This window comes from Platalea leucorodia, assembly GCF_965183815.1.
Source record: "Platalea leucorodia genome assembly, chromosome: 2".
In the NCBI taxonomy this organism is placed as follows: Eukaryota; Metazoa; Chordata; class Aves; order Pelecaniformes; family Threskiornithidae; genus Platalea; species Platalea leucorodia.
The window spans coordinates 86,013,857-86,257,724 of record NC_138824.1 but is presented as its reverse complement, the minus strand read 5'-3'; the positions used below and the strand labels follow the sequence as shown (position 1 = coordinate 86,257,724).

Below are 243,868 nucleotides of genomic sequence, written 5' to 3'. Positions count from 1 at the left end.
TAGTTCAGCAAAGAGGAAGACTGGAAGAGGCCAGAAGGTAGGAAAGCCATGGTTGTACCCTGTCAAGATGGTCAACGTTGGCCTAAACTACTGTATCGCTGTCATTGCACTGCCTCCAGAAAGCACTAGCAATGTCATTACTTGTAAGTTTAAACAATTTGAAGCATGTACATTTATTTTTAATCTCCTCTCCCTTTCAGTGGTAAGATATCAAATTTACACCATTACATGGTAGCTCCATTTAACCACATTTCTCATTTAACTCCAGCTCTTGTTCACATCCTCCCCTTTGACATGACCACTGTTAGGATCAGAGGAGGTTCCTAGGCATCAGGGCTGCCTCCGCAAACAGGGGAGGAGGATGCAACTAGACTAGTTTTGTGTGAGTGAGGACTCTGGATTTTCTGGAAGAAGCACAGCATCCTGTTGAAGCATCTTCCCCACCCTCAACCCAAAAGAGCACTGTGTTTTTACTGCAGGAGGAGTTTTGCCAGTCCACCTGAGAGGGCATCTCAGGCTGACCCACGTCCCTCAGGAGGGCATGTGCTTACCCTGGGTGCATCGCTTGGTACCTCAGCAAGGCTGGAGCAGCCTGTCCATGGGCTGCTGACTTCTAATGTCAGACAAATCCCATGGTTCTGCTGAGAGACACCTAGTGCCCTTGGGAGATGGGCCACCTGGGAGACCAACAGACAGATAAATCTTTGCAGTATTAGGAAGGTGGTTTGCTCTTAGGCATTTCAAACTTCATGCTTCCCCCCAAAGGCTTTCATAGATGTCAGGTCCATTATCCCAATGCTTTTCTCTTTACCTGTCTACAATTTCATTTCTTTGGTGTGGCAGAAGAGCTACCATACAGAGACATCTTTTTCACTTCAGGCAGAATCCAAATGTCCCTTGAAAACTCCGCCATTGTACCAAGAAAATGATGCTGCACTGTCGTGTCAGATGCATACCGCTGGGGCTCAGAGCATGGGCTATCTATGTTCACTCCCTTCGAGAGTCACTTATGTCAATCCTCGATCTAGGCAGATGAGACCTAAATAAACTTGCTGAAAAACAAAGTCAGTATCTCTACAGCCTTTCGAGCTGGTTTAAGTAGACTGTGTTTTTTCTGGGCAGGCAAACCCTTGCACTTCCATGAGGAAGTCAATATTTGCATTGTTGCTGGCACAAGAACTCTAAAGTAAAAATTAATAAAAATGAGCTTCTAGTACATTAGTTCTTGGAGAGTGCCTTGGGGATGAGGGATTTGGCTCACCACTATCCCTAGCTTATATGCATGCCCAGTATGCATCCAGCTCATACGAGGGGAAGAGGGGAGGTGACTGAAGCCATGGTGTGCCAGGACTCTGTCCTGGAAAGGAAAACTTGACATATGCAGTCCAGTTCCTGTAACTACCCTAGAAGTTTCTTCCAGGAGTGGAATTTAGAGACTGTGTCTAGTCTGGAGGGAGGTGTCTCTCTCCCTGTTTGATGAGCAGGGCCACCAGTACCTTATACCACTATGGACTGGCTCTGAGCTCAGCCCAACAAATGATCAGTGAGGCTTGTTAGTCATGCACCATTCAGTAACCCACGAAGATTAGCAGGGTGAATAAAACACATCCCATCAATACCTTTGCCACACTCCAGCATGGTTTTATTCAGTCAGAAGTCATTAAGACAAAAAGCCCTCTACAAACTTGGTGGTTTGCCATCCATCATCCATCCTTCAGCACGTGCAATTCATTCCAGCTGCGCTTCAGCCGGTGCGAGGGCTTGGGTGCTCTCCTTTAGTTGCCTCTCCCACTCTCAAGCCTGAGTGCTTGTGGGCAAATTAAATAGGGTCATCAGGTACAGGTACAATCCTTTTAGTCCCAAGGGTAAACCTGAGATTTGCAGACCATGGAGGGACTGAGTCCAGGTAACATGCTGCTGCTGCTAACAATGATGACGTCAATGATGAAATAGCATACAGATTCTAGGAACACGTTTAGTGATGGATTGAGTGTGGACATCAGGCTCTCATTATCTCATAGTGTAACAGTGCTAACAGCAGCTGATTACACTGTAACCTTTACTTTGCTAAGTAACAGTCTATATCTTAGAGACCATTTGCTTGAATATGAATTAGGGAATGGCAGAGGATGGAAGAGCTGAATCCTAACAAGCTTATGTGAAAAGCACCTTGATTTGAGAGACCTCTGCAGTCTGCAGCAAACTCTGTGGAGGATCTTAGCTTTACTTCATCTATATGGCGTCCTAATAGAGGAAAATGTCATTTGTGTTTTCTCCTCTGTGGTCCCAAAGCACTGGTTGTTCCTTACATTTCTGTCCCTATAAAAACAAATCGCAGTTCTAGTTACAAGTAAATGCATTAAGAGACCATTGCAACACAGGGAGCCAGTCTCCATTTCCTTATCATTTCCTTAGACTTGAGGTGTAGTTCCCAGTTATACTGGTTTTGTACTGTGTACCTGTATCACTAGGAGCACAGAAACCACGTCAGGGTGGACTGGGCTATCTGCAGCAGGGGCAGAGCTGGGAGCTGCTGGGCGTATCCAACCACAGGCAGAAGGGCAAGACCCAATTCTCCTGCTGTTAGTGGTCATACAGCCCAAAACTGCAGCTTTTGATACTAGATGTTCCCAAGCAAATAAAGTTTGGGAACCTAGTTCAACCAGCCACAAGTTCTTGGGGAGGCAGGAGGGCTTCATGGGGGTCGGAAATGTTTCTTTTATAGCAAGGGGGCCTCCACACATGCAGAAGTGGCCTGTGAGCAGAGCAGCTTCAGCTAGGGCTATACGTGTCCTCACTGTGCAAAGTCAGCAGTCACCATGGTCTCTGAGCAGCCCTGAGCTGGCTGCAGAGCAAAGGTGCCCCTGGGCAAGGGGCCGCAGGCCCCTCTGTGCCCCAGCTGGCTGCCCAGGGGGGAAAAGCAAGGGCTTGCTGCAGAGCATCTCTGGTGCCAGCGGACCATCACAGGAGCAGACAGACCCCAAGCAGCAGGTGAAAACTGCCCTCCGCTGTGAAGGCCATTAGTACATCTGCTCTGAAATGGGCTCGTTAAAATACACATTCACCTTTGTTATCCTGCAGCTGCATTGCCTGACTCATCCCAATGCAGTTGCTCTGAAATGGGAACCCAAATTAAAAACTTTCCCAGCTTGTTTTTTGTTCACAGGGGAAGCTCATGTCTAACCCACTGCGAGAGCAATGGAAGCCATAACAACACCTGTCTTCATGGGAGGTGGATGAAAAGGAACCTGAAAAAAAGAGAGAGGAAACAAGTGAGGCACAGGCTGATTGAAAGACTGTTATTTCATGTTGCCTTTCACAGTTTGACATAGGATGCTTTCTCGCATCAGTTACTGCTCACATAACCCAGTTGAGGCATGGCACGCCCAACCCAGGTGTGCTAATGGTATTCCCTCCTTTCTTCCTCTTTTTCTGCCAAACCACAGAAAACTGCCATGTAGCCATGGCTTAGCAGACATGGCCTTGCAGCAGGCTTTGGCTGGGATCCCTGCTCTGGCTCCCGATCACACTAAACCTCTTCTCCCCGGTGGCAGACGGAGGCTTGCACTCAGCCAAGGTTTCTTGCCAGCCTCATCCCCAGATGCGGGCCCCTCCTAGGTGGCACACGGATGGACAGGGTGTGCCGAGGGTTTGCAGACTCCTCTGGCGGGCCGGGGGACGCCCTGCCCTGCGCTGATTTCCCGCTCCCCCAGCTCACGGGGGGCAGACAGTGCCTCCTTCACACACAGACAGCGCTTAAAGCCACATGCGTCCCCAGCCTCCGCCTGCCAAAATGGAAACCTCACAGCCTCAGCCCACCTCATCCAAGCCGCTAACTTTCTCCTGTGCTTTTATACACAGACATGATCTCACCATGCATTGCTTTTATCTGCAAGAAAATTTCTCCATTTTAATGTTTTGTTCTTAAAGACTGCTTTCCCGGGCTAAACATCCTTTGCTTTAAATAGATGGGGTGACCCAAATACTATTGTAAATGATTATTCAAGGGTGAAGTACAGACTCTAGTCCAATGATTTTTACAAAACAACTTAAATCGATACAATCTTTCTGACTGGTAGTTTCTAGAAAACCTATAGGCTACATCATCTCTATTACATTCATCGTTTGGCTCACTTTTGCTGTATTTGTTCATGCAGCACATTATCAAGAATCTGAAGTGTTTGCTCTGTTGTCCTCTGGACTGCACTGAATTCTTCTGCTACAAAGTGTAACTTAGAAATCCTCCACTGTGGATTTTTGTAATGAATATTTTACAGTAAGCCACTTGTTACTAATGAGCCTAATTTTACTTGTACAACTCTTTTTATAACCTTTACTCTTAAAAAATAATTGGGAAAATTTACAATGGTAATTGAAGTGTTTATTAACTGATGGCCTACTTGCAAGATTACACTGAACATGGCATTGCAATTCAGGCCATTTTTCAGCTTTGCATAGGACAAAAAGTAACTGCAAGCATGGAAGCCAACATTTTTCACAGCACACCTCTGAAAATTCTTTTTTATTGTAGACTGTCTACTGTAGTAGAGCAATGATTTCAACAGGAAATATACTAAAAACCTGAAATCTAAATCTAATTTAAAGTCTAAATGATGCACTTGATTAAAAATGTATTATCTATTCCCAGCAAATCATATGTCATTGAAACACTAATGTTTCCCTAATTTTAAGCACCATCTAGTGAGTCAAACATTAGATCTGATCTTCCAAATTACAGCTGAGAAAAATAAGATCACGGCTTGACTGCATCCCACCTAGTGCTAGGTCTATTCCTGAGAATCATAAGTTAGCTGTTTAGTCACTGCCTGCTCTCTTGCTAATGGACAGTAAATATTCCTCCAAAGGTGCTGAAGACCCAAGCTGCCGTCTGGAGATGATTTGTCTCTTGACAAAGGAGGGTACTGGCAGAGTAGGCTCCCTAGTTAGACAAAACTAACTGACTAAAAGTGGAGCAGGGAGAAACCTCATTTCGATAATGAGAATCTTTTTTTTGTGACTCCAGAGCAAGGGACTGGAAAGGATTTGGCTTTATTTCAATTATAAGTGAAAGAAAAAAAAAATCTCCAGGCATATAAACAGCTTTATAAGGATCATGATTCTTACTATTTCTGTTAGCTGGCTTGCCATGAAGATGAAGGAGGTCTGAGAGGGAATCGCACAGCAAATCTGCATACAATTAGAGGACCTGCTTATCTGGCACTGGTATTAAATCAGTTCAGTTAAATCAGCACTGGCTCCTGTGGCAACGCACTGTAATCAGCTGGCAACTGACTTGTATAAACTGCAGCCCGTGCACAGAATTCGTTTGGAGGGCAAGTGATGCACAACCAGTTTGGTTAACACGGCCTCACTCTGGGCGCAGGCACGGCCGTTCAGCCTGAGCCTCATTTGGCCTCTCTGAAGTTACAGTGCTTGCGGTCGGTGCTGTGCTGGTACTTTACACATGCCAGCAAAACCGGTGCAAGCCTGGGCAGTCTCTGGCCTGGCCTTGCTGAGGGAGGGGAAAAGGCACGTTGCCTTTGCCTGTGAGTGCATCTCTCGATGGGGGGAGCAAGCCTGTTTTGGCTGCTGCTGGCAATACCCACAGTTGCCCAAGCCACATCTCTGACCCTCTTCTGGTACATCTGGATCCAGGGGAAGTAGGATTTAATTAATTAGGTGTCCTCAGTCCCAGCTTCTATGGCTTTCCATCATGCATGAGGCACTTTACCAGCACTGTGGGGCCCTTGGCCGTGGCTCAATGACAGAAGACCTGTCCAGTTTCTGTGCATCGGGTGAGTGTCGTGTGCCAAGGGTCTCTCCCAGTGGCGGGTCCCCAGCTGCCTGCCCAGCCAGTGGCTGCTGCGCTCTGGGTTGGGGCACTACATCAGCCTGGGAGGCCACACGGTGAGGGAGGCTGAGGACCTGATCCAGGCTGCAGAGACCTCTCTGCTATTGTATTTTTGGGTTTCTTCCCACTCCACTCCGAGCCTCAGTTCCCGGTTGTGTCACCTCCCAGCTCCCAGACTCGAGCAATCACGGCAGCACAGGCGAAGGGCTGATGGAGGACAAGGACTGTTGGTGAAGAGGACGTGGTGCCAGGATTTGCTTATGCCAGAGCTGCTGCAGAAATGCTCCTCAGACTCAATCCTGCGCTGAAGGCACAGCCCCCGTGCTCCCCTGTGCTCACCACTCAGTCTCCTGGGGAAAGCGCGATGGTGCAGCACTGGCTTGCTATTTTGAAACAGTGGAGGTTTATCTGCACCTTGTGTTATTGAAATCTGGTACCTTATGGGGTTAAACTGGGGAAAGCAGTATCTTTGGGAGTGGGAGCATGTAAGGCCTTGTCCCTCATCACCAGCATGCATGACTGCCGAGGGGTAACAGAGGTACCTGGTCTCTGGTTTGTGCAAAACAGGAAAGGCATCAAACCAGAAGCTTGGACTCAATTGCACAGCTTTGCTAACAACAGCTGAAATACTTTAGAGGTGTCCCAACGCGGACATAGGCAAAGCCACTGGGAAAGAGAAACAAGGCATTCCTTTGCTCCTTCATCCCCACTGCCCGTACATGTCATTTTGCTAGCAGGGGGGTAAGATTTTTTAGCAAGATCCTGATTTATGGTCTATAATATCATGATGGAAAGTGGGTTCAAGCAGTAAATCAGTTTTCAGAGCTATACAGCAATGAAGAACTATGTTTTTGCAGTCCTTCCCCACAAACAGAGCAGAGCATGTGTAGATATCAGTCTGCTTAGCAAGACAGCTTAGGGTCACTAGACCAGTCGCACGGCACGCATGATCCACATTAGGATCCAGTCAGCTCACAAACATCCTCGATTACAGGGGTGAGCCAGAATTTCATGACATCACATAAACAAATATAAGCAAATATAGTAAAAAGGCTTTACCTTTGGCTTGAGCAAAAGGTGAAATTTTTCAGTCCTGAGAGATCCTCCTCTCCCCCCAGGTCTGCTGGCTCATGATGCAGCAAAATGGTCTGGCATTTATCAGCCCTGTCAAGGTTTGCAAGTCCTGAGCATTTCTGACCTGGAAAGAAAGGTGTCAGGAGGAGACTCCTGAACACCTCCACCCAGAGTTATGCAGGGGGAAAAAAAAGAAAAATAAAAGCAAGCTTTAAGAGGTCAGAATGTGTAGCCCGCCCAGAGCTACTATTCCTGGTAGAAATTAGATCCTGAAGGGCCCGGGTGAAAATCAGGGATAATCCCCATATACGTGCTTCTAATTGGGACAAACTGAAAGTGAGAAAGCTGAGCGAGTCAGCTCCGGCCCATCCTCAGGGGCTCCGAGTTTGTTCCCAGCTGGTAACCGAGAGCACAATTATGCAAAGCCTCCTCTATAAACAGATTTCAGTTTATTACAGCCGAACTGGAGGAATCTATTTTTGTCACCGCTTTGTGCGAATGTGTTACCCTTGTGATTTCCAGCCAGGTCATTCCAAGTCAGCTGCTTTGGCTGCGGCTGTTGGTGGAAGCTCCTCCGTCTGCCCGGTCCCTGGCCCCTTTGCTCGCCCGCCTTGCGTCGGCTCCCGGGCAGGGGGGACGAGGCGATGCGCCTGCGGCTATTCTGGTAGCTGTGAGTTATGGCGGTGTCATGTGAAGCAAAGAGCCCAGAAATGCATGTCAAATCGAACCAGTGACTAATCATGATATTTTGGTTGTCTTAGTGCCTGCCGGGCAAAGATTTATGGGCTTAGAAAATCTTCACGTAATAGTCCCCGAGCGCTGATTTGATCTTCGGCTGAGGCTTCCTAACAGCGGGTGAAAAGAGGATGAAAAGGGGGCTGCTGTCCCAGGGGTGGTGAGGTCTGAACTTATCTGAGTTTGAAACACAAACAAGAGAGGAGAAAGGCCAGTGCTCCCTTCTCGTCTGTGTCTGCTCAGAGCCATGTGCTGGCAGCCAGGGAGGATCTATTTGATCTGCCTGCGGAGCAAGAAGGGTCGAGGGAGACGGCTGAGCAGACACAAAGTGTCATTTGTTGGGATTGTCATCTAGCTCCCTCATCTGTCACCTGATGGCCAGCCAAGCAAGTGCTCAGCACAACCGTGGACCATTCATCCTTGCAGAAGCGACGGAGGCGAGAAAAGTAAGCATCCTACAGCTGTTACGACATGCAGCTGTTTTTTCTATAAAGGAATGCATTGAATTCACTACATATCTACTAACTGTTCCCCTGTGCCAGGCAAGAGACTGATTTTTTTTCGTTGGGATTTTCTCTAACAGCTGGAGGTCTGGTGGGCATTCAAGCAATGGCTGTTGAGTAGGGCAGCTGTTTCAGTATCTAATTGCATTTTAGCTTTAATAACTGAAGAGGAAAGCGTTGCATTGCCTACCATGAGTTACTTCCTCTCCTACTGCAAAGCGCACTGCAACGCCGTGCTTGCCCAGTACCAGACCCTGAGATCAGAGGGCTTTCTGTGCGATATTTTGCTGAAAGTGAAGGAAAATGAGTTTCCTGCACACAAGTCCTTGTTGGCATGCTCCAGCGACTATTTCCGAGCCATGTTCAAAAGTTATACCCGAGAATCTAAAGCCAGTGTAATTCACCTGCAAGTTGTCTCACCCACCGGTCTCCAGCACGTCCTGGATTTCATTTACACTTCCTTGTTGCCCCTTTCCTTTGAAAGCCTGGAGGATACCTTGGAAGCTGCAAGCTACTTGCAAGTGACTGATGCTATTGGCTTGTGCAATCAGTACTTAGTTAACAATCTTGCCTTAGAAAACTGCTGCTTCTCCGCCAACGTGGCCAGGAAGTTCTACCTGCCCGATGCCTTAGCAGCAACAGAAAAATACATTGTCAATAATCTCTGGAAGCTGCTGGACTTGGATTTGACAGGACTGCTCGAGCTGAACTTCAGGTCTTTGCTAGCAGTGGTTGAATCCCCAGATCTCCCCATGGTGAAAGAAACCCGCCTGCTGAATCTTGTGCTGCTGTGGCTGAAGCAGGATAAATCCAGGCTGGCTCACGCAAGCAGCCTTTTAGAGCACATAAGGTATGGCCTCATCCCGGTGGAAGACCTGAGGAAAACCTACACACAGTTAGAAGTGCCCCTCTCTGCAGGTATTAAGTGCTTGATCATTAAAGCAATAAATTACCATACATCTGTTTTCAAACAGCCTGTCCTTCAGGATAAGTCCACCACGCTGAGGAACCAGAAAACTCAGATCATTCTGCTGGGGGGAGGCACAGCAAGCGAGGGGCTCATCACCGATGTGGTGGCCTTCGACGTTTACAATCACAAATGGCGAGCTCTCACGCAGGTGCGGGACAGGGTGCAGAACCACAGCGTGTGCGTGGTGGGGAACTTCCTCTACGTCTTGGGTGGGGAAATAGAAAGTGGTGCCCCGGGTGACGCTAAAACTGAAAAGATCTTATCGGTTACGAACAAGGTCCACCGTTACGATCCGAGATTTAACACGTGGACCCAAATCACAGGCATGTTAGAAAAGAGATGCCAGTTTTCTTGTTGTGTCCTAGGCAAGGATATCTTTGCCATTGGTGGAAGGGGTGAGGATGGGTCGCTGCATTCATCTGTGGAAGTCTACAACATCAGCAGGGACAGATGGACGAAGGCCAGGGAATTGCCATGCAAGATACATGGCCATGCCAGTGCCATTTGCAAGAACACTATATACATCTCAGGCGGCAAGTACTCGGACCCAGCTGACACAACCAAGGACGTATATTCTCTGAGCTCACTTGAAGGGCAGTGGATGAAACAAGCCCCCATGAGCATTGCTCGGTTTGGGCATCAGATGGCAACAATCAGAGAAGCCATATTCACCTTTTTAGGATTATACGAACCATTCTCTGAAATAGAGAGATACGACCCTGATCAAAACCAATGGACTCGGTTAAGACCATTGACCTATGATCGATTTTGCTATGGCCTGGCAGTGGTAGAGGAAACGGCTCTTCTTATCGGGGGAAAGAAATGGCAAAACTCACGGGAAGTCCCCACGCAAGACGTGGTTGGCTACGACATTGACAACGATGGCTGGGAAGAGATCTGCAAAGCCCCCTTGCCTTGGTGTGGGCTGCAGTGCGCGGTGCTGCAACTCTCTGAACTGGCCGATGAGCAGGACGGCGACAGCCAGCAGAAGAGGCTGCCGAACTACTGAGCTCACGTGCTGCGGAATAACCATCCCAGGAGACGAGCCAGCAGCGGGGTCCTGGAGAAGAAGAAGAAAATTGCAATGGCACTGGACGTGACGGAGTGGAGGTTTTGCTTTGATAAACCAAACGCTTGGCGGAAACAGGCAAGAAAATCTGGCTCCAGCACAGGAAAAGGTGTCGGGATTTATAGAGCTGGAAGCCAATCTCTGCTGTGGAAGGATGTAGCAAGTAGCACGTTTATAGAGGTGATGAGCAAGAATCGTAATCCTTGACTTTTGAAGAATAATACCTAGATAGCAACTAATAGGTGTTGCAAGTCAGATTTTTCAAAGGTTAAAAAATATAATCCATCTTTTCTGTTTTCTTAATCAGAGGTAATTTTCCCAGCTGGTAAGTGCTATTGAATTTTTATGCTATGGCTAAGCAAAATGAAAGTGAGATGTATAAAGACTAGAAAATTGATGCCTACAAGAGCTAATAATAAGTACTGCCAAGGAAAAGGTATTATTTGATATGCTACATACTAGGCAAGAATGTCTTAGCTAACCAGCATGAAATTACTGGACAGAAAGCATGGATTTTTTGATATGTAGACTCAGTTACGGCCATAAGTTAAAACAGTGACTGTTTCATAGAAGCCACTTCTCTCTGAGCAGCCTTTGTTGTAGCAAGCCTTTCAGATGCTTGTTTTGCATTATTTTAAAGATGCACACTACAGGTACAGTACATTTCTTTTGTATCCGAACCTTGTGTTAGTTTAGATGGCCAGAGCTGAATGGGTATACTTATTATTAGCCTCTAAGAAACATGTTACAGGAGTTGCTGTAACTAATGCCTTGATACTTCCCTCGGTAGCATATGCTGCTTTATCGTACCGGGTCAAAATGGTAAAATTGTTCACAACTGTTGAACTAGTACATGAGAGAATCCCGCAGTGAAAAAAGGTTTACTCTCATCAAAGAGTACAATGGGGAGGGAGGTAATTGAAGGTTTTCAGAAGTCTTTATTCAGCGTCTGCCTGCATCCGAAACAGCAATAGCCTTACTTCTTTTTGGCCATGTTGGCAGAGTTCAAAGGCACAGATTATGGGGGTACTTTAAGGCACGTGGATCTGTGAAATGCAGGCAAAATGGTCAGATGCTGCAGAACACTTTGGTATGGAGTAAATTGAATCTTGAGTCACAAATGTTCATTTAAAAGCTAAATTTATTGTACTTCATTTTACAGTGTTCCCTTTCTAGGCTGAGAGTTAATACAATAAAAATATATATAGAAGAACATTTAATAGTCTTAAAAGAAGGCAGCACAATGGATAGGACACATGTTCTTTGTCACTAGACTAGCTTAAAAAACTGTAATGTTTAATTTTCACCTTTAAAGCAATCAAGCTGACTTTACTAATGTAAAGTGCAGGCAGAATAGCTGTTGCATAGCAACAGATCTAAGTCTTCTGAACTGCCTTGGTTTTGACAAGGAATCGACTACACAATGTGCATATACATCCATCAGATATAAAGAGTTCTTTATAGGAATATATTTACTTTTGGTCCAGTAAAACAGTAGCAAGAGAATCTAAATGCTTGGAACAATAGCACAACCCATTTCAAGTCAAGCATTTTTTAAGAGAAATTTACAAAAACCTCACAAATTTAATATACAAGTCAGTACCCATGCAGTAAATAAATGTCCAGTTTATACAAACAATATTCTTCTAATGGTACAAATATTACACTGGATCCAGAATTCTATACAAACGTTAATACATGATTTGTCATCTGTATCGACTTGAATATAGGATTACTGAAAATGGGCTACAGCAAGGCCACTCTTCTGTACAATTGTGCAAAATCTGCAAAACATTTGCAATCCAAATGCAATAAAATAACAAGAAAGAAAGAGAGAAAGAGGGCGAGAAAGAGAAAAAGAAAGAGAGAAAGAGAGAACGGGGAGAAAGAGAGAAAAAGAGAGAGGAATAGAAAGAAAGAAAGAAGGAGAGAGAAAAGAAACCTGTCCATTCTTTCCTTCATCCCTTCATGGATATAACTGCCAGGAAATATCAGAGCTAATAAAGTTTAAAGTACATTCACTGAGCTGTACAGGCAATAGTCTAAAGCTGGTTAAGAGTACAACCCACTGTAAAAAGTATAAAGGAAGCTCTTCCCTTTCCCACGAGCTTTATTAAATCATGTCGTGACTCCTAACTTATGCAGCAAAATACTGAAAAGCAGCAGGAATATTTTGTCATGCTCTGATCACTTTTCAGAAACAGCCCATAAAAAGTAAATATGTGCTTTAAGATTTCCCTCCCACTTTCCGATTCCAGGTATGTGCCTAACTCTAAGGAGCTATTTCTACTCATTCTCACTGGGTTTTCTCCAGCACATCTCAAATCTCATCAAAGTTTGGTTTGTGAGCACAGCAGAACCCAGAGACATCCCTCCCCCTTCAAAAGCAAACCAGAGGCTTTTTTACTCCTCGGTTATTTCTCAGGTTCTGTGCTCAGCTCTGCTCCCATCACACTTTTCCCCTGCATACAATATGGCCAAATTTCACAGCTCAGAAAACACAAAGGAGACTACTTGAAAAATCCTATTCATTCCTTTTCTACGGCGGGGATTTTCAAAGCCTCTCAGATTTGGACCGTTTCATTGGGAACCTTTTCCACTGCTGCTTTTCTGGGCAAGAGAAATGCCACTATCAAGGATGTTCAAAGTCTACATTTTCTCTTTTGCAAAATCTGCACATTATACTGATACCTTCAGTACAAAAGCAGCACAAATACAGTACTGTGACTAATTTTTTAAAAAAATCAACCAAATGTGATTAAGAGACAAATAACACATAATTTGGTCTTAATTAGAACACAAACCAGCATCCCTTTGCACTGATGGTAAACCTTAGCAATAGGCTTTAAAAAAGCACAAGGAAATAAGACCTAAACTTTTGATACTTAAATTCACATTAGTCATTTCCGTCTGCTGATTTTCACCCTTTTGTGTGTTTGACAAAACTGAAACACAACCACTGCATTACACTTTTTCCCTGTTATTTAAGAAAACTCCTAGAGTTTCTCATTAAATATAAAAATTGGTTTTCTTCCACCACCAAAATAGTACCTGCACTCCAAAAATGCAATTCAATACTGGATTCATATAATATAAAATATCATTGTAAAAGTGACCTTCGATAACAAAACCTTTAGCTTGTGGAACTTCCTGCGCGAAGGCCACAGTCTTCCAAAAATGCTTTTAAATACTTCTCTTTAATAGCCAAAGCTCATGTTTGTTATTTCACAGAAGGTAAACACAAGCAGAGCATTGGTAGCATATAAAATATACAAATCCTCATTAAAGACATGGTATCGTTGACCATTGAAGGTTTACTTCACACAGCTGAGTAACATTAAAATATAATTTACTAGAGCTCCAACATATTGATATAAAAACTACTTTATGCACTTAAGTAAAGGGCTGGAGTGTAGTAAATGGACAAAATGAGAGATCCTTTATACATGCGTTTCAATGTAAGAGTGAGTGTGAGCTAAGGAGGCTATAAGTGCATCAACCTCAGACGAGCCATTGACAGAGTCCCTCGGGGTGCTGCTTTGATAGATGTCCATGAAGAGATCAACGTACATTTGTTTCCATTCTTGAAAGTCTCTAGACGTCAAAGCTGGATTATCTAGAACTTTATCTATAATGGCTACTTCTCCTTCCCTGGCCTGTGAGGGAAAAGGAACAAGCAAAGAGTCAATGCAAGTGATGAGTCACTGGCAAAATCAATCACATGGGTCGAAGGAGAGAACAGGGGGAGCAAACTCAAGCCACGAAGCCCCTAAAAGCAGGGGGACTATCATCTGACTGCTATATGACCTCTCATGAACAGGAGCCCTTCCTACAGGGCATCACACATCACCCTGCGGGGCTAGGGCTTCCCTCGCCTTGTCCAGCATCCTCAGAAATAGTCCCGACTCCCCCTCCTCGCCCCTTGTTCAGCTCCAGAAAAAGCAAGCCCGGTACTGTTTACTATTAGCTGCTTGCATTTCTCAAGATGGGTTTCACACGACAAAGTGCCATCTGTTTGCTCTTCTTGATCAGCATGACAAATACTGTGTGGGTGCGTGGGATGCAGACAGATGGCCTCTCACCCGCCAGCAGAGCTAAGCCTTTTTTACCAGGCTTGTCATGGGGACATCTGAGCGCTACATTGCAAAGGCTTGTGCAAGGACCTCCGTGTTAATGATAACTCATCTTCATTACAGATCCAGTGTATGCGATGGGCTGGCTGGCTGCAACCTCCGCCTACCACTGCGGTGGCAAAGAGAAGGCAGAAATGGGTAAAATCTAACATAGCTGCTGGTATCTCCTTACCCATCATCGAGGCAGGGGATGTGGCTGTGTCCTAATCACTGGCCAGTGATTAATTTATCAAGAGATGACAGGCAGCTGGTATGGGTCAGAGTAAGCCTCTGATAAACCCGTGGCCACTCGCGGTTGTTGCAAGGGGTGGAAGCTGTATGCAACAGACTTAAGCCTTGGAAACACAGCTGACATGCAGGCTTCCAGTACTGCTCCTCTACGTAGGAGGTCACCAGCAGCCTCCCCTCTATCGTCCCTGCCAGATGGGTTTCATGCTCCTCATTGCTAACTCACATTTACCATGTCCATACTATGAGTATGTCAAATCTTTCTGGGGAGCATGTTAAAGAGAAATATTAAGCTGTGTCAGCCCATCTTGGTGGGAGAGGATCAGAAGGGTCAGAGCCGTCACCCATAAGCAATAGGTTGAAAGGTATTTTTCATGCTTTGCAAACAGTAGCTAATTATCGCTGTGTGCTAGAATACTCATTTTCAGAAATGGAGGTGCAAGCCGAGAATGACCAGTGGAAATAAAACCATGGGAACTCCTGATTACCATACCTCTGCTTGAACTACCATAACCTGCTTCTCGCATAATGTGGCTGGTACCCACACCTCAGCACTGCCAGCCAGGTAGCTCATACTCGCTGGCAGGAGAATGGGTTTGTGCTGTGTCACAGGAAGGAGAGCGGAGGGGTCTTTCATTAAGGACTTAGATGATGGAACAGAGAGCCTATGGACAACAAGAGCTAGAAGCAATTTGGAGGGCTGTCTCAGGCTGCTAATAATTTGGATAAATTCAAGGAGAGTTCAGAACACCAACTCCAACAGGCCAGTGCAATTGGCTGCATTCAGGAAGGAGAAATCAAAGGCACTGCTAAAAAGCAAGAATAACTGATTAGGTAACAGCTGTAGCCTCTGGTAGACATGACTACGAGTAGTATGGCAGAGGTGGAGCTCTGGGCTATAATGGAGCTAGAAACTCATCATGAGTTACCATGATGCCATTGCAAAACAAACACATGTCACTCTACACTGTTGCTGTAGGCAAAACCAGAATTATCTGTCTTTGGTACTTGCTGCCATTGCGTTTTCCATTATTGATATCATGTACTTTAAGAGTGATTTATACTAATCAAGGTCCAAACAAGAATGGAGACAGGTGTAGAAAATACGGCTCATGGACAGAGAATGAACAAATTGTGTTTGCTTGGTCCAAAAGAAAGAAGTCCCAGAGAAGCATGAAAACGAGCATCTGTCGGGTCAAGGGGATGTGCCGTTTTGGGAATTCCCTGGAGGACAGCAATCCCATTTGTAGGAAGCCATTGGCATAATGTAGCTCAGGTATCAATAAATGCTAACAAGACAGACAATTAAGCATGGCAGCAAGCCATACCGAACCACAGTTTTGGTATGAGTCACCCCGCCATGGTGCAAAAGCACAGACACAGTGTGAACCTCCCGCCACCTCGACCTGTCTGAGAGCACTGTGATTTTGTTTCAGTTTCTCACGCTGCAGAAGTCATGTGGAAAGCCCATGTATCTTGGCTTTTTCTGCCAGCCTCCAGTCCCGTAAAGACTCACATACCCAGATAATACTATAAGTAGTAGTTGTCTTCAATGAGATGATACAGTGCAGAAAGTTAAGCACAAGTAAGATTTTTTCAAGATGGGAGCCCCACAGCATGAAAATAATATTGCTTAAATGCTTCTCTAGGTGATGAAAAACTAAATTAATTAATGTTGATAAAGCCCTCTTTGATGAAAGCTGTTACAAAATCCACTGTAGAATTATCTAGTGACCTAAAATGTGGTAATTTAATATAGTTAACAGCGTCCCTGGGGAAATCCAGCATATTGTTTGCTGAAATCTCTATTAGGACAGAATTGAAACTGCTGTAACAAACAAAGAAGCTGACAGGGAGGCTAAATGAGCTGTGGTACATTTAGAATAACCGCAAAAATCTTCAAATCTATCATTACCACTATCTATTTATTTAATCAGTCCTACTGATTAAATACAATGATCCTATCAGCTTATGCAGAAAGCAAGCACACAGTTTCCTCCCGGACAAGCTCAGCAATCAGAAAATAATCAAGTGTTGTAAAAGGTACTGCTCCCTTCTGAAAGGCCAGCTTTGCTTAACTTGAGACTTCGGCAATTACAGAGTGAATGTGTTTTGGTAAATGAAAATGTTCAGGGACAAAAAAGGGATTAAGGTCTCCTCTGATAATTTGGTGTCAAATTCTGTTAAACTAGCTAGAGGAGGGGCAGCTGACTGAGATTTTATCTGTGCAGAAATAAAAACTGATCCCCTCATTTCGACTGCTCTCCCAAGGCCCATTTTTCTCTGCTTTGCGAACAGCGCTTCCCCACATCTCCCTTGCTTGTTCCGCACGCTAGGTTCAGCCTGGACTCCAGCTGCGCACAATTAATCTCCGAATACAATACAGTCCGATCCAACCCTGGGGCAGGATTTTTCCTCCCTCTTTTATCTCACCTTTAAAGTGCTTTTCAGAATTCGCAGCTGGTGCAGTTTTTCATTGACTACTGGATCGCTACATCTCTTTATAAAAGATTTCTTATACTCCAGCTTAGTGGAAATCCGGTGTTCTCCTAAAGGAGACAGGCTGGCCTGCTCCAAGGCTCTGTACAAATCTTGCAAGGAGTCTGCTGTTTTTTCCTCTGTAGTTTCAACTGTAATGAGAAAAAGGAAAAAAAAAAAGAGGAAAAAATAGAGAAAGGAACAATGTATCATTAACATGATTATACGAAGATCTATCAAAAACTTTCACAAAACGTTTAACAAACTCGACTGTAAGGAGAACATTTCACACCTGCTAAGTTCCAGAAAAAAGTGCTGCAATTGTAACTGCCCCTTCTTGCTAACTATTGCCTTCAGGGGAAAGGGAGAAAAACTTTCAAGAATGTAAAGTCTTGACCCGCAAAGAAAGAAGAAAACAAAGAGAAATAGTGCAAGGTGTAGTAATATTACAGTGACATACTGTCAGAAATCACATCTCTAGTATTGCAGTTAAAGATGCTGGTGACTTCGTTATTACAAGGAAAGGAAGCCCGGGAGACGTCTTGCTGAGGAAGGTGATCAGGGATCGGATCTCGGCCCGAGAGCTCTGATGCAGCATTCAAGATTATGTTTACGATGGTGGCCTTGGAATGACATTTTGTTTTCCTTCCTAGAAAAGTCTGCTTCTTTTTGTCTCTTATTTTTGATACTCAAGAGTATTGTTCAGTAGTTAGTAATACTGTCACTTGTGGTGTTTTTTTACTCTACTATTACCTGAAGGTTCAGCAGCAGACTACGGCCTGGACGTAAGAGCGCGTTCATGACAGCCTACCCAGCAGCGTGGCAAACCAAACAAGAGCTGTTTGCATTATAGGTTTATTTGTTTATTTATTATAGGTTTTAAAATACTTGTTCTAACTAGTACTGGGAGCATTTTAAAGGAAAAAATAAAAAAGAAAGATTTTGCTTCTCTAAAAACAAAATCAAGCAAAGGCTGGGGATGAAATGTTACTCTGATATGAACATTTGAAATGCTTCATTTAGAAAGCATCAAAACATTTCAACTTCTCACACACCGTTTCCCCCAGAAGAAACTCTTTGACGGCTCTGTACAAGCTTGGGAAGTGCCAGGACTGGCTGAGTGCTGACCAGGAGAAGCCAGGGCAGCCCTGGGGGAGCAGCCCGCCGGCGGGGCAGGCAGCTCCGGCCCCGCTGCCCCTCGCACACCGACACACCTGTACACACAGCAGCCGGCCACCGCCTGTGCACAGCCTCCCAGTTGTCTCCAGAGCCCTCGGGACCCTCCCACCCAGTCTTGGCTTTCATAATGGTGTATGTTTTCCTGGCCCAAGGTGCCGTGTCCTCAGGATGCTTTTATGAAAGCTCATGTAGGAAGGCTACAGCTGTTTGGTTTCAAGCATTACTTTTATCCTGTGACTGACCCTGTACCAAGACACAGCCATCTCCACTGGCTCAAAGTTCAGCACACGCTAAAGTACCCGTAAGTAGGGAACCTCAGTCTCCTCGGGTGTTTAGAGGGTTTTTTATCAAGCACCAACAGGGATGACAGCTAGTGTTTAGAAGTGACATTTCCAGCCCACCAGGAGCTACTGGAGGCAACCTCCCATTCAAGCCCATACCATGCAGTATGGCAACTGCTCACCTCAGGCTCAAGCAAGAAGTCCAGAGACCCAAATCTCCACACCCCATCACAAAAAGTGTTTGCATTTGTATAAATCTTTACACAATCAAAGAATTTTGCAGTCAGCAACTAATCTAGCTATATCTCTCATCAGTTTATTCCTTTGCCCTTTTTAGAGGGTAGTTTTTTTTAAAGCACTCTTTTTTTTTAAGAGACATTAAAGTGAAGAATGGTTTGAGGCTTTTTATTGATGGAGGCGTTGTGGGTCTGTATAGAGCTCCCTAAATCCTCCCATCGTGTGCTACCCTGCTTGGAGAGTTAGGTTCATCACCGTAAGGGGAGGCCAGAACTTAAAGAAAAACAGAAATGAGATGCATTTCTCTTTCTTGTCAATTTCTTTCTTATTAAAACATCTAATGTGTTAAAGGGCAAAACTTCCAGTAGCTGAATACTTAAAGATTGGTTAAAATCCCCGCGGTCTTGATTTTTACGCTTTCTTAAAAAGTCCATGCAGCAACGAGATCAGATGTTTGGGATCCCTCGCTCAGTTCATATTGCTGAACACTGAAGTGCACCAATCTGACAGCTGGGGAATGGGAGTGATTTGCTAAAGGGCAAAGGGAAAAAAAAAACCCACCTCAATCTGACAAGGGAGTATTTTATATCTGTTTCTCTCTTTCTCTTATGCCTTTTTATGGAAGGCAAAAAAGCTCTTTCCTCCGGTCTCTTTTCCTCAGCAGCATTACCATGTTGTACCCTCAGGGGATCAGTACAGGAACAGTTTGCTGAAGAAGCAAGGCAGTGCTTTGACTCCATGTCATCTGAATTTACTTTGCTAGGGTGATCTAGAGCCTGGACCAGCAACCGGCCACCATGTTTGGGCTTGCCATTGAAAATCCACGGCTTCCTGAAACACAAAAGGTCCCCACCACGGAGAATGACAACGTTTGGGCTCAACCCCGAGGTTCAGCCTGAATGACAAGTGCCTTTAATGAGACTGGAAGGCAGCATGGCCTGTGTGGGTCCAAAGGCCAGGCTGGGGGGCTTGTGCTGGCCTCCCTCCCCGCACCGCCGGCCTGGCGGTCTGCAGGGCTGGTGCTCCTCAGGGCTCACCTCCTCGGGCGGGCAGCCGCTGCTCAGCACAGGCCCCAGAGGGACTGCGGACAGGGGATTTCTACCCTCGCCCCGAATGGGAACAGCTCTGAGGCTGCATGGGCAGAGGCGCAGGACTACAGGGGCGTGACGCAGGCAGGGTTAGGCAGCAGAGCGCTGGTGGCCGGTCTTTGAAATGCATCAGCACATCACCTCCACCCGGCTGGGGATGCCTCCCCCGGGCTCTGTCACCGCCTCGGTGCTGTAGCTATGAGCGGCGTGTAGAAAAGGGGACGGGATTTGGTATAAAGGAAAGAGGAGGGAAGAAAAAACAGCAGGTCCTTTCCCTTAAATGTCTCACTGCTGCTGAGGCTGGGGGAGCTCAAACAGGGCAAGACGCTGCCTTGTTCCACCCACAGTGGGGGAGAGGGCGGCGGGCGTCATGCTAACACATCCCAAGCCCTTAATATTTTCCAGAGAAACACTGAAGGTGGTGGTACTGCTGCTCCCAATGGCTCTCAGTAGGCGGGAATGAGATTACACACGAATCTCCCCTCCCTCACCCTTCTGCTAAATGCTTTGATTGATTTCCTGTAGGTGTTGGTGAAACCCTTGGCACCATAAAGCATCTGAGGTACTTGATGAGATATACAGCTGAGCTTAAAACATATTTTCTTTTTTTAAATTGGTGGATTTGTATGCAAGTCATGCTATTACAGCAGGGCTGTCTCCTTAAGGAAGAATAAGGCCTCAGGTAATACCTTATTTAAGTAGAAAACGTGGCCCAAAGGGATTTGCAGATGACCCCAGAACAGCAGCCAACACAGCAGGTTGTTTTTCACCCTCACTTGGCTGCTGAGGGGTTGCATCTCCCGGCTGCCCTCTTTCTCTGAATACGCTGGCAGGTAGCTGTTTCCACATCCTGCTAAAAAGAAGGGTCTCTTCTCTGAAGCAATAATTTTGTCCCCTGTCCCACCCAAGCCTGAACAACTGTAACTCTGGAGCAGAAATAAAGCTGTGTAAACTCTGCAGCACACAGGATCTACATTCAGAACCGTATCTTCCAAACACGAGAATACACAGGTACTAAATCTTGTAACGATGAAGCTTCTGCTGTGTCTTCAAGTGAATGCAGAGCCATTTGCATGAAATTCAGGAGATAAAGAATACAGCAGTCTAGTAAATGGCATGTTATTATTTTCCATTAGTCTGATTCCCACAAGGAAGAGTTTCTGAACTGTTTGTACTCTGCCCTCGCTTCTTAAAATGCCATAAATATTTCTATCTAGCTTTACATTTTCTCAGGAGAGGGAGCTGGAGATTGTGGCTGGGTGGGTGAAACTGAGAGGTCAGGAATGGTTTTGGGTTGTTGGCATTCAGGAAAAACTGGTGGGATTTCTTACACTGCGCTGTCATTTGTTGTTGAAAAGAGCGTGCCCTGAGCTCCGTGATGTACTAAGTGTAACCACCTCCTGGCTCCATTGGCCTATTCAACTTTCCATTATTTCCCTCTTATAAACCAAGATCCTAAGAGCAATAAATAAGAACATCAGGCACTTGAGTGAAAAGTGACCAGAGAGAAACAGTTAACATAGGTATTTACAGGGATCAAGAGATGATCGGTCCATGTAAACTGATGATTCAGGACAATGGTACTGAATCAGGGCCATGCAGAAGGTCACCGCTGCAACCCAGCTGGCTAAAACATCGCTCTCTGGACATGGAGAATTTCTAGGCACACACTTCTAATAAATCTGCCGTAAATATACGGAATAACCTCTAGTAACTTTCAGTGGAGGTTCCTGCGCCTCTGTGACTCACTGTCTCTGTAAAAGCTCAAGCCACTGGAAGCTTGCGTGGCTTTCCCCTTTCAGTGAGGTACCAGAGGAACCAGTGGTTGCATCTGGGACTATAAGTGCACATAATTGCCCATGCAAGGGTAGTACAACACGGTTAACCACAGATTCTGTCACCCATTGTGCTGACACCCTTTTCAGGGATTGAAGCTCTCCTTTGAGGCCCCTTTGTGCTTTGTCAGTGCCTCCTAACGCCACCCAGGCTCATCCCGTCGTCTTCAGACTCCTCGGCCTGACTGATGGACACCGCTGCCGCCCTGATGCCGTTCTCTGTTTTTCTGCTATCCTCTTGGCTGTTTGCTACCTTTACAGCTCAGTGACGTGCTTTCCTTCGCCGTGCAACTCCTCTCATGCACGCCCACTCCCCTACTTGCAATTAGCCCTGCATTTGAACAAAATTACCACCCTCTGCAAATCCTGAGAAAGCCGAGCTGCTGCAAAGTCTGTGACAGAGAGCAAACAAGGCAAAAACAGTCAGACTGAAATCCCCTGGCTCCACTGAAATTTAAACTCCCATTTTCATTCCTTTTGGTGAGCTCACTTTCTCTGGCAGAGGAAGCAGCTCAGCTCAGCTTTCTCAGGATCTTAAGGAGGCAATTTTGTTAGAGTACATCACTAATTACATTATTAAACAGCTGCCATATGTTATTTCCTCCCTACAAATCCCCAAGATTTGCTTCCAATTTGAGAGTTACACCCTTCTGCTTCACCTTTCGCACAGGGCAGGCATCTACCTACCTGAAGCCTCCCAGAGACTTTCTGTGAGTGTCAGTAAATACTCCACCAAAAGAGAGAGCATCCTTGGCCTCTGGGAAATGGTCTCAAGCTAGATAAAACAGGCCCTGATGCACAAATCTCCAGATTTTTTTTTTCCTTTGCCTTCTTGACCCTGTTGCATCTATGTTGGGAATAGAGGAGCCTGTCTGCCACAAGCTAACTAGTAAATTATATAATTCCAGGACTGACAAAGCATTTCGTAATCTTCCTATGCCACAGCATGTTGGTTGTGCCGTGTCTAACTAGCAGGTCTACCAAAACCTGCCTGGTCCTGCAATGGTCTCACTGGTAGGCAGTGCAGCAGGCAGGGGCAGGGGACGTAACGTGGCCACAGGGCCCAACAGCCTGGCTGGGCTTGTAAACCCCAGGGAACAGTTAGGAGAAAGACAGAAGGCATCTCCCTATATTTAAGGTGAAAAAGCAGAAGGATGGAAGGAGAGTGGACGTGGGTTTTAGCTGTGTTGGAGGGGAGGAGAGGGAAGAAATCCTCCAAAGAAGTAGTTGTTGGTTTCTCAGTGCAAGGCTTAACTCCATCTTTGCTGCTGTTCAGGTTAATCATTAGAGCCCAAACTGCACAAGAGGGAGACATATCCAAATGCTTATGATGCAAAGAACCAGCAATTACAGTCATTTTTTATGCTATCTGGATGGATGGCAGGCAGACTAGGCTAGGTACTTCCTTTCCCCCCGACTGCAAGCTAAAAGGAACAAAATGGTGAAATCAATGAAATGTTTACCAGGAGATGGTGTCTGCACAGCTGTGTGCTGCCTACGAGGTCGCCCCTTAACAGGTAGGGGGGGAGCCACGGTGACATGGAAAGTCGGGTAGGAAAATGCTACAACTCACATCCCTGATCACTGAGAAGAGGAAGAAGTAACAACAGTGTTTAAGCCTGGCATGGTACAGCAGGCAGGAGGTGCAATAAGATGCAGTTCAGGTCTATGTGGAAGCCAGCTGCTAATCATCTGCTCTGGGTAATATAGAGCAGATTTCTCTCTTAAAGCACAAATAGAAACCTGTGTCATCTCCTATGCCACATTATGGCAAAATCAAGGCCTGACTGCGCATGTGAGTATGCCTGTGCGTGCATATATATATATATATATATGTACGCCTATACGTATACACATGTATATATTACCGCTTTCCACAAGTGAAGAAGAGCTTAAGCAAGCTGAAGAGAAGCTGGGGGCTTCTTGTGCAGTGCCTGGCCTTTGCAACCCTTCTCTCTGTTATTCTTTCCCTTTGCCTGCCCTTTTCTGATTCATGTAATCCTCCATCCTTTCTGGCCCCGTGTACCTGCAAGTGCAGGATTTTTCCCAAAGTCTTGAGTCAAGGAAGGGAGGAGCAGCGTTTAAAAAAAAGCTCTGATACATGTGTTTGGTGAGCATTAGTGGCTGGAGGATCAGAGAACAAGTATTAAATTTGCATTTTATACCATTCTTTCCTCTAAAGAGGAAGTATTTTTGGGTTACCAGGGTATTTGTACACGGTTTCTATTCTCTCCTATTATGTACACCTGCAGGCAAAAAAGATATTCCCTAGAGAGAGCGTTCACCGAAAGCACCAACACAATACGCTGGAGCTTTCCACCTGACGGTACAAGGCTGCCTCTCCTCTCACATGCACGAGCATAAATCAGTTTCTTGAAATAAAGTGAACTGTGCAGGTAAGTGGAAAACTCATCTCCCATAGGACAGATTTCTGAAGGTATTTCAGGCATTTTCCACTACAACTAAGTTCAATCAGAAGCAGTTAGGTACAATAACTGCTTTTAAAAGATCTAACCCTAGCCTTTGTAAGGCCTGAGAGATGCTAAACCTTTGCTGTGGCATCAAAGGTCTAATTCGTTTTGTGAACTATTTATGGCACTAGTGGTTTTCTTTTTGCATCAGTGGATCCCTGTGGATCTCTTTTCCTCTGAGGTCACCTTTCTGGTGATATCTGAATGACAAGCTGGCTACACTTTGTCACGGCCTTGCGAGCCACCGCTGCCCTGCAGACTGCAGTTTGTGAGCTGGCAGGCTGAAGCATGTTCAGCCTCCACAGGACACTTGAGCTGGTCTTACTAGAAGTCTCACGCCACATCAGTCACCTCTCTTCAGCTTTCCACGCAGCTGGAATCGTTTATTAAAACCAGCTGACACTAAGCTCAGTGTTAGAAAAAAATCAATCCTCAAGGTTTCTCCCTGCAGACCTGCATTGCTGTGCTGACAGCAACATTTAGGCATTTTCAGCATTCACTTAGCAATGAAGTACAGGTGCCAGCAAATGGGTTAATATGTTAGTGAGAAGGGAAAACACAGAGAGAGGGAATAATTAGCTCGCTCTGTTCGTGCTGCCTCTTGACAGCTCTTACACACCTCGAACGAGCATCAGGAGAAGCTCCTCGTTTGCTCCCAGCCCTGCTGTTTCATGAGGTTATATTGGTGGGCTGTGATTTCAGAGAGGGCATAAGAACGAAGACGAAATAACTCCAAAGCTTTCCAAAGTAACAGGGAACTCTGATCAGAGAAGAACTTTTTGGCAGCAGTGGTATTTGGACACGGTACTCTACTCATTAAGTTGCCTGTGAAGGCATCAGTTTAACCTTCATCTGCTGAACAGATTTTAGTGACTCTTTGGGAGAATTTTTACACAATGAAATAGGATATCCTGACATTTTTCTGTACCACACATTGATATAAGTACTGTTTAATTTTACCACAAGCTACCAATGTTGAAGTGAAATAAACAGAGAAATTACATTTTGATGGTACGCTTCCCTTCAGTCCTCACAGTTCAGAAACAATGAAAAACTTTGCGTATTTCTGAAGTAAGCCAGGAGCTGAAGCAAACTGGGTAAACTGCTTTACATCGGGGAATGCTGTGACTTTTAAATAGGACGAGGAGGTCCCTATGGATACATCTCGCAGGCAATAGATGGAAGCAATTACTCCTTCAGGAAAATATTTTTTCGCAAACCTAAGCTGTTATAGCACACGAAGCTGTGAAAGGTTAAGTGACAAATGATATGGACCCAGTGAGTTTACTCACCAGTCAGAATCAAGCCACAGTCACGCTTGCACAACAGCAATGCCTGTCAAGGTTTATGGGCTTGATATCTGAAAGCAAGCCTGAACAGAAGGGGTATGTGTTCCTGGTGAGCAACACCCACCGAGAAAACGAACTCCACTTCAGGCTACATCCCAAGTTTGCTTATTTATACGACAATGTTGCGCTGAGAGTGAAATTTTCGAAAGCACTTGCATCACTTAGGAATTGCAATCCTACTTTCAACATGAAAGAAACATGGTAAATTAGCGTGGGCGGGGGGCAGCTTAATTTAATAGCCAGCTCAGTTACCTCTGTAATGCACTGTGGTCTGTTGGGGAAGCATCTCCCGAGGCATTTATGAAAGGGGCTTGAAATACTTCTGAAAACGTTATCCCAGAAGATGTCATATTTATTCAGATATTCAGATTTATTATTGGATTTATAATTGCGCATGTTATGATAGCTGCACTGATTAGATTCCAGACTAATTAATCTGCACCCTGATTTACATGTTATTTAGGCAGGGCACGACACTGCCAAATATTAAGCACCCCCTGTCAGCTGCTGAATGCCCATCACACCACCATGGTCTGTAAGCACCGCACAGAGTTCAAAGTACTTTTGAGAACAAAAGCTATTACCGTGGCAAGAGAAAGGCAATACCATGCGGCTTTTCTAGACATTACTCGTGTTGTCAGATGTCATAATGAACTTGTGAACACATATGCACCTTAACATAAAGCTCGCTCTCAAAACCGGCACGCGAGTCGTCACAGAAGAAAGGTCCGTTCCCCATCCACTGGGCAGAATGTGTTTGCACACAAAAGAAACAAGAGAAAGGAAATGAACATCAGCCCTGACAGACAATGGTTACGCAAAGGCAAAACTGAAAATTTGCTGGCTTATTTCCTTTATTAAGCCCAAGATAACACCTTCGAAAAATCCTGACTTCATGAATAAATCAAATGCCTTCATTAAAGAAACATTTACTGTCATTTTCTATACTTTATTTTAAGGCATACAGAAAAATATTTAACAAATGTGTATGCAATTAAATGCCGGGGACTGCTAATTACAGCCCTTCTGAATGCCTCTGCAAAACAAAGATACTCAATACAATATGTTAGAAAGGGTGGGGAAAAGAAAGAGAGGAAGCTGAAGACGATCTAATTCATATTAGCACAGATATATGTTGGCCTTTGGCTACGAGCAGCAAATAAGCCATCAGCGTAACCCCAAATGGCAGCCAAAGGACATTTTAGAGTCACATCTTTGCTTCTGCTTCTCTAATTCATTTCCAAAACATTTCACCTCTAACTAATTATGGAGTTTAATGACAGAATGTAAAGGACTGGCTGGGGTTGCAAGCCATTCCAACAAGGCTTTAATGACATATCCTTCAGGTTGCACAGTCTTTATGTACTTAGCAGTGATTTATCAGCCCTGGCAGAGGCAAGTACTTCAAAGGCAACCTTATATAAAAAATAAATTCTGCCTTTGCCAAGCGTTGGAAAGAGCACTAAATTAAATTTAAAAATCAATTCCTACAGACAAGAGAGTCATAAAAACTCAGTGGGTTTGTCTATTTGGCCAACAGGCAAAAATTTATGACAGTACAGTTTTGTAATCAATAATAGCAATACAGTGTATGTTTTTGATTGGAAAAAATTAAAGATGCCAAAACAACATTGCTAAATATTTAGGCTGATTTGTGACAGTCCCATTGAGCAGAAACACAAAACATGCATTTTGATGAATTTCCAACTAGTTTATGACATACTATACTTTTTTATTTTTCAAAAAAAGAATATTAAAACTATTATAAGCTTTGTCACCTGCTGTAAGGCAGAATGATGTAATTTTATTCACTGCACATTTCCTGTTTGTGAGGCAAAAAAGCATAATTTACTTCTTTATAAAAGGGAAATATATATATCTATATATATATAATTTTATTGGTATTAACATAATGCAATACCATACATTGAGCAAACAGAAAGAAAACATTTCAAAATACATTTTTTTAAAAGTATCTCCCCATAAGATAGTATGAAATATCAAGTAATTAGCATTAACATTATTACAATACACCCTTAGCCAAATATATTAAGGAAAATCCACATTCTAACCACAGAGATAGAGGCAAACATCAACCCTTAGGGGACCCAGAACATAATGATAAATACAATATCTGAATCTACTTTGAGTGACATCCAGACAAATACTGGCCCCAAAACAGCCCTCTGGAGTCTGGGTATTATACAGAGAATACTTTGTGCCTGCTTGGGCAGGCAGCATCACTCACATGTTTAAGTCCTAGAAGATAAAGAGGAACTGAAGAGTTTATCTGCAGAGTCTAATAAATCTCAGCGTGAGGTATCATCTTCTCCGTCATCATCCAAACGAGTGCCAGTGTACCCTCTGGTAATTCATTACAAATCATTAGATAAATGGAAGTCTCCGAAAGGTCTGTACATACCTCCACTTGACAGAATACACTTAGTTTAGCATGACACAGTAAGGTGACTTCCTTCACTAACGTGAAGCACGCTTAAAAGATACGACTCTGTCTGGTTGGCCTGAACACGTTCACTGGAGTTCAGTACAAGCAACAGGATTTTACAGTTACCATGGCTGAATCCCTCTTTAATTCCTCGAGGTCTGCAGAACAAAACTGAGTGACATCAAAGCCCTTCCCCTGCCAAGACCCTCTTCCCCTTCCGTTCTCCCATGCGGGGGGCAGTATTTTCTGCAAATGTGCTCCGTGTAGACTGGATCTGACCTTGTGCCTAGTCCCATTGTGGAAAGGGTGCATTCTTCAAAAGACTGGCCATGCCCTTTGACACCTTCCTGGAGGCCTCATATCCAGGCATGTGGTTGTCTATGCTTTAACAGGTCTGTTCTCTGTTATAAACATCAAAGTTATTCAAGAAGAACTGACTTTCTGAACGGAGGCCATTAGGTTGCTTGCAAGAGGCTGAAGTTGAGTCTCCGTCGTGTCAATTCTCTAATGATAAGTTTATCAACCTTTGAGTCCAATCGGTTCAGTGCCAAGAGAAGTGGATCCCATTTGACATGGAGAGGTGCTATCAACTCTCGCAGTGTATTAGCCTAATATGATAAAGCAGTGATACAAGATGTTGAAAGAACTGTGATGTGCCATTATTTCCATATCATATTAGTATATTAGAAATACTATCATGCAAACAAGAGCAAATAGCAAATCTGGCATACAGTTGCAGCACTATAGAGCTTTTCTAATCTGCATGCAGCTATGCTCATGAGGACAGAGACGTGGCACTGTTCTGCTCTTACACCTTGCTCCATTAAAATATCCATCCCTGATGCAAAAGAGGTATTTAGGGCAGAAAGTTATATGTTCTCTCTTTGTGGATATGCTTTAAAAAAAAAAAAAAGAAAAAAAAAAAGAAAAGAACAGAACAAAGACCAATTAAAAAAAAACCCACAAATAAAATAAGAGAACAATACACATCCTAACCAACTTGGGTTGATTTCCTCCATGTTGAAGAGACATTAGCTCATTTGGAAGCACTGAAAAAGGGTCACACGAATGAGGAGAAAGGAAGCAAAGAATGTGCCCCAAATCCACCAAACGTGCTACAAACACAGAAAAATATCCCGTGGGCAACTTATGCATGAAATAGAAAAAGAAGTGGCACAACACAATCTGGCTCCTTTTGTTATCCTAGCTGACAATCGAGCATTGTGCAACGTTGGGTGAAGGATAAGATACGGAGCTAGGAAATCATGTGATTTTGAAACCACACTGACATTACATACATCCAAAAGCTAGGGCTTGAGAACTCGAGACTCTTTGTGGACCTGTGTTAGCAAAGAAAAGAGAAAGAGAGAGGTGGAATAAACAGCATACAGCTAAGTTGTTTACTTAGAGTTTCTGCATGGATGTGCAGGCTCTGCACCCAGGGCAGTTTCAAAAGCTCTCAGTACATACCCTATTCTATTGTCTACTACACTTATTTGTATTAAAAAATGAAGCTTTCCATGGATCTTGCAATCCATTGTGGTTTTAGATCCCAGATATGAAAAGCTGGGGAGATGTTTTGTTGTTAAAAGAACCACTTTGGGAAAGAGTTCAACTGTGCAGAATATAAAGATGTACAAATTCAATCCAATTTAACTGGTGAGACTTGTTTATCCCTTGTTAAAGAGAATTTTTTATTTTCAAAAGACGGGATGAAAAAGGAAGGAAAATATCAAGCATTGCCATTTTTACTCTTGAGCATACCACAAAAGATCTGGGAAAGCAGAAAAGAAATGTTGTCTCAGTGACAGAAGGCACAAGGTGGAAAGAATCCCAGATGGAAACATCGGTGCCATTTACTCCACCCACGGCAGCAATTGGAAAATCAGTTTCCAGAGAGGCAGAGGGTGAGCAATGCTACATGGAACTCAAACCGAGTTCAGCCTCTCCTCCACTGCTGAGATTTCCTGCGGACTCTGTGCGTCAACAGGGAGAGGAGGAAGAAGAAGGGAGAGGAAAACAGTTTATATAACTAAAGCCTAAGTATAGCAGTCGAGAGAAATTTTTATATAACTTATTGTTTAAAATAAGGAACATTTGATTCTACAACCAAAATGAAAAAAAAACAAAACCAACCCACAAAACCAAACCCCAAACCCCTGACAAACAAAAGGCCAAACCAGCACATTTCAGGACTCATGGGATTGAGGGAAGGGAGACTTCAGCAGACTGCAAAAGGGAATGTTTTTCACATTTCATCCTGTTTTATACTACAAACAATCACTGTATTTAAAATAAGAGTCTTGGATTTGTTTGGAAAAAAGTACTAAGAGGATACTGCTGCCTCATATGTATGACTTCTGCAGTTTCAAGAGATCCTGTTGTCTCATGGATGGTGCTCATATAACTAAAAATTCAGGAAGTTTGGTTTCAAAGGTCAGGCTTTGGCAAAAGAAACTTCCCTTTTCATGAAACAAGGTGGCTATGAAGCAAAGGAGGGTTATTTAAATTAAGGCAAGGGCGTTACCTTGAGGATGTCTATTCCCCGCTCTTCCATACGCCCTGTTGAGGCTGGCTGGGACACGTCCTCTGTGTCTATGGAAGAACTGTGCTACCTTTGACAGATGGTAGGACGGGACTTTTTTTATGTACCTAAAATCCAGCTAAATTTTGCATTAGAAGATGATTATTTCAGGAAAAAAACTGCTAATAAGACACGCTTTTGAAAAGGCTATTCAGTAATATTGCTAAGGCCGTTACAGGCCTATCATCAAACATTGCTAATTCTTCGCTCTCCCAGTTTGTATTAGTCACAATGTGCGTGAATAGCCTTTCATTAGACCTCTTAAGATAAGTGGTAGCATACACTGTCCTATTTATCTGAAGGTGAATAGAATTAACAGGCACATGGGGGGCACTTTTCTAAATAGATTTTCCCGGGTTTTTTTCTATATCACTGTTACTAATAGTAACTAACTATACAATATTTCCTGTTAGTGTAGATGCACATTAGGATTTTAGAAATTCCGCTTTTTGGTAGTAAAATTATTTTTCCTTATCATTATAAAACCCGTACTTTTTTTTCTGTATCACTAGCATTAGCAAAATGATTTATGTAAAAAATCTCCAGCATATGGTTCCCTTTCTAGATAAGGTTTTTAAAATTTGTTTCAAAGGAGAACAAATACAAATAACAAAGAACAAATAACATGCTTTTGGATGGATACTTATCGACATTACAACTTATGAAACTCATGAGACTTGCAAACATTTTGAAAAATAAACCAACTGCCATTCACATACAAAAATGAATGCGACCCTATGAAAATAATGAAGTGAACTTACTGCATTTTTCAACCAAATTGTGTTCGTATTATGAGAAGAGCTTTATGGCAAATGACTTCCCTAGAGAGGTTACAGAAACAAAACTGCCTGCTATAAATCTCTGCATATTTGTTCAGCTAATGCGGCCATGTAAGATGTGAGGAATCTTTTGTCTGAGCAAACCTGTAGCAGTGGGAGGTACTTTACCCATTGAAAGTTGTGGTGACAGAATGCGTCAGGGCTGGGACCAACCCACCAAGCAAGAGCAAAGGGATGCTCTGCAGGCCTTTCCTGGCATGCCAACATGTCTCAAAACCCCATAAAAATGTAAGCAAAGGAGAGGAGAAAGTTCTCACCTGGGAGAAGTGTTTGAGAGCCACAATTAATAAGGTCTCAAAATGGCTCTCACAAGAAGTCCTGTGTAAGGAAAGGGGCATGGAAAGTGAATCAACTCTTTCTTTTTCTCTTTGAGACCAATTTATAAATAATGAAGGCATACCAGTAGTCACTAACAAGAGGTAATTTAAGTTAGGGTTTTCACTTTAATGTGTTTTTTAATAAAAGGTATAACATTTTACCGCTGCCACTTCAGAGTACACTTTCTTATGAATGTTCACATTATATGTTTTGCCTAAACAGACTACAAGATGCCTGATTACTAAATGGTATGTTTATGGTAAATTTGCTTTTCAGAGAAGGGGTAGGTTGAATAATAGCAAGTTAACAAACTTACTTTTGAAATAACTACTTAAGATTTAGAAAAGAAAATTTCAGACTTCCCATCTATAGTGACAATCAGTAAAACTGTAACCACCTTTCCAATCTCTATCCTTTCCTTCGTTTGTATCCTATTTTGTGTACATATTTCTACATCTGTCTATATATTCATGAGAGATACAGAAGAACTTTGACTAGAAGCTTTTACCTATTATCTCATCCAGTAATGAAGCATGTCTAGTTACATATATTCCCCTAAAGGTAAATACTATGTGTGAGTAATCAGGCTCTGAACAAGAATGAATGCAAACACTGGGAAAAAGAAATCCCTCCCCACGTACCACAAACTGCTGCCTGGCTGCGTCTGTTGTAAGTCCAGTGGCAGATCCATCTCCCTCCTTACTAGGGAAATGGCTCAAGGCTATTTGACACAGAGCCCTTGGGAGGAATGCTGGCAGAACTACAAACTAACTTTCCATTGCTCAATGGTGGGAAGTTTCTACCATCTTCAGGACTGCTCAGGTCTCAGACAGATGCCATGCAGAGATGAAAAGGAGCTGGTATACAGCCTGGCAATGAGAGTGCCTGAGGAAACAGGGTTTCAATGACACATCCAGTGCAGCCCCCTGATACTATACTCCAAAGCAGCATCTCTGCAAGTTATCCTGTAAGAAGCCAGTTAGATGTGGAAGCGGTAGCAGGAGTCACTCAGTACTCCTCTGGAGGCTGAGTAACTGCAGTAAAGGGCACTAAATCAAACAAAGATAATACAAGAATATGCTGTCTACAAATAGCAAGTTCCAGCTTTTCCAACATCACAGTATATGCTTTAGCGTCCCTCATGTCCTCACTGAGCTAAACAAAGGAACACCAAGAGCACAAATGTTATATGAGAAAGCACCACAATGAGGAAGGGGGACAGGGAGGACAAATGGTGGTGCCAGACCACGCATAACCTCCAGTACCTGCTCCTCTACAAGTGCTGCACTTGGCCCCATGAGAACGAGGCACAGGGAAATTACAGGGCTCTGATCGGCAGGCATTTTTCCTCCCACTTACCACAGTATTTTTAAACATGCACATGTATCCCAGCTCTCCCAGTATGCATTTCATATGGTACAGTTATTGCTAAATAACCCTCTATCTACTCAGTGCTAAAGAACTAAATAACTCCCCCCAAAAAAAACAAGTAAGCAAGAACCCCACTAAAGTTACAAAAAAAAGCACCTGGAGAACTGAAAATTCACAGTTAATGTTGTCTTATACACTCCAGCAGCACACCGCTAACATATTTATTAGTACACAGAATCACATTATGCTCTGTGTCATCCTGTCTTAAGCTGTGCGCATGTACGCTGAATCGTATCTAGCTCACCTCATGTGCAGGGAAGACCTATAAGCCCTAGAAACTCATTATGCCTTTTCCCAGGCTCTTGCTTAGCCTTGCAGCTGTGGTGCCTGACACTGCTCTGTCCCTAGGTGCAAATGCATCGCACTGGCAGCGTGTGCTCCAATGACCTTCATTCAAAGCACTCTTACTGCTCCATGAAAGCCACCTCTGATAAAAACAGCCATGGACTTGGAAGCCTGTGGACACAGACTTCTTAAGCATTTCTAACCCTTCTTTCTGCACTACCTTCTACTAACGTAGTACATTACACAGGGATGTCAAGGAAAAAGTTTACATAAAGAAGATGCATTTGCTTTACCAATACTGTTTCTCTAAATGATAAGAAACTTTTTGATAATGCCACTAGAGTTCCTATATTATTTGCTGTTTGTTTATGAAGGTTTTATTAAGTGATGAACTTCCAGCTTGCTTGACAAATAAGGATGATACCACTATCAGTAGCTAAACATCTAATGGAGGAGTGCCACCCACTCATAAGGACCCCATTTTTGGCTCCTCTCTGGTATGTGGATTTTTTTTTAACGTAGAACATTAAATTGTCAAATTACTAATTCTTACTATATTGCTGTATTATATTCTTCTTAATTCTTACTAATCTGCCCATGTTATGTCCCTCTATATTAGATATAGTTCATGGCTATTCTTCTGCTGTACAGGTGTCTCTCTAATAAAACTCTCTCCTTCAGCTCATTACTGAGGTCTTACTGGAGTGACAGTAAGACAGAGCAGTTTGAATTGTGGCTCTGTCAGAAATCCGCAGTTGTTTTTCCAGAGTAGTTTGTTTTGTAACCATTGTAAACTAATACAAAGGGTCGCTCCCAGACAGAGGAAGCCCTCTAATTTGGGACATAAACAGTGAGACACAGTTGAATAACCATGTTCAGAAAAACAAAAAAAGAAGCTGGATGAATTCCTTGTAGTTTTATATACATTCAGACGGTGCAAGATGTAATCAGGACTTTAGCGTCCCACTGGGCAATTTATGAATTCTGAGAATGTTATTCAAATTTCTGCATATTGGCACTCTAATTGCTGCATTACACTGGAACTAAGTTACATATGTCTATGGGACAAGCCTCACCCAGGAGAAGCTGATGTTGCACCCAAAAGACAAGCACATGAGACATACATCTAATGATAAGGTTCCTTTCAATCTATCTAATTCTTAGTACTCTCATAAGTTACAATTAGCCAGGCTATGATTGTAGTGGCATATAAAGCTCAGTTTAATCTACCAAACCTCCTGCATGGTTTATACTGAGAACCGCTTGAAAAGACGTGTCTTTATTTCCTGATCATGAAGCAGGAACTGTAGTTTCAGTTTGTTGCCCCATGAAACAGTTACTATACAGCACAAAAATGGGAGTTGTGTTTCCTGAATAATGCTTTGGACTTCAATCCTGAAAGAAAAAAATGTACTAATTTTTTGCATTTGTATCACCAAATATTTTAATAAGGAATATTTAAGGAGAATTGGTCCTATTATCATAACAGACTATTTTCTATATCACTGCTATCAGCAGCATATTTCTGGGAAATTTTATACATTAACTCACTCAGGGCTTTAAAAGCAAACAAATGTATGGAATTAATTATGACATGTCAAATTTAAATTTACACAAACAAGTTTTTAACTTCAACCCTTAGAAACCACTTTAGATAGATAAAGAACATTTTAGTAGCCTATCATCAAGTAACATAATTGCTCTTTCTGATGGTGCCTTCCATACTGACAACAAAAATACCAATACACTGACAAAATCACTTGCGTGACTAAATAACGCACGGCCAGACTGTCATCTCCCCCACTGCCTGTCTACATCCAAGGGCAGAGAACTGAGATGCTACCCCTGCCACAGCTGCTGACAACTGCGGCAACTTTCCATCCTGGCTGAGGATCTCTTCTCTGAGTGGGTCAATGAAAGAGACAGATCACATAAGCATTAAGTTACTGATGTCAGACCGCGTGGTTAAGGTAAAATGAGCGGACTGAGCAAAAAGCGGCATCTTCCTCTTCATGCCCTGTTCTGCTGAGGCTCTTGAGCAGCTTTTTCTAAAACGTACAACATGAATGGCGTGAAAACCCACCCAGTTAGGGAAAGCTGGGAGAACAGATTATAATATTATTATTATTATCATCATCATCATCATCATCATTATTGCCACCATTATAATTATCATTATTAATTATGCTCATGTTGAGATATTTTAATTGAATTGCGAGCTCACTGGAGAAGCACACACACAGAACATGGACCATGTTATTACTCATCTGGCGAGGCCATTAAGTAAGGTGTTGACAACAAACCCTGGCTGGCTGTGCTACATATAACAAAGGTATCCCCTTCTCTCTCCTCATGTACTAGCACGTTCCCAGGCAAGTCATATCGTTCTGCTCCAACTCTATTTTTGATTTAGTCAGGTCTCTTCCAGGCTCGAGGAAGACCATATTTAGCAGCACAAATGCTATCAGACCTGAAACCCCTCCCTCAGATCATCAAACTGAAATACACTGTACAAAATTAGCATATAAAGAAAGTGTTTTTAGAAACCTTGCTTCAAATTAATTTAGTTTCCGTAAAAATAAGGCAGAAATCTCCTTTCCTGTTTTAAAACAATGATTCAGCTGCTTTCTCAGGTGTCTACACTGTCCTGAAAGCCCATCAGACCAATACAGCCATGAGCTCCTTGTTTTGCTGCAGTGAATTCATTACCTACTTGGGAATATAAAATGAAGAATTAATGATAACATGTTTCACACCTGGTAGATACTGAAAGCATATATTTTCATCATCTGGTGAATTTAACTTTTTTTTTTTTTACGAGAGTAATTATCTCTACATAAAAAGCTTGCACAGAAAGGTTTTATGTAAGGTATTCTTCTGGCAAGCCAAACATGGCTACTTTTTTTGCTTATAATTGCTTGTATATTTTTAACATGCAAGGGCTGTTTTCAGAGGTGCTCCAATTTTTTTGTAAAAAGTGTATCCTAAGCCTACCATGTGCCAAACAATGCCCTCACCAGTGTAATAAGAGAAAATCCCAGTTGCACAGGGACTTCATTAGGCTAAAGGCTCCTCTTACAGGAGTCAAATGCTGAAAATGTCAGAAGTTCCCTAGTGTATTTCAACTTTAAAGATAGCAACAAATAACAAATTTTAAGTTATTTCAAATCCCTGAAGATGCTAGAGTGAATATGATCTCTTTAATTGGATGGTATCTCTTCAAGCCTGCTAAGAAAGTACTTCACACAATTTAGGAGGGGAAAAAAACAGCAAACTAATCAAAGGAGTCTTTTGCATATCACCTTATGTATTCGAGCTCCTGGTTAAATACCCATTCAGAAAACCACATGGAAGCCGTTCATGGAAAGGGATGGTAAAAGGCATTTGTCAGACTGGTCAGGAAGCCCAGACAAAGCTTAAGGATGACATGCTAGGGTTTCACAGCTACATGATGCCCAGCCATGGAGGAGCGTTTAGCCCTGCTGCCCAGCCTTCCTCTGAAATCCAGGCACCCATCAAGGGCCCTCTTGGCGACAGAGGATGTGGTGCGCCCAGTGGTTTTTAAGGGAAGATCCCAATTAAGTTCTTGGTGCACTGGGGTTAACCAGGAAGGAGTTACTCCTGCACTTCCACGAATTCCTACTCTTCCACTAATTCCTTCCACCAGTTCCTCAGGTTTTTATCCTCAGTGACCTTTGTACAAAGGTACAAAGACATCGGTGTGAAAATTGATTGATTCTCGTTAGCCTCCTCCTCCCTAATTTGTCTCCAAGCATCTCCGAAACAAAAAAATGCTTCTGTCACACATGTTCTGTTTGACAAGGTGCAGCTTCCATACTTCCTTACGGTGGTATTGTTTCACAGAAGAAATAATCCTGTGTTGAACAGATTACAGCACCAATACCTGATTTGGACACTGGTTCTCTCCTCCTGCACATCTGACCCCTTCCCAGTGTGGGAGGGCTGCCCTGCTCCTGCCTCAGTGCCCCATCCTGAGGGGCCAAAGGCAATACTCCCAAGCCCAGTGGAGACCCGTTGTCCTCCTGGGGTGATGGAGTAGCGCACAGGGCCCACCAGCATGGCCACACTGGCACCCAGGCACCAATTTCTCTTTTCTTACAGCAGCTCAAGCTCCTCCGCCAGCATGAACCATCAGAGTTGTGTTGGAGACAGGCATTCCTCAAAATCTTTTGAGATGTCAAAAGTGTTCTTCTTTTTCAGGAGAATGAAAATAGGATCTCTGCAGCTTTCAACCGGAAATGAGAGAGCATGACTGTACTTGCTAGCTCTTGCTACCCTATCTGGGGTTTTAGATCACAAACAGGAAAAAATCTCTTTAGTTTCCTCAAAGTTAACCAACCTCTGCCATCCTCAGAGGATGGTCAGCCAAAGGAGGCTTGTCCTGAGGGGTTTCTGCTGTCCAAGTGTCTTCTGTCTGACCAGTTATGTGTATGGTCACTCCTCCTCTGGGCAAGCTCTAGCATGACCCAGAGCTGCTCTGCAGTGGAAATATTTGCAATTTGCTACTCACTCCCACTTCAGTTTGCTTAAGTGCATTTCATCAAAATATCATCACTAAACAAAGAAAATATTAGCATCTCTACAGCCTGGAAAACACTGAATACCGTGCAGCTGAGCTCTGTTCTTATCCCACCATAGCAACCTTCCTCCTCACTGAGCGATTCCTCAGCTGCTCAGTTAGCTATGTCCTCTGCTAATTTCTTTTAGTAACTAAATTGTCTTTTTCAGTTTCCTTCTCCTCTGCAGTCTTGTATGTGAACAAGCATTACACACTCTTTTCATGAATCACCGACATCAAAACTAGACCTTTTTTTTTTTCCTATAAGGCAGAACAGTTCCCATTAGTTCTCTTCTCGGATTGCAAAGCCATGATTGCAGAATATTTGTTAAAAAAAATCAAATCAGCTTCCACAAAAACAGAGAACTTGGGAGGTTTGGCTTCTACTTCTGAATAAATATAGAAAGTGGTGGAGATAAAGCGGAAAAAAATAAAATGACATAGTGTAAATCCCTGAAGTGTCACATACTGAAGGTTGTGTACTGCTCTCGCCTTCTCGCCTCAAAAAGCAGTACTGAGAAAGGTAGAGATATGGGCAGCTAGGATTATTGGTGGCGTGAAAGGCTTTTCCTGCAAGGTGTGACTGCACGGTCTAGGACCGTTCAAGACTTGGTCACCCCTATAAACAAGGTGGATGTAACAGAGGTCTGGATAATTCTGGGCACATATATGCACCACGTAAAGAGATAAAAGGTTGATCATTGCTTTTTCCAGTAACAGGAACATCTGAAAGTTTGGGTGGCAGGTTCAAAACTAACCAAAAGAGATGCTTTTCTCTCCAGCCAGGAGTTAAAATGTGCAGCTCCTTGTTGCCACATGATACAGCTCAAAGTACATCTGAGTTCAAAATCGATAAAACTCTTTTGTGGAAGAATGATTCAAGGGCTACAAGCAAGGTGCCTTTAACTCTTCCCTAGAAATATGTTTTTAGGCACTGTTCAAGGCAAGCTAACTGGTTTAGCTGGAACATGGGGCTCAATGCTCTTCAGTGCAATCACGTGCGCTTGTAGGGTTTTTTTTTTTAATGCAAATAGCTCAGAGTCTGAGATCTGATATAGAACTACAAAAATCAATGTTTTGGACAATTTTTACTAAGCCCACATCTGCTGTGCAGAATGGGAAAGTTAGACTGCAAGCCGAAACAGTAAAAACAACAAGGTTAGTGAGTTTTTAATTTTGCAAGGATTTGTTTTTTTCAGAAGAAACTAAACATCTCTCTTAAAGAAGCTGTGTGTCTGATGGCAATAAGCTCACTAATTTTCCTGTATAACATCAGGGCTTGCTACCAGTACAACCCAGTATTCCAAAGAGTCTTTACAGCATTACACTTGTCACTGATGCTTTCATAATTTGCAGTGACTTGAATTTATGTTCATCTTCCTAAATGTTTTTTATTCCAGAAATAGAGGTGGAGAGGTTCTGGAGAAATTATCCTGGTGCAACAACATGGAATTAGGCTATAAATTTATCTTTGATGTATGTCGTATCTTTCGTAACTAGGGTAAAAGAAGCACAGAAAACAAGATTGCTTCTGGAAAAGAGACCCAAGGAAAATAATTTTGAAATACATGGAGATCATACTACCTTTTATGGTGTCCTTGCTTTTATCTAATATACTAAAGATTTTACTGTGGTCAGAGAGTAACCACAAAGTTCAGTGTATATTAGATGCTACATCTGTTCAACAGCTTTGTGGAAAAATAGGAACTTTCTCAATTTAAGTTTTCTATGAGAAAGTACATGAGAAGGTAGGAACAGGCAAGAATTTATCTGTGCTGGTTACATTATGGTGCAATAGGCACTGTATCAGCATAACTGCTGGTGATGAAAAAAATGTTGGTGACCAAGATGTTTCTGTGAACTATGAAATACAGCAAGCACATGGTCAGCTTAATCTGAAGGTTTTTAAAACAACCCTTTAGCAGGTGTGTGCAGAAACCTTGGGGGGATTTCAGAACTGGAAATCCACAGTTACACGCCTCAGTGCAGACAACAACCTCCCCTGCCCAGCAGGGAACTACTACAACGATTATATTTGCCTTGGAAGGAGGAGACAGACGTTAATGAAATCCAGGAGGAACAGAGATGAAGATCTGGCTATGTACTTCTGGTCATCAATAACAGTGCTAGCTATGGCAACCGCTAAAGATGAGCAACAGCAGACTGAAGAAATGCAAAACATACAAGGACAAAATAAAGAAACTGGCTCATGACTTCATCTTTTACAATATCTACTCCATTTCAGTATGGTACAACCCAGTAAGTCATCTGAAGAAAACGGTTCACGAGAGGCCTCTGCTAATACTTTTAGAAGACATGAACTAAGGGGACACTATGAGAAGGTTTTATTTGTCAAAAATAACTGTCACCTCAGCTAACTATGGACAGAGATATTTATTACAGGATTTCCAACATAATCATGAGGTTATGCCAGATTCTCCTCCTTGGAGGACCACTTGGGCTGAGGAAACATTTCTGTGCACTGGCATGGCCTGCCAGAACGTGGCCCCAGCATAAAACACGTCCATTTGGCTCACCTGCACAGCATGCTAAATTGCATAATTCTGTGAAACAAAGGCAAAGGCAGCATGGGTGCATTTACAGTAGGCTATCCTGTAAGAGAAACGTGTCACTATCTAAACAAAATGCTTTTAAAACAGTTTTTCTAACTGGGGGAAAGATTTATAACACCATCATCCTCAATTGTGGCACAGAGCATTAAGGCTGATGGAATTTTCATTTGAAAAACCAATCACAACTCAGGGAACTTGTTCCATAGCTTATCCTCATCATTACAGATTTATGTCCTATTTCTAGTCTTCTGCCTTTTGCTTCCATCTCAGCCCACTAGATTTTGCCATCTCTTCCCCAGCTACCCTGATGGTTCCTGTTCCCAACAAGAACTACAGATCATGGCCTGTAGAAAGTGTTTCCTTTCTTTTTACACAGGTAAATTAAGCCTCCACCACCTTGGTGGGGTCTGCTTTCCTTTCTTTGTTCATTGGGTTACTCTCAGCAACGTCCTACTCCCCATTATCCCAGGGAGCTTGTGCTCAGAAACACACAGAGTCTTCTGGCAGCCATGGCGGAAGAGCCAAATCTCGGTGGAATATAAAATCTCACCCCTCCACTCCTGTTTTCCTCTGAGTAGGAACCCAAAGACTACAGGTGTCACAGGCCTCCAAGGGACAGTGCTGGCTGCTTGAGGCCATCTGACCATGGCCTCGTCCTCCCATGTTCAAGCTCCCCTAAAGTTCAGGAATAATGAAATCCATCAAGGACCCACGTGCTATTTTCAAAACTGACTGAGGAGCCTAATTTTTATTTCAAGTGACTTTTGTACTCTCGCTATAAATCCCATAATCTTGTTTAGCCACAACATGTACAAGCTTAGGAAATTGGCCTTTTGGGATGGAGGAGAGCAAGAAGAAGGTGGCTGACATTTTTGAGTTTCATTAACTGTAAAAGCCATTTCCAAACTGTGAGTCTCCAAGGCACTAATTTTTCACTTTATGAAAACCATGAAACTTCCTTCTGCCTTCTACCAATAGTTCAAAATTAACTGAACCAAGAATTTCAGCCATCCTTTAAACAAGTATTCCCAGGAAAACTAACACACATCCTTTTTTCCTCTTCTTTTACTATGGAGACATTTTACACATATTTTATAGACTGTGCAAGGTGTTCATAGAATCAAATTTCTCAGCTTCTTAGAGTTTGCACAGATGCAAGGATAGCCTGTTTATGCTATAAGATTCATGATGGCCACTGTAAGGTGGCCATATCTGTAGGAAGAACTTGTGAATTGAACTGCAGAAGGTTAAAATGCAAAGTGAGCAAGAATTTAGAAACTATCAGTTTATTAATGCATAATGCACTGATGTCTAAAGTGCATTTTCTGTTTTTTTATTTTGTTTTTATTCCTCAGTCTCACCATTTCATAAACCATTGTCAAAATTCTGAGATTTAAATTTTCAATGTATTAGTAGAAAAAATTTATATTATGGATAAATTATCCTAGTTCATGAATACATATTCCTAGCCCCTGTAAGAATCACATGAAACTTTTGAGGCTACGTTAGGAAATGTGACAATAAATACCAAGATCATATAGTAACACTGGAGAAAGTAAGCATAGTCCTCAGTGGCAAAAAAATGTAAAAAAAAAATTTAGTCTTGGAGAGCTTTAGTGGGAATGAAAAATTTAAATGGGATTTTTCCCTAGGCTCTTTACACAGCCAGAAATAAATAAATAAAAATACTCTCTTCCATCTTCTCAAAAGACAGAAACCAGCTACTCTAGTTGTCCCTAAAACCATTACATTAAAGTTAAAAATATAAATATACTGTAAAAGTATGTGCATGTACTTAGCTTGATTATAAAAAAAAGAAAACACCTTGAAAATAAAATTTATTTTCTTAATTAAAAGTTGGAAACAAATGGCAAGGTATATTCTAGCAGAGAGGAAAGAAACAGAAGAATTCTCAAAATAATCAGCTTCAAGCTTTTTATAGATTAAGTATGATTTTCATATTGGATTTCAAGTGTTCATATCAGTACAGTAAAAATATCACTTTAATGCCACATGTAGAGGCTATTAAAATACTGTTATGTGAATTCTAAAACAGATTTTGCTATTTTTACTACAGGAAGATACTCTCTAATTCTCTAGGTCTCACATTCACCAGTTCTCAAGTGTTCTATAACGACCGCTTTGCACGTATAGGAAACGCCATAATAGCTGCAAGGAGCCCACTGACACGGGCCTCTGGCATCACCAAGCCCAGCCGGGTGCTGTACCAGCAGCCGTACCAGGAGCCTCCCCCAAGCCATCCCACCTCACTCAAAATCCGAGTTTCATTTAACACGGAACTAAATGCAAAATGATCCCCAGTTAAGTTTTCTTACTTATTAGTCTTGCTGGATAAAGCGATCAGGGTAAACTTCCTCCCAGCTCATACCCTGTCACTAGGCCTTGCAGTGCTGGTGCTTCATCTCTGTCCAACCCTGAATTTACAGCCAGGAGAAATCTCCCAAGTGAGGTTTCCTTAATTTCACCTCCTCCTTGATGCCTGTAAATCTTCACATGATTAAATCAACATTTCAAAAACTGGCTGAAAAGTGGTTTTAAATTGAAGCTTTTTGGCAGCCTCTTTCCTCACTCTCTAATGGTGATAACAACTCAAATGCTTTTAAACAAATCAGTGGTAATATTTTGTATTCCAAAAGGCCAAAGTTCATCCTTCTGGAATCCAGAAGAGAAGAAAGAATTAGCTGCTATTATTTTGTGCCAGCAGTACTCAAAACGTGGAGCCAGAAAGCGACTATCCTACTTAAAATGCAGCCTTTTTCTTCATGTAAATACAATAAGATCCCACAGAGAACTTGTTTCACACTTTGTCCATGAAATCATACTATTTAATAGCACCACACTAGGTACAATGATGTGGGAGTGTTAACTATCATCAACAAGATCCAAAACTCGCAAATTGGGGCCACAAAAGGAGACAAACAACATTTATCTTCTAGCTTTTGAACCACAATTTTTAAAAACAAGCCTAGAAACCTATTTTTTTATTACTAATGAGAACTGAGATCCTTGCAAAATTGCCTGATTACAGGGCTTTTTCTTTTTCTTTTTTTTTTCAAATAAAGTACCGTATGATCACATTTGTTTCATAAGGACTGGCAATGCTTGATATTGAAAAACAACAGAAGAGCTTACAAATAAAACCCACATGGTTAGTATAAACTCTGAGTATTAAGGTTTCTTGAGGGACTGATGAAATCTCAAGTGACAAAAGGATGAGCCTTCAGTTCCTCACCTATCTCCAGGTAACATTTTCCTTGGCTATTTAGATGCAGAATGGATGTGAGACACAGCACAATCTTTTCCTTCTAGAAGTACAGCTCCCAGAAGTGAGCAACCTCTGATATCCGAGGTGTCCTCTGATAGCAAAAGCCAAGCCCAGATGGAGGAGACACCAGAGGCTCACTGTTAACAGGAAAGGCTGCACTATGTGGGGTTCTCCTGAGCCTGCCCTGTGTCTAGAAAGAGACCCAGAGTGCACTGATGACCTGGACGGTGGAAGAGAATAAACCTATTAAAATCCACAAGCATGAAAGTGGAAGGAAACGTCTCCTAGACTGCTGGAGGACAGTCTCAGAAGTTGGAATGATTTGGAAGGATGAAATCCCTTGCCACGTTTCATATAACAATATGGGAGTAGACACAGAGCTTGGCAAACACCAGGTTAGTCTGTAAGGCTTGTTTGGTATTTTTTTTGTCTAGTCAGGCTGTTAGTTTTACAAAATGTCATATCTGTTGGTTGGTTGGTTTTAGCCCAATTAATCAGACATTTTAAATCACCTGAGGTTTTTATTAACATGAGCTACTTAACGTGGATATGTGATAGGCGCAGGAATAATCAGCTCAACTACGATTAGAAAAATAACGATTAAGCAGAAACGCATCTGGGATACTGTACAGCATGAACTGAAATGTGAAGTACAGTATGGTTGCAAAGCACGTACTTATCGCAGTACAGTGCATTAAATGCCCAGGGAGAAGCCATTTTCCTGGTCTCAGCCAGGTGCGCTGCACCCAGCTTGGATGCTGCCATCCCAGAAGAGGTGGGAGGCAGCTGGAAAACCCAGGGAAGCTCAGCAAGAGGGGTCAGAAGCCTAGAAAACACTATCTGAGAGAAAAACTAAATCAACCTTCATTACAACCTTTCAGCTTGAAAAAAGAACTGCTTTAATGGAGTGGTTTCGTTTTCTATGCCATAATGGAAAGGAAATGCTAGGCTTAAATTGCAGAGGGAACGATTCAATATCCATTAAGACAAAAGGAAAAAAAAAAATTCCTTTCCAATACAGCAAAGAGCACTGTCCGGACAGAATGGGGAATGCTCGCCACTGGGGGTGTTTAAGGACAGATTTGGTAGGTATAGTGGCTCCAGATTTAGAGGTCAGAGCTATACTGGATAACCCTTGAATTCACTTCCAGCTCACTGACTCCAAGACATGCGCAGCACACTTACAGCTTCACCAGAGCCCTCGGAGGGGCCAAGATTTTAGCCTACATAGGCTGCCTTCCTGCAGTGGAAAGGTTTAGGAAACAAGTAAGGAGATTAAGATGCCAAAACATAAGCATCTAGTGCCATTTTAGCTGTCAAAGAGTATCCAAGGAAGTTGCACAGGGCTGGCAGGTTGGACACACGACCTACACGAGATCTGTGACCCTCTGGAGCAACGGCTAGTGGCTAAAAGGAAAGGAAAGTCAGCCAAAGGCCAAGCTGGGACGCTAGGAAAATTCACAAAAAATTGCCCTGCAACATTTATTTCATAGGCATCCATGACAACCTTTATCTTAAATCCAAGAACTCTGAGGACTTCTTTTTTAAAAATAGATTAAACCAAACAAAACAGCTTTGTAACAAATTTGTTTTTTCCAGAGCCTCCTGTCCAACAAAAAAAATTCTAGCAGGATGCTGACTGTTCCCACTGGGGGCTTTAATACCTCATCCCGCTTCCCACGATGAACAGTAATTAAACAAGAACACACGTTTACATGGTGACACTACAGAAGTTCAGCATGGTAGTAGTTCAATAAAACTACATCCCTCCCATGTCCTTCCAAGCACTACTGACCCAAGTTCATCCCTGCATATTTTAACAGTTGCCTTGAAAGAACCTGAGAGCCACAGACAGCAGATGGTACCACCTGGAGATGTAATAAATATAATCTGAAAAGATTTTAGTCCTCCTCTATTCTCCCAGTCCTACTGGTACCGTGTCATATTGTTCTGATTTAATTATAATAAATTATAGACAGGTTTGGGTTTTTTTTAGCTTTGAAAAAAAGCTAAAAATTTTAAAATTATACATTTCAAAAGAACATTCTCATGCACACAACAGCTGGTTAACTTTTTTCATTGTAGGTGTCTGTTTCCTTTGCATTTAGAAAATTTCACATTAGGCTAAGTCGCTGCTGCATCTCAAAGAGGAATTATCCCAGTTCTGCAAAAAATCACAGTGAAAAATGGCTCCCTCATTATTGTGCAGTGGTCAAATCTGAGAGTGTCTTTAAAACAGTTTTCAGTGAGTTTCAGTGAGAAGATTTATGTAAATGATTAAAAACAATGTATGTTTTTCATGTTTGAGATCAAAATGAACATGAGTATAAATTTTGGGAGAGGAAAACCCTCTTTTTAATGGGAAACTATCTGTTAATTTAAAAAAAACAGTGTGATTTTCCTTTTTGTACACAAAATAATTTCAAAAAAGCTACATATCCTCATTTAAGAAATGTGACTATATTACGCTTCCCCCCTCATTTGGAATTGAGGCGGTGGAATCTGCAACCACAAAAAAGTTTTTTTTATACTGCTATTGAGACATATCAGGCCAACAACCTGGGAAGCAATCACATATCCTTCAGTATGGTAAACAGAGAGCCCTAGAGGGCTGTCTTCCCTGTATCGCTTGTGAAGTGGTCTGCCATTTATGAGTTGTCTTTTCCCAAGGACAGCATCTCTGCAGCCAGACTCAGACAGGGCAGTGGCAGGGACAGAGTTTGCTTGCAACAAGAAATGGAAAAATTAAAGGCAAACCAGATGATTGGTTAAATAACGCTTATCAAGAGAATTAATGCAGAACATAGGAAAAAACAGAAATAGATTCTCACATCCATAGATTCCTTGCTCCACCACCTAACGCGAAGGTGTCTCTGGTAGCACAGCTCCATTGACAGCCACCAACTTAGTAATACAACTGAGGATACTTTGCAAGGAAAGTAATTTATAAGAATGGCCATGTAAGAAATTCTCTTGTGCATTTCTTTTGCTTGTAAAAAGACCATTTAATCCAGATATTTCAGGCAATAGCAGATGACCTTTGTTGGCAATGACACGCAAAGCTATTAAAACCAAAACAAGAGTAGGTATTCACCTCTCCTTCGCATTTTTAGCAGCATGGGCAATGGAAATCAATTAAAATTTAAAATGTGGCAACAGCATATTTGTGGGTAAAATGTATTCATATGTAAAAAAAACTAACAGGCATAAAATTAAACTACTTTTATTTTTGTTGACAGCCCATATTGCTTTCTGAATTGCTACTCAGTAAATGATTCAATATTTGGCTTTCAAACACTGCAGGCAATTTTTTTCCCTCGAACTGAAATTTAAAATTAGAGGTTTTGTATCCCATCATTTTTATTTAGAATACAAACCCACTTCTATAATGGAGTTTCTTTTGCATATGAGAATTGGAAGAGCTTTATTTTATAAAGTTTAAATTTCGAATTAAAGAACTTGCTCAGAAAGAAAGATACCTACTCCCAGTACTTGTTTATCCAAGTTAGGCTTCCTATCGATATATTTTTTAAATATCATAAATAGTCTAAAACACATTTTTATACACGCAGCTGAACAGACAGACATATATGGCAGCTACAAGATAATTAAGCAGCTCTTATTTGGGATGACAATTTTCTGAAATATGCAGTTGCTTCTGGAAGCTCATAGAAATTCTTATTCAGATAAACATGTATCTTAAAACTTAACAAGGATAAAAAAGTTTAGCCCGATATATAACCTAGATTATCAATGATGCTGTCCCCCCACCCATTCATTTTCAAATATAACAGCTCTCATAGGATCTCACTGGATCTTATGACAAATGAAGCACTAAATTGTTTAGTCCGAAAACAAAAAGAGTATGGGAAGACATGCCATTCCACCAGGCATTTTGTGTGTAAAGCATTTGCTTTGAAAAGCAGACCAGGTGATACGGCAGCCACTGCCTTGTCCTGCTTTTCCATGGTTCCTTCCTTCCTGAAACTGTGAGCCACTGATGAAAATTTCTTTGTAAATATATAAACTATCCATACCAAAGCAGTGCAGGCTAGCCATTTACACTACAAACCAACAGGCTTAAGATCATATTTTTGAACATAACTAGGCGGTATTTTTAGGCAAGCTCATTCTGAGTTAACAGCATCTAGAACCTCGGAGGCAGTGGGAGGGAGGGAGGCCTCCTCCCAGCAGACAAGGCACGTAACACTGGTGGTCCTCAGCCCACAGGAGTGCAAATGCCCAGTCAGGTGCCACAGGAAGGCTCGAATGGGAATTAGAAATGAAAAATCAGATCACGAAAACAAAGCTCAGAAAAAGGAGCCATTTCATTAGTCTCCTTCAGTGTCTGAGCATGCACGGGCTGTGCTGCCCAGAAGGATGTCAAGCAAAAAAACCCTAATCCCGGCAAATGTTCTGGTTTCTACAGAACTGATAGTGGATGTAGTAAGTTGGAATAACATCCTCCTCAGTGTCCCAGAGGGTGCTGCCCTTCGTGCTATTTGCCAGCCTCCTAAGAAATATTTCTAATGTGAAACATTACCTGTCATTTCTCATAGCTCCACTTATTTAAGACACTACCAGGCATGCACACCTTTACTAATCTGAATAATTCCAGAGGGGAAGATACGGTATCTTAATGGTCTCTCCCTTGTCTCTTGGTGCAGATAAAGCTAACTAGGTGGTCAGATGACAGGACACCACTAATGGTATCCTCTCTAAAATGGAAAGAGGCTGTCAGAAAAGCAAACCACCCTATTAATTTCAGACACACATCCCCATCAACTCCAGCGCGCCCAATCCAGGCTTTACACATTATTCATCCCGACTCCCACATTTCACTGTTGCCTAAACCCTGCCAAAGCAAAAAGACACCTATCGAAAAGGCAGAGAAGCAAATCCTAGAAGTGGTACACAGAGTACCACTTCATAATGTAGTGTTTAATTACCAAACGTTGATCTTTCTGAGAGATACCATTTGCACTGCACAGTACAGTCCGCTCATTAAAAACAGGCAAGTGTCCCTGTTCCTGTATTTCAGAATTTGAAATACCTGACCTTATTCAGAATATATTTTTTACTAGTGCAAAGTCCTTCTTGAAGTCCAGTGCTGCCTAAGATGTCTCACGGATATACCTTCTTGGGCACAGTGTGTTCAACTCTACTTGTTGCTAGTCATGGGACTCCTTAAACCCATCTATCCTATTTTGTAAAAGCACTGCCACCTTGAGTTTCATTTTGGTGACTGGTAGGTGGGATGGGAGAAACTGCTCTCCATTTCTCTTATTATTCTCTTGCTGGTTCCTAATTTTTTCACTGGGAAAAAAAGAAAAAAGTCTCAGGCTTGGTACCTCAGCATAAGCAGACATTTGACATCTCTTTCAGTGACTAGCTCTCACTGACATCAAGGGGAGATTTCCTGAAATCCTTTGCAGGGTCTGGACGTCTCCCTGATCTGCAAAATACCAGCACCAGCTCCTGCCCTGGCCTTTGGCAAGTGTCTTCAGTGGTTTAAGGTAAAAAGCCAAGTTTCAAAGACTGGAGCATGAGGCTATTGCATTCCTCTAGGACAGTGCTCACTAGGCTGTGTGGGATGCTGGCAGGTGTTGTAAATCTGAACAAGGGCTTACGATGATGGAGGAAAATGCCAGGGAATAACGGGTGAGTGTGCCCAGGCTTAAGAAATGTTGCAAAATATTTTCAAGGTGACACAAGTCACAGGTGGAAGATTGTTGCATCTCGTAAACACTCCGAGGGTGGGGAAATCAGTGCAGCAAACAAATGGCCCCCACCCTTCAATTGCCCCAAAAGGACAGCCACTGATTTATTGAAATCTATTTAAGACTTTGTTACAGTTGTCCATCCTATATAGAAGATACTCCAAAATTATGATCATGGGGTAGCAACAAAAAAATCCTAAACCACATGTCAGCAGGAATTACAGTACTTAGAGTGCAGGAAAAGGACAGAAAACTTGCAGAAGCAACAGAACAAAGAGGTGAGGAATGATGCAGAAGGAAATGGGGTTGAACAGTGGGAAGACAGCCTAAGTGATTTCTTCCTGCTCCAAATACCTGGAAAGCTCCCTTGCACACCGTTGCAGGTCCGAGGTGTGAGCTCCCTGGAAGGTGTTGCCAATACTGCTCTGGCCAGCCCCGCAGCACGTGGAGCCAGCAACAGAGCTCCTGCCCCAGCACTGTCTGGGCAGGTGACAGCACCGGAGACTCCCACGGACAATACTGCTCTCCAAAGACTTTTTCAGGGAGTATGGAAAAAAGGTGCAGGTTTTTCTGCAGCTAAGTCGGCGGGATCTACAGCCAGTTACACTCTGTAGAGAGTGTATCTGCTTCTCTTAAATGCTGAATCCTTAGTCATTCCTGTTACTTTCTCACAAACCAAAGAAGTCTTTGAAAATGAAGGAACCACCATCAAAAGCACTTTAAAAAAATAAAGCAAAAAATGTAGCAAGCTTTCTTGGGACAAAACCCAGAAATAGTCTCCCAAGAAGATCCTAGAAGTGTTCTTTGGCATGAAGTGGTGAAATCTGTTGAAACACGGAGAGTGCAGACAGCGGTGGGGCTGGAGGGAAAGGGGGTGACAGTGCCATGCTGCACAGCTTTCTCCTTCTATTACCTCTCACTAGCAGAAGACAAACATGAAAAGGCCCAACTTGTCCTTCACAACTGAATCACAGAAACGCAATGCACTGTGCCATAGCCATTGACCTGCTCTCCGTGTGCAGGCAGCCTCTGAACAACACAGCAAGAGGGATATTTGGTGCCACAGGTCTGAACGTTGTCTGCCATTTTCACAGCCTCAGGAGCAAACACACGGACAAACACAAATATCCCACAAGAGAATCCTCTTCAGTTACAAAGCAAGAGACCATTACAGGACGGTGTCAATATGGAACATCTAAATGATTCACACAAAAGTCATTTTAATAGGGAAACAAAACAATCCATTAAAGATTAGCAGTGCAATGTTAATGTGATATAACAAGACAAAAAGAACTGAACACACAACAAAGTTAGATCCTAACAGATAAACACAGGAAAGGACAACCCATATTTTCAGTTTACCATGCTATATCTAGGCATTACAGCAGAGCTGATACACAGAGCTATTTGCAGTGTCAGTAAAATCTTGCAATATCTATTTAAAGCGTAGAGTAGTGATTAACAGAGAGCAGATTCTTAGTTGTTGCAAATCAGTGTAGATTTAGTAGAAAGTCAACAGAACTATGTTAAATTGTAGCAGCTGAGGACAGCATCTGAAAAAAGCATGGAGATTCTAATTTGTGGTGTGGTTATTTGAAAACAATTCTGCAAAAGAAGCTGGAAGAAACAGGACTGCATTTTACTATTTGATTTAAACTCAGGAAGTTTTGAAAGTGGGAATGTAAAAACAAAAAGCTGAGAAAACAAACTTCTGGCGATGACATTTGACTTGTACAGCAACAACTGCAAAGGAGCTGCATTCCTTGTCCCGCACAAAAAGCAATAGGAATGATTAAGCTTTTAAACACATACACGTACACGCAAGAACACATATAATCATCCAAGAGCTCAGAACTACATCAGGATCACAAATGTGTAAGGCAAATAAATACATTTAAAAGGTTCATCTGATACCACGTCAGGGAAGTTCAAGGTGAGGTTAAAACATTCCTAGAAGGGAGAGGATTCCCCTTCTCCAGCCAGTTGCAATGTTTTCCCAGAGCAATGGAGGCGAGTGGGGCAGTGATGTAGCACGCACAAGGGCACCCATCCTGTTAGCGGACTTAGCAGTTATAAGCAAATGTCTTAGCTCAGAAACTGGGATTTTGCACTTAAGAACACCACTTGCATGAAATCCCTCCTGCCTTTTACTGGTAAGGGCACTGGAAAAAGCCAGCATTGCAAACAGAACATCGCAGCCATAGCAACAAGCAATTCAACATTTAAACTCTTCAACAGACTAAACAGTATTTTCTTTCTCGTTTTATAATTTCATGGTCAATAATTCACCATGAGCACTTTACTTGTCTAGCTGGTCATTAATGCCTCAAAACCAATTTCCTCTTAAAGCTTCAACCAAAAAAACCTCCTCACCCAAACTAAAATAAAAGTATGTGTATACAGGGAGACCACTTCAAAAATTAAACTTTTTTCTCCCTTTTTGGAAATTGGTATAGAAAGATAGAGAAGGTCCCAAGTTCTGGTCCATTAAATCAAGCACTAGCCCTTTATTAGTATTGTACGCTATAAAACGTTACAACCTGGAACCCAAAAGCCTTAAAATTGAGATTTAAAACACCTAACAACTTAGGCCCTGCAACAGTATCTCTGAGTAATGACCAAACAGCACAGAACTCCAGTGGGAAGTCTCCCTGACCCTTTTCGTTGACTGTGAGGAATTTTTTTTTAAGTATTTTTTATTGCTATCAGTAAAAACCCATTTGAAAACTGAAATTGAAGGTTAAAAATAGGATAAAACATTCTGCATGGCTGATGAAATTTAGCCCTGTTAATTAGACAGCTTCATTTCACAGTCAGTAAGAGTCTAATATTACCCTAATAAATGTATGGGTTTTTTGGAAAGTGTCATGCATGAATGCAACTGAAATCGTGCCTTTTTTACTTTTAATGGCATCAAATTTAATACCTGCAAAAGAAATCACTGTTTTCTCAAAGGCAAGAATTTGAGATGTTTAGAACCTATTGACTAAAGCATAAGGGCAATAGAAAACTGTTGATCTCTCCCAAGTAGACTAAATAATGTCCACATGAATTTTAATGCTCAACAAAGGTGTTAACCTTAATGAATTAACTTAGGTAGGCAGTTAATTATTCAAAGCTTTCATTACCCCTTCCTATCTCTTTACCATTTTATACTCCTTTACTGCCGTGAAAAAATTGAATTTGAAGGAACCAGATAGCACAGAGCCTTTGAGAGTTTCAGGGGTCATCCTGCCCTCCTTGCCACTACAGGTAACTTAATCACAGCACAACCCCACAATTCATGGATGCAGGCTTTGTTGACTGACCCTACAACTTGGGTGTGAACTCAACTTTGCTAGCAACACATGCTGAGAAGCTCTACAAATGACAGTGAAGGACAGAGCATGAAACAGACACAGAAATGTGTTTACATGTTCAGGAGGAGCAGGGACCTCCTCCAATCCCTGTTTATTTGGATTATTTTTGACAAGTAGCACTAATATCTATGGAGTTAATGTGCCATGTAAGAGACAGTTACTCAGCGTTATAATTTTTTTTAAGCCCCGCTGGTCACATAGTTGTTCTCTATTAATTTTTTTGTTTGTTTGAAATGTTTTTTGAACTTCTCCCTATATAAATCACAAGGTGAGAAATGGGAAAATACACTCTCTTTTTCAACTTCTAACAGCTTCTGGGCTGTCTTGTGACCTGCCCGCCTGCATACTATACAATCACAGCCTGACCCTGCATTCCAGGATTTACTGAGTGTTTTTTACAACCCAGATGGGGCTGGGTGGAAATCTTACTATGTATGTCCTGAGACATACATGTGTCAGTGGGGGAGGACACTGTGCAAGTGGAAGTGTGAAGAAAGCATGGAAGCAAAATCCATTTATAACTACGAATTACTAGTAGGAGGTGATTGGTGACCAGCCTACGGGGAAGTGTCTGGTGATCGTGGGAGGTCATGCAGCACTCTGTCTGATTATTAAGCCTTATACATAAGGCAGATCAAAGAGGTGTGTGACAAGGGGGACCTGGTAAAACATAGGGGATGTTGAAAGACTGTTGGGGTTTTTTGATAGGAAAAAGGAAAAACAACCTCTATGTTACACAAACAGGACTCTTGAAAAGCCACAGAAATATCCCATACTTACTTTTATCTTCCTGGTTTTCTTCTGCTGCTTTGCCTTCCTCTTCCTCCTCCTCCTCCACCTCCTTCTGCTGTGCTTCTTCGTGGTGATCGGCGGCACCAACTGAAAGGCTCTGGCAGCAGTGGTTGAAGCCGCTATCCCGAGGCAGAGTGAAACTTCGGGGCTTTCCCCCATTCCCATTCAGCACTTGCATCCGCTCACCCTCCACGAGGGGGAAGGGGCCGTAGTGGTCTTGCAAGTGGCACTTCTGGGTGGGCAAGGTCGACTGCCGCCGGTGCTCGGGGGAGACCACGGCTGCCTCGGAGAACACAGAGTCCTCCAGTGGCAGCGTCTGCAGGTAGTGGAGTCCTGAGCTCGTCAGCGGCGTCTCTATGAGGTCCTGCCAGGAGCGCCGCTGGCTCGCCGTCTTGCGCACCGGCGAGTCGGTGGCGCTCCCCGCCGCCTCCGGGCGAAACTCCTCGTGTGACGACTGCGACTGGGAGGTCTCCGTGGACGAGAGTCGGCTGTGTTTTGGCTCCACGTAAGGGCTTGTGCAGCTCATCTACAACATCAGCAATGGAGCAATCTTCAGATCAATGTAGACCAAGGCCTACTGCTAGTAATAATCATGTACTTTTCATTGTCACTGATGGCACCCAGTTTAGTAATGAAGGCACAAACTTACCTGATTAACCTGCCCTAATCCTAACTTTAAGGCATGCATACATCTACACATGTCACACCTGTGGGCCAAATACTGATACTTAGTCATAATAAGTATCCTCATTATGTTCCTTAGTCTATAAAATATGCCAACACAATTATTTGCAGAAAACTTTGCAGAAAATGGCATTACAGAAGACATAGAAGAGATGTGCCTTATCCATTAAAAATCTTAAAAATGCCGTCCAAATGCCTGTTGTCATCCTATCTTGCTAAAAATTTCTTTGGCATCATCTCTGCAGTGCTTCAGTGCAGTTCAAAGATCTATGATTTTGGAAGATAAAGTATTGCATTCAAATTAAACATCATGAACACTCTCTTTCCCCAGACTTTCCCAATTTTTCAATCCAAATTTTTGCATTTTAAAAATTATATTCAAGGAAGATACATTAGTTAACATTGTCTGAGTATACGGACATGAAAATTAAAATTCCCAGTGCAGAATAAGTTAGAAGTCCATACTCTGGTTTTATACCAACAGCTTCTTCAAGAAGAAAATAAAAAACAAATCCCCTTTGTTTCTAATTTATAGAGAAACCTCCTTTTTCACAACAACAGAACAACTGGTATCACTGTTTGGGATATAAGAGAGAACATTTTTATGTTGGCATTTCTGTGGAAATTCAAGTGTAACTTGTTACTGTAAAGCTTCACAGCACAACTGTTGTGCCTTAGAGAAGAGTCTGTGTTGTTACTGAAGTAACAACATTTTGTCAGAGAAGATGATAAGGGGGCGGTGAGGGATTGCATGGATGAGTAGGGGTCCATCATGAACGAAGAACAGGAAGAAAGAATTCTGTAACTTAATCCATTTTGTACAGCAATTGGGATTATAAATCCATGTTCTCCACGCACCAGTGGAAATAGCAATGATGGCTGTTGAAGTTAGCAATGCATGTTACTTAACAAATGCCTTAGGTCAAGTAGTGACTCAAAAAATATACGGGAGAGTGCCCTAACGTGCACATGCACATGCTTTTAAGCAGGAGAGTAGGTAAAAGTGACATTTTATGTAGTCATTCCTGTAGACAGTTGCACGTGACTTACCGAAGGAGGCCGTGGGTATGTGTCGTATGGGGGTGGTGGGCTGTCTTGTTTGGGTGTTGATGGAGTGTCGGCTTCCTCCTTATCACTCTCACTCCAGTAATCTACAAGTTACATACAGATCAGATATTAAAAACTACAAACACATTTTGATACTTGGAGACTCACTTTCACAATAGTAACTGGAAACTCCATCCTTAGCATTACTGAGAGTTAAACACCAGTCAATGCTGACTCTGTAAATGTTAGCTGCTGTAATTTGGAATTGCTTTAATCTAAAGAGGGAAAATTCAAAACATTATGGGGTATGCTAAGTCTAATGCACCATTGCAGAGATATTAAACAACAACCTGCAAAAGAGCCACAAATTTAACTCTTGTACACACCTTATAAATACAACAGGTATACAGAATACTCCTAATACAAGTATCAGATTTTCAAATATTTATACAGCCATCAAAATAATTATGATTGGGCATATATTGACTGGAAAATACTGAAAGTATTTTTTGAATAGAAAAGATGAAAAATATAGCTTGCAAAAGTCTTGTTGACTGCAAATAACATTAACAGATGTAATTCACACCAACTGGCAAATCAAACAAGTAGTGGTTATTGCACACATGACTAATCAATGTTATTCCTCTACCCATTTTCTCCGTTGTATACTACCAGTACCCAAGCTTTTCAATTCAATTTCTAATAAGAAACAGCTGCATTTAAATAAGACAGAAAAACTTTATATCATATATCTGTTTGATAAAACAGCTGCTGCCCTGTTATCCATGCAAGAACATAAAGGTGACATGGTAAGGAAAAATATGACAATGATGTTTAAGCACAGAGTTCCAAAAGATGGATGAGAAAATAAAAAGGAGACAGAGCTCGCGGGCTAAATTTAATGGGATATGAGGTTTATTTGGTCAGGAAATCAAGTCTTGGCCAAGCACATTTCATATATTTGTTTGGTAGTTTAGTCAAAGGGGAAAACACATGGAAGAATGTACCACATGGGAATTCATATTTATTCTGTTGCAAATATTTTTGAAGCAGAACAGCATCTAACTAAATGGACACCAGACCTTAATATTCCTTACAAAAGAAAACTACTTAACTGCCGACTCAGCTCAAGATGGATACCTTTAACATTTCTACACATTGTAAGACTTATGCAAACATTTCTGTTGTCAAGATTTCTGTTTCTAATTGTATTACCTTCCAGTATTTGGGTAAGTCATTGTACAACAGGACACTTCAGCTCAGACCATTCACAGACTAATCACAGGCAATTTTCACTTTGCCTAGTAAGCATTCAATGAACTGCATGACTTACTACTTTAATAAATGAGGAGAAAAAGATTGATTGTTGCTGCAAATGTGATCTAAACCAAAAATCCAAGTTGGCGCAACATACAATTTTGGCTTTAATGATTTTTTGTTACCATGATGATTATTGTATTGTATGATTAATGATCTACCGTACCTAATCTTATTCAAGATTTAAAACAAAAACTTACCTTAAAATGACACCATCTTGAAACAGCTGTCTCTAAAATGCTGTATATTTTTAGACCGTAGTAATGGTGGGGGCAGCTTTATTTATCTATTTATTTTTTCCAAGCAGTAACAACTCTGTTTTAACTCTAGGTCTCTTGGTTTGCTTCCTGAAGCTTATAGATGAAGCATTCTCTTCAAATGGTATAATAAATAGCATAAATAAAGTTTTCATGACTATAAAATAAAAAATTCCAAACAATATGATCTCTAGAAATCTTCAAATAATGAATTTTTGATGAATGAAAGACTAAATCAGAGAAAACTCTTTTTTAAGTGACTCCTAGTTTTAAGAAAACTTGTTTCCAGTAGCTCAAAACACCTGAAAATATTGGCATAGAAGCATGCTTGTTCCTATTACAGCAGAGCATAATGGCACGATGTGTGGTGAGAGGCCTGTCAGAATTGTATCACTCAGTGAGATTTCTGCAGACTTGGAGCTTAACTGTTTATTCTGAAAGTAAAATTTAGCAGCCTCAGTACAGGTTCCAATTTTGGCTAAAAATACAAAGACGTTCTTGCTGTCAAATCCACATACAATAAAACATTGTCACGCTTTTGCACACCTTACCTCAGGCAGGAAATTCTCTTGGCAACCTACAGCTTGTCTGGAAAAATTCTGCAGTCACGGGGGTCAATTTCCAGATGAAATGTATGAAAATAGCCTCCCACCAATTTTTAAAAATGTTCTGCTTTTGGCAACTGACTCATTAGAGTCTATCTAAAATGTGTATAATGCTATCGAACAGTTGCCATATTTCTCTCTGCAGATTTTGTCCAATTCAGTGACGGACAAGCTTAATGCATCGGGCATATCTTGAAAGCTTTCTGAATGAGCAGTAGACTGCATATGTTATATATAAACTAACACTGACCTGCCATTTGCTGATTAAATATTTTCTATTTATATAAGCAAGTATTTTTTCCTCTGATTTTATGTGACTGGAAAGTATATAACTTCTCCATCCAAGGAAGTCCCTTGCTATATTGCTAACATTCATTGTATCCAATATGGAAAGTTGATGGTATTTTTATGAAACTCTTCTGTACAGAATGTGACATTTTATTCAGCAGTACACCCACAATTCGGTGATTCGTGCATCTCTGAAGCACTTTAAATATATTTATGCACTTTAGATTCAGAACCATTCAACTCAATTGAAACAGGTTTGACAACTACTGTTGAATTGTTTCAGACGTATTATAAAGCTTTGCTGCAAAGGGCTGAACTGAACAGAAATAAAAGACCTTTTGTAAAATCAAATATGTTGATGACAATTGGTACAGTCACTGAATATAGAAAATTCCAGTTTCACAGTTTTTATAATTGTAAAAATGCTTGAAGTGATAGAGAGGTTTTACTTTGCTAACTTGATGCCTCTGCTAATTAGGGACACTACTGAGCTGTTTAATAGCCCTTGTGCTGGGAGCCACAGATAATCACCAGAGGCATAAAAACACTGTATGGCAGCGAGGCAGGAATGTGATGCTGGTTCCCACACTAAGCGCAACTAAGCAACACAAAGAGGATATAATTTTACCTACCTGTATATGATAAATCAATTTGAGTGAATGGCGTTAGAGTGGTAATAAAGAGCTCTGTCAGTGCCTGGGATATAATTTCCATACTGAGTGGGGGCTCACTGATTATCTTCAATAGAGAGATATTTTAATAACAGGAAACATGAGGCCTGAATGCACATGATCTCATGTCTAGGAGATGGATCATCTGCTATTTTATTACTCAGTGATTGCTTGGTAGCAAAAATATTTCTCCACATCCATCTGGATTTTGAAAGGTGTATCGTGTCTGTAATTGTGCGCTTGGACAGTGTTATCCTAACTGTTCATACACCTTTCCCCTTACTGTCCCACATGTTATTGTAATTCTAGTGCCAACCTGCTGTCGACAAAAGTTTGAATTTGGCTTTGAATGCTAACACAGAGGATTTCCTAGAAGACTTCAAGATTCAGAGTTTGTTCACAGCCTTTTCAAGCAGTGACAGATGGCATGCAGGTCCCTCCAGACTGGTAATTGTAGTGCTGCCTGGGGAGGACAGATTCCCAAACTCATTTTGAAGTCTGGTGAGGCACTGAGAACATGACTGGAGGAACGGTGAACATGGTGCTGCTATCCTGGGCTGTGTGAATGCTGAGGACCTGGTGTTACGAATGACATGATGTGCCAAGGACCATACCAGACTAAAACAGGGTGTGGGCAACACTCCCGGGATAAGCAGCTGCACTTACTGGAAGACATGATTAGAAATGAGGCAACAGCAGGTACAACCTAGTTATGTGCGAGAATGACAGAATGCCCCAAAACCTTCCCACGCACGATGCTACCACTGAATTACGGCAGTATGCTGTAAACCACTGCTCTTCAACCCCAGGCTGATCCCTCCAGGATGCTCTGTGGTGAGGCAATCAGGGTATGAATGAAGGCTGACATAATTTTCCGATGCTGTCTTTTAATCTTGTACTACTACAGAATATCCTGCTCTCTTGATGCTTCTAGCTGGCTGCCAAAGTCACCCTTGCTTCTCACCGGGGAAAGGAGTTTTTTGCACGGTGTCTCCCAAGAAAACGGCACCGCAGCAGCACATTGCAGAGACAGACCATGCACATCTTCCTCCTCATGGTATCAGACCAGAAGGTCAGGGCTAAGGTTGTTGTCACATAGGTTGGTACAGAACCATGACTCTGGGGGCAAGGAGGACACCATGTGCCAAATTTTGAAGCCTAGTGATAGCCTTTTGAACACAACTCTCCCTGAAAAATTGTTAGAAATATAGTCTTTGTAAAGAAAAGACTAGATTAAATACATTGCTGCTGCAGCTCCAAGCTATAAGCTTTTTGGGCCAAAAGACAGAACCTTACTGATGAAGGCTGCAGAGTCACAGAATTAAAAAGTGAGGTTTTGACTCAGTGGGCAGCAGGCAGACAGGCATCTGGATAAGCTCTGGATCATCATGACCACTACAATTTTCTGGTGCCTGCTGCCAGGTACACCTGTAAAAAAGAGCATGGATTCAAAAGCCAGCTGCTTGCCAAAACAGCTAGTTGGATAGGAACGCTTCTGTGGATCCATGTCACTGGCAATTCTAGGAAACAAATTCCCCAACACAATTGAGGGGTCACCCTTTCTTTTTCCTATCTGCAAAGCGGATTTCTACTGCGGAAAACTACAGCAAAGTGACTCATTATTTTATACATGCTGCTTTTTTAAACCCATGAAATATTAGACATTAAAAATAAACAGATGTAAAACGCTGTAAGCCTGCAACTCCAAATGAAATGCCAACAGGGCTTTAGCACACACCTCAATATAGCAAACACAGTAGAAATCACGAAAAATTAAATGGCCTTAAAATTAAAGTCTTTAGGGGAAATCCAACTATGTCAACAGGCTTTAGAAGAATGGTTTTGTTCCTGAGACCAATTTCATGCATTCCTGCCTCCTGTGAATTCAAACACCAAATGCAATGTTTAAAAAATTTTTTTAGTTTGCAGTCTTAAGTTTCTTCCGATAGGGGACACAGACTCCTCGGCACCACATACCGGAGTTTACTCGCAGTACATTTGCTGATTTTAGCTACCATCTGCAGCCTTCTCAGAAATAATCCAGTGTCTGTGTACCAGAATCTGAAGGAGCTAATAAAAACCCCCGAGAGAGAAGAAATTCTCTAAAGCAACAACAGTGATACCCATATGTGAATTGCTTTCAGATGACAAGAATGAGGCCTGATACACAGCAGGGAAAAAAACCAAACAGATGAACTTGTGATAAGAGCTGACAGAAGAAACCAACATAACAACACATTACCTTGCTCCTGTTTGATCCTCTCTCTTTCTGCATAGCCAGCAGCAAGCATGTTAATTCTGTTTAGCCATCTGAAATAATATTAAAAAAAAGCAGTGATACTGATCCAGCCTCTTAATTTTTGGGTGCATTTCTACAAAAAACAAAGTTAGGAGCATCTGAAGGAGATTCAGGACAATGTTATTTTTCATATTAGACAGCTGTTTTCTCTGATACTCTTACTCAGGGAGTCTCCAAAGATCTATGATTTTGCTGTTGAACAAATTGTTTTCACAGCAAAGATTTTATTTCAAATGGAAAACTATGTATGATGTCAAACATCTGTAAAATAAAGGATTTGGAGATAATCGAAGAGCTATTAAGTCTGCTGCTCACAGATATGCCATCACACCAATACTCCTGCTGTTCTGATTTCCTAAGATTAAACACCACTTTTCAGAGATTTAAGCAATATTTTAAGGCCTGAATTGGCAACTTAGCAGAGGAACAGAGCAGAAACCAGCAATAAAAAGAACAGGTTCACTCCCAAACAGACAGTGAGGTTTAATTATGCCATTATGTGCTTTAGAGCCTACCTACAGTGCCAAGTACAAAGAGAAGGAGGCATATCAGAATTCACTTTTGTGTTTGTGTCAGAGAAGCAGGGGCAGAGAAGACAGTTGCCTCAATGCAATTCACATCTAAGGCTTTAACCTCAACTTAGATTTGAAAAAATTCTTCCATAAAGTGCACAAATTAAAAGAAAACCCCAAACTACTGCTATTCTCTTCTAGCAGGGCTGTCATTGCCAAGCATACACTGAACTGCCTGTAGCAGTGCACTGTTTCAACCTGCCCTGTTCCCCCATGGGGCTCTCAGTGTATTCGTTATCAAAATGCTTACACTAAATCAGGTCCTCCATCAATGAGTTTTTAAACCACCATGACAGTCTCCCGTGGTTGCCCATTCCATGGTAAACCTGGAATTACTTGCTCCAGTCGTCCTATAGTCAGGATTTGACAGGCCTGGTTTGCCAGCCTACTGGCTTGCAATTTTACTGCTAGGGTATACAGAAGAACTGAAGTCAGGTTTGCATTTTCTTCAGGAATGTGAAACCCCTGTTTCAGAAAAGTGTGCCTGATGGGTTTCATTTGCATACTGCATGCACAGAAACAGGACGTAGTATTGTCTCAGCCTTTGTAATCACTCCTGCATGCCAGCCTTCACGACATTTCAGTGCAGAGTAAGCAGGCATCAGATCATAAAATAGTTTGTCTCCTCGAAATAAACTCCTGTCACTGTCCTTCCACAAATGGTGACCACATGTATGATCTGTAAATCATGTTAATGGTCCATAAATCATTGTACATTGGAAAGAAAGATAGAGATGTCCTCCTGAAGTGATTACAGAATACTTCGTGTTAGCATACAATCAAAATTTCTGCCAGAAGAATAGGGAAGCTGAAGAAGAGACTTAAAATTTCAGTTATAATTGTTAGGAAGTGCCATATGCTTACAAAAATAACTGGCACATAGGAACAGAAACCCAACAAATCTTGTCTCAGACAATGATTTCACATCTTCACAGCAGAAAGGTGACCCACTACGAAGCTATCTTTTAGGTTCACCTTCCTGATATGTTAAGGCCTTCTTTGGAGAATAAAGCTCAGCTGTCTCGACAGCTCTGCCAGCCCAAATCAGAGGCACTGAGGCAGGAACCTCACCCAAAGCACTCCAGCCCCATGCTGCTGAGGGATCAGCAAAGGCCACAGACTAGTCCATCTCCAAAGGCTAAAGCAGCACAAGAAGACAAGCGCCTGCTCTGCCAAATGGCATGGCAGACAGCGGAGGTGGCCCTTTGCTTGCCTCTCACCTATTTTGGATTTCACGTTGCCCATTCAGCTCATGGCTTACCACCCCCCAGTGCAGCCAGCAGGGAACAGCCATCTACCGAACCCCTTTGGATAGGGCTGCTGACCACAAAGTATTAGATGACACACCTATAAAGGTTATCCTGTTGGAAAAACTTCATTCTGTCCTAAATATGAGACAGCATTTTGTGTTAAGTGTGCATGAGAGTGAGGTAACGAATTAAATTAACAAACACCTAACTGACAGCCAATTGATACTGGTTACAGCTATGGTAGATGATTGTTTCCAGAAAAATGTTATTTCCTGAAAAGCGTAATCTAATAAGAACCCAGGAAATGTATACCAATCTGAGAGAGAGACAGCAGACTGACTTCACATTTAATGATTTTTTGCAGGTCATGATCTGTGTCATGGTTTGGAATGTCACCAGCAATGCCCATGGGCTGAATGAGAAGGTACTGATGCAGTTGTAAACCGTTAACAACCATGGCTTTTGAGCAGTTTGCTAGTTTAGAAACTAAAAGAATGGTATTGACTTCTGCATATTTTCTGATATGTGGCTGCTAGTGCTTCTTCAGATATGGTTAGAATGGGTATGGTTAGAGAATTAATATTATTTTAATAAAGCATGGCTAGAGTTACGGTTCACTGAAGTTAGAATTGTATGAGAAATCCAATGCTTTGGGTTTGTATAACAGGGAAACATAAAGATCTCCCACAGAACAAGAGAGGAGTAAAACATGCCTGCTTTACAATGCACTGGGGACAAAAGTTCCAAGCGTACAGTTATACAAATATTCCTTACTATGAATATTAAAAGATACAAAGCCCTAGGACATGGGAAGATTTAAATCTTTCTTCCCTGCGGTGTGCTGTGTCCTGGTAGCCACTGTAACTTTTAGAGGGCAAGAGGTCAAGAAAATATTCCTTCCTTACTGCACATGCAGCTTTAATTTTCTTGTGAGAATTATAAAATCTATTTTTTAGGTATGACAATAAATACAGTAGCACTGGTAGTTGCAGCAGTCATCTAGGTTTTCTTTTTGTGTTTTTTTTTTTTCCTTTTTGTGTTTTTTTTTTTTTTCCTTTTTAAGAATAGCACATACATTTCTTGTCAGTATTTAATTAGAACAATTTTATGACGCGTAGAACAGGATTAAAAAAACCCAATCTTTCTGTAGACCTGTTACTTCTGTAAAGAAGAATGCACAGTACTAGCACTCTCACAGAACAGTACGAAACATTTTTCTATCTTATCTCACACTCCAGGTAGATGCAATGCTTTTAGTCAAAGCAGGGTGTCAAATTGTCCTTAATCATAAAGCTTGAGGATATAGGACAAACTTGCTATATGGGAATACAGATACCTTACAGTGTCTATAAGTACCCAACTGCAGTTTAACCAGAATGAAGAGGCCTGTAGACGATGTGGGAGTATTTTTAGAAGCACTGAAATCTTCCAGAGACATTCTCATGTGCTAATACTACAAGTTGGCTTGTCATCTTTCCTTTTGATCATAGAGCTACACTAAGGAAGAAAACTCTTATAAATGTCAGTACTCAAAGTCACAAAAAGAGAAAGAGGACAGCTCAGTTACAGCAGGTCAAGGAAGTTCTCAGACAAATATTCCACATAAAGTTACTGAGTGTATTTCCCTGCCCAGAAGATATAATTTTGACAGCCATATATGTCATCACTTAAAAAATGGACAGTTTGGGAAAAAAAGGAAGAATAAGAGTATTGTAAGTATTTAGGATGGCCAACCCTGAAAAGGATGCATTTTCTTCTGAGCTGATGATCAGGATTTTTGAGAAAAGAACGAATAGTAAGTCCATAAAACAGCAGGCACAGTTACCATGGAAAATCAAAATAACGCTACATATAGTGGCATCAAGTAGAAATACACGGACTGCCTTCTGCATCAGAATATTTTCTTGGAATGGGAATAACAATAAATTTCCAAGCAAGATGTTTCTATGACTATACACTTACACTAGCAAAACAGTACTTTGCATCAATAAAGGATATTCTGTCCTTCTCACCCAGACTAAGCATGTTATATGGGTAGAAAGAACACTTTTGCTGGTGCAACCATGCAGATGAAAGGAACTTCAGATGCCACAACAATAAAGTTCAGTGATCATCGTTCTCCAGACTCTTTACCAGCATAATGGTGTGGCACAGTCATAAAAGTAGGAAGAAAATTTGAATAGTGACAGAGTTACTTGAGATTAAAATACCCATTTTATGTGAGTAGATACACACAAACAAAAACTTCATATCCTGCATAGAGTTTTTTTTTTAAAAAACAACTAAATCATTTTATACAAGGGATGGAGGAATTGAACCATTTTGAACTTTCAGTTGGACTATGTATTAGCAGTTTTCTACTTTCACTTCTTCTGCTTCAAGTATAAACAGAATTGAAATGACTGCATGATACTTAATTAAAATGTATGTCAGAAACCTGACAAAAAAAAGAACAGAAATTGATCAAAACAGTCTTAATTTAACTTAATAACTTGATTCTGTGTTTGACTTCAGCTAGGCTACAAAATACTTTTAGACAGGAAGTATTTTATTATCTCTGCATCTGAAAGATTATTTTTCAGTAACCCACTTTTTTTTTTTCCAATATATTGAGTTAATTCAATGTTTGTGAAAGTGAACTACTTTTTCTAATACATTAAACAAAGAGAAAAACCAAAATTATTTGGTGAGACTCTGATGGCAACTCAGGTGTAAGAATTTCAAGTAATTCCATAGAGCTTGATGGAGTTGCTTTAAATTTACATGTGTATAATTCAGATCAGAATTTGGTCAAGCTCATTCTAAATGAATTAATAAGCACTTATTTCAAAATATGATAAAAAAGACTACTTGTGCTGGGAAGTTAAAAATCTTTTAGTTCTTGGGTTTTAGACTGTGCAATATATTTTTAAAGAATTGAGGCATATTTGCTGCTGCTTTTGGATTACTGAACAGTTATATAAATTTTTATCCTTAGAAACAAGGTGCCTTGTCATACTGACTGAGGACCTGCTGACAGAAATGATTTATCTACTTCTGTAGTTCAGAATATGCCGAATAGACCATGCCATTATTCTGTTTGCTGTGCAGCAAGTTGCATTTTGAGTGACTGGCTTGACAGAATTATCAAGGAAAGGCAAGCCTAAAATTTTACAAACAAATAAAAAGGTTTTAAGTTTTCTAACTGAGGAGAGGCTTTTGAAGTGAGTCTTAGTCATGCATGAACTTTTGAAAAAATGTTAACAGACAGCTATTTCTAAATGAAAGCAAGCATAGTATAGTATCGGCATACTTTTCCAGTCAAATATTATCAGTAAAGAACTGGCAGTACTCTGAAGGTGTTCTGCCAGGTAGCTGAATCTAGTACACACAGGAGAGATTAAACCATGATTATAGTACTTACTAACAGCTTTATGGATTGAATTTTATCTCCTTTTTCCTGTTTTAAAAGCAATTTTGCTCAGCGAGGATATCCACAGACATTATCTAAGATAGAACAATTCTCAGGTTGCAAGAATAAATTTTTGTTTGTGTCCTCTGTCATATGATGAAAATGGCATATTATTTTAAACTGAATTAATTTCAGTTTATGTTGTGAAAATAAATGAAATAAACCCACAAATATTTAAATAGACATGAGATTCATGTTTTTAATTTACCATTCAAATTAATTATGAGGAACTGTGTTTATTTTGTGCTGAAGTCTCAATCATATTTCTGAAAAAATTGCACAAGTGGCCTGAAATAGATAAATTAAAACTCAGTATCCAAAGAACTAAGACTTAAGTCCTTGTTCCTTTTGAGTTGCTGAAATTTTCCCCACTAAATTCAATACAACCAAAATTTCACTTCAACATGTAGGTTAAATTCATGGCAGTAGAGAATCTGCAAAATTCGTTCCTTGTAATCTCTACCTCCTTTTTCAAGACTGGCAGAAGAAAAATCAGTGACTGCTTTAAATCCTTCTCCAACTTCTCATTCCCTCCAGGGCCAGAAATAGAAGAATCCCCAAAGCAAGCATCACATGTCTTCAGGAGTATGTTAGGAAGCAGAGTTGGAGATATTGCACCTTTCCAGGTGCCTCACAGACAAAAGCAGAAACCTGGAATTCTGAAATTGTGTTTGGATGTTGTTTCACATACTGTAGTTATCTCTCTCTTTTTAGAAAGAGGGAATCTTGTTTCTAAAAATCTTCAAACTTTTGTTTCAAAAAAAGTAATTTTTGCATAGATTGAATATTTAGCATATGCAGCCACTCAGAAGCAATGCTATTCTGCACTTCTTTTCTCAGCTATTAACCGTAACTTTTTAGATTAACACATAATTTATTATCACTGTGTTATTACTAGCTTCAAGAAGTGTCACATTTAAGGAATGGTTCCTTGAACTTTGCTAGATTTCCTTACCTGTTCATATCATCTAGATGTTCAGCAGCAAAATAAAAACTTTTGATCTTAGGATGGCAGGCTTTGAATGCACTGTAGAGGAAAAACATAATTATAAAAATGTAATGGCACAACTCTATTTTTAAATGTAAGATAGTGCGGTCACCAAGGAATGAGATGAGTTCAGGTTTCCTGAGTTGTTGGATGCTCCCAAACGGTATATAAACATACAACTTTTAGGATTGTGCCAGATTTCACCAAGTAAAGTGCTCTTCAACTACCCCTTTCTAAATAATGCTTGATTCATATGTGCATAAATATTGTTCAACAATCACCTGCAGTGTATATATTTGGATAAAGTTAACCAGTTAAGGATATAATTTTATGTATCAGGTAATTTTGCTGGTATACCTATAGGTGTCAATTTTTTCTGAACTGAAAAATGACTGAACAATTTATTCAAAACAACAGAAAAACTCTCAGTCCTGGTGATTTCTCACATCCCAATGACTTTGACATTACCTTTAGCTCTAACGACTGCGTTTCAGATGGAAAAATGTGATGTTCTGATTGACTTCTGAAAAGCTAGTATAAATCAACACTGTTCTTGAGGTCATTCTAAGCAATGGGCAATTACATCTCATCTTTTCTTTCCACCAAAGTAATCAACATGACTGGGCTGAGAGAATTACTGCATTTCATACATAATATGAAACAAATTGCTAGAAAGAATTTTTTAACTATGTTGGATACAGATTGATGGTGAAGTACCTGAAGATCCAGAAAACGTATCTGAAAGTAATTAATAATTTACAGTACAGAATAACAATTTTTGAGAACAGCCTGAAGGTCTCTCTTAAAATAAGAACAAAAAATGCATAACTGTCCCAAAGAACATAAGGAAATCTGCAAATGTTATACATGAAGAACATCATCATCATTTTTATGAGACACAATGGATTTTATATATATATATGTAAAGATATATATAATATAATAAAATAATTCTCACTCTAATCCATTATGTCTCTGTGTGTACTTATGTGTAAGTATATGAAAACAGGTCTTAAGAAACCAGGGATATGAAACTGATATCTAGGAAAGTTACTGCTAGTGAAGGTAACATAAAATTGAGAAAAAAAGAATTCCTCTAACGCATTAGAGCATGACACAATGTTATGCAAGTGAAAGCAGATGTACAGTGACATCTGCTCAGTTTAGAAAGACATCATCAAGTTACTGAGATCCAAAACTTGACTTAAAATTGTTACAGCATCTGTCGTCTGGATTCTTAGAGTTTTTTTTTCTTTATCTGCCACCCAAGTAAGGAATTTTAATAGCCACGTTTTATGTTCTACTATCCAGTAGATACCAAATCAAGTAAAAAAAAAACAATTTAAGCAGGGTGCAATTCTGAGAAATGAGCTGACTTTATGATGCTGCCCCAACAGAAAAGAAAAAATGAAGCACATCAGCAATGTAGCCTAAGGACACAGGACAATAAGCCCAAGATGATGTATCTTTTTTTTTTAATGCAGTTTTCATTTTCTGCCCTTTGAGACCATCATAAAGAGTAGAGTTCATCCTGAAGAGATATGTAGACCAACTAATACAAGGTCAGTGTCTTCTTTAGAACTGTATGTACTACAAATCATACCATTTTACTTTTGCACTTGCTTTTCTGTACAAATTTCAGTGATTCCTCAGTCTTGATAAAAGAACAGTAAAAACCATTAGAAGGCAAGGCAAAAAGTTTTCAACAATAATGACTAAAAATACCTCTGTGGGAGTATGCACCTGTCACATTGCTACATATGCTTAAATTTGCATCTAAATAAGAATGGACTTGTGCAATGGCACAAATCTGCGCAGCAGTGCACACAGCTAGGTGAGAAGAAAAGTTATTTGAGACCTTTAGGTCATACCTCAAAAATACAGCAAATGACTGTCATTCTCTTTTTTCTCTGCCTCAGGACTGATACACTGTGTCAGCAAACTTTGAGATGATGTTAACTAATTCAGAGTTACATTAAAGATTGATGCCTGGCAATGAACCTGGGGACTTTTTTATTCAGATAGTCTCTTTCTTATGCTTAAAGCTCTTTATTGAGCTTAAAGGTATCACATATACACTTTCCAACCCCCAACAAACAAACACCCACCCCCCACCCCAAAACACAAAGGAAACAAAAGAAAGGAAAACTAGGAAAATAAAGGGACAGAAGCAGCCAAGCAGCCTTCGTGCTCTTAATTCATTTTGCTCTAGTCAAGCACTGTGATTCATGATAAAGGAAAAAAAAAATCTTCTTCAGGAAAGATGGCACACAGAAACCACACTGAATTTGCCTGTTCTGTATGAGCTTATTCTGTGATACAACCAAATGATCATTGTAATGAAGTCCATTATGTCACTGTCTTAAGGGAAAACATTGTCCTTTGTTCCACTTTTTCTATTGTATCATTGCATTATTTTTTAGCATACTTACTACTTCTTGCGGCATTCACTGGCTCTGTCAATTTTAAATTCAGGTAGACTGATGAATCCTTCCGCTTTTTCATCCTGCAAAGATAGTTCTAGGTATTACTGTTGTTAAGGTGTCAGAAAAAAACCCCACCACCTGGAAAACTTAAAAATATTTTCACTTGCTTGCTTCTTACATAAGGAATATTAAGGTATGCTCTACTCTGGCAAACCTCCCACAGAAGTCACTGGGACTTTTGCCAAAGTAGTAAGACAGATCCTTTGGTGTAAAATACAATTTTAAATACCCAGTTTTCTCAAACAATTTCACAGCTGAACCAGCATTTGAAAATATACAAAATGACCAAATGTATTCAGGCAATTAGTTATTGTAATTAGTTAATGTTGGGGGAAGATCGACTAATTAGTAAGGAGAAATGCAGCTTACTGCATTACTGATCTGAAGCTGGGATCAAGGCACAAATGGGATGAGTCTCTGGGAAAACAGGCTTCGTTAACTCTGTTCATGGAACAACTTTCTTTCTGTCTACTCAGGGAAAAGTTTGGGATCACAGTATTTTAAACAGGTTATGTACAAATGCTTGCAGTGATTACAAGAACAAGTCCAAGACGGAGTGCATCCACATGTTGGCAACGATTTTATCTCAGGATAGTTACTAATGAGACTAATAGGGTTTAAAATTAAGGTTTCCTAACTCACTGGCAAGAAGCTTTTTTGCTAAAGCTGATATAAATAAATGTGTACTAATGCAGAACATGTTGCACAATCAAAGCTGTACACAGTTCAGTTGGGCTGCCCCAGTGCTCCTAAGTTCAGCATATATGAGCACTGAAATCAGATCAAAAGCTACAAAGAAGGAGAGACAGGAGAATACAACTGACAAAACAAAAGCATTTTCCTTAATTGCCAGAGGTTTTGGTGATTTCACTAGCACAGATAAACAAGGAACAACAGGCAGCACATCATTAAAGTTTACAGTCCCATGACTAAGCCTGAATGACAGGATTAAATAACTACCTTTTCGCTTTCAAGGCTTTGAGGATAGGTTTATTCTAAACTGGTGAGAGCAGGACACTGGAAAGTGTCTTATTTCTCCTTGTAGAAAAAGGTGAATTTGAAGGACCAAATATCTCCGGACCTTAATGGCAAGGGCTAATAATAATTTCAGTATGATTATTTGGGTGAATAAAGTTATTCACATATGTTTGGACAACACCCTCAGATATATGGTGTGAATTTTGGGGTTGTCCTGTGCAGGGACAGGAGTTGGACTCGATGATCCTTGTGGGTCCCTTCCAATTCAGGACATTCTATGATTCTATGATTCTATGATATAAGCACTCAAAGCATTGGCTTCCCACTAAATCATGACAACAGCACTACATAGGGTATTTGTTGAGACAATGAGCACAGATGCTTACCTCTTCATTGATGTACCAATATAGAGATGTATCCTTCAGGACAAACCAGTATTTTTTCCATTTCTGGGAGAAATAACTCTTGGCATCTTTCTTTTTCCAAAGCCAGCCTTCACAGTCCCCTCGACCAAGATCTTTACAGGAGATCCGTCTTTTGCTTTTACCAGGAATAGGAGCTGAAAATGACACTGAGTTGATGTGAAAGCGTTTGACTTGTCCGCTAAATCAACAAGACAGCTAGCCAGAAAGCACTATATATTTGCTTAAGAAAATTAATTAAAAATTTCAACCTCAATTTGCCATGAAGAAATTATTACAAACATTCTGCTTCGACCACAAAGTCTATGCAAGGCACCGTAAGTTAAAAACCAAAACAAACCAAAACAAACCATGTTCAGCACTTCACAGAGCTCATATTCTATGAATAAGACAAAAAAAAAAGGCAACACAAAGAGAAGACATAAAGAAAAGAACAGCAAGATATTTAAAAATAAGAAAAATGGTTATTTGTCATTTTCAACAAATTAATACTTCACATCAGATGAAAGCACACAGCATATAAATTCATGTACTTTCACACTTGGCTGCCAAGTACAACTACGTAAGTACTTCACGGGCATTCAAACACCTCTCTTTGCAGCTCCTTTGCAACTAAAAGTTCCTAAGGCCTTTGTACTTCTAAATCAAAGGAGGACAATTTACTATGATATAAATTACCTGACAGCTTAGGTAATGAGCAAGGGCTGCAGTAAGGTATTACATGCACACAGCTGGAAAAACCAGCCCTGGCCGCAAAGAGGCTAGAGTCTAAGTATTAAAAAAAAAAGACAACAGCAGATATATGCAGGTAGAGGAACATTAGGAAACTGTGACATGAGTCATGGACTAACACCTTCTCAGCATGATCAACTGAACTAAACATTGGATTGGAGCTAACAAGTTTTAGTTCCTCAGATCCTGCAATACCATAAACATTAACGTTGGCAATTCGCTTCCTACCAACACATGAAAACAAATTTAATTTTTACCTTTGTTCTTCTTTTTACTTTTCTGCTGTAGAGAAGACTGCTGAAATGTCTACAAGAAAATCAAAAAGGAAGAAGTGAAAATACAGTGTTTACATTCATCCACATCCTTATCATAAAACAAGTGTAACGATGCGAACACTGAAGTCATCACCAGGTAACACCAGCCAACAGACTTCTAAGCCTAAGAAAAAAGGTAATTTTAGTTTACCTCTTCATAAGGTTGTAAAGCAAAGGCACACAGTGAAACATCTTAAAATAGACCACAAATTAGTTTGCCAAAAGAACTGAAGTTTCTCTCTAAAATGGTTGCTCTTCTCTCATTCTGTTGATAAGGAAGGAATGTCACCCTTTGGTTAGTATGATAGTGAAGCTATGCAGCCTGTGCATTTCTAATACATCATCTAATTAAGGTCTTCCTGACATAAATATGCAAATATGCAAATTAGCACAGCACCATGATCCCAACTTACATCACATGAAATATTTCGACCTGCATAGGACTAAGAGAGATTATGGCCCAGAAATAATGGAGTGACTGGGCAGAAGTGTGTAAATAACTCCCTCTTAGAAGCTTTGAAAATCTTACCTAATTCAAAGTGGTTGAAAAAACACACACATGCACAAGCCCAAAACTTTAGCACTTCTCAGTTCAGAACCCAGAAAATTTAATTCTGCTGCTCGACTTTTCTGCACTAATATTTTCACAGTGCCAACACAGAAAAGAAAAATGTCCGCTTGGTTTTCTTATAAGTGATTCTGAAAGCAGATGAGAACAATATGAAAAGCCTTCTCTTTAAATGTTTTGTCTGCAAATTGAACCTGCAAACGTGAGCTCCCACCTCTCAATTTCTGAGTCGGGTTTTGGGAAGAAAGGGTAATGAAGGGGTATCAGTTTTTAATAGGAAGACAACATGTAATTTAGATGTCTAGACATTTCTCCATACATTATGTCATATTGCAAAATAGACAGGTTTTTTTAAATTCAGTTATTATTCTAAATTAGCTCATTAAATTAAATTATAATTAAGGACAAAATCTACAACTGATTGAAGTTCCTGGGAACTATTCAACTGACTTCAGTGATTTTAGCTAGCACTTTAGATTATTTTACATAGACTTCAGGCTTCAAGCTGGTTCGTCCTTTGCAAAACCAGCACCAGCTATTTTTTTTTTTTATCCAGAAGATGTATAAGCAGTATGCATTAGTCAGTGCCATTCAGTTTCAAACTCACATGATAAGTAACCCCAAAAAATCCAAGTGAGGATGAAATCTAAAAATGCTTCTTCTGTTGCTTTTTTTGGGAAATCATCGAATGCAATCTGCAGCCTCTTCCCAGTTATTAGATAATGCTTAATGCCATTTTCTCAGTGCTGTTTAGGGCCACACAATGACAAAGGAGGTCATGTCCTTCCTCCTGCTCAGAGCAAGGCTTGCTTTGAAGCCAATGCTGGATCATGTTCTTTGGGGTCATGTCCAGCCTAGATCCAACTATCTCCAAAGAGGGAGATTCTACAACCTCTTTAAGCGACCTGTCCTAATGTTGGCCACTATAATATTTCCCCTTTTACAGCTTAATTCTGTGATGTAGCAAATATGGAAACAATATAAATACTTCTTTTTAATGCCATGAACCCTAAAAATATGAATTCACACCAAAGCCAGAAATCTAGTTGTACTAAAGCAAGTTTGCTGCAAGATACTGTTTAATCACCCGCCCACGAGGCCAGATTTCAACATATGTTCACTGCATTTTGATTCTGATACATCTCGAGCTTTGAGCAACTGCTTTCACATACATCTTGTCCCAGTTTCCAAGAATTCATCTCTCCTACTAATTCTGAGAGCAAGAATGAAGTGAAATAGAAAACAGCATTCTATATTAAAGAAAGTTGTTAGTAACTCGAAACAATAAATAAAATGGAAACAAGACTGCCACTGAAAAGATGAAATAGATTAATAACTTAACCCTAATGGAAATTGTCACTCCTGAAGAAAACTTGAAACTGTTTAATCATATTCTGAATTATATGCTTTCCAGTTGCCCAAAATACAATTAGCAAAACTTTCCATTATCCAAAAGCAAGGTGTCACTTGATGTTTAACATATATCAAAACTCCCTTGAATACCCTGAGCCTCAGTTTTTTGAATGCAATAATTTTCTCCTGTAATATGTGATGTTTGAGCTTGTCGTATCTAATAATATACCTAAACTAAGCCCTCTGATAAATGCATGTCTAAGTAGAATATCAAAGAAACATTTTAGGTATATGTATGTCTACCTTTGCTATCAGCAGCCTCCAAAGCACATGTATTTCAAGAGGAACAAAACATCATTTATTAAAGGGATTTTTGCTATGTTTCTGGTTTTTCTTAACAAAGGTGCTAACCTGCTTCTAGCCCTACCTTTCTGAGGGCTTAGCTGCACATCCCATCAGCCAATGGAGATTTCATTGTTCATGGAAGAGCCATAACCGTCCCTCTCTTCCTGCAACTGTTCATTAGCAAACTTGCTATGTGGGCTATATTTACTTTAACACTCTTCAAAATGATTGACAGAGTTCTGAAAGCTCATCAGAGGACTGCACAGCTGTAAATAGCAATCTGCCCTAGGGTATGCTTTTCCATGCTCTTAGGATTATAGCACAGTAATACAGCTACATAGTAAAAAACTTCGAGGTGGAGGCTCACACTAACAAAAGAGGTCACCAATGACCTATAACTGTACTTGTTCCTTTAGCAAGAAAATAATCACATAGATGGTATAATCAACAATATCTTCATGCACGCAATCACACATCAGCATCTTCGTATGTACAAGACAAAGTTTTCAAGAAATGAGACTATCACGTTTTTCTCTCATCCCCAGAGTTATCCAGGTTTCTGTCTGCTTTCAGGTCTTGGGATAAAATATTCATTCTTGGTTAGTACCATGCCTTCTGTATATTTGCTCAGAAGGGAAGCAAGACGGAAAGTTAGTCATTAACAGTCAGAAGCCTGAAAATGTGAGTATTTATTATGAGCTACTTAGTAGTAATTTGGTAGCTCTCTATTTGGAAAAATGTATTTAAATAAAAGTGTTAAATAATTTAAGTTTCAGTTAATTTATTTGTTTCATGCCAAATAGGAAACTTAATAAACTGATCTTCCAATACCAATATTAAATTGGAGTGAAACTGCTATCAGGAAAGATGAATATTTGATAAAACTCATGGTTTGATGAAAGTTAGAAAATTTCTATTTCAGTTGATACCTCAAATAAAAGTAGAGGACAAGTAGACTGGTTAGTAAAACGATTGATTTGGGAGGACTGGTTATTTTGCCAAACTTCAAGAGTCTGAGGAGGAAGTCTAAAGATTTGGGGTCAAACTATTCCTATATAAGAGCTTCTCTAAGATCTATGTCCAAAAAATGGATATATTCTAATAGTTACATGAACCCCTTCATGGTTACAGACTTTGTAGGCCTACCAAAAAACCATAACTGAAGCTTCTCTGAAGATCTGGATTGGCCATAGCAATTAGTACCAAATTTGACAGCCCCTAAAATCCCCTTTCAAGTGCTTATTTGTTTCTTCACTTTTCTTCAGAGATTTTCCACTCGCTCATTTTTGGAAAGCTAGAAGAGAGAACCAGGTTATGGAAATGATAATCCCCAATTCTTTTACCTGAATTTGAGCTCAGTCTGATTGGGAAGGAATGGCAGGTATCTTTATAGTTTTTTTGAGAGCTCAAGTCAAATCCAATTTTTCTCAAGCTGCAAGTTTAGACACTAAGGAACGATTTGCAGTCAGACAGTTCCCCTCTGTCACTGTAAGATAACTTTCTCTAGTTTCAGCAGAGTAGCTTGTAATATTTCTGATTACTGGAACTTTCTGCTGCAGATGGAAAAGCCAATATCTGGAAGAAAATGAAAGCTGGTGCTGCCAATTATTTGATTGATCTCTTGCACTCAATACTTCGAGAACACTGGCAATGTTCTGTTTTCACAGTTTTGATACATCACATATACGTGTTTCTCTGCATTTGGTGTGTTGAGATCCAAAATTTCGGAGCTAAAAGAAGAGTGAAAAGGGGGAAAAATTCAAAGCTATTTATATTACATTGTCACACTATCCATCACTATTAACAACTCATGCTTAAGTGTACTCCCAACAGAGGATTTTGCCAAAATCTTTTTTGTTTACCATCTTATTTAGTCCCCATTAAGAGCTAATGATAGATAGTATTAATTATTTTCAGAGATATTTGTGAAAAATACCATTTTCAAGGACTATGTTACAAAGGTATGATGAGAGACCTCTGGCAGCTCATAAAGTTTGAAACATCGTGCCAATCAGCAACAGAATTTTATTCATAACAGAAAACTGTTTTGTTTACAGCAGGAGCAGGTATTGACCTGTTGTTATGTTTAGCCCTCAAAATAAGCAAAAAAGATTACTGTTTATTATCAGCTAGGTCTTGAAGCTAGCTGAGTCCACACAGGGCATCCGCAAGGCAGGTTTTGGAACAAAAGATTATTCCAAATCCTACTCTATTCTCTTTTCTTACATTTTGCTGAATAATTGTTCATTTTTTATTTACTTCTGGATTTTGAACTGCTCATATATTCAACATTCTCTGATTTATCTGTGGCTACAACTATCTAGTTGCCCAAAAACAGTACCAAGTGGCACTAAGTTGTGAATAAAGTATTTTTAATATGCTGTGAGAGCTCTAGTTTACACAATCCTTCTAAAAGCGGGGCTTCACTCTGGATAGATAAAATGCAAATACAGTAAATGGGATGGTCTATGTGAGAGAAAAATGTAATACAAAAGCACAGCAGTGAATTTATGAAAGCAAATCCAGAAATACTCCCTAGGCTAAAGTCACAGGCTGATGACAAAACAGTCATCATATGTGAGTAATTCATAAATCCATGGTGAGTTGGAATGAAAAGTGATTTACAAAGGATGCCACAGTTGATTAACTATGCCCTGAAACCTTCAGTCTTCCCTCCCAAAGCAAAATTTATTGATTCAAATCTTGAGCTTCTGGTGCTTTGGTAATAGATACTCCTGCTCTCCCTGCACAGCTCTCTGCTTTTCTTGAGCACACTCTGTAATAAAAATACCATACATGGGTTTAAAAGGACAGCAATCACTAAGGTTCTAGCTAAGGCATTTAATACTAAAACACAGTATGAATATTATATATGAACAGACTTCTAAAAGAGAGCTTTGCTTTCGTAGTAGAAACAAAATAATGTCAACAAGTAAGGCAGAATCGTTATACTAAATATCCTGTGGATATTTCTCTTTTAAATGGCAGGTACCTCAGACAGAAGCATGAATCACAGGTTCTGTCAAATGGGTTGTGAGAAGCACAGACATATTAACAGTCACCAGAAGAACGGATCCCAGAATTCATGGCTTGGTATGTTATCCTGCACACTATATTCCTCCTCCTCCCTTAGTTTTGCTTTTTCAGAAATGTAAAATGGTGTTTCAATACTAAGGCCAAATGAATGTGTATTTGCAAATGTTGGCAAAGCAATAGTTTTCTTGGCAGCAGCCAAAAAGTCCATTTCAGACAAGATTATTTTCTACACTTACCTGACAACCAATGGCCCTGTTCCTATTTCTTCTCTCCCCACAGTAGCTTTATGAAAGGCTTCTAGGAAGTACTAGATCTACTGTACATGGCTATGCCATCTATCATGCACGGTCACAACTCTAACTGGGTTTCTGTATTTTTGGAGCTCTGACCATGAATTTCCAATGTATGCATTTTGTTAGTGACCACTAAAGAAACAGTATGTGTCTTAAGAGGAATAGCCTAAGAGCTTTTTACTGTAAAAAAAGTAATGTTCTCCTTAGTCTACAAAGGCTGATAATATCAAAGATGTCTAATCTTTTCATACAGCTGTTCCTATAGCTGCTTATCCAAGAAGAATATGCTAGCTACGGTCACAACTGTGGTTTTCTGAAATGTGATAGCAAGCCAAGCTTTTCTGTTCAAGGATTCTTATTCAATCTCCTATCCCTAAACTTTTTATTGTAATCTGGGGGGGCTCTGTGGCAAATGTTGTATTAGCTGGATGCAAATTTGCAGTTGCACAAGCTACTGCAAATTGTTTGTGCAAAGTTGTTAGCATAATACATGCAAAACTTAGAAAAATTAAAACATTTTTTAAATCTTCAGGCCATGTTGAGAAAATAATATACAGTGGTCCTGCTTTCCACTACCAGGGAAAGATTTTCCTTCTTAGCCATTAAGCCATAGGACTCTCTAATTGAAATACTTAAGCAGTAAAACTTCTGGACAATATCAAATTCAAATGAGAGTTCTCATATTCCCCCACTGTCTTTTCGACTGACAGAACAAGGACTGCAGCACTGTCATAGCTGCCTGAAGCAAATGAGGACAAAAAGTTAAACTAGACAAGTGCTGTTCATTAGAATAATTTATTCTGAGATCATTCTTCTGCTCTACATCTACTCTGAAACATGTAATTTTGGTACCTCCCACACTGCTTTTATTGACAGTAAGTAATCTAAGAGTGAAAGGGAGGGTTCGAAAACTATATGTATTCTTTAATGGCAAAAGTCCAAGATGCATCAGTTGTTCCATCACTGTGTATGTTTCAACTGCATCCATTTAAGAAGGAAAAAGAAACCTAATTATCACCCATTACAGAATAGTATTTAACCCTTTACTTTAATTTCTACCCCAGAGCCATTCCCAGTTTCATCTCTTACTGAAGAGAATGGACCCGTCAGAGAACCACAAAACGGCTGAGGCTGGAAGGCACCTCTGGAGATTGTCTCATCCAACTCTGCTGCTCAAAGCAGGGTCAACTAGAGCAGGTTGCTCAGGGCCGTGTCCAGATGGATTTTTATTATCTCCAAAGATGGAGACGCCACCAACTGCATTGGCAACCTGCTTCAGTTAATCTTACATCAGGCTCACAGTCTTCCTAGATGGAAAATCATTAGCTTAAAATAAAGGTCCCATGCCCCCTTACAACACCGAGGCACTTGCTTATGATGGAAACAGTACCTACACAGCTCCTTCTGTAGGAGCAGTTAGCAACACTTCTGATTGTGTCCCTTGGCATGATCTCTTTCATATTGCTCAGTCTGACTGTGTGGCAGAGAAAAGTGCAGGGGGTGTAGGTGCTCTGTAACGAATGACAGCAGAACTGAGAAAACAGATTTTTGCTTTAAGGAAGACATACTCTTGCAAGTTATTCTCTGTTAGCACTTGGGCATAATATTCTTTTTCAGTGAAAGAAACAGAAAACTCATTCTGACTTTCAAAAACATTAAGTTTTTGGTGAAAAATCAATAAAACAGAAAACTGTACTTTTCTGGAGTTAAGGAGTTTACAAAGGCATTGGTAAAACAGGAAATTAGTGCACAGTTGTGTGTGAAAGAAGCAGTCTTAGCAAAGGAGATGCACAAGACAAATTACAGCCACCAAAATGCTTTCCTTCCTTATCTCTAGAAGATAAAACACACAAACACAAATTTTCTCCTTTTAAGTAGTACTGTCCATCAGGAGAAAACCTTATCTACTGGTTACATTACTGTTAAGGACATGTCCTTATAATAATTTCCAAGGCTTGGAGATTTCTCAGCATTTGTACCTTTCAGGACTAAAATGACATTTCCAGAACGTAGTGCTTTGTGCCTCTTTATTGTTGCACCATGCTACCAGGAATAGCTTGTAGCAATAGCTGTAGTAATTGTTACACATCAGGGCTGAATTCAGGTAGCTCTTGACTATAGGAAGCAACAGGATCTTCTACAGAGAGGAAGTTTTCATGGGGAAATGAGGTAAAGAGCGTTTGTACCTCAGCCATTATACATTCCGTTAAAATTCATACTAAACACTTCCATTGCACCTATGAATTAAGGTAGAAAAAGAACAGTTCATGCCAGGAGAAAAGACACATTACTTACTGGAATTCAGTAGAATTTCCTCTAAGCGTAAGATGAAACAGCATTTCTCAAAAGGTAGGGAAAGATAACATTAGGTCTTTTTAATTCTGTGCTGGCTATGATGACCTTATGGGTACAAACCAGCTTACAAAATTAGTTTTACACTGCATTCTAAAGTCAGAATTCTGTAGTGTTAGAAATATTATCTACTTGGGTTAATCTGAAAGCAAAGGGATATACTTGAGAAATGGACAAAAAGCAGTTATCTCTATATGAAAAATATGAGGTTTTTTTTTCCTCCATAGCACAGTAGCAGAGATGGATTGGCTGACTCAGAGAGCAGGCACTAAGCAACAAGCACTTCTTTCCAGTAAAATAGAAACACCTAATAAAACAGCTTCTGTTCAGGAGCCGCACTGCTGCAAAGAGCCGTTTTCCTCCCAGGTGCAACCATACAATCTCCCACATTATGTGTCAGCAATAGGCTCGAGGGGCCACTGCCGTGTAAGCGGGGCAGAGACTCCCGCGGAGTCAAACCACTACTTTGAAAAACTCACTTGTTCACAAACAATTGTGCTGCTTGTCAAAGCATTTTGATAAAATGGAACTCTGAAATGGGCATCTGCGCTCCCTTAATTCAAACAACATTTTCACCACTCAGTACAAGCTTTTTACAATGCCAAATTTCATGACGCTTGCCAGCCAGTGTCCTTGGTTCACTGCTTTCATGGTCCTGACACCTCCCTCTTCCTTGTGCAGGAAGGCGTACAGAGAGGAGCCAGTTGAGAAGTCAGGACCTAGATCTAAGGTCTCAGAGATGCGACACCCCCCACCACATTGCAGTGATACCTCATGCTGAGTCTCCTCTGTGCGATGCCTGACATACACTGCTCTGCTACAATATGCTGCGCTTAATCTCTTCTTTATCAAAGGGGAGTAACCGAGGGACTAAATCACTTATTCTACATAAAAAAAAAAATCTCTCAACTGTGCTATTGTGATTGTACCAGCTACAGGTAATGTAGCTTGCTGGTGTACAAACAATATTAATACCTACAAAGGCAAAAGTCCTTTATTGGGTAATAAAAGCAGGATACAACCAGAAATGATTAATTGAAACAGATAACAGAAAAAATACAGAATGGGGACGTGAAAGGAAATTAGGAAGTGTTCTGAGCTGGGAGATTTATTAGTCTATAGATCTACATCTCCTGACAATGTAAAATTACACTTTCAGAGCATTATATCATATGCAGTAAGGAATAAATCTAGACTGGCAGAGCTGGACTAGATGACCTTTACAGTAACTCTCTCATTTTTAAAGAATCCCCCAGCTTCGTCATGGAAAGAAATTATAACAGGCCATTTTTTCCCTCATGGTCAGATGTGAAAGAAGGTAATAGAGAAAGTTTAAAATAAAATTTTTCCACAAAAAACTCCAATTGTGCTTCATGACGGCTCATAAACCAATCTTACATCCTCTCTAGAGCATTTTGTTTTGCTGCAATAGTTAACTCTGGATTCTGATAAAAATGGCAGAGTATATAGAAATAGATGAAAAATCTCCCACATTCAATATCTTCAAATTTCATTTTGGCAACCACTTCTCCAATAAGAGAAAATTCATGGTATTAACTGCTTCTTTCAAAGAGAAGCAATGCAGATGTGAAAATATTCTCTCATCTGTGACAGGAATAATATTTCTCATGAACAATGCAGATATTATTCCACATAATTAAAAGAACTTAGCACTCCCTCCTGAGGAGATGAAATATTACTATTTCACAAAATGTACGCTTAACCTGAATTCAAGAATAAAAGCTGCATATGCACATCCACTCTCTTCAGTCTTGAGTTCAAAGGGCTGAGAGTCTAGAGCTGGCAAAACAAATGTGAGGTTACTGAGGCACCTTCACAAGACGATTTTAGCTAAACAGCAATGAAACAACAGAAACTGTGCCTTAAATCTGAGCAAGTTGCTATCCTCTCAACTGCTGCTGAAATCTCTGTTTTATTGCTCACCTCCAACTTTTTTGCCATGAGGACAGCCAAGCAGTGCAGCAAGTTGGCCGCGAGTCGGTGCAGTCTCCATCTCAGGAGGTTTTCAACACCCGACTGGGCAAAGCCCTGTGAAGCCTTCTCTGACCTCAGAGCTGGCCCTGCTTTGGGCCAAAGACCAGAGTAGAGACCTCCTGAGGTCTCTCCCAGCCTGAATTATCCTATTATTCTATGTACTTTATGCTGGTTTCTGAGGCATTTGGATTTTTTTCTGTAGCAAGTTCATTACGAGTGATGCCTTTCTCCTGCTGGCAGGCTAATTATAATTTTGTTCTCTTTCCTCCCCTCTGTCCAGCACTTTTCTTGCAATTATGACAAATGGCCACCCATTCACCCAGTTTACCACCTTTTATTGGTCCCATCATTAGCAACAGCAATTCATACTGTTCATACTGCTGGCAGGCTAATTATAATTTTGTTCTCTTTCCTCCCCTCTGTCCAACACTTTTCTTGGAATTATGACAAATGGCCACCCATTCACCCAGTTTACCACCTTTTACTGGTCCCATCATTAGCAACAGCAATTCATACCATATCTGAACGTGGAGTTTCATACATATCTGAATAGGATTAAATGAAGGTGATTAACTGCAATAACAGAGGACTAGACCCAGGAGGCCTCTCTATTCCTCTGTGTTGATTGTGCTAGTCTAAAAATAATACAATGCCATCTTCCATTAGCAAGGAATTTATATGTTGTTTCTCTCTTGCCTTTTCTCTCAGAAATGTAGATTAATTTCAGACCAGATTTTTACCAAACCCAGATGGAATATCTAGATTTACCTTTTAGCACACCAACCTTATGGCTATCCCAATCACTTCCAATTGTCACAAGTACCTTACGGAGTAAGGTACTTTGGAGTAAGGTACCTTATGGAGTAAGGCATATTTTGCTTATTGGTTAACTGTTTCACCATTTTGTTTGTTTTATAGGCCACACAGTTCACTTATGGCCTAGATGAAGTTCCTACACTGATTTTAACAACATAACTACTATTTTTATTACTTGTTTTGTGCTTGTTACATTTATAAAGTGCTGCATTCGAAGGAAGGAATACATATAGTATCATTTAGATGGTTTCTTTTTGGAGTGAAGAAGATGGTCAAGGGCTGGAACCACTATTCCAGCTTGAGAACGTGAGAGATGCTGCTCTTCCGTCTGAATCAGACATATAGAGGCCAACTGTATGAGGTTCAACAAGGCTAAGTGCCGGGTCCTGCACTTGGGTCACAACAACCCCATGCAACGCTACGGGCTTGGGGAGGAGTGGCTGGAGAGCTGCCCAGTGGAAAAGGACTGGGGGGTATTAGTCGACAGGCAGCTGAATATGAGCTGTCAGTGTGCCCAGGTGGCTAAGAAGGCTAATAGCATCCTGGCTTGTATCAGAAACAGTGTGGCCAGCAGGACTAGGGAAGTGATCGTCCCCTTGTACTCGGCACTCGTGAGGCCGCACCTCGAGTACTGTGTTCAGTTTGGGGCCCCTCACTACAAGAAGGACATCGAGGTGCTGGAGCGTGTCCAAAGAAGGGCAACGAAGCTGGTGAAGGGTCTAGAGCACAAGTCTTATGAGGGGTGGCTGAGGGAGCTGGGGTTGTTTAGCCCGGAGAAGAGGAGGCTGAGGGGAAACCTTATTGCTCTCTACAACCATTTCTACAAAATTTCTTCACTGAAAGGGTAGTCAGGCACTGGAAAAGACTGCCCAGGGAAGTGGTTGAGTCCCCATCCCTGGAGGTATTTAAAAGACGGGTAGATGTGGTGCTTAGGGCCGTGGTTTAGTGGTGGAGTTGGCAGTGCTAGGTTAACAGCTGGACTTGATCTTAAAGGTCTTTTCCAACCTAAACAATTCTATGATTACATGATTCTACAAAAACACAGAGTCTCCAACTGAAAGAAACCCAACATATGCCAAAGTATAGACATTCAAAGCTGCCTACAGCCAATGGGACGATTGTGGCTGTGGGACATGACGGTGTTTCAGACTCATGAAGGCACTAGATAAGAATTTTCCATTATGTTTCTTCCTCTTACTCATCTTCCTGAATTTTTTAATTGTTGTTCTTTCCAATTGCTCTTGGAGCAAAAGGCCTTCTATACCTGAACTATACTAGAGGAAGCTGACAAGAGAAATGGATATAAGGTAGGTGCTCGTGATGCCTCATAGCAGAATTGGGTATTCTACTCTGCATTGCATTATATGAAACATTTTACCAGCACTTTTGCCTCTGGATAGGCTTTGAGTCTTTTAAAAGAACTCCAAATCAGATTATTCTATAACTTCATGAGCCTATTCAGCTCTGTTTCTACTGCAGAACGGTGAACTCCTTCCATTTCCACACATGTCGACCTAGGTATTGTCACAGTCTTATTTCCTTGTTACATGCTCATTGCTGGGAAAATGAACAAGGAGTTGAAGTTGTAGAACAGGCCAAAGTGCTCTCCTACATCCCCATAAGGCTACAAAAATTAAGGTGAGATATGACCAGTGTAACCTACAGAAGAAAGGGATGTAAATGTCATAAATGCGCCATTCACCTCCAGAGAGAGATATCCCAGTGTTTTGTTTTTACCAGAGCTAAGCTATGCTGGACCTGCATAAACATACAAGTACTTGAGAAGAAACTAGGGCATCACAACAGTTCAGACTATTGCACTTGTTCTACTGAGGTGCCCCGTACTACTGAGGAGTCCAGTCTGACAGAGCTATTTCTGAAAAGGCAATGACAATTTTTCACTTGTGAAATTTCAACAGTATATGTGCTACTTTCAGTTGACGTTTCTGTTTTCCTACCTTTACAGTGGAAGCTAGTGCATGCACAATTATATTTAGACTGTAAAGGGCTAATTTGCAGCAAAGCAGCAGAGAAATGAGCTTTTTAATCCTTTCTTACTGTGGGAACAGATAGACTGAAATTTTTCACAATTATGAAGTATTTCAAAAACTCTTCATCATGTTCATTTAATTTCTGGACAGTTGTTTGAAATCTAGTGCAGTTTCTTAGCTGGAAATATAAAAATGCCAATGCTTTTTAACTTTAACACAAGTATAATTTTTTAAATCAAGTATTTCTTATAAGTACAATTTCAAGAAGGAGTTTAAAATTTCCTTTGCTGATGATTGATGCCTGTAAGCCTGTAATCATTCTGCAAGCTTCAGTATTATTTTAATACAAATATTTAAATGGAGATGAAAGACCATCAAGAAGAAGCAATACTAATTCAAATGTTAACAAAAATTACGGAAATACTTATGGAAAATATTTTTCACTATGCACTTAGGTTAAACTGGACTTTGATATCAACAGCTAGACTTTTATTCTATAGTAATTACAAGTCTAACCATAGACAATTATGAAAACAGGGAGGAGAAAAAGGAAAAAGAAGCTTTGATATTTAAATAGTGCCATAGCTGGACTTCAAACATATTGAAGAAGAAAATGTACCAACTCCATCTGTTGTAATGGTACAATGACATTCTAGATTTCAGACACCTACTTAAAATCTGTGCGATTGATTTTCAAATTTTTCCTCTACAAACTTATTTTTGTTTAATTACAAATATCCATAACAAAAAATCACCAAACAGAAATTCTTTAAATACTGTGATGCTTACAATTATAATAAACTGCTAGTTTTTCTGTGGGTTGGTTTTGTTTTGGTTTTGTTTTGTTTTGTTTTGTAAATAGTTTTCCAGTATATAGTGCTTATTAGAAGCCATTTCTATTCAAATTTTTGCAACAAATTGATGGGTAGTTTGTGCACAAGTTTATTAGGAAACTAATGTGCATATGTTCTGTACTTTCTTAAATGCTAGTTACTGAGTACTATAATTAAAAGGTTTCATAAATACATGCGTATTTGATTCAAGAATTTTCACAAAAAACGTAGGTACTTTATGTTCAAGTACTTTCTCTTTCTCCTTCCTTTCAGCTATTCTGCAGAGAGGAATAGGAGGAGTAACAGAAAATCAACCACTTCAGTAGAGTTAGACTTTAAAGTTTTCAAAATCATGAGCTTTTGATAAATTCTCCTCTGTATTGAGAACACCTAAATACATACATTTTGAATTGAACTTTTAAAAGGCATTTTCTTGTATTTTTCTCTGGAGGGATAGGTGGGAGGCAAGAAATATCTGGAAATATGCATCATTTAAGTAGAAAAGTTATTTTTCTTAAAAGTTACTATCTCCCTTCCAATTTATCTTATCACCTAAAAACTGATTTTTGCAATAGGTCCATAAGCAAATCTTCTTCACTTACAGTATGTTCAACAAGATCACTGTTGCAACCAATTGAACTTTGCATGCCCAGACTGATGCAGACCCTCCAGCTCTGCTGAGCAAACCCACTGAGCTGAACCAGTACCGCAACCTCACGAGGACTGGCAGAGAGAGACAACTGAAATTGTAACCTTGGCCAAATCCCTCATTGTTGTTGCCTCAGCACCCTCACTGGCAGACTAGAAAGGGGAGAGCTTGGCTCTCTGGAGGTGCTCATTGCAGCAAGTACTGAAATTAATTATGTGAGTTAAAAGTCACTGAGCTGCACTCCAACCACATGGATAGTCACACATTGCTAAAGAGGAAAAAAAATAAGTTTGCCAAAGGTGCACCACCTTCATTAAATTTGCAGCAAAAAAACTCCAACTGATGGCTTTTATTTTATTCCTCCCTTATTTAAAGTAAAACTGGAACATTAAAGATATAGTGCAAAATCCCTACGGAACAAATCCTTTGTTTCTTTCTTGCATCCATTCCTGAGCCACTTGTTCCAGATGTATGAACTTTAAATGTTACATCTCACTACTAAACGCACTTTATTTTCAAATACAATTGAAATGACCAAGAAAACCACTGTAATTAATTAAACAATTTTAAATAGGCTGGTTATCAGCAAAGCAAGAAGCTGTTATTTTTTTGTCGCTTTTCCTATGACAAGCAAGTCATTAGGTATTGCTAAATACATATGAACAAGTGAGCATACACTGGAAAAGGCAAAGGGATAGGAGGCAGGAAGGGGGAAGGGACAAGGTCAATAATATAAGTTTACTGGTGCAGGTTTGGAAACAGTTTGTAAGCAAGGTTACTTTTTCTTGTATAACTCCCTACTATATACAATAGGTTGCAACCTTTTCTTCCCATAGCAATGTTGTTTCTAGACTATGAGAAAGTTGCATTGATCCAGATAGAAGGAGATTATTTTCAACCTGATGTGGAACTTCTTTTGACTCATGACAATATCTCCCTCCTAAACAACCACATTATTTTCTTGCAACAAAAACAAAGCACAATGTACCAAGGAAATTCCTATACAGAATAGCATAATGAACTTAAAAAACTATAATAATGTGTCAGAGCTTTCATTTCTTGTGCTCCAAAGGTCCAAGACAATTTTAACTGCACCATTTTATATCTACAGTAATAGACCACATTGAACACCTGCTTGCACACTAGATTAGCAACAGCTCGAACAGTTTGCCTTGGCTTAATAAAAACATCAACACTCTCTGTTGGTATTTCTTTTGCAATACAGCGAAGAAAAATAGAAAGCAAAAACAACAACTTGGCTAAAAATCATTATACACTGGAAACACTTTCTGGAATGGGAAACAAAACAAAGCAAAGTGGTGAAGAGACTTTGTATGTGAGGATTAAAAAAATACCGTAAGTGGATACAAGAGATGATTACTTCACAGGCATAACACAAATTAGTTTTTCTTTTGCTATTATATCAGCTATCAGATCAGTTATGTTCAGTGGACACAAGTAAATGCTGTTCACTTTTCAAGGCCATAACTGAAATGCTCCCTTGACCACACAGTTTTTGATTGCAATGGCAGGTCAATGATATAAACAAAACTGTTTAAACCAGTGATTTTATGCAAATTTTAGTATACTGATGGTCAGGAAAATGCTAGACTGCCACATTCTTGTGATCACTTCAGAATATAACAATTTGAGTCTGCTGGCATTTTTCAAAATAACTTTTAGCAAATAAACAACAACCACACACTTCTGAATTACCATGGTAATTTTTTAACACCATCCACTTTGTTTACAGGACAAAAACATACCATTTCTGTTCTGGTAATTTAATTCATCAGTGTAGTTTTTTGATCAAAAAGGTTTTCTTTTCTATAGAGCCATGTATAACAGCAGCAGAAGCAAGGAGTTGAAGTCAGCATAATTGTAAAAGCTGCTTTTCTGCAGAAAACCTTCACAGTAAAAAGGTAATCAACCTGCGCATGTCAATGGCTGCAAAATTCAAAAGGAAAGAAGCCTGGAATTGTAAGGGGAATTCATCATTAACTAGTGGGATGCATTCTTAGTCCAAAATTATTTAACATTTATATCAATGGACTCAAAAAAGAATGAAAACATCACTGAATCAAAGACCAGTGAATGACACGAGACCTGAATGCTGAGTGAGCAGCATGGTTTCTATTTCAGGGAATTCAGAAAAAAGGGAAAAGAAAATAGAGAAAAAAATAAAGAAATTAAATGTGTGGGATTTTTTGTTATTTCACAGAATATTCATATTAAAAAGATAATTTCAAAACGAGGGTTTTGGTAGTTCCATTCCACAGCAGACCCCGGATTCCTGGAGCTTCAGTACTCCATGTTATGGATTTGGGAATCATGGGGGCGCAATTTGAGGGCCCAGAGCCCTTACTGTCTGGTATTTCATACTTAGGGTTGCTTCAGAGACATAGATTATTCAGCAAGCATACCCAAGAAGTCATACGCTTCAACATGGCCAACCATACACAATGTTATATATTTAAGAACAAAGAATGCAAGATATAAATTATTAGATTGGGAATACCAGTCTTGCAAATCAGTGATTTGGAAAAGTGACATTACAGAAAAAATAAAACCAAACCCAAGTAATAAACATACTCCCTCTCTAAGTTTCTGGTTAAAACGGGTAAACTGTCCTTTAAATATTTAAACAGAGAGGAAATGAACAGGAATAGAAAGGTTATATTACCTTTCTATCCAGCTCCTGGAAATTTATGCCCTGTTCTGGCATACATACTTTAGGAAGGATGCTTAGGATACTTAGGATACGTTAGGATTAAATACAAGGAGTTGAAAGAATTATGAGAATGATGAAAGGATATGAAAACACACTCTCTGAGGACAAACCCATGATGCTCATTCTATTTCTTTTAAGAAAGAGAAGGTTACAAAGTGATTTGATTGTAACCTGTAAATTCCTATATTGGGAGATAAAATTCGGTAAAAGACCTTTAAACCTAGAGGATAAAGGTACATTTATAACTAAGGTTGGACATAGAAGCCAGGTAAACACAGGTTAACAGGTGAAAACTTACAACAAGAGCAAACAGGGTTGGAACTACTTAATAAGCCTGGTGGAGTATTCTCTAGTACTGGGACCTAATACAAACAATTGAGGCACTATATTTACAAGTTCAGCTACAGCCACCTGGTAGGATCTGCACTTCAGGAAAATCCACTGGCTTGTAGTATGCAGCGCAGAGAGTCACAGTATTCTCTCTTCACCTGATATTCTAGAATGATGAAAACATTGACTGCTTTAAAAAAAACAAAACAAAACCAAATAAAAACCCAAACCAAAAACCCCAGTCTCTTTCCCTACTATTAGCACAGTTTTTGGAGTTACCACCATTCCTCTGCACTGAACTCATGCTCATCCAGAGGCTCCCATTTACAGATAATCCAAAGTCTTTCTGAAAACTAGGTAGCTGATGCTTGTAAAAAAATATTTTCTAATAGGACAGCCACTTTTTAGCTATCTTTAAGATGCAATTTGAAATTTGAGCATAAGGTATGTTTTCATTGTCCTATTTGTTACCTATAGTTTAATAAAACTGTACTGCAGTCAGATAAGAGTTCCTTGTGGTTTATCTGTATTCCCCTGTTCTTTATCTGCTCACTGCACTGTTTATTTAAGATTTTAAGAAGAGTTCTGTCCAATTTATTACAGAACCTCTGGCTCTGCTATGTGGCAAAGACATATAGCCCCATCTGCAAACTAGATTAGAGTTGCATAAGCTAGTATGCTTGGATGCCATCACCACAAAAAGGGAGTTGTATTTTGCTGCATGGTGGCAGCCAGGTGGCTTCCAGCGATAGGACCAGCAATAATCAATTGCAGAGGGCTGTAAAGGCTTTGTGAAGGGCTCCTTCCCATTTCCCCAGGAACAAATCAATGGCCCAAGCTTCCTCTTTCTGTTTATTTCATGCATTTTGCTTCAAAGCCAGTTAGCAGATCAATACTGACTTGTATTCTGAAGAACAAATAACCCTTATTTATTTTTATAAATAAATAAGCTCCCATTAAACTTCCAAAAAGATCCTGAAGATTTAATGGCATTATAGAGAGAGCCATCCTTTAATGGTAACGATGCACAAAAAGGATTAGCAGACACTAGTGGAATTTGTGGTGTTAACAGTTCAGGTGTTTTGTGGACAGGTATCCAAAGTACATTAAAGATGCTGGCTGTCAATTCTAAAAGTTTGCTGTTGCTCATTAACTTCCACACCAGAATTTTGAAGAATCTTCTAGTTGCTGTGTATGTCATTTATTTTTGTACAAAATTTGGACACTAGACATAATGGATACTAGAGGAAACCAAGGAAAACCAAAGATGGCACCTTAAAAAAAAAGTTTTTCTTACTGCAGAGTGTCAGGAATTTGACGTATACTACCAAAGAAATGTTATTGAGAGATGAGTAGTCTCTCAATACATGGAAAGTGTTGCAAATTTACCACACTGTTCTTTACAGAATGAAAAGTCCTCCATTACACAAACAACTTTTCTGTTTTGTTCTGTAAATATTTGATTTCAAGGGCTCTTGCACTGATTAGATTCCTTCTAGTGAAGACTGCAGACATTACAAAGAGGACAGTTTGGGGAGACTTGCAATCTCCTTGGCTTCATGTATTAGGGAAACACTTTATGTCAGTCTGCCTTTGCAAATGGAAATCTCCCCACTATCAGATTTCCAACTTACAAAAAGAGCATAAAACTAAAGTTGGAAATAATGTAAGAAAAAAATGTTTATCATCATGCCTACATTATTACAAATGAAAAAGAAAGGGAATAGCAGTTCTTGGATCTGGGGACCTGATTTAATTAAAGTGTACCACAAGCACTTACTTTTAATACTAAACGACATCTCTGAAATTTATCAGACTCACCTATACACTGCAGCACACTAAGGAGTTTTAGAAGCCAGTGGACCAAGCACTCAGATGGTGTAAAAGGATGTGAAGGCTCCATTAGTTTCAATTAATCTACACCAATTATAGTGCGATAATCCCTTGTGATGTTTTACAACAGGAAACCAAGTTACTTGTCTCTTAAAGGTTCAGTGAAGCTCCACCTGCCAGTTTTTCACAGCACACTTCCGGACAAGCCCACGCTGCCATCTCCCTTAGACACTGGCTATCTAAATTACATATTCTTTGTTAGTATATAAAGAGAATTTCAATTATTTCTATTGTTTTGCTGTACAGTTACTGTGTGTGTATATTCCTCTACAATGATATCTTTTACTGAGATCTAAAATGCAAATACTTTTTTGGGTAAACATGATATCACATCTAAAATATGTTGCGATCTGCTAACTCCATTTTCTTGACAAATTTAAAAACTAGCAAGTTACTGCAATTTTCCTTTTACATCCTATTCAGCAGAATCCCTTACTCCACACTTACTTGCGTTATTGAGGGCTATATGTTACAAACAGTTACACGCGTTAGGGCTCCCCTTACCTCAAAGGAAAAACAAACGCCTCCCACAAGTTTTCCTGCCATTATCAGGCCTTTCAAGTACCTGTAGTAAAGGGGTTGTGTGATAAGACTTAGCATATTGCAGTGACATAGTTGCTGAAAAGAAGGTTTCTAGCTAGTCTGGAAACTGCTGCTTCTTCCCTTTCCATCAGTAGCAAGTAAGTCAAGGCAGAGAGACCACACTCCATTTCAAACATGATAACTTCTAGTTAAAGGAGATAAAACACTGGTGTCCATCCCACATGTGTAACTGCAAAAATAAAGAATTCTAAAATATTTCTTTGAGATCTAGTTATTGTCTGAAGAATAGGAATCAGTGCAACAGCAGCAGACCAAAAAAGGATTCAACACCACTATAAAAACAAAGACAGTCTCTCATCACAAACACAGAGCAACAACTTTTGTTAATGTTATTTTTACTCACGTGGTACAAAGCAGTTTCTGGTCCAGGTGTGCCCATGACTTCTTGTCTCAATGAGTCCATTTGTAAACTAGGCAGCAGCGAGTAATGACTTGGACTACTACTCTTGTCTCCCTTCTTTTTGGACTTTTTCCCAGTATCCTTTTTGCTATTCCTTTGAAACATGTAGTCTTCTTGACCTATTTTCTCATTGCTCATATAGCGAAGCAATGAATTTTCTGTTGAAAGAAAAGTAATGCAAAATGTCATTGTGAATTGTTGCATGTATACTAATCCTGCTTCCAAAATATATAATATTTTTGCTAAGATCTTCTGTCAATTTTAACTCTTCAAGACTGTTTCATTAACAAAACCCATTTGCTTCTTTGGTCTGGATATAATAAGAAAGCAATTGTTTGGTAGGGAAAATTCATGACTCTTGCAGTTTTCTGGTATCTTTGACAATAAAAGGAACAGAATATAAAAGAAGTCCCACATCAATAAATTTTGTCTTGGAGTTTTCAAAAATGAGCAATGATATACTTATGATCATATCTGTAATCTTTTTTTTAAACAAGATCCTAACAAATACAAATGACTGTGGTGCCATACATTTAAAAGTAATTTGTTTTGAACATTCATTTGAGATCGTTCACCATATCATCCATACTTTCCCCAAATACTTTTCCAGCATCTACCAGCTTGTAGCTGAGGGACATCCTGAGCCAGAAGCAATGTCTGTAAATTTAGGAAGCCTCCGCAGATTTATCTTTCATGAACTTGTCTGGTCTTTCCTTGTATTAATGTGAACTTTTAGTATCCACAACCTCCTTTGGCAAGAGGTTCCTTAGCTTGAACCCAAACTGCACGAGAAGCCAGCTCTTTTTCATTTTAACCAACACTCAACAGAGACATTTGATGTCTCTCAGGTTTCGTTTCAGAAAAAAACAGTGACAAACCTATTTCCTTACTTCATTCCACAAAAGATTTTATAAACCTTTATGTCCTGCCTAAATTCTCCCAAACTGATGATGGCCAGCCTACTGAATTGACCCTGGTTTGGAAGCCACTCCATACATCCGATCATTTTTGTTGTCTCCTAAACCTTCTTCAATTCTACTGTATTTTTCTTAGGAGCTGAAGAGACCAGAACTGCACGCACACCCAGCATGAGCAAGAACTTACACAGCAGTGTAAGAATACTTTTTAATTTGTCTTGTATTCTTTTCCTAATAATTCCTAAGAGTGTTTCCTTTTTTGATCCCTACTGAACATTTAGTTAATATTTTTATGGAAATGTCTATCATTACTGTAACATCTTGTTCCTGGGTGATAACAGCCATCTCAGAGGTTATAATTTTGTATGTGAAGTTACATATCTGAGCCTCACAAATCAGAATTTTGAATAACTTATCCTCGATGATTTTGAGGTGAATCCCATGCTGCTCTAGAATGTTTTTCATCCAAAAAGAACTCATGAAGACACAGAAATGTGATATACAATTCTCATTTAACCATAACAATATCTATCAGTAATAACCATGTCCTCTAGTATTATAAAATTAGGGCCTGTTTCAAAATGGACTGGATAATACAGCTGAATCAATGAAATGCCAATATAAAGTTAAACCAAACTGCAGAGCTTTGCAGTCATGATTTTCTTTTGCCTGGCTGAGCAACTTCCTCAAGCCTAATAGAGGCTCTGCAAAAAATTAAGTATACATAATGAAAGAACCCAAAACAGGTTCACAAAAATATATAGCTAAGCAAGCAGCAAAATGAAGTTAAAATATATAGCTTAAAGCATGATAAAACCCATAATGCCTTGTACAAGATGTGTGTTCAGATCACTTACCTCTCCTACTATCTCTTTTTATTTTATTGGGGTCTTCATAATCCCCCACCCAGTTATATTCTACTGGCATAGAAATAGGCCTTAGTTTCCCTGGAAACAGAGGAAAAAATTGAGATCATGCACCATAAGGCAGCGTTAAACTAACATTCTTTAGAAGAAAGAACAAATTATGTGCTAAGCTGCTATTCTACAGGGTTGCTTATGAAAGAGGATCCAGCATTGCCTGTGAACAAGAGGTTAAGATAGGAGTTCTGTTTTCTTTAACAGGCAAGAAGCAGCTAAGCATTTAATGGATTTTTTTAAGTTTGGAAAATAAATCCAGTGCCCTACAAAATCATCAGCAGACTGACGTTTGAGACTGACAAATGCATTCAAATTACTTTAGTTTTCACTGAACATTATCTATTTATTATTCTGGAAGCCCCTGGCACACACATGGAGAGAACTGTTTTAAAGCATATGTGAATTGTTGGTAACAGAAACGTGTCCACATCACTAAAGTACCTTCACAAATAGCATCTTTGCTGGTGGGCTTAAAAGATCCATAAGAAAGGAAGCAGAAAACCTCTACATGTAATTTCTTTTGTAGCATTTCATCCACAGAAAGCAAAGTACATTACTATTGGTAAATTCACTTTCATTTCAGACAGCAAGAGACAGAAAAGTTGAAGACTATTATATCTTTTAAGTTTTGATTTGGAAGCTGCTGAATTGATTTTTAAAAATTCTGTGAACTATGATTTCTGCTTAAGGATTCCACAAATATAGTTGGAAATTCAGTGAAAGTGTGCTATGCAACTTAGTGGGGTTACTTAAAATGCTCTGAAGTTTTTAGCAAGTTAAATAGTATATTGAAACAAAACACAGAGTAGCATAGCATATGGCACAATATCTGGCAGACGGAAAACAAAATGTTTTCACAACAAGGTCAGCCCTCGCTTTTTTTGAATTGATCTACTGTTCATAAAACTGAAAAGTGGGAAAACAATTTGTTTTCAAAAGTAGCAGAGCTTAAAGCAAAAAATTCAGAAGCCTTGTTAATTATTTTAGTAGAAAACCCCTACATAAAGATGATTGGTCTTATTCCACATTTTTGAGGTTAAATCCATGACACACTGAAAAAGAAAGATGTGCTTATAATGAAAACAAATATTCAAACATGTCTATCTACCTATTGAAGTACGGTGTCCGTGGGAAAACACCAATACGATGCAGGCAGCACAATGGTAAAAGGTTGTATTGTCTCTAAAAAATTACCAAAAAAAGGTGTGTGTTCTGTACAGACCACAGGATCAGGTCACAAATACATCATTGCTCAGGAAATATAACATACATATTTAACTTTTTATTTATAATTTATTTTACTATTTATGGGCACCTATTTAAGTCTGATTGAAGCCGGTGAGATTTAGAGCACACAGTTAAGAAGTCATTTCCTGAGTGGGGATGTATTCGGCTTATGTTTACTTGATCAGAATTAACTTTCAACAGTTACTTTTTCTAGAAATACAACTTTCTCTTCTTTGTGAGGCTGAACTCAGAGTATCTTATTGAAAGGACCTGCATACTTAAAAAGATACAAAAGCTACAAAAATCATATAAAGTCTGATTGTTATCAAAAGCTACAGCCATAACAAATTTTCTACAAAATCTCTAGCTGTTCAAAGTGCATGGTTTTTGTATCTGGCAGTAAAACTGCAATGACCAAATTTGTTTCTTCCCTAAACTCAAGTTTCACTTGCATGCTACCTCTGCTGATCTCCTTCTTGTTAACTCCCATGGATTCCCTAAATCTGTTTTCCCTGATGACCACACTCAGGAGAATTTCTTCCTTGGGATGTGAAGAGAAGCTTTCAAAGGCCAATTAGCAACAATTATACAACAGCTGGAAGCCAGTAAGACCATGAAAGAGAAATCTCTGTTAATATTGTCGAAAAATGTCAAAATATTCCAATAAACAAATTATGGAGGGCCCTATTAACCTCTCATGAAGGAGGACTGAGAAATATTTTTTAAAAAAATAAACACTACCACATAATTAATGATGAGTACATGTTGAAAACAATTATTTCTCTAGGACTTGGAACTCTGACCTTCTTTAATGGGTCACCATAAGCCAGAAGAGTGCTATCGTCATTTTCCAGATTTCTGTGAAATCCTAAAGTCATGCCTAGCCATAAATCTTATGCTATCAAATACCATGTGAGAAACTTTAGAATGTAATGCTGAAACGGTAATATTTTTAGAAAATACACTTAAATGAAAATGAACTCAATGGTGTGAATTAATTAAAAAAGAAGTGAGATCAAAAGTGAAAGGCTGTATAACAAATGTGTTAAATAATGACTGATTTTCAGTGCAGTCTTTGATCCATGTATTTATAAGCCTTCCTGCTAATAGAAAAAAAGGGCTAAAAAAGCTATCCTGCGACAAAACAATGAGTTCAGCAGTCCTTGAAGAAGAAATGTGTTCTTCTGCACTCTAGACCACCAGTATTAAAATTTAACATCTGGAACAGAGGGTACATCTCTGTTAATGGAACTGACTGCATCCACCAATTGTAATAGTTGAAATATTGGTGTAATAAAATTGATATATCCATTTTGAAACCTTAGCAGTTATTTTGTACACTATGGGCATGGTTAGGAAACACCTGAAAACACTTTGAAATCAAAAGGATGCTGAGGGTTTTGCAGCAGGATTGCGTAGTTGTGTAGAAAGGGTGCATTTTATGAAAATGTATCCTTTAATGTTGTGCAAGCACGTTGCTCCACATCCTGAGGATACTTTACACAGTTCAGGCTCAATTTATATCAAGATTCCCAGGTGATTTTGGAGCTTGGCTGCATGATGTACTAAATCTACGCTTCCTCATAAATTAAGTCTATCTTCTTCTCACAGGGATATGATGTCAGGATTACTATAACAACTCAAACATACAGCTTGTGCTCAGTTTAAAAATTGAAATAACATACCAAGTAGGATGAAAAAATATGCAAATATGTGCTCAGCTAACACCATAGTAGTCAAAATACCTTTTTTAAACATGAGATTTCCTGTTCAGTCTCTTCTATATCCTAACAACTGTCTGACTGCACAATTATACACTTGGCAACAGAAAACCAATTCTCCCAGTCCAAAGCTGAAACAAATTACAATACTAGCTAAAGAAAGAGTTCCAGCAGATTCAAAGGGAAAATAACCTGGAGCATAAAGGTTTGAGGAGCAAAACTCTCACCAGACATTGTTTCTGAGTTCTCACCCTAAATAAGTCAAAATCCAAGATGTGGAAGTAGCATGAATACACGTGTGTGTTTACATGCAAAATTCTTTCTTAGACAACATATAACCTCAAATAAAGAGGAACTGATATAGCTAGGAAGTCATCCCTTCCCATACAGGAAGTTACAGGAGGTAACAGTATTACAAAAAAAGCATACTATCCTCAGTCATACTTCATTTCTGGGACTAAAGAAAAATGAAAGAGTTTTAGAGAGCAGTGCAGCATGAAAGCAGCATGTCATCTCTTGGTAAATCTGAAGTGGTTTTGACCTTTAAAACTGTTACACCTGGGTAAATTTTTCAAATGCTGAATTCCTAAACCTATGCAAGTCTTGTCCTTATATTGGCAGAACAATTCCCTCCTGTATTTTTAGTAAAAATATAGGGGTTCTGCCATTTTTTTTTTTTTTTTAATAAAATGATACTGAAGCATAATCTGGAGAATTAAGCTGATAACAAAATTATAGAACTTATATTCAGAAAAATCATCAGTATAAAACTGGACTTGCCCTCCCTATCATAGTAAGTAGTTAATTTTTTCTTGCACAGAATACGCTCTTAGGTTGAAATTGGACTAAAATAGTACAGCATTCTTAGCATAATCAATGGCCACCGAAAATATTTTCATGCTTAAAAACAAAAGCAGATGCGCAAAAATCCTAAAATCAACAAATGGTGATTAATCGTATTAGATCAATGCCATACCATATGTTGGTGTGCTCTCTCTCCTTCCAGGACCACTTGTTCTTCCTTTCTCATATTCATAGCAGTATAAAACTGCATCTTCTTCAACCACATTAAAGCGTTTCCGATATTCCTGGTCAAGAAATGAGTTTGGAGATTCGGATCCTGTATGAACCGGCTTGCCCACTATATGTCTGCCAACATCATCACATGGGAGATTTCCCTTTTCATCCCTTTAGTAAACAAGAGAGGTTTTTAATATATTGGGATAAGACTTTTTTTTTTTTTTCTGTGAATATTTCAATAAACACGGGAATATGTCAATATTTCATATAAGCAGGAAACAGATGCCATCGACCAACATCAGGATCACACATCTTATATGCATATGTATGCATGTATGTGCCAGTTATCACACATCTCTGCTTATTCAATTCTTTTACAGACTGTATCCATCTTATTGATTTCTCTTGAAAAGAATCATAGAAATAAAGCTGATGTGCATCTACTCTTTTTTTCTTGTTTTTTTCGAACCTACCTAGCATTTTGTGAATTAAGGCAGAGAAATAACGTTGACCTTCCTTACTTTTTTATACTTGCATTTTTAAATACATCACACAGTTTTAAGACATGGCTATATGGCAAGCATGGACAAATTCAATCTGGTTCCTTACAAATTAACCCCAAAGCAAGAAGAACCAGGGATCAATGACATTTGACATAGTCTTGCACGACTAATTCAGGCCTAGAAGTTGTATAGGTACATCCATGCAGTACCAAATAAGGTGTGTATGACCTGATCATGAGCTGCTATCCCAGGACAGCAATGCATTGCAAGGGCACGCACTTTGCAGTTTGTGTACAGATCCCCAAGATGATTGCTTTTTCCCTCCCCGCACCTCCGCCCCACTCTCTGAAAATGCAAACTACTCAAAGGCATCAAACAAGAGAGCAACCTGTGCCCACGACAGGAGCCCTCTCCTTGCACTAGATGAAGCAGGGCTCAGTAAACCTGCTAGTAGGACTGTGCTTGGAGATGGCTGCAAAAGATCTAATCGGACAGTAACTTCTGGGCAGCAAAATGCATGGGAGGCTGCCAAGAGGGAAGCCAGGGCCTCATGCCCTCTTTGGAGCACTTGTGCCCCTCTGGCCTGCCATGTGAGTTCCAAGCTGGACAGCGTACTGACCCATGTTTCCCTTGGCACACTGAGATCCCATCTGAGGATGAAGCAAAGCCTCCTCATGGGATCCAGGCAGCCACAAAGGATGAGAAAGGGCCATCCTGCCTTGGCTGCAACAGCACAGCCCCACAAACCCCCACTGACCACTATGCTCGCTTTACCAGGCTGCTTTCCAGAGCAGGGATGGTGTTGGCTTAGTGAGGGGGGCTGGTGCAGCCCCACCGGGGCTGTGAGCTCATCTCCAGTCACAGAAAGACTTTCCGTGGTGACAGTGCTGGGGGACCCTGGCAGGTAACACAGTGGAGACTGACGTAAAACAGCCAGATGCTAATCGGTACTGCAGCTACCATCGGGGCTGGCACAGGGAAGCCTCTGCGATAAGGAGGGCAGCCTGAGCTGGAGGGAACTTCACTGCGAGCACGGAGAGAAGTGCAGAGCCACCAGGCAAACACCCTTTGCCTCAGCCCTCTGGAGATGAGGGCTTCAGTTCTCACACCCAAAGGTATTTGACAAATTTGAGCAGGCACCAACTTACAACCAGCACTTCTAAGTAACCGGCACGCGGAAAGTGTCGGTCCCTCTTTCTCATGCCATCTGTGTGTGGTTATGTTGCCAGCTGTACTGTCTGGGGGTACTGTGACCAAGGTGGCTTGGCTTCAGGGTTTACAATTTACATCAAAATATCAAGTCTTTTACTGTATTCCAGTAACAAAAGGAGGGTTTACTTCTTTGGGTTTTTTTCCTTGGAACGGCAACAACAAACTGAGAAACAGATGCTGAACAGTTTGATAATACCCAAAATAAAGACATGCTTAAATATAGTTAATCATGGACAAAAAAACCTGATGAAATGCCAAAACAGAGTATTCAGAAACACTGTACACTATGTGATAGGTTTGTGAAATGAAGTATAGTCCGTCAGGATTAAGCTGATAAAAAAAATTCAAATGTACATAGCTTAATCCCTCTGTAAGATTACATCTTGTACTAATATGTATTATAAGATTTAATCAGAATTGGTCCAAACTACTGCATTGTCATCATGATTTAAGAAATGTTATTAATAAATAATCAAAATGCATTTTGAAGATCTTGATTTCTAGAGCAGAACTCAAAAACTGCTGAGCAGCGAACATTCACTAAAAATACCTCAAAAAAGAGGATGCATTTCTTATCAAATAAAAGTATTTTTGTCGTAGTAAACATGATCAGCGGCAGTACAAAGGCACTACTTCTTTTAAGATAGTACAGTTTCAGTTTCAGGAGCAATAGGTATTTACCATATAACTACTGCATTCAAAGAGAAACCTAAGACTTTCCAAGAAAGTTAACTAAAAGAAAGGCAAGAAGTAATTTAGAAATACATTGACTGGACATATGATAGCCTGTGTGTAAGAATACGGAAGCTTTAAAAATACTGATTCCTCTTAGATACATTCCTAGACCTCTGGGTAGCTATTTCCACATTATTTATAGGCCATAATTCTCTCAGAACTTTAGGAAAGCAACATCTGTGTACATTACGGAATTATACTGAACCATGTGAGGACATGTGAGGGTAAGGTGATGAATCTGCAATGAGGATCTGCTGCTTTTCTGGTTCAGCAAGCCCAGATACCTGGGAGAGATGAAAATGCCTGTTCCAGGTGGCAGGTCAGAGTAGCAGATATATTTACAGGGAACAGCATGGTCACTGCAGTATCTAGCAGAATAGCCACACTAAAACACTATCCTGAAATTTGCTCTAACACTATCAGATCAAATACATCTAAAAAAGAAAACACTATGGCACAACAAAACAGTGCTCTTGTTGAAGTTTTAAGTTTCTTGCTTTTAGCTCACCCTCCCTTGTTGCATCATGATTATTAGGCAAGGGGCCAGATATGAACTCTTTTCCTAGCTATAGATTCAGGGTTTCAGATAATTTTTGCTCTTCTGAAACAGGATGAGACCGTTACAGATAATAGATTATCCCATATTTGAGAAAATAGGGTACTGAACCTTCTTTTCTAAAGGCTACTGTCTGTTTTGCAGACAAGACGGATTCAGATCAGTGTGGGTCCGATTCAGCATATCTACCCTTAATAACCAGTTCACTTGCAAAATGAAGTATTATCAGCCTAATCCCGCAGGGCAGGCTGATAAACGGGTAGGAAAAGAATGGTCAGTTACTTTACAAATATTTTTTACATTGAATTGTATCTGAAATGATCTTTTTTACCTTGGAACATAAGGTTCTGTTGGAGGAGGGGGTATGTAGAGATCCTGCAGGGCAGAGCTGTCTCTTTTTGTAGGTGTGCTGATAGTGCTGGATGGCGTAGCAACACTGCTTGTAGGACTTCTAGGAATAAGAGGCTGGTTCAAAAGAGAGAGAGAAATAATCAAGATTATCCTTATATATTATATATTTTTTTAAAAAAGCTATAAACATTCTATAGTTCAGAAAGTTAAAGAAATAGTTAACAGTTCTAATGTTTTGTGTGCTTTTAAACTGACTGAAAAACCACTCATGCTAAGGAGACAGATCTGCTAAGGAGACAGATCTACAAATGGACATGTACTGTGCTTATAAAATTGACTCCTCTGATTACATCTTTTTCTCTTTTGCACAGCAAGATTATTGCCAATGCCCATAAAAATAGTAATCAGTAGAGCCACTGGTGAAATCTTAATGAGTAAATAACATACAGAATCCAGTGAATTCCTTAATTAAACTAACATTGTAAAAAAAAAAAGTCTAGTGTTTACAGTAAAAGGTGCATAAGTAGGCATTAAATTGAATGTCATCTTCCCCCATCTGCTCTACAGCTTAAGAATTAACTGTAAAAGCTTCAGTTTATGTCTGCACATGCTGTAAAATCAGGTGCTGCATCCTCAGAGCACACGCGCTATGAGACAGAATAAACTACAGATTATTATTTTTCTTCACTCCCCTGGGTACACTCCTCACAAAGTAACATTTACTCACAGGTAAATAAATTGTAGACTCCTTGCAGAATAATCATGCATTCTAGCTATCATTCCAGTCCAAATAGGATCCTTTGTCTTAATCACATCTCTCTCTCTCGTGAATTAGGGACCCCTTTTTTTTCCTCAACTTAACTATCTGGATCAGCTAAATAATGACCAACCACTTGAAGACTTTATTAAATCACTGTAGGGCTGGAAATTATAGCAAGATTTTCTAACAGTCTCTATACAGATGCAGAAAAATGAAATGAGAAGAAAATGTTAATTGCTTTAGTCTACTTAATAACGTCTGCCTAATAACAAAAGCCTTATGTTGCTTGGCTTGTGTGATAGCTAAACTCAAGCAGAAGAGAAAGAAAAATGGCAAATCAGCAAGTACAACAGTATCTTCACATACCCTAAAATTAATCTAATATTAAACAAATGCTGCGTTTTGCTTTGAAAGAGTTCCTTCCCCTCCATCTTTTTGGAAGTGAACTCCTTGAAGAAAGAAGTGTTGAGATTAAAGAGAGTTCACTGTAACTATAATTTCTGACCTAAATAACTACTGGAGGACACAAACATTTCACATTGTATTGATGGCAGAGAAGCTCTAAATACTGACTGAACAAGTGCATGGACAGATCCTTCTGCCAGCACTACTAAGAATACTTTATGACAAACCAACAGGGCATTCCTATGCAGAATAATCAGTTCTCATTTTCTAGATATTAACCTTGACACTGCAGCATTATGTCTATACTGCAGAAAACGCCAAGAGTTCAACAGCAGGAACTTTTTCAAAATATTGGCCTTTCATAAGCTAGCGATGAGCCATTGGAATTTACGCTTATCAAGCAAAGCCCCCACAATTGTGTTACTTTTTTTCAGTCTGTATGTAAGAATAATGCATGCCACCCGGGAAACCTCATCCTTTAGCCAGTTACTGCCTTGTTTTAGGAACAGAGCTGTATTAGATGTTAGTTATCTTTGCAACTCCACCTTCAGAGCAACAGCTATAAACTGACACAAGTTTTCTCTTTTTGAATGTTAGAAAACCATTTCCTGTAAACAGTGATGCTGCTAAATTCTTTCCTTGCTCATTAGAGTTAACGTCAGTGTTCTATAGTCAGGCCAATGAAAGACTGTCAGTATTTATACGAAGAGAGGGATAAAGACACACACACAAAACCAGACAGGTAAAAGACTTTACAACCACTGAAAACAAGAAGACAGAAGTCTGCAAAAATAAGAGAAAAGTTGGTGGCAAAACTGGGTAAAAAAAAGGAAAAAAACCCCCACACCTTCTTTCAGAGGAACAAGAATCTTATCATTTAAATTTTCGTCTGTGACACTGGGGCCATAGGTGTTCTTGAACCACTTACTAATAAAACACTGGTTATTTCCTTTCTGATACCTTGCATTTCTATGACAAGTACACTTTGTGGCTTGCTGAGTAGTTTGTAGAATTAATTTTCATTGTAAGCCAAAAGAATTTTGTGACCTAGACCTTGTTTACACTTGTTAAGCCCAGGCTGTTGTTGTTCATGGCTCAAACTGGCAGGAGCACTGAGAGGAAGACAAGCTGGGTAGATGGATTTCTCTTCTCCATTCTGAAGAAGAAGACAGCCCTTTACTTTACCCGCATGAATAGGTAGATAAGAGGAAAGGGGGCCCTAGAGACTAGACTGGTGGCAATCAATAGGAGTTTATGGTTTATGTCACATAAGTAAAATCATGCTCAAGCATAACAGTGATCTGGACTTACAATGGGTTGATGAGCCTCTGGTGGTCCTGACGGGCTGCTGGAGGGCTAGAGGACACAGGTAAAGAATTTCCCTTGTGTTACAGCCTGGAATACCTGGGCTTAACTATTTAAATTCTAATGATATGGGCTTAATTTCTGAAAAAATTATTTGCTGAAGTCTGAGGATTCTATTGGGTAACTTCACACTTCACCAGTCCCTGCTATTACACAGCCCAGACATACAGGTCCGTTTGTCCTCCAGAACAGTTTGCTGGAAGATGCTGGAAATCAGTTGCGGTTTGTGCATCTTTGACAAATGCATATTTTGGTTCATCTTTTGGCTCGGCAAGGTGGTTAAAACAGTGAGTGCAAAAGGAAGAAATGGTACTCAGTCTACCATAGAAAAACACAAGTTATCCAGTTACCTGAAGGTAAAAGGTTTCCCTCAAACTGTTCCCATGTCAGACAATTTCAGAGGTGAAATTACAGTGTAATTGGTGAGAGTCTGAATGACTGGTATCTCACAGGATGGCAATGTGGGTACACCTTCTCAGGGCACCCGGAGCTCCCAAGGGGATAGAAACTGTAATACAATTTAATCTAGTACAAGTGGAAGCACAATCCTGTAGGATTGTCTCAAAACATACTAGGATGTCTCATATCTTTTTCATATTTGGGTCATCTTGCCAAAGTCAACTCTCCAGCTTGTTTCCACAAAACCAGAAAAGCTGTGTAACTAGAAAAAAAGGAGAAATCCAAATTTAAAGATAGGTCACCACTTTGTTTTTGAAATATACTTATCACTGCTTCACCAGTAAATCAATAGCTCAGTAAGAACTGCTACATGGTAAAAGCATTCAAATGCTCTCTCCTGGTAGTAGCTCAACACACTGAGAGCATTGCTGTAACTACCACCTTGTGCTGTAGGAGTTCAGCTTTCATTTTATAATGAATTAAAAGTCTTCAGGCCCTCCTGGTTGAAAAGAGAGCCTTCAGAACATGGCCTGCAGGAATGGTGCATCTACATGGCATTTTGCATTGCAATTTAGAGACCTCAACCGTTCAGTCTGAGCCAATCTGTGCCCCTGCAAGTAAATCAGCTCATGTAGCTCTCCAGTTCAACGGCAGCCATTCAGTGGACTATATGCAGGCATACTGAACAGAAAAACACAGGGAACTCCATTTAAGTATTCCTCAATTGGATGCCTTGGACACCAGTGTTATCACTGAATTAATTCTCTTCCGAGGACTAGACCTTTTTTCTGCTGCAGACCCTTTTGGCGGGCTGGCCAGGGCAAGTGGGATTGCTGAAACAGCAATGAAACTAAAAAGTTTTCAGGTCCAAAGAATTAAATACTTGACCCATGGGAACAGCCTGACAGAGAAAGTTTAGAAGTTACATATTAAAAACGGAATAGCCTCAAAAAAGTCCCACAAAAGACCCTGCATCAATTTTAACCCACAATGACAGACAGAAAATCCGTATTTCAATACATTTTGGAGTACTATTTCTCAAACATTTTGGATGCACCATCCCCCTTCAGGATCATTAGTCTTTATGGACCCTTTCCCAAATTGTCAGTTGGCCAGGGAACAGATAACCAACAGTCTTTACTTACAGCAGCTGAGTTTCTCTAACACAGGGAAATAAGAAGTCCCTATAAGCACTGACTGATAGCACATAGACGCTTAGCTCCCCTCTCCTCCAGAAACTGCTCTGTCCCCGGTTAGCTCTGCCCTACGGTCTCTACCTCCCTCTTGCTACCAAGACCTATTGCTGCTTTTCCCATCCCCAATCCTGAAGGAACTGAGAGGGTGCCCCCAGTAAGTCAGAATATTATTTTTGCTTTTTCTCTCTAAACAATGAATGAAATTAATATTTAATATATACTATCTAAAATTCTTCTTAATGTTTTTTAAAACTCTTTGAACCTTTCATTAACTCCCTTGGAAGCTGCAATGTATAGTTTGAGAAACATTGCTCCAGAAAAAGACATACAATTTTTAAAAATATAAGCAAAACCAATACAAAATTTTAAGTGGTAATATCTTTATACAGTATTTGCATCAGTAAACAGATTTTACTGCTAATTTATTTTTCATATTGGATCAAGGTTATGACAATTTATTGAACAGAATGTTTCCAATAAAATAAACTTTTCATAAGACCAATCATGACATGAAGTAATGAAATACTATAACTAATTCACACTCTGTAGGAAAACCCAGTCAGAATCCATTTTAACAGTGCTGCCAAGAATGCCCAGTTCCCATGTAGTTAAAAGACAACTAAGCAACTGAATAGCAAACAAGTTAGTATTTTATTCAAATTTAATGATTAAAAAGTGTAAGGTCATTAATTCTAATCATAAATGATGAAAACAGAATATAGCATTGTCTATAGATAAATGAAGGAGGCAATATAATCAAGCGAGGAAAAATACTAAATAAAAATAATAAAAGTAGCATTTTCTCTCAAACCAAGGACTCTGTTGTTATTGTTGCTGTTGTTTCTTAGGAGGCTGAAAGCTGAATATATCATAGTGAAGATAGGATGCATATCATTGTGGAGATATGATGCATAACTAATCCAAAATAAAGTCTGTTTAAAAAACTACAGATACTGAGCTGTCGGTGATTTTATAACGGTACAATTTAATCACATACAAAACAGTACAGTGAACTATTTTAAATATACAAAAGGTGACATTTAAATAAGCTTGGTGAAGAGTGTGATGGAGTGTTTAAGAGGGGTCAGAAGGTTTTTTTCCAAGTCAACACACAAGATGTGGCTGGCAGCTAGACCTGCCCCCAATCTCGCTGACATCGGTAAGAGCCTTTTCACTGATATCAGCAGGGTATAGTCCAAATCAGCCGAAGCATGGCAAGATGTTGGTCTACCACTCCTTTTCTGTATTATAAAGAAACTGGATGAAGAGTCTTCCACACCGTAGTCAAAGTCCAGTTTCTTTTGACTAATTAACAAAGCATTTTCCAGAAGGCAAAGAAGGACTTTGTAGCTAGCTTCTTGCTAGCATGATGATAGTGACTTACATAAGATTTCATATGCTCCGAGAATCTTCTCTATCGAATCTTCCACCCCTGTTCAAACAGCACTTCGGGGAGCCTCCCTTTGAAACCTCCCCAAAATAACACAAAATGGAAAGGAGAAATAAAACAGACAATCTAGAGTAGAGGATGTTTATTTAAGTTAGGTTTTGAATCAGACAAAAATTTGGAGAGTTCAAAGATAATTAAGTCATCTCTATGTCAAGTAAGAAAAATAAAAAAATTAAAGGTTAAACTTGTTTGGTTTGTTCACCACATTCAGTTGCAGTCAGAAATGCAAACATTGCAATCTGAAATATCATCCTAGGCTTTCACACAATGGATCAGAGTATCAGAAAAAGTAACTGAAAGGCAAATTTAGTAAGATTTGTCTTGCAGGCATAACATCTTAATATTTATCGTACAATACCATATTAATGAACATCTTCAATTGCAAAGGCAACCACAAAATTCCCCAAGGCCACAGCTGTCTAATTCAAATGTTATAAAAGCAATAACGAAAAACACGGGCTGAAAAATCCCTTGACCTCACAAATTCTGACATGTTTCCAGAATGCATCAAGGGAGGACTTTGATTATCTGCAAGAAGCTGGATACTGATGGATATTAAAACAGACAATCATCAAGTGACTGAATACAAAAAAAAACCCAACCAGCACTTCCTTTAATCAGGACACAAGGAAAAAAAAAGGATGTTTCTCTTTCTGTACTGATTGACCTTAGAGCTGGAATTAATGCACTTGTAAATACAAACTCATTATGTAATGGTGCATAGTATAGCCATAGCATAATTGTATTATTTTACTGTACATCAAGCCATTCAATATCAGTTTCAAGAGTGCTACACAGGGTGCATAATTCTTCTTCTTTCTTTCCCCTAATCCTTCATATTTATTCTAAGGATAAGAATATTTGTGAAAAGAATGAATATACCACATTTCTGCTAAAAGGAAAAAAAAAAACAACAAACCCCCCAAAATTAATCAATGATTACGTAGACTGCATTTGAATCGTAATTCATGGTGAGACTGCGATGTGAAGGAAGAGCTGTTCAAAGTAAACCACTGAACATTCTAAGAAGTATTTATGCCAATTAGTAACCAGTTAATATCTGAATGATCTAAAAGTGTTTTCCACACTCAGACTACGAACGTTTGGCTGGCATATGGCTAATCCAGATCACTAACAGTGGACAGCAAGCTCTTAAAAATTTCGTTATCAGAATGCATAATTTAATTACCAGGATGCCCTGTCACTCACACACCAAACTGCTTGATACAATGGTAGTGCCTGCATACTGCCTGAACTGGAAGACTCGTCTAGCACTTTCCCAACTTCGAAGCATACTTAGTACCTCTCCATTAAGTCTAGTTTTTCATGTAGCTGCAAATGGCAAACTTCATGTTCTTACATACAATTATTGACTAAACAAGCAGAATGCAATTTACCAATAATGCCGCAACATTATTCCCTTTCAGCTAAAATTAAGTTTTGAAGGTTCTCAATTAAAACATTCCAATGTAAATCTCAATGTAAATGTGTCTCAGTTTAATTCACTGAAATATTTACCTTCTACATTCGGTGCAACAGCTGTTAAACATATTCATTGCTAGGCTGCGTACAAAAACTCAGTATCTGCTTTTGTGTCAGCCTCCTTACATAAGGGCAAACTTCCACCTTCCCACCTCACTCACTGCAATTTGATTAGGATGTTACACCACGTTTTTCCTCTGTTGACTCCATTTGCAGAACCAAAAAAACCCACAGCAGCCAGTTTGCAGATCCTAATTCCCATTTTATCAGAATTTCATCCCTATATCTTATTCTAGAGTCTTTTGAATATTTTGCTCATATTTTGTACTTTAACAGAATTATTATTGAGTCATAATTTCCTCATAGCTTGTGTCTGTTGAATAATACATATGGTTCAATTAACTTAGCTCTGGGATGACAGTACAGTTATAACATGCTCAATTATTTCATGACATCCTGATATAGGAAAACAAGTTATAATTTCCCCTGCTTCCAAAGGCAATGGAAGTACTGCTTTTCCCTATGTTCTTTTCGTATTTGCTATCACTTTCCCCCTCTCCGCTCACACCACCTCGCAAGCTCCTATGAAAGAATAGCACCCTTAGATGAAGCAGGAACATAAGAAATTTCACAACAGCCATAGGGCAAATTGCAATTACAAAACATACAGCTTTTCTGAAGTTTTTTTTTTCAGAAATTTTTGAAGTAAATTCTGTTAAATAAACATAATTTCTTCATATTTTTAATAGCTATAAAATTACACTGCACTCTGACTGCTTTCGCTGCTTGTTATTAATCAAACATACAGTACCGATTTCACACTTAGGCTACATTTAAACTTTAACATCAGCCGACTTTAACATCTGTTCACTTCTGATCTGCATAAATTAACAACAGAAATCTCCACATTATGCAGCTTCTGAAGTTTGTCTTCACTTCGCCCTGGAGCTTTTTCAACACTCAGTCTACTTAAGAAAACTGTTGTTTCTCACACTAAAATCACAAATTACAACAGACACACATATGCACACTTCACACATAAGTGTTGAATGAGGTTCTGGCCTTTCCCTGGTGTCAGGTTTGATAAAATCAGAACAATATCATCGTGATACCAGAATTATATCTCTAATGTTTAACAGTATCTCTATTTGTACTCATATTAGCCTTAAAAATATTCATATTTTCTATGCTACCAGCAAAAAACCCACACCATAACCAATACTTTCACTACCCGCCCCCTCCAAACCTGTAAGATTACAGAAAACCTCTATCTAGGGTCAGTCTCATCTTATCTAATACAGATAATCTACATTCGAGCTAGCTGTCCAGACTCCTTTTATCATCAAATGGAGAGAAAGAGGCATGCGCATAGTCCAGTTCAGGTCATCCTAAGACAGATCAGTCTGAAATAGGCCCAAATGAATGAACAAGTAACTGTTATGCATGTCTGCTGGCCAAAGGGAGTAAAAATGAGAAACCTGAATGATATGCAGATATGTAGATAGGTACGTATCAGATATCTAAAATTAGATCAGTTGAATAACACTCTAGTATCTGTATTGAACTAGGAATTCTGAGATGTAAATCAGAGCCAAATAAAACACACTAAAAGATGACTGGATTTTTGCCTCTGGAAGTGAGCGTGGAGTTTCAAACAGGCCCACAACTTTAGCTCATGACTGCATTCACTGTAAAAGGACCCCAGGAATCCTCACTTTCCTACTGAACTTAGTTTAAATGGTGGACATTGGTTTCTCTCCAATTTCTTCCCACCTTTTTGGAGTATCCTGTCTTAAACTAATTGCTTATTTGCTATTGTCTGCATCAATGGCCCATGTCAGAAAATTCTGTTGTGGGGTCTTCAATGTAATTATTCTAGTGGCAAATGACAAAGTGAAGCAAAGAGAAATATTTAGGAGAACAACCCAATTCACCCAAAGAAATACCAAACTCACCCAAAGAGGATTTAGACTGAAAGCATTTGACCCCATTTAAAGCAATGATGTACATTTTTCGTTTGTATTTATATTCTCACTAAAGCTATGATAAAGTGCAGCCTTCAAGTATGGACATTCATATACTCATATCATGCATACAGATTTGCAATTTTATGTTCAGACGCTAATAAAATATTTTTGGTTGAAAGTTTTTTGTCACATGTCTAAGTCAGTACTTTATATCTGAAAGACCAAGACATCTCAGTCATTTAAAAACTTACTCAGTTTCAATGATGCATTTAACCATTATAAAATAATTTTTATATATATATATATACATATTTGAAAGAAGTAAGTTCTTCATGCTATTAGTTCTTTTTATGAGTCTCTTAATATTTTAAATGGCAAAGACCACAGCTACTGGCAGTGGCATTTCCATATCTCATTTTCCTTTTGCCCAAACTTTGCAGAAGTCTTTTCTTTCTCAAATGTACTTAATTTTAAATTAGACTTTTTATTGTGATAATAAAAATGTCCCGAAGAATGCATTCCTTATGCAAAGAAAATAAATTTCTAAACATTGTTCTATCTGAACTGAATGAAAAAAAGGATTATTTGTCAGTTCCATCTGTTGGTTACATGCTTTCATCAGTCTGGACATAACTTTTATTTCCTAGAGTAATCCATCACAGTGTCATTTTATCCTAGTGTGAAACATGAAAGCTTTAATGAAACCATTCCATGGTTTCCAGCACATTGCAGGCTTACTAAAATTAAAGGCCCAGCTGGACATCCTGCGCTACACCTCCTTATGTGCAAGGGTTCAATCTCAAGGACAACTCTGACACAAATATGACTTTATTTACATGAGGAAATTTTGATGGTCAAGTGGTTTGTTGAATACAATCACCTTATAAATTTTCCTATGACTCCATGATTGATCAAACTGAAAACACAAGATCTTTTCCTCCCTTCTTTCTTAGAGGTTATACTGCACTGAGAGCTTAACGAGAAGTCAAACTAAAATTTATCAGTTTCTGAAGTATGCTTGTTTCCCCTTGGCTAAAAAAGTTATCTGGGGCTACTTTTCTGCATTGTAAAACACTGGGATGATTACTTCGTAACTTTGAGAAGTTCTAATAACAGGTTTAATTTCAACTGAGCCTATGAGAACAATCTGCAGAGAAATCATTTCAGAAACAATTTTTCAAAGTATACAAGAGTAAATCCATATGCTGCTGAGATGAAGCACAATAAAGCATCACTGAGATAATCTATAGTTAAAATGATGGTGTATGACTTATGATTAAGCTTCATTACCTGCAGAGCAAGGGGCTTCCATCTCATATTTTTCAGTAAAGCTGGTGCTGAGGTAAGCATGCTCTGAGGTCGCTTTTTCAAAGTTAAGATAACACCACTCGGATCCTCTCGTAGTGCATTCACCAAATTTTTCAACTGCCACCCCACCTGGTAACCAGTAAAATCATTACAATAAAATTGAGGTACAGTATTCAATATGTAATGTTCCCTTTTTAAATAAGATTAGTATAATAACATAATAGGAGTGTATATATATATATTAAAGGAGATTAACTCTAGAAATGTAAAAAATAAATTACTGCATAAAAATCATGTCAACTAAAATAATTATTATAATGCATTAAGATGGATATGCATCACTTCAGGTTTTAGAATTAATAAACTACTGTTACTCCACTGTAAATGCACAATTAAATCTCAAAGTGTTTTCAAAATTAGCTCTGGTACATAGACTTTAGAGACTAGAAGGTTAAAAAGCCCTGGCTTCTGTCCCAACAGTTCAATTCAAAACTCAGCATTTTATACTCCATGGTTACTATTTAAAGTCCACTAACCACATGTAGTCATACTACTTCTACTCCTAGCAGCTTATGCAAGCAGAAACCAGTTCAGGAAAATCTTCTACTCTTCACACTGCTATAAAAATAAAACCAGAACCACAAGGCCTTTTTTTTAAAATAGTACTTCCTTCATGATGATTTCAGAAACAAATACAGTAAGTTAATGACAGAAATGTAGTCTAGCCACTACTTGAGTATTAGCCCAAAGTAAAATTTTCCTAATTGAATTACAGCATTTTGAAACATTCTAAAATTAAGAACTTGACTAACATGGAAAGCAACAAGTCTTTATTTATAAATGCAGGATAGAACTTTCTGAATCATTTACTTTGCATTTTTGAAAAAAGTACTTCAAATATTAAAAAAGTACAACTCATGACAATGGTTTTCGGTCTAAATAATGCCTGATTTTAGGTATCTATCTATCTTGAAATGCTTTAAGATATTCAGTCCCTGCATTTTCAAGCTTGGCACCTAGAGTGGCAATACACAGAATCACATGTCCCTTGAAAATCTTGGCCTGTAGACTTAGAAAGTGATTATTTCTATAAACTTGACAGCTTTTCTACCTTTTTGTCTCTCTCCCCTCCTAAACAAGTAAGTAAATTTTCATGATGTTTAAAGGATCACAGTTACAAATATTTCCCTACTTTCACAACTTGTAAAAGAACAATGTTAAGAATAAAATTATCCAATTGAGAAGTGAAATTCTTACTGTAAAAACATCTAGAACTCTGAAGTGATAAGGTAACATCATCATAAAAAGGTTACTTTATATCATGTCAATATATTTGAAAAAAAAATCAGAGGCAATGTGAACAAAGAGAATGCAGATGTTCCTTATCATTGGTATAGTGCAATATGACAAAAATATATATTTGTTACCTATGTTTAAGCAAGGTAATCACAGGTAGGTTGCTGCTATTTCCTTTTTACCTTATTCCCTATTACACCGAAACTCACTTTGCTTAGTATCACTTATTTTAAGAGTTGATACTCCCATATGAGCATAACACTTAAGCCAACACTAATGCTTACCAACAACCCTGAATCACAGACATGGTTCAAACCTCACGGCTCTTCCTCAGCTATTGTGAACCTACCTGTCCTGTTTTCACCACAGCAAAGTTCATTACATCCAGGATGCACTTCTACAGTAATATTATTGTAAACAAAGAAACAGGGTGTTGACAACATGCATCTTTATGGAATATTTTCCAGCTTCCACAGAAGACTTCAAGCATGCTGGAATTCTTATTTTCAGTCCAATGTACTAGGAATACGGCTATTATACTTTGAATAAAATGAAACATGAATGTAATCAACTTCAGCTCAATTCTCACATCCTGGTGAAGTCTCCATTTTGTTTCAACGGTATCTTAACCAAGTCTCTGTAAGTCCTAGCTTTGTGTCTTAATATTATGATTTTATAAAAAAATACCCTGCTATTTACAATACTAAAGTCTAAGTCTACTAATGCTTAGAAACAATATATTCCCCATAGTTCCATAACGTCACCATGGGTATATGCAAGGTTTCATTTGCTACCCAAAAGAAGGAATTAAAGGTCTACAGTTCGTGTAAGGTATCTCTGTACATAAGCTACTGTACACTTTAAATCCCTAATGTAACAACTGAAGACAGATTTCTGGAGAGGAATCCTTCTGCTGAATAAAGCTGCACACGAAGCCTTGAGGAGAACACGATGTGACCTCAGTTACAGAATCAGGATGTAAAATTCTTGCCATTTAAGTTGGTAGGACACTGCATGTGAAAGCTGTGCTTTAAAGCCATCTGTTTCTCACTGAAATAGCCAGAGGAATGTAAATAAAATTGGGTTTTTTTGGTTATGCTAGCAGTTTTTAAATTATTTTAAATGCACTTTCATACTTTGCAGAGATAAACTCTATCATGTATTTTAACTATGCCTTACTTTGCACGAAATGGGAGATTATCTAGTATCTTTATGAGAGTTAGGGGGATTAAAGAAAAAAACCACTTCAAAGCACTAAATCTGATGTGTTTAATTTAGAAGCTCATGAATATAAACAATTTAACTTAATTTTTCATAGGAAAATTCTGAGTTTACTGTAAATTTCAAATTAAGTTCATCCATTGCTTTTACATAGTTTCCTGACAGGGGCTTTCTGGCTGGTTCAGACAGTCCTTGGTTGCTTCTCATCTTTTGAACAGAAATGACTAAATTAGCCTAAGAGGAACAAGTCACATAAGAGTCTGTCAACAATAAATTGAAGGAAATTGATGTCCATGTAGGAGACATGGTTTTCAGTTGCCACATAGCTTAGATTCCATCAAAATTCATATTGATACAGACTAAACATAAGCAATCTTATTTGTGGAGGTCAGGTTGGAAAGAGGAAAAGGCAGTGAATATATCTGGAACTGAAAACTGTTTTCCAGAAATCCACTTTAGTGACATGTAATCTACACTTTCTTTTAAGTGTGATTTGAATTTATTCTCTCTAATCTCTTCTCAGGATCTTCCCCTTTCTCATTACCACCATGGTTATCAATTCTCAACTTCTAATCATCAAGTTTTTGGGCAGAGCTTTCAAAGTCCCTACCATATCCTTTATCCTGCCCATGTAGTGCAAAAGCAGACAGTAATAAGAAAGTTTCATTACTGGTTTGAAAATTCAATAAAGAAGTAAAAGGACTATATTAAGAGACAACTTTGCTTACATTAAAACAACCCGAGCAACTAATTTTTAAATCGGTGCACTATACTGACCAGGTACCCATTTTTAAGGACCAAGCAAGTTACTGTTGTTTGCTTTAAAATAAATTTACATTGTTAAACCAAGTGCCATCAACAAGCTGTAGTCAGGAGAGCGTTTCTCTAGCCACAGCTAAGCCCCGTGTTGGGCTTGCTGTGCAGCGCCTGAATCACTCCCAGCTGCCAGGGCAGCTCATGGCCGAGCGCAGGGAGGGCCGAGGGCAGAGGAGGGCAGCCCGTGGGTCGGGCGTCGTGCACAGGCACAATGCAGTCGGTCCCCGGACCATACTGGGAGCCCCCGGGGGGGCAGAAGGGGAAGCATGCCCACTGCATGGGTGCAGGCCTCCGCACCTGAGGCAGCACAGGGCACCTTGTGGAAATGTGGAGCTTGGAGCAGGGACAGGCAACAGGGTTTTTTTTGGTGAGGAAGGAGGAGGAGGACTATGGGCTCAAGGAGCAGCAAGGGAAGGTGAGCATGGCATGCAAAGATAGGGGAACTAGGGCAAGAGGGAGAGGAGAGCGAGGGAGCACCACATGGGTGCCCTGAGGGGTTGTGCTGAGTTGTTTCTGCCAAGGAAATTACAGCACCTGTGCTGGAGGAGTCTACTGCCACGGTAAAGGAGGGATAGACAGGGTAGCCCACGCCCATGCCACCTAAGGACCGATACCCCAGGGCCAGATGAACAGCGCTGCGGGAGGACAGTGTGAGAAGGGCTGTCACCCTCCCAAGGGGGAAGGCAATGCTCTGTGCCAGGAGAAGCAAGCCTGCGGGCAGGGTGCCTGCAACATCAGCATCAGGCCACCTCCAAATTTCTCATCTCATCCCACCACTACGTGCCCAGAGGTTGTGGCCAGGCTGGAAAGCCTCAGCAGCATGCTCCAGAGACACTTGGGGCCACCCAGGCTGCTTCAGCAGGGCAAGACAGGCACACAGGAGCCCTGTGCAGCTGCACACAGCTCTGACATCCTCCTCATCTCCCTGGCCTCTCCTCACCTCTCACTGGCTTCTCCACCACCTGGAATATCCCAGCACCCATTACCCCAAACAGCAGAAAACTTTAGCAGGGGGTGCTGTTAGAGGTCTGCTCCCCCAGCCAGCACCTGGGAAAAGAAGATGCCCCCAGGCAAGATAAGACATATTTTAAAACACCCCAAAGTTTCTTTGGCTTGCGGCAAGCACATCTGGATGACAATATTACAACGGCCTGAAATGGAACTTTTATTTTGAATTTCTATTCTAAATTGCCAAGAACTTTGACATTTTAAACTATTAAAAAGTTGCTCTTAAAGTAATGACCTTTTTTCCCCAGATGAATCTATTGCCCCCTTTATGACAAGCTTGGAAAATTGGTAGCAATCTTCCCTTTTTCTGAAAGTAAGCATGACCATTCATTGCGTCTTTTTTTTTACACAGCTGCACCCATGACAGTATTCCCAAACTCCTGTGCTCATTCATGATTTCTGTGAGTAATGCCGTATGTTATGAGCCAGAGAGGAGCTCTGCAAAATATTAACATCTAGGCAGCTCAAATACAATTGGATGGACCTAAACCAAGTATTTTTAGGATGCTACAAGATCCAATACTAAATAACGTATAGTCTGAAAAATCCAGCACATGTATCCCAAAGAAACCATAGAACAGCTGCATTGTTTAAAAGCAGTGTGCAAATCTAATACACACTGAAACTACATCATCTAGAGGGTGGAATTATAGTCAAATGATAAATAGAACAGAGTCCATATTTTTACAGGCGTATTCCCGTTCAAAGGGTCACCAGAGTCCCACGAAAGTTAATGAGAGCCTTCTGCTTCCATGAAAAGAAAACTGTTTTTTTTATCCCAGTTACAGTAATTCTTTCCTGACTTGCAGATTTGTAGAAGGGAAAAGTAGTAATATCTTTACACTTTTGAAGGAAAAGTAATATCCTCCGGCTAAATATAACCTGCAAAGCCATGTGCTATTTTCTAGCTAAGCAAATAAGCAAAATCCACTCTAGTGTTTAATTTTAAAAAGTTACTGGAATGGGGAGATAATCAAAATTCTTATTCTTTCAGTGTTGCCTGTTATAAGTGGCATGCAGCCAGACTTCTTTGACTTATCAACCATTTCAAGCTTCAAGCTTTTCTCATTTTTCAGCTAAAAAGAATTTCTAGGAGGAAAGTGTATTCACCTTGAGAAAATGGGTGGGTTTTTTACAACTTCCATATCTATCACCCATCCTGCATTTTATAAATAAAAATTAGTGCATAAGGAAAAAACCCAACACTACACTTCAAATCACTGTCTATCAAACCTAGCATGCTGTTAAGCAAGTCAGAATCTGACAAGAAACTATCTGGCATCATGCTGTTAAATTAACAGATTGATTTCCATGAACACTGGCCAGAAATGAGGATGGTCAGCTGGCAGCCCTATGAAACAAATATGTTAGTAGCAAGCATCTCCTCCCCTTCCCTCAGCTGCAGATGCCTGAAAAGGCTAAAGAATAATGGAAGGCCATAGGTCTTCCACCTCCAGAAAACATTATTGGGTGAGGAAACCATAGAAGGATGTTTACAACATGGACTACCACTGAGATGAAAGCTGTATCTGTATGCAGTAGGAGAAGCAGCGTCAGGAGAGTAGCAGATGCCTTTCAGGGATTTCTCCAGCTTCTTAAGCTAGCATGATAATAAATGTCCATGCTTACAAAAGAGTTTTCTCCCAAAGAGGAGAGGTTAATGATATTGTGATTGAATACACTGCAATTCTAATTAAAGAGTATCCTGGGTATATTATTTAAATAAATGCAATTTTAATCCGATGTTAAAGTCAGTTCTGTGCAACCTTAGAATGTCACTGATCACACCACACTGTATCATTGTCCAAAGTCACAACACCACAGTTTGTATGTAAAGTACATTGAAGACAATCACATCTTTTACTTGAGAAAATCCTGATGTTTCACTAAAACCTTTGCTTACTACAACCAAACTATGAAATAAGTAATTTTTATGTTCATTTTTGGCTACGTAAACTAAAGCTCACAATTAAGAGACTTTCCCAAGAATAAACTAAGTTAGGACCCAAACTGAGAGCTGAATACAGAAGTTACCGCCTCTCATTAAGCTGCTCTAATCACATCTCCCTGTCAGAAAACGTATCTGATCCAGAGCATAACTTCTGACTGATTTTATTACCTTGCTCCTTTTAGGTATTTGCACAGCTCAGTTCCACCATAATTTAACAAACTTCACAAATGTTAGCAACATGACTACAGAGTACCTCGGTAATGGAGACAAGCATCTGTTTTATCCATGGGGGAACTGAAACGTGAATTATCCAGGGACACAGAATCAGTTCTGTATTGAAGCGTGGACACTGTTTAATAACAACGTTTACCTTTCACTTTTCACTGATACAATCAACCTTCAGTTCAGAGCTACCTCACTGTTTTGCTTTTGAGTCATTGCTAGCAACATCCTAGAACAAATAAATGTGTATTTGTTGGGAACAGCAAAGACTCCAACTTTATGGGTTTGATTATATCCTATTTTACAGATGTAAGGTCAGTGACTAGGTACAATTTTTGAGGAAAAAGGGTCTCATTTCCCTATTTCAGGGTATGGCTCTAAAAAATGGGGTTGATTTCAGTTTGCTCAGTTTTGGTGTACCTCTGAAATTTGAAGCATCCTCCCTTCCCCACAGTGACTGGCTGCCTCCAGCATGACGACTGTAAGGCATCTCTCTCTTCAACCAGGAGTACAGATAACCAGAAGAGACAAGTACTGGCAGTTTGGAGGGTTTTCATCCAGCCTTCCATCCACTTGCGGAATGTGGATCTCAGCATTACTGAGCCTCAGAGGGAGTAAACTCAGTCTTTCAAACCCTAGAGGGGTGTCTCAAGCACCAAGATGTGCATAATCTCAGGTTAAAGGCCTTCCCTGAAGGCAAAGCACTGTGCTGATGGGAATACATGAGTACGAAGCTCAGTCAAACAACAGGCAAGAAACCATCAAGTCCCTGTGTTGGGAGCAGGGAAACAAGGGTTCTGGTCCCAATAGCCAGTGACCGCTTTTTTGTGTAATATAAGTGCAATACAAACCACACACATACTGCAGGGAACAGGGTCTGAAAGCCACGTTGTGATGAGCAGACCCTACCCTTTCTTCAGCAAGGGCACAGACATTAAACTAGTATGAATAAAGGTGCTGCCACCAAAGCCCTCACTTGGCCTTATTTTCAGGAGCTTCCAAGGAATGTATGGAGAGCCCAGGTGCCTACCTCCATTTCAGCAGGGCTCCCGGCAAGGGACAGACCTCCACTGCCTGAGGAGAAAAATTTCATCATCCCTGGGGTGGCCACAGGTGAGGGCTAAAGAAACTCAAGTGCTGATAAATGTCTAAGCATGCACAGAGATTCGGTGGTACAAGCTGAAGGCTCAAGCAGGATTTAGGCAGACTGGATCACACTCCAGTTTCTCACAGATTAACCTGCAGTATGGATGTGGGTGGCCTCAACATTCCTTGGGGGAAGGGAACAGCCAAGTTCTCTGTATTTCACACAGCATAAGGAACGTGCTCCTCGGAATTGACCCTGCAGTATTAACCCACCACAGCCACGTTTGCCCTAACAGTAACTCATTTGTGCTGCTGTATGCTTACATCTCACAATGGGAATCTGAGGCATGTGTGTGTGTGCATTGCATATTCTCATATTTAAATTCCCACAATGGTTGTCCTGGAATTAAAATAAGAAATATATATAAACATACATGCATACACATGTATATAAATAACTTTGTTTCAGATTAAATTGACATTATCACAACTTAATATTTTAGAACAATTTCAGTAATTGCAACAGTCTTTGACACCCCCCTTTTCAATGTATAAAGTCCCTGAGATCCCCAGCTGCCCTACAACTAAATAGTGCTGCTATCCTTGAAACAGATGTTTCTTGAGACTGAATTCATGTAGTGAAAATAAATTAACATGTGTACAAAGAAATTGTAAAAAAAATTCTTAAAGGTCACTAATAACCAAGCAAACTGAAAAAAAAAAACCCAACCAAAAGAAAGCCTTTAATTGAGCTGAAAACTTACGTAGCATCATTTAGCTAAAAGGACAGGGATAGGGTGTTAAAAGAAATTGTCATAATGAAGCAGTAATTATTTAGCCATGATACTTCTTTTCTTTTTTTTTGTTCCATTTTACTGCTATTAAAACAATCAGCCATAGACTATGTACAGTGTTCAAGCCACTGAGGTGTTCTAAGCCAGTACTGACGTTTTTTTTTTAATAAAAACGTACATATTCAGAATACATCTACTCAAATTAGGCACAGAATTTCCCTGCTTTAATTTTTCCTCCCTCATGACACAGCATTAACTTGCTTTTCTTACTGTTTTGATCTACTTTTACAACAACTATCACCATCTTACACTTCCTCACAATTACCTCCTAACTTCATCAGAATAAGGTAATGAATTATGCAACAGAAGATCAGGCTAGAATCTGAAGAGCAGCTGTGTAAATTACACAGCTGCTACCTGCACAAAGCACAGAGGTATTAAAAACTATTGAATCCTAACTCGTATGTGGTCCAGGCTGTGCACAATTGTAGATTCAGCCAATTAATTTGCACAACTTTGAAGACATCTCTCCTTACCTTTCATCTCCTTTTCTACAGTGTACTTCAATTTTCAGCAATCTCAGTTAAAAGGAAGATTATTAGCAGAATAATTCCTGCCTTCCTTTCCAAATACACATACCTGAACTTACACTAACAGTAAACCTTTTAATCTGTTCTTATGAGACAAAAGGAGTAATATAATCTGTATCCTGTTCTATAGGCATCAACATAGTTAACAATAGAAAACTCCAATTCATAGAATCATAGAATTGTTTAGGTTGCAAAAGACCTTTAAGATCAACCGTAAACCCAGCACTGCCAAGTCCACCACTAAACCATGTCCCTAAGTGCCACATCTCCCTGTCTTTTAAGTACCTCCAGGGATGGAGACTCAACCACTTCCCTGGGCAGCCTGTTCCAATGCCTGACTGCCCTTTCAATGAAGAAATTTTTCCTAATATCCAACCTAAATCTTCCCTGGCACAACTTCAGGCTATTTCCTCTTGTCTCCTTTTCTCCAGGCTAAACAGTTCCCTCAGCTGCTCCTCCTAGGAGTTGTGCTCTAGACCCTTCACCTCCTTCGTTGCCCTTCTTTGGACAGGCTCCAGCACCTCAGTGTCTTTCTTGTAGAGGGTGGCCCAAAACTGAACACAATATTCGAGGTGCAGCCTCACCAGTTCTAATTCTATTTATTATCTGCTACCTGGGCGCAAAACATGTGGTCTAATGATGTATTTCACACATCAGAGACTAGGAAATTTTGAAAGAATTATTTTAACTGCAGAATTTACGTTATTCTCACTATCGAGAACATATTATTAACTTTTTAATTTAAATTGCCTGCAAATACAAATTATACCAAGATTAGTAGCCAGTAGCAACTATTACAGGAGTATGAAAATAATTTTTATCAGGAATATATGCATAAAGTGTTTGGCAGCACACTGTTTTTCACTATTTCTGTTGGAAATATTAATACCATTTACAGCACCTCTTAGAGGGCTTTTTTTTTTTTTTAATAGAAACACTATTGTATGGGAAGAAAAGCAAAACATAGAACAAGTGTACAAAATAAATTAATTGAAATTTATAGTCTCCCAGTAAGTTCTGTGCAAAAAGATGAATTAAACAATTAGATATACTCCACAAAAATATACTCCAACAAGAATACTCCACAGAATACTGCAGCCATTCTTAGCAGATACATCCTCAGGACTATGGTCATAAGTATAGCTTGTATAGAAATACTCGATTCAGCTACAGACTCAGTAACTTGGCTATCACCAGTGGTGAAACTATGAAGGCCTACCAATAACATCTGCAGAAAAAGTCAACTGTACTTGTAGTGCAGTGCTGGTACTACAGCAGAATTCTTACTACAATTATATTGCTTCTAACAGAGATGATGTCTTCAAAGTCAGCCCAGGTGCATACTCCCAAACTGTAGTCAGTGCCGTACTGAGCAGTCTATATCATCGATTACAAAAGAACGTATTTTTTCCAAAGAAAAATAACAGAAGAAATCAATAGCCTGCTGAATGTTTATTCATATATGTTCATCCAATCACGTGAGTAAACTACCAGGACTCAATGATAATAGAGTTGCCCATTCTGGGGTACAGCCAGGACAGAAAGAAATCTATGGTTTTGAGTGAGATGTGGGACACAGCAAATGGTGACAGGTGACCAAGACTGCAATCAGCTGGCAGAGAATACTTCTAGAAACACAGTATACGGCCACTGAACCCACATCCCAGTCATATGAGAGGATGGCCCCATTGCACCAATTTCTATTACTTCCTCAAAGGCCTCCTATAGTAATCTGAGCCTCTCAGAGCTTGACTGTTACACAACTCCACCGACAGCGTACCAATCCCACGGATGAGGCTTAACATGCCTAGTATATATTCTTCAAGTACTGTAGTGCACTGTGACTGCAGGAGAGGGTCGGGGTCGGGTGCTCTCGAGCACCGATCAAAGAGCACACTCAAAGTGGGATGTCGGTGCCCACGTCACAGGACCAAACCTGCCACTCACAAAGCCTGAGGGAGCAAGGAGCAATTTCCACAACCACTTGCGACTTTTGAGTGACCCTGCCAGTGTTCTTCCATTTTGGGGCACGCTCAACCAGGTTTAATGCTTTCAGCTAAGCCAAGCAGGTTGGCTTTAAAGTACAGTAGAAGCGCTCACATAGTTAAGCTCTCATCATCTAGGAGACAGGTAGCTGCTGAAAGGCAACACAGCATGGCTTTCTGCTGCAACTGAACTTAATTCCACTGGCTGGGGACACAGGTGTGTAGTTAAGCGTGAAAATTTCATGTTGAATGAACAAAGGGAAATTATTTAAAGTTTGGCAGAAACACAAAGCAGCGTGGGCTGGCCAAGCTTATGCTGCTCTGTCTAACACAGATGTGACAACAACTAGTTTGTTAGCTGATTTGTTGTGCCAGAGTTAGAAGTACAAGTGGATGCCCAAACTGACCCAGCGTGCTATTTACATAAAAATGAGCCTGTGCCCATCAAAGTGGTGTGTGCTTCACACATCAACTCTGAACAAGCCCCAGGGATCAATGGTAAACAGATTCCATGGACAAGAGCATCCAGCATTTGTGCTGCAGAAATGGCAGGAGAGTCCCATTCAAACTCCAAACTCCAGTCCGAGTGGGGCAGTTCTCAAAGCAGAGATACTTTAAATGTGGAGCTGCTGCCAATGACCTCCATTAATTTTATTTTGCCAAATATTTACTTCATTTGAAAAATATTTGTGGAAAACTAAAATAAAATCTATCTACATACACACACATGCGCACTTTCCTAACTCCTTAAAAGACTAACTCCTACCTCCTCTTCAGAGTACCTGAGAATCCTTCCTCCCTGGAGAATATTTCTTGGAAAGCACAACATAATTCATCTGCATTTGTCAAATTTGTCAAGTTGTTTCTCTTTTTCATTTATACTCATGTAAAAACATTTACACTCACCATGGGGAAACAAAAGATCATCTTCCATCACACATTTCATTTCTGCAATATCACACTTCCCTGACATATGGGATATAAAATATATTTCTGTGTGTATTTGCACATCTATGTAGAAAAGAGATCATAGATAACACCATAAAATCTCAACACAAATTCTATGTTAAAGGGAATTGCAAATTCACAAAAAGATTGTTCTTTTTGAGAGGATCATGACAATTTTGTTCCTTTATCAGTATTACACAATACTTCTGGAGACTGTAAAGAAAGAATAAAGAATTAATTAAACTGAAATTTTGAGAGGGAATTTGGAGGACAGACATTTGCCAAAATCAGAGTACAGTCCTCATATTCTGACAAACTACAGAGAGTTCAGGACAGAGCCCTGAAGGGAACTAGGTTACTTCCGTAAAGACTTCCATTAACACTTCTGAATAGACCTAAAAAGCTTTTAGATGTAAATCTCACCTACCTTTAAAATTAAATATTCATGTTAACATTTATCAAACCATTATAAACAGAGGAAGCCCAAGGATTTGGAAAGGATTAAAATCATGATTTGGGAGCTATTACTCTGTTTCCTCTTCCACAAAAGCACATGCATGACAGCAAGAGAAGGAAGCGGAGCATGAGGCATATTTCTTTTGAACTTTTATGATCTTGCTGCACTGTTTCATTGTTCAAGTCAAGCATCACAAGAGAATAAAAATATTATTTTAAATGAAAGATATTACTAGTAAAAGTTGTTGTATAAGGTGTCAAAACATCTAACGTCAAAATCTTGGACTGACACTGCTGTCCCCTTCCTTATACTCCTCCAGCCCACTTCCCCACCAAGTCTCTTTAGAAATACCGTTTCCTTCAAAGCCAAGTTAATAAGGCCTTAAATGAAATATCTGTGTTCAAAAAACCTTGCTTGGATCTGAAACAGATCCTGCTAAAGAGTGCAGAAAAACTGAATAAACAGAAATATTTGCAACAGGATTTTTCTACTTATAGGTGTTTGTTTGTTTGTTTGTTTTTTCCCCAAAATAAGACAACATCCACTGCAAACTCCATTTTGGATGCATACACTCCAGAGACTCATGTGCACCCCAAGTTCAGCATTTCCTATCAGCTGGAATTTGCCAGCTCCCCACAAAACCCAAGAAGTTCTGTGGAAGTTGAACTCTTCTCACCAATTGTACAGTGAATCTTAAAAACCTGTTCCTTACTTTTTCTAAGCCAACATTAAGTTAGGGTAAGGATCTAGAAAGATATCATACCCTTCTTAAGTGTTCACCCTTGCAGAAAAGCAAGATATGGTCTTGTAAATGTACCCATCATGTTTCAGAGGAATTTTAGCAAAATCTCCTTAAAGTTTTTGTACTGTAAATACAAAAAGAATTCTAGCAACTAATTTGTGTGGACTTGGCTTGGCCCACAAGAGCCCACAGCAGTTTCCATAGTAAGGAACATGCCACATAAAAGCTAGGTGTTATCTACATACTAATAATTCAAAAAAATCCAATTTCAGTTGTAACTAATAGGTGCTAAAGATATTAAACACACCAGCTTCTACATGAAACAGATCAGTAACTGACCATATTTGCCTGCTTTGCCAAATTAAACATATTTTTTCCATCATCTATATTTACATATGTTCTGATGAGTTTTAGCTAAAAAACACAAATTTTGGGAATCCACATGTCTACCACATGTCATATCATACTTGTATTAAATCCGTAAGTCATATCATACTTGTATTAGAAATATACGGAATGTGCCAAAAATGCCTCCAAAATAAAGGAGGAGATTATACAAGAACAGCCTGCTATTCAAGAATCCTACATCATCCAGAGTCTATACCTCCCTGTTTTCTGCTTGGAGTATTTTCTCTACAGCTTTATTACTGATGCAACCAGAAGAGTATTGTGAACAGCAATAATTCATGTAAGCAATAATATTGTTTCCTGCACTTTCAGTTGGTTCAAAGGAGGACTATCTCGAAGCAAAATACACTCTTAAATTATATATGGGCAGAAACATGAGTACTGCAGTACAGTGCAAATTCTGAATTGCCTGAATGACTTTTTTTTTTTTTTTACACTGGAAATATTTTAGACAGATGGGCTTGTAGAGAAGATTAAGGATGGAATTTACAGGGAAGTTTAAGGGAAGACAGTGCCTAAATCCTTTGAATTTTAATAGAGGAGTCATGCCTCTTAGTTACAGAGCTATTTAAAAAAAAATTCCGTTCTGCAAGGCAAAACTGACACAGAAGATTCACATAGCTATCTAACCTCAATAAACCACAACTTAAGGACTATTTTCTGAACATTAACTTTTCACTGACTTTAGGCTTAATCTTATTATTTTTTTATTTTAAAAATTCAGAAGATATTTACATCCCAGACATCAACAAGTGGAATACACCCTGTTACACGTGTTTTCTACCAACATAGCAAAAGATCAGGGCAATCGTTTGAAATCGTTTGGTTTCATTGCCAAACAAAATACTATGAAGAGTAAGCATCACTACAAGCAAACAGAGGATATCAATAGAGAATTTAAAAGTATGGCACCCAGTATTAGGACATATATAATAAAATTCAATATAAGTCACTTAACTATTCTCTTACTTTGTCCTACTGCTTATATGAAAGCCAGTGGGCTTTCTGAAAGAACAGCCTTTTCATAATCACTAAAATGTGCTTCTTGTAAAAAGTGTTAGCTAACAAGTTGGATTTTTAAAATAATTGCATGGAATTTCTCTTCCCCATATTTATATTCATTCTTTGAAATATATAGTACTGAAAGCCAGGTATTAACTTCACTTTGACAAACAGAATACACTGAAATAACTGAAGAAAATACAGAAAAAAAGTTTTAACTCTAAAATAAATTTAAATTTAAAGTTAGATTTATTTTTTAGATTTTGATTCTCCAATTACAAGACAGCACCCAAACAACACTTACACGTGAACAATACTTCCCTACAGTTTTAGAGTTAGATCTTTAAAAAATTTAGTCATAGTTATTTCTACAGTCAATATGAGTAATAATGTATGATAAGTTACAAGCAGGAAGTTGAAAAACAGATCCTGTGTTTTCAACTGCTGAGCAGTATATGATGTGTGAAAAAATTCAATCAACAGAAAAGACAAAATGTAATATCTTCAGAATTCTTTATCTCCTAAGTAAGGATCACTGTAAGTAAGAATATATCTTCCCCTCAGAAAAACAGATTCCTAGAACTGGACAGTAAATTCCTTATGACAGGGGCCAGAATACAAAAGGGCTGACTCAGACTCTTGCCAAAAGAAATAAAAAGATTAAAAAATGCTGCAATACCTATAGAAAAGACCAAATATTTGGGCTCTATAAATTGCAGAGTGAATGAAGTGCACCTTTGTAAAGGTAACATGGGAGGTGCTATCACATTTCGAAAAGAATGCTAGATGACTCTCACTGTGGAAACGCAACATTAAAATACAAGGAAGTTACTTATATACAATATCAAAGATGCCAATTATTTTAATTATATTGTTTACACAACAAAGCAAAAGCATATGTAAATGTGCGATTTAGTCTATTACTATACATATCCTCTACACTAAATGTTACTGCTGAAAAATTAAATTGTTTGTCTTAGCTCCCTATGGTCCCTTTTCCTAGAACTACAATCAATTCTTTTTTTCTGTACATCTCAAAATACCTAGCTTCACTGATGCAAAAGCCAAAACACCCAAATCCTACATTCAAAATTCCATCTAACTAGGTAAGAAAGCTGCTCTTAAGGCTTGTCAAAACGCTTTTATTATTAGTGCTAGGAGTAAGAATCTGATGTTTCCATCAAGTAAATGCAGTGTAGATGTGCCAAGAAAACTAGAATAAATACCTAGTTGACTGGAAATTTTCAAGTTGACAAGGCAACTTCGCTACATAGCACCATCAGAATTTGTTGGAAAAACTAGCTAGCATAAGGACTGAATGCTTGTTGATGTGCTTCTTCAGATGTGTATATATTTTGATAGCCAAAATAATAATGTTCTAAAATGTTTTTCATATTAAATTGATGTCATAAGCTTTTTTTAGTGCAGCAAAATAAAGAAATTAGTCATCAACTGTACATGTAAGCAATCATGGGATACAATATTTATGAATAATCTATATGGCCAAAAAAAGTATTAAAATTCACCCTGATCTGCTTAGATTTATCAAAGTACATTGCATAGCTCAAAAGATAGCTTCTCATCAGTTAAGTTCCACATACGTACAGTATATTTGATATCAAACTTAGCTGGAGGGTATACTGAAATACTACACTAATTTGTGCAGAGGAGCTGACATGATGTACAATGGCCAAAAGCTGGAAGTGGAACCCCATGCGGAATGACAAAACACACTTTTAACAAATGACTGCTGTGTTACTAATGGCGTCTAGGATATTTTTTTGTCAGTTAAATTGCTTGCAAGGACACATGTAATTAATACCATATATGGACTTTCACTACTCTTAACAAACCTTTTACTTTGGGAAAAGAATAATTGCTTTCTCTACTGACCGTCTGCTCTTTTCTGTTACCAAGCCTTACCGTAGAAAAGGTAATTTTATTTTAACAGTTCACGAATCCTAAATAAAATCACCAGGAACTAACATGCATCTGTTCATACAAAGAGCAATTTTCATGCTATTAGCTTTCTTGCCTATCATATATGAAAGATTTGGTTTACCTTAACTTTCCAAATTTAAAAATCTGTATTTAAATTAAGCTAAATACCTCAGGCACACTATGGGAATTTTACATGCTTTTGTTCTTGAAAACCATGTTCTACACATTCCAGCGGGTTTGGAAAGTAGGAAGTTTTCCAGCTTCCAGGAAGTAATCTGGATGTTAAACCCACAAGGGCACAACAGTTCCAACTCCCTGCATCCCTTCGACCCAAACCTTCTACTACACTAAAACCAATTATTTATTAATAGAGCATGGATAAGCAGGAAACACCCTAACATATCTCCCAAGCCACAGCTATTTAGCCTAACTTGATACCTCCGTCAATACCCAGAGGATCAGGGCTTAACTTAAGAACTTAAGAACTATATGGTTTCAGAAGAGAAAATAAAAATTTAGATGTTAGAATAAATAATGGTTTATAAAAACACATTTTTCTACACATTTCTTCTCTACACATGCTGATGTGCCATGACACCTCTATCTCCAATTGACACAGAACATAGTTATACATACCACAGTTTGGTGGTTAACTTGAATCACTTCATCCCCAGCATGGATTTTCTTGCACCGATCTGCAGGTGACTGAATTTAAAATAAAAGAGATGATAAAGAATACAGTTCTTACTGGTCATCATCTCTCTTTCGGCAGTATGATTGCTAAGCTATGTAAATCAGGTTAGATTGATAATGACATTCCACTGTGAAATAAAGAATTAAAGAAATATTTAATAAATCAATTCATTGTTGTTGGAGAAAAATAATCTGTACTATTGTACACAATACAATAAAATGTTAGGAAAGGTATGAATATTTTTTTTATTAAAGGGTAACCAAGTCCTAAGGATTTCTTTTTAATTTCATTCTGCCAAAAGAGTGCTTTAATCTGCCTGACGTCGCTTAAGTCTTGAAAGCCAAACTTTGGCTGAATTTTGAACCTATCAAGACTAATTGGCAATTCCTCATAAACAAATTTCACAGCATTGCCTTTTTATTCTACAATGTGTCAATATGTTGCAGAGAACTTCAGTAAATTACTGTTCTTCAAAGACTACACAAGGAGAGAGGATTAGATTGGATACCAGCTAGGAAGATCATATAAGTTACATGGTAACTTAGTTTCTGGGTCATTATTAGGGTGAAGGAAATGCAACCAGCATCAAAATCCTACAAAGATCACACTTTCAAAAAGCAAAGTAGTTTTCTTCTTTGCGTTTTCCTCAAAAAACCCCCCCAACAATAAAAAAATAAAAATCCAAACTAAAAACCCCACAACAAAAAACCCCATCCCTCCCCCGTAACTCGACATCCCCCCAAAACTCTTCCTTCTTCTGCCTTCTACATTTAGAGTAGACCAACTGTTTTCTGCAGGAAATACCCCTATGTTTAGAGGAAAATAAGTTCCTTCAGCTTTTCATAGAGTGACAACGCTTTGGTTTTTCTCTCAGTACTGTGTCTGCCAGCCTATGGAGGCACTTAATCAACTTAAAGGCAGAAGGAGACTGACAGTTTGAAAAAAAAAAAAAACACATGAGTTGCTCAGGAGAAGGTTTCTGAAAAGCTACTATGAATTTTACAGAAAGGAACAAAATTAAATTCATTTTCAGGTGAGATAACAGGTTGTCTAGAGAACATGCTCCAGGCCTGAAATGTGAACTGTTTGTAGTAACATGTGTACCACATTCCCATTCAAAATATATGTCCCATAGCTACGCCATGACTTTCTAGTACAATTCCACATAATCTATAGCCTAAGTTAAGGACAGTGTTTAAATGGAAGATATCCAAGAGAAACATGAGGCTGAAAGAAGGGTCACTCATGACTCAGTCCTAGAGACATTGCTCAGAACATCCTAAATCAAGCTAGGCTGGTAAAAATGTAATTTTACTTACATAAAGAACAGTAGCCTTGACTTTTTGGCACTATTTCAGCATAAAGGTGTTGGCTGAGTGACTTGGGGAAAATTTTAATGCTGCTGATGATGTTCTAGTGATCTGTCTTCTGCCTGCCATTTCACTACTCACACTTACTCATTCATACCTCTAACGATCTTTATAATCCTCCTATGTAATACCGCTATTTTAGCTCAGATGTAGTTACACCTAAGACTTTCAAAATGTCAATGCAAGTGAATCTTCTGTCATTATCCTTGAACTCTACAGGACTGTATTACGATATAAACTTTCTCCTGTATTGACTTCAGCACTTGCATCTTAAATCTTGACAAAACAGGCACTTTGTGTAGCAGTTTGCCAAGCCAGTAAATATGGTCTGAGAATCTTCAAATTAGAAAAGTCTACTTTAAAAAAAACTCATTGCAATTATGCCTCAAACACACTGCAAGGTGAGGTAAAAATACAGCAGTCTCAGGGCTGTGGTCTTATGAAGAGGTTGCAACTCTTGTTCCTTACCAATTTTTCCTCCCAAGTAAAGAATACAGACCTTGTTGTAAAGAAATAGTTTCTTATCACAAGTGTTTAAGGAAAACAGAGGAGAATTGATAAGCTCTTTCCTTTTTTAGATGTATATGCTGATCATTAAGCAAAACATCCATTCAGGAAGTCCTACCAGGAGGAACAAAGTGTGTCACATCACAGCTGTACCTTCATTAGCTGGTAATTCAGTTCAACAGGGAGTTGAACAATAGATGGAAGTACCTGTTGCTGAGGCTCACACATTGATACCATAGAAGGCACTCAGAATCTGCTTAGGATTTATTCTGCAGAATAGATACAGTTTTGTCATTTAGGCTAAATGTTGTCTTTGTCCCATTCCCCCAGTATACCCACACTGTCTGAAAGCCCAATTTAGATCCCCTGGAGCACATTTGTTGCATGCCCACAGTGGAGATTTTTGTGTTATTTCTTCTGAAAGGTGTCTCTTCTCTGAGATCTAAGGGCAACCCGCCAGCTCAACCAGTGCACAGTAAGTGGGGACACTGGGAGCACCCCCTTCAAAGTTACAATCCTGCTGGAGATGCACCGCATGCTATTACTTTAGAAAATACTCTTTTCTGTTGGAAAACCAAGTTACAAAATGGCCTTATTTGAACAATACATTTGTTTGGTGAATTAAAAGAATCTCTCCAACATGGTCTAAAAGGGCTACTCAACAAGAAAGCTATAATCTCTTGCTGGACCAATACACTATTTAGATTTGTTACTTCCAAACAAAAGAGAGAAGACGTGAACCAAAAAGCTCATCTTGCTCTAATGCTACAGGACCACCAGAGAGAACCTTTTATGGGGCAGTGACGTCTGAGGAACCCTGTTCTCTCACAGTTCAAGTTTCAGAGCTCTAATGGGCTTTGTAGCTGGACATCAAATGCCCCGAAAGGCAAACAGAAAAAGCAGAACTGTGGTTACAAAAAGTACTACATTACATTAATGCGACTAGCACTGCCATGCTACCGTGTTTATTAAAAAGACAAGTGCTTCTCTGTGATCTTTCAGGAAAGTGCCAGACAAAAAGTTGTGCCAATGTCTCACTTGGAGGAGCAGAACTGGAAAGAAGGCGGCCACAAAATTTTGTTCAAAGGCAAGAGAATTTGGATTCTTACTGTTTCCTAGAAGTTAAATTGTATCACAAATACTAAACATGTCAACATCAACAGGTCAGATGACATTTGCACCATCATGACCTTGCTCTAGCCGTGCTGCTTAGATGTTTCTCCTCCCATCTATCAGAATCATATATTTTTTGGTTTTGGTTTTGGTTTTGGTTTTGTTTTTGGTTTTGTTTTTGTTTTTGTTAAAGGAAGCAGCTAGCAATTGTATGTTTAAAAGCAGGAGATACCTTACTTTCTCTAAGGCATTACTCATTTTCACAAACACTTTAACACACAACAGGTTTTTCCCTAGATAGCAGGCTGCAGTTTCTCAGTCTCCTGTGAGCACCTCCAGGGTGTTACAGTGAGTGAAAGAGCCAGTAACAAAAGCAGAAAAGTCATCACAACTGAAGCTTCCTGATGTGGCTTTAAATTATATTCATGAATCACAAAAGATAAGAGTTTTGAGGGAATGCATTAAGATTTTATTTTTATCTTTGCCTCTGGGAAATTAAATCCAATATTAGTACGTCATGGAGAGAAATGGTTCCTTTTTTAATCTGAGAGAAATTCAACTGTAAAAACCGTCCTCTTTCCTTCACATGTTTTCTAGATTAAGCTCAACCATGGCTCTGTTGGTTTTGTTTAGTTTTGCTAATTTCACTGATGATATCTGTAGCTGTAGGTCTGACTCCCTAGAATTTTGATTTAAAGGTTGAAATTCCTTACGTTTTCCTTATTCTGAGACAGGTTGCATTCACAGAAGTTCTACAACAGACATTATCTATTGGGTATAACCTATGGATATCCTGCCCAGAGCAGAAGAAAAAAGAAAGAAGAAAGGCTATCAGATTGCAGTTCCTATGAAGGGATGAAAATAATATTCTCATTTTATTGAGATGTTAACAGAACCTCGCTGCAGATCAGAGGCAGCAGCTGTAAATACCATGTAGGTAGTCTGCACTTTCCACAGTATGACACAGTAGCAGGATAAAACAAACATTTCTGACAGCTTCATTTTAAGAAAATGCCTCCAAAATCTTTGAAAGAAATCGCCTAAACCATTATGGAACAGTTCAGTGTTGTTTAGTGGCTTGTTCCATGTTCATTGAAGATCATGGATAGAAGCCTTTCCCCCTAAAATGATCATTTTGCTCACTTCCTAACAGCCAGCCAGTTCTCTAAATATGGTGTACAAGGAAAGGAGGTTGTATTTCAAAGGCAGGTGAAAAGTAGTCTATTATGTTTTGCTTGCTGTTTAATACCTTCAATGAGAATTAGTACACCAGTAATAAGTGTTCCTTTCTATAAGCATTACTCAGGAGTTCATGCAGAAATATACGGTTATTTGTCAATGTGAAGGGATGTCCTCATTTCCATGCACTTATTTATTACAAAATAAAGCTTGATAGATGAAAAATATAAAAGCTGTTTGTCTAATACTGCAGCAAACTCCAGCATATCAGCCTATACATAATAAAGATATTTATCTTTTATTCACAGTGCAAGGTAACTCCAAGACAGCTACTTCCTATCTTGATCAACTGCAGCATTTGAGGTGTCTTGCAAGAACAAATCGAAACTGATTCCCCTGGTCCTCAACTGGGAATAACTCTTTCAATTCTGAGGTAAACAAGCACAAGCGTTTCTGCCGTCCAACATGCCATTGGTCCTCAACAGCCAACTAGCACACTTTTGCAAGCAAAATGTAGTCTATAGCAAAGGGAAAGCATAAACCACAAGTAAGGTCAAAAAGGCTTCCAGGCCTGAACATACAGTATTAACAATACTTACATTTTCTGTTGTCCCAGTAATTACATGGAGACCATCATATGTTGATTTAATGTACATACCCTAAGAAAAAGACATCATGGGAAAGAATTTTTAAAGTGTTTCACAAACCATCACCATCCAAACATAACTTGCATATCTCTAAAAGAAAAGCTTTTTTTTCTTTCTTTCTTTTCTTTTTTGTAAGATTTGTGGACTTTTAATGTATGCCATGAGGAATTTGTCTCTGGATAGGAAAGTGCTTTCTGATACACTTTGAGAACAACAGCCCAAATTATTCTGGCCCTAATTAGCAATAGCAAACTAAAACTTTTACCACAGTCATCTCCATAAATACTCCCCATTTTTTTTTAATATACTCCTTCAACTACAAATATAACAACACCTGATTATAAAAACATTATTATTATTATTATGAATTACAAATAGCCTTAGGATGATCAATACTTCCATTTTGCTTTGGAAGCTACAGAAGACTTTAAAAGATCTGGAATCTCTGAAGAGGAGGGATAGCTTATGAACAGACAGAAGTTCCTGCATGGGTAGTCTGAGACAGTGTCTCAGTTTTTTCATCAAGTCATAATTCAAACATTTTAACAGCATCCACTAAGACAGTGAGAGAAGGAAAAAGGAGAGATAATTGGCATACACTGAGCATTCAAAAACTTCTGAGGAATCTCCTTTCCCCCAAACCATTCATAGAAAGCAGGTAAATAGTGAGCACTTGAGTAAACATTATCTCCATAACCTACTTTTTCTCCTTTTAATCACCGTGCCACAAAGAAGTCTGTTCCTAGCTGAGGAACAGGGTGCACTCACTGGTGATTAAGTATGGTAAAGAGGCAAAGAAGACGTATGGTTGGACTAATCTAATTTGGGACCAGAACTCACAGACATTTTGGTAGTGGGGACAAGGAAGTACCACTGACTTAACAAAGTGGATGATATCCCCAGTAAAAAAAAAGGGACTTTACGAGTTTCTCAGGAGAAGGGGCTCAAAACTAAACTCCTATTTTCCTCTGCACAATACATAGCAGTAATGGCATCAAATCCAGTTGTCATGTTGGGCTGTCACAGCTAGAAGAGAACAAAGCAAGAATCTGCTTGCTACTACACAGATAGGAAGCCTCATCATTCTTCAACTTCCGTCTCCTCTGTGCAACTTCAGCAATTTTTCCATTGATTGGCTCCAAGCACGTAGTTTCCTGCTTAATTCAGTTCTCTCAAATATAGAATGGCAATTTCTTATACATTTATCCTCACAACACCCCTGTGAGGTAGGGATACACTAATATACACACATTTTACAGGCAGGATAATAAGCCACACAGGAGGCTGCAATACATTGGTGTCTGTTTTGGTACTCATACCTACCCCAAACCAACAAAACCCAGGGCCTAAATCCCTCTCAGGATTTGGATCTAAGTGACCTGACCATACAACCTGCGACATGGCAAGAGCTGAAATCACAGTGACTTTACAGTGACAGGAACTATGAGTCAGGTCCCCACACAGAGCAATTGCTGAAGAAAGTCACATCTTTGTTTTTATTGACAGTGAGTTACTGCTTTCAACTTAAAACATCAGGCTGAAAGCAGAGGATAAAGTCTCACACTTAATGGTTACACAGTGTTTAGTTTTGTGCAAAGCATTATTCTGAAGGATAGCAAGGTCATCCAAGTATGCTGTCATGGCGGAGTGCAATTCACATCTAATGTAGTCTTTTCTAGAAATTTAAAAGACTTTGAAGAAGCAAGAGGAGAAAGAACTTTTGTAGAATTTTCTTTAAAGGCTAAGATCAAGATTTTGCACGCATTGTGAAAGAGAGGGAAGAGGGAAGCTGCAAAAAAAAAAAAAAGATTATTTTTATTCCATGCATGGAAAATTAATACATGTTACACTAGTACTATGCCACATTAATTTTGCAAGAGCCAACATAATTCTGTTTACAAAGTAGCTTTTAAATGGGGTGAGGTAACATTTTGCAACAGAAAGATGAGGTACCCTTTCACTCACAGTCCTCCATGCCTTGTTTTAAGTGAGCAATATATGGGAAATGGTACAGAGAAGAGAATGTTTCTGGCTTATTGTTTGATCTGAAATGGAAATAAGAATACTATAGACATTTAAAAGTTTTCCCCTCTCTGCCTCCTTGTGGCTGCACAATATCAACAGTACTTTTAGTGATCAAGAATACAGGGGAGATGAGTGTGTGTGCTGTTGATAAACTGGCGGATAGACATCTTAGGTATCCAAAGATAATGCCACGGACCCTATGAATTTACAAGAATCAGCTAGGTCAAATAAAAGGAAAGATAATTCAGTTAATATGATTAAAATAACCACCCAAGGAATCAAGAACAAATGTATGCCTAGACTAAAGATGAGATAACTCATGCTTAATTACATCACAGATTGTCCTTCCTGATCAGTTATGGGTAGAAGTCTAATTTCAAACCATACGTTTTATCTTGGTGCAAAATATTATTCAGTTAAGGGTTAGAAAGAGACCTTGTACCTTTTTTCTTTTTTTTCTTTCTTTTCTTTGTACTTTTTTTAAAGAATGAAAACAGAATCTGATATACTTTTAGCATATTTTACTCAATGCTGGATGGAAAAGAAAAGAAGATACTAGTTCCGTTTTATCACACACATAACTGCATTTTTACTCTTTCACTGTGACATCGTCTTAACGGAGCCCCCCAAGGTTGCATGTGCCTCTTTAACACCAAAAAGGTCTCAGAACCCTGTTCATATTTTTTTCCCAGCTCCTCCAATATTTCAAGCCAAATAACTCAGGAGAAATATTAGGAACAGTAGTACACGGGATTCCTGGAAAATACTTCCTAGCTAGGCAGCCAGCAGTGCACCTTTAACCAGCTGCCACACTCTGCTGTATCTACAACTTGTATTTTATGAGTGCTTTTTCACATGACAGGCTCATTTTGTGTTTGCTTCAGCAGGCAAAGAGGAACCCAGAACAGTCAGTCTCATGTTCTGGTGGATTCACCTTTGCGTTTCTGAATCTAGCAAGCTAGGTGAAGAGCTGCTACTTGAAATCATGTCATAGTACCTGAACTGACTAGGATTAAAATGCTAATATGAACAGAAAAAATTCAAATTCAGGATTAAACCTTGCCACAGTTCTCTGATATTCTGTTCTATATTTTAAAAAAAAAAAAAAAAAAAACACCAGAAAGGGGCTGTTGAAGAAAAACTTCCCAAGGAAAAGTGGTAGCTAAAACTTGGTTACCTGCTTTTTGTCTAACAAAAGGCATACAGTATTGTACTTCTTTACTAAATACGCTCACTGTTTTCAGTCAAGCAGTAATATTTTTAAGTCTGTTTCCTGGCAAAGGATACTACCTAAACTAGTCAGTTTTGTCTCTTTCTGGAACATCAATAGTGTAAAAACACACAAAATTGAATTTGGCTGAATGATAGAGATAAAACAACTTCAAATTCCTCAGAAAAAAAAAAAAAAAACCAAAACAAAACAGAAAAAATAAAAAGAAGTGATTACTAATGGGAGCATGTTGGTGATTGCAAAGCTGACCACGTTAATCCATTTCAGAGCTTTTTAGAAGAATTTTCTACTCTGACAACTCCCTTATCACCCTTACTTTGCAACCACTGCAGGCCATATCTCTTCCTGCAGCAACACTCACTGGAGAACACATGTATGCAGCCAGTCACATAACCACACCTGGGCAACAGACCAGGGATAGAGGAAAGAAAAAAAAGGAGGAAAAAAAAAAAAAAAAAGCAATACCAAAACGCACCCACCCATAACGTTGCTTTACCCAGTACACAAGAGTTTCCCCACATCACGCCCTAACAACATTTTCTGCTTTCCAGGTTATTTAGTCTGTTTTTCTGATAGGTGTTAAATAGTTTTAATATCTGTAAGACATTGCAAACCCTGTAACACAATTACCTTTTCCTTCTGCATTAAGGTATGAGTCTGACAATTTACATTTACCTCTGACTGATACTTACGTTTCCACAAAAAAAAGGTCAAACAGTGAAGGAACTATTTGTGCTGATTAAAACATCCGGATAGTGCTCCAATGTGTTTTAAGTTGTAAAAACTCCAACCGTTTTCTCAATTCCATCTTGTATTTACTATACGAGTTTAGGGAAATAACATTGTTTTCCAAACTTTTTATTTCCTTCTCTTCTCCTTTCCTCTTTCTCTCCCTGATCTACTTTAGCTTCTCAGATACTAAATTTGAGACATGTTAGATATTCTGTTTATGCTAGGTGACAAAAAAATCTTCCCAGTTAGCAGCCATCCTTGTCCTTTTCCTTCTACTTGAAGTCTTTCCATCTTTACAGAAGATTTTATTTAGTGATCGGTAGAGTCAGCACAGAACTATCATGTGGGTCAAAAATCTAGAAGAAAGTTGACGATAATCCATTTTTCCATCTCCATCATTGCACAAATCCTGGAAGAAGGTCCAGAAGTTATCGAGCTTTACATTCATCCAAGTGCTCCTGATGTGCAGAGGATATTCACAACTCCAAGCCCCACCATCAGTTCTTAAACTGACACACTTAGCACTCAACAGGGCGGTACCGATATGTATTCGCTGTATCTTAATTGAAAGATTTAGTTTCAAAAACAAACAAACAAACAAAAAGCCCAACAACCCAAAAGCAAAGCTTTCACACAGAGCACCAACTGACAAAGTTGATCTGTTAGTATGACTCGTGCTGTAACAAACTGAAAGGTATGATATTCACCCTCCCGGCGCAAATATATCATCCTTAGTTCCTGCTCTGGAGAGCTCACAATCTAGAAGACACAGCACAATACAGAGGCAACAGAATAGTGGCATACAGGAAAGAATCAAGGGGAAAAAAAATTACCATATCAAAATAGCATTGTATCCTTCTAAGGCTTGTATACTGCACAGGTGGTATTTTTCAAATACCATAAATAAATAAAAATACATATAATAATTTTTGTGACAATGACATGGTAGTCCTCAGTCAGCATGAAGACCCTGTTCAGCTGGTCCACAAATACATACTAAAAGAAAAAACCCTGCCTTAAGAGCTTCCAGTTTAAACAGACAAGACAGACAGAGGGTATAAAACAGAGGCACACAGGGGGAAGAGAGTCTCTATCTGATCAGCTACCCAGCAGGAACAGACCCATGAAACACGTTCTTATTTACAAAAATACTGCTCCACATTTTTCAGTCACTGGGGGTTGACACCACCCTACAGAAAGACTTAAATGAGGGGAAAAAAAAATAACAGTCACAAGACACAAAGGAAAATAAAGAAGAGTTCAGATAAAAATGGACAGAACTCCAAAAAAATGTGGTTGAGAGAAGGGGAAAAACATTTCTTCATTACAGCAGAAGATAGGATTTTGAGAGGTTGACTGCAGTGAGCTGGTAGAAGAGATAAAATTACAGGAGAAAGAGAAGGAGGAAGGAATCCATGAAAAGTTGAAATCCTGGAGGACTAGTTTGAAATGGATTCAGAGATAAAAAAGAAAGCCAGTGGAGGAAGGGAAAACAAATAGCAGACTAAAACAAAGGATGGGGCGATATTTACTCATCCAAATGCTTGGGTTTTTTCTCATATTTTAGTTGTGATTTGACGAAAGAGTGGAAAATTAATTTAGGGTATGATTGCTCTAAATACCTTGGCATACCAAATTTGTCGAAAAACCAAACCAAACCAAAACCCAAAACCCAACAACAACCAACCCACAAACTAAAATACTCTCCAAAACTACACCATCCAAACAACTTCAAAAACCTGCTGCAAAGAGCACAGCAGTAGTCCTTCTTATTTAAGAAAATGGAATGAGAATAAACTTGGTCAGAAATTGCAAAAGCTATTCCATCAGGCAAAAAATGGTTAACTGTATTCTGATCACCTTCTACTACCTCCAAGGATTGTGGGAAGATATATTACTAGTGAGGTAAAGTTGTAGAGCTGTAATTGTTATCAGTGTTGTTTTTTTCCATGCAGTGGGTGTTGGACACTTGAGTAAACAAAAGTTCAATGGTCAACTCTTGAACAACAAATATTGCATGGCTGCACTGAGCCTTTAAAAGCACCTGATTAAGCATGCAGAGTTCTTGCAATAAAATTCAATAAGCTACTTCTCAGCAGTGCTGTAGAGCCCTTGAGTAACTTATAAAATAGCTTCATATCCCAGAGATACTATGAAGCATATTCCAGAATTTGACAGGTTTTGTGCATAAGCCCACGCAAACTTCTTGGTTGAGTTCATCTTAGTAATTTAAATCCCTTCAGACTTCAAGATCCTAGAACAATCTGAACCATTTTTCAGAAGCTGGTATAAATGGCAAGAACTTCTCGCTCATTTCTTCCTGTTCACTAAACTCTTTGCATACATTGGTGAGCCTTACAAAATACTTCCCTGTTGGCCCAGCTGCATGAGAAACCAAACTAGCATGAGAAATCAAACTATTTTCGGACTTTAAAATAAAAAAAAGCTAAAATGTCCTATTCCTTTCCATACATACAACTTGTTTTAAAAAATGCACTTTCTCATCCTGGATGATGGGTTTGATTAACTGCGTACTTCTTACCAGCCCTTCACTTGGCTTGATGTTTGTAAGCTGGATCACTTCAAGGTGAGCAGACTGGGAAACCAGCGGATCAGAAGAGAGCGAGATAATGTGATCACAGACGCCAGAGAGAGTTTTACACTAGGAAAGAAAAACAAAAACAGAATGTCACAATAAGCATACCATCGCTAACTATTTGCATATCAACCTACAACTTAAACCACTGCATTTTTAAACTACCTATTATATCACATTGCCAAACCTACAAGGCAGAGGGAATGAAGGAGGTGGGGGAAGGGCCTCAGTCAGCAGCACAATACAAAACCCGTTTTCTGTGATGACCCCAAACTGACAGAGCGTCAGACCAGGGAAGAACAAGAGACAAATGCTTTTGCATCTGAGTAGAGAGAAAAAGGGACTGCACGAGCTGCTCTCAAGGTTAGGTGCCCTGCCTCTGCACTGTGAGCAAGCACACAGGGAGCGCGTGGTGAGCTCCAACCCCCCTCTCTGCCCACATCTTCTGCAAAGACATTAAGTGTCCCCAAACCCCGCTGATTTCAGTTGAACACGCAGATGTTCAACACAGATGAAAATCAGGCTCTTAACGATGATGGGTAACTCCCATTAACTCTGAAGTTTATTCTATACTAATAAAACATGCTAATTGACTTTGGACTGTTTCTCACGTTCTACTGCTGCCAAGCATGATTTACTATTGCAGGCATGAAGATTACAATAAATAACCACTTCATGATGGGATAAGTCTTAAACCTGTTATCCTTGGCAGCCTCTTCGCAGCAAAATAAAAATAAAAAAGTTTCTAGAAAGGCTGGGACTGTCAAAAGGGTACTGTGTATCTCCTCATCTCTCAGTCCCTGAACTCCCTCTTCTCAGAAGCAGGCAAGCTGTGATTTTTTCCTATCATTCTCTCATATTTCTGTAAGCAAGTGATTTTTGAGAATTTCAATGTTTTCTGTGAAGTCCCCTTTCAGTAACTAAAACTGACTTCTCGGTTCAGGTTTCCAAATGTGTGTTTTGTCAGCAAATTCAGGGATCAGGACATTCTTCTGGTCCCAAAACTGTGGGTACCTCCAAAACCAATTAAGAACCAGCTTAACTGCTCTCAAATTCAAAAGATGAAAGCTAACCAGTCTCCTCAAATGACTGCAGCACACCTGCACATGACTGCTGCACCAACCACTCCTCCAAGATCGCAAAGATTCTTAAAGTAGAAAATATCTACAATAATGCTATGAAAAAATATGGAACTGGATATAACCTCCTTGCCAAATCACCATTATAATTCCAAATGCCAAACTACAAATATCTTATGTAAAAAGGAAAGTAAAAAAACTTAAGTGATAAACGCAAAAAAAAAATCCAGTGACAGTGAAATCTTAATCCTGTTACAGACCATTACATTGGGATTTTCTCCTCTTTAAATTATTTACAAAGAGTTGGAAGTTTAGGTTTGTATATAGATGGCTTATTTTATTGAACAACGTTTCAGAATGAATAAACAAATCAGAATCAAATGGAAAATATAACAAAATTTACATTACGAACGACCTTCTTCCAGAGATATTACCTTCAAGCATAGACACACACACACACACACATCCCCTACTCTTTCTGCTTTATCTGTATTTCATGATGCAGAATCATTACTGAAAAAAGGAAGTCAAAAAATATATAAAATAGGGTTAAGAATGCTTTGTGTTTTACCTGAATTAGGAAGAAGTGAAAAAGTGAAAAAGTTAACTTTATTGCAAAATTGGGTTTTTATGGCTTTTTGGATACATGAAAATTGTTGCATTGTAGAGAGACGCCAAAATGCACAGAAAAGGAGTGTTCCTACCACCTAACACAAGGTACGCCATTTCAAGTTCACAGACGAGGCTCCTCATTAAAAAAAAGTCCTCGGCTGCCTTGACAGATGATGAGGAAAGGAGAGGAGTGAGGCAAGTCCAGGATGTGCCATGGAACAGAAGCCTAAGCTGAGATGCATCAAATAGCTCCCTGGAGCAGCTGCTCTCCCTCTGCCTCTCTGTGAGAGGGGTACAGACAGTCTATACAGTAAGCCTATGGAGATCAGCATTCCAATACGGTTATATCGGTTGCAATCCTAAAACAAGGTGGTGTGAATATTCCCCAAGAGGAGCTCTGGGAATACTGGATGCCAAAATGACCAAGTTACTACAATTAAAAAATCTGCCATATGCTGCTATGCATTTCTAAAAGATTATTGTTTTTCAGGTATTGTGGCTTTCGTTCCATCATAGATATTCATACCGCCCTCCAACAGCATGATATCATGCCCATTCTAAGCATAATAAATGAGCCGCAGCAAAGTCCCTAGAGAAGACCCTACGATTAGAGGATGCTCTTTCAGATTAAGGCTTCAAATTCTATGACCTTTCCAAAATATAAACGCTCATTCAACATGTGGGGATGCATACATAACTGTCTTCTAGAAAAATGAGATTTAGGGGCAAAACTCTGCTGCATTATTATAAGATCTCTTCCACTTCATGAGTACCCAGATCTGACCAGGGTGAAGACAAAAGTTGACGACAGAGAACTTTTAAAGCTCCATCAAATGTTATCACGTTTATTACCATGTATTAGTATCAGAGGTGACTGGAAACAGCAAAAGAAAATGGAAGGCATAGAAAAGTGAAAATGAAATCTTTGAATTACTTCTCTCATTTTCTGACCAATAGAATTAGCTCTTTTTCTTCTAATAGAGCGCTAGTGGACCCATGTGCTTCAGTAAGACAACATGCCATGAACTAACTCCACCCATAAAGAGCGTTTCTCAAGAAACAGTCACTCTGGATAATGAGACCTAATCACAACGTCGTCTGCTTAGTAATTATGGAATAGTTCTGTCCAGCAAACTCATTTCATTAAAACATGTTTTGCTTTGCTTGTGAGAACTGTCCTTTCCTTTGGAGGGGAAAGGGTGTTTGCTGTAGGAGGATTTTGAATTTAAGGCTCACTGCTATTGCATAGCAAACTGGTATATTCATGTTGCCCAGACTTCCAAGGAATGACTAGCTAATTTGCTTTTAATTAAACTGCTCATCTAATTTCAGAATACTATGCATTTTATTTCAGTTTTCTTGTTCCAGCATAATTCCAAGACCTTGGGAACAAAAACCAATTTTTTTTTAGAAGATCGGTCTGGGTTCTGCCCAACCATCCAAAATGTTCAGCTGCTACAACAAAATATCTAACAACTCCTTTAGTTTTCTTCTGAAAGTATAAGAAGCCTGTTTGTGTTAGAATACCTACAGAATCTTACAAGCCTCCCTTAACTATTTTTACACATCTAAATTACTATTACACATTTAAATCATTTTGGTTAAATACTCCTTGGTTAAAGAGTTGGACTGTAAGTAGGGTCAAGTGTCTATTGGGCTTGTGTGAAAGGCAAATTTTCATGAACCCTGAGCTTGCCCAGCACCAGGACAGCAGGTATCCCCTCCCTGCTGCAAAGACAGGGTAGATGGGCTGTCACTGGAAACACATCCAGAGGCTGACACAGGCAAAATAATGTAGTTTTGCTTGCCTTTACTCTCAAAAACATCTTATTCACAGTTTGTGGGTTGTCTTCTTGTGTGTATGTGTCTGTGGAGAATGGGAGCAGCAAGAGGAGGGAAATTCAGCCCCAGGAACATATTGGAGCTTGGATGGCTCTGGGGTACATTCATAGTGTACAGCTGTGTCAGTTTATAACACAGTTTAACCAGTGGCTCTGAATGTAGTTACCATCCAGTTCCTGCCCAGATCACTGCTCTTGATTTCATTGGCCAAGGCTTTTTAATATACCAATCAGCATAAATCAGCATACAGACAAAAGAGCCTTTTCTCCAGGAGCATGCTTCCTCCCCACTAGGCCTCTTTATGGAAAAAGACCTTGGACCTGTTCAGTGGATCAGGACCTTCCATGGCAAAGATGCTGCCACATGGCACCGGAACAATGTTAAGTTAATGGAGGTAACATACTACTGTATTTAGAAAGTTCCCAGGTAAACTGCCTTTGACTTCTCTATGCTCCTCTTCCTAAACAGTTCACACTGTAGCTCATTGGGTTCATTCCATATTCATTCAAGCAACAACCCTGCCTAAATCTAAAGTTATGTTTGATGCTCCTGTATTTCTAGCTTGACTAAATTTTCCCTAAGCTCCCCAGACTTCACTGGAGCTTTCACCTTGGCAGATGCAAAGCCAATTTGACAAATTATGCAGGTGCAAGAAATACAGGGGGGTTTATTATTACATTTTTATTATTATTATTTATTAATTAAAAGTTTTTAAATTATTATTTTATTTGACAGGAAGTAATGGACTGACATAGTATTTTCCATGCAGGCTACTCAATGAATTTGAGTGGAAGAAAAGCACACAAACAGTGCACTTTTGCTACTCATTTTGAGCATCCTGGCTCTAAGCACATTCCCAGGGCTGAGGGCAAGAAAAGCACCAGCCTCTTCCATCAACTCTCTCACCTACGTTATTTAGATGAGGGATATGATGCCAATGAGACACAAAGACATTCAGGGCTAAAGGTAAGAAAAAAATGTTGGCAATGTTAAAGTTAATCTGTTTGGAAAAAAAAAAGCTCAGTTAATTACAACTGACCAAGACAAAGCAACCTGCTACATGACCATTCAGGACGAAGTCTAATTAGTTAGCTTAAGCCAAACCAAATAATTATTAATCAATTAATTTTAGTCCAAAACAGTTGTTGTACTGTAGGGAATACAGCATTAACTCTGGCAATCTTAGAACTAACTGGGCCTGGACTTGCATTTGTACATACATGAAGTTTAAACAGTGAACTAAATCTTATTTTGGATACAAAAAGAGAGGCTTCTATTAGAGAGAATTTTGCTGGGCCCGATTTGCAATGTATAGACTCTTGAAAGGAAGCAGGTGGTTACTTTTTCTTTTTTTTTCATTAATAAGACTATAAAACTGATACCTTTGACTATGCATTTTTAGTCGATCATAGTTCTATAACAAATATTCAAATATAGTGTGCAGGAGTGAATTATCGTCACTGTGGTTTCTGCAAGGCTCTTAGGAAAAACAGAACATTCTGATCCATTACTTGTTCTTTTCTTTTTCAATTTAGTAACTCTTTTTTAATTTAAATAGCTCATTTGTTTTTCAAAAGCTTCTGAATATTAACTTTACTCTGCAGTTCTACATTCTACGGTTTTCCAACTCAATAAAACTATAGTTTTTGCAGGAAAAGCGGTGTAATTTTAAGAAAGTGAAATTCCTTAGGAAAACATTCTCTTTTTTTATAGAATTAAATTAAAAAGAAAATTCAGTTAAAACTTATTATTAATCTGACTGGAGCCCGGCGTCTACTCTCTATAATTAGTCCTTCTTGCTTTGCTCTCACTTTAATACTCTACTGCTTCACATGGATTAATCTGAACTAGATATTTCCATCATATACAGCCTTGAACAGTGGGATGGAATCAATGAATTATTCTTCAAAGATTTTAAAGATCCATTCAGACTTCCACAACGATTAACTTATAACTCCCCAAGTAAGCAGAACTGATACCCTTTTAAGCTGAGCAGTTTTCCATACATTTTATCATCTCAAGTTAAATCAATATAAAGATTTTAAATATAAACTAGCAAGAGCATACTAATTTCCAATTTTGAAGCGAACACCACACCTATGGCTTATGCTTTCATATTTAGCCCCACTGTATTTTAAAACCTGTTCTTCTTAAGTTATATTTTCTATTGCCATCTACTTCTGTTGATATTATTTTCTGGTGATATTTACTGTTTCTATTAATAAATTATTAAAATTATTATTATTTAATTATTTATTTATTACACCGCTTACTGAGCAAAAGGCAACCTGGAAAAAACATACTGAAAAACGAATTGGCAGAAACATGAAGCATTTCTCTGTATTCATGAATATTTCAGAAGCATCAACATTTTAATGAGCAAAAGCCAATACCTTATTCCTGTGCGGTTTTACGCTTCTTATTTCACAGAAACCAAGTGGTTCTGTGAATGAATTTAGAGAAAAAAAAAAAAAACTTTAAGAAATGTAGTTATCTTTAAAATAATTGTTTCAACACACCTGCAATTCTAGAGCAGAAAATTATAGAGATTTTTCCCAGACACACTTTGCAACTCTATTTAGAAAAAATAAGCAAGTTGAAATAGGTAATTTCTTCTTAAAACTTCATCAGTTTTCCATCATACCTTTTTCCTTTAGATTCATTTCATGTGCTTAGTTGAATAACATAGATTAGTTTACTACTTAACCTAATACTGTAAGTGACAATCAAAATGCTTTTATATAGCATTTGAAACTCAAATTGCTTGGAGTAAACAAAAATATTTCTTTCTTGATTACAAGTTGAAGCTATACATTTCTCTCTCCACAGAATACCATTTCTTAAATGTATCAGTGATATCTAAAAAGCTAACATCAGAATAAGTTTACTGACATTAAAATATACTATCTATGGACAAGGTGATTCTGCAGTCTCTCCACATGAACACCCACACTGCCATCTCTGAAAGAAAGAGGGCATTCATTTGCTTTTCCAAAGAAATTACTGCCATTAGAATATGAGCACATTAACTATTTTTTGGCCCTACTTAATTAAAGCAAACCAATCAGTCATTTAATTGAGGATCTTGCCTTTGGTAAGGGATGTTGCCTACTCCACCATGCTTTAGAGGAAAGCATGAAGACTCAGTGACAGGTTAACTTTGGAGGTATCTATGTATGCACTTCAGTAGCAGCAGAGTGGTCTCACATCCCCACACACCCACTTGCCCCTTGATTTGGCACAAAGTAGGCTCATTCCAGGGGGAACGGGACAGAATCCCCACAGGAGATGTGTGCTTACAGAGCTCCAGCCCCAGAACCAAGGCACACAAGTTCAAAATAACAGTTTAAGCCACGTGAACAATGGAGATGTTCAACCCAGAACACAGGTTCAACCTGAAGTAAACCACTGGACCACCAATAGGTAATGCGGACAAAAATCAACTACTTTGATCCAATGATCTGCTCCTAAGGTGGTAAGTTTCTCAATGTCCTAAAGAATAAGAGTACATAACTGTCTGTGCTGGTTTTGGCTGGGGTAGAGTTAATTTTCTTCATAGTAGCTAGTATGGGGCTACGTTTTGGATTTGTGCTGAAAACAGTGTTGATAACACAGGGATGTTTTAGCTATTGCTGAGCAGTGCTTACACAGAGTCAAGGCCTTTTCTGCTTCTCACCCCACCCCACCAGCGAGCAGGCTGGGGGTGCACAAGAAGCTGGGAGGGGACACAGCTGGGACAACTGACCCCAACTGACCAGAGGGATATTCCACACCATATGACGTCATGCTCAGCAATAAACTAGGGGGAAGGCTGGCTGGGGGGCTGCTGCTTGGGGTACTGGCCGGGCATTGGTCGGTTGGTGGTGAGCAATTATTTTCATTTGCATCACTTGTCTTTCTTGGGTTTCATTTCTCTCTCTTTGTTATTTTCCTTTTCATTATAATTTTTTATTATTATTATTATTATTATTATTATTATTATTATTATTATTATTATTATTATTATTATTTTATTTCAATTACTAAACTGCTCTTATCTCAACCCATGAGTTTTCTCACTTTTACCCTTCCAATTCTTTTCCCCCTACCCTGCTGGGGGGGGCAGGGAGTGAGCAAGCAGCTGTTGTGCTTAGTTGCTGGCTGGGGTTAAACCACGACACTGTCATTCTATTTCTTTTCATTTCTGTAGCAGTAGTTCTTTTTTACTTATGTAAGAAGGATCTCTTAAAATTTGACTTCAGTCCTTAGTGGGAACAATAGCTTGCAACAAGGATTTCCTTAGGCTAATTGCTAATTAGTTGTATTGCTTTTCACTTTTGTGGGGAACCTTGTTTCCTTGTGTTACGAAGAGAACGTGGTACGTTAAACCAAACAGGGTGAGCCCACGGTTTTGAATTCAATTTCCCCTTTTAGTCATCCCAGTGAGCACAGCTATATGTTGGTATCTGATCATTCAAAGGCAGTTGGATGTGATGCTGGCCAGACCCCACTTCTGTTACTTCCAGGAGTTGGCATGGTTTGCAGATGGGAAATGTACTCAGAAAATGGACTTGCAATAGCTTGGTCTTTGAATTTAAGAAGAGAGAATTTACTTTCTCTCTCTATAATACCTGTGTGCATGTCCTCTCCTCCCAATCTGTCCTAGTTCTCCCAGCATTTCTCATTCAAGATTCTTTCTACGCCTTTACCAAAATCTACTACTATTCTTTTTATATCAGAGAACCCTCTTTTTAACATTCACCTCTAAATTTACTGGATGCATGGTCTGTAACAGGAGATTTAAATTCTTAATCACCCTCTAGAACATCTTCAATCTAGTTTGTACACGTGCATTCAAATATTGTTATCTCATAAGGTATCTAATGATCTCTCTTCTTTGACAGTGGCATAAAAATACCAGGCACTCTCTCAAGATCTTGACATCAGTAGGCTTCTCCCCTGTTTTTTTAAATCTACCTGTTAGATTGCTCCTCCCCAGATTGTCTCATGGGCTAAAGCCACACCTTTCTCTGTCTTCCAAGGAGAGGGGTTAGAGGGAACTGTGACTGCTTTCAATTCCAATTCTGTCATCAACCTTTTCAGCTGTACTTGTAAAATACTCCCTTTCAAATTCAAAATATGATTTCAAATCTCATCTTTTAATTATTCAATCACAGATTTGTCTCTTTCCTTGATTGCTATTGGTCAGCTTTTGCTCCATGAAATCCCATCCATCAGTTGAAATGCAACATGGTCAGAAATGATCCAAGTTACATGTAATAAATATAGCCATTTTTAATCCTAGGCTTCAGTAAAACATTCAACGCTCTGTCCATGTTTCCTTGGAAGCTTGAGCACTAATTGTAGAAGCTAATTAAGCTCTCCACAATATGTCCTGTCACCACTATGAAGTTACTGTGGATTAAAGAAATAAGCCTATGTGAGTCTGAATGATGTAAGATAACTTTTCAAACCTATCTCAAATTTGTGCACTCACATATCTTAAGCAGTTTCCTCAAAATTTTCTGTTGAAGACTATATTAACTGATGCTTCACCAGCTCTAAACACTGTCAGCTCCCTTTGCAATCATAGAATCATAGAATCATAGAATGGTTTGGGTTGGAAGGGACCTTAAAGATAATCTAGTTCCACAAGACCAGGTTGCTCAAAGCCGCATCCAGCCTGGCCTTGAACACTTCCAGGGAGGGGGCATCCACACTTTCTCTGGGCAACCTGTTCCAGTGCCTCACCACCCTCACAGTGAAGAATTTCTTCCTTATATCTAATCTAAATCTACCCTCTTTCAGTTCAAAGCCATTACCCCTTGTCCTGTCGCTACATGGCCTTGCAAAAAGTCCCTCTCCAGCTTTTTGTAGGCCCCCTTGAGGTACTGGAAGGCTGCTACAAGGTCTTCCCAGAGCCTTCTCTTCTCCAGGCTGAACAACCCTAACTTTCTCAGCCTGTCCTCATAGGAGAGATGCTCCAGCGCTCTGATCATCATTGTGGCCCTCCTCTGGACCCACTCCAACAGGTCTATGTCCTTCTTATGTTGGGGGCCGCAGAGCTGAACACAGTACTCCAGGTGGGGTCTCACGAGAGCGGAGTAGCGAGGCAGAATCACCTCCCTTGACCTGTTGGCCACGCTTCTTTTGACGCAGCCCAGGATACGGTGGCTTTCTGGGAGGCAAGTGCACGTTGCTGGGTCATGTCAAGCTTCTCATCAACCAACGCCCCCAAGTCCTTCTCCTCAGGGCTGCTCTCAATCCATTCCCCGCCCAGCCTGTATTTGTGCTTGGGATTGCTCCGACCCATGTGCAGGACCTCACACTTGGCCTTGTTGAACTTCATGAGGTTCGCATGGGCCCATCTCTCAAGCCTGTGAAGGTCCCTCTGCATGGCATCCCTTCCCTCCAGTGTGTCAACCACACCACACAGCTTGGTGTCTTCAGCAAACTTGCTGACAGTTCACCAATCCCACTGTCCATGTCACCAACAAAGATGTTAAACAGCACCGGTCCCAATACCAGCCTGAGGAACGCCACTCGTCACTGGTCTCCACTTGGACATCAGGCTGTTGACTGCAACTCTTTGAGTGCAACCATCCAGCCAATTCCTTATCCACCAAGTGGTCCACCTATCAAATCCATGTCTCTCCAATTTAGAGACAAGGATGTGGTGCAGGACAGTGTCAAATGCTTTGCATGAGTCTAGGCGGATGACATCTGCTGCTCTTCCCTTATCCACCAATGCTGTAAACCCATCGCAGAAGGCTACCAAATTTGTCAGGCATGATTTGCCCTTAGTGAAGACATGTTGGTTGTCACCAATCACCTCCTTATTTTCCATGCGCCTTAGCATAGTTTCCAGGAGGATCTGCTCCATGATCTTGCCGGGCATAAATGTGAGACTGACTGGCCTGTAGTTCCCTGGCTCTTCCTTTTTGCCCTTTATAAAAATGGGGGTTATGTTTCCCCTTTTCCAGTCAATGGGAACTTCACCAGACTGCCACAACTTCTCAAATATGATGGATAGTGGCTTAGCAACTTCATCCGCCAGTTCTCCCAGGACCTTCAGATGCATCTCATCAGGTCCCATGGGCTTGTGCACCTTCAGGTTCCTTAGATAGTCTTGAACCTGATCTTCTCCTACAGTGGGCGGTTCTTCATTCTCCCAGTCCCTGCCTTTGCCTTCTGTGACTTGGGCAGTGTGGCTTGAGCACATGCCGGTGAAGACCGAGGCAAAAAGGTCGTTGAGTACCTCAGACTTCTCCATATCCCCAGTAACCAGGTCTCTTGTTTCCTTCTGGAGAGGGCCCACATTTTCCCAAGTCTTCCTTTTATCACCAACGTACCTATAGAAGCTTTTCTTGTTGCCCTTTACATCCCTGGTCAGATTTAATTCCTAACCTGATCCCTGGCTGCTCGGGATCTTTTTGCTAATTTGTAAAAGATACATGCTGTATATAGCAGATGTCAGAACTCTTGGCTCTTACAGCAGAAAACAAGTATGTATTGAAAACCAGGCTATGATTTCAAACTTATAGCACTTCAACTTTTGCCAAGATTATGCAGTTAAAAACTTCATTACTTAAATACTTGCAGAGATCAGCCTAGCAAAGATGATGATGTCAGCCTCACTAAAATTGCTAATTCTTTGTGTCCCACAGGGGAAAAATGTCAGTGAAACTTAAAAATACAAGGAGGCGTTTTATTCCACATCACTGTGAAATCAAAGCATCAAAAGCTTATAAAATTCAGCTTGCCAAGCATTTGATAGGGGTGCACTGAAGAAAAAAAAAAAAAAAAAAAGTATAGCAAAATTTACTGGGAAGCTCACCTTTCAAAATAAAGAAATACAGTATTTTCTTACTTAAGCTCCAGTAATAATAAAAGTAAGATATCAAAACCTACCTAAATGTGAAATAGTGAATAAATTAAACCAAATCATTACTCACTCTTAGAAAGAATATCTTTGTATCTAACTTTTAGAAACAAGCTCTGGGTTAACTTAATACTCATTAAACTACAGGCACAACATGAAACACAATTTTATATCTAAAACTTAGGTGCAGTTTTCAAACAAAGTTTACTCAAGCTTTTGACTCTCCATCCACCAAAGTACCAGCCTGTCAAACTCATCCTGTGTTCTGATGCCCTGAAGAATTTCATCTGCTTTATTTATTATCAATAGCACTACAGATTCTAGGAACAGACTGTTGTATTTATGATGAGAATTCAAAAGGAAAGAATTGCATTAATTTTCCTATCACTAGACTAGCTCCATGCTCCTATGAGGAATACAGCTGTATAAATGAAGCTGTATCACTAACAGAAATATATATGATTTCATAGAAGCCTAGCAAACAGCGCTCTCTCGAAAAAAATGCCATTTTTCAAAGTCATTCTTCTGACCATGGTTTACAAATAACAGATGGGCCTGAGCCAGACAAACACAAGCCCTTGCAAAGTTCCTGGCTTCTCATATGCCAAGTTCAGCTTCCATAACATCATTACCTATTCACAAGTAGTTCCATACATTCACTTAGTCATACTCAGACTAGTTCATTATCACACTGGCACTGCACAGAAATGCGCAAAACACACAGCTCTATAATTCTATGTAGTCTATACAAATACATTTATTAATAGAAATCCAAACACTACTCACCACATGAAGAATTTTATTCTCTGTTTCATATACTGTGCAATCCTGAAAAAGTAAAGCAGAAAAGGCAGGTTAAATTGATCCAATCATTCACCCTTCCTAGATTTATCTTTAAAAAGAATTAAACTGAATTGAAAAGTCTTTAGGATGAAAAAAGAGATTTCAAAGTCTCAAACAGAATAGAAGGATTCATGTAACCAAAGTGTGAAGCCACCACAGAAAGCAAATAATGATAAATGTTTATATCTATGCACTCATTCTTGTTGCTTCCTTCCTTGAGACAGATAACAATCTTCCTCCACTTTACATCCTTTTGGCACATGCCAGCTAGTCACATGTATGCCAGACAAGTGGCTTCTACCAGCAGTCCCTGACCATGGACAAAAATGGTCCGCTGCTAGTGGTAACATTGACAAACAGAGGTACCAGCAATAGTCCTAAGTAACTACTACAACTACTAAGCTGAACAATTCTTGCTGAGCTGAGCTGACATGCTTGCACACCCTGCCAAAGAAGAGAAGGAAAATCCTGGGAGAAGGAAGAACAGAAAAGGGAACCACTGGTTGTTTATAACACTCTATGCAACAGGAGGGAAGACAAATGTGGAATACAAAACGCACAGGAAACTTGAGTCGGACCATCTTATTACATACAGCCTGCTAGGGAGCTGCATGCACATTGTTGTCACCTTATGTAGCATGTGAGGCAGTTTCCATAAGCAAGACTAACAGGTCAGAGGCTGGGGGCTGTGCAAGTTTTTCTGACAGGCCAAAATCTCAGAGGATATAGAGAAATGGAATTAATAAGACAGAGAGCACATGAAATACAACATTGGTGAAAGAACCACTCTTTTCTAAGTTCATCAGATGCCGTAGCTTTATGGTAATTAGTGCAAGCTCTGTTTAGAACTGATGCTTTGTATCCTACCTAATAACTCACATGAAAAATGTGACTAAGCTTTCATGTTTTAAGTCTCATTTTTAAATCAGTTTATCCTGTTAGAAAAACAACTTTGTTATACGCAACTGTTTTTAAAAAATGAACTTTTAATCCATGAAACGCTTCTGGTGTTACTCATGCAAGAAAAGCCAATGTGTTCTTAAGCTTTATATAAAGCAACCTATGCGGAAGCAGCAGGTTGATCAGGGAGTATTTTCCTAATAACAGCTGTTGGCATTCAGGAAACATTTGCCAGTAAGTACAGCCGGAAAGAAAATCTAACACGTTTAATTATATGCAGACATCAATGAAGTATTTGCAATCTTAGTAGCAAAACACACATTTCATTGTTATATGTGGGAGGGCATGTAACATTTTCAATCTGGATACATCTACGTTCTGCATGGTTTCTTATGAATCATTTTGCAAAAATAGCAGGAAGGGATTGCAACATTTATATTGAAAAAAAAGTGCTTTTAAGCAGTCATAATTATTTCATTGGTAATAGGAAGAGCTTACTATAAGTTTAAATATTCAGCTTAAAGAGGATACTGTTTGAGAAGTCTCACCTCTAAGGGAAGAAGGATTCTGGGTTCTTAAATGCTGTAGAGGTTTATTACAACCAAGAAACCAATGAATAACAGAGAAACACTGCTACATCCTTGAAATGAAAATCTTCCACACAATCATGAAGGAAACTAAAGAAATATGCTTATTTCTGACAAACCAAGCATATATATATAAATGAAATATTTCTGAATCTACAAAAGACAGTAAAGCAAGTGGAAAACTTCTCAGGCATCCAGTCTGTATATAAGGGCAGGTGGCCTCACCCTTAAATTCTCTCCTCAACACACAATTGCCTACAAATCCAGGGTCTGGGAAGAGGAATTGCTAAATGAGTTCATCACATAGCAGACAGCTGATTGTTGATGCTGCATCTTCATATCCAGGCAAAATAAAAATTAGCAGTTCAGTAAACCATAAAAGACAGAAAAAACGGAGAACAGCAAATGCAATGCTTAGGTAAAAAAACAATTCCAAAATATACTTTTTCCATACATGAATGACATCCAACTAAACATAATTCAAGCATGAACTCAGTGAAACATGAAGGAGTGGAAAGATCCATGTCGGCATAGCCCACAGCAGCCCTAAGTCTAGGATTCAAAGAAACCTAGAAAAGGTCACCAAGCTGATCCCCGCATCGTAGCAAGCTCTTTTTAACTTCCTGCAGCCAACCCTAGAGATGAGGGCTGAGACTGCTGCTGAATGATCCCAAGAGCAAAACCTACATGTCACTTTCTTTCCTAGTGAACAGTTTATTTCCCCTTAGATTTTTTAAGTCACTCCACTGCTTTGTGCTTTATCTTTAAGCAAGTGCTGAGGATAACTGTGCCCACCCTCTTCAAACATCCCTTAGGTAGAATGATAAGCTGAATCCTTATTACTGGGGGCCTTTACCATTTACAATTATTGCTTTTTCATACCCGTTTCATTTCAACTAAAAGAGCTTAAAGCACTTGAGAACTATAAAAAGAGTCACTAACTATGCAATTAGAAATAAATTTGTATTCTTAATAGCTTACCACCCACAGCTGGAGAACATCTCTTCCTTCCATACCCAGACTACAAGCCCATATCTTACTCCTGAAAGATCTTCTTAAATATCTGTTTAACCACAGTAGCAAAACATTGCAATTCAGGTAAGAAACAGATCATATGCAAGTTTAACATAAACTTTTTTTCTACTTTAGAAAATGAGGAACACACAAAAAATCTGCAACCAAGCTTTACTCCTACACAAGCTAACAATTTGCAATTCACTTAGTGAAATAATACTGTGATTACCCCTGAAATGAAATACACAGATACAGCAAGGAGGAGATATTTTACTTTTACCTGTTTATTCTCTGAACTTCACACGTATATTCACTGACAAACTATAACTAAAGCTAGGCTATTAGATCTTCATCTAACCAACCAAACCAAACCAGCTGAAACAGCCTAAGGTTATCTTCTAAATGCGCATTATTTTCTAAAAGATATTTTCTAAAAGATTAATAATGCAGATTGCTAATAAAGCAACAAAAGCAGTTCTGTGTTAATTTATACTTCCTGAAGATGTAGTCAAATATTGGCCATTAGCAGTTTCAGAAAGGGAAATGGGACAGTATAATGCACAAAGAAAGAGACATAAAAGGAGAATATGATAGAACAACTTGATTACTAGTATCAGATTTTCATGGTCACTCTTTCCAGCTCTGCCTCATGCATCAAAAAAGGCAAAAGTGTGGAGACAGCTGGAACTAGGCTAAGATCCTAATAAAAAGGGAAACATGAGGTCCAAAACTGGAAGAAAAAGAAAAAAAAATCAGGAAGGGAGGAAGATAAGAAGAGCGAGAACAAACCACAACAATCCAGGAGAGGGTTCTTCTGCACTTTCAATCCCCGTATAGTTTTAAAACCGATTTTTAAGTCTAGCAAGACCTATGCTACACTGCAACCGAGAGGCATCACTTCTATTTCTTCCAGAACTTCTGACCTTCATAACCACAATTCTGCATTATTTGTACAAAAATTACAAGTTTTATCTGCAAAGATCCTATTGTAATGTCATAAATAATAATTACTAGAGACACTTAAATTAAACCCACTGAATTAGACAGCACTGACTCGTGACAATGCTGCAAAATGTACACATCTCACCCCACCCTGTCCCAGGCATTGCTAGAACAATTCACACATGAGGCAACGTATATGAAATACAAATATTTGTGAATTTTATTTTTCATATGCAATGTTTATGATGCTTTATTTTTCTATTTTATTTTCTTCTCCGCTCACTATTATTGCCTTCTTTTTAAACATTTGCCTTAGTAAGTCACAGAAGTGGGGAATGAGGTCAGCTAATTACACCAGCACTTTTCTTATTCTTTAGTCCTTTTCTTTGCACCCGAGTTGATTAAATCTCAACTCAAAATGTGAAGTACTGAGATCTAGAAGACTTGCCAACTCATCCTACTGCTCATATATCTCACAGGGAAAAAATGTTCATGCAGTTCTCCAGTACTATAACTTTGCGATAATATTCAGCAGAAAACACTTCTATTTTTGCATGTATATGATCTGGTTTACAAGTCCGAGTCGCAACCTGTCAAATTACCTACTGCAATTATCTGTCAAACTCCTCTCAGGGTACTTGCAGGCTATAATCTTGAAACATTACTATCATTATTATTACTACTACTACTATTATTATTCGTAGTTTTGCCACATATTCTAGGCAGCTGCTGCACTGCACTCTACTTGGCAGTCTTAAGTTTCTGCCAACTCCACGACTTAACTTCAGAATAAAGATATGCTAGCTCAGAAAATAAAATATATACATACAAATAGTTAAGGGATACAAAAAGGAAGAACTGGAGAAATGTGTTAGTTCTTTCAGCAACAAATCAGCAACATTTCAGCATTTCTAGTAATCCTTAGATCAGAGTGCTCAGGAGAGGGCGTGGACTTCTTTCACTGTATTTTCTTGTTCAGCAGAATGCCTTAGTTGCTCATGTATATTTAGTCATCCTGATTTATTTTTTCCTCCAAGGCAAGGAAATTTCCTAGGCAGAACTGATACAGAAGCAGGTTACACGATTGTCAAGAACAAAAACCAGATCTCCTGGTTCTCAGGTAACGTGTTAGCCCAAAAATGTCCTTTGTGAATTCATATGACAGCAGCATTGCTCAAAAGCAGGCTGTGTGGTGCTACACAGGTGGAGACAACTTGCAAAGAACAAGAGCTTGTCATGAGAGCGTGCCTTCTCCAGGCAGCTATCAAGCTGCTTCTGGTGGAGCTTCTTCGCTGTTTTTTTCATTTGTTTTCCTGGGCAGTCCAACTAAATTTACATGAAGATGATTTACATATGTGTGTGTGTGTGTGTATATTGCACTGTTTTTACCAGTATTTTGCTGATAAAATGTAGGCAAGGTTAGGAACACAGTTTTAAAAGTGGTAGTGAAATTGCCTGGGAAATGCATCTTTCATGAGCAATCCCACACACCTTCCATGTCTAGTTTTAAGAGGGCAACAGCTAGATTTTATGTACTGCTTAAAAACAGATGTCTCATAGAATTGGTGTCACCATTATTTTGAAGTCACGCAAAATGTTCTAAACTATGTAACTCCAGTTCTCTATTTGTAACAAAAATAATGAATTACATGATTGCTAGAAGAGGGTTCAGACTCTCATGCATTGCCAAACCTTTGGTATAAAATCTCTCTTGAGCAATGTAGCCATTGGTTGGAACTAAGCCAAGCCATCCTTTAAATCCCTTTGATTAGAACTGTAACTGAATCCTTTAATACCAGTGTATGTCAAATGGATGGTCTGTTGGTCTTGCTACTTAGCAACAATAAAAAATAATTAACTTGAGAATGCTCAGATCATAACTCCCAGTCCCTTCAGTCTCAGCACTGCACCAAGAAAAAGAAGTTGTTCTGGCTTCAAGGAGCCCACTCCGAGCCTGTTCAAGTGTCACTAGCTCTAGAGAATTTATGGAACTGGCTCTAGAATGGCTCATTTGGTTTGAATTCTGCCCAATTCAGCTATGGCAAGAGAGCCAGAAGACTGAGGTTTGCTGGAGTCATCACTGAAGGTTTTCACAAAAGTTCTCAACAACAATATTGACAAAGTCTAAAGCTTTGCCAACACATGAAGAAGGCAAAAGTTTCACAGCTTTCATAGTACCTTCGTTTATTATTACCTTTCATCGCTTTTCTCAGACCAAGACAGCGGTACATAATTTCCAAACAGGTACAAAGGTAAGATAGGTTGAGTCAATTTAGCCTTTCACTACTTAGAAAATGCATGGAAAATATATCTAATACAGCAGATGGCAGGATTAAACAATGACAGCTTTGAAACAATAAACTTGTTCAATATAATATAGGCTATGGCAAAATGCTGTGTTCTATAGAGCATGACAATTAGAAAACTAAATGATATTAGGGAACTTTGCTCAGACTGCGATTTACAAGTATGTCTGGGTAATTACTGGAATAATAAAATACAGATTGGCAGATATACAGATCTGTTCAACTCCCTTCCCTCCAACCCCTCCTCCCCAAAACAAGAAACAGGTAAATACCCCCAAAGCTACAGAAGCTGGGAAGCAGGTAACGTTTGCCTCTGGCAGCAGGCAAAGTGATTAAGAGCGTGACACAGGCAGAGGTTTCCTGAGGTGCTTTACCACATCTTTGATTTTAAGAGGACTAGCAGGACTTTGGATACAAAAGGTGGGGGCCTTGGGGACACTGACAATTACAAATGTTTGGAACAGAGAGAGGGGAAGAGGAAATACCTTTTTCCTGTCTTGCTACCTAAAATGCAACAGCAAGCTCCTCTTAAGCTGTGCAACAACCCAGTGCTTGCACAGGTAATCCTTGGCTGCTGTCATACAAAATGAATTTTTAAAATTACACAGCCATTGTTAAACACCTATACTGTATTTCTAAGTAGACTTCCCAGAATATGTGCTTTCCCTGACTTTCTTCCCACTGAGCTGCTCCAAAAGAGTCTCCCGTCATGGCTGTTCCTCCTCCTTCCGACTGCCACGGTCCCAGGGAGCTCTATCCTCAACTCTCCCCTTTTCTGCAACCTCTTCCCTATTGCTCAGCAGCCTCCTAAAATCATGCTGCTTTAATTATCGTCTCTGTGCGGATGAGTCACAGATCTCTCGTCCCTTCTGTTCACATTCGCAGTTCAGAATCTCCTCCTGGATATTTGCCACCAGCCCTAACGCAGTATGCTGAAAAGCTGAAATCACGTTTCTTCCCGAACCCTCCCTGCTCCCCCCTTCTTTCCCTATCTCTGTCAACAACTCCACCACCTTATGTCCCACAAGCTCACAACCTGGGTGCCATTTTCAACTCCTCTTCGCTTCCCACACAAATCCTGTCGATTTTCTTCCCACTGCCGTTCAGAAATATTTGCTTTCTTTCCCACTTCTGCTACAATTATTCAATCCCTGCAGTTTCTTGACACTGGGTCTATGGCATCCTCACTCTATTATTATTCCCTGCCCCCCCCCCCCCCCCCCCCCCCGAAGCTAGAGCTCTTCTGTATCTGCAGCAACCCACTCTGTCCTCCCCCATTGGAAACATGCGCAAGAACCGACGGAGATGGAAGAAAACAGAATGGTGAGCACACACCATTTAAGATACTAAGGGAAGAGGAAAAAAAAAATCTCTATTGTGAAAAATATAATGCAAGCTATTAAATAAATGCTGCATAAAAGGACATTTCCTATGCAACCTACACAAATGCTTCTAAAAGTCTAGAGCCTTTCCCTGAATATTTAATGACCTGCAGTTCTCTAAGTTCATAACCCTTGTGTACAAACTAATAGCAATTACCCAGCTTACTGAGTACAAAGAATTGCCTTAATTTTATTTAAGCAATCTGTGTGGAGTGGCACCTATCACCATAGTAACAGAATACTTCATGTAAAAATTTAACACAACTTACATAAATCACCCACAGATCAAGCAACTACTGGGAAAAATTGCTCACAGGATTAAGAGAGATGCAATACGTATACTAAGCTCTTTCCTTCTATCTTTCTGAAGTCATTTTCCATTTCCAATTATTTCTACCCTCCTTTCTGTAAAAGACATCATCTTGCTTTCCTTTGGGATCTGGTCACATATTAGTTCTTAATTTGCATATAGAGAGTAACACTTCTTCCTGCTACACTGTTTCTAAAATGAGCTGGTATACCATTAGGTCAGCAGCCATAGCAAGTATTTTAGCACCGACTAAAATCCAACTCATTCTTGCTCTTAGATCCTGGTAGAATCTAAGTGCTTACGTGGTCTAAATTGAATTTCACCTCTTAGGGTGATTTCTCTATGCAGCAACATTCTCAGCAGGTAAAAATAAAATAAATTAAAAAATATTTAAAAAATAAAAACAAACATAAAAAATAAAAAAATGAGAGGTGGGAAATGAGGCAAAAATGTTCCATCCAAAGGAGAAAAGACAAAGGTAAAACACCCTTTTTTCCACACCTCTAATTCAGAAAAATAAGTGTCATGCATTCAAAACTAAACCTTTTATTACTGACATGCAAAATAGAGTTTGTAGCACAATGTGTTGTGCAGTGCTTAAGTTTTCAATGTCACTTCCAACACCATTTAGAGGTAAATAACTTCTTAATTTTTCACTTCTGCATTTCCTCTAGTACTGTCATGAAAAAGAATTCTGGTTTATAAAACACAGTTGCAGCAAAATATTTCATGCTTCATGTAGTGCCTGGGTGGTTATTCTGTCAACAGAGGAAATAAAATTAATCGGACTTGAGAAAAAGTAATGATATTTAGGTAGATGGCATTTGAGGCTCAGCTATGACTTGAATGCTTCATATTGGATCATCTGAAATTCTTGATGTATTTTTAATGGATTTAAGCAAACACACACACATGTACCTCACATTATATTCCTGAAATAAAGATTGACCCTACACTTTTTCATGCTGAAGGCTACTACTAGCTACCTAGCAACACATAGTTTCTGTAATTCATCATACTGAAGTGAAATCTTCCTTCGCTGCACCGGGTTACAGAGACTGTACTGTCTCTGGAAAGCGAAATCAGTTTCCAAAGTAAAAGAAATGCAGAGTCTCAGTCTTTACTTCTACTGATACAACCAACATAATCTTAATCCATCATCATTGATCATTAAATTTAGCATTTATAAAGAATTACACAGGAAACACGGCATATCCTCTGTCTGCCTCTATTCAAATGGAAACTGTGATGCCATCCAACATGCACTGACACAGTGCCCACAGCAGTTTAAGACAAAAAGGTTTTATTTAAAGGCAACATATGAGATATTAAAACACATTTTCCCCCTCTGTCTACACTTTATCTCAGTTTCCACCAACTTTCTGCTACTTTCTGCAAGTGCTTCCATGAGTGCATGAATTAACCCAACAGTCCCTGACTCTTTCACCACCACCTTGACCCACTCAGGCTCCTTTTCTTGGAAAAATTTAACAGCTGCATTGGTTTACCAGCATATGCCCCATCAAAAAGACTACTCTTTTTTCTGCAAATCATTCTGCTTTATGTTTCATTTTTCCCCATGTTCAGAGGCTGTCAATCATTAATCTGGAAGAAAAACAACCAAAGAAAAAAACCAAAGAAGCCAACACCAACCAATTTTTGCTTTATGGTCAATAATAAGCTTATATAGTCAGCAATCTTTTTGTCTTTTGCTTTTTTTTTTCCTTCTTCCATCCACGAGGAAAAGAAACTACATTCTCTAAGAATGGAAAAGAAAACACAGCTAACAAATTCACAGGACTTTACAGGGTGGGTTTTTATTAAAGCATGCAGTGGCTTCATAAACTAGTTTGAAAATGTCACATCACAGACTACACAAGTTTAGGAAAAAAAAGCTTCTTTACAGCATATATCTCAATGACAACTAATGAGGCATTAAATTATTTCTAGTAGTGGTTCATATCCCTATAGACTGTTATTGATGTTTTAACCTTTGAGCTATTTCATGCCTAATCCCATTTCGAAAAGGACTCCAAAACTTAAATCAAAAGACAACAATATATCTACAAATAAGCCATTTCAATGGAAAAAAAATGTATAATAAAATAGCAGAAATAAACTACCAGAATCAGAAAAAGGTATCATTGTTAAGCACCTTAGGCACTTTTTACATTACATTAAATTACACCCGAAATTTTCCATAGAAGTGTGCTATAGAGAAATAAGCTACTCCACTATGAAAAAGAGAACATTGCTAAAGAGCATAAATTGACACTACTTTGATACAGCTTCTTGTAAACAAAAAACTGTTTCATATTTCCAACAATCCTTTAAATTCTATTTTACCTTATACATTATACATTGACTTCTAAATGTGAAGAAAACAACTGCACAGGATAATATGTATCCTGAAACACCACTACTTCTGAGCACTGCTTTGAGCCTTATGCAACAGAAAATCTTGCATAAGAGCAGCACTTGAAGGATACAAGGTGAGTCTAAATTTCTGTCACTGTTACTTGCAATGAGTTATAACACTTTTATATGAATACCATTTGGATTCCATGTACTATAGGCAGATATTGCCCGGGTATTGTTTTCAAGTGGGGGTTTTTTTTGTTCTGTATTTAACTTTTCACCACATCTATTTAGCTACCCACTTGTATGCTTACCCCCCTACTTGTACATTTATCAGAAATGGGGCATTTTGTATAAACAGTGCACTGTGCATAAATATATTCTAAATTCCAAGAATGTGGTCTCCTCACCATGAATTATTTTTATTAAAAAAAGGGGGGAGGGAAAGGATTATTACCACTGTAGGCTAACAAAGATTTCCCTGCAAGCATTTGATAATAAAGTTGGGGTAGAAGGAATAGTGTTGAAAATTTAAATTAAAAACTTTAAAATGTAATACATAACTCCTTCCATTAAACACGTTGCTTTGAAAATCCCAACAATTCAGAGGCACAAAGCAGCTTTAATGAGGAGCCAAGCAAACATTCACACCACTAAACTATTAAAGCCAGTTTATTAGCTAAAGATACCTGAGGTAATTAGCTAGTTGATATGACCTAAAATTCAAAATTTTAATGCTATATTTAGGGAGTCCTTAAAGTCCTTAATAACTAGGACTTAAAAAAAAAAGTGAGGAATTGTGATAGTAAAGATAGTTATATGAGAGATACTTTGTAACAATAGTATTAAGGATATTAATTATTCTTCTCTATTCATGTATTTGATATTGTCCTTACCAAATGAATAGAGCCATCTTCTATAATTGCATTTGGATTCTGAGTCGGGGCGGGGGGGCTAAGAAAGTAAATTCCCTTTTTATCCTTTAAACTGGAAAACAAGCCTGTATTTAGTTTCCCAGTGAGACTTAATATTTGAAACATTCGTCAGGTAAGTTACAGTCATTTGATTATAAAAAATGCAGTGTCATAGAAAAACAGTACATTACTCAAGAAATAATTTGTAATCCTTCTCAATATCTTTTATCTGAAAGATAGCAATGGCTAGAAGCCCAACAAAGATTACCCCTCTAGCACGGGAAGTGAGTCAATCGGGGCATGAAGTATATGGACACTTACTTTTTTGAATCTCAAAACATCTTTAATTGGGGAATAAGCTCCAAATCACTCAGCTGAGGCAGTGCACAGGGCACTTCAGTATGTGCTCTATATTAGGACTTTTAGCTCAAAATCCCAGGTGCCTATATGTCCAGACAGAGTTTTTGTGGATGGTTGTCTTGGACTTCCCTAGCTATCTTTCATCCTGGCCAACACCTCCCAAAGTGCATCACTCCTGTTCTCGTGCCGTGTCATCCGAAATCTGAGTTTACTTCCAAATGTTGCTGTGAGACAGATGAAGTCAGAAGTATGTTCTGTGACAACAGTGCAAGCCAGGTCCATGTCAGCCAAGTGACTGTTCTCCATCTCCATCCCTGTTACACAGAATTGCTTCTACCGCATAGTCCCTCTTCAAAAAGGTGTTTAGGCAGAGCAGTAATTCCAGTGAAGCTTTTATAAAGGAGTATTTACAGACCTACAGCTATGCTTCTGTTGAAGCATCTTGCTAAGTAAATCCCACAAGACATTAAAGCCGTGAGATAAACACCACTGGTTTTAAAACCAAATAAACACAGCAAATCATTGTGAAAGCTGATTAAGGAAAGTAAAAAACATGTGACAAGTGCTACTAATGATCACTACTAAATAGCAGTAATAAGAACTACGGTGTTCAGCAGTAAAGTTTTCTTTAAATGTCTGATAACTTACAAAGTCGATATAAAATTAGACTTTTCAGATATTCCCAAGATTTCCAGGGTTTTAATTCTAAAGAAGAAAGCTTCTTTAGTGAAACCCTAATGGGTTCCTGAAGAATAAGAGCATTGAGAATGATAACAAAAGCTACCCACAGATTGTCTAAGAGAGTAATAAATTTTCTGTTCCTTACAGTTATCATGGTAGCTACTGCTGCCTTTCTAAAACAAAACAAGCGCACTTAAAAGGACCAGTTCCTGGCACTCTCTGAAGCTGAACCACCCCGACTAACTAAGTCAATAGAAAGACCTTCATGAACGCCATAAAGACAAGGAGTCACTCATGTTCTTCCTTATATGCATTTGTGACTAGAACAATTCTGCCGACACAAATCTAAATTCACGAATCAATCAATCAAAAGGGAAATAAGCACAACCCAAAACAATCTCCCCCCGCCCCCCACAACCTGTACACCCATATCCCTTTAACACCTATCTTGTACCATCAAGAAAGAACAGGCCTTTTTTACTTATTGCAGTGTAAACAGGTAGTACAGATAATGTTCAGCCTCCGATTCCCGTGGGAACGCTCTAAGTGGGCAGACAGGTGTAGGAGAGACAGACAGAGAATGCAAGGGAATGGTAGCAAAAATCATGATAGCCTCATGGATTTGTTTGTTATTTGAAACCTTTTTTTTTTACCTCCAGTGTTCTGCTGCAAGAGAAGAGTTGATTCTAAAATGAAACAAGAACGCAAGCCCTGAATTAAATAAGCCATCAGAAAGGAGGATGGTATTAAGAGTGAAAACCTGCAGGAAGTGCCTATGAAACAATACGCTAAAGTCCTAAAGGGGAGAAAAAGAATCCCTAAGCCAAAATAAAACAGCTGCATAGAAGCAGATGATTAGTGCAAATGCAAAGCAGGTTACAATAATAACTTGCAGTGCTCTGAGGGAGCTGCTTCCACTGGCAAATATCCAGTGCTCACTGGCCTGTTAGTTGGGTCCTGGGCAATGTGCAACACACATAGAAAATGAAATGGTTAAAACAAAGTATGTGCCATTCTACATTTCATTCCAAAGTCTGTCTCTAAGTAGGTATTATAACTCCAACTTTTCTAATTATTTAAAGGTTAAAGCACAGACGCTCAATAGATTTTCTCAGACTTCATACTTATAAGAGAGAGCAGTAATTCTGTCATTTTTTTCTTCATTATCAATTTAGCACTGATAATTGGGAGGGGGAAAGGGAACCCAACAACACTTAATTCTATGACGAAACACTGACATTACAATTAGCCTCAAAACGTGCAAAATAATTCAAGCACGCCAGCTTAATTTTAGTTTTTTTCCCTCCATCTTGACTAAAGAATCATTTTTGGTTAATAAATCTGAAGTTTGGCTGTAACTTAAACACAAAAAATCCCAGTTTTCGATCCTGCCAGTGCTCAGTTACTGAGGTGAATACTAGAGTTCTATGTTTAAATTGTATGAATGGCTTAAAAAAAAAAAAGTCAAAGGTATAAGAAAATGTACAGACTGTATATTTTTTTAATAAACCATTAAGGTTTATAACAATCTATTGTTAGCTACTGTTACAGGAACAATTGTAGCATCACTTTCTGTAGGTCTTTCACAAACAAAAAAAAATTCTTTTAATTAAATTATAAATTATTGTAAGTTAGTGAAGTACTATAAAGTACTTTGTATACAAAAGAAAATGGATTCTGAGATAGAAAAAACACCTGATAAGGTGATACTGAAAAATTCAATTTACAGCCTTGAGAGAGCACAATGAGGATTTTCAGTATGTTCAGTGATCATATCAAAGAAAAGCTCAGTGAAGACATTTTGAAATGCTATGTTGGAATGCATTTGTTTTAAGTAGAGATCAAACCACATGTGTTTGGGACCAGTAATGGAATTTTTTATTATCATTCTTCTTCTTCAACTTCAGAGCATGCTTAAATTTAGACACATAAATGCTCCTTTTGACTTCATAGTATGGATTCGTGCACTGAACTTCTTCCTGATTGGGGAATCATGGCAGTTTTGGTGAAGATAAAACTGCTTTTCTCCAAAGGTATTAAATAGTAACATTTGGTCTCATTCACATCATTGAAAAATATACATAAAGAAATATTTACCTATACCATAGTGAATTAGCAGTATCATGGATAGGGATGAATTTGTAAGAAAATGAACTGATATTGAGCTAATTCCTCGGAAATACTGCAGCGGTTGGTATTTTACCCACATTCTCACTAATAGCAGACACATGAAAATGGATCAGGTGGCTCTTCCCCTCAATTAAAAAACTAGACAGTGATGCAGAGCTACTTCTGTGGAAAATGAGCAGTTTGGCCAAGGGGAAGGGATGCCCTCTGTGCCTCCTTTACCCAGAGTACCGACCCCTTCTCACAGCTCAACAAGGGCACAACAAGCCACAGGACAACAGATAAAAATGATGTGTCATGCAAAAGGCAGCCAAGAAAACGAAGGCCTGGGCTCTTCTTCCACAGCCACTGCTGCCAGCACCTCCGTCCCAGTTTGAGGTGGGGAGCGCAGGGCAGCTGAAGGACAGGACTGGAGGGGCACCCCTTGGCCCTCGAGCCTGGGAAGCAAACAGGCACCCTCACTGTGTGGCCTCTCAGGGCGGGGAACAGCCCATGCTCCATTTCCATGTCAAAAACCCCACACATAATTGAGGGAAAATGATTATTAATAATAACAATAACACAGAAAAGTGAGAAACTTTCATTTCCCAAGCTTGAACACACGGGACTAGCAATACTGCTCTTCTCCAACTCAGGTGGGAGGCAAACCCAACCAATCATCAGTGTTGCATAGATTTATGAAAGGGGCAGAGAAAAATGCATTTCTTTTATAAAAGGGAGAGTATCATCATACAAAGTCATGCCAAGAGGCCATAGGAGAAGTTTAGCTGTGCTCAGTTTGGAGTGATGCTTCTGAAAACCAGAAAAAGTCTCCTCAGCACTCCTACCTAGCCCACTCTCTCCCTTTCTCTCCACTCCATCTTCTCAAGTGCAAACACTCCCTCGAACTTCTGCTTGGCAGCAGTGGTCCCTTCCCTCTGCTGTTGCTGAACCGCCAGGAGAGGCAACCTTCTCTGGACCCTTTTCCCTCCGCATGATGGGCACTGCTGCACCACATGGTCAGCTGATGGTATAAGATGGTACCAAGGCCCTTCACAGTCACCAGTAGCAGACTGGTCTCAGAAATGCATGCATCAGGGTAAATGATGATGGTCAACTGACTAGAACTACTTTAACTTCCTAGGTTATTTCTACAGAAAATGGTATCAACATCAGTGTGAACTTGCAGCAAAAGAGACTTTTGTGTTTCAGCAGAACAACAGGCAAAGATAGGCATAGACCTAAACCACACACAGAGAGGCAACAGAAGGGTGAGGAAGGTTATCTAGATCGCACTCCCAAATGAAGCCCATTAAGCAAGTGCTTCTCAGTAGCTACTTCTGGATTTCTTGAAGGTAGGATGTACAAAAATGTACAAAAATTATTCTAGCCTCATGGGGACCTGTGTCATCTTAATAGGTGTCTAGATGATATGAATTGTATGAAAGAGCAGATGACTAAAGTCCAATACATACAGACCTTTTGAACCAGACGATTAATTAAAATTAAAGACAAGATATAAGAAATTAAAAATGCAAATCATCAAGTAGATTTCATAAATTTATAGTGATGGTATTAGACTAGAGAACCCAAGACGCATCTTACTACTCAGATATGCAGAGGCATATACACAGCACAACCCGAACTAGTATTATAAAACCAGGAAGCAGAATTTTTATAAAGCATTTATTAACTACTAGCATTCCCTTATTTTTTTTTAGACAATGATACAGACAGAGTAAAACAAAATTTTGTGAAGAAGGTAATGGCCATTTACAATTTTGGAAAAAATAGATTGCTAAGCAGATGGTCTCATACCTGTTGCACTATTGTTGTTAGTTCCAGACAGAGCTGTATGACATTATTTCTTGTTACTGAGTAATCTGTGACAGCAGCAAAAGGTGATCTAAAAAATAAGAAGAAAAAAATGTTGAATAACACTCGCATATATCCACTTGCTTCACTGGTGTAGAATGCGCTTAATACACATTGTTTCTAGAGATATTAAATCACACAATACACAAAATGTACTACTAAAATTGTAAAATACAGTATACATATCCATGGAAAATGTTCATCTCTCCTTGGTTTTGCAGTTTTTAAGTTCCTCCTTAAGAAATTCCATTTATAAAAGCATTATTTCTCACAGCTTTCCAGTTTACTTCTGGACTGCCTTTACTCCCCCAGAAAAAGCCCAGCTTGCCTTCTGCATTTGTTTGGGAATATCCTCATAAAGGCAACCAGAGGCACCACTTCCACCTGTGATATGGAATGGTGTCCAGATGTGACAGATCAGAAGAGCATTCGGCTGATTCACTGGGATTCCTGGGACCTGATTTAATATCTGGTAAAAGTACTGGAGGGACTCAGAAGAAGTAAAATCTTTATCCAAAGGGGAGAATAGCATTTAGAGCCAGGGACGCATCAATGCTCAGAAGCAGCTGCAAAGGCTAAACTGGAGGCACAACCTAACATCCCCCCACACTGTGCTACAATCAGAAGTGCTTAGTGAAATGAAAAGTGCTTAGTGAAATGAAAAGCGTAATCCGGCATTTAGAGAAGTCACCTACATGTATCCTATACCTTAAAACTTCATGTTAGAATGTTTAAAATACTTGCCTATCTAGAAGCTTGCTTGTTTTCTAGAGGCACTGCTAAAATATATTTGGTTAGTGAGGCCATCAATCATCTGATTTCTGTACAAGTTTGTGTTAAACTACTAACTCAACTTGGCCTATTTTCTATATTCAAGAAGTAGCCAAACACTAGGCAGGACCGGTATTTTCCCCAAGAGGAGTCAAGATTTTGACTTCATCAGTATTGCAAATGAGGCTTTTATGGGCATTATTAGCATCACAAAGATGGAATTTCTCTCTAATATACCTGCTTCAAACATTTAAAACAAAAAAGGTAGCAAAGAACCACAAGGATTGTAATGTCTGAATAAACTAATAACAGATCATACAATGTGCCAAGATCTCTAAATAATACTTTAAGTGTGGTTGCCTTTAAATTAAGCTGGATGACTAGTCCCTTCTCCAACTGCCTTCTTTCATCACATCTTAAAGCATACATACATATATACCTTTAAGAGTTTTACAGCACTGCTTGGTATTATGCCTTCCCCATTTAACCCTAAAGACAAGTTCCCAGTACAAAGAACTCTGCTGTAAGCATGTCCAAATGATAACTACAAATATAATTCTACTGGTTCTTAATAAGTTTCTACATTTCTTTTCCATACACAGAATTACTGAAATTTTAGTGCAGGTAGATTTGGAACTGCCCGTTAATAAACCCACATGAACTTCCCTATCTCCACCTGCTTCTTCTAATGTCCTCTTTCTTCTCCAGGGCTTCCAATCCAGCCCTGATGGTTCATCACATAGAATGAACTTTGAGGTGCATCCTCAAGTCTAGCAGCTTTGATTTGATATAATACATCATACAACAACAGATAATTTCTGCCCATATTTTCTAGGGAGAAAAGCAGTACATTTTTTTAAAAATAAAAGTACAGAAATTGGAAGCTAGGCAGAGTTTAAAAAAACATGAAAGCAACAAGAGAGTGAGAACTTAGTAGAGAGCATGTGGGTCAGTTCCAAAAGGTGTCTTACAAAAGCTATTTGACACAGATGCATAATCACAATTCAAAGACCAAGTTTTATGCAGTATATGGCAACTGTGCGGTAGGTACACGCTACAGCAGGCCTACCCACAGACACACGCACAGAGTGTTACTGAAGTTCAGGAGACATGTGAGCATATTAAAGGATAAAAGGTAACTGAACTGCTTGGTTATGAACCATAATTGTGTTTAAAAAGGTACATTAGCCAAGATGTACAAAAATACTGATATTTTTCCTTTCAAAATTGTAATTGTTGAGGTTCTGAAATCTACCTGAAACCTTGACTTAAAAAGGTCATGTTCATTTATGAACTCACTCTTATTGAAGATGAATGGAATCAAGCAAGCAAATGGTATTATTTTACTTTAAGTATGGATGTTAATACAATTTGATCCTCAAATTACACAACTGGAATCTATTTGACATTTCAAAGCCTCCAGCATTTCTCTAAACAAAATTGCATGGTAGGCTTTGACTTGTAATACAGCATCATCTTCCTTCATACTTTTACAATTTAGTTTGGTTTCACGGTTCATGAGGAAAATAATGACATTTTTACCATCACTGCTTTTAGTGAAGATCGTTAGAAATGCCCCATATAAATTTGTTGACATTAAGGAACAGGCAAAGGGACTGAGACATTACTCATTTTTGTTACATTGAAGTATATACAGTGAAGATTTACTGAAAACAACATGTGAAGCAAGCAGCAAAGGTGTCAGCAGGAGGGAGAAGACTACTAAAAATCAATAAATAATATGTAATATTTTGAAAAGTTCTTCACAACTTGGAAGGACAAGGAGACAGGTCCATGTTATATGGACTTTGCTCCTGCAGAAAATGTAAGGGGTCCTTGAGCTTCCTCCTCTGCAGGTCTCTGTAGCTTATAAACCGACTCCCTAACATCAGTTTCTGCAATGCCTCTCTGGGGTACTGCTGCAAATTGGACCAGTAAAATTGAAATTCCCTTTCCTCTCCCTCCCCAGTTCAGACCACGTCCCTGGAGGCAATCTGCATGCACAACTATACAGCCACTATTGCATAAGCGGCTGGGGAAATGGTAAGGACAAAAGCCTCTTTAACTATTTACTGCCAAAGGAAATGTATTTTGGTATTACATCCCAAGGCTCAAATTCAGCAGTGAAAGTCCAGCAAGACTTAGTATAACAACATGCCAGCAGTTTCAACCAAAATATCAACAGAAACTTCATTGTAGCATCCCTGATCAGATTTCATAAAAGACAGTGTGAAACACCAATCTGACAAAAATCCTCTTCATTAATAACATATCTACTGATTGTAATTTTAATACAGCACAATAGTATTGACTTGCAACAGATGAAACAATATGTACAAATGCCAATAAAGCCTACATACACTACAACTTTTCAACTGTCTGCTAAAACACTTTCCTTCTCAAGGCATCAGAAACACATCAAGTAAAAGGAATTCCTTGTTTAATTAGATCACTTCTCTCTACTTTTTAAAAATTATTTCCTTGGCTTGGCTGAGCCATTTCTATCAACTTCCAATTTCTACTCTTTTCTTTCAAAGCCACATCTTTCGCAGTCCCTTGGACCTTTCAGTCTCAGGTACCTCCTATGGCTCCAGTTTCCCAACAACTTCAATTTTCAACATGTGTGCTGTCCAATTCAGTGCTCTTTAAGTTAAACAAGAACTAAAGAATTGCCTTGGACTGGGGCCATATGTTACCCAACCTCCTGCTGTGACATTGACCTCTGTGTCCCAGTGTCTCACCTCTCTCTCAGTCATTTCCAATACCTTTTTCCACATGTATTTCCCTATTCGTGGAACTTCTTTTTATTCAATTTCTCTTGTAATTCATTTGTTCCTCCCTCAAAACCTGCCTCTGCTTCTCTTCCTTTGCAACACCCACATAAAATACTTTGTAGCTCCACAGAGCACCTACCTGACCACATGCCCTTTCCACTCATTTCTTCTTCCAGACCTCCGCTGGTTTCTCCTTTCCATTCTTTGTCTACCCCTTCTATGCCTGATATCTTAAGGAAAGGAGATTTATGCAATCACATCAATACTTCTGCACACATGTGCAGGATGTTTTTGCCCTTGTTCTCACCTTTTCTCCTGCCTCCTCCTTTTCAACATTTGAAGCCATTAGCCATTTTCAAACCACTTGCACAAATGGGTGGGTAATAGGTTTCAAGGATAATTAAGTTCATACATGTTTTGTGATCATGCATGCAGCTGGAAAAGTGTGAGCCTCTTAATATTTCCACTGTGAGAATCCACATTGTGAGCCTGCACCTTATTAGACACCACAGATTTCAGCGAGATGGAGAACTTCTAAATACCTCATTCACAGGGAAAACAAAACTTACAGTTGGTGCTTTTTTGTTTTTTTTTAACATTAAAGTCAATCAACTTTAAGACCCTAATCAATAGGAAATAAGGTTTCCCTAATACCAGGCATGACAGACCTAGTGGTTGTTTTCACATTTTTTAAACCGGTGTTTGAGATAAATAACACCTCTGAAATGTTAACTTGTTAACACATGTGTAATGCAGGCTGTAACACACATGCATGGATGTATACACTTTTATGAATTGAGACCTAATTAAAATCTTTAGCAGTATCAGCATCTTTCAGAATGAAAAAAAAAAAAATATTATCTAACATTAATTAATTAAGCCACCCTGAAGAATTGGTAGAAAAACCAGCTACATCAATATAGCACAGCTTATTCCCTCACAGAATTAGGAAATGATACGATTCAACAGCTATTAATACTTACAACTATTGATTGCACATGAAGGAAAATCCTTCCCAAACAATGAAAAAAAAGATGTGTGTTGTGAAAGAGATGCATACATTCAGTATTTCTACATTATCAACATTTTCGGCCTCATATGCTTTAGCCTACTCATGTGTCTTCTTCACATAACATTTAGTTAGGGGAAAACGATACATAGAAATAACTATTTCACTTTAAACAGTTGCAATTTGGACAAATACAGACTGCTGTTAGTAAAAGTATTGCCCCAAAAGTTAATCATATCTCACAACTAGTTGTAGTACTGAGCTATTTTATAACAATAGACATTGTGAGGGGTTTAAAACCAATATCATACTTATTTTAGCATCCTAACAAGGGAAAACATCCTCAGAGCAGTTTGATTAAACAATAGTCAAAAAATAGTCAAAAATCTTTCAAAGAGAGAGGTAACCAAGTCAGTAATATAACTGATTCTTCAAAGGTAACACATTAAGCTCAAATAAAAATCTGAATGTACAATATTGTTGCATATATATTTGTGCCAAATCCGTCTAAGATTCATAGTTTTAGGCTTTCATGAAACAAACATTTTATTTGTATTTCTAATGGAACTGCTTTATGTAGAATCAGGGAGGAATGCAGTAAAATTCACACTGGATAAAGGAATTCTTTACATGAGTGCTCTGTTAAACATTTACAGCTGTTCCAGTAGCACAATACCGTTAATACCATAGCACTCTTAGGCAGCACTTAGTGACAGGTTTGGCATACCATTCAAACAAGCATAAAGGGAAATGCACAAAGGAAACAGAAGATTCACAGGTTTAAGACTGAAAACCAATTGACAGAAAGTGCATTATTTGTGTGGTGAGTAAAGAATCGCTAAACTCTGGTTTCTTTTTGTTTGGGTTTTCATTCCTTTTCCCCCACCATCTTGTATGCAAACCAGATTTACCCTGTCAGGACAAGCAGTAACCAAGCACAGCTAACAGGATTGTATGAAGTCTCTTATAAAGGAGACTCTAAACCAGTAACACTTTCTTTGTAAGTAAGAAGTTATGGGCTTGCAAACATTCAAGCACAGTTTTCCCAATGAATGCTCCTCTTCACTTAAAACTACAAAATAGTCACACCATAAACATCACCAAGGCTCATTCACCAAAAACAATAAGACAAAGAAATCCAGCTGAACACGTTTTACCTACAGAGGAAGAAAATGTATGCATTGTGTATGTCACCATGGTGAAAAGAGGGAGATCCATTTTCCAGTGGGGAATGTGTTCTGCTACCACAGCGCTTTCATACAAAGCAGGCTTAAAGGGTGTGCTGAAACTGAACACCTAGAATTGTTCATACATAAACAAGAGTGTTTATGTCACTGTAGGCTGCACTTCTCTGTAGACAACAGAGCATCACCAAAAAAAGTTTACACAGCCCACAGTGAGGCTTGGAGGTCCTGTTCTGCTATCCAGACTTAACCACTGAAGCATTCAAATGTCCATAACTTTAGGAACAGATTTCAGCCTTATTTAATGGGATGTATGTACACACATAAGTGCTTTGCAGAATATTAGCACATTTAAGCCCATGCCAAAATGACTTGACTACCTGGAGTTAGAAGTCAAAAGAATTACAACCCATCACCCTGTGAATGGCCCTAAGAGGAGACCTAGACTTACCAGAAAGGCCTTTTACTCTGAAATTTTACATTTTGTTACTACTGTCAGCAATTTGACCCATAGCTTTTATATGACCAACAATTTTTGTGGGGGGCTTTTTGTTCATCTCCTTCTTCCATTTTGTTCATGTATCATGTATCCAGACAACAGTGGTAAATTAATCAGACCAGCGCACATTTGTCAGCCTGCTAGCTTTTCTCTGGCCACAGCACTGAAAGTCTGGAATACAAAATCTATCTCCAGAAGATTTCTTTGTTCCTACTACTTTGACTTCAGTGTAATCCGCAGCAGCAGTTTAAGTTTTTTATTTCCAAAAGGGGGATAGGGCTAGGGTGAAAAACAAGGGATACAGGAGAGTTGCTGTGAAAGACATCTTGAATCACTGCCCACACAGATGGCTGAGTCAAACAGTACACTAAAAAAATCCAGTGTTCCCTGACAAATCCTAATTCGCAACCATTAAAACCTGTGACACAACAACAGACGAAAAATGTTGCAGTAGTTATCTCATGGGAAGTTGATTATATTTTCTTAAATTCTTAATTGAAAAATAAACTACTGCATTATTTTAGTTGTGTCTTTAATGAAGACTGAATTAAAGCCCTAAGAACAACCATCCCCTCCTCACTCCTAGTCTCTAAGTCCGCATTTAAAATTTATACAGATATCGTTACTATTTGCTAAGATCAAAAACATTCTTCTTGATGCTGCACAAGATACATGGTATGAGGAGTCCTCGCTTCGGGTAACACAGCCCAAGCACTACAGAGTAGGCAGGAGCAGGAAGCCCAGAAGCACAACTAAGGAATTTTTCTTGCTTAGTGCAATCAGCAGGAAATACAGATTTCCAGGGTGTTTGGTTGGCAAAGAAGACAGAAGTGTGGTGGAGGTGAATGAAGACAACATATCAAACCAAGAGCAACATGGAAGATGGCACCAGCAGAAGCAAGGGATGCAAACAAGCTGTGTGCTGGCAGAGCAAGCAGACAAGATGGGAAGAGACAGAGCTCGGGCAGCTGCCACCAAATGTCACCCCAGGTCAGGTATCCTCAGGATCCTTCCTCTTCCACAAAGAGCATTACAGTTCTTCCCAGTTAAGACTACAGTAATGAGCTCTACCTGTTCAATCTGACTGTCCATGAAAGAAAAACATACGATGTACAGTGGGACTTGAAGGGGGAAAATGGGGTGCTTAAAGGATGTATAAAAGATGCTTTTGCTCTCAAGGCCTCTGACTCATTAGGAAGCAAACTCAACACTCAACATTGTTCCAACTTCTGATGAAAATACAACCTCCTGTCTGTCTGTCAGGTGGTTTGGTAAATTCTGGGAGAAAAATTACTGGATTAATCTGAGCACCCTTCATTCAGGACTCATCATAATTTCAATAGTACAACCAATTGTTAGCAGCAAATTAGTAGAAAAGCAATGAGATGTGAGTACAGTGTAAGAGCTGGCTGTGTCTTAACCAGAGAGAAAGTTAGTTATAAGCATTGCTCAATGCTCTAAACTTGGAGCTCAGAAGAATTTTCTGGCATCCCTATGATATCATTGTTTTTCAGTTCATATTTGCCTCTGGACAAAAACTAGAAAGTTTTCACTGGTGTCACTGAAGACGTAAGTAACATGGTAAAATCCTAACATAATTTTGTTAGAGATGAAAAAAGTAGTTTAATTCTCAAAATCCTCTGTGAGTTCATGGTGCTTTTAAAGCAAGAAAGCCATGAATGGATGATGTATATTTAATTCAGAAATCTCAGCGAGGCAGTGAACACTGACACATCCACACACAAAGCAATACTTTTACAAAGTGGTTTTCAGGTGGACTGTAAATGTGTGCTGTAAGAACAAAATCTTACCTGGGATTAACAGGAACAAATATGTCTAATTTCAATTTCAATTAAATGTGCAGATACTACTGGACATACTACTGTACAGAAAAAAATACTTTTACGAGGTTAGAGATAGCTTAATGCCACAAAATTACAATGAATTCATGTTGTGGATCCACAGCAGTGAACTCACAACAGTAATCCTACTTTAATCATACATTTTAAAAAATTCTCTCTGTTATACCTTATGTTTAGCTTGAGGGACAGAAAACTTTTTACCTCAATTTTTATTTTTAGATCAGCTGCATACATGTTTCAATTGTGTTTTTTCTTCATTCGTTCTAATGGTTTTCTTTAACTATTCAGTTTATTTTCCTCTCACCTATGTTTTTTTGATTGTCAGCATTCCAGTTTTCCTAGATCTTTGACTACCTATTTTATATTTTTGAACACTGTACTAAAAAAAAAAAAAGATGGACTCATTACATTTGCCACTTGGCTTCTAAACTGTAGGATACTTTGTGCCCAGGGGTATAAAGCAGAGAGTTTTCCTTGCTTGACCAGAGTGCTGCTTAACAGTATTTATCTCCCTCCTGCTTTGATACTGAACAATAAATTCACATAAAATGAGTTGCCCAAACTTCGAAGGCAAGATTGTGTGTGTGTCCACTGTAATTCAAAAGAAACATTGAGAAATACATTTATCAGAATCATAATCTCAGCAAAGGAAGCACATTGTGCAGAAAGCACTGAGGTTTCCTCTCCGGGATGGAGTGTGTCAGCCCTGTAAAAGGTGGGAGAATTTCCAAGAACCTGACACATCAGAGAAGAAGGAGGATTAAGAAAGATGGCATGTATTACTATTCCAAAGAATACACTTTTCAAGAATTACAGGAATAAAGACTGAAAAGAACACCAAGGATTTAACTGGAAGTCTAGAACACCTGGATGATTGTATATGTTATTCTCCAATTCTTGAGAAGCATCACTGGAGACATTTTGATGCCAAGTTGCTTTGAATATCAGATAAGTAGTTTGTTGCTATAGCCTAAAGTGTGGTTTTCCATCAGCCCAAGAGTTAAGTTAATTGTCAAGTGGAAATGCACCATACTTTCACAAAAGACTCTCATAGTTTTTCAAGAAAGCACCAATCTCATCAGCAAATTGGCTTGGAAAAAATTGAAGATCAGCGAAAGAGTATAAAATCAAACATTATTAAGCTAAAACATTTTTTTGAGGTCTTCTGGAAGAGAAGATAGATATGGTGGGCTGAGAAAGTTACAGGAAGTTAAAATCAGTCTAAAAAGTTCAAGGACATAATCTATTAGTGTGATGACAGTTTCTTTACAGGATGTTATTGGAGAGCTATTTCACACTCCTCAAAATCATCAGCCAACCTCTTTTGAAAATAGCTCGAATTCTCTACTAAGTTTTCCAGTTCCTAAATGAAACTAAACCAGAAGACTTTTAAAGCCTGGCAATAAAAGCTACCCTAATTTTCAGTAAAACTCAATCTCTGACATACATCTGGAAGTAGGACTGCTCCAGGCAGAGACCTGAAACAAAGAGCGTCCTTGGATTGGCCCTGCACAGTGGCACTGCAAGAGCCACAGTGAAAGTAATTCAGCAGATCACAACCCTCGTGCTCCTTTTGATAATTGTGCCTGGCCTAACGAGGTCCTGATAGATTGTAAGCATCTTACGGAAACATCGTAAGGGGAGAGTTCGCTAGAGCAAAACACACAGTAACAAAAAACACACCATTGCATTTCTAAGCAAGTTGGAGCTGCTGCAAGCTGCTTTTTCCAGACATGAACTAAAAAACACTGCACAGGGGCAGCCTAGTATGGCTGTTGCAATGGGGTGGATAACCCTAACAGCCACTTTATTCCTCCTAATGGTTTGCTCTCCCCTCTCTCGCACCCCAGATACGGAACTGGTGTTAGAAACCAACCAAAAACCTAGGATTTGGGGCCAGATCTAATAGTAACAGCTGTGCAGAATAAAATTAAATCCATGTTCCTGACTTTAAATTATTTTTAAAATCTTTCTATCTCCCCCTAGTGGCCCCAACACCTTCTTAGAAGGAATATAATAAGCAGAACCCTATTGATCTCCAGATATTCCCACTTCCTGAGAAAAATGCAGTCATCGTCCTGCCTTCATCCTAATTTGGGGGCTTCACAAAGAAGGAAGAGCAAACCTAACCAAAACATCCACACCCTCATAAATCAGAAAAGTCTTAGAATGTTACAGAAAACATTTGCCAGAACCAGGTGTTTAAGCTACACAGATCTTCAAAAGGACTTCCCCAGAAATCTGAATGAAATTAAAATATCACTTCTAGGAAACCTTATTTGGACACTAAAGACAGCATTGCTAAAAGTGGGCTACCACCATGGCTGCCTGCATTTTTAACGTCTTGGAACTCCTACATCTGATCGGCTGTCATTTCAGATAAATGCAAAAGTCATTTTGCATTTTACTGGGAGTAGAATCGATATGCAGCAGTGGTAGCTGCAGTCTATTGGACAAAACAAAGAGTTTGCAGTTTGGCTTAAGGAATGGAAAAGATTCATGCTTCACCTAAACCTTTGATATGGAAATCATTTATGGGACAGAAGCCAGTTTTCCTCAGGAAAATGAAACACAACAAAACCCACAGCAGTAAACCCTAACAATTCTGTCAGATTTTAAGAATTACACAAAGATCATACTCTGAACAAAACTTCAGCTGCTGGATACAAAATAAGATACAGTTTTAAATCAAGATAAGCATTTTATTTTCACTGATAAAAATGGACTGTGATGCATTTTATAAAGACATACAGATAGACTAATTTTAACAACTTCAGGCGTTTCAATGATCATCTTAAATACCTGCATATTACTCTTGTTATCATTAGAAAAATGTCACTATAGGTATAGTAAAGGAGAGCACTTGAGTCCTGGTCCCACATACTTCCTAGGTAATAGAAGTAAAAGTATAAGACAGTTCCAATTGCATCTACAGTTTCAGAGCTATTTCACTGCCATTTAAAAACCATAAAATGCAACATGGATGTTTATACACACACGCACACACACACACTGGAAGTATATATTGACAGCTATATAATGAAAAGTATGATCACATTTTTGTGAATTTGATGCTATCAGAGCAAGGAATCTGAGTTATGCAGGTCAAAGTGTTCTTCTATACTAATAATAAAGTACATGTAGAACCTAATGATGTCATTCTGTTGCTATAAGGTATTTCCAGATATGTGTAGGGTTGCAGTGCATTTGGAAGTATTGTAGTGAAATGCTATCTGAATTGCATGCTGACTGAACAAGAAAAAATTGCTACAAACATCCTCTCAGAATGTGTAAATGAATTCTGCTTCCAATTCAATGTCTACATTACATCTTGTAAAGAAGTTGGGGTTTGTGCGTGTGTGTGATCTGGTTACCTGTGACACATTTGGGAGATTTTACCTGTCCAACCAAGCCAGCAGACTTTTAGCTGCTCCAATCAGATCCACTACTGACGTCAGAAAATCATTCGGTAACTTGCGGCTGGTCCTTCCATCATAGTGACCACTCCTCCTCCTCCCAGTGATGAAGTTCTGCAGATTTTTGGCAGATGCATTCAGTTTGTGAGAAAGGGTTTTTAGATTTTCCGTTTCCAAACCATAGTTCTGCATTGAAAAAAAAGACAAAGAAAAGAAAGTTAGCTTTGCAGCTGAACATGAAGTACCAAGAACAGCAAGACTGCTCTTCTGCTTCAAAACTTAACCATTCCTAATAATTAAGGTAGAAATACACCCACTCATTAGTTTTTAAATGTATGGCATGTTCTGTTTCTAAAGTGCATAAAAATAGAACAAAAGAAGAGCAAAATTATGAGTGATCTCTTAGCTGGTTTTAAGTGCACTGAGAAAAACATCTCAAAATGAAAAAAAAATGTAGTCTGGAAGATTGATTTACAAAGCAGTGCATCACTCTCAGTAGATCTGACGGTTCTCTCAGTAGATCTGATGGTTAGGGATCAGTCCCTCGTGCCCATACTCACACCAATTCCTAAGATCGTATTAGGCAAGAGGGCTTGCAGCTAGCAGAAGTATGCAGTATGGTCACAGTGTGACACCAAATTGCTTTGGTTTTGTTTCAGTGAAGGAAGCATGTTCGTTACCTTCTTTTTATTCTTGTTAGCAGTAAAGGACCATCAGAATCACAAACCAGAGAACACAGGGCTACTCTGCACAATGTCTGTGTTGCCCTTTTAAAGTCAAGTTATAAACTTTGCTTCCATTCAAGAGTAAATCCCTTAAACTTAAATTACGTTCCTCAGCTGTGCAGCAGAGACAGAAATAATTATGCAGAAATATTAAAAAATAGTACTTGAAAATCCTTCAAATATACAAACGATGCTGAAATGGCACTAGAGAATGCCCTAATTTAATGTTCAATTACAATATAATATAGTACCGTCAGTGATTTGTTATTTCTATAATAGATTTGTTTTCCTCACAAATGAAAAGAATAATAGAGTTCTTTCAAAAGAGATCTTCTTTTGCCTTTGTAAAGGAATAAGCAATTGCATAGACTTGAGAGTATTATTCCTGTAAGAGAAAGATGGGACTTCTGAAGGTGCTCCTTGCCTTAACCACATCACAGGGTTATAACAGGGGGTGCTCACAACTTGTTCAGTTGATGATGGACTACTTATTATCAAAGGTCGACCATTTCCTACCACATATGATGATGAAGTAGGATGCAGAAAGCACCTCAGCTGCAAACAGGAAAATCCACTTCCTCATGACATCCCCTGTCCTCACCAGCTCTTATCCCAGGCCCCCTGGTTTGGTCCCCACACTCACCTGTCCGTAAGGAGAAGAGACAGGAGAAGGGATATATTTGCCAATGCTAATTTAAGACTGATGAAGCTTATTTACCTTAGTCTTTCTTCGGGGGGGGGGGGGGGGGGGGCGGGGAGAGATGATTATTTACAGCAGTTGTCATGCTCCTAATCCAAACCATCTACTAGAAGAACTTAATCTCCTCTTTAATTATACAGGGACTTCAGGAAGATTACACTGAAGCCAGCCCCGGAGAGCCCCCAGCCCTCCCACAACATCCACTCCCAAGCAAATGGGAGATCATCGTGGAAAGGAGAGACTTCAGCACACGGCTTGTCTTCCATCTCCCAGCCAGACCCTCTTTGTGCTTTTAAACCAAACACACTTCGTGAGGGAGCCACTAAAATGACAGCCATCTTCCCGCAGCAGAAGATGCACTTTGGGACTCAGCTTAAGGGGGAAGTGACCATACACTAAGGTTGTGTTCTAAAAATCTCTACTGTAACTTCTGCGAGTGTCCATATTTTGGGCAAGGAAGATTTTGCAGGCACGTTTCTCAAATGCACAGTTTCTGTGTAGGCACCGTCCTATGCCACCATGTTCAGTTCCCAATTAGACAAACTGTATGTTTGGGCAGTGACTTTTCCACCATGTAAATATTCGATAACAATTATACAACTGATAGAGCTAGGTTATAAATAAAAAATTACAAGATGAAAACAATAAATTAGGATGGAAAAGTAAAGCGTACTTTATTATGCAGCTAAACGACTCATAACTAATAACTTATTAAATCAGTCCAAATTAAAGAGATAAACATCAGATAAAAATAAATTTATCTTTGCTGCGGTTTTCTGTGGTTGCTGTGGCTGAAAGAGCACAATGGAGATTGAGGATTCAGTAGGATCAAGTTGGGGGAAAAAACAGGTTTGTTCTTATTTGATTCTGCTTCTTCAGCATCTAGCTCATTTTGGCAAAATTAACGGGGGAAAAAACAAATGAAAGATATTCTGGGCGAAAGATACGTCACACAAAATGTCTTACAGATCAGCCAAACCAAAATCCCACCACAAGTGAGCCCCACGACACCCGCGCAACATGGCGCTCACCTCCCCAAACACGGGGGGAACAACCGCAAACCGCCGGCTGGCCACAGGGCTCCTCACAGGGTTTCCTTCTTTCTGACACACCGAAACGCTGAACTTCTTAATTCAGGGGGCTGTTACCAGGAAGCTGAGTGCGATTATCGAAATACCACGCTTGCCTTCAAACCACGTGAGGCAAAGGTGAGTTTCCTCAGCGGTCACCACACTGCAGCTCCCAGCCCCCCCCAGCCCAGGCGCCTGGCGTTCACCGGCGCTTCGACGCACGACCTGCGCTTTACGCCTGACCTGGCGGAAGAGGCCTGGCTCCCTGCTGCAAACGGCTGCCCCTCGCCCGCCCCAGCGCTGAGCCGCCGAGGAGACCTCATCCCTCAGCACCAGAACTCGTTGTCCTTCGTTAAGCCGGGGCTGTGCGCGGCGAAGGAGCCGGCTGGGCCCGGGGCACCTGCTCGCCTCCCCAGCCAGGCCCCGTGCAGGGCCCACGGCCTGGGGGCTTCTCACTGAGGGCCAGGCTGGATCCAAACGCTCCTCCTCAACAACTCCAAATTACTTCAACTCCCTCTCCATTCCCCCGCTTTGTCACCTCATCTGTACCTCATCCGCACCTCATCCGCCAAGAGAGGTGGGTGCTGGGTACCAGCCACCGCAGCGGGAACCCCGCCAGGCAGCCCACAGGCCTCCAGTCCTACCAGAAAGTAAAACATGCAATATTGAACGCCACAGACCGAGCAAAAAGATACTCAAAAATTTATTCTATGACAGGAAAATAGGGTGCATTTGTTTCTTTAGGAAATCATCTCCTATAAAAGCTTAGTGGCCTCTTGTTAACATTTCAGGTGATGGACACCTACAGGCCTACTCTTTCAGATGTCTTTTTTCGCTGTCAGATATGTGGAAAGGAAGAGACAATGTTAACAGATACAAAGTCTATTTTCACACATATTCATCAAATGTGTGTGTTTTCTTTAACATAAAAAAACTAAGGGACAAATTTAATGCCTAAACAATGTATAAAACCCAGTCTTACATGAGGAATGGCACTGATTTCAGTAAAGCCTCCACCTGTAATATGAGACAGATACGGCCAGGGATGGAAAACACGGAGATAAATTTCAGGCAGAATATATTTTTGGGCAGCTGTGTTTATTGAAGCCTTCAAGTAGAAGGATCCTAAAACAGCAGCCAAGCTAACAAAATCCCCACTTTATCACCAATATTTCTGGCCCACATTAAAAATGAACAAAGAGTTGCATGTTCTAATATTGGAAAAAAGCTTGCTGAAATAATAACTGCCAAGTTTAATCATACTTTATATGTGATAATATACTATTAACAATATGGTTTTCTTAGAAACACACTGCGTTTATTTTCAAGCAACGTAAGAAGATAATTGCAGGCGAAGGAGACAATTCTTTGTTTTCCCCTTCTCTGCATTTAGCCGGCACTAACACAAGTTACGCTTCCATTAGCCAAAATAAATTTACAGTCACTGAAAGAACCACAAAGAAATCTCTGCATGCTTGTAGAGATTACGAGAAGTGAAGCAAGTCTACGCATCCGCTTTCTCAACGAGAGGCCACAGAGCAAGAGTCTCTTCAGAGACACCCCGCCTCAACAGAAATGGCTCTAATGGAGTCTCTTCTGGCAATCACAAAAGAAGAACTTGATGAAGCTAAGCTACACAGAGTAATAGCTTGTCAGCAGGTGTTTGAACTAAAGGTGGTGGGAGCTATTAATAGACATTTTACCTGCTAATTACTTTTCTGTGGCTTCACATGACAGTGTGAGTGATGAATTGCAGCTCTTTTCTTCACATGCTGACAAGCAGTAGCTCTAATCACCACTGATGAGTTTTGCTTTTTTTTGTTGGTGAGAGGAGCCAGCCTAGTCCCTCTGCCAGCCCATCCTTGCACCGTCACCAACACAGGGTAGGAAGAAAGTTCGGTAACCAAACTTTGGAAGTAAAGTGAACCTTTTGTGGATTAGTTTGATCAATGTTCATTAGTTGTTCGCTCCCCCCCAGTTTAAGAAAATATAAAAAAAAAAAAAAAAAAAAAAAAATCAGAGCTCATTTCATCTCTTTCCTGTGTTAAATTCACTTAACCCTTGCTGGCAGGGAAGTGCACTGCACACTGCTAACACAGGCTAAAAAGTAAAGTGTCCCTAACTCATAGTGCTAACTATCTCTGCTGGCTCAGACAGGGTGTCTAGAAGCTGCTGAGACCTTTAGTTTAGGGTGTTTTTATGCTGCCCATTGTGAATGCAAAGACATCTCAGCTAACTAAAAAAGCCAAGCTCAGGTACCAAAAGATGTCCGGATCTAAACTCACCACAATACGCAATACAGACATAGCCACAGTCCCATTAACAAATCCAGAAATCCCTTAGAAGAGACGTCTCGAGCAGAACTTTTGTGCAACCATGAATGCCTCTACATCTCCAAGCACAAAGGCCACATTAAGTTCAAGGACATCGTTTGGCTCCTACAAACAATCCAAGACAGAAAAATGAGCATATGGCCCCTCTGCCTACCTCCCCAAATAACTGTTTCTTCTCTTTCAGCCCAGAAAGCTGCTGGAAATCATGTGGAGCAAAAGGCATGCAGCAATCAGTGCTAACTCTTACTGAAGAGACACAAGATGGGAACTAAAGATACTACTGTAACACTCATGCTTGAGGGCAAAAGGAAAATAGAAACAGTTTCTCTAGGCAGGCAGAGCAGATAGCAGTGCATACATCGATTAATTTCTGCTGCCCCTCTGGAGAAGGCAACCACTACTGTATAAACTACAGAAGGTAAAGGTTTATTTTCATTTGGCAAATATTTGTTGCCACACGCAAACATTATTTTTAAAGAAGAAAAAAATGGCAAACTTTTGAAAAGACAAATATTATAGTCTAGATAGCTGTACTGTGTGATAAATGATGTGCAGTGTATAATAAATTATGTGTAAAGGAATGTAACTTCTCAGCTATGCTTGATATCTCTCAGTAATATGGATAACAAACACAAGGATGAAATAATAATTTTTCTCTCTAATGCAAGTTTTTAAAAAATCTTTTTCCACTTATTCACAGACTGAACACAGGAGTTTTAGGTAAGAATAGCATATGACTGCTAAGAAATGGACTTAAGATAACCTCAGGCAAGCTTAATTCTGCTCCTCACTATTTTTCAGTGCTTTCATCTTCCATATTTAATTCTTGATCATCATTTCTGTATGTAATATTTATTGCTTTTACACAAGCAACTTGGAAACAGTAAAGTTCATAGAGTCCTCAGTTCTCCGGAAGGCTGGGGAAATTTTTAAATGAATAATCAAAACAGCATCACATGGATACCACAGCACATGGCAGCCATTTCAAAACCACGCCTCAAAATTTGGGGCTGCCAAAAATTTGCCAAGAAAAATTCCAACCTTTGTCTCCAAAGTTGTTTTTAAAAATGAACAAAATGCATCTGAACCTCATTCTCCAAAACACTTGGCTGAACACATCCCACAAAGTATGAGGCAGACAGCTTACCAGCCCAAAGTTGCGAGCAACTGAGAACACAGCTTGTCATATGGAAGGTGCCTTATGTAACTTTATACCTCATCAGATCTGCCTACAACATATATTTCTAACGACCCTTCTTCCAGCGTCACGAAATGCCAACACTAAGGTTATCTCTCCTTCAAATAGCACTGACATATGGGGTAATTTAGAAGTGCACAACACATGATCCTTACACATCTGTTTCATAAACACAGAATGAGTAGATAAGGAGAAAAAGGCAGATAGCTCAAATGACACTTATCATTTACTGCAATTATTAAACATATACTGATTAAAGGCAAGTGGTTTCAAAGAGTATAAATATTTGTCCTAAATGTTTGCTGTCAGAAAAAACTCAGGTGCATGATACTTATAGCCCTGCAGAACCCGGGAAAGATTGATAATCATCATCATCATCCCCTTTCCTGAAAAATGTCCTTCTTTTTCCACAGCACAATCAAGCAACACATCAAAAAGCTAAGCCCTGGTTATGCTTCGTAGCACTAATAGAGCAATTATATAACTATTCTTCTTACTCTTATTCAATCAGCAGATTCTGCAAGACCAAGAGCTAATTATTTTTTTGTTTTTCAACTTTCTCATGTAATTTTGTCCCTAGCCAGCCAAGTGCTGTTGTTTCTCCAGAATTCAACTACCTGCTACATATTCAGTTACATGCATTTCACAAAGTCTTAAACAGCTAATCAGCAGTTTCAAAAAAAAAAAAAAAGGAAGTAAGTAGATTGTTATGAACACACTACCTCTTTAAAACATTGTACATTGTAACAGCCCTTTTTAGCCAGTCTGCTTTTAACTAGGTCCCTTCCAACCCAAACCATGCTATAACTCTATGTACCAGGGCATATATTTCGCACTTGGCCCAAACCCCAAACAGCCCAAAGAAAAAAGCAACTAGGAAAAATATCTAGGATCCGTAACTGATGCTTGAGGCACGTGGGAGGAAGGACATTCACCCTTTGCATATAGACATATTTACTGCCTTTGGCATACCACAGGGTTTACTGCAGTTCTGTATAAAAGATCTACTAGCAACAGCAACAAACATTTTCAATATGATCTATATGAGCTATCAGAAACCCTTTAACTCCTTAGCTTTATTGATCTGGTGATGGACTTCAGGATTTCCTTTCCTGCAGTTAAGTTAGCTCAGACTGAAGAAAGGAAGGCAGATGATATATAAGCAGAACTTTAACTTGCAAAGGGCAATAGTAAAAAGGGTAAGTAATTTTTCTGCTGTGAGCATGCAGAATATTAACAATAAATCCCAACTTCCGTACATACAAATCTCCATTCTGAAATGAAGTCTTCCTCATTTAGCACTACAGTGATTAAGTCTAATATTCACTATTACTGACAAAAGTAGTTTCAAGATGTGACTAGTGATAAGGGCAAAGGAAAGGATTTCTGTGTGAGAAATGGCAAGAAGATGAAATTAAGATAAAAGGCATAATTCTTGGGAGGAATCAAATCATTCATGGGTAAAGTAGGTCTATTTTTTACACTCATTTGCATTTAAATGTTTTGTGTTAGTGGTAAATGATAAGTAATTTCTTGCTGTTAGTGCACACCAATGTTTTCTCTGCCAAATAATAATGCTATTTCATCTGCTGCAATCTTCTAGCTTTACAGATTCAAATATACAGTGCATAATAAATTCCTGTGCAGCCATAGCAGATTTAAATAACTAGCACGAAACCAGTACTGAAAACAGTATGCTGTACAAAGCAAAAACTGTTGTGTTTTGTTTTTTAACCAAACTCTATTCTACACAAATGCAGATTCCCTGAAGAAGTATTTTGCAAATTCACAGGGACTTTACTAAGTTCTTTGGATATGAAAAACTTTAAAGCATCCAAAAGTTATTTGTGAAGTTTTCTAAATATTCTTATCTTCCCAGAACAAAATATTTCCCACCTCAAGGTCTCCTTTTAAAAAATATTTAAAAATGTTCAAAATCAAACGAAATTAATCTTCATTCAAACAAAATGTACATGATATTTTGGAGAAGTAAAGCAAAAAAAAATCCTCATGCATCAAGGCATTGTGGTGATATGTCGGGCAAACTAGATTGTTTTCTTAAAGATGGAAGAAGAAATCTTTGGCTATGCAGTCTTCAGTCTTTGTATTCTCCAGACAGCACGGCAAAGGGTAGCATTTTCTTGGAAAATCATGATACCAAGGAGACATAAAATTCAGCGTCCATCGACACTCAGCAAAATATGGTCATACCCAGTTTTGATAAAGGAAACTCCATCTCCTGACAAACACATGATGGAAAAAGAATTACATGCATTTCCTTGCTTTCTGCAGCACAGTTAGTTAGCTATTTCAGCAGCTACAAGACCTCCAGATGCCCTCCAAACCTTGAAGGCTGATACACTGATCTGATGGCATTATTTAAGTAATCTGTTCTTCAGTATGCATTTCTCTTTTCATAAGCAACACCTCCATCTTTCCGCAATTTACTTTCTGTTGGCATTGTTTATTCACATCCAGTTCTTAAAGCGACCACCAAAGAAACAAGGCTTGTCACATTTTATGTATGGATGAAGGTCTGCTGCACTGTTGTTTGTTACTGATGAAATGTAAAGCAGTCTTAGACTAGCTTCACCGCCACACACATAGTGAAAAGGATCATGTTGAGGCTAGATCTGGGTGGTAATTTTTATAAATGATGAACAAGCGTATGTTTTATCATCTAGAAGTAGCCTGGAGAAAAAATACCACGGTACCTAACTCAGTACAGTTTCTCCTGTATCTCTAGAGCTGGACATGCAGTTTCTTAGTTTACCATTTTTCAACCATGTTTGAGATGTCAATTATTTTTTTGAGATTTTCTCAGTATGAATAAACATGCACATCCACATCAAGCAGGAATCTACCTGTTGGTGCCACCAGTGTGATCTTGGTTCATGTCCCAGTTTGAACAGAGAGGGAAGGACAAGAGACGTGCCTTGCTGGAAACAGAATAACTCTAGAGGCATATATCCGTCATGGTGGTTTCTCAAGGACTGATTGAAAACCATGCAACAGACTCTGAGCAGCAACAAAATACCATCACAGACCTCACTACTTTCTTTTAAGCACAGAGAACATTTCATTTATCTTGCCCTTTCTGACATACGGATTTTATAAAACACAAAACTGCACCGAGGCAAGATAATCTATTGAACATGCTCCCGCCTTCACAGACTGAAGGAGAGATGGAAGAGACAAACTACATTAGTTACATTGCCCGCTCTCTCCTGGAGCACGTTCAGCTGCAGTGATGGTATGCGGTATGTACGCCCCCACCATTATCAGCGAACGTGACCTGTAACAGCAGTAGCAGCTGGGCAAAATCTTTATTCCTCCTTCTCTGAAGCACCACAGGAAAAGAAAACCTGTGAATCTCACCCCCGGGATGCTTGGTCTCCTGTCAAGAGCACAGTATGGCAGGCTGGCAGCCAAGAGAGACTCTACTCAGATGGATAGCACAGGCCACCATTTGTTCTCTCATCAGCTGACGAACCCTGGAGGATCCATTTGTTGCAAGTGCTTATGACAGGAGGGGAATACTGTGAGAGACCATAGCCACCCACCCACCTTCTGTCAAAAATCAATAAAGAACATGCTTTAAATAGTGCTATCAATCATAACTGGTCCCCAACTACTGTTGCAGCAAGCAGTTTGTCTATTTAGTGCTGTTCAATAGCCTCTGCCTGGGTTAAGGAGGTCCCATGCTCTCTCCATACAAGCCAAATATGCTTGTTCAGGCTCTCCACTTTCCTCCAAGAAGAAAATGTTGCCCTGTGAACTACAGGCATGCAACACAAGCAGCTGGTTTGCCATTTGCCATATCTACAGCTGACAGGGCAGAAACTGCGAGCAGAAGTGTACCCCCAAAAATGCTGGGAAGGGGGGCAGGAAGAAAGCAGCTCTTAAAACACATCAGTTATCAACATTGCAGAAGCTCTCCTCATTGATGGCAACTCTGTCTTGGAAACTCTCCCCTGCAGAGTGAGAGCAGGAATGAACAGTGGGAGGTGGTTCTGTCCCCCTCATTCTCCTCAATGCCAAAAACTGTTTAGGTGGTCCCTCACTAACTTGGAGAGAATGGGAAGGAGAATCAGAAGTGACAATCCTTTTGGTTTTTAATGATTAGTTCAAAATCAATCAGAGATTATGCTTGCAAGGCAAAATTAACATTACTATTCCTATCTCATCATGCCACTCATCATCTCCAGCATCCAAACAGATCTTAACTCAGTTGGATCATACACATGTAACTCATGCCAAATTCTATCGTGAAACCTCTGTCGAACTCCAGGGAAACAGAAAAAACAATCAGATCATTTTCATTAAAAAAATCTTGCACAGTGACTACCTGCACTAGCAGTTATCCTACGCTGGAGAGTCATAGGCTTAAAGTTCTCCTAAACAATACAGTCAACATTAGAGGCTGATCAGAAGAATGGGCAATCACTAACCAGGAGAGATACTTGCTGATGCAATAAAAAAAGGAAAGCCTGTAAGTATAGGACCAATGTAGCCAAAAGGATTGTCCCTGAATTAAATTTCCTAAGAAGTTTATCTGATTGGTGAACAATAAATTCAAATTGAGTCCACTAAAATCAATATAACAATCACATTTTGTATCCCTGAGGAGCCATCAGGAGCCAATTGTGAGCCTGCAAAAACCTCAGCTTAAGTTAGAAGCTGTAATCTGAACGCATGCTGTTGTGTTTCAGTGATGAAGTTTTCTTTTAGACGAACTCAGAAAAGCAGACAACACTACATATGCAATAAGGACCAGGAAGGTATAGACTTGCTGCCTGAATTAAGGATGCATTGTTAGCCTCCGCTACAAATTCCTTATTTTACATTCAACTTAGTTCCATGTACTTTTGCCTAAGATAAGGGAGCTACAAAGACAAGTTGTGTTTGTTCATCTAAAGATAACATCTGTAATTACATACCCAGGAAAAAAAGAAATTTCAGCTAATAAACAAGGTTTTTTTCTGTGAAAATAGATTATTTTTGACACAGCCACAATCTGTCTCCCTGTATGTCTGGGAAGAATGGTCATCAGTGTTCACCCTAACTTAGATTTTGTCTCAGTTAAAGTATTTACTTTCTTGCTTCCTTTTGCACTGTCTGATGAGAAAAGTACTTTGTGAATAACTCTATGTTCCCTTCTGTATCAGTAGCATTTTTTTTAGGATTGCGTCCTTTCCATTATTTAAAAAACAAATAGATGAGTTAACTTATTGCACTGAGCCACTTTGCAACGTTATTAAAAATACTATTCTAAAGAAGAGAATCTAAGATGTGTTTAAAACCAAATGTCTTCCTGTATGGAAAAGCTTTTCTCCCCTTTTTTACTTTTTCTTTTGCATTTTTTGTTTATATTTTTTCCCTCTCTTCTCTTCATTACCCCTCACATCTATCTCCCAAAGATGCAACAACTGGATATTCAGAAAAGCTGCTGCATACTGCGAATCCCCAAGCCCTTCTGAAGAGCCTTTCAGCCTACCATCTTTGATTGCCTCTACTGGGATTCAGCTTTCTTAAAGCTGCTTCTGAGGCTTGGAAAAGTAGTATGCATTAAAAATCCACAAAACACCACTTTAGGCAGTCAAGTACATCTTAGCAGAGCTGCGCACATCCTTCCTACAGTGGAGAATGCAGACAGTGTGCTCAATCTATCACTAATCTTTACAGGCACATACAAAAAGTTTGTAAGAAGGGTGAAGTCAGCACCGCACCCCTCACCAAGGGGATAATCCCAGTTATGCATGACGCAACCTGACTGAAAAGACCATTACCAAAATCCCTCTGTATGCTCTATCAAAGATGCATGTATTATTTATACATAAGATAATTATTTCAGTATTTAATCCTTTCTACTGTGAAATACAAGCAGCTATGTTTCAGCAAGCTCGAATAATCATCTAAAACACAATTTGCAGGAAAGGATCAGTGAAAAATTACATGGTTAACATCAGGACATTTTGTTTGTAAAGGGCAACCGGCACTCAATTACTGCGTTCACATATATAGCTATTTTACATTCCAAACCAAACGCAGTCTAGTTCTTTTGTGATTTCAGATAAACTTTTCTTCTATAAAGACAGATATGCAAGCCCTAAATCTCTGATACCAATTTATTCAACAAGCACCATCCTACCAGTAGATCTTGCTCTTAATCTAGCCTCTGGTTTAAAATGTTAAATCGTTCATACATTACATGTCAGGAGTTTCTTGAACTACTTAGATAGTCTTTAGGTCTAGAAATCTGAATACACAAACTGTGAATATGCAAACACTGTTCACTCCCCAACCCGTTTTGCCCCAAGAAGTTTACCAGTGCGCAGAGCAAGTCTACTGCTTCCAAGATAAGCTCCTGGTGGCCAATTCGTGTGACTCCAAGATCTTCCAGTTCTTGATGAGTAATGCGTAGTAGCTGGTCACCACTAATCTTCTCTCTCTCAAAGTTCTTTATATATTGCTGCAGGCAATCATCAAGACCTGCAAAAACAGGACGGAAGAAGGGAAGAGAAAAGTTAGCAACATTTTGTACTGGCATAGGAAGTAAAAATGGGCTGGAACCAAAAATCAAGCCAACAGAGGATACTTGCCCGATCTTTAAGACAAGTATTTCAACATTACAAAAAATTTAATGCTACCCAGAAATCTTAAGATTTGGAGAGCTACGGCAGCCATGGCTTTTCCACCTGTGGACAATACCAACCGCTCCTGAACCCCAAACAGAGCCCTGAATTCTTGTAGTATATTGCACTGCCTATCTGGCAGCCCCTAATAACAGGTATGTTAGCAATGCCTCCATTACATCTGGGAGGGGAAAGGAGAAGAGGGAACAATGGAAGGGAGGAAGATTTGCATCCTTCTCTGGGTGCAGCATATCAACAGATGCTGTTAATTATTACAGCACTGTAAGAGACTGGAAACAAGGGAAAGCATTTGTGCCAGAGACAAACTCGAAGGGAATAATGAGTGTGAATATGCTTAATGCCATACATCCAGGAGTGACTAGTTATCAGTATCTCTTAACCTTGCTCCCAGGGTACCTCTGCCATGGTAGGTGACATGATGGGGAGAGGCTGCTGGAGATGCCTTCAGCTAGGAACCCGTCTCTTCATGGGACACTTGACTGCCCCATGCAGTGACACACAAAACTGCAGTGCCACATCATAGTGTCTCTCCTACTCCAAGACCGTTCATACGCTGCTGAGCCACCTGAAAGTTCACAGATCATGCCAGCCCCTAAAACAAGCTGCAAAGACATCTAGAGAACAAGAAAGGTGGTAGCACCGCGAATGCATAAACTGGGCCCCAACTGCAACAGCAGATCCAGCTCAATGTACCTCAGTTCAGAAACTGTACAGAGCCAGTCACAGCACACAAATGCTTACTGAGCATGAAAAGCCACTAGAATCAAGACCTGGATGTGCTCCCCAGAACAGAGTAACTGGGGAGCAGAAACAGGCCCATTGTGCCAAAAAAGATCCTAGAAGTGCATGCAATACATTTGCTCAGGACATGGATAAGCGCAGGGTTGTACAGGACCAGGTCCTGCTTTGGGAGCCACCCCTATTCTAGCTATTCAGTTTGATTTTCAGTCTAATGGCATGTAGCTGACTATACGTTTTTGCCTGGACCAAAGAGCACTGCAGAACGTGAGATAATCCATCATGCATCTCTTCCCCATCAATCTTTGCCTAAGAGGGCCAGACCAGTACAGGAAAGCTCTGCAGTATGTGCATCCCTGTGCCAAGGGGATAAGGAAGACTGTTGGGTATTTGGTAGTCCATCTAAAATTTGTGTCTGAATATCTTCTGATGTATCAACATGACTGCTACCGAGTAGCAGGATTTGACAAAAACCTGAATGCATTAATTTAGCTGCTTCTTGAGAAATAGTACTTTTCTGATGGTTGTCTTCAAACAATCCCTAATGCTGAAAATACATCTGCTCGTTAGGTGGCAAGGAAGTGAGAACATTTTTACTTGCTAATCAAAATGTCTGAAAAATCTGAAGATACCTGGAGGAGAAAAGATCGATCTGACTGCTGAGCCCCAGCTATGTCGTAAGAGCCCCAGCTTATAGCATAAAGCTTCTCTGAAACTGGTTTTGTTGCATTTTTGGTTCTTATTCACCTCCAAAGAGACTCACATGAGGAACATGTTGGTACTGCAGTCAGGGATGCCCCAGTGCCAGGCCAGCCTGCTGTTTCTGGCTCGGCCCTTGGGCAAGCGTCACCCACACTCTGTCTCTGCTACAACACACCAGCACAATCTTCACATGGCTTTAACTCTAGAATTCACACACCAAAACTAAACCACATGCAAACACGCTGTAAATCAAATACTCTAGGCCCAAGACACAGGAGCAAGGCCCCAATTCCAGCAGCCTCTGACCACATCCTTCCAGAGCCTGCCACCTGATTTCCTGCCTCCAAAACAAAGCCACTTAAAGGTCTAGGTTAATCAAGCATTTGGAGCTATGCCTTCCATTTGTTTCCCTTTCTAATCAAATAGTTGCTCAAATCGGTCATATAATCTATTAAAACATATTAACAGAGAACAAAAATGGTGATCCAGGACTGATCATCTATTGCATCTTGCCACACAGCCTGGTTCTCAGATGTCTTTGACTGGCTTGTGAGGAGCTAAAAATTGTTCCCTAATTCTCCAACAAAGAAAATACAAATGGTTAAACTTTCAGTAAAACCAATGATTCTCCTGAGTTTCATTCCCCTACAGCAGGGGAAACCGAATTATCAGAACCACCAAGACTGATCCATAAAATGATTTGGTTGCCACACATACGCACAGAAAAGAAGACAGGAACTCTTGCTAAGGACAAAACAACACAGCCTGCTGCTGGGGTGCCCCACCGTATTTTTGATATTTTTTCCCTTTGTACTTAAATAATGAATACTCTGCCTTTGGCCTTAGAACTGCCTGTTAATCAAAAGTAACGTTTCACTGTAAAAGAACACAATACATGCAAGATCTTAATTTCTCTCTTTCTTAGACACCACTGCTTCAGAAGATGTCAAAGAGCACGAGTCCTGCATATTCATTCCCAACGCATTTCAATGGGAGCCCTCAATTCATCCAAATGCTGCCATCTCTCTCTTACAAGCTAGGCAATGCTCATCATTATTAACAAATAGACAAGCAGCAATAAAAATCAGGTATTCTTCTCTGCCTGACACCTGAAAGTAAGGCCATTTACCAAGTCCCAGTGCTACAAGAACTCATTTAGACACTTAAATTTAGGTTGCAGAAGGAAAAAATTTTTCTCAAATCTTCTTGAATCCACTTTACTTGTTCACACACACACACGAGATACCATTATCTTGAATTATCTGACGTGAGCTTTCTTGATTTATCCATATTTGTATGTATTTTCTCCCAAAGCCCTTCTTGGGCCAAGTTTTCCATCTGATATATTAATTGTATGAACTGTTTTACAAGCACAGCTCCATGTATAATGGCATTTATTTTTTGAAAAAAATTGAATATTCTTGACAATACATAAAAAATTCCATCTAAAAATGTATTAAAAATAGGCCATAGATGTGCTTTTGCTAAATGACTAAAAAAGAAGGCAGTAAGTACTTCCTGAAGGCAGTAAGATATTCCTGAACTTAAGTCCCACACTGCTTACACAGACTGCTGAATGAGAATAATAACATTAAAACATCCAACGTCGTCAGGTATCAAAAAATGAATTCCCAGCTAAGAGACTAGCAACACAAATCCAGAATAAGACATGACAGATGCACTTAATAAACACTTACTGACAGTTAATTCTAAATAAAACCATTACTCTTCCTTTTCCTGCTATCTATGTATTTGTGTCATTCAGATGTAATCTAGACAGATGCATGTAGTTCATATAGGGTACGAAAAAAAATGTAAGTCAACGAAAATATTACTGACAATTGCTTGACTCACTAATTTCGTAAAAACTACAGCCAGGAAAGAACAAAATAATTTAACTGTAGATTGCGTGACATTTTCAGAATAGCTTGCCACAATTACTTCCCCTCATCCCCTAAATAGAACATCCTTTTGAAGTGATTTATTTCTGTTATTCTATTTCTTAATTAAAGAGCAGCAATTCTTTTTGTAAACAAAACTGTGCACAGATAGGAATTAATAATAATACAAAAAGGCCGCCAGCATTCCTCACCCACACCTTTTGTCCCCAGAGCCACCGCAGACAGCCCTGTTTGCCAGCAGCAGGCCAGCCACTGCTGCGTTCAGGTCAACAGGAGGGGAGCTGCAGGGAACGGGCGTTCCTGGCTGATAATGCCATTTAACTCGGGACAGGACAAGACGTGCCAAAAAACATCAGGTGCCTGGGGTCCACAGAGACACCCTGGAAGCTAACAGGGAAGGCACAGCTTTCTTAAGAGCACTCTGTCTTTTACAATATTCTTGCAAGTCCAGCATCCACCCAACCTCAATGTAGTCAGGAATTTTTCTAGCTGTCAAGGTCTGCTCCACTTCTACCCCCAGATGCCCTCGTATCAGAGGGTGTCGCACAACCCATGTACCACAGGAATCCCAGCAAATAACTCAGTTTGATGCACTATTCCCTGTTCCCGGCCAGGGGTGCGATTAAGGTTGCCAAGCACCTAGCAGTCCTGGATATTTCAAGAACAGTGGCCTCTGTCCAAAAACCAGGTCGCTATTATATTCTGGATGTATAAGGCCCCGAAGTATATCAAACAGGTTTTGTGATGGCAATACACAAGTAACAGTCACATATTCGGCAACTCTGCTCCTCACCCAAAATAACCCCAAGATTTTTTGAGTCTATATGAAGGCACAGATGTTCCAATAATAAGAGAGCTTAAAGTAAAACCATATGATGGTATTAGTCTTCCTTTTAGACCTACTCTTTAAAGGAAACACTATATAATGTAACTTTTTGTTCTTTTTTCTTGAAAGATTCCTCATCTCTTCCTCCAGAAATAACACAGACCTCCAAGGATGCTAACTACTCAAGCAGCATTCCCCTGCCCCACATGCTTTCCACCTGAGTTTATCAACCACAGTCTGGCAACGCTGTCCAGATCCTACTATACACTGATTACCTGGCTAGTTTGACTGGGGCCCAGAAGAGCATTTAAGATGTTAAGTGAATACATTGCACGTCTTTGTCAGCTGGCATACCCCTGAGGTGTTATGTACACAGATGGACGATTCTGTGCATTAACAGAAAAGGAGCAACTCTCTTCATTAAGTTTAAAGCAACCTCTACCTCATCTGTGGGACTGAACAAATAAAGAACAGTGGCAAAAAGTAAAGAAAGCTCCTTCAAAAGAAACTGCTCAGAAAAGTCAGTGCTTTTAACATTAAAAAAAAAAAAAAAAAACTTATCTAGAAGAGAAGTTTCTCTTGCAAGCAGAACATACTGGAGCTGGTTTTTCCCCCTACTCCATCACTGAGTTCTACCTTGTGTGAGCCAAGATAGAGTTCATCAAATCATTAACAATTTTTAATGGCTCACTGATGTGAAATTGGGCAAATTTCTATTCCTTTTATTACAAAGGCACAGTAGAAACTGATCAAGAAATGTTTAATTTAATTTTTTTACTTATATGATTTTCTGGAATAAGATTGCAAGATGGAGTGCTACCCTCGAGGGAAATCTTCTGTGCTTGCAATCTCCTAACTAATAACACAACTGCACGCTTCATGATCTCTCTGAGGTATTGTCTTATTTTGATGTGTGTAACAGGTTATCTTTTGAAAGAAGCAAACCGACAAAGCACCCTGTAACTCAGTGTCAAAACAGGTTATGCACAGCTGTGGTAATCCAAAGTCAAATGACCCTCTCCATGAAATATATACTCAGGTTCTGATCCCACAGTCTGCTCCTCCTCTCCAAGCAGTTCAGTCTTTCCTTCCACCTCTAAGAGACTAAAAAGTATTAAAGTAGACTTCTTCTATGGCTAGATCTGAACCAAAATTTGCAATCAGCTGCTCAGATATACATGAGAAGACACAGTTCTAAAAGCAGTGGCAACTAGGTAGAATATTCTTCCCCAGATTGGTGGCAAAAGAATTTTTCCTTAAGGTTGGAAAGCTACAGTGAAGATAACAGAGCTTGTGTCCTTATCAGTCTTCTTTTCAGTTTGGAGTTAAGGGAAAGATGATGAACATTACAGGTTTAATTATTATACCTGAAACTTTGACAAGGGAGTATGCTCCCCTGGTAAATCAGAATGAGGATGCAAACTGCCAACTTCCCTTGGCAAGCCCTTGTTCTGTAAACCCAGCATTTACTGAAAAGCAATAACATACAGACAATACATGGAATAATTTTGCACAGGAGGGAAAGACACACAGCTTTATTAAAAAACAAATTACAGGTTTGGGGCTTTTCTTTTTCTTTAAATATAAGGCAAACAAATTCATCTTTCAATTTGAAAAGAAAGAGTATGCCCTACCTAAACTGCATTAGTTTTATGCCTTAACAAATAAAAATTCAAGCAATGGTCTGTAGCACAGAATTTAACAAGTCATTAAAAAAAATTTAAACTAGAGTATAATATAAGCTGGGCATATATGTAGCACTATCCAATGCCTTTTCAGATTATAAACTATCATTTGCAACATTTTTACCTAAACTAGCATGATGGAAGGGACCACTAAAACATTAAATGTTCAGAAAAAAATCACAGTTGTTTTCTCCCTGCTCACCATTAAATATGCATTAAATTTAAGCCAACTATTCTTAAGGACTGACCACCTTTGAAACTGCACGAGTCTACATATGTTTCAAACTTAAATGTTCAACTGAGTTCCTGATAACTTAAAACATTGTGCTATGACATGCATTTGCACATAGGCTTTATTAATTCAGAGCTGGTAGGCTACTAGCCTCTTCACTTTAATTATACAAAAATGCAAGCTTTGCTTATGTCAAAGAGCAATACAACCATCCAGAAAACTTCTCCCTCTCTTGCGCCTCAACCAGAGAGCTGCTCCTGGGCACAGACACTGCAGGCAGCCGAGAGCGGGCAATTCTCCCCGCCACAGCAGCTCCTATTTGGGGTACACACTCATGTTTCCTCCCTAGGAGAACCAGAGCGCGAGAGGGGAGAAGAGGAAAGGCCAGGTTTCCCCACAATCTGTACATAGCAGATGGGCATTTGGAAACTCTCCATGTCTGAATGTCACCACAGAAACGAGGAGCAAGCCAAGCCAGCCGCTTCCCCACCTGAGAGGCAAAGATAATTCTGCTCTGCCCACGTAAGGGATGCTCACGTAAGGGATGCTCGCTGCTTCGCGGTCTTCAGCACCTCCTGGGCTTCATATGTGACAAACAGATGTCACAGTTATCGGTGCCAAAAGATGGAGGAAAGAACAGAATGTTTTAAGTGCAGTAGATGGCAAATGCCTACTGTGGACAGGATGGCCACAAAAAAGTAATGCCCCATCCCAGAGGAGCACTGCAGGTAGGATGGCAAAAGAAACCCCAGAAGTAGTTTTCACTACAGATTGGGAAAAAATTACAATATGTTTAAAACTGGGGAAAAAAAAAATTAATTGCAGGCCCTGGATTTATGAATGGGTACAGGATTAATGAAAAAAAGAATTGTCAAATGCCTGGATTACAGCAGAATTTGCAAAAGAGCAGAACAATAACCTTGTGCACTGGTTATCTGCAATTTCAGGCAAAAGCCCTCTAACTGCAAAACATATTTGTCCTTCACTCTATAGAATTATTCTCTCATTCCCTCTCCCGCCCTCTCTGTATATATCCGAGTCAAAGAAAATTCCAAAAGCATTAAAAACAAACATTAAAAATGACTGAGAAGATCCAAATAATTATTCCTTCAAGCATAACGTGTATTCATAGAATATAGTATAAGATTAAGTGTTTTTCATGTGCAGTTTAGGGTAGATGTATTTTTTTCTAGGAATCTTCAACTGTTCACAGTCAAAACATTAGCTGAAAGGTACTGCTAACTAAAAACTACATTTTTAGACAATGAAAAAGAAACACAATACATAAAAAAACCCACTTCATATCCACTGGATATATACTACTATACCCAGAAAAGCATGTTAAGTTTGTAGAATGAAGAACTCAAAAGACAGAAGATGTGAACATGAGAAGCAGCAACGTAACCCAAATTCAGCCTCTCCTGAAAATATTATAAATGCCGAGACCCTGGCTACTAGACCAGAGGTACTGTGTACAGCAGTGAGGTAAATAAGGAAGGTATCACACCAGGCTCCTGAAGAGATGTGCAAAATGAGGAACTGAAATAGAAGTATATTTTAGACCTTGCATGTTGCTCTGTTCTTTTTAAGGTCCTTGCCAGGAGAAGGGTCTGTGGTCGGTCAAAGGAAAAGCCACCAGTGAAGAAGGAGATGGCATTATGCCAGGCGAGAACTTGGGAGTCAGAGTGTATTTGCGACAGCGGTGGGTTGAAACAGAAGTTTGGGGTGAAAGAAGTACTGTCTTGGGTCACTACTAATTCTGTAATTAAAAATCAAATCCTGTTCGAGGAATCTAACTCTGAAGTGTCTGCTCTTTCCGTGCCTACAGATGCACTCTCTTTTCATGATTGTGAACTCTTATGAGACCTGGATATATTTACTATATGACCATGTTGGCAATAAAGGGAAATTTCATTCACCAGAAAATTGTAGAAACACCAAGACTGAGTGAATCATACATGGCTCAAGAGCTCTATTTTACAAAGACTTTCACACTGACCAACTTTTAAAAGGGTTTTCTTGAAAAAAGAAAATGAAATTAAAATAGGAGGAGGAGGAGAGGCAGAAAGTGTACATATAGACTAAGTACAAGCATGATTTAAAGATACACAAGACTGAACTGGGTGCAGTGTCTAATAAGACAAATTTTCAATAAAATTGGTCCTTGCTGTTAGACTACTTCTAATCAGGGCTTATTATGGCAAGTTAGACTTGTTAATTACAAGAATAATATCCAAAGTGTTCTGTTTAGCTGTTGATAAATGTAATCATTCATATTTCTCTGGGTGCTTTTTGTTTCCATTATGCTCATCTGTATAGCAAAGCCAAATCTTTACACAAGCACACACAAGTTTTGCAAAGTATTTGAAATCTTAAAAAACGTGGATAACACTGCAACAACCAATGTCGAGCTCTATTTCTATGAAATTCAAGGATTAGTATCCCTGATTATCAATATTGTTCTCAATGTAAGAGGTTATAATTATTGTTATATATAGGACTCATTATTGGATTACAACAACCACATTGTTCAACTACAGCTGTGGCCTTTGCACATGAGAAATGCTGAAGTGTGCTGAAAAGTTAGTGTGGCTGATAATGGCAGCGGAAATCTCTTTGCTAGTGGAAGGGAGAGGAGCCAAACAACCCACAGCATCATTAAATCTCAGGAACCCCTCAAATGAAGCTAATCAAAGGAATGCATCCATTTACTCCTGATAGACAGTACTACACCCAACTGCAGAGGCCTAGGGCAGCCACAATGGGGATGGGATGAGAAAGTGTGCATTCGTTCTCATAATTCAATGTATAAAGTGACAAAGCCATTTTAAACTCAGGGTTAGAAGTTCAACACAATTTGGGAGGCATCTAGAGATAAACTAAAAATATCTGAACTGTAATGATTTCACACACACACCCCCCCCAGGAATTCTACTTGTATTCTGAACAAAATACAGACAGGCTAATGGGGGGAGGAGGGGGTGTTTGTTTAAGTATCATATTCTACAAAAACCAGAAGATCTCCAATAAGTTGTCCAAGCATTATCAAGATTATAAGATTATAAACACTGAAAGAAATACTCCTCTAAAATCTCAAAAAGGAAATCCCATTATTGCCTCTTTTTTTTTTCTACATAAATCTATGCCCTCATGATTTTTGAAGCAGCTTTGAGGACATAGAATGTACGATCAAAGCTTTGCAAAAAACAAGAGGAAAAAGGGGCATTGTCACTTTACATGTAATAATATATTTTTATGATACACAAGGATCCACACAGTCGAGTCTTATTCAGGGACCCAGGATGCTAGAGTCCGTACAAAGTAATACACAAGGAGACATGGCCCTGACCCAGGATGCTTGATAAACTTCTCTTTTCCTCCATGAAATTCCAGCTAGCTAGCTAATAAAGGCAGATCCCTCCACACCTACTTTTATTTCTACTCTGTTTCACTTCACAGTTTTCACACTCATGCCATCACACTCTTTCCCATTTCACGTGTGCTGCAGTTTGCAGAGTGGCTCAAGAAAGGGAAGTCTTCTTGGGTCCAATCAATGGTTAAATTCTTCCTCAAAGTACTACGTTTCTGCTCCAATTATCACATGTAAATTAGAACACATTGCAACTATCTTAGCATATAGGCATTTTTCAATCAGCATTATAAAAGTAGGGTTCTAAATACCATTCACTAACATGCATTTGATCTATTTGTGTTTCATCAGATAATTTTTTTTAATTTCATGTGTTCCCATTTTTCCCATCTGAAAATGTACAACATCTGTCTGCATCACTACCACTGTAGGGATTTGATGTGTTCTAAGAACTTGCTACCATACATCAGACTATAAGGAGTAACTGTGTTACTAATTGGTTCCCCCTAAAAGATAAAGCAATTTATGAGCCAGCAAAACAAAAAGTTTTTATCAGCATGCATCCTTCTGACTTTAGAGTTTCAGAGCAAGCACTGAGCACTAATGATATTAAAATGGGCTGAAGTGGGTACCACCAGGTCCAAGCACACCACCAACGTAACAGTGCCAGAGCCAGAAAGGGCTAGCAGGGGCGCAGCGCGCCCAAGGCGAACCAGCTCTCCACCTGTCCCAGCCCTACGGCTACGGCTGCGCATCTCCAACCGCAACTGCACTAATGCGCAGCACCTGCCCTCCAAACAATTTTGCACCATGCAGCAAAAAGACAGGACTACCTAATTCCCTAATATGACTGTAAGCATTGAAATGCAACCACCCTATCCCCTACGGATGGGAGGCTTTGTCTAAATAGGTGTGGTATTGGCTTCTTCAACAGTTTAGATGGGTCTCTAAGGCTAAAACACCCCCTCAGGACTTAAGATACGAAAGTCTGCATTTTCCATAGTTTTTCACTGTCTCCCATGATTATTTGCAGCTGTGCTTCACACTAGCACATATGACCATAGGAAGTGCAAAGCCATCAAGTGTCCAAGCCTACAGCAGGCAGGCAGGAGGGAAAGTTTCTTCAAACTCTGAGTGAACTCCCTCCTGTTCATTCTTCCTTCTCGCAACGCCCATGCAATTCCCAGGCTTGAAGCTCTCTTTAACAGAAGCTTGCACAATTCAGCACAGTGTGAGATTTGGGACGGTTTTAGGGTTGTGGGCAGAAAAAGCTGTACATCCCCCTCCACATGACAATGAAACATCTGTAACTTAAAATCACTGGTCAAATACTTTGATATGTGTAGGAGTGTCTTGAAGAAGAAGGGGAAAGCTATACTTCTAATATTCATCACTTCCATCACTTCACATACGATGCCTCAGTAACCATCCCACCCCTCTGCAAAATATAAATGAATCATATATTAAAGGGAAAAAACAAGTATAATATGTAAGACAGTCAGAAGATGTTTATGTAAGCCAAGCGCACCCCTGACATTAACCAAGTAAGTAGCTAAGTACTGCTTGTTCTTTCAAATGCCTCCCCATGTTTGCATTTTTACAGCGTTCTCTGGAGCAGTCACATTAAACACGCTGTTGTTGTCACAAGAAGGGCCCTCCTCTTCTCCCTCCCTCACACGAGCTAATAAATGCTATTACGCAAAATAGTCAAATAAGCTCTGCTACAGCTTTTGTTACAGTTCTTCATCACCAAAACCAGCTTTGCTGCCAAGAATTTATTATGTCAGAATGCATCCTTTTGGAGCAAGCATCATGTCCCCAGAGAAGTAATACAACAGTTGTTAAAGCTTTCCTTTACCTCAGTACTTTACACTGTCTCCCATCACTGGAGAAATCTGTTAATGGTTCAGATAAGGCTTCAGGATTTATTTGGTGATGCCATCACACAGGGTCTGTGGATTTCATGCAGCCCAGCAGCATGGTTAAAAGCAATGCAATTCATTTTGCAACACGAGCAATTCCTCATTCCTCATATGCTTACATTGAACCTCTCTCTGGAGCAACAGTGGACAAGATGCTCGGCTTGGTTGGGAGTGCTTATACGATGACTTCCATCCATGCTCCAAATTATTCTTCCTTCCTCTACATCTGTTTTTCCTTCTAACACCAGCAAAATCATCCAACATTCACTGGCTCTACCTGCCTTCTCTCAGGAAGAATTTCAGAATTAAGAGAGAACCCTAATGGCATCACCCATAATTGGACAGAATATGTTCAAATAACTTTACAAACAGGCCTACAAGTATAGCTTTATTATATTCTGATATGCACAGATCCAGTGTATGTTAAGAAGTCGAAGACATTTCAGTTTTAAGCTTCTTGGCTAAGACAATCTGCTTCAAACTATATTCAAAGCAGAGAGCTTTACATAAAAGTACATGCAAAGACAACTTTACAGGCCTGCTCTTCCCCACTCTCCCTCTTGCTCATTAAAAGAGAAGAAGAAGTTCCATAATGTAAAAACTACAATATGAACTGTAAGCTTGTAAAGTGGGAGTGCAACCCACGCGACTGGACCATGGCAAAATACATTCCTTAATTTTTTACTTTCTTTGGCAATATACTTTTTAAAATAATGTTGTCAGCTTTGCATAAGTTGTAAATACATAAAAAATTAACAAAAAAAATCTGTTGAAGTGACAACCTAAGTTACACTTTAGCTAGTTTCTCATTTTGCATAATCACTTGCTCATACAATTTAGCCATATGAGCAAAAAGCAGTAACTAGGAATTAGATCCTTCAAAGACTGAATTAATCCACAGCGACGTATTAGTCTCTTTCAAGTCTCGTCAATGTTATATCCCCAGGAAAGAGAAATGACCGTTCACATGGAAAGTAACGTGTGCATGCGTCACACAAAACTAGTAACAATTTGGTTTTAACTATTAACTGCATAGCACTAAATTAATGGCACAAAACCTGTCCCTGAAGCTCTTTCCCAAAGAGAGGAGGAGGTACTTCATTAAACATTAGTATTACACACTACATACATTTGTGCAAAATGCTGCAGTTTAGTGCTACTAATGTTTTATAATGCACACATATACACACGTTTACTTAACCAACTCAGAAACTTAATGCTGGGAAACCCGAAGGAAAACCTGAAATCCCCACACTTTGCCACTGTTGCAGGCAACATTGAGAACCTTCTAGAGGGAGGTGGAAGATGCGCACCGCACTCGGCCTCCCAAGCAATTCACGTAGAAAGAGGACAGAGACATCACAGAAAACTGACGGCGCACTGAGAGCTCTGCTCGTACGGAGCCCTCCAGAAGGCAGCACAAGGTAAAGTGATGCTCTCGTGCGTTTTGCTTAGCCATACGTACAAACAGCCTTGCCCCAAGCCACGTGGAACGCAGGGCAAACTAAACCAGAGCTGAGATTTAACTGCGGCTGCAGTTCCACAGTGCCATAGCTTATCAGATAAAAGGAAAAAAAAAATGCATATAAAGTTTTACCACTGAATTAATTTCGAGCTTGGGTTTCCTTTGTGCGATCTTCATCCTTTATTCTGCAATATCCCTGGCTGGTAGAACTACATACTTGTATCAGTCAGTGTGGGATAAAGTGTCCCGATTATGGATATTCCTGCCCATTTCCACATCACCAGGAGGTAAATGCTGTTGAACAATTTCTGTGCTAGCCGTATGTAGCCAACTGTAGTGTACTTCTTGATCTTGCTCCATTATCTCCTGCCCATTTAAGCACTGTTTACTTTATATTGAAAAGGGATGGTGAGGGTGTACCAGTATAAAAATACTAAGTATTTCAGTTAGCACCTCATCCAGACCCAACCAAAAGCTGGTAAAAAAAAACAAAACCAAAAAGTACAAGAAAATATCTGAATTTTCACTCTGCAGAGTTTAACAGGACTTGTTATATATGCTAATTTTCTTACTGTATGAGAGATACCTTATTCCATATATTATCTTAAAAGTATACCTGAAAGATAAGGTTAGATACCATTTCAAGTAGTTGTAAAACCTGAATGAATTAATAATAATTACTATTTTGATCATAGTAACTCTGGCTGACTTTGCATGCCTTCCTCCTTGTCGCTAAAGACTGAAGGAAAAGATTGCCCTTGCTACCTGCCACAAACTCCTTTAGTCTCATTAAAAATAAACTTTCTGAACCTGAGTGAGACTTAAAGAGTGGGGTTTTTTTGAAAGACAGAGGACATCTTTATTTCCAAGTACCTGCTCTAAGGTATCAAATGCATCGTTTCCACCATCATTTCCAAATGCCAACCAGTTTGTTAAACACGTATTTATCAGCTGTATTCTGATCTTGCACTGCATCACATGCATCCTAGTGCTTATGTATTATTCCAGCCTCCTGTTAAGAGACAATAATACCTTAGCACTCTTCAGTTCTTTCAGAATCTCTTCGCTAACTTGAACTATTTCAGAAATGACAAGGCTTTTAATAATAAAGCATGCATGAAGTTAAGCACTGGTAGATAGGAAATAGCAATTCTAATGCCTATAAAGATAAGGTGCGATTCCCTTTCTCATGACAGGTTCTGCTCTGCTAAAGTCCCCTTCGGAGCTGGTTCTCTGCATAATGGCCAGTTTCACCACTGTAATATGGAGAAAAGTGGAAAATGGAAAAAATATCTGAAGCTTTAATATTAATAGCTTAGTATTAAAATTTCAACAAGTTGTTGGTATATTTTTGAAAACAAAAACAACAGTATAGCAATATAGGACATGCAGATTTCTGGGACAGCACTTTTTAACAAGCAAATGAACACCACATTTTAGGGTGAAAATTGTGGGCAGAAGGAGATTCTGGAGACTTTTGACTGGAGCGGTTTTGCAACACACTGTCCCATCACCTCAGTCAGCCTATCCTGCAGCCAGACAACAGGACCCATCCCTCAAGACCACTGCCTTCTGCCCAGCTCTCCTAGGCTCCTTCAGCTGAAACTGCAGCATTCTCATCTGCAGCCCACTGCCACAAAACAGAAGTTTCTATGGTTTCTGCACAGCAGCAAGAATTTAGTTGGCAACATCTGAGCACCAGTGATGCAATCCCTAATAAATGAAAACCTGTAACACGGCTTAAAATATCCTGCCATGATATTGTGCCCCTAAGACTATGCGGCCAACTTGTGGTTACAATCAGATAAGAAAATCTTAACCATGGGCAGGATTTTGGGAAGAACACTAACCACCACCTTCAGCAGATGGGCAGAGAAATCTTGTTAGGATACCCACTTAAAGAACCCATCTTACCACCAAGCTAGAGGCTGCATAAAGACCAGGTAAGCTTTACCTATGTCAACGTCACTCTTATTTATTGCTTTCCCAGCACCACCATCAGCAAAAATCTTCCTCAGCACATCTGTTACTCTACCAGCGCAACCCACTCCCTCTCTTCTTTATCTCCTCCTTATTCTCTTTGTACCTAAACAGGAATGGGAAAACCATTTTATTCTAGCACCCATTTTTCACCCTCCTCTCTCTCCCTGTATAGCTCCAAGGTCAGGATCTCCTGCAGCACTCAGCTTTCCTAAGTGGCAGGAGCTGTACAGCAGACTGACAAAAGCCTCAATGATTTAGCTGCTGCATGAGAACTGATGCTAACATCAGCGAAGCCACACAGAAAGAGTGTTACTAGTTTCACCTTGCTGCTGTTACTTGGAAAATCTGTGACTAGCAATAGAGGTATCAAAGTCATCCTCCAAATATCAGGCTGGCAATATTATGGTACACCAGAACCAGAAAGAAAATGATGTTTCTTCTACATAAAAATTCAAACTCTGAGCAGCCTGTGGGGATCCTCCTTCCTTATCAGGAGAACTGCATCTCCACCACTTGCAGGAGAATTTTATTATAACCTATTCACATTAGAAGCCAGCCTTTGGCAGACGGAGCAGTGCTTTGGCTTCCAAGCATTCAACAGGAGATCCTATTAATGAAACACTTTTAACCCACATCGTTCAGGTAGGGAGCGATTCGCTAACACGTGTCTCACAAAGTCAGCACCACATTAGCATTGGGCCCATCTTCTCTGACACAACCTGACACTTCAGTCATATGTTAAGCTCTGAAGCATCTGTTCCATAATAAACTGCTACATGCTTGCCAAGAACCTAAGCACGGCCTTTTGGATGAGTACTGTTAAGTTGCAAGCCATAATTTAATACTCATCTGACATTGATGGTGACCCAACGTTTAATGGAGCTTAATGCTCTTCTGATGCCTCTGATTAAATTATTGCTCAGTAGTCCAGTTTCATAATCTACAATTTGCAAGGAAAGAAGACAGATATACAGGCACTGTCTCCTCTCACATCAGTGAATCAGTTCACTGGCAGGGAAAGGTTCCCTAATTGAAGTTATAGGTAAGTACACTACAGTGCATCATTTGTCAATACAGAATTTTGTTCAGATGCTTTAAGCCAATTATATTATTATGAAAAAGCAAAGCATGAATTATTCCCAAGCGCAAGGGGAAAATATGGGTAAAAGCCTTGACCCAGCATGTGCAATGACTTCATAACGTCCTGAGCACTGTCCAGGAAACTCGGTGCTCTGGCCAACAGAAGTTTCTATTCATTTTCCCCCCACTAGGTTGTTTAACAGTTTGGTCACTGCTTAGACACAGCTGTGCAAACAATCTTTCAATGTTTGGCCTGATGCTATTGAACTCCATCCCAAAATGTCTCTCCCCTCCTTTCTGCACATAGGATGAGGAAGGCTAATTTGGACACAGAAGATTAGAGGCTTTCACAGTCCAACTTAAATCATTAGATCCTAACATTTTTGAGTTTTGAAAGAATTTTACTAAATAAATTAGCAAGTTTAAATTTATATCTAAGACAGCTGGTAGCAACAGTACTTTCCAAATAATCTCAAGAAGGCCTATTCCCATCTGGAGGAAAAAAATGGCCTGTGAATGCCCAAATGTTTTAAAACAATTAAAAGCAATTAAACAAAAGCAATGAGAAAGTAATGTTTTAAAAATATCTTGGATGAGAGCAACTAGAAAAAGTTTCTGAGGGTACAGACATAAAAAACAACTGCTTTTTTTAGCTTCCCAGAAAGTAAAATTTTCATCCCAGATAAAACAGAGGAACAGCGTCAGTCCACAAGTACTTTTGCAGGACTATTCATTATTACATTATTTTCACAGCTATTGCCAACCCAAAAACGTACCACCCTCAATAAAGTAACTAAGGACTAACTACATGCAAATTGAATGCTAGATGCTAGCACAAATGCAATATTAACGCTGCAGAAATAAAAAAGTCTAAATTAGAAAATCCCTAGAGTAAGGTTTCCGAGGTACCTCAGCTACATTGTAGTTCTCAACTATGGGCCTCATTTCTGAGACCATCCACGATTTTAACTTCAAGCATGTGAATACTCCTACCGAAACTAGAGCAGATCACACTAGTGCTTTATGTAAGTGTGAGCTTGCACATCTTGTTAGGTGATGAAGCTTTAGTTCTAGCAGAAACTTGCAGAGTTATTCATGTCCTTTCAGCTGTTAGCAGGCAGAGACTAAATAATTTAATTGATATTATGAAAGGTATAAGCATCAGACCAAAGTATGCCCTTTACAGTCTCTCTTAGAAATTAATGTCATTACCTTAAAATACTGTGAAAATGTCAAAAGCATCAGCATTTGGAGATATTTAAAAAAAAGCTTTCCCATTAAATGCACATTATTAGCCAGTGTTAATATATAGAAAATGTTCCAAAATTAATTATAATGCAGTTTTATACAACCATAAGGCCTACTACTGACTTCTTCCTTCATTTTCTGTTTTTATCCAGAAATGCTTTAATACTGGTAAAATAACTTGATTCCCATTTTTTCTGAATTTGGTCTTCAAGACTTTTCCAAGTTATGTATTAGGAAAAAAAAAACAAAACAAAAATCAGCAATTGTTTTGAACATGCAATAGCTGGTAATTCCATTTCAAGGAGTTAATCTCTGCATAGAACTTCAAAACCTAACACGCTGCCCACAGGAAGAAGCTCTCCAGCTCAAACCCTGCCCTGAAATCTCAAAAGGCAGGGTCCCAGATGTCTCCTTCTGAGGTGCTTGTAACTTCTTACGGTTTCTGAGACCTTAAGACACTGTCAAGGATAAACATATTTTCAGAAGTCTATAAGCTGTGAAGTATATACAATCCTTCTTCTCTTTTTTAAAGAAATATTTTCTGTATTGTCAAGCCCACAAAAATATATTTAGTCCTAGTAATAACTGACCTTTTTTTGTTTGCATCTTACTCTTCAATTTCACCTTCCCCACTGTTTATCACTAAGGTTACACTTCAGCTAGGCCTGCAGAGACGTTGTTTTTTCCCCTCACTGTATGAAAGAAGCTAAGGTCCAGAGAGAAGGAGAAGATTTTCTTCTGCAAATCCAATCCTCATCACTCAGCATCCTCTAAATGCCAATAGGAAAATTTACCCCATTGGCATGCAGGAAAAATGTAACAAGGTATTGTTTTTCTTGGTCAGGTTTTCACCGTTACCTCTGAAAGAAAACTTTACCATTCAGCATTTATAGGAAACAAGTCTATTTTCCTGCATCTCGGTTCTTCCCAAGACCTTTGCAGCAGTCATCACCTGCGGTCCACTGTCTTTCTCCGCGGGTGGCTGAGGCAAGGAGAAAGAAGTGTGTCTCAGCCCGGTCCTGACTCATCAATGCAAGCGGGAAGAACAGCCACAAGTGTCACCTCTCTCTCATCCCTAATTCCCACATACAAACCCACCGCTATTCCTCCGCCACCCATGCCTTCCAGCACGGGTACTTTGGGTCCCCTCACTGCATCCGTTCCAGCTGAGGAAGACTTCGGTGTGACCAACCCCTATTTCTACCCAAAACCCATCTGACCTCTGCTCGGAGCTTCCCCATGCGGGCAGTCGGATGGCTAGCCACCCACTCCCCGCACGGCCAGGGAAGAAGCTGCAAGAAGCCACAGCCCCCATCTTCTTGCTTTGGCTCAGCATTTCAGCCTGCCTCCTCCCCTCCCCGTGGGACGGGATGCCATGTGCTGCCTCGCCGCGCACCGCACCGCCGGGGCATCGCTGCGGGTACAGAGCCGCCTGCCTGCTCGTGATTAGCAAAGCTGTCAGAAATCCTCACAGCATGAATTCATTGTGAAGCCTTCTCCCACCACAGCTTGGGGCAGGTCTTGGCCATTTAGAAAAGCAAAAGGAAGGATAGGTGTTGATCAGAAAACTTTCACTGATATTTTCGACGGCATTCCCTTCAGAGTTCCCTGGAATATACTATTAAAAATGAGTATTTGCTTTTACTCTTTCACACATTCTGTATTTTTAGAATACAAATAGTTACATGAAAATTATTTTGATTAAATGCCAATTTCGCACAGAAGAATAGATCTCGACTTAAGAAAAAAGTCCTACAGTTACGGACCCCTGAAGGAATTAGCTTTTTATTTTACTGTTATTTGGAACCTTTTGAATATCAGGCTGAAAACATAATAAAAGACTGCGCTTCAGTATTTTGAGGATTTCTGAGGCTTATACATTTTCCTTTAATTTATAATTGAGAGAACTCCTTTTTAAAGTTAGTCAGAAATCTATTCCAAACAGCTTTTTAAATAGCTAACTAGTACTGGGGAAGAAAAAAGCAATTCAATGAATGTGTCACTGTTACAGAACCAATGCTGTATCATGCTTATCATATTTCATTAAACAGCAGACCTTTAGAAAATGAGAAATCATTAGTTTCAATCGTGAGTAAAAGTATTCACCATTGCACCAAACACTAAAAATGCCCAAACATTTAGGGGCAGTAAAAGAGGATCTTCCAGGCTTCTGCATGACATTTAGAATTATTTTACTATGATTTTAAGATTTCAAGAGTTTAAAAACACTATTTCAGGGAGAAGAAAATGTAGTTTGCTTAGGCCAGTAATCTCAATGCCTGAAATTGCTGCATCCCAAGTAAAATTGTTAAAGTACAATTTTTTCACTTAATTACAATTCTTTTTTAAAAAGCATTGCACTAGTGACTACTGCTAACAAGAAAAGACATGGTGATTAAACGTTTCATGTCCTTTAATAGCTAATCTGAAGTGCTAATGAGTGTTCAAAACATGACAAAAATGTCAGTTGTTACAAAGCTTCTCGCTACACCGTAGAGCGATGAATAAACTTGACTTTTTTGTTTTGCTTGAGTCAGAATCAGAGCATCGCAGACCTGGTAGCTGAAGCGCCCGTTACACAGAGTTACTCTTTATAGCGCTTCCTTAGAGGACTTCCCAGGTGTTTCAGCTCACGCCTACCTACCGAGGAGGCTTTCTGATTTCCCTCTGCTCCACACAGTCCACACGTCTGTACAAGGGGAGCCACCGATTTCAGAAACCTAACTCTAATTAAAAACACAATATTAAACCCCCCTGCCTTCTACAGATTAACCAACCTGAAAGAGGTTTCTTTGTTAACCATGAGAGTACACCCCACGCTTTCTTTGGACACAGGCCTGTCTCACGTGCCAGGTAATTTCCCCCTCCGGTGTGCACATTAATAACCCATGAATGCTGCAGGAAGGCACAGGGCTATGGTAGGAGATGCCTCCCCTCGCCTGCCAACAGCTCCGCACCAGCACTGCCCCGGCACGGCCACGGAGCCGCCACCGGCAGTGACCCTGCTGCACATATGCTGGCTGTGCTTGCACATCAGGAGCTCGGCGCCCACACCAGTAACTGCATGACTGTGGGCCAAAGCAAGAGCCAGGAAAGATCTTTTAGTCCCTCTACCAAAAGCATAAAGTGTCTCCACCTGCTCTTCCCTGTGATCTGCCTTGGCATATGGTAAATGCCATAAGCATTTTTCATAATATGTTACCGTTATGAAATGAAAAAAGAAAAATGGTGCATAGTTTATTCAAGACACGTTACATCAGTTACTTTGGGTTTCTACAAGTTTTATGTTAGAATGGGTTGGCTTCTTTTCCTATGAGTCTTGATATTTTAATGTCATCAATTTTCTTACGCAAACTCCAAACCAGAAAAGGCTTACTCTCAAACTGTAAGATGACGTAATTTCAAATTTTCCTTAAGAAAGTCCGTAAATACTGTTGTAAGCATTCCTTTAAATGCCATCACAAATACTGGTACAAATAGAAGCTAGAGCTTATAAGAATGTCAATATTTACTGTGACTTTATTAATACTGAATGCTTTTCGGGACCTGTGCTGGTTTTGGCTGGGATAGTTAATTTTCTTCATAATATTTAGTGTATGGGGCTGTTTTGGATTTGTGCTGAACACAGTGTTGATAATACAGAGATGTTTTCGTTATTGCTGAGCAGTGCTTGCACAGAGTCAAGGCCTTTTCTGCTCCTCACCCCACCCCACCAGTGAGCAGGCTGGGGGTGCACAAGAAGCTGGGAGGGGACACAGCTGGGACAGCTGACCCCAGCTGACCAGAGGGATATTCCACACCATATGACGTCATGCTCAGCATATAAAACTGGGGGAAGAAGAAGGAAGGGGGGGACGTTTGGAGTGATGGCCTTTGTCTTCCCAAGTAACCGTTACGCGCAATGGAGCCCTGCTTTCCTGGGGATGGCTGAACACCTGTCTGCCCATGGGAAGCAGTGAATGAATTCCTTGTTTTGCTTTGCTTACGTGTGTGCAGCTTTTGCTTTACCTATTAAACTGTCTTTATGCCAACCCATGAGTTCTCTCCCTTTTCCTCTTCCGATTCTCTCCCCCATCCCACCGGGGCAGGGAGGCAAGCGAGCGATTGTGTCATGCTTAGTTGCCGGCTGGGGTTAAACCATGACAGGACCCCAACTGATACTTTGAGCTTGTTTTAAGACATGAACGTGCTATACAGACTCACCAAATGATCTATTAATCTTATCTGTAGAGCACTTTTTAAAATCTTTAGAGTCCTATTATGACCTGACTCATAATCGGTAACTTACCAAGCAATATGTACTGAAGCCCCTCCCGCCCTTGTAACAAATGGGATGCAGATCCAGCTTACATCCACAGCAGCACCATGCATCAGTACTTTGTCATAGCACTGGTATTTCTCATACAGCTTCAAGGAGCTTCTGAAATAGATTTTAATGGTGTATTTGTTTATTTTTCATCATTACAAATTTATTTTGTAGTGTCTCGCTTATCATTGTAATTGGGATAAGCGCTGAGCAAGATCAAAGCAGACCTATAGTTTATAGCAGGCAGGAATTTTACGCCGAAGGGTTTCCTATTGCTCAAAATAATTTAATCAGATAATCTATATGAAACAAAAAACTTGCAGTACTCTTATTTCTCCTTCTATTCATACATTGCCTCTCTCTTTTCACGTATGACAAACTAGGTTATACCGGGCTTACATTTTACATAGCCTAAGACAACAGGCATCCATCCGGTTGGTTTCCAGCACCAAGCCTCTCCCAAAATACCATGTTATGAATTACAAACACTCTCTCCCCGCCTACATTCAGTCAGAATGATGGCAAACCAGATGGCAAATTGTGATGGCTTCTACTGCTCAGCCAGAAGTGTGCGCAATTATCATTTTGTTACCAGATCTCTCCCTCCAAATAACCTACGCAATAATTCACTTCACCTTTTCTGTCATGCCATTCAGGCTGTAACGTCCTTGTTGAATGATTCTCTACTTAGGGATGAGGAGAGGTGCCTACTCAAGCCCCTCTCCATCCCTTCCTTTTGGGGAGGTGGGGGTGGTTGGTCTTCATTTTTGAGACTCTTGTATTTGCAAAAAGAACCCAATTTGTTCAGTCAACAGGCTCAGCAACAATATACTGAATAGAAACCTGATTTGTGAAATTTTAAGGCATTTGTGAAATTTTAAGGCACAGCTTTTTCCCTTTTAAATGTGCTACAGAATCTGCACCAACATGACCACTGAAGAATTTGTCACAGGACTGCTTGACAGCTGGGACAAAAGTTAATGGGGTTGCTAATCCTCAGTCCACCCCACAGCTTTTGGCACAAGAAAAAGATAGGAGGAAAAGCAGGGTACACATGATTTGTTTAGAAGGTGGCTCCATCTCAACAGCCGATCCAGCTTCCCAGCTGGGTGAAGTTGCTCAGACCTCCAGGTCTCAAATCAGGAGTGACAGGCAGCATGGCAGTCTTCAGGTCCCACCTGTGCACACTCAGATCCGTACGGAAGAAATCAAAGCGCTGCAACAAGGAGACCACTGGAAAAACATACAAAGCTTCAACTAATCTGAAGGGCATCAACCAACACTGAGTGCCTAAGAAAGTACAGACAATCTTGCCTCCACTTAAAAAAGGCATTTTTCCTGCCTGACAGCTTGTAAAAAGGTTGCTAGCAAAGGCATAGCGTGTTGTAACGATTTCTTTATTTAAAACACATTCCCAAGCTTCATGTATCAAACTAAACGTCACTCAACTTAGTCTTGCCATAAAGCTGAGGCACTTGCACATCCAGAACAAACTGTATCTTATGATGCTAAACAAGACTGAAAATGTTTTCTATGTTAATGATTAACAAATCTTTGTATTTTCCAATATATAAAATGCCTTAACGCCTTATTATTTCTAAGTTATATAAGTCCAAGACAGCAGCGTCCTACAAAACTAACATCAACAAGAAATGAATCTGTCAAAGAGCAACCCATTTCTGCCTACAGAACAGGATACATGGAGAGTAATATTGAGTGGTTTTAATTAGCTGGGCATATAAAGCTGTTACAAGACAAATTTCTTTCATTAAAAAAAGCAGCCAGTCAGTTAGAAATGCTTCAGTGCACTTAAAGTAGAGATGACACAAAGCATTTAACCTTCTCCAGAGGAGCCGGAGGACTTGCGATGCAGTGGGTGATGGGCAGCCTCTTTACCTGCCACTGAAATACTGGTAGCTCCCAAGTAATGTGAACAATACAGAGGGTCCAGCAACACATGGGGAAAAATTCAGCAGAATAAAGAACCATTTTCCATAATTTTGTCCAGACACCTGGGATAAGAGCTTCTTACAAAAAGAAATGTAGGATTTTTAAGGCTTCTTCTCTTACATACTGAGTACGTAAGTTTTGAGCGTTGGCCAGAAATGGTGCCTCTAGCAGTGTGATACCCACAGCAATATGCTGTTACTTTACATAATGGCTACTTAGTTTCAGCACCAGATACTACAGGTTTTGGCTACTGGGCAAGCATCCCTATATTACTAAATACGTGGAATTTTCTTCATTACTTGTTTGGTTTTGTTTTTCTTTTCTTTTATTAATCTTAGTGAAATATTTGCTCATTAGGAAAGGCAACTTCTCTTTCCCAGGATTACATCTCGTACCACATGGCTCCTGAGTCAAGCACTTATTTTATAGATGCAATTTCAAAAATGTTATGAACATAACTTAAAAAATGAAAAAATAATTTAATGTAAAAGAAGAGTGACTGAGAATATGTGTGTATGCATAGTACACCTTTTTTCTCCTCTCCACTTAAATTATTCTGCTTTCCACATCATACATTTGTATCCCAACATACTGTTCCCACTTCCTCCCTTGCTTCGGGCTAGAGGTGCACCCCAGAGAAGGGCTACGCCAGCTCTTCCTTCTCCCACCGGGGCCATGGGACACATCAGAAACATCGATGAAAAACCCACTCCACAGATTATTAGCAGAGGAGTTACTCTGCCCAGGCCCACAGAGAGACTCATGCACTTAAAGACAGAAACTAGATGCCTGAATTTAAGACCACAGTCATCAAAAGCCACTCAATCTTTCAGGGCATCACTGCAGACAGTTTTGTCTGATCAAATTAGGATGGAGACAGACCCATCCCTGTCTCCAAATCCTGTTCTTGCCAACGCCACCCTGGACACAGCAGCCACACGTGTGCACACACTAGCCAGGATGCTCAAGGTATTTAAGAGCACAGGGAACCTTTTGCTCCAAGCCCTTGTTCCCAGGAGTATTAAAAGATTCTGGATAAAATGAAGAACAAAATATAGACGGTCCTGGAAGCAAAGCTGGGAATCCAAGACTCCCCCTTGCAGCTGAATGGGGATTCACTGGACCACAGTTTCTTATTTTTAACATGGTTTTGGGAACAGAGATTACAAGATATTGTACGAATGTTGGATTGTTCCCCTTCAGTTCAAAACAAGTCATTGTTCTGGGATGGGAAACTGTGGTTTCTCAAAAGACAAATATCCCTTCTTGCCTGTTTCATTAAACTGGCAAAAGAAAATTTAATTCAAATTAAGAAAACTCATATTCAAACGGATCCACTGGAGAAAAACAATTGATATTTATGTGCTGTTGCCACTTTGCACTCATTACAGGGGCTAATGTTTTGCAAGACACATCTTTTAAACCTTACTAAGCTTATTATTTACTACCTCCTGACAAGCATGACTTCATTTCAAGAGCTGGCACATATCCCATTGTGAGAATCTAATCTTTAATAACATATCCTCATTAAATATGCACATTTAACGCTAAAAACAAAAGCTAAAATTCAAAACAAACCAAAAAACATTCGTTTGACTAAACAAAGCAATTGGATTAGAGCACACAGAGCAAACTTAAATAAAGTCACATATGCCACAACAAAAAGTCATTAAGGGAAGGGAGAAAAAAAGGGTAAAAAAACCGAAGGCAGACAACTCTTTATAGCTGGCCTTATCTGACCTCTCTGAACTCCTAGCTAGTTTACTTCCCATCTGCCATATGATAATAACTTTAAAGGGAGCACATTTAAGAACTCATCAAAAGTTCATTCAAGTCAATTGTTCTTATGGTGCTTGATTACACGAAAGAAGGGTGCGTTCTTCTAGAGGAGCTACACAGATTTAGTTTTCTCAGCACTGATGGCTGATTTTTACCATTAAACCATTTACAATTTATAATTTTGTGCTGTTCCACAGTGACAGAAAAATCCTAAAATAGTGAGCAATAAACAAAAACAAATGACCTCTTGAGATTTAAATACCTAATCATGCCACTAAAAAGCTATTTCTATCTATTTGCTCATTTTTAAATTACTGTAATCTGGAAGCCATTTTCTTTCTAGGGAGTACAGTCATAACATTTGACATTACTGAGATGCTTTGAACACAAAAACTTTGAGCTACAACTTTGTGAACTGCCATAACACTTTCAAAGACTCTATCAAAAGAAAAGTTAATTAGGTAAATTTGTAATTTTAGAAACAATTTTATCATCGATTGAAACTAAATCCCGACACAGATCAATCTTTTCCTTCAGAGGTCTCATTTGAATTCTTTCTTGAGGTGAATTTTGATTTAGTAAGATTTATCAAAACAGTATTCTGCAGGAAACTCCTTCCAGTATTTGAGAGCACTAAACGAGAGGCTTAAGATTTACAGTTTTAATTCTTAGGATAAATACAAGTCAATTACCTTGTAAGAGGCAGACCACATTACTGAACATATACAAAGTGAGGAAATCTAATGAAATGACAAGAGAACATTACAGTTCCTAGATGTTATTTAATTTTGCTTGTTAGTTGAATTAATTTCATACATATGCAATTGAAGAGTTATGAGCATGTTCATTATTCCTTTGGATCTAACATGTCACCATTCTCACCACAGCCTGTAACATATTATCAACTGAAAAACAAATATTATCTAAAGTAAGGGGGTTTTATTTTATTTTTTTTTTAATAAGGGACTAGGCAGCAAAGTTTTGATTCTGCTTTACCTCCTTTTCAACTAGAAGACAAATTTTTCGTTAATTTTTGGTTTTTTGAAGGAACGCATCTCATATCGAAGCTATATTTTCAGTTATTCCATTACACGGACAGCACTCATCCCCCTAAACAGTAGTTTGCACAGATTTGCAGAGGTGAAAAATGTTCAGGACATGGTATCCTGCAAATGCAAGCCCCTCTTCTGCAATCCCTGGCATTTGGATGCCCAGGCAGCCACCTACAGCACACCATTGCACCCTGCTTCGGAAAGCATCGTCTCAGGAAGACATATAAAACCCTATGATCTGATAACACCACCAGAGGCAGTCACTAATTGTCCAGTCTGTTCAGGTTTACTCATTCGTATCTCATTAGCATTAGTTACCTCCAGTTCACAATTGAATAGTTCGTGTGGCTTATAGTGAGCTGAAGGACAATGGTTAGGATGAAAGAGAGAAACTCGATGATGTCCAAGTAACAGAAAAGGGTTTTATTGACAAAGACAGAACACGCAAGGAATCAGTGAGCTCCCTGTAAACTTTGTAAACTTTTAGTAACTGAAATTACCTTTAGCCTCCCACAATAAATTTCATCTTTTATTCATCTAGCGAATACTACCTAGTATGTGGAGTACATTTTCATAGAAAAGTGATTTTTTGTCTTGCACCAAGTGTTTTGTTTTTTCCAAGACCTTGGGTTGGTAAGCTGGTAAGACCATTTTCAAATACTGACATCTCCATCACGGAGATGGCTAGCAGTCCTTCATTAGCTTTGTCAAAATTCTTCAGCTGTCTTATTCAAGCCAAGGTAGTCACCAGGAACACCAAATCCTTTATTTCAAAGAAAAAAAAACCAAAAACAACCACAAGGAAACATGCTAACCTTAGGAATACTGAAGTTTCATGATTGCGTATGCACCATTTTACTTTCTATAGTTGCTAAGGGTAGCTTCATCATAACTCACATAGGCATTCAAATGCTATGCCAGTAATGTAATTTGCTAAAGCAGATGTTTAAAACAATCCTTTGAAGACTACAAAATATCCAGTCCTTTTAAAAAATTAGTTTACTTGCTCTCAGGGACTCCTGTCATATACCTAACTTTCTTATTTTTCCAATGATAAACTGCCCTCCATCCTTCAAACGTTCAGATTGACACTTATATGGAAAGTTCTCATGTGCAATGATTACGCTTCCAGGCTGAACCTCTCCCTCTCAAATCCACACGCAGAGCATGACAAATTATTCACACTATGCTGTGCTCTTGGACTCAATTATCAGAAATAGGCTCCAGAAATAGGCTTTTGACCACAAATTGCATTAAACAGCTAAGATCCATATAGTTTAAAACATACAATGAAATAACGGCTAAAGTAATGAAAACTGCATCTGATTTTGAAGTCCAGTACCCAACAGTGAAATTACTGATCACAGATATTTTTAAGAGGACTTGTGGGGCACAACACTCAAGACTATACTAAAAAACATAAAGAGAAATTTAAGAAACAATAAGCCTCCACACTCTAGGTTAAACTAACATATAGTTTCATTTGAAAATATTTGAAGAGCAGAATAGTTGAAAAGGGCAATAAAGACCTCTCTGAAAAGCAGTAACAACCACTTCATCACCATGCACTTACAAAAAGTTTCGGAAATAAGTAGAAGCAGACTATAAAAATAAAAACACACTAACAGATTTGTATTTTTTTTCATATTGGCTCTAATAAAACAAAGCCTACCAAAAAGCCATGCTTGACCTCTGAAGAGAAATGGAGACAAAGGGCATGTGCTTTTGTCCGTAACAATAAAGCAATGATAAACAAGCCAGCCAGAAGTCAACCAGTGCTGGACATTCAAGAAGGTGCTTTTTGGATATTTCACTCCATACTTCTGTCACACTTTAAACAGACTAAGACAAGAAAATTATTATTTGTTTGGTGTTTAAAAGGTGTACACAAAGCAGGACAAGTGTAGGTTCACAACAGTTGATTGTACACAACGTAAGTTATTTTTTATTTTTTATTTTTTTAATATTTTCTACGTTGCATTCAACAGGTCCCTCCACCATTTTCTGAAAATCTGAAACAAAACAAGGACAGGAATGGCACTGCACCTTGCAAATCTGATGAAATCTAGTCAAAATGTCAAATGTGAAAGCAACCAAGAAAACTACAAAGCAATTGAAGAAAGTAAGGAAGGCACATGTCAGTCATGGATACCAACGAGGGGAGTCCAGTTACAAAGATTTTAATTATTAACATGGAACTTAATAGGGGTGTGAGAGTTAACTTTCCCACTATTATGAAGAATGCCAGCGAGCCTTCAGCAACCACACCTGGCCAAGATTTCAGGTTCACATCTCACTAAAAACACTAAGGTCTCTTGTACTTCTCATGAATGGTTTCAGTGTTGACTCAGAGGAAAGAATGCCATCCAGTGAATTACTCAGACAACACTGCCATGTCCCACCTATATTTACCTGGCCTCATTATGCAGAGGAAGGTTTTCTTCACCTTTTTACTGACATGAAGATTATCAGGAGAGAAGGGAAAGAGAAAAGCAAGGAGGGCCAGGGAAGAAGAATCTATTTTAAAATAGGTCATTTATAGCTGTAGCTATTGGCAGCTTGTGGACATGACCAAACTAAAAATAAATTCTAAACTTTAACAAAACCAGTAATATTATAAACTTCTACACAGCCAACAATCATCCTCTGTGGGAGGCAAGAGCCCCTTAGAGGTGACCTAGCCAGCTGCTCAGCAGTATCCATGGGTATGTTCTTCCTTCCAAATACAAGAGGGCCAAGGAGAAGGTCCCAGCATTACCCCGGCTCACGCACACCCTTGGCTCCCACCCCAGCACTCCTCCAGACCATTTTGGCCATCTCGCACAGGAAGATTTCATTCCACCGGTGGTACTAGACCAAGCAGCGCAGGCATAGCCCCATCAGCGATATCTGAAGTTATGTGAAAATGGCTTACATGCTTTGCGCAGCTCAGCTGGACATCCACTGACCACCCACAGAGGACACCAGTAAAATCCTAGCAGAGAAGTCTCCACAGCATTCACAATCTAAGATTCAGCATTACCAAATAAAGACTCTGTTCCATTTAAATCAATGGATGTTTGATGCTGATGAGAGTCTTAAACCATTTATTAAAAAAAGCTACTTGAACCTTTAATTTAAAGGCTCAATTAATTGTCATCAACTTTTTGCCCTGTTCTTCACACAACAGAAAAGGTATAATACAAAAATACAGCACTTTGCATCCCACTATATTAAAATAACACACTTCAGCTGAATATAGTTTAATTACGGCTTACTCTGGTACACTCATATATTAATTAACTGTTTACTTGGAAATTCCTACCATATGGTACTGTAGCAGATGTTAATCATGTAAGGCCAAACACTTTGAAATTACTGTTCTAGGCACTTCATCTGAGGTACCAATTGCCCTAAATTTCTACTTAAAGGATAAACCGGAAATGCTTAGCACCCTACAAGATCACATTCACAGTTATTTTCTCAAAGATAATATTATTTGGCAGATAAGCAGAACAAAAAGGGCTAGATTTTCAAGCCTCCAGCACTTTCAAATGACTTGATATAGACAGCACTGAATTCCCTTTGCATAAGAGAAATGCCTGCACTGGAAACCTCAAGGAAAAATTCGTTTCATCTACCAGACATCTGATAACCCCCATATACGATGAGGGAGAAATGTATGCATGAGTGGATGCTCAGGTAGCACTCCAGATCTTGGGTGCACCATATCACTGGACTTATGTCTTCCAACTCTTCACCCTTCAGTTGCAGGAAAGGAGCGTTATCAGGAGCAGCAGATGCTTGCTCTTGGACAGTCAGCTATTTTAAATTTAAGAGCAAATGTCCTGCTAGGTCCAACTGTCCCATAACAAGAAATTAAACTCCCTTGACAGTGCTGCAAGTAGGTTCACATGGCATTTGCTTTCCTCTGCATTTTGACTACAATATGGGCCTAATATTGGGCTCCCAAAATTATTCTTCTTGAAAAATACAACTCATCTCCACCTCCCTACTTCACCTTTTTAGAAAAAGTAGATGCATTTGAAAAGCTGGAAGAGATGAATGAAGAAAATATGGCATTTCAGAATTTCATGACACAGCCCTTCCAGAGTTGGAATTTTTTTAGTAAGATATTTGGGAACCCTTATCCTACAGCATTTGTCTTGATAACTACTCAGCTTCTAAACTGAAGGTTTAAAGGTTTCCTTAAGCAAGTTATTGAAGCAATAGGTGTGACAGTAGCACAGTTTTGTTTTATTTCAATCGAGAAATCTAAAGCTAAGTTATCCTGATAAAGGTAAGGGCTTGCTACAGGTGATCATTGACATTGTTATCCTATGATTTAACGAGGAAATGGTAACTTCGTGAAAAAAGAAAAAAAAAAAAACAGCACCTACACAGCAAGGAAGCCTAAGGAACAAGTTTTCTCTTTCTCCTGGTTGCATACTTTGGAACGCAAGCCTATACATGAAGAGTTTTCTCAGGAAACAGCTTTTCCCTATTCCTCTGGAAATTGGTAACAAATATTACAACTTGACTCTGAGAAATGCAGTATAATCAAATGTTACAGTAACATTACTGAGATTAAATGGTTATCTACACTTCCGAGGATCAGACAGAAAGGCTAGACCATTTGCCAATTGGGGTTTTACAAGATAAAACCGCCTGTTTTATTATTGTCAGAGTGCTAAAAGACAACTACTTGCACAGATTCTAAAAATACATCTGTATATATATTTCAAAACTCTCATCTGAAAAGTGATCTGGTTTATATCGCTGCCTTGCAAAATTCTTGACATCCATTAACCAGAGAAGGCATTTGTAAATTGCTTGGCTTAATACTGCAGTGTGCGAATAAATCTGAATAAGATCGGAATATCGAGCTTCACTGAACTGCTGCAAAAAACCACTTGAGAAAACATGTTGTGAGGCCATATTTAAACTAACAGATGTTTCAGAAACAGAACAATATGTTCAAACAAAATAAAGGTGTAAACGGGCAGTGTTAAAAGAGCTTCACAACTAGCACATTAATTTTGGTAGCGAGTGAGACCACCTCACCCAGGAAAGCTCCCTCCCGAAAAGATCATTAATTTAGAAACGAATTCTCATGTTATGCCTAAAATTTGGCTGCATGAGTTATTTGCAGAGTGGCTGCTTATGTAACATTGCCTTTGCTATGGCAACACCAGGGCTGTTAGGCTTTGACACATCCCAGTTGCAATTGCAGTTTCATTTTCTGCTGATAAACAATGGCAGGAGAGGTTCTCTAATCACAAACCAAGATGCTCTAAAACGCATCACCGTGACTGATGTGGTGGCCATTGATACTGCTAAAACTCCTAATGTCAGAAGGGCAAGCAAAAAGTGAGAGATCCACAGGAAAAATAAACAAGCTAAAGAGAGAGAGATCTTCCAGTGCTGCTTTCACTACAGGTTTAAAGCCGGAGTCCTTAAAACTGAAGTTTGGAATAGCACACTTTGACTCTTGACTATCGGTCTTTGTACAAAATCCCCTCTCCAAAAAGACCCCCAACTTATCTTACTGAAACTCTTATTACTTTCTTACAAATGGAGTAACTATCTACAAATTAAAAAGTTTGGGGATTCATCAAAATTAAGCTGCAACTATGGTACTACTTCATATTTTTCTACAGCTTTTCTTACTAGGCATTACAGTCAAAGTCGTAACTCCATTTAATAGCATCACTTCAAAGCTAATGGAGTACTATATGTACCCTCTGATACTGCAAAATTTCAGTTTGCTTTTCTTGGGAGGGAAAAAAAAAAGTTTTAATGCTAACCAATTGTAAAACACCTGATCTATTCCACATATGGCACTTAGCAATCACTATTCAAGTTGGTGACTATTCTGCAGCTCATCAGTCATCTACACAACCTTCACAAGGAACTAAAGTTTCAGAATCCAAGTATTTTTCATCCTCTTAACTATCCAGCTTTTGTTTCCCCAAGACAACTCAGTCTTTTCCATATTATTTCTAATACATTTCTTAAGGGTGCTACCAAAAGTAAGATGAATAGAAGTAGCATAAGAAGGCACCTTTAATTCAATAAATCATTGAAAATTGAAAAGACAGACAAAATTGAAAGCCCGAAATGAGGCACATACATATGTGCAAGCACACCTTCTCTCTACCATAAGGCAGATGCTCAGAGGACTCTGCGGCACTGTAGTCCAGCCTACACTCCAGAAAAAGCTCTGTCCTAAACTCTGTCCATAACACAGTCTTCTTTAGAGAAAGCCAAGGCAAAAAATGAGGCAGGTCTGATAAGGACCCTGAATACAGGAGTCATCCTTACTGTTTTTAAGACCTAAATCCATTTGCTGCGAGAGGGTTTGTGCCTTCGCTGGTGAGCTTCCCTGGTGCTACCTAATGGTTCAGGATCTGCAGCAGGACCTGGGTGTTGCCACAGAAGTCCTAGGGCTCTGCACATGCAGGAACAGGAGTAAAAGGATGCCCATGGCAACATGTTTTTTTAAATCATGGTTAAGTATTAGCCTTTTGTTTCAGAGCATTCCCAGAAACTCTTGCATTTTCTTGATGAATAACACGTAATTCCCGGTACACCAAGTGGAGCACAGTTGCCGGTAGCCCATGACAACTCCATGCAGACACACACGCTGCTGAAAATGACGTGAACTTCTGTACGTGAAGAGCAGACAGAAACTCAGTTCTTAAATCCATCTAATATTCAGTCATCCAAGTGGGGAACTTTTGCACTCTGCTTTTGCTTTGCTAGCAAATTCATGTTTCTCCTCTTCCCCCAGTCCTTCTAAATATTTACATCCTTCTAAATGCTGGTAGAGTAGACTTTACAGAGGTAAAAAGCCCCCATTCCTTAGCATTAGAAGCCTTTAGAGCAACTCCATGCCTCAGATGTCAGCTTCTTGAGTATGACTACCATTATAACAGTTGAAGCTGTATGAGCTTAGTATAAGCTCTATGAGCAGTCATTCAGCAAACAAAAAATAAATATTTAAGCTTTGTTAGATAAAGTAATATGGATTTTTCCAGGTGAATTGTCTTTTTGAACAGATTCTGCCATTGAGAGATTGGTACTGAATTAAAACTAGAATATTGTTAAAAGCAGCAAGTCCTTATCAAACTACAGCCATTATAAACAACCTCAGACAAAAGAAGTTAAATTGCAAGACTCAGTTAAAAACATCCTGATGTTTGGCAAGTAATTGCGTGTCTTGAGTTTTCTCAGCGCCTCAGAAATCTACAACACATCTGACATGTTCCCTTCCTCAGTCAGTGAAAGCCATGACGTTCGACGGCGCTTGCCTGTGCAACGTGTCAATGTCTTGCAACGCGGCAGTGGAATCCACACGTGTCCTCCAAAGGGGAGGCAGAGGAGGTGATTGACACAGTTTCAGCTCACTGATCCGTGCAGGGCCTTTAAAATTAGTACTAAATGTATAAAAAGCAAAATAATACACAGTTCGAATCAATTTAAATATTCATTCTATCCTCCACATACAATATGCCATCCTGTGGGAGAGATGAGCTAATCCATCTGCTCTTTTTCCAGCTCTATGACAGTTAATCTTCTGTCAGTGGGTTCATTTTAAACCATACAAAACCTCATATGCTGACACAGGCTCCGTTCATTTTGTCCTTTTCATTTGCAAAGTTTTAACTGGTACTTTGGTCCACTACTTCTTAATGTACACATTTTCATAGGTCAAAATTTAGGTAGTGACTTATTTGCATAACCAGTTCCAGGTACAACTCACTCTCTCAGCAGTGAGAGTCCATAGGCCATTACAGGATCCATAGACCAACCATGTATATCAAGGAATTAAAAAACAAGAGGACATTGGAGAGACTGTATTTATTGCATGAATACCCATGGTCTTGAGCCTGCTCCCTATCCAGCCATCCAGCCCAGAGCTCGGCACTTTTATGTAACCCTTTCAAGCGGGAATACTTTCCTTGTCTTCATTTCTCACATCTTTAATATTAGGCCCGATGCTTTATCACTGCCCTGAACAAAATGCCACTGAGGTAATGGCTCTTTTGCCTAAATAAAGAATTCCAGACAGGGCCTTTTATTGCAAACGTTCAGGTCATACCAGCAAGACCGTCACAAAAACGCTGAGAGCAATAAAATCTAAAGTGTTTCATTTCCCCTTGCTTTCAGATAACTGTAAACAATGTTAAACAGTAGGATTTTCCTTTTTCAGGAAAGATTTTGCTTTGAACATTGAAACCTATTTTTAAGAATGCTCTTTACAGAGCTGCTCCGAGCAGGCATATTACATAGCAGGGCACTTTCTTAAAGGAAGAGGTTAAAACCCAGTACAGCCTTTCTAATTCTGTAAAATAATCCCAGTAAGTCAGCAAAATATTCTCGCATCTTGAAGTTTAATGTAATTTATGCAAACCAGACTTGACTGCCACTAATGCAAAGACCACTAATGCACTCACCCCAAAGTTCTCATGACAAAGACACGTTCATGTTTTACTCATTGAACTGTCTTGGGTACCTCTTAAAACACAGAGACTTTCAGAAATGTAATCTGTTGGAGACGATGTGTTTAAAGCAGTAGAAGAACATATTTTCACCCGGATTTCAATAACAATGTTTGCAACACCACAAATGATACATGAGGAAAAAGAAGTTGTTGCAGCCAAGACCACTTGCCCTTATCCGCTACCATCCTTCCTCCAAACTCCGCAAGGTGCGATCCATCAGCCAGGACCAGACCTGCCCACGCCTGCTGGTCCTACTCATTTCCAGGCTCAACTTCTGAAACTCTGGTGGCTATCTAGGTGGTTTTCCTCAGACAGTGCTAGTCAAAGGCAAGTGCTTTATCTCTTTGCACCTCACTCTAAATGAAGGCTCGTCTGCAATTCGGAATACAAAATGAAGAAATGAAAGCTTGAAGCAACATATATGTTTGCTCATTAAAAACAAAAGTACTCCAGAGAAACAATCGAGCATTCACACCAAAATAAGCAGGTTAAACACTAAAAAGCAAGCTTCGCAATCCAAAAAGCAGGCACGACTGCAGTCACTGCTTTTTTTGTAAAGTTCACATAATTAATTTTAAAAACAGATCTACAGCTCTGCGTGTTAGTGACAGGTTTCTAACCACAAACCTTTATCCAGCCTCACAGTTTGTAATGTTATCATTTAGTCAGCCTGTTGTTTTTAAATAACTGATTTTATATTGATGCAATACAAAAACAGAGTATGCAATGTACTCCACCTGTCATTTATGAAAAGTATTTGATGTATTACATTTTTTAAGTGTTTTAAAAATGCGGTATCTGCAAATTCATTATTTTTTCTGCATTCCCAAAATATGGGGGAGGTATCTCAGACATTGATTTGAAAAAACTCCTACACAATCTTTTCTTTTTCCCAGAAGTAAAAATGTTGGAAGCTAAATAGCTGTAATAAAACATTTTGAAGTTGAAAGGGGTTTGCTTTTAATACTGATCATCTGTAGCTCCTTCAAGTTTTTTATTAATATTTAATAATTTCTTAGGATATGAAGTATCACATTATTCTTTTATTATTATTATTATTCTATGGATTGACAATGCTTCAGAAACAGCAAAACTATGTATGTTACTGAATATAATTATAACTCGACAGCTATAAATGCCAGGATTGAATAACTGAAAACATATGCTATGTGCCTGAAATTTTAAGGATGATGAAACTGTCACATTAGTAGCACGCAGCATGTTATAAAGAACTCCCACAATGTAGCAGTTGTTCAAAAGTTGTACCCATCCGGTCATTCTATCTTTATAAAAAGATATATAATACTAGATGGTGATTTATTCAAAACACAGCTGCAGCCTAAGTTAAAGGTAATAACAAAAAAAAAAAAAACCCACAACCGCAAAAAGACCTTTTTAAATTACAGTGTTAAAGCCATGTCGGTGCGCGCAGAATAACAGAAAAGCATTTCCAGAAAGTCCAAATTTTATTCTCATTAGACTTTATTTTGGGGGAGGACAGGTGAGGGAGCGGGAGCAGCGGAGCAGCAGTAGGCACACACGTCAGCCCAGCGGACTCTGCCAGGCTAATGGAAACCAGGGACCTTTAAATGCCGCCCCTGGGGACGGGGATCGCGACCCCCCCACGCGTGGGTGCCCTCGGCCCGCCCGGGGGAGCCCCGGGAGGAGGCGGGGGGGGGGGCAGCGCGGACCGACCCACCGACCCCGCCGCCTGCGGAGACCCCCGGCCCCCCCCGCCCCGTGCCCCCCGCAGGGCCGAGCGCCCGCCTTAGGTTCAACTTTTATTTCGCGAGTCATTTCGCGCCGCATCTGCCGGGAGCAGCCCGCCGCGCTCCTCGCATCCCCTCGCCGCTGGGGAAGGGCGGGGGGCCGCACAGCCCCGCCGCCACACCGCCGCTCCGGAGCATCCCGGGCTCCCCCGGGCACAGCCTTCCCCCCGTCCCCCCCGCGCCCGGCTTTATGAGCCGCCGGGGGTCGCCGGCCGCCCCCCCTCTGCGGCCGGGGGCGGAGGGGGGAGCGCAGGCCCCCGCCCCGGGGCAGCCCGCGGCCCCCGGCCCCCGCGCTGCTCCCTCGCCCCGGCGGCGCGGCCCCGACGGCCTCCCTCCTCCCTTCCCACCCCCCAGCCGAAACGTGGGGGGCGCCGGCGGCGCCGGGAGGCGGGACCCCGGCGCGGGGGAAGCCGCGGAGCTCTCCGCACCTGCGGGGATGGGGCGGGGGGGTGAGGGGAGAGGCGCACCGCGCAGCCCCGGCGCCGCTCCTCACCTTTCATCCAGTCGACGACTTGGCTCGGCGACCACTTACTGACGGGCTCCATGATGAGGGCCATGGGGGGCTCGGGGGCGCGGGGCTCGGGCGGCCGCCGCTCTGCGGGCGAGGGGCGAGGCTGTGCGGAGCGGCGGGACCGCGCTGCCCGGAGCCCGAGCGGCGGCGGCGGCGGGAGGAGAGAGCCGCTAAATCCCCGCTTGCCTCCGCTCCGCTCCGCTCCGCTCTCTCGCTCGCCGCCTCTGTGCCTCTCTGGGGATTTCAGTTCATGCTGCCGGCTCGGCGGGGAGGAGGAGGAGGAGGAGGAAGGGGGAGGAGGCGGCGGCACGCTCCGACGCCTCCCGCCCCCGCGGACCCGCGGGCAGCGGCGGCGGCTCCCGGCCCCGCTGAGGGGTCGGTCCCCGGGCGGCGGCGGCGGCAGCGGCGAGCGGGGGGCTGGCGCGGCTCGGCTGTGCCCGGCTGCGCCCGGCTGCGCCCGCCGGCTCCCGCGGCTCTCGGCGGCCGCGGCTCCCGCGCCGGTGTCTTTTTCTCCTGGCGGAAATGACGAGGCGGCTCCTGCCACCCGAAAATATCTCCAAGTGAAATGGGAAGCGACACCCGACGGCCGCCCGGGGCGGGGGAGCGGGGGGGGGGGCCGGGATGACTCGCAAGGTGCCGCCGCCGGGGCGGGGGGGGGACACACGGGGCTGGGGCGGCGGCAGCGCCGAGCACCTGCTCCCGCCGAGCCGCGGGCAGCGGGGGGGCTGCGGGGGAGCGCGGCCAGCGGCACCGGGCCGGCGTTGGGGTTGGGGTTTTTTCCTTCAAAAAAGCATCGCTGCGTGGGCGGGAGAGGTTGGTTTTTTTGGTTTTTGGTTTTGGGGGGTTTTTTTTTGGTTTGTTTTTTTTTTTTTTTGTGAGAAAAGCCCGACTGTAAAACTGCCGTGATGGACGGTGCCGCCGAACGCCCCGAGGGAGCCGTGCGGGCGGGCAGCGCAGATGGGGGCGGCCTCGGCCGGGCTCTGCCGGCGGCCCGGAGAGGAGAGGGAGAGGAGAGGAGCAGCACCTTGGTCATTTTGCCTGCCTCACCCCGAGGGTGCGGTAACGGGGCAAACTGGAGTGAGGTCAACCAGCAGAATCGGGGTAGGAATTAGGGAACCTCAGGGGGGAGAGGGCTCCTCTGCCCACGCTGTCCCCGGAGTTGCCCCGCTAAGGTATGGCAGCTGCAGGTGCAAAAATCCACCGTCCCTGCAGGGGACCATCGTTGCTGGAGCTGTTCATCTTCTCCTCCTTGTGTCCTGCCAGGCCGCATCGTCCTGGAGGCTGCCCCAAGGGGCCAATTCCCACAGACCCTGTGCCACAATGTCTGTTTGTAGGAGTCCCTCCCAAACGCAGAGCGATTCCTCCTAGGATGGCCGTGGGTGCTTTTCAGGCACCCTTCCTTGGAGCCTCTGCTCTGAGGAGGTGGTGACCCCCCCTGGAGCTCCAGGCGGAGGATAAATACTGCTGAAGGGTGTTTTCCTGCTAGTGAATTGGCCAGTGCACAGCTTTGCCTGCATTTGCATTCGCCCTGCTTCTCCTGCCAAGGCTGAGGCGACGGCCATCGAGATGTTCCCTCTGACAGTGTCGGCTGCTGAACACCAGCTGCTGACACTGACATTTAATATCTGTACGTGAGAAAAAAGAGGATTCCCTCAGCCCCGAAGTGGCAATGGCAAAGGCATCCCTTTGCATGTCATGGGCAGCGACAGAAGCCCTCCCATTTCGGTATGTGGCATTGAAGCACTAACGATGAGGGCCAGTAAGGCACTCCTAGGGTTGGTAGCACCTCTCCCTGGAGTCCGAGGAAGAGTCTCCCTAGCAGCACTAGTTAGACTTGACCCTCACTTTAAAGGTTGTACATATCCATGAGAAGAAGCTTCTTTTTACTGAAAACTGGGGCTTTGACAGTGTAACTTCCCTTGAATTTGGCTCTAGACATGTCTCCTGTGTCACATTCCTGCCGGCACACTGACGAGGCAGTCTGCTTCTGAAGAGGCTGCGTTACCTAAAGCCACTGAAACAATAAACCTCACTTGCAAATTAAGGCTGACTTTTGCCTTATGAAAGGTTTGAAAGGTATGCAGGATCCTTACATACTGGGTTATTGTTGTTGAAAGAGCGTGTCATAATTTTAATTAGAAACCAGTAGTTTGAAAGGTTTAGAAGTAAATACCCAAGATCAGACTGAAACCTGGCATATAATTTATAACACCATTGTGTAATTCTCATTGTGCTGGGAAGTTCTTCATGGGTGAGGAGAGGGGAAGTAAGTTCTCAGTGCATATATATGAAGTGCTATAGTTCGTAATTACAGAACGCACTGGGATCCCTATAGCTTGCCAGGGTAATTTGTAGCTAAAGCGAGTTTTTCAGTAAAGCATCTGTGACCCAGTACTGTCCCGGTGGTCAGTATCTATTACTTTTAAAGTCCCTTTTGTAGTGATTCTAGCAAATTATGGAATGGTAAAAGGAGGAGCTTACTCCCCCACTTCAGTAAACAGATGATGTGTTGAGCATGGGATCTAATTACCTTTATTGTTCTTCTCATAGAGCACAGCCATCTCATAAATACAGGGGTAAATCCCCGTTTTACTCAGGCAGATGTTCTTGTTTCCGTCTCACTGAAGTGCATTGGCTTGGCTATGGTGGGGAGGATTTGGCTCACTGTGAGTGATGATAAAATTATCCGGCCGTGGTATTTAACTTGGTGACCTATTATGGCAATGAATTCTATAGTCAGGACATGTGCTACATAAAAGCATTTTTTTTAATTTGCTCTAAATTTATTGCTGCCTGATTTTATTATTGTTCTCTCTTTCTAGGGTAAGAAGTCAAAAGGAGAGCTGAATGACTTTTCATGCTGACCTTCTTAAACTAAAGTGTCTCAGCCAAAATGCCTTAACCAAAGTCTTCTGTCTGTTTTCATCTTTCAGTTTAGTGGCCCTCCTCTTGCTGTCACACCTGCATGAGTCAGGCCTTTTATGTAAAGCGTATGGGACAGGCTTCTGCACAGATGCTGAACTGCAGGATTATGTCCTAACTCATCTTTTATAATTACTCTGGTCCATATAGTGCATGAAAAATTACTGTGTTTAAAAAAATACATCTAAATATATATGTCCTTGTTAGGTAAGTCTCAATTTATTAGGTAGTAAATGTAAAAGTAAGTACACAGTTTAAAATTCAGTATCGAAAGAAAAATAAAAAGAACAGGAATGAGTTTACAGCTGAAGTACAAGCCTGAACCCAGCAGTATAGACTATATATCTGCTTAAATATCCATTCTCTGAACATCCATGGACATGGATGGACAGCCCCAGCAGATAAGTTTGGGCACACGCACCTCCTGGATCAGCGCCTCAGCCTGCAAGCTCGCGGGAGAAGCTGCTGCCTTTCTGTCATGGTACATTGTCAAAAACAAAACTCCCTGGAGTTCGACTGGCAATCATAGCTGCTACAGCAATACAAATTGTAAATAATAGCAGTAAATAGTTCAAGTATGTCTAATAATATGCTTTTTGTGCCTATTTAATCAATAGGACAGCTCCTGAAGTAGAACACTGCTGTCTGAATAACAGTGGCAGAATTAGATCCAAGCTCTAACACTGGTGCATTGAGTGTGTATTTGGTTTATGTATATGAAGCCAGACTCTACAGTGGGTGCTAGTGATGGATACAAGCATAACTGTGGGTTCCCCAGAAACTTCATGGGTTTTCTGCTAGGGTCTCTAGAAAACATACAAGATGCTCAGCAATGACAAGTTGAAATCTTGCCCTGAAGATACGGAAAGAAATTTAGCTCTCAAAAGATGTTGTTACTGGTGCTGGTTATTAAAGCCAATTCTTCTAGAGGAAGGAAGATGAAAACAACTGGAGGTAAACTAACAGTAACTAAAGCTGAGGTCTAATAAACCCAGCTGGATTAAAAAACCAAACAAACAAAAAAACAAAGTGAAAAAGCTGATACTTTCTTCAAGTTAAGAAAGCTTGTTTGTGTTTTGGTAAGAAATAAATTCCTGATTTTTACAAGGGGGGCTTTATTTGATAAGAATTGAACTCTTGCACCAGTATTAGCTCATGCTACAAATAGCTGCTTTGGATGCTGTATCCGCATTACTAGAGAGTATTTTATTCCACAGCTTGGGACAACGTGTAAAGCAAGTTGCTACTCTCTTTGAATAAAGACACTGGGTTCATTCTTTGTCTGGTAGGGCTGCCATCTGTCCTTTGTTCCCCAGCGTCATTTTGCCTTCAGAGTGGTGTCTGAGCTGATGCCTCATCGATGCAAGGATTGCTGTCCTTGCAGGACAGGCGTCTTCCAAGGAGAAGCAGGAATGACGGGGAGGGGGAGGGAAATAACAAATAGTCTTGGTGCCAGGGGGCTGTAGGCAAGTAAAGGAGGAGGAAGAGTGTCCATAGCAGACCAGAGGTGCAGTGAGGTAGTGAGCCTCTGATGAGGGTGGAGGCAGAGCAGATCAGGAAAGTTTAGAGGAGCAAAGGGGCTTAGATGGAGTTGGAGACCCAAGGCAACTCAGAGGGATACACCGTAGTGGCCCGTTGTCCCTGGCACTGGGGCAGCGGGGAGGTGTGAAGGCCCCAGGGCAGGAGGGAGGTCCATCTCAGCTGAGAGGGGCAGGCGGCTCTCCCGCCTGTGCCGCAGGGGGCTGCGTGGCCCACCGCCCCGCCAGCAGCTGGCTGTCACGCACTCCACGTCCACGGGCAGCCTCTACCCGTATGACAAAGAAGCCAAAAAGGCAATGACACTCACTTAATTTGGGGCCTACACTGAGATCTCGCTGTTTCCTCATTTCTCGCCCCTCATCCCCTTCAACCTGCCAGAAAGAACAAGTGTTTTAAAATAGTGTTTCAAAGGCAAATATCTTGCCCTTAAAGTATATGCCTTACATCCCTAATGGTTTAATTTGACATAAATACGGGGGGGGTTGTGCAGTTGATATTGTTTTTATATAATCAGAAATACAAATCATAATCCCCCAAAGATGTTTAATAATTTAAAGTATTCAGAACTCAGTTAAGGCTATTAAGAGGTTAGAAATTAGATTAAAGGTGGCTAAAGGGTAAAAATTCAAGGACTTCAAATACCTTTTGTAATACAAAGGCTCTTAAAAAATGAATAGGCTGAGAATTTCCCCAGGAATTTCCTATCATTTTAATTAGGTTTCTTCATTTAAAATAAAAAAAGAAACCGCTCGGTACACAATTTGAGTCCCACTGCCTTTCTTGAACAGAGGACTCAAATAATTGCCTGCTGAGCCCTCCCTGTTCTCCAGGTTTGTGGGGACGTGCAAAGGCTTAATAGATTTTTAAGTTCAGGAGGGAGCACCCCGACCATCTGACATGCTCTCCTACATTGACACCTGCCAAGGAATTTCGCTCAGCCTTTCCCGCGGTGAGGGGAATTATCTTTCCTCTGATCATATCTCTTCTCTGCACCAAATTGTATCCATTTCTCATTTCCTCCCACATGGAGTCAAATGGCTGGTTCATTTTGTTGCTGAAAAGAACAGGAATCCCTGGCAATGTGATGGGCTCTTGTCTTTCTGCATCCCACAGTTGCTCCCAGCCAAGGCTCTCGGTGCAGCTTCACGGCAGTGCGCTGCTGCCATGAGGAAAGAGCAACGCTGCCACGGGGAAGGCGCGAGCCAGCGGCAGAGGGGCGGTGGATGTGTCCTGCAGATGCAGAGGGCTTTTTGGGAGCATTAGCCACACGGTTGGAGGTGTGGGGGGAGCTGTAATCTCGAAAGAACAGTTTTCTATTCCTTCATGAAAATAAATGCACATAGGTGGTATTATGTTTTCTTTTTTTAGGCATGAGCTCAAGGAGGCTGTTTGTTTGTTCAGCTACCGTGCTAGGCTAAGGCTGCATTTATGCTACCGCGACACAAATGCCCCACTTGAAACAATAAGAAACCCGAGGGAAGCGTGCTTCTGTGCTAAAATTATTAGGAAAAGATTATAAAAGAAAACAGCTACTAATTATTAACATCAGGTTCCCACTCATTATTAGCATCACAAATGTAAAATGGCTGCCAACAAGAGTCAGCTCGGAAATCTCATTAGAAAGAAATGTCACAGTTTATTCCTGGTTATAAATGCTATTTTATTACCTTTGGAATGGTTGAGTGGCTTGGCTAAGTGCAATGGGTGGCTCCCCTCGAGGTATATATTTTTACTGATGAATTTGTATTAGCAAAAGAATAAGAAATATCTGATCATTTTCTAAGCAATCCTGAAAATAAAACAACATTCTAGAATTGCCGAAGAATGTAGTCATGTAAATTGCACACTGGAGTACAAAAGAAAAAGAATAATGATATGGTAATATAAAAAGGGCAAAACCATAATGGGAAGGGACATTTGTCAGTATACTCAGAAAAGCACAATCTGTCTCCCTGGTAATTTGGTGGAGTACAGAAAGTATTACTTGCCATATTACAAGTACTACATTTTATTTCTGACTTCAGGAAGCATTGCCATATGTCTTCCAAGTCAGACATGGCCTCTTAAATGTAGCGTGTTCTTTGTTCGTGCTGTACGGGCTCCATCCCGCGTGGACAGTATTTAGGCTGAATAAATTAAAGAGAATATAAATCTTCCAGTGCCACAAGACTTCGTCTCAGCCGGCTTTTGTGGATGAAGTGGGCAGGAGCAATTTGGCTCCTAATGGCCAGGGAAACTTGACAGGTTTGCTTTATTTCTCAGACCTGACAACTTTCTCTAAAAGCTATTGTTATGGAAATAGTCCCAAATTTCCCAGCCTTAAGAAGCATTTACTACTTTCAAACATATTTAATGGGAAAAGGAAAAAAAAGACACATATTTTCAAATATTCCTGGTATAAAGCAGTGTATCTGTGTTACAATTAAATATGCCCTGATGTGCCGTGATATTGCTGTGATTAGCAGTTATTTAAGATTTCATACATTTACATGAAGCTTCACGTTTACAGCTTGAGAAATTTGTGACCTAAGGTCTTACTCCTATGAGCTGTCCCTTCTGGTCCCCACGTTCTCCCTGGAGCTATACTGGGACTGTGTATAGACCTAAAGGTCCGTCCATATGGTGTCACATTGAAATCAAAGGGAATTTAGGGAGGCTGATGGTCAAATCAAAAGGATGCCTGCAGATCAGTATTAACCAGAGTACGTCAGACTTACTTAAATATGTAAAGTGTTCAGATACCACAGCAGTGACATAGTTTGGACTTTTCTATACTACCATGTCATTAATGTTCCTTTAGTACTACTGTTTACAGCTGGACCTGGTTAAAGCATAAGAAACAAGGATAAGGCAAGGGAATATTGTTTTATTAAAGGGATGTATGAGGAATATCTTTGTAAGGGAAGGCACTTTTCTAGTGTCAAAGAATTGTAGTAATGAAGGACAGTAACAGTATAGAAAGAAATGATGGATCAAGGTAAAAAAGTGGCATTATAAAAGGAGTGAAACGGAATGACAGGAAACAATGCAATAATTAGAAGAAAATATTACAAGAAATTGGGAAAAACAAGGAGCGTAAGAGGAGAAGAAAGCAAATGTATGTACAGATCAGTCTGTAGGTACAGTTGGAATTAAGGGTGCAGAGTGAGAAACCAGTGAAGTGGGAAGATACAGAAGAGTATTGAAACTGGGAGGAAATAAGGGAGAAAATGTAAGTATATTATCATCAAAGCCAAGAGATCCAAAACACGGACAGGTTTTAGAAGAAAAGGATTTTAAGAAGGCAGATAGATTGGACAGGGTGGATTTTAAATACCCGAAGTGACTCAGCAGGAATTAAGCCACAAAGAAGGAGTCAAAGTAACTTTAATTAGTCAGAGAAACAAGAAAGCTTCTTGCAAAACATACCCAGATCAAGTGCTAAACAAAAGCTTTTTTGTTGTTATTTTTCTGGTAACTTAGTGGACTAGGACTAATACCTTGAACGCTGCTGAATTAAACGTACCTGGCTCATTCGTTAGCACTGGTCTCAGCTACTACAGAACAGCTCACGTCCATGACATTAAATAGCCTTTACCTCCAAAACCAAGTGGCTGCGTGCAGCCTGCATATTTTGAATGGTTCCTGACCATGCTAACACCCAAACTGTGCTTGGGACTTGTCTGGGAGGTGTTAGCTGGCGTAGCCCAAAGCTGTGCTGAGGCACATTTGAGCGTTTGGTAGCACAAGCATTCTCATGCCTGGAAATATTCCAAGACCTTGATAGATTTACTACTGTGGACTTAATGATGGAGCCTACATTCATGCCACAGGCTCTAGCATTGCTTTCCAGGTTCATGCTCTGCTGTACTCTGACTTGAGTGTCAACGTCAGACTAGGGCAGGCAGCATCCATTCCCTGCAGCAGCAAAACCAGGGCTGGACAGGGGCCCGAACAGTCTCCAGCTGGTCTCCCAGTCCCTACACTTTGGCAACCAGGAACCAAGGATGTGCTCTGGAGGTGTCATAAATCCCAAAGGAGAATCCCTGAGGTGCCCTGGAGGTGATCTGAGCACAAGCAGTCAATACCACACTACAGATAAAACCATTTTCTCTCATTTGTTACCTCCCTCTACTTCATAGCCTCAAATTCCCATGGCCATCCTCCTACCCAGACAGTCTACTGTTAATCATGAGTGCTGCCCCAGCCCTGCAATCTCCTGAAGCTTTTGCTTCTGTAGTTGGCAAAGATGAGCACTGGGAAGTCAGGAAATAGGAGTCACAGATCGGAAACTTTGGCAAAGCTCTCAAGCACTGCTTGAATAATTGCTCAGCAAAAATGCAAGCCACAGACTCATTTCAGATTCCTCTAACCATCCCAATTTTAAAAACTCTATTAATCCCAGTGACAGCCGAGTATCACACCTATCTAATCTAATCTTCCAAGGCATTTCCATTGTGCTCTTCTCTGTAGTATTCCGAGCATTTTAGAGAATTAAATGAGTCTACTACATAATCTAATTAATATTGATCTTTGGTTCTCTTCTTGCTCAACACAGGCAGGAGGAGAAGGCATATAATTCATCTTGTTTAATTATTATTATTAAAGTTATTACAGTGGGAAAGCAATGATAGAGAGGAGTCCTGCATTTTAGCCAGAGGGCATCAATATCTGTGGCTCTTCCAGTGTCTCGAAGGAGGGAGTCCCAGAAAGAGCTTTCCTCTCATGATGTTGAACAGCACTGGAGGACTCTGCACTAGTATATCCGGATTTGTTCAAACCGCTTTTCAGCTGCAGGTATGTAGTATAGGTTCACATTAATGTTTGCACTGGTGCAGTGTACATGATTGCATACCCAAAATGGAACTGCATCAAATTTAAGACCTACCTTGCATCTGTGTGCAGGTTCATATCAGAGCTTGCATAGTGCATTACGCTGATGTGAATTCCTATTGTGCAAATGTGGTCATATGGCTTTTTAGAAATAAGTCATCTTGCAAATAGTCTGGAATGAGTCTACTGGGACTGCTGAAGGTCAGCTCAGAGTCTGGGGGCACCACAATGATTTATTTGTATACTTTCCCTTTCTTCACAGGTCAGCTGCTGTCTCTTGAACCAGCCTGAATTTTACATTTTCCTCTCCAGAGCTGAGGTTATTTCTAAGTTGACTGGATTGCATCTGTCCACTCTGGAAGCGAACAATGCTCAGAACCAAGTTGGCATGTGGCAGCCATGGACTTGGTCTCCTACCATCCCCAAATGAAAAATATTTTTTCTATCAATCTTGACTACTGGAAAACCCAATAGCACTGAAAAGTCCATGATTCCACAGCTAAAAACCCTCACTGAAACCCTTACCTGAAGGTAACATTTCAGGACCATGTGCAGTCTACCTACAGAAGCTTCACGGCCATCTGACCAGATCTGTTCATTTGACATGGGTGACACGCTGTGCCAGACAGTGATGTTTGGAGAGACAAAATCCTTTTTAGTCCTTGCTTGCTCATTCAACCCCCCTTGTTTTATATATGCTCGCTATGTGTCACCTTCGCGTTTCAGGTACTTAGACCCAGTCTGCGGCTATAGTGCACTAGCAGTTATACTCAGGGGTCAAAGAGAAGAGAATCATAGGATCATAGAGTAGTTTGGTTTGGAAGGGACCTTTAAAGGTCATCTAGTCCAACCCCACTGCAATGAGCAGGGACATCTTCAACTAGAGCAGGTTGCTCAGAGCCCCATCCAGACTATCCTTGAATATTTCCAAGGATGGGGCATCTATCACCTCTCTGGGCAACCTGTTCCAGTGTTGGCGAGGCAGGACTTGCCCTTGGTGAAGCCATGCAAGCTGTCTCGAATCACCTGCCTGTCCTCCATATGCCTTAGCATAGCTTCTAGGAGGATCTGTTCCCTGATCTTCCCAGGCACAGAGGTGAGGCTGACAGGTCAGTAGTTCCCAGAGTTCTCCTTTCTACCTTTTTTAAAAATGGGTGCAATGTTCCCCTTTTTCCAGTGCCCAGGGACTTCACCTGACTGCCATGACTTTTCAAATATAATAGAGAGTGGCTTGGCGACTGCATCAGCCAATTCCCTCATGACTCTGGGATGCATCTCATCGGGACCCATTGACTTATGTATGTTCAGGTTCCTCAGGTGGTCTCAAACCTGATATTCTCTTACAGTGGGAGGGACTTTGCACCCCAGTCCCTGTCTTGTGGTCCATCCACTTGAGAGGTGTGGGAAGAGAGGTTGCCAATGAAGACTGAGGCAAAAATGTTGTTGAGTACCTCAGCCTTCTCCTCATCCGTTGTTACCAGTTTGCCAGTCGTGTTCATCAGAGGGGGGTACACTTTCTTTGACCTTCCTTTTCTGGCTGACATACCTGTAGAAGCCCTTAGTATTATTCTTTGCATCCCTTGCCAAGTTCAGCTCCAGCTGTGCCTGACTCCATCCCTACACAACCGGGCAGTGTCCCTATACTCTTCCCAGGATACCTGTTCCTCCTTCCACTGCCTGTGCATTTCCTTCTTGCCCTTTAGTTTGACCAGCAGGTCTTGACTCATCCATGCTGGTCTCTTGCCTTCCTTTTCTTATTTCTTACACCTGGATATCAAGAGCTCTTGCACTCTATAGAAAGCATCCTTAAAGATCTGCCAGCTCTGTTCCGCTCCCTTGTCCCTGAGGGCAGTTTCTCACAAGGTCCTATTGACTAACTCCTTGAAGAGCTGGAAGTTTGCTTTCCTAAAATTCAGGGTCCTGACTTTACTCTTCACCTGACCCCTATCACTCAGGACTGCAAAATCCACCAGTGCATGGTCACTGCAGGCCAGGCTGTCTCCAACCTTGACGTCACCGATTAGCTCACTTGTGTTGGTGACCATCAGGTCCAGTATCGCATCCCCTCTGGTAGGGATGTTTATTACCTGAGAAGTTATCCTCAGTGCATTCCAGGAGGCTCCTGGATTGACTATAGCTCACCATGCTACTTTTCGAGCAGATGTTGGGGTTGTTGAAGTCCCCCAGCAGGATGAGAGCCTGCAAGCACGATGCCTCCTGTAGCTGGAGTAAGAAGGCTTTATCAATAGGCTCCCCTTTATCTGGCAGCCTGTAGTAGACACCAACCATAAGGTTCCCTTTGTTGCCTTAGTCTCTGATTCTTACCCATAAGCTTTCAACCTGCTCATGACTATTCTTCAGAGATGGCTCTTCACACTCTACCCATTTCTTGATGTAGAGGGCAATGCCTTCGCTCCTCCTTCCTTGCCTGTCCTTTCTGAACAGCCTGTAGCCATCAATAGCTGCACTCCTGTCATGGGATTCGTCCCACCAAGTTTGAGTAATGGCAACTAGGTCATAGCTTTCTAGCAGCATGGTAAGAGGAAAGCTGCCTGTGTAATTTCACAGCCAAAGTCTGTAGAGAAGGAAGCGCAAGCACTTCTCCAGCCTTCAGAGGTAATTTTAGGATGACTTGAATGGTCATCATGATGCATCTTTGTTTTAATGAAAGAGCTTTGGCAGCCAGAAGCAGTATTTGCTAAGCAAGAGCATGCAATATGCCTTAGACAACCAAAAGTATAGCCTTTGTCCATAGTTCGTGTCAAGAGGAAATATACTCCCTGCTGGCAATGCTAGCAATGAATCTAAGAGGAATTCAAATGTGATGTATTTAAAAAATTACGAATCACCTGTTTTTTCCTTTCAGTCCAGGAGAGAAAAAGTAACAGCTCAACAGAGGAAAACGTTGAGCAGGTTTTACATCTGACACGTCCTTCTGCACTCTACAGAAAATTACCGTCACCATCTCCAGTAATTACAGGCTAAATTCTTCACAAACGTATAAAGCGACATGAATGTATCCCGATTTCCATGGCACCTGTCTTATTGTTAGTGCAAGAAATCTTTTATTATAGCTGCCAATAATCATGGAGAAACTCAATGGGTTACACAGTGATCATTTAATGAAGAAGGAAATGAGTCAGTATGTGAAAGATAAAACCTTGATGGTTAATATGCATTTATTTGAAGGATATAAAAGTCTTAGGGATGAATTTTATTTGGGGCACTTTATATGGGCTTGCATACTGTACTGTAAATGCAATTACTATGCAAATGCACGCAGCAACCATGGAAGGAATTTAGGGTATAGCTGGTGGCATCATTCTTGGTTTGAGATCATAAAAATTATTTTGACCAACTGATCCAGTGTTAGTACGAGCAGCTAGAATTGATGTAATCTTTTGACTTGGAGAGAGATTTTTTAAACAACATGCAACAAAATGTATTTTCTGGATCTAATTTTTTTTCACGCAGTTGCTTGTATAAATTCAAGGCATCAGATATGACTAGTTCTGATCTCTGTAACCATTATCCCACATCTGCTCAGATCTGTGCTAACCACTTAGACAGTTCACGTTTGTTCACCCTACCTCATACACATCACTTTTGTGATGAAGAACCGAGGAGATATTTGATTGGAACTGGTGGAGAGTGGTGCTGAGTGCCTCCCCATCATAGCGTGTGATACAACTGCCAATTCGAAAGAGTGGGCAAGCTTCCTCTGCACCACCCTCCTGCCCTTCTTTCTTTCTAAGAGGTCCTTTTCCTCTGCACCGTTAATCTCTCTGACCAGCAATGCAGGCCTGCTTCCAAAGCCTTTTGTGTTAGCGCTCGTTCTAGTGGGTCCAATTTTCCTCTGAGTTAAACCCAATTAACTCCAGAATAACTCCATTAACTTCAAAGCATTGAGCAAGTGAGCATTAAGTGTATGGAAGATGGAATTCAGTGTAACAACTTTAGTAGCGTTGCTTTCCCCAGAACACCCTTGCACGTGAGAAGAGAGCAGGAACCTCATCATTCATCACTGCCTATTAATATCAAGTATCTGGAGGTTTGTTTTAGTCTCATCTTTGTCACAAGGTTGTCAAAGAGAAGAGCAATGGGGTTTTTTCATGTTTTTGAAAGTTGTATCATTTTTCAATTTCATTACTTTGTCATCATGACCTTTCTGCCCAGAAAAAGATATATAGTACTAGGATAAATTGTTCTGCTCTTTTTCCCCTCGAAGTCAATTAGTCCATTTCGTCATAATGCGTCAGAAGTCTCTGTCAGTCACATCAGCTCTTTCTAAAGTAACAACTGCAACAGAAAAACACATATCAAAACACCGTGCAAATACAGTGATATAACCATAAGGTTACGTATTATTCTCTTATTTTGTTTTCAGAGAGTAAAAAGAGCATTTATGGTGAGAAAACACTGGAGTTTTTCAAAGGTTAGTTTTCCACTGATATTAATCCAGTGTGTGCACTGCTCACACTTTGAATAAAGCTTCAAAATATCTCAAGCTATTTACCCTTTATGTATGAAAAGTCAAGTGTGTTATAATTTGTAGTCAAGTGGCTACTTAGAAAAGCTCAAAGCATCACAGAAAATTATGTCAGACTGTAAAAAAGGATTGTGTACATTTGCACCCAATTCAGTAGTTTACAAGAGTTAAAAAATTCATAAAATTAGCATTTGTCAATCACATATTCAATAAGAGGTTGGTATTGGGGGAAGGTTAATTTTTTTAAATGCTATGTTGGGGAAGGATTGACCGGTGAATTAACATTCCTGTACTCCAGAAGTATTTTTCCTAACTACATATCCAAATTTATGCACCAAATCTTTTAACGTGACATTTGAATGCAGACAGCATGTAGTTTATGTTTCTGCCGCAGAACGGAGCAGGCAGACTCATTTAACTGTTTCCAGTCTTTATTGCTTCATGGTATTCATATGGGTAACTCCGTTAATTCCCACCAACTCTTGAGAAGTACATCAATGTCTTGAGCAAGCTGAGGTTTTCTTTTCCTGTGTGCACGCACATGTGCATATTTGGGATTAGCCTTTAAAAGCTTTTCCACTCTATTTGTCCTGGTGCTTGACATAACCACCTGTCACTGCCTTCATATTTATATA

The 243,868-nt window shown here is 39.8% G+C and overlaps 2 protein-coding genes across 5 annotated transcripts; one reads left to right on the top strand and one right to left on the bottom strand.

Annotated features, from left to right (window-relative positions):
- Positions 1-8,354: 8,354 nt before the first annotated feature.
- On the top strand, positions 8,355-10,142 carry KLHL34 (kelch like family member 34; the record flags this gene model as incomplete). The annotated part of the gene is made up of 1 exon (XM_082336343.1): positions 8,355-10,142. The coding sequence occupies one exon, from the start codon at positions 8,355-8,357 to the stop codon at positions 10,140-10,142; it is 1,788 nt and encodes a 595-aa protein (XP_082192469.1).
- A 3,500-nt stretch (positions 10,143-13,642) lies between these two features.
- Positions 13,643-229,517, bottom strand: CNKSR2 (connector enhancer of kinase suppressor of Ras 2; the record flags this gene model as incomplete). Of its 4 annotated transcripts, XM_082304996.1 has the most annotated exons (22): positions 13,643-13,858; positions 16,997-17,193; positions 53,682-54,219; positions 55,428-55,528; positions 60,805-60,872; positions 67,090-67,161; positions 69,555-69,628; positions 70,973-71,145; positions 71,998-72,046; positions 92,186-92,400; positions 94,017-94,106; positions 98,004-98,215; positions 101,385-101,518; positions 111,719-111,865; positions 128,840-128,908; positions 133,666-133,725; positions 140,244-140,363; positions 152,478-152,519; positions 168,213-168,300; positions 179,768-179,970; positions 192,139-192,302; positions 229,454-229,517. In XM_082304996.1, the coding sequence occupies 22 exons, from the start codon at positions 229,515-229,517 to the stop codon at positions 13,643-13,645; spliced, it is 3,096 nt and encodes a 1,031-aa protein (XP_082161122.1). The 4 variants fall into 4 exon arrangements, with proteins under 4 accessions (XP_082161122.1, XP_082161123.1, XP_082161124.1 ...); XM_082304997.1 differs by lacking the exon at positions 94,017-94,106; XM_082304998.1 differs by lacking the exon at positions 111,719-111,865.
- Between the last annotated feature and the right edge of the window lie 14,351 nt (positions 229,518-243,868).